This window comes from Symphalangus syndactylus, chromosome 3, assembly GCF_028878055.3.
Source record: "Symphalangus syndactylus isolate Jambi chromosome 3, NHGRI_mSymSyn1-v2.1_pri, whole genome shotgun sequence".
Lineage (NCBI taxonomy): Eukaryota > Metazoa > Chordata > Mammalia > Primates > Hylobatidae > Symphalangus > Symphalangus syndactylus.
In genome coordinates this window covers 16,778,897-17,043,128 of record NC_072425.2, presented here as the reverse complement: position 1 = coordinate 17,043,128, position 264,232 = coordinate 16,778,897, and the positions used below count along the sequence as shown (strand labels likewise).

At 53.5% G+C, this 264,232-nt stretch overlaps 9 protein-coding genes and 2 long non-coding RNA genes across 40 annotated transcripts; 4 read left to right on the top strand and 7 right to left on the bottom strand.

Moving 5' to 3' along the window:
* The first annotated feature begins 3,818 nt into the window (after positions 1–3,818).
* On the top strand, positions 3,819–8,309 carry CDK9 (cyclin dependent kinase 9). The gene is made up of 7 exons (XM_055270987.2): positions 3,819–4,463; positions 4,925–5,006; positions 5,743–5,833; positions 6,172–6,338; positions 6,439–6,610; positions 6,769–6,917; positions 7,406–8,309. The coding sequence occupies exons 1-7, from the start codon at positions 4,024–4,026 to the stop codon at positions 7,769–7,771; spliced, it is 1,467 nt and encodes a 488-aa protein (XP_055126962.1). The 5' UTR covers positions 3,819–4,023; the 3' UTR covers positions 7,772–8,309.
* Positions 8,310–21,004: 12,695 nt separating this feature from the next.
* FPGS (folylpolyglutamate synthase) lies at positions 21,005–32,796 on the top strand. 8 transcript variants are annotated; one of them, XM_055270973.2, is made up of 15 exons: positions 21,005–21,224; positions 22,447–22,575; positions 22,661–22,714; positions 22,798–22,862; positions 25,455–25,569; positions 25,691–25,768; positions 25,903–25,964; positions 26,068–26,170; positions 26,712–26,789; positions 27,036–27,183; positions 27,278–27,367; positions 28,163–28,313; positions 28,493–28,568; positions 29,395–29,461; positions 31,927–32,796. In XM_055270973.2, the coding sequence occupies exons 1-15, from the start codon at positions 21,087–21,089 to the stop codon at positions 32,334–32,336; spliced, it is 1,764 nt and encodes a 587-aa protein (XP_055126948.1). In that variant the 5' UTR covers positions 21,005–21,086; the 3' UTR covers positions 32,337–32,796. The 8 variants fall into 8 exon arrangements, with proteins under 8 accessions (XP_055126948.1, XP_055126949.1, XP_063491919.1 ...); XM_055270974.2 differs by having other exon boundaries at positions 21,023–21,224; positions 22,477–22,575; XM_063635851.1 differs by lacking the exon at positions 21,005–21,224 and adding an exon at positions 21,275–21,543.
* Positions 32,797–33,715: 919 nt separating this feature from the next.
* On the bottom strand, positions 33,716–76,242 carry ENG (endoglin). The gene is made up of 17 exons (XM_055270971.2): positions 75,425–76,242; positions 74,696–75,158; positions 63,238–63,389; positions 49,039–49,179; positions 45,875–46,037; positions 45,362–45,403; positions 45,032–45,197; positions 44,577–44,709; positions 44,146–44,320; positions 43,658–43,800; positions 38,574–38,711; positions 38,299–38,337; positions 37,382–37,498; positions 36,786–37,043; positions 35,834–35,888; positions 34,630–34,740; positions 33,716–34,505 (listed from the first exon to the last, which is right to left on the bottom strand). Exons 2-17 carry the CDS (start codon positions 74,760–74,762, stop codon positions 34,381–34,383), a joined length of 2,025 nt encoding a protein of 674 aa, XP_055126946.1. The 5' UTR covers positions 74,763–75,158; positions 75,425–76,242; the 3' UTR covers positions 33,716–34,380.
* Positions 76,243–88,484: 12,242 nt separating this feature from the next.
* On the bottom strand, positions 88,485–106,829 carry AK1 (adenylate kinase 1). Of its 4 annotated transcripts, none has more exons than XM_063635921.1 (7): positions 106,711–106,829; positions 95,220–95,259; positions 93,648–93,683; positions 93,312–93,475; positions 92,449–92,565; positions 88,963–89,154; positions 88,485–88,723 (listed from the first exon to the last, which is right to left on the bottom strand). In XM_063635921.1, the coding sequence occupies exons 2-7, from the start codon at positions 95,224–95,226 to the stop codon at positions 88,655–88,657; spliced, it is 585 nt and encodes a 194-aa protein (XP_063491991.1). In that variant the 5' UTR covers positions 95,227–95,259; positions 106,711–106,829; the 3' UTR covers positions 88,485–88,654. The 4 variants fall into 4 exon arrangements, with proteins under 4 accessions (XP_063491991.1, XP_055126944.1, XP_063491990.1 ...); XM_055270969.2 differs by lacking the exon at positions 106,711–106,829 and adding an exon at positions 98,240–98,339; XM_063635920.1 differs by lacking the exon at positions 106,711–106,829 and adding an exon at positions 95,487–95,503.
* Positions 106,830–106,845: 16 nt separating this feature from the next.
* Positions 106,846–130,913, bottom strand: ST6GALNAC6 (ST6 N-acetylgalactosaminide alpha-2,6-sialyltransferase 6). 18 transcript variants are annotated; one of them, XM_063635909.1, is made up of 8 exons: positions 128,286–128,439; positions 121,264–121,318; positions 120,825–120,909; positions 119,543–119,633; positions 117,815–117,994; positions 113,964–114,370; positions 109,012–109,119; positions 106,846–108,308 (listed from the first exon to the last, which is right to left on the bottom strand). In XM_063635909.1, exons 4-8 carry the CDS (start codon positions 119,555–119,557, stop codon positions 107,996–107,998), a joined length of 1,023 nt encoding a protein of 340 aa, XP_063491979.1. In that variant the 5' UTR covers positions 119,558–119,633; positions 120,825–120,909; positions 121,264–121,318; positions 128,286–128,439; the 3' UTR covers positions 106,846–107,995. The 18 variants fall into 18 exon arrangements, with proteins under 18 accessions (XP_063491979.1, XP_063491976.1, XP_063491978.1 ...); XM_063635906.1 differs by lacking the exon at positions 128,286–128,439 and adding an exon at positions 122,801–122,941 and having other exon boundaries at positions 121,134–121,318; XM_063635908.1 differs by lacking the exon at positions 128,286–128,439 and adding an exon at positions 122,801–122,941.
* A 188-nt stretch (positions 130,914–131,101) lies between these two features.
* ST6GALNAC4 (ST6 N-acetylgalactosaminide alpha-2,6-sialyltransferase 4) lies at positions 131,102–140,584 on the bottom strand. Its single transcript, XM_055270968.2, has 6 exons — positions 140,247–140,584; positions 139,829–139,915; positions 138,087–138,272; positions 135,802–136,214; positions 133,498–133,605; positions 131,102–131,798 (listed from the first exon to the last, which is right to left on the bottom strand). The coding sequence occupies exons 2-6, from the start codon at positions 139,838–139,840 to the stop codon at positions 131,609–131,611; spliced, it is 909 nt and encodes a 302-aa protein (XP_055126943.1). The 5' UTR covers positions 139,841–139,915; positions 140,247–140,584; the 3' UTR covers positions 131,102–131,608.
* Positions 139,005–147,715, top strand: LOC134736153 (uncharacterized). Its single transcript, XR_010119949.1, has 2 exons — positions 139,005–139,566; positions 147,154–147,715. It is a non-coding gene; the product is annotated as an uncharacterized lncRNA (long non-coding RNA).
* On the bottom strand, positions 144,911–154,218 carry PIP5KL1 (phosphatidylinositol-4-phosphate 5-kinase like 1). Its single transcript, XM_055270963.2, has 10 exons — positions 154,162–154,218; positions 153,118–153,315; positions 151,863–151,913; positions 151,495–151,649; positions 151,097–151,221; positions 150,744–150,778; positions 150,600–150,655; positions 149,260–149,372; positions 148,496–148,649; positions 144,911–145,474 (listed from the first exon to the last, which is right to left on the bottom strand). The coding sequence occupies exons 1-10, from the start codon at positions 154,189–154,191 to the stop codon at positions 145,207–145,209; spliced, it is 1,185 nt and encodes a 394-aa protein (XP_055126938.1). The 5' UTR covers positions 154,192–154,218; the 3' UTR covers positions 144,911–145,206.
* A 4,012-nt stretch (positions 154,219–158,230) lies between these two features.
* Positions 158,231–161,074, bottom strand: DPM2 (dolichyl-phosphate mannosyltransferase subunit 2, regulatory). Its single transcript, XM_055270962.2, has 4 exons — positions 160,994–161,074; positions 160,607–160,696; positions 159,726–159,828; positions 158,231–158,959 (listed from the first exon to the last, which is right to left on the bottom strand). The coding sequence occupies exons 1-4, from the start codon at positions 160,994–160,996 to the stop codon at positions 158,901–158,903; spliced, it is 255 nt and encodes an 84-aa protein (XP_055126937.1). The 5' UTR covers positions 160,997–161,074; the 3' UTR covers positions 158,231–158,900.
* Positions 161,075–161,295: 221 nt separating this feature from the next.
* Positions 161,296–163,990, top strand: LOC129478847 (uncharacterized). 2 transcript variants are annotated; one of them, XR_010119952.1, is made up of 3 exons: positions 161,296–161,389; positions 163,582–163,740; positions 163,853–163,990. It is a non-coding gene; the product is annotated as an uncharacterized lncRNA (long non-coding RNA). The 2 variants fall into 2 exon arrangements; XR_008656486.2 differs by having other exon boundaries at positions 161,306–161,389; positions 163,570–163,740.
* Positions 163,991–164,060: 70 nt separating this feature from the next.
* Positions 164,061–203,317, bottom strand: EEIG1 (estrogen-induced osteoclastogenesis regulator 1). Of its 2 annotated transcripts, none has more exons than XM_055270961.2 (11): positions 203,172–203,317; positions 176,952–177,072; positions 176,722–176,751; positions 173,587–173,703; positions 171,538–171,584; positions 171,241–171,395; positions 168,823–168,927; positions 168,541–168,736; positions 167,951–168,072; positions 167,789–167,858; positions 164,061–166,414 (listed from the first exon to the last, which is right to left on the bottom strand). In XM_055270961.2, the coding sequence occupies exons 1-11, from the start codon at positions 203,315–203,317 to the stop codon at positions 166,369–166,371; spliced, it is 1,155 nt and encodes a 384-aa protein (XP_055126936.1). In that variant the 3' UTR covers positions 164,061–166,368. The 2 variants fall into 2 exon arrangements, with proteins under 2 accessions (XP_055126936.1, XP_063491967.1); XM_063635897.1 differs by lacking the exon at positions 203,172–203,317 and adding an exon at positions 202,370–202,535.
* Positions 203,318–264,232: the final 60,915 nt, after the last annotated feature.

Below are 264,232 nucleotides of genomic sequence, written 5' to 3'. Positions count from 1 at the left end.
TCTCCCTCAGTTGACCTGACATTGGGGACAGTGTGGGATGATGGCAAATGACCCTGGGCTTTGAGAGTAAAGAGACCTGGCTTTGAATCCCAGCTTCATAGCTTCCTGGCTGTGTAGCCTAGGGCAGGCCACACCAATCTGGGCCTCAATTTCCCCTTTTATAACTTGGGTCTAATAATAGCAACCTCCTAATAGGGCTGCTGGAGAGTTTCAGGGAGACAACGCAAGTCAACCCCAGGCCAGGCACCGAGTCAGTTCCTGGCTAGTGTGGGCAGAATTTCTGTGATTAATTGATTGATTGATTGATTGGAGACAGTTTCGCTCTTGTTGCCCAGGCTGGGTGCAGTTGCCGGATCTCAGCTCACTGCAACCTGCCTGGACTCTGCACTCACTCCCGGACTCAAGTGATTCTTCTGCCTCAGGCCTCCTGTGTAGCTGGGATTACAGGCGCCACCACGTCCGGCTAATTTTCTGTATTTTTATTAGAGACAGGGTTTCATCATGTTGACCAGGTTGGTCTCGAACTCCTGACCTCAGGTGATCCACCTGCCTCGGCCTCCCAAAGTGCAAGGATTACAGGCATAAGCCACCGCACCTGGCCGTTTTTTTTTGAGATGGAGTCTCACTCTTTTGCCCAGACTGGAGTGCAGTGGCACAGTCCTGGCTCACTGCAACCTCCACCTCCCAGGTTCGATTGATTCTCCTGCCTCAGCCTCCCGAGTAGCTGGGATTACAGGCACGCGCCATCACGCCCAGCTAATTTTCCTATTTTTAGTAGAGACGGGGTTTCGCCATGTTGGCCAGGCTGGTCTCGAACTCTTGACCTCAGGTGATTCACCTGCCTCCTCCTCCAAAAGTGGGGATTACAGGTGTGAGCCACTGCGAACAGGCAACTTTTGTGACTTTAGAGGGTTGTGGGTATCACAGGCTGTTCTCTGTCCTGTACCCCTGCTATCCAGTTGACCCACTGTCTCTTCAGATGCACCAGCAGCCAAGAGCAGCCCATTCCATGAACCCATCTTCTCCTTCCCTCCTATGCTTCCCATCTGTCTCTGCTCAGAGGAAAACAGGGGGTCCAGGCCGGGGTCAGACAGCTGCCCAGCGCCTCCCTTTCCTGTGCTGCCCTCACCTTCTCTGTTAAATGGCAGCAGGACCAGCGGCTCTCTTGGGGCAGACATCTACCAAGGACTGGCCACATGCCCAGCCTTGCCAGCTTAGCCGATCCCTGGGAAGCAGGAAACGTTTCCAGTCAGTGAGAAATCACTCATTTCTTCTTATTTCTGCCTGGGTTTTGCCAGCTTGGTGATCTGGGGCCCTGGACCTGGGCAGCCTGGGTAACCTTCTGACAGGCTTCCGGCCTTTCCTGCCTCTCTTGCCTGCCTGCATCCCACAGTGGGGACTGAGGCCCCGAGGCCCCAAGGGGAAGTGACGGCGGATGTTGGGGTTCAGACCAGGGATGGCGGGGTGTAGGTGACAACTCCACCGGAACTTCTGCTAGGGCCTTTGCCCACAGGATGTGACTTACGGAGGGCTCATGGGAAACGGCAGGCCCTGGCTTGAGCTGTAGTGGGATAGTGGAGACCACACAAGCCCACCGCAGATCCCCGCCCACCGCACTACTGCTCAGACCAGTGGTGCTGTGCCCCAGCAATGCCGCGGCTCCACCCCTAGGCCAGATGGGCAGGGCCCTGAGATGGGGAAGTGCTGGGGTTTGTGCCAGACTGACCTGGTTCAAATACCAGTATGGCCACTGACCAGCTATTTGACCCAGGCCAAGTGATGTCACCTCTGGGTCTCAGGATCCTGATGTGTACAATGGAGGTGACAACAGTACCCATGTGGTTGAGTGGCAACCGAGATAATTCCCATAAAGTGCCAAGTGTAGGGCTTGGATCATTTATTTTCCGTCAATAAGTTGTCATTACTAAAATTTTTATGGTCTCACTCCTTATCCTCCCCACCTCCAATTTAGCAAACAGCCTCCTGCTTCTAGTAGTGTACCCATGAAGCCGACCCTACGTCACTCCCTGCCTAAACCCCTCTCTGGCTCCACATTACTCTCAGGAGAGGGCTCCTTCCTCCTCAGCCTGATCTTCCAGCCCCTCCCTGGTAGTGCCCTTCCCCAGAACAAGACCTCTTGTGACATCGAGGTCACCAAAGCCATTCCTGCCTCCTCCTAGGAGGCTTTGAGGCTAAGCAGTGTGGGGTGAGAGCTGGGAGCCACCCCGAGGGCTTTTTTTTGAGACGGAGTCTCACTCTGTCACCAGGCTGGAGTGCAGTGGCAAGACCTCGGCTCACTGCAACCTCCACCTCCTGGGTTCAAGCAATTCTCCTGCCTTAGCCTCCCGAGTAGCTGGGACTACAGGCGCCCAACACCACGCCTGGCTAATTTTTGTCTTTTTAGTAGAGACGGGGTTTCAACATATTGGCCAGGCTGGCTCGAACTTCTGACCTTGTGATCCGCCTGCCTTGGCCTCCCAAAGTGCTGGGATTACAGGCGTGAGCCACCGCGCCCACCCCAATGGCTTCTTGCAGGAAGAGAGGGTACCGAGAGTCTGGGGGAGTGTGGGATCAGGGGAGCACCGCCCTGAACCCTGAACGCAGGAAGGCTTGGGGAGACAGTAGAGAGATTTGCATGGCCACAGCCTGGGGGGTGGGGTGTGAACTGGAAAGAGCCTCCAATGTCACATTCAGGTTCTTGGGGGACAGAGAGGCCAGACTGGGGGGCTAGGTCTCAGGATCCACCCGCAGAGGGCTGGAGAGGAGGGGGCAGATTGAAGCGGGGCAGAGGAGGCAGAAAAGACGGCTTTGCTGGAGGCTGTCCTTGGGCAGAGCTGGAGGGAGAATCTGGGGGCCGCTGGAGCCAGGAAGATGAGAGGGAAGGGATGGGAGCGATGGGGGAGGGAGATGGGGGGCGGTGAACGGTGAGCTCGCGCCTGCATAAGGACAGCAGGCCTCCCCACTCTGCTATCCTCCTGGCCCAACCGCGAATAGCGTGAGTCAAGAGAATCCCTTTCATTCAGACACCCAGGTTCGGGTCCCAGCTTTGTCGCCGTGTGACCTTGGGAAAATGACCTCACTTCTGAGCCTCAACGTCCTCTTCTGCAAAATGGGTTAGTGATCCTGACTATGGGCTGTTGATTCAGGATTCGGCGGGAACGCCCAGCACTTCCTGAGTACACAAGAGTGCTGAGAAAATGGTAGCTGTTTTTTGCGATTACTGACCCGGGGCCCGACCAGCTCTGGCACGACTCAGCGGAGGCGAGAGTCCTGCGGGTCCCATCCCTGCCTCCCGGAGAGCCAGGCGCCAACGATAGAAGGCCCGGGCGTTGCTTGCTCGTCGCCTCCAGTGCCGCCGCGCCCCCTGGCGGCCGTCGGTTGCCATGTCAACGGAGCGTGGCGGGGACCGGGGGAGGCGGAGGCGGGGGCCGTTCTCTCCTCCTAGGGCCGCAGGACGCTCCCTCCGCGCCTCCCGCCTTCGCCTGTTGGGGGGGCACTCCGAGCCGGAGAGGAAAGGGCTCTCCGCGGCAGCCGGCATGTGGGGGTAAACTGAGGCACGCGGCAGGGCGCCCGCAGCCAGGTGCCGAGCGCGGGGCCCCACCTCCGAAGGCGGAGGAGGGGCCGCGGGCGGTGACGCGACGAGGGCGGCCGGCGGACAGCGGGCGGGCGGTGGCGGCGGCGGCAGGTGCGGCCGCGGAGGGTGGGAGGGAGGAGGGCGGGGGCGGGCGGAGGAGGAGGGGAGGGCGAGGCCGGGCACCTCCCCCTTTATAACGCGCCCCCTCCCGGGCTCTCGGGCCGTCTCCTAGTCGGCTCTTCCCGTCTCGCCCCCTCGCCCGGCCGCCCCGGGCCCGGGTCCGGCCAGGGAGCCCCCAGGCCGCGGCTCGGGGGCCGCCCCCCCGCCCGCCGCCCCGCGCAGCCCGGCGGAGGCGGCGCCGTCGGAGGAGGAGGAGCAGGGCACTGCGGCTGGCCCCGGATCGGGCGCCAGAGCGGCAGCAGCTTCGGCAGCAGCGGCGGCCCGGGCCCATGCAGCGGGACGCGCCACCCCGAGCCCCAGCTCCGGCGCCCCGGCTCCCCGCGCCCCCGATCGGGGCCGCCGCCAGTAGTGGCGGCGGCGGAGGCGGGGGCAGCGGCGGCGGCGGAGGCGCCTCTGCAGCTCCGGCTCCCCCTGGCCTCTCGGGAACTACAAGTCCCAGGGGGCCTGGCGGCGGGCGGCGGGCGGAAGAGGCGGGGTCGGCTCCGCGAGGCCGGAAGTGGCCGTGGAGGCGGAAGTGGCGCGGCCGCGGAGGGGCCTGGAGTGCGGCGGCGGCGGGACCCGGAGCAGGAGCGGCAGCAGCAGCGACTGGAGGCGGCGGCGGTGCGTTAGAGGCGGCCATGGCAAAGCAGTACGACTCGGTGGAGTGCCCCTTTTGTGATGAAGTTTCCAAATACGAGAAGCTCGCCAAGATCGGCCAAGGCACCTTCGGGTAAGGCTGGGCCCCTCGGGGCCGGGAGCCCTGGGCCTAAACCCGTAGGGCCGACGTCGGGATGCCCGGGGCCCTGCCCGAGTTGGCAGAGAAGTCGTCTGTCCCCGGGCTTGCCCGCTGGTCTCTAGGCCGCGCCGCACCCCGCCCCGGCCTGACGGAGCCGGCTGGTGGGGAGGAGCCTGAGGCCCTTGGTGGGGGCGGGGAGAGGCTGCAGAGAGGCGCCCGTGAGGGGAGCGGGACCTCTCCCAGGGACGCCCAAGTGAGGAGAAGGGACTGAGGGAAGGAAGCAAAGGCTCCGAACGAGACAGGGTGCCGGGTGGCGGGGTAGCCGCGTGCCCTGGGTACCTAGCCCAGCCCCGCCCGGGAATCTCTTTGCTGCTGCCTCTCCTCCTGTAGTGGGGGAGGGGCGGGCCCTGCGGAAATGGCCTGATGAGTTCTCCGGTCTCCCTTTCCGCCTGCAGGGAGGTGTTTAAGGCCAGGCACCGCAAGACCGGCCAGAAGGTGGCTCTGAAGAAGGTACTGATGGAAAACGAGAAGGAGGGGGTGAGTACGGATCGGGCGTGCGGGCCGGCCGGCTAACTGCCCGGGACCCTGGGTCGGTTTTCCACCCTGCTGCTTCTGGGAGTCTCAGGTTGAGATTTAATTTTTTTGTAGTAGTGCAGAAATTTCCAGGGAATTTGACCTCCATCCTAAAACTAAATGTTTCATTCTTAGGCAGTTATGGGTGAGGCCAGGAGGGGGAGTTGATGCATGCATCGTGTGCACTTTATTTTACGAAGTTAGGAAGCCTTTAAACACCTTTTTTTAGTGTTAAATTTTGCTTAATGTAAAAGAAAGATACATATGTCTGCTTTTTGAAAGGTGTCTAATACTCAATTATTTGATGTATTTAAAAGGAGCAGTCTCTTCTCCACCCCATCTTAGCTCTAGTACAACTTCCCGTAAACCTTCTTTTGCCTAATGTGCTTCAGCAAGGACATTTTTAAATCATCATGTTTGTTGCCAACGAAACAGACATAGAGCTGAAGTTTGAAGACTGAAACCACCGAGCATTTAGTGGCTAATAGCAAAGTATTGCTGTTTCAGTTTGTTGTCTCAAACCGTCACCTTGAAGTGTGCATGCTACTACTATATCCATTTTACAGACAAGGCTTCTGAGACAGCTGGTTTCAGAGCCCATGATCTTGCTCTGTCTCCCAACTTGCCTCTTAGTACAGACCCCAGGGCTAGGCTCTATACTGCGCTCACTCTTGACCACTTTCCCCTCTCTCCCACCCAGTTCCCCATTACAGCCTTGCGGGAGATCAAGATCCTTCAGCTTCTAAAACACGAGAATGTGGTCAACTTGATTGAGATTTGTCGAACCAAAGGTAAGTTGTTTGGTTCTTACGAGAAGATGACACTTGTAGCGTAAGGTTTTGTTTGTAAAGTTGGAACTAGACACACCTAAACTGCCTCTTCTTAACTCAGATGGACCCATGGTGACTGCTTTTTGTGGTCCTCTTTCATCGTAGCTGGTGCTTCCTCGGGGCCTGCCCTGGCCCAGAAGAGGCACTCAGAAAATATTTGACCAGTGAAGGAAGGAACAGACAGATGCTCTGGAGGGCATGGGCGCCCGTGGGTTGGAGCAGGAAGAAAGAAGCTGGCTGTGGGAAAGTGTGTTGGGTGTGGTTTTCTTGACTTTTTCTTCCTTCCCTTCCTGCCTTAGCTTCCCCCTATAACCGCTGCAAGGGTAGTATATACCTGGTGTTTGACTTCTGCGAGCATGACCTTGCTGGGCTGTTGAGCAACGTTTTGGTCAAGTTCACGCTGTCTGAGATCAAGAGGGTGATGCAGATGCTGCTTAACGGCCTCTACTACATCCACAGGAACAAGGTGGGGGCCAGAGCTGGGAGGAGGACCCAGGCTTGGGCTGGCCTTGGCTCCCACTCCCGGGTGGATGTCACTAAAGGACCCATTCTTGCCTTTCCTGCAGATTCTGCATAGGGACATGAAGGCTGCTAATGTGCTTATCACTCGTGATGGGGTCCTGAAGCTGGCAGACTTTGGGCTGGCCCGGGCCTTCAGCCTGGCCAAGAACAGCCAGCCCAACCGCTACACCAACCGTGTGGTGACACTCTGGTACCGGCCCCCGGAGCTGTTGCTCGGTGAGGACTCCCGAGCGGGCCAAGGGGGGTGAGGGCCAGGCATGTACCTGGCCCCTTCCCCCCAACTGCCAGGGCTTCTTGAGCTGCCGGCCCTGGGGCATTGAACCTCAGGAGGCCCTCGGGCTCAAGGGGCCCTCCTGGTGCGCTCTTCTTCCCAGGGGAGCGGGACTACGGCCCCCCCATTGACCTGTGGGGTGCTGGGTGCATCATGGCAGAGATGTGGACCCGCAGCCCCATCATGCAGGGCAACACGGAGCAGCACCAACTCGCCCTCATCAGTCAGCTCTGCGGCTCCATCACCCCTGAGGTACGGGGCCCCGGTCCCCATGGGGTGCAGAGATCGAGGTCCCCCGGCAGAGAAGGAGTGGGGAGTAGAATGGAAGGAGCGCTCCTCTCTGGAAGGGAGGCTGGTTTGGTGACAGGGCATGTCCTGGGGTGGGGAGTGCGTGGGAGAAAAAAACACCTGACACAGGCTGTGTGTCAGTCTCGGTTCCATCAGCCGTTCTGTGGCCTTGGGCAGAACATCTGAGTCAGCGCTGGGTTTCTCTTCTGTGAACCAGAAATGTGACGTGTATCAGGGTTGGAGCCCATATTCCAGGTGATGTGGGTAGAAGGACCTGGCACGTGGTATGTGCCAATCCATGGCGGGCACTGCTTCTCCTGGGAGGGGTCGAGTAGCGGTCTGGGAGCCTCCGAGTGGAGCAAGTATTTTAGTCCTTTTAGGCCTTGACGAAGGGATAAGCCACGCACCTCCTGACCAGACTCCATCCTCTCTCAACACCCCCTCCCTCCCAGGTGTGGCCAAACGTGGACAACTATGAGCTGTATGAAAAGCTGGAGTTGGTCAAGGGCCAGAAGCGGAAGGTGAAGGACAGGCTGAAGGCCTATGTGCGTGACCCATACGCCCTGGACCTCATCGACAAGCTGCTGGTGCTGGACCCTGCCCAGCGCATCGACAGCGACGACGCCCTCAACCATGACTTCTTCTGGTCCGACCCCATGCCCTCCGACCTCAAGGGCATGCTCTCCACCCACCTGACATCCATGTTCGAGTACCTGGCACCACCGCGCCGGAAGGGCAGCCAGATCACCCAGCAGTCCACCAACCAGAGTCGCAATCCCGCCACCACCAACCAGACGGAGTTTGAGCGCGTCTTCTGAGGGCCGGCGCTGCCACTAGGGCTCTTGTGTTTTCCCTTCTGCTATGTGACTTGCATCGTGGAGACGGGGCATTTGAGTTTATATCTCTCATGCATATTTTATTTAATCCCCACCCTGGGCTCTGGAAGCAGCCCGCTGAGTGGACTGGAGTGGAGCACTGGCTGAGAGGCCAGGAGGGCACTGGAGCTGTCCTGTCCTCGCTGGCTTTCTGGATGGTTCCCAGAGGGTTTCCATGGGGTAGGAGGACGGGCTCGCCCACCACTGACTTTTTCTAAGAGCTCCCAGCATGGTGGAAGAGGGGACAGGTCCCTCACCCACCCACAATCCTATTCTCGGGCTGAGAACCCTGTGTGGGGACAGGGCTGGCCCCAGGAATGGGCTGTTTTTGGCCTAACCCTCAGAAGCACTGGGGCTGGCACAAACTCTTGGTTTCTTCAGCAGGAGAATTTTATCGTGTTTCTTTTGGTTCCATTGTTTGGAGACATTCCTGGGCACAGTTTGGTCCGTTAGAATTAAAAGTTGAGGTTTTTTTTTGTTTTTTTTTTTGTTTTGTTTTTTTTTCCTCCAGGACTTGATGTGTGTTTTGTTCTGCGCACACACCACCAGCTCTTCCCCCACAGTCAGCAGCAGGTTGGGCCTGACCATTGGTACTTGATTGGCAAGTCACTGGAGGTCTTGACTCTTTTATCTCAGTTCATGTTCTTTTACATAATTGGAAAGGACCTTTGTCTGTTTTTCCTCTTGGGTGCCTTCCAGGACACATCTCATGTCCCTAGTGAGGGAATTGGTGAGGGCCTGCTGCAAGCTGCTGTGGCTGTGGTGGTCACCCAGCTGGGCAAATCACTGGAGTGACAATTTGGCCTGTCACCTGAGAAGGATGGTCCCTCAGACTGCTGGGTAGAGGGCCTGGGGCAGGCTGGAGACAGAAAGTGGGCAGAGCGTGAAGGGATCACAGGGGTCTTGGAAGGTGGCAGTAGTTTGGATGGGGGTGGGGAGTATGTGGGAGAAAAAAACAGACTGAAGGTAGAATCCCTGGGAACCTTTAAGGAGTGGCACATTCTGGCAGGCACGTTTTCTGTGAGCCTGAAGTTAGGAAGAGACATTCTGGAGGTCAATTTCCTACATCCTCTTACAGGCAGAGACCTTGAAGTGGGGCCAGGAAGGAAGGTTGGCAAAACCTTTGACCAGAACTGTCCTTCATTTACAGAAACTGACCCAGACCACAACACAAAAGGCCAGTGAAAGTAAGAAAAAAAAAATTTTTTTTTTTTTTTTTTTTTTTTTTTTTTTTTTTTTGAGACAGAGTCTCACTCTGTTTCCCAGGCTGAAGTGCAGTGGTGAGATCTCGGCTCACTGCGACTTCTGCTTCCCTGGTTCAAGCGATTCTCCTTTCTCAGCCTCCTGAGTAGCTGGGATTACCGCCCACCACCACACCCAGCTAATTGTATGTTTAGTAGAGATGGGGTTTCGCCATCTTAGCCAGGCTGGTCTCGAACTTCTAACCTCAGGTGATCCGCCAACCTCAGCCTCCCAAAGTGCTGGGATTACAGGTGTGAGCCACTGCATCCAGCCAAGGAAAAAATTCTTGATTAGTGTTATTTGTTTTCCTGAGACTTCTCTAATTGCCACAAGCATGCTAGCTTAAAGTAACAGATTTATTCTGTTGGTTCCAAAAGTCATTGGTGGCAGGGTTGGTTCCTTCTGGAGGATCTGAGGGAGGGAGAATCCTTCCCGTGACTCCTGGTGGCTGCTGGCAGTCCTTGTATCCCTTAGGCTTGTAGAGGCGTCACTCTGGTCTCTGCCTGTGTTCACATGGCATTCTTCCTTCTGTGTGTGTCTTTTTTTTTTTGAGATGGAGTTTTGCTCTTGTTGCCCAAGCTGGAGTGCAATGGCATGATCTTGGCTCACTGCAACCTCCGCCTCCTGGGTTCAAGTGATTCACCTGCCTCAGCCTCCCTAGTAAGTGAGATTACAGGTGCCTGCCACCATGCCTGGCTAATTTTTGTATTTTTAGTAGAGATGGGGTTTCACCGTGTTGGCCAGGCTAGTCTCAAACTCCTGACCTCAGGTGATCCACCTGCCTTGGCCTCCCAAGGTGCTGGGATTATAGGCATGAGCCACCACGCCCGGCCTATGTGTCTGTCTCGTATGGATACCAGTCTGGATTTAGGGGCCACCGTGACCCAGTTCAACCTCATCTTAACTGATTACATCTGCAAAGACCCTCTTTCCAAATAAGGTCACATTCTGAGGTTTGGAGAGGACACGAATTCGGGGGGCACACTTCAACCCAGTATAACTAGTCAAATAAATCCAAATTGGCCAGGCGCAGCGGCTCACGCCTATAATTCCAGCACTTTGGGAGGCCAAGACGGGCGGATGATGAGGTCAGGAGGTGGAGGTTGCAGTGAGCCAAATACTCCAGCCTGGGTGACACAGCGAGACTCTGTCTCAAAAAAAAAAAAAAAAATAGCTGGGCATGGTGGTGCACACCTGTAGTCCCAGCTGCTTGGGAGGCTGAGGCAGGAGAATCACTTGAACAAGGGAGGTGGAGGTTGCAGTGAGCTGAGATCGAGTCACTGCACTCCAGCCTGGTAACAGAGCGAGACTCCCGTCTCAAAAAAAAAAATCCAAATCAGGGCTGGGCGTGGTGGCTCAGGACTGTAATCCCAACACTGGGAGGCCAAGGTGGGTGTATCACCTGAGGACAGGAGTTCGAGACCAGCCTGGCCAATAAGGCGAAACTCCATCTCTACTAAAAAAAATTAGCCCAGTGTGGTGGCGCATGCCTGTAATCCCAGCTACTTGGGAGGCAGAGGGGAGAATCGCTTGAACCCAGGAGGCAAGAGATTGCCGTGAGCTGAGATGACACCACTGCATGCCAGCCTGGGCAACAGAGCAAGACTTATCAAAAAAAAAAAATCGAAATTAAAGCTATTGTGTGCTGTCCTGACAGCAGTCACTAGGAATTGAGTGTGGATAAACACAGGGCTGGCCTAATTGTATTTTCTTTGTAGGATTAAAAGATTCATATTCTTTGACTCAGCAATTCCACTTACAGTAATTTTTTAAGAGCAATTACACAATGATAGTCTTTATCTCATTGAACCCTCACTGCAATTTTGATGGTCTCATTTGTTCATTGAGCATATTTATTAGGTGCGTCTTCCAAGGGTCACCCTCTTCGGGACTTAATACAGCTGGAAACAGTGGTGGCCCACCCCCACCCCAGTGGAGCTCACCTTCCAGTAGGTCCAAACTGGTTTGATTGAGTTCCATGGAAAACAACAAAGTGGGATAAGAGAGGAAAAGTAGGGGGGAACTGAGAGGTTCAGCATGACATGGAAGCAGAAATCAAGAGACAAGGCTTTGTGGGGTGGGTGTGTGGGTACAAGTGCCAAGGGTCGGGGAGCCTTTGGGGAGCTTTGTAGAGTGTGTGGTTCTTATGTTTCTTGGTGTTTCCTCATAGTTGGTTAACTAATACATTTGTTCATGCAATTAAGCCATCTTTTCATTTTTAAACATTTTTTAAAAATACATATATTTTTTAGAGATGGAGTCTCGCTTTGTTGCCTAGGCTGGTCTCCAGCTCCTCAGCTCAAGGGATCCTCTTGCCTTGGCCTCCCAAAGTGCTGGGATTACAGGTGTGAGCCACCAGGCCCAGCCAATTAAGTTACATTTTAAAACAACCAAGACAGGCCCTAAACCTTGGAGCTGCTGACCCAAGCTCATCCTCACCCCTCTTCCCAGGGAGGAACAGGGACTGGCCAGTCAGGTGAGGCTTCTCTAGCTTTGGCCTCAAGCTCTGGTGTGACATGGGTGCTGTTTCCACCTGTGGAGGGAGGTATGTCGCCTGGAATAAAGGCTCCCCAGAGGGCAGGGCCTTGTGGGGCTTTTACCATGTTCCCAGCACCTAGATAGTGCCTGGCACACGTGAGTCTCTGGGATACAGTAGCGTGAGTGCAGTGAACAGATGGCCGAAGAGGCTGTGTAGATGGGAAAGGCCTTCGCCAGCTGCGGGGATCAGCTCAGGCAGGGGAATGAGTTCTGTGTCCTGGCTTTTTGTTTGTTTTTTTAAGAGCCTGGAGTCACATCCTGGCTTTTTTTTTTTTTTAAAGGAAAAATGGTGGTTTTATTCATTTGTACTTAAACCAGGCAAAGTAGTACTGATCTCATTATGATTCAGCAAATACAAGACCTCTTTCCACAAATATTAGCATAACGATCAAAATAGGGATTATAGTAAAACAGCCAAAAAGGGCTGAGGGAATCAAGTATGTTACAGCTTAACCCTTAACCTCAGTATAATTTTTATTTTATTTTATTATTATCTTTTTAAGACAGAGTCTGGCCTTGTCGCCTAGGCTGGATTGCAGTGGCGTGATCTCGGCTCGCTACAACGTCCTCCTCCTGGGGTCAAGTGATTTTCCTGCCTCAGCCTCCCGAATAGCTGGGATTACAGGTGCCTGCCACTCACTCCCGGCTACCTGGCTGCTTTTTGCCCAAGTGATTTGGTGAAACAAAGCCTCTTCCTCCAGCGGACTTGGACTCTTAAGTCAAGGGTGTGCCGCGTCCACGCTGTACTTTATGTACCTCTCTCCCTGGCCAGGATCTCACCCTGGCAGGGCAAGGGCAAGACGGGCCCTGAGTGTAAGGTGGGTGGGCTGGGATAAGGAGGCCTGGAAGAGGCCACATAAAGCCAGCCCCAAGGTCTGGAAGCCTCCCAAGCATAGCCCCTTCCCCTCCCCTCCCCTCCCCTCCCACCCACCGCCCCCTCCCCTCCCCTCCCACCCACCGCCCCCTCCCCTCCCCTCCCCTCCCCTCCCCTCCCCTCCCACCCACCGCCCCCTCCCCTCCCCTCCCACCCACCGCCCCCTCCCCTCCCCTCCCACCCACCGCCCCCTCCCCTCCCCTCCCACCCACCTGCCTGTCTGCGTGCTTACCTTTAACCTCCACCTAGTTGTTATTTAACTCGCGGTGAGGTTCTGACCAGTCCCATGCTCCACTCCAGAAACCCGCCAGGGAGGCTAAGTCCCTGGGCTGACCCTAGGATTAGGGCGGGAACCTATCAGGTAAAACCTTTCTCCCTGCACCCCCAGTCCCGTCAGGGGAGGGGAGGCCTTGGCGTCTCCCAAATCACGTTTTCTGGGTCAACAAGCCTCACAGCTCTAGTTAAATCCTGGGCAGAGCTGGCTTAGCAGAGGTGCCCACACTTGTGCGTCACTTTGCGCCCTACCCAGAAGGGGAGCAGGAAACCAAGGGATGAAAAGTGCCAGGTCCCTGACTACCTCATTGCCCATGGCTGAGAAGTTCTGGTGGGAAGGAACCATGGAGGGCCCATCTGGACATCCTTCCTCAGCTAAAACTGCCTCCTTCCAGGTAGGAGAACCTGGTGACCAGGCAGGTGGCCTTTCCTATCAAAGCCTCAGTTTCTTGGGGGTGATGCTGCCAGCCCCTCACAGGGCTCAGCTCAGCACCTAGCATGCGTGGAGGGTGAGAACAAATTGAAAAAAAATCCTACATTTTTTTCCTCTGAAAATTCTGGTAAAGACGGCCAGGCGCAGTGGCTCGTGCCTGTAATCCCAACTCTTGGGGAGGCTGAGGCGGGTGGATCATGAGGTCAGGAGTTCGAGACCGGCCTGGCTAAGATGACGAAGCCCCGTCTCTACTAAAAATACAAAAATTAGCCGGGCGTGATGGTGGGCACCTGTAGTCCAAGTTACTTGGGAGGCTGAGGCAGGAGAATCACTTGAACCTGGGAGGCGGAGGTTGCGGTGAGCCAATATCACACCACCGCACTCCAGCCTGGGCAACAGAGCGAGACTCCGTCTCAAAAAAAAAAGAAAAAGAAGAGACAACCAGGCATGGTGGCGCATGTCTGTAATCCCAACTACTCTGGAGGCTGCGGCAGGAGAATCTCTTGAACCCGCGATGTGGAGGTTGCAGTGAGCCGAGATCAGGCCCCTGCACTCCAGCCTGGGCAACAGAGTGAGACTCTGTCTCAAAAAAAAAAAAAAAGCTGGGCACCGGTAGCTCATACCTGTAATCCCAGCACTTTGGGAGGCCTAGGCGGGCAGATCACGAGGTCAGGAGATTGAGACCATGCTGGCTAACACGGTGAAACCCCATCTCTACTAAAAATACAAAAAAATAGCCGGGCGTGGTGGCGGGCGCCTGTAGTCCCAGCTACTAGGGAGGCTGAGGCAGGAGAATGGCGTGAACCCGGGAGGCGGAGCTTGCAGTGAGCTGAGGTCTCCCACTGCACTCCAGCCTGGGCTACAGAGCGAGACTCCGTCTCAAAAGAAAAAAAAAAAAATCCTCATCCTCCTAAAGAGGAAATTAAGAGTCAGACAGGATCAGAGAGGGAAGTGTCTTGCCCATGGTCACACAGCAGTTCGACAGCAGAGAGGGCCAGGGTGACCAGACAGGTGGTGGTAAGGTGCAAGGACCAACATTAAAGTCAGTAATCTGGGTTTGAATTGGCGCTGCCACGTCCATGTGCCTGCTGTATTCCTGGGTGAGTTGATTAACCTCTCTGAGCTTCCATTTTTCCATCTGTAAAATAGGGATCATCTGTAATTCACACAATTTTCATGAGATTCCAGGTGCCAAACACAGGGATAAGTGCTTAATAAATGTTTATTTGTTTTCAAACAGCGTCTTACTCTGTCACTTTGTTGCCCAGGCTGTAGCGCAGTGGCGCCATCTCGGCTCACTGCAACTTCCGCCTCCCTAGTTCAAGGGATTCTCCTGCTTCAGCCTCCCAAGTAGTGGGACTACCGGAGTGTCACCAGGCCCAACAAATTTTTGTAATTTTAGTAGAGATGTGGTTTCACTGTTGTGGCCAGGCTGGTCTGAAACTCCTGGCCTCAAGTGACTGACCCACCGTGGCTTCCCAAAGTGCTGGGATTACAGGCATGAGCCACTGCTCCCAGCCGAGTGCCTACTTAATAAATGTTAACAAAAAATAACCCACCCCAAAAAAGGAAAGAGGACAAACACAGGGTAAGGGTGTTTCAGCAGAGGCAAACATCGTGAGCAAAAGCTTGCAGGTGGGAGAGGCCAAGGCCAATTGCTGAAGTCCTTACCAGCTGGCAGGGACTGTGCACTGTAAGTGGGGGATGAGTCCAGAGGCAGGCAGGGACCAGGCCACAGTGAACTTGTGGATTTTATTAATCCCGAGTGTATGACGGGGCAGGAGAGAGTGTAGTATCCCAGGCAGATCTGAGTTTAGAAAGACCTGACCCACTGTGAGGCCCCAGCTGTCTGTCTGTCTCTCAGCCTTAGCCTGCCACTCTGCAGTGGTTACCCTCTGACCTGATCAGGGTTTGTAAATCTGTATATTCCTTTGTGAATTTCTTTCTTTGCTGCCCTTTCACCCCCAGGACTGGGTGCTCTGTGAGCAGTACCTTGTCTTCTGTTCTCCACAGTGACCCCAGCATCTAGCCCAGGGTCTGGCAGAGATAATTTCTTCCCAATGAATAAGTGAATGAATGACATCATTTCCCTGTGGGAAGGTTGGGGTTAAGGCAGAGTTCCTCAGTCTGCTCCTACCCCAGCCCCTCCTTCCCTCCACACGTACCTGCCGATCTGCCCGCATGAGTGGGCACTGGCCCACTTACTGGTTCCCCTGCCCCCTTTGTTTTCTCTCCAACAATGACTGTGTTTCTATTGTTCTTCCTGGAGAGAGAGAACGCAGTGCCTTCGTGGTCACCAAAAGGCCAACGGCGATTCCCTCTCCAGCTGCATGATGAAGATCCCTTTGATTTTTCCCTTTACACTTCTAGTTCCTTCTATAAATATTTGTGGCTTTTCAAATAAAAAGCCACAAAGGAGGTGAGTGGCCTGTAAAAGAAAGAAAACAGCTTTTTTTTTTTTTTTTTTGAGATTGAGTCTCACTCTGTCGCCCAGGCTGAAGTGCAGTGGCGCGATCTGGGCTCACTGCAACCTCTGCCTCCCAGGTTTAAGCGATTCTCCTGCCTCAGCCTCCCTAGTAGTTGGGATTACAAGCACGGACGACCATGCCTGGCTAATTTTTGTATTTTGAGTAGAGATGGGGTTTCATCATGTTGGTCAGGCTGGTCTTGAACTCCTCACCTCATGATCTGCCTGCCTTAGCCTCCCAAAGAGCTGGGATTGCAGGTGTGAGCCATTGCGCCCAGCCAGCTTTTTTTGTTTTGTTTTGTTTTTTTCTTTTTTTGAGATGGAGTCTTGCTGTCCCTCATGTTGGAGTGCAGTGGTGCGATCTTGGCTCACTGTAGCCTCCACCTCCCAGGTTCAAACGATTCTTCTGCCTCAGCCTCCCAAGTAACTGGGATTACAGGCAGGTGCCACCCCACCTGGCTAACTTTTGTATTTTTTAGTAGACACAGGGTTTCACCATGTTGACTGATTTTGAACCTGAGGTGATCCACCTGCCTCAGCCTCCCAAAGTACTGTGATTACAGGCAAGAGCCACTGTGGCCGGCCACAAACGGCTGTTAAACACAAAAAAGTGTTCAGCCTCCTTCACGATAAAATAAGTGTAAATGATAACTAGTCAGAGAATCCATTTTTCCACCTTACGATTGGCAAGGATCAAGTCGGGGAAACTTGTACCCCTCTGGGGGACAGTGTGGCTGTGTGTATAAAAATGTCGGCTGGGCACAGTGGCTCATGCCTGTAATCCCAGCACTTTGGGAGGCCGAGGCAGGTGGATCACAAGGTCAGGAGTTCAAGATCAGCCTGCCCAACATGGTGAAACCCTGTCTCTACTAAAAATACAAAAATTAGCCGGACGTGCTGACGCACACCTGTAATCCCAACTACTCAAGAGGCTGAGGCAGGAGAATTGCTTGAACCTGGGAGGTGGAGGTTGCAGTGAGCCAAGATGGCACCACTGCACTTTGGCCTAGGTGACAGTGTGAGACTCTGTCTCAGAAAAAAAAAAAAAAAATGTCAAGTGCAGGTCACCTTCGACCCAGCAATTGCACTTCTTGGAATTTATCCATGAAATATCCCACACAAGGAAGAAATGATGAAGGTAAATGTTACCCACTGTAGCTTGGGTAAAATGTTATCCATTGCTTGTAACAGCAAAATATTGGAAACAACCCAAATGTCCATCAATAGGCAACTGGCTGAATACACAGTAGTACTTCCACACCATGGAGTACCACACAGCTTCAAAACAAATTAGCCAACGGAGTGGCCCTTATGTACCGACACAGTCCAGAATAGGGCCCTGGTTAAAAAGGGACATGGAGAAAGTACAAGGCAGGCTTGCCTTACAGTCTGCTGCTATCTGTGGGTATAAAAGGGAAATCAATATATATTTGTATTTGCTTGTAAATGCATAACATATCTCTGGAAAGGTGACAAGAAACATAACATTGACTGCTTTGAGGAAGGAGGATTAAGGTGCTGGAATCTCAGCTCCCAGAGAGGGAGGCTTTTTGCTGTACACAGTTTTGACCCTTTAACTATTTGTTCTTTTTGTTTGTTTTGAGACAGAGTCTTGCTCTTTCACCCAGGCTGGAGTGCAGTGGCACAATCTTGGCTCACTGCAATCTTCGCCTCCCGGGTTCAAGTGATTCTTGTGCCTCAGCCTCCAAAGTAGCTGGGATTACAGGCGCGCATCACCAAGCTTGGCTAATTTTTGTATTTTTAGTAAAGACAGGGTTTCATCACGTTGCCCAGGCTGGTCTCAAACTCCTGACCTCAAGTGATCCACCCGCCTTGGCCTCCCAAAGTGCTAGGATTATAGGCGTGAGCCACCACGCCCAGCCAATCTTTGAACTATTTGAATGATATATTATCCAAAAAACACCAGAATTTAAAAAGAAAACATAAGAAAAAGTGTTTTTTTCAGCTATGTGGACAAGCTTTCCACCTTACACCGGGGGAGGGAGTCCGGCTCTGGGATCTCATTCTTGGAGGAATGGCTTAGAGCGCCTATGCCACCTCCTGCAGATGAGTCCACTGAGGCCACCAATAGTAGATCTGGAAAAAATACTTGCCCTACAGAGGACAGAAACTGAGGGATAATATCAGTACTACACAAAGTGCCTTTTTTTCTTTTTTTAAAACTTTTAAAACATTTATTTATTTAAAAAGATGGGGGTCTCGCTATGTCACCCAGGCTGGAGTACATGGTGCTATCATAGCTCACTGCAGCCTCGAGCTCCTGGGCTCAAATAATCCTCCTTGGCCGGGCGCAGTAGCTCACGCCTGTGATCCCAGCACTTTGGGAGGCCGAGGCAGGTGGATTCACCTGAGGTCAGGAGTTTGAGAGCAGCCTGCCCAACATGGTGAAATCCCATCTCTACTAAAAATACAAAAATTAGCTGGGCATGGTGGCACGTGCCTGTAGTCCCAGCTACTTGGGAGGCTGAAGCAGGAGAATTGCTTGAACCCAGGAGGCGGATGTTGCAGTGAGCCGAGATTGTGCCACTGCACTTCAGCCTGGGCAACGGAGTGAGACTCTGTCTCAAAAAAAAAAAAAAAATCCTCCTGCCTCAGCCTCCAAATAACTGGGACTACAGATGTGCACCAGCATGCCCGGCAATTTTTGCTTTTTGTAGAGAAGGTTTCACCATGTTGCCCAGGCTGATCTAGAACTCTAGGCTTCAAGCAATCTTCCCGCCTCAGTCTTCCAAAGTGCTAGGATTACAGGTGTGAGCCACTGCACCCAGCCCACAAAGGGCTATTATAACTGACATGAAAAAGCTAATCAGACATTAGAAAAATGGGCCAAGGATGGGTTAGGCAGTTCACTGAAATAAATGCATGGGAAGATGCTCAAGTTCACTGCAGTGGGGGAATGACAGAAACACTGAGATGGTTCTCTGCACCCTGTGGTCTGGGGGCATCCTGGGAGAGGGGCGCCTCCTTCACACACAGCTGCTGGGATGCCAAGACTACAGCAGCATTGGGGAAAAGGATTGCAAACATCCCTGGACCCAACCCGACCCCTCCATGCAATCCAACTCACAGAAATCAAGCCCTTCAATGTAAACGCATATCCATAGCAGCAAAACACTGAAGGCAGAATGAATGCCCTTCCACAGGCGAATCCAGGATGCTCCTGGGAAGGCCATACGGCCATTAAAGATGCTGAATTAGCAGTGTCCCTGGGGAGACAGGGAAGGAGGCGCAGAGGCTAAGAATAAGGACTCTGGGGCCAGACGTCAAATCTTGGTTTTGTGACTTGAGCATATGCTTTTACTCCTTTGGGCCTATATGATAATATTAGTACCTATTTCATGGGTTTGTGATGAAGATTAAATAAGCAACTGTGTCAGAAGTGTTTATAGCAGTGTCTGAATCTAGAGTGGTACTACTTAAAGTGTTTGCGAAGGGCTGGGCATGGTGGCTCAAGCATGTAATCCCAGCACTTTGGGAGGCCGAAGCGGGTGGATCACCTGAGGTCAGGGGTTCAAGACCAGACTGGCCAACATGGCGAAACCCCGTCTCTACTAAAAATACAAAAATTAGCCAGGTGTGATGGCATGCACCTGTAGTCCCAGCTACTTGGGAGGCTGAGGCAGGAGAATTGCTTGAACCTGGGAGGTGGAGGTTGCAGTGAGCCAAGATGGCGCCACTGTACTCCAGCCTGGGTGACAGAGCAAAACTCCATCTCAAAAAAAAAAAAAAAGTGTTTGCTAAGTAAATGTCTTAAAAAATAATAAGCTTGTCATTGAGTAAGAAAGTTAAGTTGCAGCCAGGCATGGTGACTCATGCCTGTGATCCCAGCACTTTGGTAGGCCTAGGTGAGAGGATTGCTTGAGGGCAGGAGTTTAAGGCTGCAGTGAGCTATGATTGTGCCACTGCACTCCAGCTTGAGTTATAGATTGGGACCCTGTCTCTAAAAATAAACATTTTTGAAAAGCTAAGATGCAAAAATATTGTCACCTGCATTGGCAAGACCCTGTAGATGTCTAGGTGTGTCTGGTTTCATGAGCATAGAAGACTATGGGACACATATTTAGTTGTCAACAGGATTGCCAGAGGAGGAACTGTTTGTGTGTGTATGGGGGGAGGGGGAAGGGAGTAAGCAAAATAAAAATATTTAAAGCCTCATGGATATTATTTTTTTCGAGACAAAGTCTTGCTCTGTCACCCAGGCTGGAGTGCAGTGGTGCGATCTCAGCTCACTGAAACCTCCGCCTCCCGGGTTCAAGCAATTCTCCTGCCTCAGCCTCCCGAGTAGCTGGGATTACAGGCACCTGCTACCACACCCGGCAAATTTTTGTATTTTTAGTAGAGAGGGAGTTTCACCATCTTGGCCAGGCTGGTCTCGAACTCCTTACCTCATGATACGCCCGCTGTGGCCTCCCAAAGTGTTGGGATTACAGGCGTGAGCCACTGTGTCCAGTCTCTTATTTTTATGCAGTCATTAAACTATATACATGCATATGTATAGAGAAAGTTTCAATGACTAAAAATAAGGAAACCAAGAAAGAACTTCTTTATCTCCCACGGGGCCAGGGTCGGGGCACCCCAGCAGTGTGTGAAGAGCAGAAGTCCAGCCAATGACAGACACTTCCCAAAACATCACTTGCTTACTTCGAAATCAAACGATTTCTCATAAATATTTTCTCCCAATGCTGGGAAGAGGGAGAGGGGAAGGAGGTACGGAAACTCCATCAATCATTTGAAGGACTGCCTTTTATCAGACTGATTTTCCGTAGTGGGTTGTTTGCAGCTTCCTCCTCCCCAGTTCTGGGCCTCAGCTGTCAAAAGGATTTCACCATGCAACTTTTTCATGCTAGCAGCTGGGGCCAAGAAGCTAATAGATGGGAAAAAGCTCTGAAACCTCCAGGACGACAAATAGGTGTCCTCCTCACAGAAGAGAAGAATTACTGCCCCACCATCCCTAGGTGGCCCTCAAATCCGTTCTCTAAACTGCAGCAGCTGTTTAGAGATGTCCACCAGGTGTTCGCAGCTCTGTCATCCTATTCCTGTTCGCAGCAGAGACTGAGGGCTGCTGACCCGGACCGGCTATTTTGGGACGTGCTGTGGGGGGCCTTGGGAGGTTGGTGACGAAAGGAGTGCGTGCCCGCTAAGGGAGGGGACGCCCCGGAGCGTGCCACTCATAAACATGGTCCCGAGGCCTGCCCCTCACCAGGATGGTGCACGCGGCAGGGGCGGCTTTTTAGTGGTGCAAGGCGGCTGGTCGGGGGGAGTTTGGGGCGGCGCTGATTGATGGCGGGCGGGGCGGGGCGGTGGATTGGCGGGGGGCGGGGTGAGGCAGCGCTGCGCTGATTGGCTGGGGGCGGGGCGGGGCGGGGCGTCTCCCGCCCGGGCCTAGAGCGCTGCCGGGGGCGCCGGGACTATGTCGCGGGCGCGGAGCCACCTGCGCGCCGCTCTATTCCTGGCAGCGGCGTCTGCGCGCGGCGTAATGACCCAGGTCGCGGCGCGGCGGGGCTTGAGCGCGTGGCCGGTGCCGCAGGAGCCCAGCATGGAGTACCAGGTATCAGGCGGGCCGGCGGGCCAGCGGGCCGGGGCGCGACGACACGTGGGCCTGCGCTCTGCCGCAGAACATCCGGGCTCCGCTAGCCCAGAGAGTATCGGGAGCCCTGTACTGGGGGACTCGGGGGGCGGAACATCCTGGAGGCTGGGGGTGGGGACAGGGACCAGGAAGTTGGGCCCGGGCCGCCGGGTCTGGGAATTCGGAGACTATAGCGTCCCCGCCCCGGGTTGGGGAATGGGAAGGGGCACTGGAGCTAGGATCCAGAAGCCCAGAGGCTCAGCGGTGCTTCTGGAGTTCCAGTGATCCCGGAGTCTGAACCGTCAGTGAGAGTGGGGAAAGAGGGTAGGGAAGAGACTCAGGAATTCAGGCTTGAAAGATCCAGGAGTATTGATCTGGGGGTGGGGTGTCCAGGATTCAGAAGATTGGGGATCCAAGGGCCTGGATTTGGGGGAGAGGCAAGAATCAGGGGTAGTGGAAGGCCCTAGAACCTGGAAAACAGAAAATGTCCGCGGGCGTTGTGCCAAGAGCCGGTTGCCCTAGACCAGACCCTGATGCCAGTCAGGCGGGTGGCACTGGTTTGATGAGGGTGGGGCCTCCAACCAGCCTTGAGGTCCTGAGGGTGGGAGGCACAGAATATGAGGCCTAAGGGGAATGAAATAGCACCCCCACTCCCACTTCCATTGTGAACCCTCCTGAAGCCGTACCTACCTGCCTTCCTGGCTGAGTGACTCCTGGCACACCTATCCTCCCTCTGAGTTGCTCTTCTGTGGGTTGGAATCTGGAACCCCAGAGTCATGAGGGTTGGGGTGGAGCTTCGGGGAACTCCAGAATTCGAATACCCCAACTTTCTGTAGTTCTGGCCCCTCCCTGGCAGGGAGCAATATAGCAATGGACCCCATTGGAGAGAATGAGGGCAAAGGCCCAGGAGTGAAGTCGGGGGAGCCTGGGCAGGAAGCAAGGCTAGTCCGTTAGTCATGCCACCTTCTTTGTGTAGCACTCCCTGGGTGGGGCTGAACTGCCTCAGACTCCCATTTTTGCCAGGGCTGGAAAGATGCCATACTCTCTGTTGCTTAACCTACAGGCTAGGCTAACAGTGCTGGCACGGCAGGCAGGCCTGGTACTGGCCTTGTTGCCCTGGCTTGGCCACTGGTCTGCTGGCTGTCTCTGTGCCTGTGGACCCTGAGTGAGCCTTAACCTGCTACCTGGGCACTGTGGTTGCCAGGATGCTGTGCGCATGCTCAATACCCTGCAGACCAATGCCGGCTACCTGGAGCAGGTGAAGCGCCAGCGGGGTGACCCCCAGACACAGCTGGAAGCCATGGAACGGTACCTGGCACGGAGTGGGCTGCAGGTAAGGTAGAGAGGGCCTGTGACCACCTCCCACCCCCATTTGTGATTCCCGTAGCTGAGGCAGGGACCTTGTCTGTCTGTCCCAGGTGGAGGACTTGGACCGGCTGAACATCATCCACGTCACTGGGACGAAGGGGAAGGTGAGGGGCAGGACCCTGGGGTAGAGGGTCTATTAAGTGGCTGGTGGGGTAGAGCCTGCCCAGACAATCCCTTTTCTTTCAAGGGCTCCACCTGTGCCTTCACGGAATGTATCCTCCGAAGCTATGGCCTGAAGACAGGATTCTTTAGGTACCAGGTTGTGGGGGGATGTGGTGTCTGTCCCAATGGACCCTGGGGGGCTATGGAACCAGCCAGTGCTTCAGGACCAGGGTCACCCCCAGGAGGTCAGCTGAATGTCTCTCTGCCCAATGTTTATTTATTCAATAAACATTCAGTTAGCACTTACCATATTGGCCCATGTTTATGGCAACCTTTAATTTTTTTTTTTTTTTTTTTTTGAGACTGAGTCCCACTCTATCGCCCAGGCTGGAGTACAATGGCACGATCTTGGCTCACTGCAACCCCCGCCTGCCAGGTTCAAGCAATTCTCCTGCTTCAGCCTCCCGAGTAGCTCGGATTACAGGCACCTGCCACCACACCAGGCTAATTTTTGTATTTTTAGTAGAGATGGGGTTTCACCTGTTGGCCAGGCTGTTCTCGAACTCCTGACCTCAAGTGATCTGCCCACCTCGGCCTCCTAAAGTGCTGGGATTACAGGTGTGAGCCACTGTGGCTGGCCTTAATTTTCATAATAAAGGCCGGGCGCGGTGGCTCACGCTTGTAATCCCAGCACTCTGGGAGGCCGAGGCGGGCGGATCATGAGGTCAGGAGATTGAGACCACGGTGAAACCCCGTCTCTACTAAAAAATACAAAAAATTAGCTGGGCGTGGTGGCGGGCGCCTGTAGTCCCAGCTACTTGGAGAGGCTGAGGCAGGAGAATGGCGTGAACCCGGGAGGCGGAGCTTGCAGTGAGCCGAGATTGTGCCACTGCACTCCAGCCTGGGCGACAGAGCAAGACTCCGTCTCAAAAAAAAAAAAAAAAAAAGTTTTCATAATAAAAAAAATTGGGGAAGGGGCAGCCACTTTAACGTATAAATACGTAGCGGGAGGCCCAGTGTGGTGGCTCATGCCTATAATCCCAGCACTTTGGGCGGCTGACATGGGAGGATCACCTGAGCCCGGGAGGCCAAGGCTGCAGTTAGCAGTGATCACGCCATTGCACTTCAGCCTGGGTGACAGGGCAAGATGCTGTCTTAAAAAAAAAAAAAGAAAATTACGTAGCTGGAATAGTCAGATGGTCAGATGTCTCTTTAATAACTTAAAGTCCAGGTTGAGTGTGGTGGCTCACAACTGTAATCCTAGCACTTTGGGAGGCCAAGGTGGGAGGATCACTGGAGCTCAGGAGTTTGAGACCAGCCTGGGCAACATAGTGAGACTTCATCTCTATTTAAAAAAAAAAAAAGAAATGAAAAAATTTTAAAGTCCATATATAACTTTAAAATCACATAGAGATAGTTATCAATTAGTATGTCTTTAGAGTAAGGAGAAAATTGCTTTGCAAGGGCTTAAACGATAAGGGTGGCTTGTGCCGTCCACATTAAGGTCTCCCGGGCGGGCTACAGATAGGAGCCCTTCTGCTCGGCCAGTCTCCGCTGTGGCTTTGCCCTGGAGGCAGCGCCCCCTCTTGGTCTCACTTGTCTAGACTTACACAAGAGGATGGCCAGGTAGACCCGGGATCGCTCTTTCTGTGCCACGCATGTCTCCTAAGCCCATCACCAGGAACTTCTGAAATCAGCTGCCTAAGGTCATTTCAAGCTGATATGTTTTCCCTAAACAGTTCTTGTTCAAATAAAGAGATGGAGAGGAGGACTTACTACCTGAGTAGCTTTGAGGATTGAAACATGAGGCACAAACCTGTCTTCTAAAATCATTTTTTGGGCCAGGCGTGGTGGCTCATGCCTGTAATCCCAGCACTTTGGGAGGCCAAGGCGGGCAGATCACTTGAGGCCAGGAGTTCAAGAGCAGCCTGGCCAACATGGCAAAACCCTATCTCCACTAAAAATACAAAAAAATTGGCTGGGCACGGTGGCTTATGCCTGTAATCCCAGCACTTTGGGAGGCTGAGGCGGGTGGATCACCAGAGGTCAGGAGTTCAAGACCAGCCTGGCTAACATGGCGTAACCCTGTCTACTAAAAATACAAAAATCAGCAAAGCATGGTGGTGTGTGCCTGTAGTCCCAGCTACTTGGGAGGCCGAGGCATGAGAAACGCTTGAACCTGGGAGGCAGAGGTTGCAGTGAGCCAAGATTGCACCACTGCACTCCAGCCTGGGCGACAGAGCAAGACCCTGTCTCAAAAATAAATAAACATAAAAACTACAATCATTTTTGGGATAAAAACCTACCCTTCAACTTGGGCCCATATGGCCTTGAGGGCCAGCCCAGGGCTGCAGCTTGAACACTGCTTGTGGGCTTTGTCTCTGAGAGCTGTAAGACAGATGACATTGTGGGACAGATGTCAGCAGAGTGACTGATTGATATGGGACTGTTGGAGCCCATAGAATGTGCAAAAGCAGCCTGGGTGAGGGTCCAAAGGAGGAGGAGCTGTCTTAGTTGAGACCAACGTGGTGAATAGGGTGAGCCAGGTGCAGAGGCCTGGAGATAGAAGAGGGGGAGGACTTGGGGGGCGGCTACAGATAGTCCGGCGGGATGGGGCACCAGGAACAAACCGAGGGACACAGGAGAGGTGAGGCACAGAGGCCAGTAGCATCAGCCCCTGCAGGGTGGGGAAGGCCAGGACGCTCAGGAAGGGAGTCCTGACGACCCCAGCTGTCCCGGCAGCTCTCCCCACCTGGTGCAGGTTCGGGAGCGGATCCGCATCAATGGGCAGCCCATCAGTCCTGAGCTCTTCACCAAGTACTTCTGGCGCCTCTACCACCGGCTGGAGGAGACCAAGGTGCCCCATGCAGGAGGGCTGGCGGGTGGGTGTGGTTGGGGGTGCTACATGTTCCAGCTCCCCATCTCCCCAGAGGAGGGGCTGCACGGGCTCTGGGCCTTGACATCTCCCTGTGCCACAGGATGGCAGCTGTGTCTCCATGCCCCCCTACTTCCGCTTCCTGACACTCATGGCCTTCCACGTCTTCCTCCAAGAGAAGGTGTGTGCCCTCTCCCTAGAACCCTGCATCTGAGGCCGTGGGAACAGGAACCTCAGCAGGCCTGGGGGCTCCCGGCTTCCATGCGGCCTCCGGGCACCCTCATATCCCCTGCCATGCCCTCTGGTCTTTGGCAGGTGGACCTGGCAGTGGTGGAGGTGGGCATTGGCGGGGCTTATGACTGTACCAACATCATCAGGTGAGCACAGTTGCTTGGGACGAGGGGTGGCAGCCAGGAGCACAGCCTCACCTGCCGCCTGGTGGCTCAGGGCAGGGCCTCATGGCCTTTTCCTCCCCTGCAGGAAGCCTGTGGTGTGCGGAGTCTCCTCTCTTGGCATCGACCACACCAGCCTCCTGGGGGATACGGTGGAGAAGATCGCATGGCAGAAAGGGGGCATCTTTAAGGTGACCAGGCAGACTGGGGGAAGGGAGAGACATGGAAGGCCTGGGCGTCTACATTTTCATCCTGGCTTCACTGTGTGACTGGAACAAGTTGAGTCTCCTCTCCAGACTGTTTCCCCATTGAAATGTGAGGGATGGCTGGACATGATGGCTTATATGCTTGCAATCCCAGCATTTCAGGAGGTCGAGGCGGGAGAATCACCTGAGATCAGGAGTTTGAGACCAGCCTGACCAATATGGTGAAACTCTGTCTCTACTAAAAATACAAAAATTAGCCAGGTGTGGTGGTGTACGCCTGTAGTTCCAGCTACTGGGGAGACTGAGGCAGGAGAATCACTCGAACCCGGGAGGCAGACGTTGCAGTGAGCCGAGATTGCGCCACAGCATTCCAGCCTGGGTGACAGAGTGAGACTTCATCTCGAAAAAGAAAAGAAAAGATACATGAGGGATGAGAGACAGTGGTAGCCCAGACCCAGGGATGTGGGGGCCAGAGGTAGGAGTGTGGAGGACGCTAGGTAGCCCTTTCTCCTTCTTCCCTCCACAGCAAGGTGTCCCTGCCTTCACTGTACTCCAACCTGAAGGTCCCCTGGCAGTGCTGAGGGACCGAGCCCAGCAGATCTCAGTAAGTCTGATTGGAATGGGGCAGCGGCAGGGTGGGCGTGTGTCCCTCCTGTTTGAGGAGGCACTGCATCCTCTGGGGCCTCAGTTTGCTCATCTGTGCAGTGAGGACGCTGGGCCAGCTGCCGGGCCTGCTGGAACACATCTCAGTTCTGGGAGCAGGGCTTGGTGGCTGGGGGAGGGGAGAGATGCGAGGGCTGATGTGGTCAGGGAGGGCCTCTGCTGACCCACTCCTGCCTGTCTCCCCCAGTGTCCTCTATACCTGTGTCCGACGCTGGAGGCCCTGGAGGAAGGGGGGCCGCCGCTGACCCTGGGCCTGGAGGGGGAGCACCAGCGGTCCAACGCCGCCTTGGCCTTGCAGCTGGCCCACTGCTGGCTGCAGCGGCAGGACCCCCATGGTGAGTGGGCAGCGGAGTGGGCAGGCAGGTGGGTGGCACCTGTGGAGCCTGCCTAGGAGGGTCCCGGGCACACTTGGTCTCACACACCCCACAGGTGCTGGGGAGCCGAAGGCATCCAGGCCAGGGCTCCTGTGGCAGCTGCCCCTGGCACCCGTGTTCCAGCCCACAGCCCACATGCGGCTTGGTGAGTTAGACCTTCCTGCCCAGCTGGGACCACTGCGTGTGTCTGTTCCCCTTCAGATTTTTTTTTTTTTTCTGGGGGGGTTTCTGTTTGGGAGATAGAGACAATTTGAAGTGGTGCTTAAGAGAAAGGACTCTGATGTCAGCAAACCTCCCCGACCTTGAGCTCATGAACTCTTTCTGAGCCTGTCTTCTCATCTGCCAAAGTGGATGATGATAGGAGCCACTGCCAAGGGCTGTGGTGGGGATTCGCTGAGGTGACATCACTAAGGTGCTGAGTGCAGAGCCTGGCCAATGTGGGATAAAGTGCCAGCCAGTGGTAGCTGCTGTCACTGTCACTATCATCGTCATCAGAGCCTGAGGTTCTGGAGGACGGTGATCCAGTCATCTACTTCTTGCCTTCCCCAAAGCTTTCAGCACCCAGCAGGTGCTCATGCTGTTAAGCCCCTTCAGCAAATGTTGGGCCCACTGTGTGCCACGCCTGTTGTCAGGGGCAAGTGACAAGGTCCTGAAGACAGGCTGACCTCTCCATCACATCCCGGCCCCAGCTAAGGGCTCTCGGGCTGTCAAACGGGTATAGCAGGCCCTTTCAGGGTTGCCTGAAAGATTCCACTAGATGAGACAGCCGAAAAGCCCAAGCCATTGACTGGTGCTAGTAAAAAAGTTCCTGGGCTGCCGGGGTCCTGAGTGTTGAGGGCGGGCGCAGCCTGCAGGGGAGACCGGGCTCAGGAGTGTGTGTGCGGAGTTGAGGACGGGGGTGGGAGAGGGCCTGGAAGACTGCCTTGCTGCCCTCCCCCAGGGCTTCATAACACGGAGTGGCCGGGCCGGACGCAGGTGCTGCGGCGCGGGCCCCTCACCTGGTACCTGGACGGCGCGCACACCGCCAGCAGCGTGCAGGCCTGCGTGCGCTGGTTCCGCCAAGCGCTGCAGGGCCGCGAGAGGCCCAGCGGGTGAGGGGCAGGGCTGGGGTTGGGGCCGGGGCGGGCCCACGAGGAGGGGTGGGATCGTGGGGAAGGGCGAGGGCGGGGGCGGGCCCACTGGGAGGGGCGAGGTCGTGGGAGGGGACGGGATTGGGACGGCAGGGAGAACGGGCGTGGCCCTTTGACCCAGCTCCTCACCCGTGTCGCAGTGGCCCAGAGGTTCGAGTCTTGCTCTTCAATGCTACCGGGGACCGGGACCCGGCGGCCCTGCTGAAGCTGCTGCAGGTGAGGGGCCGACTTGGGGGTGGGCAGCAGGCAGTCCTGAAGCCCTGGGTCTGGCGGTATGACCCTGGGGGGGTGCGAATCCCTTCCCCCTTGAGTTGTGTTGAGGATTAGATGTGACAAGGTGCCTGTGCTGGTTCCGCCAGGTGCTGCAGGGCCGCGGGGAGTCCAGTCATAGGTCGTTACTCATTTTCCCGCGTGTCTAGACTCAAGTCCAGGCTTAAGAGATGGACCACATCGTGGCTAAAGGTGTAGACTCTGGACTTGCTTGTCATGCCCCTTTATCGCCCTGGACGAGAAGTGGCATTTCCCTGAGCCTCAGTTTGCCTCTCCATAAAATGGGGTTGCTGCTAAAGGTACCTGCTTCTCAAGTTTGGTTGAAGGAATCACTGGGCCTTTCTCTGCTTGGGGAAACTGAGGCTGCCCAAGCTGTCCGGGCTGAAGTGGCCCGTAGGTATCATCTCCCGTTTCACAGACCAGGAGGCTGAGGCTGTATGCAGAACCTCTCCCATTTACCCACAGCCTTTTTCCAGCCTGGATTTGGGGCCCCCTCACTATCTGAGTGACCTTCAGCAAGTCCTCTTGACCTGTGGCCTCTGTTCCCCCGTCTGTACAGTAGATTGGGACTTCGCTGCTCAGGCCACAGGCCAGGCAGGGTATACTGAGGCAGATGGGGCAGGGCGCTGACGTACCTTGGCTAGGTTTATACAGCGTCATTCTAGTTGTCAGGGAGGCTGCATCTCCAGAGATGTGGGCTCAGGGGGCCATATGGAAGTTGGTAGACGTCCTTTCAGGGGTCTGACACCAAGTCTTTCCCTTGGCCTTCTAGCCCTGCCAGTTTGACTATGCCGTCTTCTGCCCTAACCTGACAGAGGTGTCATCCACAGGCAACGCAGGTGAGTGGTGGCAGGCATGGACCCTGGGGATGAGCAGGGGTCCCTGAGGTAGACAGTGGGGGTTTCCAAACTGGAGGTTTGGGGTAGGAAATAAATTTGTTTTAGTGTACTTATACTCTTTTATACACCAAAGTATACTTTATTTAATTTTATTTTAAAAATTTTTGGCTGGGCACGGTAGCTCACGCCTGTAATCCCAGCACTTTGGGAGGCCGAGGCGGGCGGATCACAAGGTCAGGAGATCAAGACCATCCTGGCTAACGTGGTGAAACCCCGTCTCTACAAAAAAACAAAAATACAAAAAATTAGCCGGGTGTAGTGGTGGGCGCCTGTAGTCCAAGCTACTCGGGAGGCTGAGGCAGGAGAATGGCATGAACTCAGGAGGCGGAGCTGGCAGTAGGCCAAGATTGCGCCACTGCACTCTAGCCTGGGCGACAGAGCGAGACTGTCTCAAAAAAAAAAAAAAAAAAAAAAAAAATTATTTAGTTTTTGAGACAGAGTGTCACTCTGTCACCCAGGCTGGAATATAGTGGCACAATCTCAGCTCACTGCAACCTCTGCCTCCTAGGTTCAGATGCTTCTCATGTCTCAGCCTCTGGAACAGCTGGGATTACAGGCGTGTGCCAACATGCCCAGCTAATTTTTGTATTTTTAGTAGAGACAGGGTTTCTCCGTGTTGGCCAGGCTGGTGTCAAACTCCTGGCCTCAAATGATCTGCCCACCTCAGCTTTCCAAAGTGCTGGGATTACAGGTGTGAGCCACCACGCCCAGCCAGCATTTTTTATTTTATATGAAATACAGTAGAAAATACCAGTGTACACTGCACAGAGTAAGGGTAGGTCCTGTTTGCTGAAGATTATTCTGTTCCAGGCATCTGTATAAGTATGTAAGTACTGGGTTGCAATGTAAAATGTGTTTTTTACTATGCATCATGTTAAAAAAGTTTGAAATCGTGTAAAAAATACAGATCCCAGGCTGGACTTGGTGGCTCACACCTGTAATCCCAGCACTTTGGCAGGAGGATCATTTGAGCTCAGGAGTTAAAAGCCAGACCTCATCTCTATAAAAAAAAAAATAGAAGAATTAGCCAGGTGTGGTTGTGTACACCTGTGGTCCTAGCTACTCAGGAGGCTGAAGTGGAAGGATCGATTGAGCCTGGAAGGTGGAGGCTGCAGTGAGTCATGAAGTTGTGATTGCATCACTGCACTCCAGCCTGGGTGACAGAGCAAGACCCTGGACCCTGTCTAAAAAAAAAAATCTCCAGTCCTCACATCAGTCTGGCTGGGGAGAGTTCTGGAATCTGCATTTTATTTATTTATTTTTTTCTTGAGACAGTCTCGTTCTGTCACTCAGGCTGCCCAGGCTGGAGTGCAGTGGTGCCATCTCGGCTCACTGCAACTTCTGCCTCCCAGGTTCAAATGATTCTCCTGCCTCAGCCTTGTGAGTAGCTGGGACTACAGGCGTGCGCCACTATACCCAGCTAATTTTTGTTTTTTGTTTGTTTATAAGATGGAGTCTTGCTCTGTCGCCCAGGCTGGAGTGCAGTGGTGTGATCTCAGCTCACTGCAGTCTCCTCCTCCTGGGTTCAAGCGATACTCTTGCCTCAGCCTTCCAAGTAGCTGGGATTACAGGCGTGTGCCACCACACCTGGCTAATTTTTGTGTGTGTTTTTTTTTTTTTTTTAAGAGACAGTGTTTCACCATGTTGGCCAGGCTGATCTTGAACTCCTGACCTCAGGTGATCCGCCCGCTTTGGCCTCCCAAGGTGCTGGGATTACAGGCGTGAGCCACCGCGCCCAGCCTGGAATCTGCTTTTTTTTTTTTTTTTTGAGATGGAGTCTCACTCTGTCACCCAGGCTGGAGTGCAGTGGCGCGATCTCGGCTCACTGCAAGCTCCGCCTCCTGGGTTCACGCCATTCTCCTGCCTCAGCCTCTCCGAGTAGCTGGGACTACAGGCGCCCGCCACCACGCCCGGCTAATTTTTTTTATATTTTTAGTAGAGACGGGGTTTCACCGTGGTCTCGATCTCCTGACCTCGTGATCCGCCCGCCTCGGCCTCCCAAAGTGCTGGGATTACAAGCGTGAGCCACCGCGCCTGGCGGAATCTGCGTTTTTAACCAGCATCCCCAGAAATAACTGTGCCCACCTGGTGATGGTCCCCAGCTGGATGTACATTTTATAGATGGAGACAATGAGGCCAGAGTGCGGAAGGGGTACCTAGTGGGCAAAAGCTTTGGGGCCAGAGTGTCTGGCTCTGCCTCTCGTGACCTTGGTGAGGTCACTGAACCTGCCTGAGCCTCAGTTTCTTTATCGTGTCCATGGAGAAGACCACTAGCCGAGACTGGGGGCCTGATGATGTAAAGGGCTTGGTGCTAAGCAGGTGCTCACAGTGCACCCGCCCCTTTCTCCACCCCTGTCCCTTACCCGTCTCCCCTTCGCTGATATGCCTGTCTCTGTGCTCCACAGACCAACAGAACTTCACGGTGACACTGGACCAGGTTCTGCTCCGCTGCCTGGAACACCAGCAGCACTGGAACCACCTGGACGAAGAGCAGGCCAGCCCGGACCTCTGGAGTGCCCCCAGCCCAGAGCCTGGTGGGTCCGCATCCCTGCTTCTGGTGCCCCACCCACCCCACACCTGCAGTGCCAGTTCCCTCGTCTTCAGCTGCATTTCACATGCCTTGCAATGGATCAGCCAAGGCCGAGACCCCATCTTCCAGCCACCCAGTCCCCCAAAGGGCCTCCTCACCCACGCCGTGGCTCACAGTGGGGCCAGCATACTCCGTGAGGCTGCTGCCATCCATGTGCTAGTCACTGGCAGCCTGCACCTGGTGGGTGGTGTCCTGAAGCTGCTGGAGCCCACACTGTCCCAGTAGCCAAGGCCCGGGCTTGGAGGTGGGAGCCTCCCACACCTGCCTGCGTTCTCCCCGTGAACTTACATACTAGGTGCCTTTTGTTTTCTGCTTTCCTGGTTCTGTCTAGACTGGCCTAGGGACCAGGGCTCTGGGACGGGAGGCTGGGAGAGGATGTCCTCTTTTTTAAGGCTCTGTGCGTTGGTCTCTCCTTCCTCCCGGCCGAGATAGCAGGGGGGCTCCCCGGGTCTCTCACTGTTGCAGTGGCCTGGCTGTTCAGCCTGTCTCCCCCAACACCCCGCCTGCCTCCTGGCTCAGGCCCAGCTTATTGTGTGCGCTGCCTGGCCAGGCCCCGGGTCCTGCCACGTGCTGGGTGGTAGATTTCCTCCTCCCTGTGCCTTCTGGGAAGGGAGAGGGCCTCTGCCTGGGACACTGTGGGACAGAGGGTGGCTGGAGTGAATTAAAGCCTTTGTTTTTTAAAGAACTGGCAAAGCCTTCGACTGACCCTTGATCCCCTGCTCCCTCAGCAGAGACAGAGAGGGACTGCTGGTGGTCAGGGACCTGCACTGTGTAGAGGGAGCCTGGCTGTGTGGCCTGGGACAAGTCCCTCCCTCCCTGTGCGCCTCAGGTAGCCTGTGAGATGAGACCGGACTGACGCCTGTCGACCATATGCCAGGTAGTGCTTTCTGCAGACCCCCTTGCAGAGACCTTACGATGGAGAATTATACCCATTTGACAGACGAGGGAACTGTGGCTGGTTTCAAGAAGCCATGGGGGCTGGGCATGGTGGCTCACGCCTGTAATCCCAGCACTTTGGGAGGCTGAGGCGGGCGGATCATGAGGTCAAGAGGTCGAGACCATCTGGCCAACATGGTGAAACCCTGTCTGTCTCTACTAAAAATACAAAAATTAGCTGGACGTAGTAGCGGGAGGCTGAGGCAGGAGAATTGCTTGAACCCGGGTGGCGGAGGTTGCAGCGAGCCGAGATAGATAGATAGTGCCACTGTACTCCAGCCTGGGCGACAGAGCAAGACTCCGTCTCAAAAAAAAGCCACGGGACCTGCCTACAGTCACAAGCCAACAAGTGGCAGGTCCAGGATTTGAACTTAGAGCAGTCGAGGGCCTGTGTTCAGAACCCCAGAGTGAGAGTGTGGATGGGGCCTCCTGGTGTTTGCCTTCTTGCAGCCTAGACCCTGGGGTGTGCTGCCGACGGGGTGAGTGGCAGAGGGGAACTGGCTGAATGAAAACCTGCTGTGCCCTGGCTGCTGCTACTGTTCAAGATGCCACCCCTGCCACCAGGCCAGCCCAGTGGGGGCCAAGTACAAAAGCAGCCCTGTCCTGTGCCCTCACCCCACCCTGGCTTTGAATGTCACTGCCCTTCTCCCAGCCCAACCCATCACCGGTTTCATGGTCTGGTTTATTGGTGGTGAATACACAGGGGCGGGCCCAGGACAAGCAGCTTGGCTACTCCCCCTCTGCTGGCTGTCTGACCGGCAGAGAGGGCTCCATGTGGCAGGAGCTAGGCTCCCAACGCCCACTGTTCTTGCCACCCTCTGGGCTCCCAGGCTGGACTCCGCTAGGCTCCTGTCTCCCCTGCCAGTTAGGCAAGTCCAGGTGTGGAGACCGCACGGATAGATCCAGGTGGCTCTGGGCTGGGCCCTCTTCTGTTCCCAGGGGGGAGGTGCTGTCGGCCTGGCTGGGCTGGCCTGGCCTGGATCTGTTTCAAGTTCTCCCTTCCTGCCCAGCTCAGTTCACCTGTGCTGGATCCAGGTTCAAATGACAGGGACTTGGGTTTTTACAACAGCATGGCAAGTGGTCTCTCTCCTGGGCAGCCATATCCCAGAACCACTGGGTTGAAGGTTCTGTGGGGTGGGGGGACCCCAAGGTGTTCCAAGCCAGTGGCTGCACTGGCAGCAGGCCTCTTGAGAGGGAGGCGGGAAGGGTGGGCACGGAAAGCAGGCTCCAGCCTGGGCCGAGTGGAGGACTGACTCCCAGGATGAGTTCACACCAGTGCTCCCAGCTGGCGGCTGCTCAGTCTCTCCTGCCGGGCGGGCGCGGGGGGCCGGGGCTATGCCATGCTGCTGGTGGAGCAGGGGGTGCTCTGGGTGCTCCCGATGCTGTGGTTGGTGCTGCTGCTCTCGGAGGAGGCCGGGGCAGCCACCGCCACCACGGGCTCCCGCTTGCTGGGGGAACCTGGGAGCAGGGGCGGAGGTCAGGGTCCCGGCCAGGGCCCCTCAATCCCTCAGAGGCTTCACTGGGCTCCCCCGGGTGGATGGAGGGGCCCGGCATGCTCACTGTGGGGGCCTGGGGTACTCACGCGTGTGCGAGTAGATGTACCAGAGTGCGGCAGTGAGCAGGGCCCCGATGAGGAAGGCACCAAAGGTGATGCCCAGCACGGCGGGCAGGACGAGGCCTTTGCTTGTGCAACCTAGAGAGGGCCGATGCCATCAGCACTGCCACCTCTGCCCCTGCCCCATCCCCTACCCTGTTGTGCTGGCCCGCGTGGGCTTTGGTGCCAGCCCCGCTCAGCCATGGACCCTCGACTTCTCTGAACCTCAGTCTCTTGTAGCAAACGGGCTCATCACAGCCAGGCCTGGCATTGAGCCACGATTGCTAGGACTGTCCACCTAGAGGGCCCAGCCAAGCCTTTTGGGTCATGCCTCTGCCCCTCGAGGCTGATGGAGATGCGTTTTCAGGGAGGATGGATGGGGGTAACGTGAGGAAACTGAGGCTCGGGAGTACAGAGCCTGCCCCACCTGCTACGTGACCTTAGGTCAACTCTGCCCCTCTCTGAGGCCTTTAGCAGGTAGAGAATTGGGCCAGAGCAGCTCCGAGTGCCCTGCAGCTCTGCTCTCGGATTGCTCAAGCCTCATTCCCTCCACATTCCTGACTCCTGTGTGACTATGGGCCAAGCAGTCTTCCCTTGAGCCTCTGACATCCGATTCTGTGTCATGGGGTTATCAGCCCTGCCTTCTCGGTCCTGGCCTGGGAGTGGAGGCTCTATCCCGGCCTGGATGGGGTGGCAAAGAGGTAGGTGCCCCTATCCCTCACCCCTGCCTCTGCTGCCAGTGTCGGGACTCTTCTGCCTGGTGTAGGCCTGGGTCTGGGGGAACTGATGGAGAGGCTAGAGGGGGCGTCCTGCAGGCAGAGGCCTCAAGAAAGGCGAGGCCAGCACCCCCACCCCAAAGGGCCTCTGTCCCACCCAGGAGGCTCCATCCTCCCAGCAAGGTCAGCCAGTAACTGGGGGGATGGAGTGGAGCTGTGAGTGGGGGCAGAGACCTAGACTCCCACCCCACAGGGCAGTCTCGGGCAAGGGCTCTCCATCTGCAAAGTGCAGCTCTGGCCCCTGCTCTAGGCTGCTATGGCTCTGGGAAGCCCTCCTTCTGCCCCTTCTGGGCCGCTTTCTCTGGGGTCTCCCTTGCCATGTGCTGTGTGCCCAGGCCGTTTCTCAGGGCTGCCCGCTGTGCCCTACTGTGACCCCAGCCACTAGAACAAACCCGAGAGACCTGGAGGGAGCTCACCAGACAGGTCAGGGCTGATGATGTTCAAGCGCATGAAGACAGTCCTATGGACTTCCTGGAGGAGGAAGAGAGAGCAGTAGGTGGCACCTTTGGGAGGCGGCTTCCAGGTTTACTCCCTGGCTGTGTGACCCCAGCCCACCCTAGAGCCTTGGCTTTGAATCCCATCTCCACCGCTTCGTAGCTGGATGCCTCTGGGTGAGTCCTGGAAGATCTGTGCTGTGGGAGGGTGCCTAGTGGATGATCCTAGCTGCTGCTGAAATGTTTCCTGTGAGTTCCTGGAGGCCTTGATGCCCGGGAGCACTGTGGGAGCACTATGCATCCTTCACCCTCGTGAACACTTTGGAGCTATGAGCCAGGTCAGCCCAGAGTCCCAGGCTCACTGTGGCTGGAGGGAGAGGCCCACTTAGGGGAGCCTTGAAGGCTTCCCTAGCTTCATACCACCAGAGAAGTTTGTAATCCTGGAGGCCTGTCTGTGCAAGGGCCTGGGGGTGACTCTGGGGGTGTCCAGGACAGATTGCCTGAGACTGGGGGTCACCAGATGGTGAAGTGTTGTGACTGGCAAATACAGAAAGCCAGGAGTGTGTGTCCTTTGTCCACCTCTCTTCCTTCAGGTCTCCTGTTCTTTGAGATTACACTGGTGACCATACTACATGGATGTGCGGGTGGCTAGATTCCTGGGTGGGAGGGTGGATGGATGGACGGACGGGTGAATAAGTGGAAGGATAGATGGATGGATAGATGGACAGTTGCAGCTGCATAGTCTGCCAGTGCCCCAGACATAGCAGTCCCACCAGAAAGCTCTCGGGTGGCAGCCAGACTGCCAGGCCACATGCCTAAGGCTCCGCCCCTCACCAGCTGGCCCCACATCCCTGTGGGCTGCCATGTCCCTTCCTGCAAACCACAGACCTGGAAGCTCCCACTTGAAGCTGGGGCCGGCCCAGGCCCCACTCACCTGGTCTTGAGACCCGGTCTTGGGACGCAGGGCTACAGTGCAGCTGAGGGTGCCGGTTTTGGGTATGGGTACTGTGTAGAAGTGGAGGAGGAAGCTGAAGCGCGGGTCACCCTCGGGGCTTGGGGACAGCAGGTTCACACAGTTGCCCTTGGCCGCCCGGCCCTGGATGAGTTCCACGGTGCCTCCCTCAGGCCCCAAGTCCAGGTGGCAGCTGTCTAGCTGGAGCAGGAACTCGGAGATGGATGGGGACACTCTGACCTGCATGGGTAGGTAGGGCCACGCGGTATGGGCAGCTGCTCTTCACCCCACCCCACCTACTGCCTTGAAATATCGGCTAGAATTAAGAGTTCCCACCCGTGAGTCCTCACGGTGGAAGGAAAGACATGGATCTGTCTGGGGCAGAGGAGGAGGACAGGGCCACATCCTTGTCAGCATCCCTGAGCAATGCCGTCTCTGTCTCTCCCTCTTCCGTGCACCCAGGCTGTCTCCCTCCTGACTCTGGGATTCTTATCTCCTCTGGAGTCATGGTGGGAAGAAAGGCGGAGAGGAAGTTCCAGGAGCTGGGAGGCCCGAGGGGTGACAGGCATGCCAGGTACCTGCACAAAGCTCTGCTGCCCCGGCTCGATGGTGTTGGAGGCCTGGAGGAAGTGTGGGCTGAGGTAGAGGCCCAGCTGGAAAGAGAGGCTGTCCATGTTGAGGCAGTGCACCTTTTTCTGGGGGAGGACGGGAGGGAGACTTGGTCAGTCTGGCGGCATCAGCCAGAAGGGCAAGGGGTGCGGGGAGGAACAGGCGTCATGGCCCTGTGGAGTTGCCTGACTCTCTTCCTCATCTTTTTTTTTTTTTTTTCTTTGAGACGGAGTCTCGCTCTGTCCCCCAGGCTGGAGTGCAGTGGTGCGATCTCGGCTCACTGCAAGCTCCGCCTCCCGGGTTCATGCCATTCTCCTACCTCAGCCTCCTGAGTAGCTGGGATTACAGGCGCCCACCACCACGCCCAGCTAATTTTTGTATTTTTAGTAGAGACAGGGTTTCACCATGTTAGCCAGGATGGTCTCAATCTCTCGACCTCGTGATCTGCCTGCCTCAGCCTCCCAAAGTGCTGGGTTTACAGGTGTGAGCCACTGCATGGCCCTTTTTTTTTTTTTTTAAAACTAATATTTATCAAGGAGGCACCAGCTGCCAGGCTGTGTGAAGAGCTTCCACACAGCACCTCATTGGCTGCCCAGAAGCACCCTGTGGCGCAGAGTCCTTTCTTAGACCATCTTTGGGCCCAGAAAACTAAAGTGACTTGCCCAAGGCCACACAGCCAGTATGTGCTAAGCCCTCTGACTTGAGAGACTGAGAGGGTCACCCTCAGCAGTCCTGCTCCGGTCATACAGAAGGGGAGACCGAGGCATGCCAGCCATATGGCTTGCCAGGAGTTTCCTAAGGCCTGCTCCCTCCCAAGCCAGGAAGAGGCCCCGGCCCAGCAGCAGCCCCTGGGCCAGGTGGGTTAGCGCGTGACTGTCCATCTCACCCGCTGTGGCGATGAGCTCGACAGGATATTGACCACCGCCTGCGAGGATAAAGCCAGGGAGCTGGTCAGAGCCAGAAAGGACCCCAGAGGGTATCCCACCCCATACACCCATTTTTGCAGATGGGGAGACTGAGCCAACCAATGGCCAAGCTTGTCTTGTGTTGAGCCCCTGCACCCTGCTCTCCCAAACACACCTCCGCCCTGGGGGATCAGGGAGGCACTTGACGGGGCACCAACCAGGCTGGTCCTGATACCATTTTGGCCCCAGCTCTTACCTCATTGCTGATCATACTTGCTGACACTTGCATGCCACAGCTGGAGTAAGCGCTGCGCAAGACAAACTTGTCACCCCTGTCCTCGGCCTCACAGCTGGAGTCCCAGAAGGTCAGGCCCGTGATGGTGCACTTCAAATGCTGGGTTGGAAGGGAGGGGCACCATCAGGAGGCACTGGGATCTCTGTGGCCTGCCACACTCCAGCACCAAGGAATGACCACAACCCAGGGGTCCCAAGTCACAGCCATTCCCCTGCCCTGCTCCCTCTTCATTTTTGTTAGATGTCATCATCCTACACCACTTAAAACTTTTTTTTTGAGACAGAGTCTCACTCTTTTTGCCCAGGTGCAGTGGCTCGATCTCGGCTCACTGCAACCCCCACCACCTGGGTTAAAGCGATTCTCCTGCCTTGGCCTCCTGAGTTGCTGGGATTACAGGCACATGCCACCATGCCCGGCTAATTTTTTGTATTTTTAGTAGAGATAGGGTTTCACCGTGTTGGCCAGGCTGGTCTCAAACTCCTGACCTCAGGTGATCCACCTGCCTCGGCCTCCCAGTGCAGGGATTACAGGTGTGAGCCACTGTACCCGGCCATTTTTTTGTATTTTTAGTAGAGACGGGGTTTCACCATGCTGGCCAGGCTAGTCTTGAACTCCTGACCTCAGGCGATCCACCTGCCTCGGCCTCCCAGTGCAGGGATTACAGGCGTGAGCCACCGTACCCGGCCATTTTTTTGTATTTTTAGTAGAGACGGGTTTTCACCACGCTGGCCAGGCTAGTCTTGAACTCCTGACCCCAGGTGATCCACCTGCCTTGGCCTCCCAAAGTGCTGGGATTACAGGCGTGAGCCACCATGCCTGGCCCACTTAAGACTTCTTGAACTTGCTCGCTTTTGCACTAAGCCTTGTCCTAAGCAATAATAGCTGTCGGATCATAAATTTTCTTCTTTTTTTTTTTTTTTTTTTGGTTGGCGGGGGGGACGGAGTCTCACTCTGTCGCCCAGGCTGGAGTGCAGTGGTGTAATCTCGGCTCACTGCAAGCTCTGCCTCCCAGGTTCACGCCATTCTTCTGTCTCAGCCTCCTGAGTAGCTGGGACTACAGGCGCCCGCCACCATGCTCGGCTAATTTTTTGTATTTTTAGTAGAGACGGGGTTTCACCGTGTTAGCCAGGATGGTCTCGATCTCCTGACCTTGTGATCCACCCACCCCGGCCTCCCAAAGTGCTGGGATTACAGGCGTGAGCCACCGCGCCTGGCCAAATTTTCTTCTTATATCTATCAAAATAAATACAGAACTATTAAAATTTAAAATATTCCTTCAAGGCCGGGCGCGGTGGCTCACACCTGTAATCCCAGCACTTTGGGAGGCCGAGGCGGGCGGATCACAAGGTCAGGAGATCGAGACCATCCTGGCTAACACGGTGAAACCCCGTCTCTACTAAAAATACAAAAATTAGCCGGGCGAGGTGGTGGGCGCCTATAGTCCCAGCTACTCAGGAGGCTGAGACAGGAGAATGGCGTGAACCCCAGGGGGCGGAGCCTGCAGTGAGCCGAGATCCTGCCACTGCACTCCAGCCCGGGCGACAGCAAGACTCCGTCTCAAAAAAAAAAAAAAAAAAAAAAAATTATATATATATATATATATATTCCTTCAAGTTCTACATATAATCATCACTCACAGCCCCAAGGGCATGCACACCCTACAAGCATAATCCAGTCTCAGGCCTGGTGTGGGCAAAGTGTTCCTATAAAGAGCCAGATAGTAAATACTGTCATGCACCACGGGACAATGTTTTGGTTGGCGATGGACTGTGTATATGATGGTGGTCCCTGGTCCCATAAAATTATAACGAAGCTGAAAAATTTCTATTGCCTAGTGTTTGTGGTGATGCTGGTGTAAGCAAACTTATTGCACTGCCGGTCATATAAAAGTCTAGCACAGGCTGGGCGTGGTGGCTCATGCCTGTAATCCCAGCACTTTGGAAGGTGGAGGCAGGCAGATCACGAGGCCAGAAGTTCGAGACCTGCCTAGCCAACATAGTGAAACCCGACTCTACTGAAATTATAAAAATTAGCCAGGTGTGGTGGCACACGCCCATAGTCCCAGCTACTGGGAAGGCTGAGGCACAAGAATCGCTTGAACCTGGGAGGAGGAGGCTGCAGTGAGCCGAGATCGCATCATTGCACTCCAGCCTTGGTGACAGAGCGAGACCTCGTCTCTAAAACAAGAAAAAGAAGGCCGGTTGCAGTGGCTCAAGCCTGTAATCCCAGCACTTTGGGAGGCTGAGGTAGGCAGATCACCTGAGGTCAGAAGTTCGAGACCAGCCTGGCCAATATGGTGAAATCCCATCTCTACTAAAAATACAAAAAAGTAGCTAGGCTGCGGGCCAGGCGCCTGATTCACGCCTGTAATCCCAGCACTTTGGGAGGCCGAGCTGGGTGGATCACAAGGTCACGAGTTCGAGCCCAGCCTGGCCAACATAGTGAAACCCCGTCTCTGCTAAAAAAAAATACAAAAAATAAGCCAAGAGTGGTGGTGGGCACCTGTAATCCCAGCTACTCAGGAGGCTGAGGCAGGAGAATTGCTTGAACCCAGGAGGAAGAGGTTGCAGTGAGACGAGATTGTGCCATTGTACTCCAGCCCAGGCAATAGTGTGAGACTGTCTTAAAAAAAAAAAAAAGTAGCCAGGTGTGGTGGCGCATGCCTGTATTCCCAACTACTCAGGAGGCTGAGGCAGGAGAATCACTTGAACCTGGGAGGTGGAGGTTGCAGTGAGCCAAGATCGTACCACTGAACTCCAGCCTGGGTGACAGAGCAAGACTCTGTCTCAAAAAAAAAAAAAAAAAAAAAAAAAAAAAAAAAAAAGAAAAACCACTGTAGCCAAAATTGAAAGAATTACAGCAAATCAAGGGAAGTGGTGGCCAAAGGGGCAACCTTTTTTTAATTAAGACTTATAAAAATCATCAAGAAAAATACGAAGCCTCAATGATAAAGAGACTGAGGTTCTCATCACTCACATGGAGCCAAGCCCACACTCACTACTAACCAGAGAATTATTAACTAAAACAAGAATGGAATGCCATGTGCCTCTTTCCACACTGGCAAAGGTTTTTCTTTTCTTTTTTTGAATTATAGTCTGGAGAGAGAGAAGAGGTTTTCTCATAAATCAGTGGTGAAAATTAAAATCATCTTTGGGAAAGTGGGTTGGCAACAGATATTGAAACTTCATTCATTTTGACTCAGTAATTCCACTAATGTGGAAATCTATCCTGAGAAAATAATCCTATATGAAGAAATGTTTCACGCACAATGACATTTTTTGCATATTTATAATACTACAGAGTTGGAAACAACTTAAATGTGTAACAAGGGAAGAGGAGTTAATTATAGCATGTCAATATGATGGAATAATATGTGCTTATTAAACATGATATTAGGTACAGCTGTCAAAGCTCTAAAAATACATTAAGTGAAATAGCAAGAGACAAATGAAGACATCCCTTATGATTACATCAATATAAGAAATACACAGAGAAAACACTCCAGAAAGAAGCACACCAAAATGTTGGCAGCCATTGTCTTTGGGTCAGAAGGTTAAGATTTTCTAATTTTCACATATTTTTTAAAGCATGTTTTTTGTTTGTTTGTTTGAAACGCAGTCTCACTGTCGCCCAGGCTGGAGTGCAGTGGCGCAATCTCAGCTCACTGCAATCTCCCTCTACCGGGTTCAAGTGATTCTCCTGCCTCAGCCTACTGAGTAGCTGGGATTACAGACATAAACCACCACGTCCGGCTAATTTTTTCTATTTTAGTAGAGATGGGGTTTCACCGTGTTGCCCCAGGCTGGTCTCAAACTCCTGAGCTCCGGCAATCTGCCTGCCTTGGCCTCCAAAGCGCTAGGGTTACAGGTGTGAGCCACTGTGCCTGGCCAGCACGTGTTATTTTGAGACGAGTCTCGCTCTGTCGCCCAGGCTGGAGTGCAGTGGCATGATCTTGGCTCACTGCAAGCTCCGCCTCCCGGGTTCAGGCCATTCTCCTGCCTCAGCCTCCCAAGTAGCTGGGACTACAGGTGCCCACTACCATGCCTGGCTAATATTTTGTATTCACCATGTGTTACTTTTATAACAAATATATTTGTCAACCAGGCAGTGATCATATTGTATAGGCTTTTTTTTTTTTTTTTTTTTGAGATGGAGTCTCTCTCACCCAAGCTGGAGTACAGTGGCGTGATCTCAGCTCACTGCAAGCTCCACCTCCCGGGTTTACGCCATTCTCCTGCCTCAGCCTCCTGAGTAGCTGGGACTACAGGCGCCCGCCACCACACCCGGATAATTTTTTGTATTTTTAGTAGAGACGGGGTTTCACTGTGTTAGCCAGGATGGTCTCGATCTCCTGACCTTGTGATCCACCCGCCTCGGCCTCCCAAAGTGCTGGGATTACAGGCATAAGCCACCGCGCCTGGCTTTTTTTTTTTCTTTTTTTTCAAGACAGAGTCTCACTCTTGCCCAGGCTGAAGTGTAGTGGTGTGATCTCGGCTCACTACAGCCTCTGCCTCCTGGGTTCAAGCGATTCTTGTGCCTCAGCCTCCCAAGTAGCTGGGACTACAGGTGTGTCCCATCACCTCTGGCTAATTTTTGTATTTTAGTAAAGACAGGGTTTCACCATGGTGGCCAGGCTGGTCTTGAACTCATGACCTCAAGTGATCCGCCCATCTTGGCCTCCCAAAGTGCTGAGATTACAGGCTTGAACCACCATGCCCGGCCTGCGTGGGTATTCTGCTAAGTGACCAGCCAGCTCAGGGAGCATTTAGGATTAATAATGACAACTACCTAGTGCTGGCATTATTTACCAAGCACTTACTATGTACCACATCTTACTGTGCCACGTGATCGGCCTGTCAGACCGCCTTTAATTCTCACCACGTGGTAGGTACCATTATAAATTCCATTATACAAGTGGGAAAACTAAGGCTTGCAGAGGGATGTGACTTGCCCCCCTGCCTGGGCTAGGACCCCAAGAGTCTTGGGCTAGGGGAGAAACGAGATGTCCATGTCATCCTGAGCCAGAGGGGCAGGAGTTCCCTTACCGCAACAAGCTCTTTCTTTAGTACCAGGGTCATGGCGTCATCGGCACACTTTGTCTGGATCAGGGACATGAGCAGCTCCGGGCTGCAAGTGTCCTTGGGAGGAGTGGTCTGGATCGGTGCGGGTGAGGTCTGCAGACTACCACCTGTGGGGTAGCAGAGGCAGGCCAGGCAGATGGTCACTGTGTGATCACAGGGCGCCCACACCAGGCTTTTTTCTTTTTTTTTGAGACAGAGTTTTGCACTGTTACCCGGGCTGGAGTGCAGTGGCACGATCTCGGCTCATTGCAACCTCCGTCTCCTGGTTTCAAGCAATTCTCAGGCTCTTGTATGATTAGCTACTCCCATTGTTCCCACGTGCAGATGAGAAAAATGAGGCTCAGAGAGGCTGATGTACCTTGCCCAAGCTCACACAGAGGTGCTTTACCAACAGTGTGGCCACTGATCCAAGGGAGGGGAGGGGAAGGGAAGGGCAGGGGAAGGGTGCTCACCGCAGCTGGAGGCGCGAAGTGAGACAACGCTGGCCAGCGGTAGCTCCACGAAGGATGCCACAACGCTGGCATTGAGCATCCGGGCCTCCCCCAGGAGGCCTTGAGGTGTGTCTGGGAGCTTGAAGCCACGAATGTTTTTCTCTGGAAAGATCTTGAAGGAGTATTCTCCAGTGGTCTAATGGTGGGGAGAGAGGCAGAACAGGGGGTCATGGACACAGTCTGTGCCACAGCAGGCCAGCCAGGGTTATGCCAGGCCTGGGTCCTGCTGTGTCCCCACTCCTGCTGCATCCTCTGCCTGGCCCCTTCCCTCACGTATGGGCATAGGTGATTTGTCCTTCAACTCAGCTCAGGGGTTCACCTTTCCAGGAAACTTCCCTGATCCAGAGGTTGGGAGTTTGGGTTTTGTGTCCCAGGAGCTGCGCAAAACTCACCCAGATCTGCATGTTGTGGTTGGCGTCGATGAGCCAGGACACGTAGGGGGGACCCTGCAGGATGAGGACAGCATCGAGATCCCCAGGTGCGCAGCTCAGTTCTACCTTCACCGTCACCGTCACCGTCTGGGGCCTGTGGGGAGACAGACGCGGATGGAACACTGAAGCGGACAGACCAGGCGGGGAGCGAGGCCTGGCATCGGGTGGGCGGTGGGTGCACTCTTACCTGGCCAGGTGTGGGTCTATGGGATAGGGATGGGACTGGGGCCAGGCTTGTGCCCAAAGGGAAGGGGCCCACAGGGGGCATAGCCTAGAGTAGGGGAAGGCGACTGTGCTCTGGCGGGGCTGGGGCTGGGACCGGGGTGGGGCTTTATAAGGGACCGGAGGGGGGGCGGGGGGTGGAGGGGGGTCTCTCGGGGTGGGGACTAGTGTCAGGGGCGGGGCGAGACCCATACCCGGCCGAGTGGCCCGGCAGGACCCTCAGGATGTGCGCCTCCTTGTGGCCGGCCACGCCTTCCAAGCGGCAGCCCCGGACCAAGGCTGGAGTACGTGGCCGCCACTCGAGCCTGCGGCCCATGTCCTGGCTGGCTTCCAGAATGCAGAAGGACAGTGACCCCTGGGCTGCAGAGACACGCGCACCTCAGTCCCTTCACCCAGCAGCCCTGCACCTAACAGAGCCCCACCCTCACCCACAGCCAAAGGTAGTGGTGGGGCAGGCAGGACAGTGCTGCAGAGGGGGAGAGGCGTCAGAGGACCTAGGTTCGAACTTCCCTTCCACCACTTACCTGCCAAGTGACCCTGTGTAACTACCCGGGCCTCCGTTTCATCTGTCAACACAGGGTTAACATAAGGGATGAGCCCATGACACACATTAAGCTGCCGCCCCGAAACCACCCAGCAAGACCTGAAATTATAGATTTATCTGTGTACACGTACATGTTTATTGTCACCTCCCTCATCACAGTATCAGCTCCAGGAGGGCAGGGCCTGAGTGTGTCCCCAAAGTGTCCCCAAGTGCCTAGCATAATAGGGCTTTGGCACATAGTAGATGCACAATAAATCATATGAAAATGCTGGGGTTTTTTTAGGTCAAAAACTGGCATATTTCACGTTTCAATCTGATATTTGGTGGAGGAGCCATCACTGTCCCAAGGCAGCCCTGGCTTGTGGTATGTGAACTGTGGCACATCGTGTCCCCTCTTGCACTCTTGGTGCCCAAGTTTGAGGTGTGGGCCAGAGGAGCTCAGATTCCTCCGGAGCAGTGTCGTGAGCCCAGAGAGGTTGCTGGGGAAACTGACCTTGGCCCAGTCGGAGGAGGATGCTCTGAGGGTCATTCAGCTCGGCAGCAGAGGTGATGGGGCCCCTCTCAGCTGCCCACTCGAGGATCTGGGTCTTGGGGAAGGATGGCAGCTCTGTAGTGTTGACTCCTGGTGGCTCTTGGAAGGTGACCAGGCTGGAATTCTGGGGAGACATGTGGAGGCTCAGCACGCTGTTCCTGGCCCTGTGCCCTCTCCATCCCATGTAGGAGGTCAGGAAGTAATTTGTGGAGTCAGCCTATTGGCTGAGATAAAGAGGCCAGAGCTGAGAATGCTGGCTGGTGGATCTGCAGTCAGCCCAGAGCCCCCTAGCAGTCAGATCAGCCCCTTCTCCCTTCCATACCTGGGGGGCCAGATGAACACACCACCTTGTTCATCCACCTGTCCAAACATCACCCACCCCTCCAGAGCTGTTCTCATTCAACCCACATCTATGCCATCATGCGGCTGTCTTTCCCTACACCCTGAGGCTCTGGATCTCCCTACACTCTGAGGGTCCACAGGGGCAACGTCTACCTTGCCCATCCTTGCACAGTGCTTGACACACAGTATGCACTGAGAAATATTTGTCTGACTTTGCGCTGGGCCCTGAGCCCATCACAGGATCCTGACATGCCAGCGTCACCCTGACACCCAGCATGTGGTGGGTGCCCCCTGCCTATGGGAAGAAAGGGAGGAAAGAAGAAAGGGATGGATTGATGGATTAATTAATTAATGAATTAAAGACAGATAATCAGTGGTCCCTGCCCTAGGGGATATTACCATTCAGAAACTAGACATGCATCAAGTCATTTGAAGCAATAGAAGACAGAATTTTATTTAATAAGAAACAAAGGAGCCAGACAGATCTCCTGGTTGGACAGGGATGGGGAATCTGGGTGGCTCCAGCATCTCACTGCCTACCCTGCCATTGCCTCAGAAGAAATGGGGGTCGGGGGTGAGGAGGAAAGCAGACAGGGAAGACTTCCTGGAGGAGTGACTCTGGAAAGCTGAAGGATTCAGAGGAAGCTGTTGGGGCCACTGACTGAGCTCCTTAGTGTGTAGTCTCCAAAGCCAGGGGCATTGAGCTGAATGAAGCAGCAGCAGCAGAAGGGCAAAAGGGCTTCAGGTTGGATTTAAAAATATTTTTTATTGTTATTTTTTAGAGATGAGGGTCTCACTATGTTGCCCAGGCTGGCCTCAAGAGACCCTCCTGGCCAGGCACGGTGGCTCACGCCTGTAAACCAGCACTTTGGGAGGCTGAGGCGGGTGGATCCCCTGAGGTCAGGAGTTCGAGACCAGCCTAACCAACATGGTACGAAACCCTGTCTCTACTAAAAATACAAAAAATTAGGTGGGGGTGGTGGCAGGTGCCTGTAATCCCAGCTACTCGGGAGGCTGAGGCAGGACAATTACTTGAACCCAGGAGGCGAAGGTTGCAGTGAGGCGAGATGGGGCCATTGCACTCCAGCCTGGGCAACAAGAGTGGATCTCAAAAAAAAAAAAAAAAAAAAGGAGACCCTCCTGCCTCGGCTTACCGAAGTGTTGGGATTACAGACATAAGCCAGGTCACCTGGCCCAAGCTAGATATTGAGGATTGCCAGATGGCAACAGTAGACAAGACACCCTAGAATGGCCCATCTAGAAGGAAGCAGATACCTTCTCTGCAGGGATTCAACAAGGGGGCAAAGTGATGGGCACCTTGGGTGAGGAACCCAGCCCATGGAATGGGAAAGGGCTGGGACACTGGCTTTACAGCTGGGTTGGGAAAGGGATCTGATCCTTGAGTCATCCCCTGTAAAATGGGGATACAGCAGGGCACGACGTCTGTTGGTCGCCTGGCACTTGGTCCGGCACCGAGGCCGCGCCTTGGCCTCTTTGTCCCCTCTGGCCACTGGCCCCAGGGAGCCCGCTTGGGAAGCAGCACGGCCCCAGGAGGAAGGCGGTGCAGCTGAGGTCAGAGCCGGCGGCTGCTGCGAGCTTCCGACTGGCGGGCGCGTTTCATGTTCCTGCCTCACCCTGGGCTGCCTGGACTCAGATCGGGAAGGGGGAGGATCCATGGCAAAGGCCACGCCCCCTCTGGGACCTCGATTCCCCTTCTGGGAGGCCGAGGGATGGGCCGCAAGGAGTCAAATCCTCTTGGCCCTGGTGGTTGGATTTGGCCCCCTCCCTCCTAGGACTTTGGCATGCTAGCTTGGTCGTGTCTGACTGTCTCTGTGCTGTCCCTGTCACCAGTCCGGAAGCTTCTCCCCTGTCCCCCACGCCCAACTTCGCTCAAGCCTGCCTCCCTCCCTCAATGGGCATGTTTCTTTCTATGCCTCTCTCCCCTTTGCTATCTTTGCTCTCCCCCCTGCCCCCGGGTTCTCTCCTTCCTGCCCTCTGCCTTCTCTGTTGTCAACAACAGCTGCTCACATCTGGGGGCCACCTCCCAGACATTCCACATGGAGGAGGCAGTGCTGGCAAGCCACCCCACCTCCTCCAGCCCTGCCCTCTGGCAGTGGGTCACAGCTCCCTGACCTCCTCTCTCTCGTGGATATATCTAACACTTTTAAAACTTGAGGCTTTTGGTTGTTTGTTTTTAATTTTTTTTCCCAAATCCACAGCTGACCTGAAAACTTGAGTTTTTTAAAAATACTTTTTTCTCCAAAATAGGCCAAATCCATTTAGAGCAACTCTTGCAAACTCAACAAAGTGTGAAGAACCAACTAAATGTCTCTCCTAATCCCACTTCCCAGCCATAACCACTGTTAACACATTGTTAGGTTTTCTCCTGGCCCTTTTCTTCTGTCTTTAAATATTTTCAAATATATGTCGTGTAAGTTTTTCAAAGACAATGAAAAGATTATCATATAAAATATTGAGTTCAGTTGTCCCACTGGACAGAGAGGCAAACTGAGGCTATGCAGAGGATCAAAGTTGGCCAGGGCTGCACATCAACCTGACTCCCACCTCTTGGTCTAGACTCTTTACTGTAGCCCTGCTGCCCTCTGGGTTCTCTCTGGTAGAGACCATTGGATTCACCAGGCAGGACCCTGGTGAATAATGTCAGGATGAAAGGGAGAAGCAGGGCTGGGCCACTGGGGTGGGAGACCCTGACCCACAGAGATGGACAGCAGGGACCTCCCATGGCCAGAGCCTCAGCCTGGGGTTGGAGGGAACACACTCACGTAGGCCAAGTGCAGTGGGATTCCCAGGGCCTGGAGATGCAGGAAGACACTGCTGTTTACATTGAGGACCAGAAGCACCTCTCGGGGCCGGGTGCCATTTTGCTTGGATGCCTGGAGAGTCAGCTCCAGCTGTGACGGGCCCTGGGGGACACAGAGGAGAGACACACACAGTCCAGTCAGATTTGTATAGGTTGTGCCACCCAGATAGGCAGTGATGATTTGGATGCTTCCACTCCACTCTCCCTGCCCGCGCTGTCCACCCTCACCTCCCAGTGCCCAGGGTAGTGCCTGGCCCTCTGGCCATCCTCAGGGAATTCACACTAAACAAATGAAGGAGGTAAGCCTGACAAATCTGAAGAGAGAAAAAAAATTAGGCTGGGCGCGGTGGCTCACGTCTGTAATCCCAACACTTTGGGAAGCCGAGGTGGGCGGATCACCTGAGGTCAGGAGTTCGAGACCAGCCTGACCAACATGGTGAAACCCCGTCTGTACTAAAAATACAAAAATTAGCCAGGCGTGGTGGTGGGCACCTATAATCTCAGCTACTCGGGAGGCTGAGACACAAGAATTGCTTGAACCCTGGGGGCAGAGGTGGCATTGAGCTGAGATGGTACCACTGCATTCTAGCCTGGGCAACAGAGTGAGACTCCATCTTAAAAAAGGCCGGGTACGGTGGTCCACATCTGTAATCTCAGCACTCTGGGAGGCTGAGGCAGGTGGATCACCTGAGGTCAGGAGTTCGAGACTAGCCTGTCCAACATGGTGAAACCCCGTCTTTACTAAAAATACAAAAAATTAGCCAGGTGGGGTGGTGTCCAGCTACTTGGGAGGCTGAGGCAGGAGAATCTCTTGAACCCAGGAGGTAGAGGTTGCAGTGAGCTGAGATTGCGCCATTGCACTCCAGCCTGGGCAACAAGAATGAAGCTCCGTCTCAAAAAAAAAAAAAAAAAAAAAAAGGGGATGAGCCTGAACTTCATCCATCAAGGATCGAATGAGAACCTGTAGTGTACTGGGCCTTAGGGAGCGTCCTGTGCGTAGAGGCAGCCATCCCCTGCCCCATCGTCCCCACCACCTTTCCTGCTGTCCCTGAGTGACAGCTCTGCTTCCAGCCCACATGAGACAGTCACAATTACTCTCCCAGTTTGCAGTATTCCTGCTTGTCTTACCATTTTAAAGTACTAAAATCTTGGGGGGTTGTTTTTGGTATAATGCCATTATTTTGATATAAGAATGTGAAGTTGAAATCATTTATGTCTTGAGACGTACCCACTGCATTAAAATTTTTAATTGTTCAATGGTGTATACATTTAGAATTTTTTTTTTTTTTTTTTTTTTTTGAGATGGCATCTCGCTCTGTCACCCAGGCTGGAGTGCAATGGCGTGATCTCGGCTCACTGCAACCTCCAACTCCCAGGTTCAAGTGATTCTCCTGCCTCAGCCTCCCAAGTAGCTGGGACTATAGGCGCCCGCCACCACACCCAGCTAATTTTTATACTTTTTTTAATAGAGACGGGGTTTCACCATGTTGGCCAGGATGGTCTTGATCTCTTGACCTTGTGATCCGCCCGCCTCGGCCTCCCAAAGTGCTAGGATTACAGGCATGAGCCACCGCGCCCGGCCTAGAATGTTTTTATAACAACAACAATACCTACCTACCATGTAAATAGGGCCTATTAAATCCCAGCACTGTTCTAAGTGCTTTACACATTAACTCATTTAATCCTTTCAACAATCTTAAGACGTAAATACCTTTTTTTTTTTTTTTTTTTTTTTTTTTTTTTTTTTTTAAGAGACAGAGGTCTCCCTCTGCTGTCCAGGCTGGAGTGCAATGACGCGATCTCGGCCCACTGCAACCTCTGCCTCCCACGTTCAAGTAATTATCCTGCCTCAGCCTCCCGAGTAGCTGGAACTGCAGGTGCCCACCACTACGCATGGCTAATTTTTTGTATTTTTACTAGAGATGGAGTTTCACCATGTTGGCCAGGTTGGCTTTTTTTTTTTTTCTTTTTTTTCTCTGAGGCAGAGTCTCGCTCTGTCGCCCAGGCTGGAGTGCAGTGGCGCGATCTTGGCTCACTGCAACCTTCGCGTTCCAGGTTCAAGTCATTCTCCTGCCTCAGCCTCCCAGTAGCTGGGACTATAGGCTGGGACTATAGGCGCCCGCTACCACACCTGGCTAATTTTTGTGTTTTTAGTAGAGATGGGGTTTCACCATGTTGGTCAGGCTGGTCTCGAACTCTGACCTTGTGATCCACCTGCCTCGGCCTCCCAAAGTGCTGGGATTACAGGCGTGAACCACCCTGCCTGGCCTTTTTTTTGAGACAGGGTCTTGCTCTGTTGCCCAGGCTGGAATGCAGTGGCACGATCTTGGCTCACTACAACCTCTGCCTCCTGGGTTCAAGCAATTCTCCTGCCTCAGCCTCCTGAGTAGCTAGGACTACAGGCGTGTGCCACCACACCAGATTAATTTTTTGTATTTTTAATAGAGATGGGGTTTCACTATGTTGGCCAGGCTGGCTTTTCTTTGTTTTTTGAGACAGGGTCTTGCTCTGTTGTCCAGGCTAGAGTGCAGTGGTGCAATCACGGCTCACTGCAGCCTCAAGCAATCCTCCCACCTCGGCTTCCCAAAGTGCTGGAATATCAGACATGAGCTACCATTCTTTTTTTTTTTTGAGACAGAGTCTTGCTCTGTTGCCCAGGCTGGAGTGCAGTGGCACAACCTCGGCTCACTGCAACCTCTGCCTCCTGGGTCAAACAATTCTCCTGCCTCAGCGTCCTGAGTAACTGGGACTACAGGCGATTGCCACCAAGCCCAGCTAATTTTTCTATTTTTAGTAGAGACGGGGTTTCAGCATGTTGGCCAGACTGGTCTCAAACTCTTGACCTCAAATGATCCGCCTGCCTCGGCCTCCCAAAGTGCTGGAATTACAGGCATGAGCCACTGCACCCGGCCATCATTCTTATTTTCACTTACAGATGAAGGAACCAAGACCCTGAGAGGTGAAGTCATTTGCCTTTGATGACACAGGAAGTCAGCCAGGGGCTGAGATTCATGCCCAGACAGTCCTGTGCTCTCACATTTTTCTTTTCTTTTTACCTTTTTTTTTTTTTTTTTTTTTTTGAGATGGAGTTTCACTCTTCCTGCCCAGGCTGGAGTGCAATGGTGCGATTCCGGCTCACTGTTTGTCTTTTTTTTTAGGCTCCTCAAGTGAAGCAGTGAGAGTGGAGAAGGAACAAAGCAATCTGTAACTGGCTGTGATCAATTACTTGAAACACAACTTTTTTTTTCATTTTAGTGTGCCATTTAGTTTTTTTCTATTTATTATTATTTTTTGAGATGGAGTCTTGCTCTGTTGCCAGGCTGGAGTGCAGTGGCACGATCTTGGCTCACTGCAACCTCCACCTCCTTGGTTCAAGCGATTCTCCTGCCTCAGCCTCCCAAGTAGCTGGGACTACAGGTGCATGCCACCACGCCCAGCTAATTTTTGTATTTTTAGTAAAGATGGGGTTTTGCCATGTTGGCCAGGATGGGCTCAAACTCCTGACTCTGGTGATCCACCCGCCTTGGCCTCCCAAAGTGCTAGGATTATAGGCGTGAGCCACCACACCTGGCTGCTCTCACATTTTTCTACACATTTTTGTGTAGCACATCCTTCCCTAGCACATTTTTCTAACCTTATTCCCAAGAAGAAAAAGAACATAGCGATCTACAAGGCAGTGTCTATTGAAAGAATGACCTCAAAGACTTTCTGAACTAGTGGCATGTGAACAGGTGAGTGCTGAGACTAAGACAGGTAGGCCAGGCATGGTGGCTCACGCCTGTAATCCCAGCACTTTGGGAGGCTGAGGTGGGCGGATCACCTGAGGTTGGGAGTTCAAGACCAACCTGACCAACATGGAGAAACCCCGTCTCTACTAAAAATACTAAATTAGCCAGGTGTGGTGGCACATGCCTGTAATCCTAGCTACTCGGGAGGCTGAGGCAGGAGAATCGCTTAAACCCCAGGAGGCAGAGGTTGCGGTGAGCAGAGATCGCGCCATTGAGCTCCAGCCTGGGCAACAAGAGTGAAACTACGCCTCAAAAAAAAAAAAAAAAAAAAAAAAAAAGACAGATAAATGCCTCAGAAGCCCTGCCACCAACTCACGAAGACAAAGACAAATGTAATTTGCTGAAACACAGACTCCCAGTGCTCTCATACAAAAGCTGCCAGTCTAAAAGATGATCCAAAAGCTCTTTTCAAAGTTATGAAAAAGGGGAAGGATATTTCAAGATGAAGACACCAGTGGAAAATTTTGAGATTGAACTTTTAATCATCTTGCCATTTCCCCAACTGACGTCACAAAGCCAGAGACAGTGTTTCAGCCACTGGAAAAATCTGCCCAGAAATATTTCTGTTACGCAATAATGATACCATAATTACTCTTTGCTTTTAAGTTTCCTCTTTAAAACACAAAAAGAACAAATAATAGTATTTCATTTTCAATGTGTCACAAATATTTTGTTTCTTTTTTTTTAGGCTCCTCAAGTGAAGCAGTGAGAGTGGAGAAGGAACAAAGCAAAATCTGTAACTGGCTTTGATCAATTACTTGTAAACACAAATTTTTTTTTTCATTTTAGTGTGCCATTTAGTTTTTTTTCTATTTATTATTATTTTTTTGAGATGGAGTCTTGCTCTGTTGCCAGGCTGGGGTGCAATGGCACGATCTCGGCTCACTGCCACCTCCGCCTCCCGGGTTCAAGCGATTCTCCTGCCTCAGCCCCCTGAGTAGCTGGGACTACAGGCGTGCGCCACCAAGCCCGGCTAATTTTTGTATATATATATTTTCGAGACGGAGTCTTGCTCTGTCGCCTAGGCTAGAGTACAGCGATCTCTGCTCACTGCAACCTCCACCTCCTGGATTCAAGCGATTCTTCTGCCTCAGCCTCCCGAGCAGCTGGGACTACAGGTGTGTGCCACCATGCCCAGCTAATTTTTGTAATTTTTTCTTTTTTTTTTTCTTTTGAGATAGAGTCTTGCTCTGTCACCCAGGCTAAAGTACAGTGATCTCTGCTCACCGCAACCTCCACCCCCTGGGTTCACGCGATTCTCCTGCCTCAGACTCCCGAGTAACTGGGATTACAGGCACCTGCCACTGCGCCTGGCTAGTTTTCGTATTTTTAGTAGAGACGGGGTTTCACCATCTTGGCCAGGCTGGTCTCGAACTCCTGACCTCATGATCCACACGCCTCGGCCTCCTAAAGTGCTGGGATTACAGGCGTGTGCCACCACACCCGGCCTAATTTTTGTATTTTTAGTGGAAAATGGGGTTTCACCTTTTTGGCCACAATGGTCTTAATCTCTTGACCTGTGATCTGCCTGCCTCAGCCTCCCAAAGTGCTGGGATTATAGGTGTGAGCCACTGCGCCCAGTTAGGTTGGTTATTTTTAAATAATTATTTTATGCTAATTTATGGGATAAGATATGTTTCAAATTTATGTTTGTATAAGTTCATGTTTTGATTAATGTTTTCTAGTGGGTTTATAACTTTTGGTTTTCCAAATATATTGTTTCATCAGTTTTGAATAAAAAAATATATATATGTATAAAATTTTTTTTTCTTTTAAGACAGGGTCTCCCTCTGTTGCCCAGGCTGGAGTGCAGTGGCGTGATTGCTCACTGCAACTTCCGCCCCTCAGGCTCAAGTGATCCTCCCGCCTTAGCCTCCCAAGTAGCTGGGACTACAGGCATACACCAGTATGCCTGGCTAATTTTTGTATTTTTTGTAGAGATGGGGTTTCACTATCTTGCCCAGGCTGGTGTTGAACTCTTGGACTCAAATGATCCACCCACCTCGGCCTCCCAAAGTGCTGGGATTACATGCGTGAGCCACCATGCCTGGCAGTTTTTAAAAATATTATGCTTTCTAGGCTGGGCGTGGTGCCAGAGCAGGGCCTGCTTTCCCTGGACCATGTCCTCCCTCTCAACTGCACCTCTCTCCCAGATTGCCCTACAGTCCATTGCTGTGCAGCCCCATCTGCTTGTCCCCACCTGGAGGAAAGAACTGCAAGGCCCACACAATGAAGAGATGGGCCCTCTGGATAGTCAGATCATGGCCAGGACACAGCACAGCCTGTGGTGGATGAGGACATCCATCCGCCATCCCATGGTGACACCCATAGGCCAAGCGTGCTGCAGAAGCCAGAGTGCAGTCTGGTGGCCCAGCCCTGAGTGGGGAGGAAGGAGCCCCGTGGCCACCCAGTCCTGCTGCTGCTTCGCCACTGCCCCGTTCCTCTATGCCTCAGTTTCCTCATCTGTGAAATGGGGGTAGGACAGGGTTGGGGACCAGTACCAGGTTGGGCTATGGATAAAGGAAGTGAAAAAAAAGGGAAGTACAGGTCACAGCCTGGTCATGCCGGGTGTGAGGGGTGACGAGGAGGCTGGAACTTCGGGATGTTTCTCGGGACACTCAACTCTCATCCCAGACCTCACGAACCAAAGCTACTACTCAGCTGTCACCAAGTCCTTCCCTGCAGGCTTGAGGGCAGGTAGGAGGTGGGGGCCTTGAGTCACAGGGCAAGTGAGTAGTTGGGAAACTCAGGGGGGCTGGAAAGCTGGGTGCTCAGGTTCTCTGAGCCACGGGGCCAAGCTGAAAGACAGCTGGTTACCAGAAAAACCCAGTCAGGGTTTCTACAGCAAACATTTCCCTCCCCACGGCCCTGACTCACCGCCACGGCCACTCACACGCACACCGACTTCCCCCTTCTCTCCCGGCCGGGGGCCCCAGAGGCAAAGAACGATGGCGCCAGCCTTGACCCCAACCCCAAGCTCCCAGCCTTCCTCATGGGGCCCTGGGAATTCCGCAGTCTGGCCAGCCCCTCACCCCTAGCCTGGCCAGCCTGTGCCTACGCGGCCCCCTCCCTGAGCGGGTAGGCGGGAGACTGCGTTTCTATTTTTGTGCCAATGTCCCACAGATGCCATTGTTGCCCAGCAGTTGGTGGCGGGAAGGGGGGATTTCGGTGAGGAGGCCCTGAGTGCTAGTAGCCACTTATAGAAAGTCGCTTCCAGCAATTCTTCTAGGAGTGGAGCCTCAGGGCTGCCTGCAGCCCCCACCCTCCCAGGGCCTGACCGGAGGCGGTCAGATTGGAGCCAGCCATCCCTCTGTCCACCCCAGAAAACTCAGATGGTCCTACAGGCAGGGTGGCAGGGGAAGGGATCAAAGCCAGACCGACCTGAATTCAGATGGGGGCTCAGTCATTAGCCTATGACCTTGGGCAGTCACCATGCCGCTCTGGGCCTCAGTTTCCTGATTTGGAAAATGGTATTCCCACTTCATAGACTTATGAGGTTTCAGTGCAATTCCGCCTGCAAAGTAGGTTGTCCAGTGCCCAGCTAAACATGTGGGAGTAGTTTGGCTTTTTTTTTTTTTTGAGACAGAGTCTTGCTCTGTCACTCAGGCTGGAGTGCAGTGGCACGATCTCTGCAACCTCCGCCTCCTGGGTTCAAGTAATTCTCCTGGTTCAGCCTCCGGAGTAGCTGGGACTACAGGCACCCGCCACCATGCTCAGCTAATTTTTGTATTTTTAGTAGAGACGGGGTTTCGCCCATGTCGGCTAGGCTGGTCTCGAACTCCTGACCTCAAATGATCCACCCACCTCGGCCTCCCAAAGTGCTGAGATTACAGGTGTGAGACACCACGCCTGGCCTGGTTGGTTTTTTAATCCCTCTGATTCTCCCCTTGCACAGTCATCCAAGGAGAGCCATCCATGGTTGAGGGGCTGGGAAGCATGGGTCCAGTTAGAGGTGGGCTGCAGCTGGTGAGAACTACAAATCTCTCAGCCATGCCTCGCTGTGGCACCCTATCTCTGAGCCTCAGCCTCCCCATCTGTGCAGGGAGGAGTTGAGCTCAGTGATGTTCTAGAATTGTGTGGCCCCTAGATCCCAGGCTGCCTTCTAGGGGTCCCAGCATTTTACATCTAGGAGTCCTGGTCTCTAGCCAGATGGCCACAGAGTGGGTTTCCAGAATCCACTGGAGAGATATGCTTCTTCCTCAGCTGAGGGGGCCCCTGGTAACTCCAGCCCTTCTGGTGGTCAGCCCATGTGTCCTCACCTCTCCAACTCATTTGCCTGTCTGAGAGGCTGGCACTGGGCCCAGCCTGGGGCTTCTGTGTTCTCAAAGAAGGATAGAAAAGGCATAACTCTGTCCTCAAGAGCTTGGCAGAGAATAAGCCAACACCTCCGAACAACCAGACATAAACAGCAAGGAACACCATCAGCCCCCTTGGGAATAGCCAATCACCAAATGCTTATAAGAATGTACAGTTTTTCCTTCCTTTCTTTTATCATCTCTCCCTTCCTCCCTCCCTTCTCTTATCCACCCACCTTCTCATCCATGCATCCATCCATCCATCCTCTCATCCATCCATTCATCCATCTATCCATTCATCCTCCCATCCGTCCATCCATCCATCCATCCATCCATCCATCCATCCTCTCATCCATCCATCCATCCTCTTATCCATCCATCCATCCATCCATCCATCCATCCATCCTCTCACTCATCCATCCATCCTCTCACCCATTCATCCATCCTCCCATCCATCCATCCATCCATCCATCCATCCATCCATCCATCCATCCATCCATCCAACAGATATTGATTCCTGGGCTGACTTCAAGCTTAACACCAAGGATTCAGCAGTAAGGGCAGGCACAATCTCTGCTCAGCCCATCTGACCCCCCCGCCGCAACCCCCAATCCTGCCCCCTCAGTAAGCCTACCTCTAATATTTGCAAGGCCTGAGACAAGAATACAAATGGCAACCTCTGGCCCCAGTGCTTTCTCCTTCTCATCACTGTGGTTCTGACAGCCCAGCAAGGGTGCTCATGTGTCCACATGTGGACAGCTCAGCCTAGATACCCAAACTCCACCATGTCTGCTTCCCCAAGTAGCCAACTCAACCATCCTTCAGGTCTGGGGGAGCTCACACAGCCATGGAGTGCTCCTAAGATCCCTGCAGCCCTGAGAGGAGGCTCAGAGCCATTTGGGATTCTGGGGTCCTGGGTACCCAGAGCATCGTCTAGAAGGGAGGGGTGCAGATTTCAGGGGGGTGCATCCCTTTGGCCCCACAGATTCCCCACCCTAGGAGAGGGCTGCCATTGGCAGAGGGCCAGAGGGAGACTGCTTCCCCCAAGCCCAGGCAGGCGTCCCCTTTGCTCAAGTCTGAGGGCTGTACTGCCTTCCATGGCCTCCCACAGCCTCCCAGGACAGTCTGGGGGAGCTCAGGTCCCTCCCAGTTCTCTCTCTCTGCCTGAGTGGCGTTGCCTGCCCCTCTGGTCAAGAGTGAGTCAGTGCTGGGGCCTGATAGGCTCTGTATGTTCAGGGGTGGGTGGGGTCTCAGCTGCCCCAAGTTTGCCCAGGAGCGGGTGAATCAGTGCTGACCCAGCTCTGCCCTGGCCTGGCTGCCTGTGCATTTGTTAGGAGGATAGCAGATAGGCCCAGTCAGCCTGACGGGAATTGCTGAGACACCAGGCTGGTTTCCTGTCTCTGAGGGTCAGGATGTGACCCCAGGCCCCCTCCCGGAATCCAGGCTCCGGCCTGCCCTTCAGGGACCCAGCGAGATCCAGCCCCTGCCCAGCGGGGCTGTCTGCAGACCTGCCCAGCACACACACTGAGCGGCACTTCCCCAAGGCTCTCGGCTGCCACCGCCCATCTACCACCCACCCACAGGAAATCTGAGGATTCTGAGGGATGGACGGGAAAGCCACTTCTCTGTGCCAGGGATCGAAGAAGCTGGCCATAGGTCAGGAGGGATCGGGCTGGCCGCTAAGAGCCGCCACCCTCACTACCATGTCTAGCCCCGTGCCACTAGGCCTTTGCTATGCACTGGCTTCTGCCTGGAATGCCCTCTACCCTGCTCTTGGGCTAGACACCAGGAGCCTTTTCCCTAATGCCCCTCCCTCCTCTACCTTCAATGCTCATCGCCCCATCACCCATGGCCCCCTGAAGCCCCACTTGCTGAAACCACCACTCATACCAGGGCTGCTGATGCCACCTCTGCCTCCCTGGCTCTACCTTCTGTCTGCACATCAACACAGGCTGGGCACAGAGTGGGCACCTGGTGAGAGCTGTGCAATGGGGACTGTGAACTCTAGACCCCACTCTTAGGGGATGCCTGGGGAGGAAGGTGCCTCCCAGGGAAACCACAGTTTCCTCAGTGGTCACAGCAGTAGGGGCTGGCAGGATCATGGGCTTAACCCTCAGAGCAGGGAGAAAAGAAAGAAGCACCAGGAGGAGGAAGGCCCAGCTCCGCGAGGCTGGACCTCAGCTTGCCCTGCTGAAAATGATTCACAGCCCTGCCCCATTGATTTTTTTTTTTTTTTTTTTGAGACAGGGTCTTGCTCTGTCGCTCAGGCTGGAGTGCAGTGGTACGAACTTGGCTCACTGCAATCTCCGCCTCCTGGGTTCAAGCGATTCTCTTGCCTCAGCCTCCCTAGTAGCTGGGATTACAGACACCTGCCACCATGCCTGGCTAATTTTTGTATTTTTAGTAGAGATGCAGTTTTGCCATGTTGGCCAGGCTAGTCTCGAACTCTTGACCTCAAGTGATCTGCCCGCCTCAGCCTCACAAAGTGCTGGGATTACAGGTGTGAGCCACCGCACCTGACCTGACCTGCCCCATTGATCTTGTAGCAATAACCATTGAAGTTCAAATTATTCAACTGATGCGAAGACATTATGTAAACGGTAACAACCCTGGCAAAATGAGGATGTTCACAGATGAGAAATGGAGCCCAGAGAGAAATAATAATAACAATAACCGTAGCCACCATACGTTGAGTCGTCACTCCAGGCAGGTCCTGTGCTTGGTGTTTTGCTTGCACCATCCTGCTGGATTCTTACAACACCCCTGTGAGGTAGGTGCTGTTAATGGTTCTAGGTTTCCCATGGGAAAATCAAAGCTCAGAGGTGGCCCAAGGCTGTGTGGCTCTCAGAGGTGGAGCCACAGTTCAATTGGAGGGCTGTCTGGCTCCAGAACCTGTGTTCTCAACCCCTGCATCAAGGTCATACAGAGGTGCACACATTTGTGCATGCATGCGTACATTCACTCACACCTTCAAGAGTTATTTGGGGCCGGATGCAGTGGCTCATGCCTGTAATCCCAGCACTTTGGGAGGCCGAGGTGGGAGGATTATTTGAGGTCAGGAGTTCAAAACTAGCCTCTCCAACAAGGTGAAACCCCGTCTCTACTAAAAATACAAAAATTAGCTGGGCGTGGTGGCAGACACCTGTAATCCCAGCTACCTGGGAGCCTGAGGCAAAAAACAAAAACAACAAAAAACAAGCAAACAAAAAGAGTGATTTGGTGTAAGCCAGGACCCTGGGCCAGATTCTGCTACTCTGTGTTCTCAGGTGAGCTCCTGAGTCCAAGAAAGGTGTGTCTACCAGCGAGTGGGGAGAAGGACCACCCTCTGTACACCAGATGCTATGCGAGGTGCTGGCCGGGGATAGATCCAGGACTGAACCCTGGGTTTCCTGGACCCCAGATGTCTCTACCACCTCCTCAAATGAACATCCCTGAAAGCCCTGGAGCCTGCAGCCTGGCTCCTTGAATTAAAAGTTGGAAGCTCCCTGGAGCGAGTTCTCTAGAAGAGGCAGAGGCTAACAGGGAGATTTTGTTGTCATGAACTCAAGGATCGTCGGAGGCCAGGCGCGGTGGCTCACACCTGTAATCCCAGCACTTTGGGAGGCCGAGGCAGGTGGATCACAAGGTCAGGAGATCGAGACCATCCTGGCTAACACGATAAAACCCCGTCTCTACTAAAAAAAAAAAAAAATTACAAAAAATTAGCCGGGCGTGGTGGTGGGCACCTGTATTCCCAGCTACTCAGGAGGCTGAGGCAGGAGAATGGCGTGAACCCGGGAGGCGGAGCTTGCAGTGAGCCGAGATCGTGCCACTGTACTCCAGCCTGGGCGACAGAGCAAGACTCTGTCTCAAAAAAAAAAAAAAAAAAAGGATCCTTGGAATATGGCATGAATTACAGTGGCCCCCTGCCGTGCCCCTAAAATCCCTCCAAGAACTGTCATTGCCCACGGGATAAAGATCAAACTTCTTAATATGGCGACAGGCCTTTGCCATCTCCCCCATCCTCCTGGGGAACCTCTAGCTCCTGCCACCTGATGACCCCAGACAGAGCCTGCTCCCTCTGCCTCCGCGTTCGCTCTATTCTGTGCTCTTCCACACCACCTCCTTCCTTGGTGAGCTCCTGGACATCCATGATGTTGCTTCCCCCAGGCCCAAGTCTCCTTAGCTTCTGAGATCAGATGAGATCGGGTGTGTTCAGAATGGTGTGCCTGTAACAAGCCATGCCTAATCCTGTAGCAGCTGGAGTGCCCTGGCCCTGTGCCCCCTGAGAATGCACCAGTCCCCTGGATCCTGGCTGTCTACACACCTGTTTACACACCTGTCTCCCATAGACCTAGACACCTGCCTAGGGGCCTCCTCTCACCCTGGCCCAGTATTGAGCAATGAGGGTTGGAGGATCCCAGTCACCCAGAGGAGGCACAGGGACCTGAACATTAAAACAAACAACGTGAACTAACGGAGGCAGTCGTATTTTGAATATCATTACCAAATTTGAAAAAAAAATGACAATGCCTATGAAAACCACACAAAGTGTGTTTGGCACTATCTATGATTTGGAAATTATCAAAGTCCACAGTCCTCGTGGAGGGCAGGGCAGTGGGGAGCAGGGTCCCCCGATATTGGTGGTCTGAGCACTTTCTTATCACTGCACAAACGCAAGGCAACTTAACAGTTTTGGGGGCAGATTGGCCATAAGTTTACCCGGAGCTGACACGGCGAAGTCATTATCAGGACCTAAGGCCACATCAACCAGGTGTAATCTCCAGTCCAACCAGGCCAGAAGCCACCTGAATACTGAGATCCACCTGGGGAACCAAGTGGCAGGCTGGCGGCTCTGGCATTCCCCAGGGATCTGGTGTGAACTCTGGCCCTGGGCATGTCACTCCATCGTTCTTAGCCAGCCTCAGTTTCCTTCTCCAAGAAGTGGGGATAATAACAGACCCTGGCAGATGAGCCTCGGGAGGCTTAATACATGTGAGGTGCTTAATTCCTGGCATAGAGTTGGCCCTAGCACAGTCTCTAGCACATAGCGCTTAACAAAGGTGTTGTTATTATTAAGGACAAACGTATCAGACTAACTGATGGTGGGCTGGGAGGGGGCGTCTCCTGGGGAGAATCGTCTCCAGGCCGGCAGCAGCCTTTGGATCTCTGAGGGTCACAGATATTCAATAGGGGACATTCCAGGGAGAAAGATCTGGGCTCAACTGAGAAGCACTTTTCTTTTTTTTTTTTTTTTTGAGACAGGGTCTCTGTCACCCAGGCTGGAGTGCAGTGGTGCAATGTCGGCTCACTGCAACCTCCACCTCCTGGGTTCAAGCGATTCTCCTGCCTCAGCCTCCCAAGTACAGCTGGGATTACAGGCATGCGCCACCATGCCTAGCTAATTTTTGTATTTTTATTTATTTATTTATTTATTTATTTATTTTTTTTGAGACGGAGTCTCACTCTGTCACCAGGCCGGAGTGCACTGGCGCAATCTCAGCTCACTGCAACCTCCAACTCCCTGTTTCAATCAATTCTCCTGCCTCAGCCTCCCGAGTAGCTGCGATTACAGGCACTCACCACCACGCCCAGCTAATTTTTGTATTTTTAGTAGAAATGGGGTTTCACCATGTTGGCCAGGATGGTCTCGAACTCCTGACCTCGTGATCTACCCGCCTCGGCCTCCTAAAGTGCTGGGATTACAGGCGTGAGCCACTGCGGCTGGCCCAAGAAGCACTTTTCAAAGTCCAAGCTCCCTAGAGAGGAGCTGCATCTTCTGAGATTCCGTGAGGTCTCCATCATCGGAGGTGCATAAGCAACACTCACCTGGTCCCCCCACCCGTCTGGCTCTTCTCTACTCAGCTCTTCCCACCTGAATCTTCTGCTGGCACCTGAAAGATTGCCCTGATCCAGACCCTGCCCCTAGAAATGCCACCTCTTATGGGCCCTGTGAGATGCCCACATCACTCTCTTGGCAGGGGGCCTAATGAGGACTCAGCCACTGCCCCAGGGACAGCCACAAGGAAGGCACCCCTCACCCCATCTGCCTTGGAGCTTCCTCTGAGCCCCCACCCGACCCTGCCATGGGACACTCACCGTTGGGAACTCCAGGAAGAGGACATGGACTTCAAGGATGGCATTGGGGGCCTGAGCCACGCAGCCCTTCGAGACCTGGCTAGTGGTATATGTCACCTCGCCCCTCTCGGGGCCCACAGGCTGAAGGTCACAATGGACTGTTTCCGCAAGACCTGTTGGAGAAACATCCGGAAAAAGCCAGGTGAGAATAAGGTGATGACAATGACTCCTACTTTCCAAACTTCTCCTAGGGACTTGACATGAGCTAAGGGCTTTCCTGCATCATCACAGCCACCTTGCAAGGTGGATATCATTATATTCATTACATGGATTAAACAAACCAAGGCTAGGAGAGGAAACGTCTCCTGCCCAAGGTCACGGTGCTACTACGTACAGGACTCATGAATAGAAGGACACCCAGCTAAATTCAAATTTCAGATAAACAATGAGTAAATTTTTTTAAGTATTAGTATATTGCAAATATTGCATGGAACATACTTATACTGAATTTTCATTGTTTCTCTGGAATTCGGATTTCACTGAGCCCCATGTATATATGTGTGTATATATATATATACACACACACATATATATATATACATATATAGATATACACACACACACACACACACACACATATATATATATATATTTTTTTTTTTTTTTGAGATGGAGTTTTGCTCTTCTTGCCCAGGCTGGAGTGCAATGGCGTGATCTTGGCTCACCGCAACCTCCACCTCCCGGGTTCAAATGATTCTCCTGCATCAGCCTCCCAAGTAGCTGGGATTATAGGCATGCACCACCACACCCGGCTAATTTTGTATTTTTAGTAGCGACAAGGTTTCTCCATGTTGGTCAGGTTGGTCTCGAACTCCCGACCTCAGGTGATCTGCCTGCTTCAGCCTCCCAAAGTGCTGGGATTACAGGCGTGAGCCACCGTGCCCAGCCAGCCTCCTATATTTTTGTTTTTATTTATTTACTTAAATTATTATTATTTTTTGAGATGGAGTTTTTCTCTTGTTGCCCAGGCTGGAGTGCAACGGTGTGATCTCGGCTCACTGCAACCTCTCCCTCCTGGGTTCAAGTGATTCTCCTGCCTCAGCCTCCCGAGTAGCTGGGATTACAGGCATGCGCCACCATGCCCGGCTAATTTTTTGTATTTTTAGTAAAGATGGGGCTTCTCCATGTTGGTCAGGCTCGTCTCGAACTCCCGACCTCAGGTGATCCGCTTGCCTCAGCCTCCCAAAGTGCTAGGATTACAGGCATGAGCCACTGCGCCTGGCCTATTTTTTATTTTTTTGAGACAGACTCTGCTCTGTTGCTCAGGCTGGAGTGCAGTAGCAAAATCATAGCTCACTGCAGCCTCAACCTCCCAGGCTCAAGTGATCCTCCCACCTCAGCCTCGTGAGTAGCTGGAACTACAGGCATGCACCACGACACCCAGCTAATTTTTGCATTTTTGTAGAGATGAGGTTTCACCTTGTTGCTCAAGCTGGTATTGAACTCCTGGACTCAAGAGATCCTCCCACGTCGGCCTCCCAAAGTGTTGGGATTACCAGAATGAGCCACCACACCCAGCTTATTTTTATCTGATGTACCTGGCAACCCTGACTTCATAGCAGGGCCTAGGTGTGAACCCAAGTCTCCCTCCAGGTAAGGCAGGAGCTGAGATCAGGAGACAAAGCTTCCCCTCTTCTGTCTCAAGGTGGTGGGAGGAATGGTCTGAAGGGGTTGAGAGTTCCCTAGCCCCAAGGGACAGGGCAAGACGAGAAGGCGGCCCAGGTTTGGAGGGAGGCTGCTGGAGCAGACCGCAGAGCCCGGAAACACAGGTCCTGAGGGAAAGGAATGGAATTTCACCCTGACCCAGCAGGGTCGGAAAAGGAAATGAGGCTCCTACACCTCGTCCTGAGGAATGTGCCGGGGGAAGGGGGCTCCGGAGGAGGGAAGGAGGACAGAAGGGGAGACTGTTTGGAAGTTTGTGTCTCCATCTTGTCGCGCTCACTTCCTGTTTTCTTGGAGATCAAAGATGGGCGCGGAGAGACTGGCTTCATGTCCAGCCAAGGCCGGCTCGGAGGAGGGGGCAGGGAGGCTTCTTCTGAATCCTGGGCTGTCTGGAGCCTCACTGGCCTCCTTCCTCACCTTCTCACAGCATGTTGGGCCCTGGGCCCCAGAAGTCAGCAAAGGAAGTGAGATGGTCACCCCTTGCCATGGCAACGCCATTCCCAGCTCTGTCTTGGGAAGGAGAAGATCTGGATGAGGACCTCTGGCTGCCATGGGGGCACAGGCCTTATATGTCCTCTCTCTGGCCCTATCCTGCATGTCCCAGGGACTCTGGAGTGCCTGGACATAGTGGCATTTGGGTTCAAAGCAAGCTCCCTGGAACCAGGCTGACCTGGTTTGCCTCTCAGGCCCAATGCTTACCAGCTATGTGGCTTTGGTGAACGATTTCACCCCTTGGGGCTTCAATTCCTGGTCTATAAAATGACAACAGAGCCCACATGATCCACAGAGGTGGTTGGGAGGACTCCATGAGACTGGGCACATGGCAATTCTTTCTTAAATTTCTATTTGTTTATTTTTCAGACAAGGTTGCCCTCTGTCTCCTGGGCTGGTGTGCAGTGGTGTGACCACAGCTCACTGCAGCCTTGAGCTCCTGGGTTCAAGCGATCCTCCTGCCTCAGCCTCCCTAGTAGTTAGGACTACAGTTGTGCACCACCACGCCTGGCTAAATTTTTAAATTTTTAGTAGAGACTGGGTCTCGCTATGTTTCTCAGGCTGGTCTCAAACGCCTGAGCTCAAGCAATCCTCCCGCCTCAGCCTCCCAAAGTGCTGGGATTACAGGTGTGAGCCACCATGTGTGAGCCAGCATGCCTGGCCGGCAGTTTTCTCTTAATTACAATTATTTGACTGACTTCAGTCACCGTAGAATTGACTGTTCTAAGGGGTGGGATGAAGTGGCCGGATGGGGTGGCCTCCAGGTGACAGTCCCCTGGGATGGAGAGGTCACTGGGGTCTCCCTCACCCCAACAAAATCAAGGGCTGGTGCCATCTCCTGTCTCCAGCCCCTCTGACCCACCAGCCCCCATGTTCTCCCCACCCTCTCCTTTCCTCATCACTGAGCACAGGTTCCTTGGCCGTTACCTAGTTTAAGACCCTCCTACTCAGATGGGGAGACTGAGGTCTGGAGGGTCGGGACAGGTCAAAGTCTCACAGCACATGGCTGACCAGGCCGGGCCTCGGACCCACGTCTCCCGACATGACCCAGTGTCTGGCCTGCAGATTATCGCAACGCCTCCCTCCTTCCCTTTGGGATTTTCCCTGCCCCCTCTCCAGACTTCCAGGAACCCCAGTTCCTCCTGGATTGCTGGGGCCGCCTGGGGCCGCCTCCTCCATGCCGTCAGCCAACGGGAGAGGCCACAGGCCTGGCCATTATGTAATGATCAGATAACAGGCCTGGCGGGGAGATCAGATAAGAGGTCCATTTATTTTGGGGCCTTTTCGAATCCTGGCCGCCCCCACCCCACAGACGAGAATGGGGAGACAGGAGGGAGTGTGACGCCTGGGCCCGTCTCCCGGAGCCTGAGGCGGGCCCAGACCAAGTTGAAAACAATCCCCTGGCACCAAGGGAAACGCCAGGGCCTCCCGGGACTGGGTCAGAGGAGGAGCCACTGGGGGCCTGGGTGACTGGAACCCCAAGTGAGAGACCCAGGAGCTACCTCCCGCCACTGTCCCCTCTCCACCCTCGCCACCCACATGCACGTAGCACCTCCCAGACTTTCCAAAGGGCTACCTTCAGCACCGTGGAGGATGATCAAGAAAAACAGCTCTGGAGCCAGATGGCCTGGATCAAATCCCAGCTCTGCCTCTTAAAATGCTGGTCACCTTGAACAGAAGCCTAACCTCTCTGAGCCTCAGTTTCCCCATTTGCAGACCACCAACAATCGCTGCAGATGCTCCCATCATGCTTACTGGGAGCCAAGGTAGCATTTCAAGGCTTTACACGAGTGAACTCATTTGATCCTCACAGCAGCCTTATGAGGTGGGCAACGCCGTTACACCCACGCACACTCGAGGAAACTGAAGACCAGGGCGGTTAAAGAATGCGCCCGAGGTGACCCGGCTACTAAGTGTCACGACCTGGATTTAAACCCAGGCAGTCTGGCTCCAGCAGGCAACAGGCATTCACAGGCTGAGTGTGTCAGTCTGATGGGGTAACCCCTGTCAAGTGCCTGGTACTGAGTAGGTGCCCCAGACACAGAAGCTGTGAATATTATTTCATTATACCAGAACACATACTTTTCTTCCCGCTGCCACCCCCCCTTTTTTTTCTAAGATAGAGTCTCGCTCTGCCACCCAGGCCAGAGTACAGTGTCTCGATCTCGGCTCACTATAATCTCCCCGTCCCAAGTTCAAGCGATTCTCATGCCTCAGCCTCCTGAGTAACTACAAGTGGACCACCACACTCAGCTAATTTTTGTATTTTTTGTAGAGACGGGGTTTCGCCGTATTGCCCAGGCTGGTCTCAAACTCCCGGGCTCAAGCGATCCACCCATCTCGGCCTCCCAAGGAAGATACGTTTCAACAAGGGTCTCTCTTGCTGCAAGGCCTGCCCCGTCTTGTTCAGTACCCCCGGGCCACTCTTTACCCTTTTCAGGCCCAATTACAGCCTCACAGGTTTCCCAGCATCCAGCCCAGCCACTGCCTCCAGCCACCAGGAGGTCTCCTCATGCCTTGGCCCCAGGCTCCCCCATGGTTCTACAATGCCTGCAGGGTCAAGTTCCCACACTGCAGCCTACAGTAGAGGTGAAAAGCACAGCGATTTGACAGATGCCAAAGGTTCAGGTCCTGATTCTTCCACCCGCCAGCTGCCTTTCCATCCTCAGTGTTCTCATCTGTAACATGGGGATGAGGGTCATCATAACAGCTTCCTCTGGAGTCAGCAAGCAGGCCAGTAAGTAACACCTGCACAGCACTCGGCCGCCTCCTGCTAAGTGGGCGTTGCTCAGGAACTGGTGACTACTGTCACAATTATTTATGCCCAGTCAATGGGGAGATGTGGGCTCTTCCCCTAAACACACCTTGCTCCTGCCCCTGCCATGCTCTTTCCCAGACCAACACTCATCCTTGGTTTGACCACCTGGCCTTTTTTTTTTTTTTTTTTTTTTGGAGAGTTGGGATCTTGCTCTGTTGCCCAGGCTGCAGTGCAGTGGCTCAATCATAGCTTACTGTAGCCTCCACCTCCCAGCCTCAAGCAATCCTCTGCCTCAGCCTCCTGAGCAGCTACAGGTATGAGTCATTATGCCCAACTAAGTTTTAAAAATATTTGTGGAGAAAGAGTCTCGCTATGTTGCCCAGGCTGGTCTTGAACGCCTGGCCTTGAGTGATCCTCCCACCTTAGCCTCCCAAAACATTGGGATTACAGGCATGAGCCACCGTGCCCAGCGCCTAGCCAACTTCTATTCATCCTTCAAAACCCTGTCCTGAAAATCTCACTGAAGCCAGTCCCTCCTTTCTTAGGTGCATCTGTCCTTGGATGTCTTTGGAGAACCAGAACCATATATGTCCAGGTGTGCTGTTTTGATTTGTCAGTGTGTCTGCACTCCCAGCAGACAGTGAGTTTTTCCAGGACAAGGAGAGTCCACACCATTCCATGTCCCAATCAGTTAGTCCAGGGCTCAGAGCAAACATCCATTTCTGCTGTTGGATACAGTGAGTTCTAGATTTCTCTTCAAAGAATCAGTATGTCAGTATGTTCAGTTCTTTGTCCTCCATTTTAAAGTTTAACTTCCTCATAGTTTCAGTAACAACCTTTTCCACCAGTTGTAATCAGTAGTTCACATCTGTTCCCCTGGTTACCTGCTCCATCTTGACTCATCCTGGTCATGTGTTTTGACCTCACTCACCCCTGGTCACCTGCTTTGACCTAAGTCACCTTTAGTTACGTGTTCCTAACCATCCTTCCTGCCAAACTACTCACCCTGCCACTCTGGCTCATACCCCTGCTCTCTCTAAAATAGCCAATTGGAATTAGCTTAGACTGTGCAGTCCAACCCTAGCCAATAGGGGAATGATGCAGCAGTAGGGGCTACCTGCATCAGGAGTAAGAACCCTTCCCCTCCCTTGTTCAGAAGTGCTCTCGCCATTACTCCATTCTGGAATCACACCCTTCTATAGAAGTAAAAATTGCCTTGCTGAGAAAATTAAATTTATGTTCAAGTGCTATTTCTTTGCAGCACTGAGGAACAAGCATTTTGTTTCTAACACCACAAACACCCATTTGTGGAACTGGCTGGTCAGGGCTGCCTCTGACCTGCTGGGTGACCCACATCAAGTCCCCCCACCATTCTGGGACTGTTTCCCCATGGCTAGTTGGTGGGGAAGAGGGAGGGGTGGATAAGATATATTCTAAGTTCTGCTAGGGGTCTGACAGTCTGAGGTTTCACCTAAGGATGAAGGCAGGAGGAAGAGAGGGCAGGGCGTAGATGGGGCTGCCGAAGGTAAAGGCAGGGTCCCAGGGGTTGTGCCCCGGATGGGAGGGCTGTTATGGGGACCAGGGAAAAGGCTGAGTGCCTGCGGGGAGAAGATCAGGCAACAGGAAGATGTTCATCCTCTCCACTGCGGCAGCACACTGCAGTGCTTAGGTCCAGGGCTCAAGCCCCAGTGGCTCATTTCAGGGCAGTGTTACTTGGGTAAATTTCTTCACCTGGCCAGGCGCGGTGGCTCACGCCTGTAATCCCAGCACTTTGGGAGGCCGAGGTGGGCGGATCACGAGGTCAGGAGATCGAGACCATCCTGGCTAACACAGTGAAACACTGTCTCTACTAAAAATACAAAAAATTAGCCGGGCGCAGTGGCGGGTGCCTGTAGTCCCAACTACTCGGGAGGCTGAGGCAGGGGAATGGCGTGAACCCGGGAGGCGGAGCTTGCAGTGAGCCGAGATCGCGCTACTGCACTCCAGCCTGGGCGACCGAGCGAGACTCCATCTCAAAAAAAAAAAAAAAAAAAAAATTTCTTCACCTGACTGAGTTATATGAGTGCCTCAGTCTCCCCATCTGTCAAGTGGCGGCAGAAAGAGTATCTCCTTTGTAGGGCTTTTGCAAGCATTAAGTCTGACAGTACACATACCATGCTTAGAGCAGCGTCTAGCATACTGTAAGTGCTGAATAAATGTCAGTTGTTACATCATCTCTTTATCCCACCCCCACTCCTGCCACAGGGGTTGAAGCCAGCTGAACCCTGGATGAGGGTCCCCTTCAGCCTCCAAGGCTGGTGCCCCAAAGCCTGGGCTGGAATTAGGAAGCAGGGTCCCAGAGCCAGGGTAAACAGTTCTTTAGGTCTCCAGCATTCGGGCCACAAAAGTTGTGGGGAAAAGCAGCTGAATTTGGAAGCAGACGGCCTGGAGTTGAAATCTGGACCTGTCATTTGTCCCAAGCCTCAATTTTCTCATCTGTAAACTGGGGATAGAGGCAAGGAGGAGCTGGCACTATGCCTGACATGGGGACAGAGGAGAGGTGGCCGCCTCACTCTTGCCCAGATCCACCTCCAGCCCCGGGGCAAATGAATGGCTCTGTCGCCAGAGGGCCCAGCACCAACACATCCGTGACCACAAGCAAGTCCTTCTGTCCCTCTGGGTCACATCTGTCTGGCTGAGGTGAGGGAGAATGCTAATGGTCACGTCCCCCGTGTCTCGGGGACCCCACCCTCTCCTGGTTCACACGGCTCCTACTCCAGCCTCTTTTTCCTTCTAGCAAATGGGAACGCAGCCTCTAAGAGACGGGTGTTTGTGGTCTCGGTCTTGCACCACTGACCCTTCTGCAGCAAGTCCCAGACTCCGACACAGACAGCCAGCAGCATGGGGACTTCAAGTCCTCCAGCAAAGGATCGTCCACACTCAGGAACACTCTTCAATCCCAGCCGCCCAGCACGGGCCACGAGCCCCTGCAATCTTGCTGCCTGGACGCAATCCACATGAAATAATCCAAAATACAGGAAAAGGTGCATGTACCAAAACTGTGCATTGTGGTAGTATTTATAACTAGAACAAAGGGGAAACCACCTAAATATTTAACAATAAGGGGTCTGCTAAGCAAACGGTGACAAGTTGATGGGACAGAATATTCCAGAACTGCAAGAGGATGGTTGTGGAGTCCACAGGACAACATGGAGACCTGGTTTGAAAGAAGTAGACAAAAGACTCCCAAAATGTGGGCCCATCTGGATTAAAAGTAGCTTAAAAAGTTAGGAAAAAAACCTAGTAAGCCATCTACCACCATACTAACAGTACCTGTATCAATAAAGGAGTTCCGAGGTAATTTTTTCCCTTTTCTCTATTTTTTTTTTTTTGAGAGGCAGGCTGAGGCAGCTATAGGGTTAATTTTAATTGCTTTAAAAAAAATCTCTACATGCTTGTTCTTTTTTTTTTTTTTTTTTTGATACAAAGTCTCGCTCTGTCACCCAGGCTGGAGTGCAGTGGCCTGATCTCGGCTCATCGCAACCTCCACCTCCTAGGGTCAAGCGATTCTCCTGCCTCAGCCTCCCAAGTAGCTGGGATTACAGGCGCCCACCACCACGCCTGGCTAATTTTTGTATTTTTAGTAGAGATAACATTTTGCCATGTTGGTCAGGCTGGTCTTGAACTCCTGACCTCAGGTGATCCACCCGCCTCAGCCTCCCTCCCAAAGTGCTGGGATTACAGGCGTGAGCCACTGCACCCGGCCTCCTTGTTCTTAAAACAAAACAAAAAACCCAACATAACAGGAAAGCGTGTCTTAAAAAGTCAAAGTCCCAGCCAGGCACGGTGGCTCACGCCTGTAATCCCAGCACTTTGGGAGGCTGAGGCGAGCGGATCACGAGGTCAGGAGTTCGAGACCAGCCTGGCCAACATGGCAAAACCCTGTCTCTACTAAAAATACAAAAATTAGCTGGGTGTGGGGCCGGCGCCTGTAATCCCAGCTACTCGAGAGGATGAGGCAGGAGAATTGCTTGAACCTGGGAGACGGAGGATGCAGTGAGCCTAGATTGTGCCATTGCACTGCAGCCTGGGTGACAAGAGCAAGACTCTGTCTCAAAAAAATTTAAAAAAGAAAGTGAAAGTCCCACAGAGAAAACCCCAGACCAGAGAACAGTAATAGTGGGTTAAATAGAAAATTCTATTCCAGAATTTTCTCTGTGCATATTGTACATTATTACTATTTGATTGTTGCCAAAATGGAATTATTGTTGTTTGGGCACCTAACAGTGTGTCCCTGACACCCGTCCACGGCAGTGTTCATATGGCTCTGCCTTCTTGGTGCCTGCTGCATGATATTCCGTCGTGTGGTAATTTATTAATTGTCTTTGCTCGTGGACATTTAGATCATTTCCAGTTACCGGGTTTTTGTTACAGGTACCCATGGCCCACATCTTTACAGAGTTGGACGAGTAACTCTAGAAGGCTGACTTCTGAAGGTTGATTTGTGAGGGTAACAAGTCACATGCAAGGTACAGTTTTAGGAGATTCTTCCAAGTGGTGCCCCCAAATTCTAGACCCATTTCTAGGATGTCAGGGTCACTCCTACCCCCACCCCCAGGATAGAGATCTGGGTTCCAGTCCCTGGCCCCAGGCTCCCCTCTGCCTTCCATGGGCCTCAGCTTCCCAGACCATAAATGAGTTGGGTTGATGGTCTGTTGTACCTTTGAGCCTGTGACCCCTGGTGCACTGGGACCAGCTCCTACCTGCTCACAGGAGCAGACGGATAGGTTTCCAGGAGCTTTTCCAACTGGCTGTTACATAGCTATTACTATATATTTTTAAAAGGTCATGAATGTCCAAAGTCATTTCTTCCTAATGGTTTTACACCCCTGACTGTCATCTCTGCTCTCGATGTGATCTGCGCCTGCAGAGACTCTGGAGAACCAACCGCCAGGTGTTACTGGGCACTGATTCCCAGCTCCAAACTTGGTGAGTTGGTGGCTTGAAGTCAGCCAGGTGGGAGTACTTACGCTGTGGAAATCCACAGACGCTACAAATTGAGCTCCCCACCCCGTTGTTAATTATTTACCAGCATATCACTGCCTTTGATCCTTTAAAACCAGGCCCTAAATGTCTGCATGGACCTTTCTCTAATGACTAAGAGGAAGACAGTGTTACTACAGCGAGAAATATGAGGGAGGGAGATCTTGGAGCTTAGGTAGGGGCTCCGTCTTAGCCATGTGAACTTGGCAGGCTACAGCCTCCATTTTCTCTTCTGTAAAATGGGGATGATGATGGCAGCCATCTTGCAGGGTCGTTGTGAGCCGCATTAAGAGGATTCGCCCTATCACGCCTTGCTAGGAGCAAACATTTAGGGAGCCGCAGGCTGGGAGTCAAATCCCTGCTAAGTCACTTAATATGTCTGACACTCAGTTTCCTATCAATCAGGTGGTGGGCAGAGCTTTAGAGACCCAGAATCAGGGACTCTAAAATGCCGTCAGGTGGGGAGAAGTTGGCTGCCCCACTGCTGTTTTCCTTCCCCTTCCTCCCCACACTCTTAGCTCGCTTCTGCCCCTCTTCCCCCAGATCCATCAAGAAGCCCCTGGATGCACAAATGGGTCAAAGGATGTCCACAGGACCGGCCAGCGCTTGAGGTGGCCGAGGGATAGGGAGTGGGACATGGGGCTGGGGGTCCCTGGCTCCTCACCGCCCCTCCTCTGGTCAGTTTCAGAAAGCAGCAGAGGCCATGACCCCTTGGAAGAGCCCCCAGGCCGAGGAGCCCCGCAGAACCCCTAACCTGGCTGGCACCCACTCCTGCACCCTTCCTGGGGATCAGGGAGGTGGGAGGGAGGCAGGGCAGGGCCCTGCAGCCTTGGCCTGTTCAAAGGGTTTTAGGAGCTGCTCAAAGGCCCTGGGGAAGGTGAGCTGGAGGAACTTAAAGCTAAAAATAAAACAACACAGAAGTGGCCAGTCTGCCAGAGCCCTTTCTGCAATGATCCCTCACCACCCACCTCCTCAGCAACTCTGAGAGGGAAGTCTGTTCTCATCCCCACTTTGCTCAGAGGCCCGAAGGCAGTCCCCCAGGATCACACCACAAGGAAGTACCTATGTGAGATTTGAACCCAGAGCCGGTGCTCGGTGCTCAGAGCCCAGGCTGTGGACCCTCCTTCCCATCCATTCCTCATGGGGAAACTCAAGGCCCAGAGAGGCCAGGAAACTCTCCCGTGGCTGCACAGCATTCTGGGACCTAGGCTTCCCCGGGAGTAATGGAACACAGCTGGGTGAGCAGATGCCAGAGACCGGGGTTAAAGTGAAACAGTCAGCCCAGTTTGCCCAAGGCCTTCAACGCTGAAAGTCCTGCATAACCATTTAGTTCCACCAAACTGGGAGGGTTGGTGACCCTCCAAAGCCCCAAGGATGGCTCTGCTGGGCGTGAGCTCAGGATACAGGAAGGAGGCCGGGAATACTTGGGGCCTGGTCCGTGCACCGGAGGCCGAGTCTCCCCACCCCGGGTCCCTGGACACCTACTTGTGGGGCTGAGGCTGCAGCCGGCCAGCAGCAGGGCAACAGCCAGAGGGAGCGTGCCGCGGTCCATGCTGTCCACGTGGGGGCCTGTGCGCTGGGCCTTATCCAGTGTCCAGGGGCAGGGCTGTGGGTGGGCACCAGGGCCGGCGTGGGCTCGCGCGGGGATCCGAGGGGAGCAGGCGGCCGGAGCGACGGCGTCCCTGCTCCAGCCTTCTGGGGTGGCGGCCGAGGGGTCAGGAGAAGTGGACACAGGGACGCGGGGCTGGGCTGGAGTTGCTGTCCGAAGGATGGGCGGGGAGGGGGTGCTGGGCTCCAGTGGATGGCAGTGACGGCAGCAGTCCTGGCCCCAGGGCGCAGATGAAGGCTGTGGTATGACCGGCAGCAGGGAGCTCCCAGCTCATCCAGCCCGGCCGGCCCAGGGAGGCAGGAAATGCGCTTCCTTAGAGAAGGGGCTGGGCCAGGCCGCCTGCCAACCGGGTAGAGGAAGTGCCACGGGCTTTGTCACTGGGTGGGGGGCCCTGGGATGGGGGGAGGCAGTGGGGTGGGAGGGCCCAGGCTCTAGGCTTGTCTCCCCAAGCACCCCACCCTCCCATCCCACCCTCTCCAAGGCTGGTGGGTGGGGACGCATCAGGCAGCCCCACAGATGAAAACAATCACCCTAACAGCCCACCGAGGGGACCTTTCAGGGGGCTGGTCTTGGCTAAAGTAGTTCCTGTGGAATTTGTGACCCACCTGAGCTCACTGATCCCATTTTGCAGATGAGGAAACAGAGATCCGATGTGTTGAGATCACTGGTTCCAGAAGATGGTAGCGCTGGGATCCTGCCCACCTCCACCACTTCATGTCTTGTCAGGCACCAAACCCGGCCTACTAAGTGCAGTTGACATGGGGCTGCCTAACAGGCAGGAAAACTGAAGCTCAGGCTAGGGAGGGAAGTCCTAAAGTGACACAGCAAGGCGGCTAGGGCTGGCGTCTCTGGGCTCAGAGCAACTGCCCAGGGCCACACACTTCACATCTGACCCCTTCACAGGTGGAAAATCCTTCACGGACAAAACACAGCTCCAGGCCGGGTGCAATGGCTCAAGCCTATAATCCCAGCACTTTAAGAGGCCGAGGCAGACAGATCACTTGAGGTCAGGAGTTCGAGACCAGCCTGACCAACATGGTGAAAACCCATCTCTACTGAAAATACAAAAGTTGGCCGGGCATGGTGACGTGCGCCTGTAGTCCCAGCTACTTGGGAGGCTGAGGCTAGAGAATCACTTGAATCTAGGAGGCGGAGGTTGCAGTGAGCCGAGATCAGGCCACTGCACTCCTGCCTGGGTGACAGAGTGAGACTTGGTCTCAAAACAAAGAAAAGAAAAGAAAAAAGCTCCAAACGATGGGGACTTTAATGGCGCTTCTGAAGTCACGTGGCCCTGGGTTCAAAACCTACTGGCTTGCTCTGAGCCATGAGACCTTGGGCAAGGCCCCTCAATTCTCAGTGACCCCTGTTTGCAAAGTGGGGCACGATGACTTCCTGGCCAAGCCATTATGATATTTCTGAGGGTCAGGACACTACAGCACTGAGCCCTGGGACATACAGGAGATGCTTCCCCATCAGTGCTCCCTGAGCAGGGTGACAGTCCCCAAACTGTCCCGTGTTCATTCTGCAAACAGTAAGCGCACCTACTATGTACCCACCATGGGACTACTCAAAGGTAGCACCCAGGGCCAGGCCCATAGAAGCTCAGAGAAGGAAGTCTGGGCCACCTGGAGGGGCTGGTATTTAGGCCTGCCCTTTGAAAGACTGGGTGAGTTGGGGGTGGGGAGAAGAAGGGGTGAGGAAGGCATGCCAGGCAGGGGTGCCAGACTAAGCAAAGGCACAGAAGCAGGAAGCAGTCGGACCACCGTGAGACCAGCAGGGGTGTGGTGGGGACGGGAAGCTGGAGAGGCAGAGTCTGGCCCTGCATTGGGAGGGCCTCAAATGCCAGGACTTTGTCCTTAGGGCCACTGGGAGTCATGGAGAGTTCTTGAGCAGAAGGACGCTGGCAGAGCTGGGCTTTGAGAGGGCAAATCTTTGTGTGCTGGCAGGACCCATGGTGAGATGGAGCCAGAAGATTCTTCTCCCTGGATCCACCTGCCCTGGGTCACAGGTGGAGAAATTGAAGCCCAGGGAGGGAGGAGAAGGCTGAAGCCCTGGGTGCCTCTGGAGGGAGGATGTCTGTCGGGGGTCTGAGGCCTTGCCTCTCCGTGTTTATTGGCCGGCCCCGGTGACAAGAGTAGGCCGTGTGTTTGTCTCTGCAGGAGCTGTCACAGGGGCTGGGAGGGTTGGTGTGGCTCTTTGGGTGGTGATTGGGGATAGTTTTGCTTGCCCAGCCTTGTGGCTGCCTGGCCAGTTTGCAGCCAAGCATGGCTGTGAGGTCAAGAGAGAGTGTCCTCTCCCAGGGGGCCACCCTGAGAAGGGCATCTCCTCTGCCTTTTCCTGTAACCTCAGAGACGAGGCCATGGGCACTGCGAGACAAAGGGTGTCTCAGTGGGGGTTCAGGGGTGGCTGTGAGGTTTCCCCAGGCCCCAGGCCAAGATCTGTGCCCCAGGGACAGTTAATCCAGCCCTAGGGGCTGAGCACTCTCTCTGCACCAGGGCCCGCCCTAGGCGTTCACCTTATCAGCTCTGAATCCTCACAGCCACCCCGGGAGGTGGGTACCGTTATACCCCCACTTTACAGAGGAGGAACCCCAGCTGGAGGGTGGTGACCCCAGGGCTGCCTGGCTCCAAGTTCACCTCCTTCCCTGCCACCACCCCCTGAACTGAGTTTGGAGTGAGGGACAGATGTGGCAGGGGCTGCGGGTATCACAGGGTGTTGGGGGCATCTGGGGCAGTGACAGGGACCCCGCAGGAGGCTCTTCCCAAACCTCCCTCCCTCCCCTTCCCTCCACGCTGCACAGTCTGTCCCCATCCACGTTGTAAACAAGACCCAATGGATTCTCTACAAAGCAGGAGAGACTCCAGATGGACTCCAGGAAGAACTGGGGCCCCGACCCCAGACACCTCATGGAGGAAGGAAGAGATTGGGACCACCGTGGGTCGGGGTTGAAGCGGAAGTCACCTCTGGTTCCCACAGCACCCTGACCTTCCCCGTCACACCTAAGCCTGTGTGCAGCCATCTGCATGTATCTCTCTGCTTGACTAGAAGCCCCACGAGGGCAGAGACTTTGACACTCTTTGCACTGCTGTGTCCCCAGCACAGAGCCCAGGGTCTTTTGGCTCTTGAGATAGATTTGCTGAAAGCATGAGGGACCCTAGAAGTCAAGGCAGGGGTGGGGGTCATGGAGGCCCAGAGAAGTGGGCCTTGTCATTGGTTCCCAGGAGAAAAGGCCAGTCCTGGACTGGGTCTCCTGCCCCAGGAAGCCTGATGGCCACATGGCCTCACTGCTGGGCACAGGCCTTGGGGTAGCTGTCTTCTACATCCCCCAGCTGCACTCTCCCTCTTGTGGGACACATCTACTTCCCCACCCCAGCCCACCCCTGCAGAGATCAGAGGAGGCAGGAGGAGGAGGGTCCATCTTCCAGCCCCTTCCCTGCAGGGTCACTGCATACTGGTGGCCTCCCTCCACTGAAGGCCACGGTCCTGTTGGGGACCCCCTCCACCCAGCCCTGTCCGGCTGTGGGCTCAGCTCCTCCCCTGGCCCCTTCAGGCTGAGGGTGGTCACAGCCCACGCCGCTGCCAGCCCTGGGGTTCTGCACCGTCCCTTGGGGCTTCCCTACACCCCGACCACACCTGTGTAAACAGACCCTTCTCCAAACTCTCCTCTAATGATCCTACTGGAACGTGCCATCTGTTTCCTGCCGGGGCTTTGACTGATACGGATGTGTTCAGGTGCCGTCTGTCCACACGCCCGAGAGACGCATGGCTGATGGCCAGGCCCCTGTGCCTGGACCCCACAGAGGGCAGATGCACACTTTCTGCTCCTTCTTCCTCCTGGCTGGCCAGGAAGGCCAGGGCTGCAGGAAAGGACAGAGCACGTCCACCCTGGCCACTGGCCACTGAAGGAATTTCAGGCGGCCCCCAGGGACCCACCAGGCGGCTGACCGTCTCCAGCACTGGCCTGGAGCCAGGGGCCATTGATAACAGCAGGGCCAGACCCACAGGGCGGAGCAGGGTGCCCAGGCTCTGCCCCACACTGGCCAGGTGGCCTCAGGCAAGATCTTTGTTTGTTTGTTTGTTTGTTTGTTTGAGACAGAGTCTCACTCTGTCACCCAGGCTGGAGTGCAGTGGCATGATCTTGGCTCACTGCAACTTCCGCTTCCTGGGTTCAAGCAATTCTCCTGCCTCAGCCTCCCGAGTAGCTGGGAACATGCACCATCACACCCGGCTAATTTTTGTACTTTTAGTAGAGACAGGATTTCACCATCTTGCCTAGGCTGGTCTTGAACTCCTGACCTCAAGTGATCCACCCACCTTACCCTCCCAAAGTGTTGGGATTACAGGCGTGAGCCACCGCACCCAGCCAGATCTTTCCACTTTCTGAGCCTCAGTTTCTTCATCTGCAAAAGGGGAGGGCAGCCTGCTGGTCTAGAGGAGTTCAAAGGGCAAGACAAGAATTGGAAATGCGCCACCATCTATGAGCTTGCCTGGCCCTGTGCCAAGTGCCACTTCGCAACCACTTCAGTGGCTGAGGCTATCATGTCGGCATTTTACAATGGAAGAAACTGAGGCTCAGGTTTGCAAGGCCACAGGGCTGGGAAGAGGCAGAGGATAATTGAAATCCAGGCCTTTTTCCCTTGGCTTCCAGAACATTCTGTCCTGGCTTTCCTCCCACCTCCCTGGTCACCTTATCTGTCTCCTCCCTGGTTCCTCCTTGTTCCCCCAGGGTTGGTCGTTGGCCCCTTCCTTCTCTGTTTACCCTCACTCCCAAGCCAGGTTTTCTCAAACCTTTGTGACCCTGGTGTCACGTCCCAGCATAGACCTTGGGACTCAGACTCAAATAATGGAAACAAGCATTTTGTGGTCCTGTAGATAGATTTGCGGCTGTGATGCCCTCCAGTAACCCCCAACCTGTTGCATTTTCTTTCACTGCTGGTCACAAGCTCATCTGTTGGTTTTGTTACCCACCAACGAGTCTTGGCCATAAAATATAATGCCCTAGACTGTTGCTACTCAAAGTGTGGTCTTGTTTCTTCTGGAAGCTTCTTATAAATGCAGATTTCAGCCAGGCTTAGTGGCTCAAGCCTGCAGTCCCAGCTACTCAGGAGGCTGAGGCAGAAGGATTGCTTGAGCCCAGGAGTTCAAGGCTGCAGTGAGCTGTGATCACATCACTGTGTTCCAGCCTGGGTGACAGAGCAAGACCTTGTCTCAAATAAAAAAAATGAAGGGCGGGGTGCAGTGGCTCACACCTGTAATCCCAGCACTTTGGGAGGCCAAGGTGGGTGGATCACATGAGGTCAGGAGTTTGAGACCAGGCTGGCCAACATGGCAAAACCCCGTCTCAACTAAAAGTACAAAAATTAGCCAGGTATGGTGGTGGGTGCCTATAATCCCAGGAAGCTGAGACAGGAGAATCTCTTGAACCCAGGAGGTGGAGGTTGCAGTGAGCTGAGATTGCACCACTGTACTCCATCCTGGCTGACACAGCGAGACTCTGTCTCAAATAAATAATAAAAATAAAAAATGAAAAATGAAAACATTTTAATAAGAAGAAATGCAAGGGCTGGGCACAGTGGCTCATGTCTGTAATCCAGCACTTTGGGAGGCCAAGGCAGGTGGATCACCTGAGGTCAGGAGTTCGAGACCAGCCTGGGCAACATGGTGAAACCCTGTCTCTACTAAAAATACAAAAATTAGGTGTGGTGTTGCGCGCCTGTAATCCCAGCTACTCATGAGGCTGAGGCAGGAGAATTGCTTGAACCCGGGAGGTGGAGGTTGATCTCAGCGAGCCGAGGTCGCACCACTGCACTCCAGCCTGGGCAACAGAGCAAAACTCCGTCTCAAAACAAAAACAAACAAAAAAAAAAGAAATCAAACTCTTAGGTCCTGTCCCAGACCTGCTGGATCCGAACCTGCGTTTTCACAAGATCCCCAAGGGAATCATGTGCACGTCAACGTTTGAGAAGGCCTGTTCCAGGCAACCTTGTCCAGACAACAGCTTTAAATACCATCTAGATATCAAGGGCTCCCGACTGTATGTCTCCAGCCAGAACTCCCCCTGGCTCCAGGGCCCTGGATGTCGTATCTCAGACTCCACACATTGAAAACTGGGCTCTGTTCTTTCTCTGCAAACTGCTCCTGCCTCAGTCTTTCCATCTCAGACCTTGACCTCCTCCTACTGCACAAGCCTTGGGGTTGACTTTGGGTCTTTCTCTCATGCCCTCATCCAAGCCACAGCAAATCTGGCAGGCCCTCCCTCAGATTCCCAAGGACTGTGGAATACGGCTGCTTCTCACCACCCACAGCCACCTCCCTCTTGGAATGTCACAGTCCCCAGTCCCTGCACTGAGCCTTTTCTTGCTTCCAACTTGCCCCCAGCCTTTTCTCTGCTATCAAGGGAGCTTGAGTCCAATTCCATCCTGGCTCTGCTCAGCACCCTCCACTGGCCATCGTCTCCCTCAGAGTCAAAGCCAAAGGCCCCTCAGGCCAATGAGGTTCTCCCTGCCCCCCCTTCAGCCTCCCCTTCTGCTCACCTCCACCCCGCTCCACTCCAGCTCCTTGCTCTTTCTCAAATGTGCCAAGCACATGCCCACCCCAGGGCCTTTGCACCTGCTGTTACTGCTCGCTGAAACATTCTTCCCCTAGGTCACCACAGGGCTCGCTCCCTCATCCCTGATCAAATGTCACACGGCCAGTGAGGTCTTTCCTGAGCAGCGCATTGAAAACGGCCCTCTCCTCCCACTAGCAATGGGCCCACGTGGCACCATCTGACACTAGATATTGTTTTTTTGTTTGTTTGTTTGTGTTTGTTTGGAGACGGAGTCTTGCTCTGTTGCCCAGGCTGGAATGCAGTGGCGTGATCTCGGCCTACTGCAACTTCTGCCTCCCAGCGGATTCTCATGCCTCAGCCTCCTGAGTAGCTGGGATTACAAGTGCTTGCCACCACACCTGGCTAATTTTTGTATTTTTAGTAGAGACAGGGTTCCGCCATGTTGGACAGGCTGGTCTCGAACTCTTGAGCTCAAGTGATGCACCATCCTCAGCCTCCCAAAATGCTGGGATTACAGGCGTGAGCCACCGTACCCGGCTGACACACTATATATTGTTGATTGATTTGTCTTCCTTTCCAGAACAGAAGTTCTATGAGGACTGGGGTTCTGCCTTGTTTGCTGCTGAATCCCCATCACTAGGAATAGTGCCTGGCCTGGTAGGTGCTGAAGAAGCTTGTGAATCAATGAGTGGGTTTGGCCACTAGGCTATACGGCTCAAGGTCTCATGGGCGATGATTTGAGTCCCCAGGATATGGGTGTTGGGGGCATTCTGAGCCCAGGGACAGGGTCTCTGAAGAGGGGGAATGACTCCCGTAGGGTTTGGTCACGTCCCGCCAGACCCTACTGTGTTCTAGAAGAGCAGAGTTCCGTAAAGTCACCCTCTCTTTCCCCAAGGAAGGGGCCCTGGGAGCTGGAGCCTCCAAATCCTGGGTGAAATTGGCCTTCCTGATGAAACACACCCCCCCGCCCCAGAGCTGAAGAACCCATAAAACCCCCCTAGGAGACAGAGGATTCCACTGAGCCAGGATTCTAGAACCTCTGAGTTGTAAGGACTCTGAGCTGATAGAAAGAGAAACTGAGGCCCAAGAGGGAAAGGGACTCACCCAGCACTCCCAGTGTTGGGTTCACAGGCGTGCGTCACTGAGCCTGGCTTATTGTTATTTCAGTGTAAATTCCCACCATGGCAACCCATGCAGGAGCCCACTCACTAGGACCCCTGGGCACGGGGAGAAGGTCTCACCCCCTGCACCTGCTGCTGTGCAGCCTGGGGCCAACCGCACAGCATCTCTGGGCCCACTTCCCTAGTGAGGGAGGCCTGTGCGCACAGGCTGCACGTGTCCAATAGGGCTCCTGGCCCCCACTCCTCTAAAGCCCCCCCTCGCGGAGTCGCCAGGCCTTCCTGTTTACTCGAGGCCCCTAGAGCGGCTGGGAGGCGACAGCCTTGGCCTCCTCTGCTCCCCACTTCCTTCCTCTCCCACTTCAGCGCCTCCGGCCCAGGCCCTCAGGGCCCTCGAGGCCAAGACCTGGAGGCACGGTCTTTGCGGGGGGTGGGGGGCAGGGGTCATCTGAGGCCACTGCCAAACGAGTCCTGCCCGGGAGCACCCAGGTTATAGAAGCTCTAATCCCACTGGCTGGTCAGAATGTTCCAGCACCTTGGGACGAGCCACTGCCTGGAGTGTCCCTAGAGATAAGAAATGTGTGACAGCATTGACGTTATCCAACCCAACACCACGCCCAACTCTCAGTCCACCAGTGGGGGTGAGCACTCACTGACCCTGGAGGGGTCCCCTCCTCCTCCACACTCCTCCCTGAGCTCCTGCCTCCACGGGACCCCTTCTGGCCCTCCCTCCGCTAAGCAGGATCTCCCTAAGCTGCTCACCGTATCAGCCGTAGACCAGCAGCCTGGGTGTCACCACCTAACCTGGGCCTGCTGAATCAGAATCAGCTTTTTCACAAGACCCCCACCCCGGGATATTCATGCATGCACCAAACTGGAAGCGCTGCAGATCTGACCTTCCTGTCTGGTTTTAAAACCCTTCATGAGCCTCGCCTATTAGGCATTTGTGTCTCAAAGGCTTAACCTGATTCTACGAAGACTTTACAATTAACTTCCATTTTACAGAAATGTTGAAGGGTAAAGGTGCAAGTTAAACAACACCATAAGGAGGGACAGGTGAATGTAGGAGGAGGAATTCTCTGCAGAACAGCTGGTTCCTTCACAGAAAGAGGGGGAGAGTGGTCCTAGATTAAAAGAGATCTTGGCTGAGCTCAATGACTCATGCCTGTAATCCCAGCACTTTGGGAGGCTGAGGCAGGCAGATCACCTGAGGCCAGGAGTTCGAGAGCAGCCTGGGCAACATGATAAAACCCCGTCTCTACTGAAAATACGAAAATTAGGCATGGTGGTGCACGTCTGTAGTCCCAGCTACTTGGGATGCTGAGGCACAAGAATCACTTGAGCCTGGTAGGTGGAAGTTGCAGTGAGCTGAAATTGCACCACTGCACTCCAGCCTGGGTGACAGAGCGAGACTGTCTCAACAAAAATATAAATAAATACATAAATAAGATCTGATGAACATCACAATCAAATGCGATGTGCAGTCCTGGATTGTGTGCAAGTTTCAACAAACCAGCTATAAGACCATTTTGGAGACACTGGGGAAAATTGCACACGGGCTGAGTATTAGCTATTATGACTGTGTGTGAGAGTGGCAGGAGTGTGAATTTATTTTTATTTTTATTTATTTATTTTTTGAGACAGGGTCTCACTCTGTTGCCCAGGCTGGAGTGCAGTGGAGTGCCCAGCCTTTGGTCATACTTTAGGGGTAAATTTAACTCATATTTGTAATTTACTTAAAATATTTTGGCAAGGCCAGGCATGGTGGCTTACGCCTGTAATCCCAGCACTCTGGGAGGCCGAGGCAGGTGTTTGAGACCAGCCTGGCCAACGTGGCGAAACTCCGTGTCTACTAAAAATACAAAAATTAGCTGGGTGTGGTGGTGTGTGCCTGTAGTGCCAACTACTTGGGAGGCTGAGGCATGAGAAACACTTGAACCCAGGAGGCGGAGGTTGCAGTAAGCCGAGATCACGCCACTGCACTCCAGCCTGGGCAACAGAGTGAGATTTGGTCTCGAATAAATAAATAAAAATACAATACTTTGGCAAAAGTTAAACAAGGAAGCAAGTATGGGAAAATGTTAACAATTGCTAAATGTCGATGGGTATATGGGTGTTCAGTATATATTTTCTTCCAATTTTCATTTTAAAAAAAAAAACCCAAACAAACAAGAAACAAAAACTGGCTAGATGTGGTGGCTCACACCTGTAATCCCAGCACTTTGGAAGGCAGAGGTGGGAGGGTCACTTGAGGCCAGGAGTTCAATACCAGCGTGGGCAATATAGTGAGACCCCTGTCTACAATAAAAAATAAAAATTAACCCAGGCGTGGTGGTTCACACCTGTAAGTTCAGCATTTTGAGAGGCTGAGGTGGGCAGATCACTTGAGCTCAAGAGTCTGAGACCGGCCTGGGCAACACGGTGAAACCCCGTCTCTACCACAAATACAACAACAACAAAAAATTGGCTGGACATGGTGGTGTGTGCCTGTGGTGCCAGCTACTCTGGAGGCTGAGGTGGGAGGATCAATTGAGCCCGGGAGGCGGAGGTTGCAGTGAGCTGAGATCACGCCACTGTACTCCAGCCTGGGTGACAGAGTGACACCCCATTTCAAAATAAACAAATAAAATAAATAAATTTTAAAAATTAGCTGGGGCTGGTGGTGCACACCTGTAGTCCCAGCTACTTGGGAGGCTGAGGCAAGAGGATCACTTGACCCCAGGAGTTTGATGCTGCAGTGAGCTATGATTGTGCCACTGTATTCTAGCTTGGACAACAGAGTAAGACCCTGTCTCTAAACAAATAAACAAACAAAAAACACACAAAAATACACCTCTTGGTCAGGTGCAATGGCTCATGCCTGTAATCCCAGCACTTTGGGAGGCCGAGTCAAGCAGATCATTTGAGGTCAGGAGTTCTAGATCAGCCTGGCCAACATGGTGAAACCCTGCTTAGCTGGGCATGGTGGTTCACACTTACAATCCCAACTCCTCGGGAGGCTGAGGTGGGAGGATTGTTCTAACCCAGGAGGCAGAAGTTGCAGTGAGCCGAGATTGCACCACTGCACTACAGCCTGGGTGACAGAGTAAAACTCTGTTGCAAAAAACCAACCAACCACAAAACACCTCTTTCTTAGCCTCTCATTGCCCTTATGAGAAAAGCCTGATACGTGGGTCGGCATTCGAAACCCTGTGAGTCTGGTTCGTACACTGCTAGCCTTGTCTCTTGCTACCGCGACCCCACTAACCTGCGTTACAGCCCTCCTCTGAGGTCTCAGCTCTCCCCACACCCACAGGTCCTTTTCACCTCTGTGGCTCTGCGGAGCTGTTCCCTCTGTCCTTCCTTGCCCTCTGTTTTGTGGTGAACTCCCAGGTGTCTTCAGGGCCCTGCCCCAGAACTCTGGCTCAAGGAACCTCCCACCACTAAGTCTCCTCTGAGCTTGGTGCACTCAGCTGCCCAGAGCTGGTCCTGGTTGCATGGGTCTGATGGGATGTTGCGAACACAGGTCTCTCCTCATGCTGGAAGCCATATCACAGCAGGCCAGGGGCCTCTGAGCCTCTGTCTTGCTGGCACGGCAGGTGCTCCAGCAATGCTTGCAGAACAAGCGAACATGCATGAAAGTAATTCCCAAAGGAAGGTTTACGGTGGCAAAGACGGGTGGCGGTTCTCAGGGCTTTAAAACTTTTTGTGTTTCCAAGTTTTCAGCAAAGAGGATATCTGCATCTAGACAGATGAGAGAGGGAGAGAGATGATGGGTAGGTATTGTTTACGTAGATAAAGTGATTCTGTGGTGAATCGTTTGACAATTTGAATCAGCTTAGATTTCACAAACTGGGACTCACCCGGATGAATGAAGCTGTGATCAAAATAAAGATAAGGCAGATGATAAAGAACTAGGACCCACCCACCAAACCACCTCCTTATCTTTATTACTTTGTCTTCATCCTGAGACAGAATGGATGTGTGAGACAGTGTGTGCGTGTAAGAGTGAATGTGTGTGAGTGGTTTGTGTGCACGTGTGTGGTGTGTGCACTGCATGACTGTGTGAGTGTGCAGATGTGTGTGAATGTGAGTGGTTTGTGTGCACGTGTGTGAACGTGTGCACGTGTAAATGTGTGTGAATGTGTGTGCAAGTGTGTTTGTGTGTGGGAGTAGGAGTGCAAGTGTGTGGGTGACTGAGTGTGTAAATGTGTGTGAATGTGTGTGCGTGCGAGTGTATTTGTGTGAGTGTGGGAGTGCAAATGTGTGGGTCAGTGTGAGTGCGTGTGGGTGACTGTGTGAATGTGTGTGGATGTGTGTATGAATGTGAGTGGTTTGTGTGCACATGCATGTAAATGTGAATGTGTGTGTGCATGCGTGTGCATGTGTGTGAGTGGGAGTGCAAGTGTGTGGGTCAGTGTGTATGTGTGAGTGCATGTGTGTGTGCGTGTACGTGTGTGAGTCCTGTTTGACAGATGCAGGACCCAGGACCTGGAGCCTGCGGCATCCCTGCGTGCCCCACGCTGCCGATGCGGAAAACTGAGGACCAGCTGCAGAGGCCTCCACACAGCCCCTACCCTCCACAACCCCCCGGGACAGGATGGCTCCCCCTACATGCCTGTCTTCTGCTAGCTCTGCTGAACTCCTGTTTCTTTCTTTCATGTTCTTCTTTCAATAGATTCACCTTTTATAACTTAAAATCGTTTATTTTAAAGGAAACTTTAAATAACCAATGGTAATGAAAAACCAGCCCCACTTGCCATGAACAGCCCCAACTGTTCGGATTTCATTCGGGCAGGCGGGGTCCACAGAGGCTCTCTTGGCTTTAAAGGGAGCCCATCTTGGGCCAGATCAGGTGTTAAGGACACGTGAGCACCAAATTGAGCCTTTCTCAGTGATGAGGTCAAAAAATGAAAGCGCGCAGGAAGGGTTCTCCCCAGGGGGTTCTGGGGTGTCCCCCAGTCATCCGGGGCCCTGCACGCTTCGGGCCAGGCTGTTCTGGTCTCCAGCCCTCATGGCCGTGGCAATGGACAGCGTACACTCCTCACTCAGTGTGTTCTCATCCTGACCTTGAGGTGGGAGTGAGGGGACATTGAGTCTGTTTTAGAATTGGAAACGGCTCAGAGAGGGTGGGCTGTGTCCAGGGCCACACAGGGGGAGGTCCTTCAGGTCTCACCCCTGACCATGACCCCCCCAATTCAATTTTTCTTTCTTTTTTTTTTTGAGATGGAGTCTCGCTCTCTCACCCAGGCTGGAGTGCAGTGGCGCAATCTTGGCTCACTGCAACTTCCACCTCTCGGGTTCAAGTGATTCTCCTGCCTCAGCCTCATGAGGAGCTAGGAATACAGGCACATGCCACCATGCCCGGCTAATTTTTGTATTTTTAGTAGATAAGGGGTTTTGCCATGTTGGCCAGGCTGCTGTCAAACTCCTGATCTCAGGTGATCCTCCTGCCTCAGCTTCCCAAAGTGCTGGGATTACAGGCACGAGCCACCTTGTTGGGCCTCCCCCATTCAATTTCAGTGACATGACTCCCCACCCACCCATGCCATTGAGATGCCCTTTTCAGACCCTCAGAGCCTCTTGCGTCAAGGAAGCCAGTTCACTGCCCACTGGGCCGGCTGGCGTGGGCCGCCCCAACTGCCCAAGAAGCCCCACTCAGCCCATGACCTTGCTGCCTGTGCAGTCCAGGCCCTGGCATGGAACATATGCTCAGAGCAATGGGGGTCAGGGCCAAGGCCACAGAGCAAGATGCAGAGGAGCCCAGGCTGGGACTGGTTCTGCCTGAACATGAGCCCCTCCGAGCAGGTGCCCTGCCACTCAGCGCCAGGTCCTCAGGCCAGACATGCCCTGTGCGAGGAAGGGCCCTGGGCCTCCCACCAGAGCTAGAGGAGGGGTGGCTGGCAAAGGGAGGCTCAAGAGGAACGGAGAGTTGAGGGGCTGGGGACTCCCGGCCAGGTGGGCACAAGCACATGAATCAACTCCAACTGGAAGCAGAGAAAAAGCAGTAAAACCAAATGTCCTTAGAAATTCCTTTAGTGCTCAGCTGTCCATGAAAACAGGATAAGCGGCTTCCTCCGTCTGCGCTCAGCCGGGCAGGGTGGAGGCGCTGCGCTCAGGCCAGGAGGACCTCGAATCAGGACAGGGGTGGGACGGGGCTCTGAGCTGGGGAAGCAGCTCCAGCGTTGCTACTTTAGGGCGTCCAGGTGGGTGCAGACCTGGGAGAAGACACTGTCCACGGAGCCCTCGGCATTGACCTGTGGGGAGATGGGCTGTGAGGGCTGAGTCACCAGGTGGAGCGGGGTGGGCCTCACCATGGCAGGCTCCAGAGGCCAGGCCTGCCTCCCCGAGCCCAAGCTAATTGACAGCAGGCCCTCATTGAACCAGTGGGGAAACCAACGCCCAGAGAGGGGCTGGCCTGAGGCCACACAGCTGAGGCTGAGCCACATAGGAACTTGTTTTCCCTGGAGCTCGCCCTGGGCCCGCGGGGGCCCACCTTGCGCACAATGCCACGTTTCTCATAGAAGGCGATGACGGGTTCTGTGGCCTTGTAATAGGTCTCCAGCCGCTTTTTGATGGTCTCCTCATTGTCGTCCACACGCCCGCTGGTCTCTCCACGTTTCAAGAGCCGCTGGGTCATGGTCTCAGGGCCTGCGTCCACATACAGCAGCAGTGTGGGCTGTCCAATCTGCAGGCGGGTACCATGTCACAGGGACCCCATTCCTGTCCCCAGGGCCATCTCCCCCCATCTTCCCATCTATGAAGCCCCAATAGATACCCCCTCAGACCTTCAATCCCTTCCCCAAGGCAGCCTGAAAGACCTTCCTAAAACCAATCTTCCCTGCCACTCCCCTGCTCAAACCTCTACCATGGCTCCCCAGTGCCCTCAGGAGAAAGTCCACACTACTTGCCAGACTTAGAGAGCCTGACTCTCTCTGTTCTAGGTTCTCATCAACCTCCTTCCATGCCAGACCTGTGCTCATGCTGTTCCCTCTGCTAGGAGCCCTCTCCCCCGAGCCTGATCCTAACTCGCCTTCACCTCAATACCAAGCATCAGGTTTCAGCTCGAAGCTCACTTCTTCAGGGCAGTCTTTCCGATGCCACCCCCTGCCCCCCAGTACTCCCAGCCTCCTGGAACAGGCTTTTCCAGCGCCTTTATCTTTCCTTGAGCAGGTCTCCCAAGGGCCCCTGAGGGCAGGGAGTCACCTGTCTCACAATTTTGGGGTCCTTTGACAAAGGAATAAGGGATGAGGGAAGGGGTGAGCGGCTGCTGAGTTCTGGGGAGTTCTGAGCAATGTCTGTGTCATTGGAACAGCATGTCATCCATGTCATCCGTGGGACACCTTGGAAAGGCAAGAGTAATAAGGCTCTGCAGCCCCTGCCTCGCTCAATCAGGCCACCACAGCTGCCTGGCTGGGAAGGCAGAGCCACCCCAGAGTCACCCATGACTGCCACAGCTTTAGGAATGGGATTGGGACCTTCAAGCCCTGTCTCCTGCTTCCAACTGCCTGGGCCAGCCCGCAAGGGTTTCAGCGCAGCTTTGGCCCTGGACCCCTGTCAAGGCCTTGGGGCACTGCCTCTCAGGTCAGGCTGTTTCGTGCCTCTGTCTAGCTGTGTGACCAAGAGGCTTGTCCAAGGCCACACAGCTGGACAGAGGCGAGAAGCAGCCTGACCTCCGGCATCAGACAGACCTGGACCCAGGTTCAACCTTGCCTCTGTCCAGCTGTGTGACCTGGGGCAAGCCCTTTGTCCTCGCCTGTGATACCCATCCTAGCACTCATCCCTAGCTCCTGCGTAGTTAAGGATTCAGGGTGACAGCGTCAGCTGCCTTCAGGGAGATGACCCCGCACCACCCAGCAGCTGCTTCTATCTTACAGATTACCATGGGGGCAAAGGCTGGGTCTGGATGCAGCAGTCTGACCTCAACTTCAAGGCCATCAGCCCCCATCATCATCCATCAGCTGCTGAGCTCCTCCAGGGCACAGACTCACAGTCTCTGGTTCATCTGGGTCTCCAGGACCAAGCAGAGTAGGCTCTTTACACGCCCCCAGCAGAGGTGGTAAATCTGGGAGAGCCAGCTGAGCCTCTGGGCTTGAGATTCTGGCTGTGGGGCCTCAGTCTCCCTGTCAGGACAATGGGCATTTAGCCCGGGGAGTCCACAACGGGCACTGCCAGTCTCCAGAAAAGCTCTGGGTGTGAGCCGGCCACACTTCGAGGCTGACCCTCCCTCCTTCGGTGAAGCCCTGGCGCCCCCTGGTGTCCACAGCCAAGAAGACCAGCTGCCCGGACCCCTGGAGGCCACAGCAGGGATGGGACCAGGGCTGAGCCTGCGGCCCTCAGCGGCACCTACAACAGTCCTGGAAGGGTGGGGACTTTTTTTTTTTTTTTTTGAGACGGAGTCTCATTCTGTCATTCAGGCTTGAGTGCAGTGGCATGATCTTGGCTCACTGCAACCTCTGTCCAGCCGGGTTCAAGTGATTCTCGTGTCTCGGCCTCCTGAGTAGCTGGGATTACAGGCGCCCGCCACCACGCTTGGCTAATTTTTGTATTTTTAGTACATGAGTTTTCGCCATGTTGGCCAGGCTGGTTTTGAACTCCTGACCTCAAGTGATCCGCCCTTTTTGGCCTCCCAAAGTGCTAGGATCTCAGGCGTGAGCCACCGCACCTGGCCGACTTTCATTAATTCTATTTTCTAGATGTGGCCCTGAGGATCACAGGTGATACCACACAGCTGGTATGTGTGAGCAGGCCAGGACATCCTTCAGAACTGTGTGGCACCTGACACAGGGTCAGGGGTCTGAGGTCTGAAGGAATCCAGCTAACCCCCAATTCAGATAGGGAAGGTGAGGGGCAGAGTGGGGTAGACACTTTCCCAAGGTCTTGCAGCCACTCACAGGTCAGAAAATATGGCCTCCTACCCCCAGATAAGGCTGGAAGCTACGGAAGCCCAGAAGGCCCCACGGAGATGGGGCACGGGAATGGGGCATGGGGATGGTAGTCTTATCCTGCCCTAGCCCACCAGGATGCTGGTTAGGCTCCCCCTAGCCCTTGCCGACCTCTCCCTCCTAGGCCCTTGCAGTCCCGTTTGTTTCTCCCATACAGACTTGTGACACCGAGGTAAAAGTGTATGTGTGTGCACAGGGCCACGTGTGTGAGCACGTGTGCATCCCTGCATATGTGTGCTACATCCGTGTCATGCATGTGCAGGAGTGCAGCATCCACTGCCGTGTGTGTGCATGCGTGCACATGCCCCTGGCCTTGTGTGTATGAACTTGTGGGCCTTGTGCACGTGTATGTGCAAGTGTCCATGTGTGTGTGTGTGTGTGTGTAGGGGGGGTGCCCCGTCCTGGGGAAGGTGTGTCTGCAGGATGCTCGTGCTAGGAAGCTCAGGGCCATCATTTTCCAGGCCTGCTCTTTCCCGCCAGGCTCCTCATGACCCCTGGAAGGAAACTGTTGTCCCTCCATGGCATTTGCAGCCTCCAGCCAGGCTGGAACTTCCCTTGTCGCCCTGCCCACATATTCTGTTCTCCCCACACTGGCCTGGCCTTTCCAGCCCTGCCAATTCTGTTCCCTGCCTCTTTGTGTGTTTACGGGGAGCCAAGGCCCACACTTGAAGGGCGCATCCTCTCCAGTCCCCACCCTGCCCCTTAAGGCAGCTGTGACCTGGTCCCCCCCACTGCCTGCATTTTGCAGATGGGAAAACTGAGGTTCAGGAGGCAGAATGACTGGCCCAAGATCTCAAGCCGTTGAGCTGGAATCTGAGCCCAGGTTTGGGAACTCCCCTGCCTGGCGCTTCCCCTTCTACACATTTTCTTCTACACTTCCAGAAAGTCTTCCTGGTTTTCCTCCTCACCCACACGGCATGAATCAGCCCCTGCTCAGAACTCTGACCTGCATCACAGCCCCTGCAGGCCCACCCATGGGGATGGGAGTCTTATCCTGCCCCAGCCCACCAGGATCCCCACTTGGGTCAGTGCCTTACCCGTCGCTCAAACTCTTCTCCTTGCTGCACCTCCCGCGGGTAGCCATCAATCAGGAAGCCTTTGGAAGTATCGACTTTGGCCACCATGGCATCCCGGAGCATGTCCAACACTGTCTCCTGGGGCACAGCAAAGGAGGAAGGGACCATGAGCCTCTCCTCCCCATCCCTTCTCCCGGCCTCTGCTCACGCTGCTCCTGCCACCTGAAATGCCCTCTCCCCAACACAAATGTCCCAAACAAGCCTCCCCCTCCAGGAAGCCTCCTCGGAATTGTGGAGACCTGGACTGAGTGAATGAATGAATGAATGATGCATTCACTCGACAGTATTCACTGAGCCCTTCCTTCCAGCCAGGTGCTGTCCTGGGTCCCGAGGACACAGCCATGGGCCAATTAGGCCTTCCCTGCCCTGGGGAGCTCAGGGGCTGGTGAGGGGACAGACACATTCCACAGATGATTGCTCCATTTCCCAGCGTGGCACAGGTTGTACGGGCAGAGAAGTGGGGCTTCTGGAGTAGAAAACTGGGGGGGTCTTAGGCCAAATCTGGGGAGTTAGGGAAGTCTGAAAGCCGAAGAGGAAAGAATATTCCAGGCTGGAAGGAGTATGGCTGGTTTGAGGGGAACGAGGCCAGGGTGGCTGAAGGATGGAGGGGAGGGGGAGAGTGAGGGGCAGGGCAGAGTCCTGCAAGGTCTTGGGAGCTTCTGGAAGGAACCTTCTGTCCGGGGCAATGAGGAACCACAGAAGGGTTTGGAGCCGGGGGCGGTTACGGTCAGCTTGGCCTGTGTGTTGTGGGCTTTGCTGCTGGTGGGACACCCACTCAGGGCTACTGTCATCCCCTGCCCCTCACTCCGCCAGGGCCCACTCACCAGCGGAACCAGCTGCCCCTTCTCCATGATTTCCGACAGTTTCTTGCCCCTGGCCGAGCCTGAGCTGACCTCGGCCCGCAGGAGGTCCCCGGTGGAGAGGTGGGTGTAGCCATACTTCTGCACGATCTTCTCACACTGGGTGCCCTTCCCTGAGCCAGGCCCGCCTGCAAATGCCCGCCCATTCGTAAACCCCGAGACACAGGGTCCCAGGAGGGACAGGGGCTGCCAGGGTCTCCCAGAGAGGGAGGGGCAGAGCCCAGGGTGCAGCCCCAGGCCCAGGCTCCCTCCAGTGCCAGTGAAGACCCTTGCTGCACCGCCCGCCTGCCCGCAACTCACCCACCACAAAGATGATCTTGGTTTTCTTCAGCTTCTCTGCGGGAGAGAAAAGGGGAGCAGGGCTCAGTCACTCACTGGACCTGCAGGCACCTTTGGAGTCCCAGGCCTGTGCTGGGCCCCAGGCAGAGGGACAGACACCGCTGGCGCTCCTGTCAGGGAGGCAGACAAGTCACAGCCCAGAGTGAGCAGGGATGTGAGTGAGCTTGCAGCCTGGGAGAGGTCAGGGAAGGGAGGGCGCTCCAGGCAGACGGGCAGAGGCCAAAGCCTAAAGGCTAAGTGCTCTCCCCACAGCCAGCGGGCTGCTCCGCCAGCCCTCATGGCGCCTCCCTGTGGGTGCCTGGACCCCAGGGGCCGGTCACCTCTGGCCCTCAGATCGTCTTCTCTGCGGGGGTCACTCGAGGAGCAGCAGCCCATGGTCCCGTCCTGCCGTGTCTCCTATGTGCCCTGCCCTTCCCCTCTCAGGCCCTGGGCTGGCCCATCACCCACCTACCCCGGCAGTGCCAACGTGGGCTTAGCAACCACAACATATGTTGCCATGGAGACGGTTGCTGGGGTGGAGGGCTGTGGTGGGCATGTGGAACTCTTGCCCAGAGAGGGCGGTGAGCTTGGCTCCAACCTCTGTCTCGTCCCGCCTGCTGTTAGATCCCAGCAAGGCCACAGCCCCACTGGGCAGAGGGAAACTGAGCTTGAGAGAGGCAGGGCCTGCTCAAGGGATGTCAGAACCAAAACCGGAACCCAAGCTCCCCTCCCCGGGCTTTCGGGATCCCCCGCTTCCCAGGGAAATAGAGGACCAGGCTGTATCCCACCTTGCTGTGTGACTTAGGAAAGGCCTGCCTCTCTCTGGTTCTCTGCCCCTTCCCTAGGGAGGAGGTGGGCTGGGCGGCTCCCAGGGGCCCTCCCAGCCATGAGGCTGGAGCCCTACAGGAGTTGGCAGGAAGGGCTCATCCTGTGGGCTCCTGTCCCGGGGGTGGGGTGGCCGCAGCCCTGTGGCTGTTGATATTTGGAGCTCAGGCAGTAGCAGCAGCAGCAGCAGGCCCGCCGAGCGTCTTTAAGAGCTGCCCAGGCCAAGGCACAGTGCCAGGGACTGGACGGATGGTGCTGCCAGCAGCTGAGGGCGGGCCCGTTCTGGACTCTCTGCCTGCCCGTGTCTCCAAGTCCCAGCCCACAGGAACCAGGAGGGTCCAAGACTTCCTCAAGGCCCACCCTCACTGGATGATAGGGAAACTGAGTCCCAGACAGGTACGGGGACTTGCCTTGTCCTCATTAGACCTGGTGTTTTGTGTATCTGTGGCCTCTCCATGGGGCAGGGTCTCAGCTCTATAAACCCAGCATAGGGGGTGTGCGCTGGGGCCCTCAGAAGCCTTGGGGAGGCCTCGTCACTTCTAAAATTAATCTTGGAGCTGGCACATCCCATGAGAGGCCAGAGGAGGATACTGGAGGCTCCCAGCCAGGCCCCCTCTGGCAGCCCCAGAGCCTCCTCCAACCCTCCCAGAATGTCTCCCTGAGTGTACCCCCTTAATAGTCAGGCTCACTGAGGCCCAGGCAATGGGCAAAAGGAGAGGAGGCTCATACCTTCCATCCTGCCGAGGTCCCGGGAGCCGGGGTCAGTGCTCTGCAAGACAAGCGCACAGGTTGGGGAGGGATTTTCCTCCTCACCCTGACTCACCTTCCGCTAAGCCACACCCAAGGCAACTGGTGTGTGCCAGGCCCGACATGCAGTCTGAGGGCAGAGGGGGCTGCTGGGGATAAGGAAGGCCCAGGACCCCTTCCCTGAGAAAGCAACCTTGGGAAAGTGACCTTGGAAAAGTCACCTTTCCTCTCTGGCCTCCATGGCCTCACCTGTCCCAGAAGGGCAGTAGCTGCCTCCCATCCACCTGGGTTCCCGCTGGAGGGGCTGGGACGGTGAGGATGGCACCGAGGGGCATAAACAGCGGCCACACAACTGCAGAGCTGCTCCCCTCGAAAATCCCAAAAAACAGGGCATGGGGCCAGTGTCTGCCCAGACACCTTGACGACGTTCCCCAGGGCCAGAGGGAAGCTGCCAGGAGGCGGGAGGTGACCAAGAACTATGTGTGTCTGGGATGAGGTTTGGATGGGGATCCTCTAAGGGACATAGAGGCCTGGGGTGGAGGAATCTACAGGAGCCACTCGCATGAACACAGCCCTTTACAGTTGTCAAAGTGAGGCGGTCCCAGGCTCTTCACCTCTACAGGCCCAGCACCCAGCCCCACGCATGGCCCCTGCACCCCCACCCTTTGAGGACCTGGCTTTACTGCCCCCACCTTGCCCTCAGCCTGCCCATGAGACCAATCACGCCTGCGACCCCACCCTGTGCTGCCACAGCCCCCAGGACCTCCCCCCGCTCGCCCCCCTGTCTCAGAACTGCCCTCTGGACACCTTTGGCCTCGACTTCTTCACTCCCAGCCACCAGCCCTCCCCAAGGCCACTCGCGACCACCACAGCCACACTCCCCTCCAGCCTTGACCTCCAGCCAGCGACCCCACCTGCACCGGGACCTCCACCCAAGGCACCCACACCACCCTCTCTACTTGGCTTCAGGCTCCAAGGACCCCCATCCCTGTGCAGGCAGCCCAGGCCTCTCTCCCCAGCCCCAGACATCCATGCCCACCAGACAGGCCCCAGAAGCTCCACAGGCTTCTCAGGCTCTGAACAGTCCTCCCCAATTCCCAGCTCCAGGCCCTCACGGCCAAGCCACAGGCTGAGTCAGTGTGAAGGCTCTCCTCTCCTCTCCACAGCCCTGCACACCCACTGCCCAACTGTCCCCTCCCCGGGCTCTCTCCATCTGTCTCCTCACCACTATGTCCTGTGCTAAGCAAGGGGCCTGGGCCACTGCCCCCGCCTCCACATGGGACTCGAAGCCTCCACACCCTGCCAGGCAATTTGCAGGATTCTCTCTGGCAAGTGTCAGACCACATCACACACCCCCTTACAACCTTGCATGTGTGGCCCTCTTGGCTCCCAGACAAAGCCTGGGCCCCTAGACATAGTGGATAGGTCTCAGTGAGCTGACCTCTGCTGCCCTCTGCAACCCTATCAGCTGCCACTGGCAGATGTTGTACCCAATGCCTGGATGCCTTTCCCCACCTTGCTATTGTGTGGGACTCAGCTCAGGTGCCACCTCCTTCAGGAAGCCTTCCTGGATTCTGCCCTCCACTCCCACACTGGCAGGTGCCTCCTGGAAACCTGCCCTGCACTGCACAACCACGCTGTACTGGGGCCCTCTTCTGTGCTGCGGGCCTGGGGTCCCAATGACTGGGCCTGGCATGGGCTGAACGCAGGGCTGGGGAGGCTCGTTCCACCCTCGCTGCCGTCTTGGGAGGAAACTGAGGCATGGGGAGGAGGACAGACTGGCTCGAGGGCCGGCTAGGGTCCAACTTGGCCCTGAGTTTTTGCTACTCTGGGCCTGGGACCTAGTAGGAGCTGAAGTGGCTTTGCTGATGCCCCTGCTGCCCCAGGCAGGAGTGGCAGCCACTTTTCCTGCTGAGTGTGCTTCAGCGGGGGTAGGAGCTGCCAGGTGCCCCTCAGCAGCTGCCCATGGCGGGGGAGCGTCCTGGGCCAGGGACAACCACAGTGAAGCCCTGAGAAGTGGCCTCGACCCCGCCCTGCCCCGCCCCCCTCCTGGTAATCTAAGCCCCTCCGCCCTGCTGGCACCTGCCACTTCCTTGATCCAAAATAACTTGGGTCGTGAGGAGGCCTCACAGAGGACAGGGGTCTAGGATGGAGTTGAGTTACGGGCTAAGCACCCAGGCCTTATAAGGCCCCTGGGTCAAGGCCCCAGCCACTCCTAATATGACTGGATGGTCTGCTAAGGGGCCTGTGGGGCCGAAGCCCCGAGGGACAGTGAGTTAACCCCAATCACAAGGCAAGACCAAGGCAAGCCCAGGTCTCCCAGCTGCTGACCCAACCTAGTCGGTTCCCAGTGGGTGGCAACTGACTAGGGTTCGAATCCCAGCTCCATCACTCAGCTGTGTGACCTTGGGCAGTTGGTGTCCCCTCTCTGGGCCTGTCCTGCTGCTGCTGAGGAGTACCAGGTGGCCACTGAGTTGTGCTATGGGAAGGCCCCAAGCGCTGGCCTTGGGGCTCCGGTCAGGAGGCTAGGGCAAGCTCTGAGCATCCAGGGGGTGTTCTCCAATGCACCCAGCACTAGAAGTGGTGTGACAGGATAGCCCTACGGAGCACAGAGGCTGCCCCTGTCCAGGTCCTCTGGGGCAGGGAGCCAGGCCACAGCTCTCCCTCTCTGGGCCCCAGCTGGGACATGCCAAGGGCAGTGACCTGGAGCCCCAGGAGTGCCAGCCTGAACAAAGGGGTGACTATCTCAGAGGCTGGAAGGGGCTGCAACACACACAAACGCACACGCACACACACGCACGGATCCACAAAGGCACAGGCAGCGAGGCACAGATCCCCAGCGCCCGGGGAACACGGCCACGCAAACACACACGGATCACAACCACGGATACACAGCCGCACAGACCCCAGGGAGCCCCGCACCAGCACGCCCCCGCCCTCCCCCGGTGCCGCTGCCCCTCCCCGCGGAGGCACCCCCCGGACACGCGCGGGCACGCACTGACCTGGGGAGGGGTGCGGGTGGGCGCCGGGGCCAGTGCGTGCCCTACCCGTCCTCGCGGCCGCCGGCAAAGGCGACTATTTATAAGGCTGTCAGCGCGCGGCATGCCGGGAGCCGGCGTTCCCGAAGGCAGGGAGGGCGGGAAGGAGGGAGGGAGAGCGGACCAGGGACCGGGAAGCGGGGCGGGACCGAGCCCGAGCCCGGGTGCGCGGCGACACCGCACCCGGCACCGTGTGCCCCGCACCGTGCACCCCCAGGTGGCTGTGCCCACACACGCGAACTACACTTTACAGTTTGCCAAGAGTTTTCCATTGCGGTACCCCCACTGTGCTCAAGGTACACTCCAGGGTACAAGGCCAGGCTTTCCCTGTGATAGCTGGAGAAACTGAGGCTCAGAGAAGAGCGGCTCTTTGCGCAAAATCCCACAGTGCACTGGTACCAGAGAGAGGCCAGACCAGGGAGCGAGGGGAGTGAGGCATGCACTCAGGGCCTTTGTTGGCCACAGTCCCCAAGCCCGCCCTCAGAGCCTGCCCAGAGGCCCTGGCCGAGACCCACCTGGGACTCCTCTTCCCCTGTTGGGAGGGACGCTTCGAGCTCCTCTGGGACTGGAACCCCCTAGGACCCCAAAGACCACCCAGTAAGGTAGAAGATTATAGAAAACCAGCCCTGCTCCCCTGGAGCTGCCGGGCAGCTCACTCATCCCAATGAGTGACCGCTAGGATGTGGGACATTCAGAAGGCTGTGGATAGCCGGAGGGGGGATTTGCGGTCTTGATAAGAAGAATAGCTCCCAGAATGAGCACTCACTGTGCTAAGTAGCAGACTCCAGCCGCATCTGTGAATCCTTAGACAAAGCAGAGGAACGGGAGGCAAGCATGTCAAATACCTTGCGCGAGGTTCCCTGGTAGAAAGCCACGTGTTTATCCAGCGTTTTGCAGGGGGACTGGCACATAGTAGTAGGTGCTCAGTGATGTAGCCGGGCAGGGATGGGAGCCCAGGCAGCAGCCCCAGATGCTGAGGTGGGTTGAATTTGGAATTTGTATTATAGGCCCTAGGGAACCATAGAAGGTATTTATGCAAGAGAGTAAGACTACCAGGAGATTGAGACCACCTTCAGCGGTGGTGCCTTAGCAACCACAGCAGCCAGGAGACCAGGAGGCCTGGGTCTCTGCTACCTGTGATGTCAGATAAGTCCTTATTTCTTGGGACCTTAGTTTCCCCATCTGTGGGGGGGCAGGTGCAGTGGGGTCAGAGGTTCTGCATTAGAAGCTGTTTGAAAGGCCCTCTCAAGGGTGTGTGCATTGGTACCTTTGGGGAAAGCAATTGACAAAGTAAATCAAAATTTCAAATGGACTGGGCATGATGGTCACTCCTGTTAGCCCCAGTACTTCGGGAGGACGAGGTGGGAGGATCACTTGAGCTTACTTGAGCACAGGAATTCTGAGACCAGCCTGGGAAACATAACGAGATCCCGTCTCTAAAAATAAAACACACGCGCACACACACACACACACAAACACAGTCTTCAAATGCGTCCTTCTACTTTTAAGAAATTTGTTTCAAGGAAACATGTGGGCACAAATTTGCATAGGAAGGTTTTAAAGTGCCAGCAGGGACTCACTGGGATGATGGCACAGCCAGGGTGGGTGAGGAGTTGGCAACTTTCCCATAGGGTCTGAATGAGAAAGGAAGTCCAAGTTGTTTGTGGTTAATGGGACAAGAGGCTTCAGACACCCATAGCATTGGTAAGAAATAGGCAAAAAGGCCAGGCGCAGTGGCTCACGCCTGTAATCCCAGCACTTTGGGAGCCTGAGGCGGGTGGATCACCTGAGGTCAGGGGTTCGAGACCAGCCTAGTCAACATGGTGAAACCCCATCTCTACTAAAAATACAAAAATTAACCGGGCGTGGTGGCGCATGCCTGTAATCCCAGCTACTAGGGAGGCTGAGGCAGGAGAATAGCTTGAACCCAGGAGACGGAGGTTGTGGTGAGCCGAGATCACGCCATTGCACTCCAGCCTGGGCAACAGGGCAACAAGAGCGAAACTCTGCCTCAAAAAAAAAAAAAAAAAAGAAATAGGCAAAAAGCCCCACTGCACTCTTCTGATCCCACCTGCATAAAAATGACTTGAGGCTGGGAGCGGTGGCTCACGCCTGTAATCCCAGTACTTTGGGAGGCCGATACAGGAGGATCACTTGAGGCCAAGAGTTCAAGACCAGCCTGGGCAACATACGGAGGCACTTTTTTTTTTTTTTTTTTGAGGTGGAGTCTCACCTTGTCGCCCAGACTGGAGTGCAATAGTGTGATCTCGGGTCACTGCAATCTCCGCCTCCCAGGTTCAAGCAATTCTCCTGCCTCAGCCTCCTGAGTAGCTAGGATTACAGCCACGCACCCCCACACCCGGCTAACTTTTTGTATCTTTAGTAGAGACTGGGTTTCACCATTTTGGCCAGGCTGGTCTCAAGCTCCTGACCTCGTGACCCACCCACCTCGGCCTCCCAAAGTGCTGGGATTACAGGCGTGAGCCACCATGCCCGGCCTCTATTTTTTTTTTTTAAATAAAAGTAGTAAATTTTAAAAAGACTCTAAACATGCAAATGTGTGTGTGTGTGTGTAAAATATATTCTCAGACTTTTTTTTTTTTTGCACCTTAACTCTACAAAGTTAAAATTACATTGTCTTACAATCAAACTGACAACATCTTAGAGTGGGTGAAATGAAACAGGACAGAGAAGGCAGGTGTGTGCCTATTACCGCCTGGCTGGAGATGACACTTCCACTTCCTACTTAAAGGCTTCCCCAGACTTTTCTTTCTTTTTTTTTTTTGAGATGGAGTTTCCCTCTTGTGGCCAAGGCTGGAGTGTAATGGGGTGATCTCCGTTCGTCGCAACCTCTGCCTGCCGGGTTCAAGCAATTCTCCTGCCTCAGCCTTCCTGAGTAGCTGGGATTACAGGCACGCGCCACCACGCTCGGCTAATCTTGTATTTTTAGTAGAGATGGGGTTCCTCCATGTTAGTCTGGCTGGTCTCGAACTCCCAACCTCAGCTGATCTGCCAGCCTTGGCCTCCCAAAGTGCTAGGATTACAGGTGTGAGCCACCACGCCCAGCTGGCATTTTATTATTATTATTATTTTATTTATTTATTTATTTATTTATTTATTTATTTATTTATTTATTTTTTGAGACGGATACTTGCTCTGTTGCCTATTTATTTATTTATTTATTTATTTATTTTTTGAGACGGATACTTGCTCTGTTGCCCAGGCTGGAGTGCAGTGGCACAACCTTGGCTCACTGCAACCTCCGCCTCCTGGGCTCAAGCGATTCTCAAGACCCCCCAGTAGCTGGGACTACAGGCACGTGCCACCACGCCCGGCTAATTTTTGTATTTTTAGTAGAGACAGGGTTTCACCATATTGGCCAGGTTGGTCTCGAACTCCTGACTTCAAGTGATCCGCCTGCCTCGGCCTCCCAAAGTGCTGGGATTACAGGCGCGAGCCACTGCACCCAGCCCTCCACGCTTTTTTAAATTTTTTTTAAGAGACAGGGTCTCACTTTGTTGCCCAGGCTGGAATGCTATGTCGAAATTATAGCTCACCGCAGCCTAAAATTCCTGGGCTCCAGCAATCCTCCTGCCTTGGCCTCCCAAAGTGCTGAGATTACAGGTGTGCGCCACAGTGCCCAGCCACCCAAGCATTTTTGTTTTTCCATACAACAAGCGTCTATTACTTTATATATATTAAAAAAAACTTTAACATGAATAAATCTTGGGGACATTATGTAAATGAAATAAGCCCGTCACAAAAAGGCAAATACTGTATGATTCCTTTACATTGAAGTATCTAAAGGAATCAAACTCATAGAAAAAAAAGTAGAATGGTGGTTGCCAGGAGCTGGGGAGAATGAGGAAGGAAGAATTGCTGTTTAATGGGTACAGAGCCTCAGATCTGCAAAATGACAAAGTTTTGGAGCTCTGTTATCCAAAACAGAGTGTGAAAATCGTTAAGATGATTAATTTTATGTTACATGCTTTTTACCGCAATTTTTAAAATAAAATAATTTTTTAAAATTAAAAAATCAATTTTAAGTATCTGTTTTATTTGCATGTGAACTATGGATTTTCTACCAATTCTGGAATATTAACGTTTCGGAATTTTATTTCCCAGGTATAACCTAAGGAAAGAAAAAAAAGGTAGAGAAAAACTGGAAGAGTGAAAGAAAAAAGAATTGCAGGAAGCCTGGGCACCATGGCTCACATCTGTAATCCCAGCACTTTGGGAGGCTGAGGCAGTAGGATTGCTTGAGCCCCGGAGTTTGAGACCAGCCTGGGCAACATAGCAAGACCCTGTCTCTACAAAAAAAAAAAAAGTTTTAATTATCCAAGTATTATGGTGCCTGCCTGTAGTCCCAGCTACTCGGGAGGCTGAGGCGGGAGGATTGCTCAAGTCCAGGAGGTCGAGGCTACAGTAAACCGTGATCACACCAGTGTACTCCAGCCTGAGCCACAGAGCATGACCTTGTCTCAGAAAAAGAAAAAATTGCATGGAGGAAAGATCTGGAAGATTATACCCTAATAGGACTCGGCAATACCCTCCCTTTCTATCTTATATCATTTGTATTATTTGTTTTATTATAAAAAAAATCTAAAAACAGAAACATATAAAAATGAAACTAATTTAAAAAAATTTTTTTAGGCCGGGTGCGGTGGCTCACGCTTGTAATCCCAGCACTTTGGGAGGCCGAGGCGGGTGGATCACGAGGTCAGGAGATCCAGACCACAGTGAAACCCCGTCTCTACTAAAAATACAAAAAAATTAGCCAGACGTGGTGGCGGGCGCCTGTAGTCCCAGCTACTTGGAGAGGCTGAGGCAGGAGAATGGCGTGAACCCGGGAGGCGGAGCTTGCAGTGAGCCAAGATTGCGCCATTGCACTCCAGCCTGGGCGACAGAGCGAGACTCCGTCTCAAAAAAAAAAAAAAAAAAAAAAATTTTTTTAAAATATTTTGTAGCTTGTGACATTTAGGAAGAAAATTAAAATGAAAATATTTTGGCTAAAGAAATAATTCCAGCCAGGCGCGGTGGCTCATGCTTGTAATCCTAGCACTTTGGGAGGCTGAGGCGGGCAGCTCACTTGAGGTCAGGAGTGTGAGATCACCCTGGCCATCAAGTGAAACCCCACCTCTACTAAAAATATAAAAATTAGCTTGGTGTGGTGGTGCACGCCTGTAATCCTAGTTGCTTGAACCTGGGGGGCAGAGGTTACAGTGAGCCAAGATCATGCCGCTGCACTCCAGTCTGGGCGACAGAGCAAGACACCGTCTAAAAAGGAAAGGAAAGAAGGGAAAGGAAGGGAAGGGAAGAAGGGGGAGAGGAGGAGAGGGGAGGGGAGGAGAGAGGGGGAGGGGAAGAAGGGGAAGGGAAGAAGGGAAGAAGGGAAGGGAAGAGGGAAGGGAAGAGGGGAAGGGAAGAAGGGAAGGGAAGAAGGGAAGGGAAGAAGGGAAGGGAAGAAGGGAAGGGAAGGGAAGAGGGGAAGGGAAGAAGGGAAGGGAAGAAGGGAAGGGAAGAAGGGAAGGGAAGAAGGGAAGGGAAGGGAAGAAGGGAAGGGAAGAGGAGGAGGAAAGAGGGGGAGGGAAGAGGGGGAGGGAAGAGGGGGAGGGAAGAGGGGGAGGGAAGAGGGGAAGGGAAGAAGGGAAGGGAAGGGGGGAAGGGAAAAAAGGAAGAGAAGGGAAGGGAAAAAGGGAAGAAGGGAAGGGAAGGGAAGAAGGAAGGGAAGAGAGGAAGGGAAGAGGGGAAGGGAAGAAGGGAAGGGAAGAAGGAAGGGAAGAGAGGAAGGAAAGAGGGGAAGGGAAGAAGGGAAGGGTAGGGAAGAGAAAAAGGGAAGGAAAGAAGGGAAGGGAAGGGAAAAAAATTCCAAGGCTTGAAAACAAGCTGGCATGGGGGTTGCAGGAGATGTGCCGGGGCCTCCTCACTCTGAAGTTCACATGTGGACCCACCAGTCAGCACGTAGTGGGATTGGGGATTGCCCCAGGGAGCCTGGCTGGTGGGGCTGAACTCAGTGAACCACTGAGCATCCACAGGAAACAAATGGATGCAGGAAACAGCTGGACAGGAAGCCCAGAGAGGAGTGGCTGCCACTCACAGGTTTGCAGCTGGTGGGAGGCGCCCCCTCCCAAGGAGGGGTGGGGGTAAGGCCCTCTGCACAGAGGTGAGGAAGCACCAGCCTCACTAAGGTGCCCGGGAGAGGGGTGCACGTGCAGATGGAGGTGCAGGAAGGCCTCAAACGCCAGACAAGTCTGTAAGTTTGGAGCTGGCCAGTGAATGGGGAGCCAGTGAAGGTTTCGGGGCAAAGGGCTATGATGAGAGGGGCTTCAGGAAGCTCACTTTAGCAAGGAGTGGGCCAGTCTCCACTGGGTCCCACTGAGGGGGTGAGAGATTGAGGAGCTGGGGACTAGGCCCACCAGAGTCCCACCTCCTGATGCTCCACTGAACATCCCCCTGGGGAACCGACCCCCTCTTGATGCAGCTCCTACTGACCTCCCCCTCCCCAGTGGACAGACAGAAGAGCCACAGCAATCTGGGAGAAATTCTACCTCGAAACCTCTGCCGGGGCTGGGTGTGGTGGCTCACGCCTATAATCTCAGCACTTTGGGAGGCCAAGGTGGGTGGATCACTTGAGGCCAGGAGTTCAAGACCAACCTGGGCAACATGCTGAAACCCTGTCTCTACTAAAAATACAAAAATTAGCCAGGCATGGTGGCAAGCGCCTGTAGTCCCAGCTACTCAGAGGCTGAGGCACGAGAATCACTTGAACCCTTGAGGTCAGGAGTGGGAGATCACCCTGGCTTACACTCCTGAGGTGAGGCAGGGGTTGCAATGAGCCGAGATTGCACCACTGCACTCCAGCCTGGGTGACAGTGAGACTCCAGCTCAAAAAAAAAAAAAAAAAAAAAAAACAAGGAAGGCCAGATGTGGTGGCTCACACCTTCACACCTGAAATCCCAGCACTTTGTGGGGCCGAGGTGGGTGGATCATGAGGTCAGGAGTTTGAGACCAGCCTGACCAACATGGTGAAACCCCGTCTCTATTAAAAATACAAAAATTAGCTGGGCGTGGTGGTACGCGCCTGTAATCCCGGCTACTCAGGAGGCTGAGGCAGGAGAATCGCTTGAACCCGGGAGGCAGAGGTTGCAGTGAGCCTAGATTGCACCACTGCACTGCAGCCTGGGTAACAGAGTGAGACTCTGTCTCAAAAAAAAAAAAAAAACCTCTGCCTGGACCCAGGTTCCCAGAAGCCTTTGCATGGGGTTGGATGGCTGCCATATTCCCATATCCCCATGCCCACGCACGGCTTTCTGCTCCCCATGTAGACTTTACATGGAGTCCCAGTCTTTCCAGTCCCGCTGGCCACACTGCCACCATTACTGTGTCTGGCGGCCCCTGGGCTCTGAACCATGCCACCTGTCAGCCTCCTGCCCATCCTGCTGTGGTCCCATTTGACTTCTCTATGCAAGAAAGATCAAGGCTCTTGCCCCCCTCAGACTGACATTTACAGCCTTGCCTTGTGCCATCTGGCCCCAGGGAGTCTCATCTCTCACTGCTCCCTCGTGCTGTAGCCTCACTGCCTACTGGGTGAAGCTGGGGATCCCACCATGAGGCTTCTCTGTGGTCCACTCCTCCCACCAGACACTCTTGCCCTCATCAACTGTGCCTAATACAGTGCACGGCATGTGGCTGCTTATTGGCTACATGAATTGAGAGGCAGATGCAAGGTGCCATTCATGCCTCTCAGCCCCGGTCACCACCATCCTGGCTGGCCCAGTGCCCAGAAGGGTTCTCTTTTCTGTCCCCAGCAGCTCGGGGGCCCTGGGAGATCCCAGCAGGCTGCCTGCCCATGTCTTACACAGTCACTCTTTGTTAGGCCTCGCCCCTGAGGGCATCTTATCTGCCCAAACAGTTTGTAATCTCTGGAGTCACAGAGCCCCTGCCTCCTGCCAACCTGGAGTACACAGCCCTTTTGCAGAGAGGCTGGCGGCAACTGAGAGACCACCGCTCACCACATCCCTGCCAGCATTGCAGTCCCGCCAGGCCCCCTCCTGCTGGGTTTGGCAGGAAATCTCAGCTCCCAGCCATCACATCCCCAGACGCTTAAGGAGCTGAGAGACCTCCGGCTCTGTGGCCTGGGATGTCTTTCCCCCCACCCCTTCTGCACTCACTGCTCAAACTCTTCTCCCAGCTTCTGTGGGAATTCTTCCTAGTGCACCATGGGGCTCCTCCCTCCTGGAACCTGAGCTCCTTGAGGGTGGTGTCTGGTCCCCTTTTGCCCTTGAAGGAATTGGGGCTCTGAGAGGCGAAGTGACTTGCCCATGGTCACACAGGAAGGGTGAGGTGGGGACAGGAAAAGCCAGATGGGCCTGGCTCCACACGCCCCCACCATCCCCAGAGCCCCCAGGTCTCCACTCAAGACGCAAAATACACACCTCACTGGCCACTGGCTGCTGAAAAAGCTGAGGATCACTTTACTGGGAGCCCCCAACCGGAAGACGTGGTCCTGAGGCCGCATGCAGCGCTGGACCAGAAGGCTGTGCTCGACCCAGGAGACACAGGACACGAAGCCGGAGCGTAGGCGTGTTTATTCCTGTACAAATCATTACAAAACCAAGTCTGGGGCAGTCACCGCCCCCACCCATCACCCCAGTGTGCAATGGCTAGCTGCTGGCCTCCTCCATCTGGTCCCTCTGGCCTCACAGCCTCCTCCTGAAGCCCTTCCCTTCCAGGCTCCAGAAGGGCAGGAGACAAACACATCCCACTGAGGCCCAGCTTTAATAAAGTGCCTGATACAGAGCCAGGGGACAGAACCCAGGCAATACAGCTCCCGGCAGCCATCCCAGGACGACAGAGGATCGACGGAGACCCTCGGAAGCCCCCAGTGACTCTAGACAAAGGGGCAGCCCCAAAGGCGCCTCCAACAGTTGGAAAACCTCCCTGCTAGAGGGCAGAAAAGGAGGCCTGGCCCTTTAAGAGCCAAGCTAATGGCAGCTGGCTGAGGAGCTAAGAAAACAGCTTAAGGTTTGTCCCGTTTCCTTCAGAGTTCCCCAACCCTGGAGGAGTTTGCGCAAAAATACCCTAAAGTTTTCCAGGAGGTGGGGAGGTCGCCCCAGACCCCCCAAAGAGCTGAGCCTTCCAGCAAGGGATAGTGGCTGGGAGGGTCCAGACAGGGAGGACAGACCCGAGGGCACTTGTAGGGGAGGTGGAAAGGGTCTCAGACTCCGCACTGGAAACTGGTGTGGGCAGAAGGGTGCCCAGAGAGGGAGAAGGGTTTGTCCAAGGTCGCTCACGCAGAGCCAAGACCTGGATGCCAGCCTCCTACCTCTGGGACCTCCCCACCGCCCCCACAACCTCCACAACCCCACAAATTCTCTGGCCGGGCCTCCAGACAGCTTCTACCCCCACACAATCTCTCTTTCTGGTGCTGGAAATTGAGGGGGCAACACCAAGTTCCCAGCTCCTTGGGACAGGACCCCATTATCCCTGCAGAGTGGGGAGTGATTGGGGGGTCCATTCCTGGGGCTCTGAACCAAGGCCTCATGGGAAAGGACATGTCCTTAGCCTCAGATTGACTCAGAAATACCCCTCTACCCTGATTGACTGTGCGCAGACCCTGACTGCACAAGAAAGACACCCCTGATTAACCACATAGGCTCCCAAATCCCTGATTGGCCAACAGCTTCCCCAGGCCCTGATGGGCTGGAGGATACATCCTCCTCAAGGCCCTGATTGGCTGGGAGACACTCCAGCGAGCCTTGATTGGCCACGAGATGGTCCCTGGCCCAGCGGCTGGGCGGAGGCTGCTTCTCCTCTGACCCCCCTGAGGTCCCACAGGCTGGGTGGCCTAGGTCCAGGAGGGGTGGGAGAAGGTGATGCCATACAGCTGGGCCCACGACGAGAAGACCCTTTTCTCGGTGATGAAGCGATGGTGGTTGCCCTTGCGACTGTGCTCATTCTGGATGTAGGTGACACATTCGTCCGGCCCCTTGGGCTCGTAGTAGTGGTAGGGCATGCGCTGAAGGCGGGGCCGCTGGCTGGGACAGAGCAGACGGGTGTCATCAGGGCAGGGTGGGCGCTGGCAGGGTCCTTGCCCTTTCAGCCCCTCGCTTACCATAGGACCTCAATAGGAGAAATCCCCACGCCTCCTGGGGCCTCGCTTTCCCCATCCATAAAATGGGTGCAGGGTAGACTAGGTTTGTAACCACCAAACTTTTTTTTTTTTTTTTTTAAATCCAGTGGCACTTTTTCCTTTCCCCAAGAGGGCGGCAGTGTGGAGCAGTGGTGAGGGCTGTGGGCACTGGAGCCTGGCCCCTCTTCCTGCTGTTTGGAGGACCTCTGGCTACTCATAAAACATACTCTTCAATTTTTCTCATTTAATAAATGGGAAGAGTAACAGTTCTTATCCCGTAAGGTCGCTGTGAGGAGTAAGTGAGAGACTACATGTGGCCATGCTTGGTACCTGGTCAGTATTCAGTAAAGTATAGCTGTCCCCTAGTGGGCTTTTCATATAATGCTACTACTAATAGTTATTATTAATAAATAAACTCTGGCTGAGCTTGGAGTGGAGGCCCCTGGGGAAGGAGAAGAAGCCTAGATCTCTGAAGAACAGTTTGAAAACAATGAAGCAGAGGCCCTCAAAGGCACCTTCAGCCAAGGTTTCCAGCCCCCAGAGCTCCATCCTGCGGCCAGTGCCTGGGTGTTGTCCTGGGAGGGCGCTGGCAAGGAGGGCTCACCTGCAGTAGTTGGGGGGGACCATGCCATAGACGTGCACGTGGTCACACAACTCCACCGCGATCACCATGGTAAACCAGCCTGTGCTCAACCACGAATGAGACTTCTCCCTGGGGATGGAGAGGGGTCATAATGAGGGCGCATGCAGGGAGAGATGGGAGCAGGTGACCCAGGGTCACCCACCTGGAGTTACCTGGAACTCCTCCCATCCACTCATTGGGGCCCCACTCCCACTTTGGTTACCCCAAGTCCAGCCTCGCTGTGGGAGCATCGCATGTGGCAGAGGGCTGTCCAGGCAGAGGTAAGGGGTGTGGAGGGAGCTCCTTTGAGGGGAAGAACGGGAACAGGGCATGCTAGAAATGAACTGTCTCCTGGGGAGCTGGGTCACAGTTGGGCAGGCTGAGTGACTATGATCATAGAGCATGCTAAAAACAGTTGTGCCCATGCTAGAAGCAAACTCCTAAGGGGAGACTAATCAGATAAGTTCATGCTGGAGTGACTGCAGTTCAGAGCAAGGCCTGAAGGAGTAGCCCAGAACCAAGAGCTGTGCTCACACTACAGTGGCCACCAACCATGTGTGATTGAGATGGGCTGTACGTGTAAATACACACTGCGTTTTCTTAGTATGGAAAAAGGAAGGGAGGCCAGGTGTGGAGGCTCATACCTGTAATCCCAGGACTTCAAGACCAGCCTGGGGAACATAGTGAAACCTCATCTCTACAAAAAATTAAAACTTAGCCAGGTGCAGTGGCTCATGCCTGTAATCCAAGCACTTTGGGAGGCCGAGGTGGGCGGATCACCTGAGGTCAGGAATTCGAGACCAGCCTGGCCAACATGGCGAAACCCTGTCTCTACTAAAAATACAAAAATTAGCCAGGCATGGTGGCACATGCCTGTAGTTCCAGCTACATGGGAGACTGAGGCAGGAGAATTGCTTGAACCCAGGAGGTGGAGGTTGCAGTGAGCCGAGATCGCACCACTACACTCTAGCCTGGGCAACAGAGTGAGACTCCTTCTCAAAAAAAAAAAAAAAAAAAAAAAATAGGCTGGGCGCCTGTAATCCCAGCACTTTGGGAGGCCAAGGCGGGTGGATCACAAGGTCAGGAGTTCGAGACCGGCCTGACCAACATGGTGAAACCCTGTCTCTACCAAAAATACAAAATTAGCAAGGCATGGTGGCGTGCGCCTGTAATCCCAGCTACTCAGGAGGCTGAGGCAGGAAAATTGCTTGAACCTGGGAGGCAGAGGTTGCAGTGAGCCGAGATCGCGCCATTGCACTCTAGCCTGGGCGACAGAGCGAGACTCTGTTTAAAAAAAAAAAAAAAAGTTTATATGTATATAAAATTAGCCAGGTGTGGTGGCACGTGCCTGTGGTCTCAGCTACCTGGGAGGCTGAGGTGGGAGGATTGCTTGAGCCTAGAAGGTTGAGGCTGCAGTGATCTGTGATCATGCCACTGCACTCCAGCCTGGGTGACAGAGTGAGACTTTATCTCAAAAACAAAAACAAAATCCTCTGGCAAAATTGACAAAGAAAAAGAGAGAGGACAGAAATCACCAATATCGGAATAAAAGAGAGAAAATCACCCCCATAGACCCTATAGACATTAAAAGGATAATAAGAAAATTCCACAACCACATACAGACATTTGACAACTTAGATAGAATGAGCCAATTCCCTAAAACCCATAAATGACCATAACTTACTCAAGATGAAATAGATAACCAGAATATCCTATAACTAATACAGAAATTGAGTTTACAGTTTAAAATCTTCTGAAGAAGAACTCTCTGGGCCAAGATACTGTCACTGGCAAATTCTACCAAACACTTAAAGAGAAATAAGCACAATTCTACACAGTCTCTTCCAGAAAATAGAAGAAGGAACATTTCCCAATTCATTTTCTGAGGCCAGCATGACCCTGATACAAAACCAAGCAAAGACAGCACCAAAAAAACCTACAGACCAATACCTCTCATGAACACGAACACAAAAATCTCTGATGGATATGATTTGCTAATATTTATATATATATATAAATACATCCCTTGGCCAGGCGTAGTGGCTCCCGCCTGTAATCCCAGCATTTTGGGATGCCGAGGTAGGTGGATCACCTGAGGTCAGGAGTTTGAGACAAGCCTGGCCAACATAGTGAAATCCTATCTCTACTAAAAAAATACAAAAATTAGCCAGGCATGGTGGCACGCACCTGCAGTCCCAGCTACTTGGGAGGCTGAGGCAGGAGAATTGCTTGAACCCAGGAGGCGGAGGTTACAGTGAGCCGAGATCGCACCACTGCACTCCAGCCTGGGCCACAGAACGAGACTTTGTCTCAAAAAAAATAAATAAAACAAAAAATAAATACATACATCCCAAAGAAGTGATGTTTATTCCGGAAGTGCAGAGCTGATTCAATATTCAAAACTCTTAGCCTGAGCAACACAGCAAAACCCCGTCTCTACTAAAAATACAAAAATTAGCCAGGCATGGTGTTGCATGCCTGTACTCCCAGCTACTAGGCAGGCTGACGTGGGAGGATCACTTGAGCCTGAGAGGTGGAGGCTGCAGTGAGCCATGATCATGCCACTGCATTTCAGCCTGGGCCTCAGAGGGAGATCCTGTCTCAAATAAAACAAAAACAAAAACAAAAGTCAATATAATCCACCACAGTAATAGTCTTGAGAAAAACCACATGATCATATAAATTGCTGCAGAAAAACATTTCATAAAATTCAATATTCTGTAATAATAAAAATCCTCAGCAAACTAGTAAGAGAAGGGAACTTCCTCAGCCTGATAAAGCATAGCTACAAAAAACCTACAGCTAACATCACATTCAATGATGAAAGACTGAATACTGGCTCATGCCTGTAATCCCAGCACTTTGGGAGGTCAAGGCAGGTGGATCATGAGGTCAGGAGTTCGAGACCAGCCTGGCCAACATGATGAAACCCCATCTCTACTAAAAATACAAAAATTAGCTGGGCGTGGTAGCACGTGCCTGTGATTCCAGCTGCTGGGGAGGCTGAGGCAGGAGAATCGCTTGAACTTGGGAGGCGGAGGTTGCAGTGGGCTGAGATTGCACCACTGCATTCCAGCCTGGGCGACAGGGCAAGACTCCATCTCAAAAAAAAAAAACCAAAAAAGAAACTGAATACTTTCTCCCTAAGACTAGGACCAAGGCAAGGAAGTCCACTCTCACCATTTCCAATACAATTCAACATTGTACTGAAAATCCTAGCCAGTGCAATAAAACAAAAAGAAGAAATAGGCAGACAGATTAGAAAGGAAGGAATAAAATTGTCCTTATTTGCATGCCACATGATTATCTGCATGGAAAATCCCAAAGAGTCTACAAAAATCTCCTAGAACAGGCTGGGCACAGTGGCTCACGCCTGTAATCCCAGCACTTTGGGAGGCCAAGGCAGGTGGATCGCCTGAGGTCAGGAGTTTGAGACCAGCCTGGCCAACACGGTGAAACCCTGTCTCTACCAAAAATACATAAATTAGCTGGGCGTGGTGGCGCAAGCCTGTGGTCCCAGCTACTTGGGAGGCTGAGGCAGCAGAAGAATCACTTGAACCCAGGAGGTGGAGGTGCAGTGAACCACATCATGCCACTGCACTCCAGCCTGGGCGACAGAGCAAGACTCCGCCTCAAAAAAAAAAAAAAAAAAAAAAATCTCCTAGAACCAATATGTGAGTTTAGCAAGGTTACAGGATACCGGATCAACATACAAAAATCAATTTCTTTTTTTTTTTCTTTTTTTTTTTTTTTTCTTGAGATGGAGTCTCGCCTTGTTGCCCAGGCTGGAGTGCAATGGCAGGATGTCAGCTCACTGAAACCTCCACCTCCTGGGTTCAAGCAATTCTCTTGCCTCATCCTCCCAAGTAGCCGGGATTATAGGCACACACCACCACGCCCAGCTAATTTTTTGTATCTTTACTAGAGACGGGGTTTCACTATGTTGGCCAGGCTGGTCTCAAACTCCTGACCTCGTGATCCGTCCACTTTGGCCTCCCAAAGTACTGGGATTACAGGCATGAGCTACCGTGCCCAGCCACAAAAATCAATTTCTATATGCCATTTCTATATATCAGCAATTAACAATTGGGAACAAAAAAATATTAATACCATTTATAATAGCTCCAAAATTTTTTAAATATGTAGGTATAAATCTAACAAAATATGTACAGGAGCTATATGTTGAACATATTGGGTTAAAAATATATTAAAATTGCTTTTACTACTTTTTTTCTTAAAGAGATGTAAGATGTAGTCTCATTCTGTCACCCAGGCTGGAGTGCAGTGGCACCATCATGGCTCACTGCAGCCTCGACCTCCCGGGCTCAAGTGATCCTCCTGCCTCAGCCTCCTGAGTAGCTAGGGCTACAGGTACAAGCCACCGCACACAGCTATTCACTAATTTTAAAATGTGATTACTATGAAAATAAATTACATATGTGGCTCACATAGATTTCTATTGGGCAGCACTGGCCTAGCTTTCCTAGGGAGATTAGTCACAGCAGGGCATGCTGGGAGTGATGCATCCCTGGAGCAGAGCATGCCAGGAGCAACTGTGTGCTTAAGGCATGACATGCTGGGAACAGTCAAGACTTTACATTGGGTACACTATGGGGAGCTTCTCTCAGAAAGATGCTAGGAGTGACTGTGCAACCTCAGAGCAGAGCATGCTGGGTGGGAGCCTTTGTGCCCTCAGAGCAAGGTATGCCAGGAGAAAGCCCTCTTGGACAAACCAGGCCATGCAGAGCATGCTGGAAGGGACCCATGTGAACAGCTGGACATGAAGACAACTCTCCTAGGAGGCCCAACCAGAGGACGGCAGGACTTGACTACCCCTCAGAGCAGTGCATGCTGAGAGCAACAGGCCCTCTGGACGGGGCATGCTGAGAAGGAGCACAGGGCTGGCCAGAGGGGGGCAGGCGGGAGGCTGGTACCTGTCCTTGCCCGTCTCACCCCGGAAGAGGTCGTCAAATTGCCGCATGCGGCCGGGAGAGACGGCATATGCTTCCATGTTGGGGAACGCCAGGCCCGCCCGCTGGATCACACGCATGAGGCTGCCCTGGGGCTTCTGCATCTTGCTCGGGGGCCCCCAGAAGATGAACACAGTTTCAGGTGTCCGGTTGACGAACTCCTGGGGCCTCCTCAGCACGCGGAACACACTGGAATGGGCCACGACGCGGTAGGTGGTCTTGTTGCCCACATCAGCTGAGTAGCCAGTGGTGGGTGCATCATTCATGCGGATTGTACACTCAGCCCGCTCGATCTCAGGGCCCAGCTTGGTGCCCAGCAGGTGGCTGGAGCTGCTGACAATCACACACTGGTGGCACCGAGAGGGCAGCGTCTGGGGGATAAGGAAAGTCAACATTATCATGGCCACTCTGTGCTGGTCCCTGTGCTCCATACATCCAGGTCTCCAGGACCCAGAAATTGTTATGCCCATTTTAAAGACAGGGAAACTGAGCCCATTCATTCAACATTCAACACACATTGATAGCAAGCTGGTTAATGGCCAAGTCCTGGGGCAGAGCAAGGAGCAAAACAGACCGGGCTTCTGCCTTCAAGAAACAGGTGGGAAGACAGATAAGAATGCACATAATACATGCCAGGAAAAAAAAAGAAAATAGTGGCAAATGGCTAGGCATGGTAGCTTATGCCTGTAATCCCAGCACGTTGGAAGGCCGAGGCAGGCGGATCACCTGAGGTCAGAAGTTCGAGACCAGCCTGGCCAATATGGTGAAATCCCATCTCTACCAAAAAATACAAAAATTAGCCGGGCGTGGTGGCTCGTGCCTGTAATCACAGCTACTCGGAAGACTGAGGCACAAGAATTGCTTGAACCTGGAGGCAGAGGTTGCAGTGAACCTAGATCGTGCCACTGCATTCAAGCCTAGGTGACAGAGCAAGACTCTGTCGAAAGAAAGGAAGGTAAGAAGAAAGAAAGAAAAGAAACAAAGAAAGGAAAGAAGAAAAGAAAAAGGAAAAGAAAGGGGAAAAAGGAAAGGAAAGGGGGGGAGGGGGAGAAGAGAGGGGGAGGGGACAGAGAGGAGGGGAGAGGGAGGGGAGGGGAAGGGAGGGGAAACAGGGGCAAGTGACCAAAGAGCAACTGCAGCCGGGGCACTTTAGGAGCAGTGGCCTGGAAGTCCAGGTGCAGTGGCTCATGTCTGTAATCCCAGCACTTTGGGAGGCTGAGGTGGGCGGATCACCTGAGCTCCGGAGTTCGAGACCAGCCTGACCAACATGGAGAAACCCCGTCTCTATGAAAAATACAAAATTAGCAAGGTGTGGTGGCGCATGCCTGTAATCCCAGTTACTCGGGAGGCTGAAGCAGGAGAATCGCTTGAACCCGGGAGGCAGAGGTTGTGGTAAGCCGAGATCACGCCATTGCACTCCAGCCTGGGCAGCAAGAGCGAAACTCCGTCTCAAAAAAAAAAAAAAAAAAGAAAAGAATCTAATTTGTGAGAGGAATCTAACATAACTGACTCTATCCTGTTTCTGACCTCACAATCTAACCACCCTTGCTCATTCCTGTCCACAGGCTAAGCTAACTATGAGAGGAATTTACTTTATAGTTTAACTCTGAAGCAAAGATGATAACAGCCCCTTCCCAAAACTGAACTCCACCTTGTTTGGGGACTAAAAATGCCTTTGTAAAGTTAATAAAAGGCCACAAGGTAACAACTGAGACAGAGGCCTGGACTCTGCTAAGATACAGGTGTAGTAAAATCATTTCTTTTACTTATTTTCCTTTTCCTTTGTCCTCCTCTTCCTGGATGAATGATTGCCTGCATATAGTCAGTTCGATAGAAGGTGGTCACTAATAATTGATTATCTCACCCCCCGCACACCTTTCTGTCAAGCTGTAGGCATAAACTATAACCAGTCATTATCTCTTAGCTTGATTTTCTGCTAAGATGTAGCTATAGTTGAATTATAACCAGTCATTGTTTCTTAGTTTGCTTTTTAAAATATAGGTAACAGCATCATTGTATTTAACATAGATAACATCGTTATTGTAAAACCTGAGTGTTTGAGATATTTTTCAGACCTTGCAATCTGGTAGATCAATGGATGCCAACCAGACCAGTGACCCATGACCCCCACCCAGGAACTGACTTGGCAGGTGAAGACCCTATGATTTCATCCCCAACCATTCTCTAGTCCTCCTGCCTGCCAAACTGTCCTTTAAAAACCCTGGCTTCCAAATTCCGGGGGAGGCAGATTTGAGAAATATCCCTCGTCTCCTCATTTGGCTGGCCCCGCGATTGTTAAACTCTTTCTTTGCTGTAACACCCGCAGTCTCAGTATATTGGCTTTTTCTGGGCAGCAGGCAAGAAGAAGCTGTCGGGCTGTAACAGAGATGCCTCTCTGAGCTGAGATGTGAAGGATGAAGAAGGACCACCTAGGGAAACATATTCAAGGCAGGAGAAACAGCCAGCACAAAGGCTCCAATGTGGAAATAAAGGTGGTACATTGAAAACCAAAAGAAGGCCGTTCAGTTGGGGCAGAGTCAACAAGTGGGAGAACAGAAGGTCACAAAGCCTATATGACCACAGATCCCCAGCTCTCCAAAGAGGACATCTTCCAAAAAGCACCCATGACATTTCCACAGCACCCAGAAACAAGAACCACCTTGTTATTAAGGAAGGTATGAAAGCCACTCTGGGCTTGTTTCTCCATGGCTGAAATGAATGGGTTGGAACCACATGCTCTCTGGGGTCTATTTTTTGCCCATGGAATTCCCATTCACCCTTTAAGGCTAAGCTCAAATGCCACCTCCCCCAAGGCAGCCTTCCCTGGGCCCTTACTCCAAGATCCAGCAACACATCCCACGTACCTCGACTGGCGCTCCCACTTTTCTGAGTGCTAGTTTTTCTGGCTTCCCCTGTGATGCTGGAAGCACTGGAAGCCAGGCTCTGTCTCTCCTTTCCACATCACCCACACTCAAGCTGTCCCATTTTTATTCCACTTTCAAGGGTTCTTAGGGTACAGAAAGACTCACTTAGGTGTTAACCTGTCTCCAGACACCTGCTAATGTGCCCTTTCCTAGTGCGGGTGTGTCCAGAGCCCGGGCTCTACACTCTGCATGCAAAGGCCCTGAAGAAAATATAGGAGGGTCAGTGAGGAAGGAGAAAGAGGTACTACAGGGTGAACCCCAGAAATACGACCTGAATTTCATGGCTACCCAAGGCCAACAGAAGTCCCCAGGAATGACTTTGGCCTCTCTGTGCAGCTGCATCTTAGCAGGCGGTAGGAAAATACCATCTTCTTCCTTCCCTCACTGTGTGGCCTCAGACACGTGACTTCACCTCTCTGAGCCTTGGTTACTCTGTCTCACCAAGGAAGATAATAATGCTGCCCTCACAGGGCTTGTCTGAGGATTACTGGTGATCAAAGTGCCTGGCACACACAGGCACTTGATAAAGGGCAGCCAGTATTATTACTGCTTTTGTGTTGTCAAATGTCCCAGTGTTCTGCTCCCAAGCCTGTGTGGGCTCCCCAGCAGAGACAGAGAGCAGTGAAAACAGAAACACATTTTCAAAAGGATTCTGATTCAGGAGATGGTAGGATATTAGCAATAAGGGTGGGGACTTGGAGAGAACTGAGGCCCAGACAGGGGCAGTGCACTTATCCAAGGTCACACAGCAAGCAGGGAGCTAAAATCACCAGAGGCAGGGCCTTGACTCCCAGGGTCCACCTTTCCTTTAGGAAAGAAGAGGTAGAGGGAGTGGTGATGCTGGGCAGTGGGGAGGAGCTCCCAGGGAGCTCCCCAAAGCAGCTGCGCTACCTTGTTGCCGAGAATGGGGACATAGCCGTCGGTGATGCTCCACTTCTTGAGGTTGACAGGTCGGTGGCTACGGCCCCGCAGGGAGCCGTAATGGAAGACCTCATTGGCACTGTTGGAGCTGTAGAGGATGAGGATGGTGATGAGGGCAAAGAGGATCACGAACACTGCTGACCGCTGCTCCTGGAGAGAGGAGAGGTCAGTGAGGGCCCAGCTGCCGGGAAGGCTCAGCGCCCCACCTCCTTGCCACCTACCGTGCCTGGTTAACTCCTGCTTTTTGTTGCAGACCAGTTCAGGCACTACTTCCTCCAGGAAGGCCTCCTTCAGCCGCCTCAGTCCCCCCATCACAACACTGATCATACTGCATTCAAACTCCCATCCCTCCAATTAGACCGTGAGCTCTGGGACTAGGTCAGCCTTGCTCCCCACTGTATCCTAGATCCCAGGGCAGGGCCTGGAACATGGAAGGTTCTCCAGGAGGGTTTGCTGGACTGGTTGGAATATGTCAGGATTCCCTACAGCTGTTGCTAAGAGGATGTCTAGAGACAGGTGGGACATCTTGAGTGAGGGGGTCTAGGTCTTCCCCCAACAGTAACTCTCCAGTGTATTGCCTCTAGCTCCAAATTTATCCTTTTTGTCTGCTCTGTGGAAATGGATCTGGGCCCTTTAAATATTTTCCCTTGTCAGCTGCGTATTAAACTTTGTGAGTAGAGGGCGCTGGACAGACACTGCAGGAGGAAAAGCATTTGCTTCTTGGTTCTGGTAGGCTTGCTAGGGAGGCTCCTTCAGTGCACACGGCCTCTCCAGTAAGGGCATCTTACCCACTGCCCAGAGGCCAGCAGGGCCAGCAAGTCAGGCGTATTGCCTCTGGCTCCTGCTGTGATCACAGCTTCTCCAAAGTCCAGCTCCTACAGTGCACTCAACCACCTGCAGCACCCGGAGGCTGGCGGCTTCCCCTCCCCAGGCCAGTTCTGTACTGGAGCCATCCAGTGGGCCATAGCTGGGCCTTCTTCAGCAAGGCCTGGATCTCAGCCTTTATGGGGGCAGGGGTGCTCCTTATATTAATATCTGCTATTCCTGTATTCCTCAGAATTTCCAATCTCTTGTTACTCTAGTGTCCTATTATAGTCAATAATTTTTTGCATTAAACTTTTCCTGTTTAATCACTGTGTAGTTTCTTTCTCCTGATTAAACTCAAATTAATACAACCACCCCATCCCATTTCCAAACCTCAGGCTCCACCAAGGCTGCAGTGGATCCTAGGGAAGGGGCATGCAGGGCCAGTCATGTAGTAAGTGCTTAGGAAAGCATGAATGAATGAAAGAACCATGGGGAATCCTGACATTCTCAGGGTCATGCTCGGGCTGTATCACCTTTGACTCTGATCAGTGCACCCTCGCCCCATTTCCTGCTCATCTCCACCTGCCCACCCCTCTCTCCTGCACAGCACTCCACAGTCACCTCGGCTAGTCCTTGACCATCACAGACAGACTGTCAGGCCTGGAAAGGCAGAGCTGATCCTGGGCCCAGGAACAGGCAGGAGCTTGCCCTAAGCCACTCAGAAGATCAGTGGCCAAAGCAGGGCTTAAACCTGGGCCTCCCAGGCATGGGCGGCTTCTTGAGGGGAAGAAGAGACTCGTGGTGGCTGGGGTCTGAGACAGGTCCAAAGGAACCCATTCCATGGAGGGAAGTGAGAGGCTCAATGGGGTTAAGAAATGAAGGGAGACTTACTTTGTTGCTACTCATTTCTCTCCGGCGTCTGCTGAGGGGTAGGTGTCGGCGTCCTGCAGGTGGCCCTGGGGGCAGGGATATGGGTTCACACCTGCAAGCCACCAGAAAGGGTTATTATGGCTTCGGTGTCCTCCTCTGGGTCCAGCAAGCCAAAGGCTACACCTTCTCTGCCCCGCACTAGTTCTTCTATGCACCCAGAACTTTAAGGCTCAGGACTATAACCCTTTTGCAGGCGGAGACACTGAGGGCCAGAAAGGCCAGGAATCTGCCTGAGGTCACACAGCCTGATGGCAGCAGAGCCCTGCCCATTCTCCTCCCTAAGCAGGGGCCTTCCCACACCAAGGCAGCTGGCAGGGCCAAAGCTGGCTCCCCTGCTGGAGGACCTGACCTCCACGCAGTAGGAACCCCATTCACACCCTGCTCTAAACCCTGCCTTGGGTCCCTGTGGTGTTAGAATAAAACAACACCGCTTGTAGGCCCCCAAACTCCTCTGCTCTGGCTCCCTCTCAGGTTGGCCTGGAACGCCCTCCCTTCTATGGCCTCCTGACTCCCACTCATCCTCCAAGCCTGGCATGGACCAGGAACTCCCCTAGGTCCTCCCGTCCCCCCAGGCTAAGAGCTGCCTGTGGGCTACAGCCCACCCAGGTCCTCACTCAGTTTCCCCTGTGCCTCCACAGCCACGGAGATTCAGGAATATCGCTGAATGAACTAATGCATTAACAAGTGGGATCTCTCGGGGGCTAAGGGCACAGATTCAAGTCTGAGAGGCTCAGTTCTAGTCCAGGCTCGGCAGTCTCTGCCAGGACTGACTCCTCATCTGTCAAATGGCTGTAATCACAGTCTCAGGAGGTGGCTGGTGGGGGCCTCTGGAAGACCCGGCAGTGAGGAGGCCGGCCCAGCTCTGCTCCGCACACCCCAATCGCTTCCTCTCCCACCACCAAAACCCAGCTCCTTTCCAGAGTTCCCCACCTGTGAAAGGGAAAATGTACTGTGTCCAGCCTACCTCCAGCAGACAGGCCAGGGGGCAGGGCGGGCAGGAGTGCAGAGGGAAGAAACTGGGGCTTAGGGGGCTCTCCTCAGCTCCATCCCCTCCTCCAGGGGCCTCTCAGTTCCTGTCATTATCTGAGCCCTTTGACCTAGCCGCTGTTTACTCCTACACGGCCACCAGGAAGAGCCAGAGAACCTTGGGCCAGAGGAGGCTTGGCACACACACCTCGCTCCTGATTGGTTAGATCATGGCCCCGCCCCCTCCCCACCCGCCCCGTCCCCGTGGGAGCCCCACTCATCCCGAGCTCAGCTTCGGGTTTCTCCAGCGGCGGCCCCTCACAGCCAGTCTGGGAAGGCCGGACTCCCATCTAGTCCAGGCCCTGCGGTACAGAGCAGAAAACGGGGCCTCATCAGAAGCAAGGAGCGGCTTGTTCTTGCCCTCACAGACCGTTAGAGCAAAAGACAGGAGTCCAGAATCCTGGGGTGGCCCCATCAGCCCTGAGACCTTAGCATTCAAGGCACCCAGGGGTCCAGCCGCCTCTATCTTACTACGCGTGGCCACCCTTTCCTGCGGATGTCCCCTGCCCGCCCCCCACTTTCCCACCTTTGCCCGAGCTGTGCCCTCAGCCAGGACCACCGTCCCCCTGGTCCGCTCCGTCACAATCCTGCTCTGAGAAGGCCATAGTCAGTACAGCATGTCAGCTGCCAGTGCGAATCCCGGTTTCACCACTTACTGGCTGGGGGGCCTCGAGCAAGCCATGTGACCTCTCTGAGCCTCAGTTTCCTCATCTGTGAAATGGGAACAATAAGAGTCGGTAACTCAAGGGGTTGTTGGAAGGATTCAAGCAGATGTGGCAAGGGACACGCGGGGCTTGAAAGTGCTCCCACATTGGCCGGGCGCGGTGGCTCACGCCTGTAATCCCAGCACTTTGGGAGGCCGAGGTGGGCAGATCACGAGGTGAAGAGATCGAGACCATCCTGGCTAACATAGTGAAACCCCGTCTCTCCCAAAAATACAAAAATTAGCTGGGCGTGGTGGCGGGCGCCTGTAGTCCCAGATACTCCGGAGGCTGAGACAGGAGAATCGCTTGAACCCGGGAGGCGGAGGTTGCAGTGAACCGAGATGGTGCCACTGCACTCCAGCCTGGCGACAGAGCGAGACTCCGTCTCAAAAACAAAAACAAAAATAAATAAATAAAATAAAATAAAGAAGGAAAAGAAAGTGCTCCCACAATGCCAACAGCTGTCAGTCTTGTGATTAATCACTGTTCAAGGCCCGCCTCTCCAGTGTGTCAGTGAAACACTCCTCCCCTGACCCCAGTGCGGCGACTTTCCCGGAATCTCAAGGAATGTGTGGGAATACGTTCTAAGCATCACCCACGCACTGAATCCTGGCAATGCATGGTAGGAGCTCTTGTTGCCCATTTCACAGATAAGGAGACTGAGGTTCAGAGAGGCAAAGCGCCTTGCGGGGCCGCCCAGAGCCGGCTTGAGAGCCTTGTTTACAGGCTCGTTTACAGGGAGCAGCCCAGGGCTGAGCCTGACTTCGTCTCCCTGGAGGATCCCTCTCGGCTGGAACGGGTCAGAGGCCATGGAGTGTGTGCCCAGGACGTGGCTCGGCACCAGCACCGGGGCGGGGGTCTGGGGGTGCCGGCCTGTTGGGGAGCGGCTTGTTCAGGCTGGGGAGGCGGCAGCCCCGAGTGCTGGGCCAGGAGCATGGACTCAGCCCAAGGCTGGACGTGCAGGCGAGCTGAGCAGGAGCCGAGGGTGGGGGCCACACCCTGCCCTCTGTTTGGGGGCTTTCCTTCTTTCAGCCCCGGGAGTCCTCCCGCAGATCGGGACGCCCCCACGAGCCCGCGTGGGAGGAGGGCTCCAGGGAGAAGGGGGAGGGGGGCTCCTAAATCCGAGACGATGCGGGACGCTGAGCCCGTGCGTCCACCTGGTGGGGGGCTCACCCAGCGCGCGCCTCGCGTCAACCCCCTCCCCAACTCTTGCACTCCGGGGGTCCGGAGCCCTAACCCCAGCTGGGAAGAAAAGAGAGGCAGGACCGCTGATGGGGTAGTCGGCGGCAAGAGGCCCAGCGGACCCCGCGACAGCCCCTGGGCGCGAGGACCGGAACCTCGGGGCGCGGCTACCAAGGGGGAAGGGGTCTAGGGGTGCCACCGGGGGACCCGCATCCATCTCCATCCCCGGCGATTAGCAATCTCCTCTCCCGGCGCCCCCGCCCCCGCCCCCGCCCCCGCGGGCCGCTCCCGCACGGCGCCTGCTCACCTCCTGCGGGGAGCGCCCGGCCCCCCGCGGCCCCCGAGCCCCCTCACATGGCGCCGGGAGCCGAGCGCCGGGGTCCGCGCTCCTCAGGCCGCCCAGGCCTCGCCGCACCCGCGGCCCGCCGGGTCCTAGCGCCGCCGGCACGACCCGGCCCGGGCCTGGGAAGTGGGCGGAGCCTCGGGTGGCTCCGCCCACGCGCGGCGCGGGCGGGGAAGGGAAAGGGGAGGCGGACCCGGGTGCCGCCGCCGCGTGAGCGCCTCGGTCACCCCACTGGGCAGCCCGGGGTGACCGCCAAAACACAACAGCCTTTCGGCTCCCTGCAGTGTGGATCAGGCCCACTTCTAGCTCTCTTTATTGCCACCATGACCCTGGATGGGGAAACTGAGTTCCGGAGCACGCTGTGCTTGGACTCAGTGGAGTTTCTCCCTGGGTTCCCCACAGAGGACCTCCAGCTCCTTGCCTTGCACCCTGTAGTCACCTGGGCAAACTCAGGGTTCACCCTCAGATTCAAGTTCCGCTCTGCCATTCGCCAGCTGCGCAGCCCTAGCGCATAACTTCCCTTCTCCCTGCTTCTGGAAAATAGGGAGAAGGACAACTTCACAGAGCTGGGAAAACTTAAGATGTTCCTTCTTGTAATTACCAGGACATCCATGACATCACTCTACGTGATAGGGAAAAATAACTTAAGTAGCCATTGCTAGGGGACTGCTTAAGTTAAGGCACAGCCTGCTGAAGTGCACGAGGAGGCTGTTAAAATGAAGGATGCGGGCCAGGCGTGGTGGCTCACGCCTGTAATCTCAACACTTTGGGAGGTCGAGGCAGGTGCATCACCTGAGGTCAGGAGTTTGAGACCAGCCTGGCCAACATGGAGAAACCCTGTCTCTACTAAAGATACAAAATTAGCCTGGCGTGGTGGCACATGCCTGTAATCCCAGCTACTCGGGAGGCTGAGGCAGGAGAATCGCTTGAACCTGGGAGGCAGAGGTTGCGGTGAGCCGAGATCACATCATTGCACCCCAGCCTGGGCAACAAGAGCGAAACAACGTCTCCAAAAAAAAAAAAAAAAGGATGCAGGTCAGTATGCCTTGGCAGGAAAGGATGGCCAGGATATTTATAGGATATTTACGTGAAGAAAGCAAGTTAAAGAACTGCCAGCCAGGCCCAGTGGCTGTAATCCCAGCACTTTGGGAGGCTGAGGTGGGTGGATCACCTGAGGTCACGAGTTAGAGACCAGCCTGGCCCACATGGTGAAACCACCTCCCCCAAACCCCCCACCCCACCCCGCCTCCAGTCTCTACTAAAAATACACAAATTAGCGAGGCGTTGTGGCGGGCACGTGTAATCCCACCGACTTGGGAGGCTGAGGCAGGAGAATCGCTTGAACCCAGGAGGCAGAGATTGCAGTGAGCTGAGATCATGCCACTGCACTCCAGCCTCCAGCCTGGCCAACAAGGGCTAAACTCCCTGTCAAAAAAAAAAAAGAACTGTCTCGGAAACAAAGTTGTAAACATTTGCATTCCACAGCTGAGTAAACATGCCCTGGAGAAATTCCTGCAGATGTGCCCAAGGAGGTTCATAGCAGCATCGCTATGGGGAAAAACCCCAAATATCCATCAACAAGAGGATGGAATTGTTTTATACAATGGAAGGTTCACACTGTGGAATAATATGTAACAGGGTAAAATGAATGATCTACAATTACATGGATGAATCTTAGAGACACAAGGAGTGAAAAAGAGGTCTGGGAAGATAAGTAAAAACTACACAATAGGGGCCGGGCACGGTGGCTCACGCCTGTAATCCCAGCACTTCGGGAGGCTGAGGCAGGTGGATCACTTGAGGTCAGGAGTTCAGATCAGCCTGGCTAACATGGTGAAACCCTGTCTCTACTAAAAATACAAATAAATTAGCCGGGCGTGGTGGCACATGCCTACTTGGAGCATGCTACTTAATCCCAGCTACTTGGAAGGCTGAGGCAGGAGAATCGCTTGAACCCGGGAGGTGGGAGGCAGAGGTTGCAGTGAGCCGAGATCGTGCCACTGCACTCCAGCCTGGGCAACAGAGAGAGACTCCGTCTCAAAAAAATAAAATAAATTAAATTAAAATAAAAATAGGCTGGGTGCGGTGGCTCATGCCTGTAATCCCAGCACTTTGGGAGGCCAAGGCAGGCGGATCACCTGAGGTCAGGAGTTTGAGACCAGCCAGACCAACATGGTGAAGCCCCGTCTCTACTAAAAAAATACAAAATTAGCCAGGTGTGTGGTGCATGCCTGTAGTCCTAGCTACCCCGAAGGTTGAGGCAGGAGAATCACTGGAACCTAGGAGGTGGAGGTTGCAGTGACCGAGATCGCGCCACTGCACTCCAGCCTGGCGACAGAGCGAGGCTCCATCTCGAAAATAAATAAATAAATAAATAAATAAATAAATAAATAAATAATAAGAGCAAAAGTCAAGAACAATGGGGGAGGAATCAAAGAGGTATACAAGTTACAGTAACTGGTCTTTAAGTGGGGACTGACTTCAAGAGGTTCATGATATTTTTATGCTTTATCACTTTCAAATATGACACCGTATCACAATATTTTAAAAGATGCAAAAAAAAAAAAAGGAAATGACTTTTGCCTATCACAGTGATTAGTGTTTTTTGTTTTTTGTTTTTTATTGAGATAAAGTCTCGCTGTGTCACCCAGGCTGCAGTGCAATGGTTCAATCTCGGCTCACTGCAAGCTCTGCCTCCTGGGTTCAAGCGATTCTCCTGCCTCAGCCTGCCGAGTAGCTGGGACTACAGGCGCAGGCCACCACGCCCAGCTAATTTTTTTGTATTTTTAGTAGAGATGGGGTTTTGCCACGTTGGCCAAGCTGGTCTTGAACTCTTGACCTAGGTGATCCGCCTGCCTCAGTCTTCCAAAGTGCTGGGATTACAGGTGTGAGCCACTGTGCCCGGCCAGTGTTTAATGTTAATAGTGGTTATTTCTGGAATGATGGGATCTGGGGCTGCTTTTTTTTTGGTTTAACTGTATTTTTCCAAAAATTTTAAGATAATGGCCACATTATTATTATTATTATTATTATTATTATTTTGAGACGGAGTTTCACTCTGTTGCCCAGGCTGGAGTGCAATGGCGCGATCTCGTCTCACTGCAACCTCTGCCTCCTGGGTTCAAGTGATTCTCCTGCTGCAGCCTCCTGAGTAGCTGGGACTACAGATGTGTGCCACCACGCCCGGCTAATTTTGTATTTTTAGTAGAGACGAGGTTTCACCATGTTGGTCAGGCTGGTCTCAAACTCCTGACCTCAAATGATCCACCCACCTTGGCCTCCCAAAGTGCCAGGATTACAGGCATGAGTCACCGCACCCAGCCCACACAATATTTTTATATATTTAAAAATGTATTTTTTAATTTCTAAAAACAAACTGCAATATATAGCATAATTTTTTTGCTTGCTTTTTTTTTTTTTTTTTTTTGGAGATGGGGTCTCATTCTGTTGCCTAGGCTGGAGTGCAGTGGCACGATCTCGGCTCACTGCAAGCTCTGCCTCCCGGGTTCATGCCATTCTTCTGCCCCAGCCTCCCAAGTAGCTGGGACAACAGGTGCCCACCACCACACCTGGCTAATTTTTTGTATTTTTAGTAGAGATGGGGTTTCACTGTGTTAGCCAGGATGGTCTCCATCTCCTGAACTCGTGATCCGCCCGCCTCGTCCTCCCAAAGTGCTGGGATTACAGGCATGAGCCACCGTACCCGGCCTTTGCTTGCCTTTTAAAAATATATAACTATGCATAATATTTGTAAGTGCACACATAAAGTGTCTGGAGAGACCCATAAGGACTACTGGCAGTTGATTCCCTATTAAAGTGAAGGTGGGGCAGGACTGTTGGGTGCTACCTTCACTTTGCCCTTTATAAACTTCTAGGTTGTTTGCACTGTACTTATATGGGAAGTTAATATCACTTTGTTTCCAATTAAAACAAAGTCAGCAGTCCCCCAGGGTCCAGCCTTTAGGCCATAAAGGCACTGCCCACCAGGCAGGGAGGGGGTGGCCCGCAAGGGTGGATTGGAGGCTTCCTGTCCCTGGTGCCCACCTCCATCCGCTTCCTGAGCCTCAGACCAAGCTCCACCCATGGCCCTCCTAGGTCGCCGACCCCGCCCTACAAGCGACAGAATGGAAAACCACGGAGTGGGGGCAGGGCGGTCAGGCAGGAAGCCTGATGAACTTGACTTCTGAGGACTCAGAGCCTCTAGCCCAAGGCCACCCAGGGGGTTGGGGGCTGCACCAGGGAAGGAAACATCCTGTCCCCAGCCCTTCTCACTAACCCAGGCCAGTGACCCGAATCAAACACCCAGAAGTGAGAGGGTGCTTTGGCCCTGCTCCTGGACGGCATCTGGACCTGGATCTGCCCGTCCGGCCTGCCATGTCTCTGGGCCCAGGCTCACTCCAGCAGGATTTGCTTCAGGGCTGGTTTCCCTTCTTGGGCCCCAAGAACGACAGCAACCATCTCAATAACAGTAATAACAAGGATGAGAAACAGAGCAGCTTACTCTGTGCCAGCCCTTTGCAAACACACCTCATTGAATCCTTATGGTGGCCTATGAGTTGGGCACTGCGGTTAACCCACTTTCCAGACGAAGAAACTGAGGCTCAGAGAACACGCAGGTGGCAGGGTTGTTTCCACTAGGCCTGTCTGTTTAATAACCACAGACGTATTCTACACGGAAGCCTTGGGCCTGTGAGAGCCAGGCCAGGCCACACCAGGACGTTCCTGCATGGTGGCTGTGGCCAGTCCTCGTGGGCCTCCCCCCCAGCCCTTCCCCCACAGTCTGGGAGAGCTGGCCTCTGCTTTGACCCTTCCTGCCTCCTACACGGGTAGGAGAGGCCCGTGTATCCCCTGCTTCCTGACCCTTAGCAAACTTCTTTGAGCTGTTAGGATTTTTCCCTTCCATGGTATTCTGGAAAGAGCTCTAAGAGATCCCCTCACCTGCCCCAGCTCCCAATTCAAAGAAATCAAGATCAACGGCCAGAGAGAGAATAGAACTTGCCCGACTCTGCAGCAGGTCCTGGGCAGAGCCAGGCTGCGAGCCAGGCCTGGGGACTCCGGCCTGTCTGCCTCTGGGCTTTTGTCTAGGGGAGGGGCTTCTGGAGAGGAGAGGCCTGTGAGAGTGGCGGGCAGGTGGGGGCCTGCACACAGGGGCTGCTCCATAGCCCAAGACCTGGGCTCCCAGCCAGAGGGTCTGGAACGAGGAAGTACTGCCTCTTCCCCCACAGAGGCTGGAGAGGGCAGACGGGCCTAAATGAGTCTAGACGCTGGGGCCCACCAGTCCCCCAAAGCCAGGTGTTCTGGTTCTCACCATGGTGTGTGAGGTTTTTTGTTTCATTTTGTTCCTTACAAGGTGAAGGTGTGTGAACTGTGAGCGTGAGCTCTGGGCCTGGCTCCATGGCCCTTCTAAGGAAAAGGCCCCTTAGGACACCTCCGCGCTGTGAGGCTTTACCTGGCTTCCCCTCTGGGCTTGGAGGAAGTAGGGTAGGTCTTCAGCCAGTCTGCTGAGGGGCAAAGGAACCAGGGTATGAACAGGAAAACAGAGGCCCAAAGAGTGGCTGCAGAGTCAGGCGATCCCTGGGGCTGCGGGGAGGCTCCTGCCCTGGGCTCACCTCAAGGAAGCTGCAGGAACTGCTGTGGAAAAAGTGGAGAGTCTTCGGTTTCCTGGTCAAGGCAGCCTTCAGCAGACCGCGAGCCAGCCACCAGACCTGTCAAGGATCATCTCCATCTGCCTGGAGGAAGTGACTGACGCATCACTCCTGCCAGGTTACCACCCCCAGAAAGACACACGATTTGGGCCAACCCAGCAGTAAATACCCCACCCGAGGGCAGGGCCAGGTTAGAGGAGCCTCTGTGTCCTGGGCCCAAGGGCTGGGTCAGCCTTTTCCCAGGGGATAGAGAAGGAAGAGGAGGCAGCCTCCCAGGAGGGAGTGGAGTTCAAATCCCATCAGAACCAGCGGACCCTGGGCCTTGGACACCCAGGATGAGGCAGGTAGTAGGGAGACAACTGATGGGGCAGGGGCTTCCTGCCATCTGTCACCACCAAGGAAGGGCAGGGCCAGCCGAGGGCAGATGAACCCCATGAAAAATGCTGGCTCCACCTGTCAAGTGCCTGTTATGTCCTAAGTCACGGGGACAGTCCACTGTCTGAATCTGTGTGGTGGGGACCATTTTAACCTTTTACAAATGACAAAACAGGCCCAGAGAGGGGCACTAACCTGCCAGGACCACAACAGCAGAAAGTGGGGCCAGAAAGAAGTCAGGCGTTGCCTCCAGGGCCCTCCCTCTGAGCCCGGAAACCCCCTCCACCTCCGCCTACCAGACTCCATCCCACCCTTACCTCTGCCTGACACCTGTTGAGAGCTCCTCGCTCTGTGCTGTGGCTCCGCTGTCAGCCTGCTCCTTGCTTCGCCAGCTCAGGGCTCTCCTCCCCCCTCCCATTCCTGCAGAAACTTCTGGGTACACCCGGCACTGGGCAGGAGGAGACCGGGCACAAAAGCGGTGCTGTGAACCAAGTGCCAGTTCTCAGCCCACTTTGTGAAAGCCAAGGGCGGGAGGGAGAGTGCGCCGGGTCACCCAGAGCCCCCGGGACTACTGGCTACATAATTCCTGGGATCCAGTGCAAAATGAAAATGCAAGTCCTCTTGCAAAAAAAAACAAACAAAAAAAACCTAAGAATTTAAAGTTGGCAACAGCAGAGCATTAGCATAGGGCTCTGATCCCTGGAGCTGGCAGCTAGAACCCCAGGGCTGCATCCCAGCTGACAGCCCGAGGCCCTGGCCCAGTCCTCTGAGTCTTCCAGTCCCCAGATGAAGTAGTGATGCCTGGGAGGGGTGATGCTTGTGGGTTCTCTCCAGCCCAGGGGTGCAGGGCTGAGGTCCTTGGGCTCAGCTCTCAGACCTGGTATTGCACCCTGGCCTAGCCGCTCCACAGTTGTCCGGCTTCAGCTGAGTGGCCTCAGCTCATCTGTAAAACCGACTAGCACCAGCCCTCCTCTGAGGATGGCAAGGTTCCGCTGGTGGGTCTTTTTTTCTCACTTTACAGGTGAGGAAATTAAGGCCGGAGCCAGGCTAGACTCCCTCACAGCAGCAACCCAGGGCTGCCCTCTGCCTTCCTGTTTTGCAGGGAAACCAAACCCACTTTCTTTCTTTTTTTTTGAGATGGAGTCTCACTCTGTCGCCCAGGCTGGAGTGCAGTGGCACAATCTCAGCTCACAGCAACCTCCACCTCCTGGGTTCAAGTGATTCTCCTGCCTCAGCCTACCGAGTAGCTGGGACTACAGGCACCCACCGCCACATCCTGCTAATTTTTTGTATTTTTAGTAGAGACGGGATTTCACCATGTTGGCCACGCTGGTGTTGAACTTCTGACCTCAAGTGATCTGCCCACCTCGGCCTCCCAAAGTGCTGGGATTACAGGCGTGAGCCACCGCGCCTGGCCCACTTTTTTTTTTTTTGGAGAGACTGGTTTTGTCATGTTGCCCAGGCTGGTCTCAAATTCCTGGTCTCAAGCAACACTCCCGCCTTAGCCCCCACTGTGCCAGGCCCAACCCCAGATTTAATGGCTAATTTAACTTGCCATTTGACCCAGGACCAGGGAAGCAATATGGGTGGAGGAATTTCCCTCCCACTCAGAGTCGCTTCCTCCTAGCCCTGGCTCTTCTCTCACTGGGTACAGAACAGGGTTCCCAAAGAAGCCTCTGACTTGGGGTCAGTTTCCTGGGCCAGAGCAGTGAAGGGACCAGCCCCCTGGAGGAGCCCTGACCTGCTGGGGAAGGGGCCGGGCTGGGGCCACCAGCAGGAGGTTGTTGGGGAAGAAACTGAAGCCCAGCCAATGTGGGCCCAGGTAGGGGCCTCAGGGATTCCAGTCCACAGCTTCTGAGACAACCGGGCTCGGTGGATCACGGCTGTAATTCCAGCACTTTGGGAGGCTGAGGCGGGTGGATTGCCTGAGGTCAGGAGTTCGAGACCAGCCTGGCAAACATGATGAAACCCCGTCTCTACTAAAAATACAAAAAATTAGCTGGGCGTGGTGGCATGCGCCTGTAATACCAGCTACTTGGGAAGCCGAGGCATGAGAATTGCTTGAACCCAGGAGGTGGAGGTTGCAGTGAGCCGAGATCGTGCCACTGCACTCCAGCCTGGGCAATAAGAGCAAAACTCCGTCTCAAAAAAAAAAAAAAAAAAAGCTTCTGGGATTGTGACAGGGAAAGAAGCCCTCGTCTCCACCCCTAGACACATCAGACACATGACCACGCTAGAGACAGTGTCCAGAAAACACACGTTTACCCGTACGTTCCTGATACGGCCCCGGCAGTCACAACTCCAAGGCCCCTTCACCCAATGAACCCCAGGCTCTCGGCTGCCCCAACCAGGGCGGCCAGCCTGAGAAGTGTGGCACCAAAAGGTTGTAGGGGCGGCTGGGGAGGGAGGACCAGGACTGGCACAAGGTCATGATGCTGGTGAGTTGGGGGCCATCAGCCCCAGGGACAAAGGCCACTTGACAGACCTGGAGGTGGGGTGAGCCCCCAAATGCCATGAATTACTCAGGGAGTGGAGGGGGGAGACAGGGCTCCCCGCTTCACTCCCCTTCAAGTCATGAGGCCTGAGATGGCTCCAAGCGTCGCCAGAATGGGGCAGGAAGGAACCTTAGGTCCACCCAGCACGTGGCAGGAGGCAGGATCCATAAATTAAATGTTTTTGTGGAGTGTGATGGCTTGGGATGGGACATCCCGGAGGCCTCGCAACGGCATGGCGGCTGGCAGGGCGACGGAGGCTACTCAGTCCTCCAGGACGGATGGGCGAACACGATGGGCCTCTTCTTGGCCCAGCGGGAGAAGACCGCCTTCTCAGTGATGAAGCGGTGGGCGCTTCGGGGCGCCTGCTCGTGTGCCAGGTACATCTGACATTCATCCAGCCGGCCCTTCTCGAAGTAGTGGTAAGGCACTGAGGGGTGGCTCTTCTCCCTGCCGGGTGGGGAACAGGGCTGGGGTGGGACAGAACCCACTCGCCTCCGGCCACACCCTGCCGCCTACCTTGACCACCCCTTGCCAGGCCCATGGGCTCGTGAAGACCCACGCCTGATCCCTGGGGAGGCCAAGACACATAGGGGAGTAGCAGATCTCAAAGGCCAGGGTTTGAGTCCTGGCTCTGCCTCTTGCAAGCTGGATGACTCTGGGCCAGAGATGGACCCTGTGAGCCTCAAGAGCCCATGTGTAAAACGCAGATGGTCACATCCACCTTCCAGAACAAGCGCGTACATCAAGAGATGGAGACTGCAGGCACCCTGCTAGTGGTCCTGGGCTCCTGGTGAGGGAGGAGCCCCTCATTCCCATGTCACAGAGCCACCAGCCCTGGACGGCCACCTCCCCATCAGCATCATGGGGGGCCAGCCGTGTGGCCAGGACCATGGCTGGGGCACAGGGACACCTGTCACCTGGGTGACCTATTCTGAACTCGTTAATTTCCATAATATTGAAATATAATAGGGCCGGGCGCGGTGGCTCACGCCTGTAATCCCAGCACTTTGGGAGGCCGAGGCGGGCGGATCACGAGGTCAGGAGATCGAGACCATCCTGGCTAACACGGTGAAACCCCGTCTCTACTAAAAATACAAAAATTAGCCGGGCGTGGTGGTGGGCGCCTGTAGTCCCAACTACTCAGGAGGCTGAGGCAGGAGAATGGCGTGAACCTGGGAGGTGGAGCTTGCAGTGAGCCGAGATCGCGCCACTGCACTCCAGCCTGGGTGACAGCGAGACTCCGTCTCAAAAAAAAAAAAAAAAAAAAAAGAAATATAATAATATAAGCCAGTGTGGTGGCCTATGTAGGATTACACCTGTAATCCCTGATCCCTGGGGAGGCCGAGGCGGGAGGATCACCCGAGGTCAGGAGTTCCAGACCAGCCTGGCCAACATGATGAAACCCCGACTCTACTAAAACTACAAAAAATTAGCTGGGCATGGTGGCATGTGCCTGTAATCCCAGCGACTAGGGAGGCTGAGGCAGGAGACTCGCTTGAACCCGGGAGGCAGAGGTTGTAGTGAGCCAAGATCGCGCCACTGCACTCCAGCCTGGGCAACAAGAGCAAAACTCCGTCTTAAAAAAAAAAAAAAGAAAAGAAATATAATAATATAACAATGGTACAAAATCATACCATAAACATATCTGAACTTGATATCATGCTGGTATTATAATATCAAATATTATATAATATCAAAAATCATATATAATATCAAAAATTAAAACGGATATAAAACATATCACTGATATATATACACATATATATTTAGGCCCTATATATATAGGCCCTGACTGTGCTAAGCACTTTTGTAGATTATTCCCTCCCTAAATGTTTCAACAACCTTCCAAGGAAGATGTGGTTCTTTTCTCTATTTTCTATATAAGGAAACAGAGGGTCTGCGGGGTGGCATGACTGGCCCATGAACAGCCTGTGACCACAACGGCAGCACTGGGGTTGATAAGGCAGCCTGTTTGACACTGAGCTCTTTCCCAAGGCCCAGAGCCCAAGGGGTATCTGTGCTATGGTCACCCACCATGAAGCCCACACACCCTGTGCCCCCACAGCTCCCAAATCCTCTGGTTTAAGGCCTGGGAGGGCTCACGGTCCTCCCCACGTCCCCACGTGCCCAGCCTGGCCAGTCTGACCTGCAGTAGCTGTCGCTGACCATCCCATAGACCACGATCTCCTCACACAGCTCTAGCGCGAGGATCATGGTGAACCAGCCAGTGCTGAGGAAAGAGCCCGACTGCCTCCTGGGGGTGGGGGAGATGGGGGGACGCTGTCAACAAGGGGCCATGTGGTAGCTCCAGGCCCCAGCAGCACTTGGTACTTTGCCAGCCCAGGGCTACAACCTCTTGCGGGGGACCTTGGGGGAGGCTGGGGAGGGGGCAGAGCCAGCCCAAGGCCAGCAGTGGGTGACAGGCAGAGCGGCACACAAACCCAGGCGTGATCACCTCCTCAGCACCCAGCGGGGCTCGGGCCCAGCTACGCTTTGCAGGGTTTGAGCAAACCCCTGGATGATGAGTGTGGGGGCTCTGGCCATGTCCTCTCCTCATCTAAAGGACCAGGCCTGGGGAGACAGCAGGAGGCAGCAGGGCACCGTGGTTTGAAGTCGGGTGGGGGGGGGGGTGTGGTGTTCTCTAGAGTCCAAGGATCTTCCACTTGAACCCTGGCTCTGCTATGGGCATAACATTTGCTCGTGGACCTCTCTGAGCCTCATGACCGGTCTGTGAAGTGGAGATAATTCCAGGGGGTTATAGGGAGGGAACACTGTCAGCCCAGCCCCTGCCCGCATGCCCCCATGCCCCACTCGGAGCAAGGGGCTAGGTGGTGGCCCCAGCCTCAGCTCTCTGGAGGCAGCAGTCCTGGGTACTCTCGCAGCCGAGGGCCACCCCTCTCAACCTCTACAGAGCGGGTATGAACTGGTTCATTCATTCAAACTGAGCCCCACCCAGGCCCTGTGCTGGCCCTGAACCTACCTCATCTGGTGCTAACACTCCAGGGAAGCACCAGATGGGAAGGGAAGGAGACAAATAGATAAACAAGTAGCTAGGAGACAAATCTATAAGCAAGATGATGGCAGAGGGTGACACCTGCTGCCAAGACAAGGAAACAAAGGAATGGATAAAGAATGCCAGGGCAGGAGGCACTCCTTCAGATGGGGTGGCCAGGGTGGGCTTCCCTGAGGAGGTGACCTGAGTAGCAAGAGGAGCCTGTCATGGGAAGATTTGGGAGAAGAACATTCCAGGGAGAGGGTACAGCAGGTGCAAAGGCCTGCAGGTAGAAATAGGCATGGATGTCTGAGCCCCAGACGGCCAGTATGGGTAGAACAGGGAGAGTGAAGGAGACACAAAGTCACAGAGGCAGGCAGAGGCGGGCTCACGCAGGGCAGGCAGGCCAGGAGTGGTGGGGGTGGGAAGCCTAGGTCAAGGTGGCAGACATGGGCCATTGTATGTGGCAGATGATGGTAGGAGGGGAGTCAGAGGCACAGCCCAATTTTCTGGAGGTTACACCAGAGGCTGACTGTTCTATCTCCTGAGCGCAGAGGCCGGTGGAGGAGCAGGTGTGTGGAGGAGGGCCCGGCAAGAGTCATGAGTGCGCTTTTGGGTATGACATAAAATGAAACCTTGAATGCAGAGTGCTTCACCCAATGCCTGGTGAGCAAAGAGGGCTGTTATTGCTCTGTTTTGTTTTGCTTTTTGAGACAGGCTGGAGTGCAGTGGTGCGATCTTGGCTCACTGCAACCTCTGCCTCCAGGTTCAAACGATTCTCCTGCCTCAGCTACTCCCCTGAGTAGCTAGAATTACAGGCATGAGTCACCACACCTGGCTAATTTTTGTATTTTTAGTAGAGATGGGGTTTCACCATGTTGGCCAGGATGGTCTTGATCTCTTGACCTCATGATCCTTCCACCTTGGCCTCCCAAAGTGCTCGGATTACAGGCGTGAGCCACCACACCCGGCCCTAATTTTTGTATTTTTAGTAGAGATAGGGTTTCATCATGTCGGCCAGGCTGGCCTCAAACTCCTGACCTCAAGTGATCCTCCCGCCTTGGCCTCCCAAAATGCTGGGATTACAGGCATGAGCCACCGCACCTGGCCTCTAACTTTTATTATCCAGAAGTGATATCAGAGACCAAGTTAGACAGACTATTCCCTCCAGAGAGAAGTGCTCCCTCATGCCCCCCACACACTGGCTAGTGCTTCCCATCAGGTGCTCAAAAGGCCTGACAGCCCTCAACACCATTTGGGATTCTAGATCTGTGTGACACTTTCCTGAGTGACATCCCCTCTGCCTCCTGCCCCCCATTAGGGCGTAGGACCATGTCTGCCTCCATGAGTGCTGACCTCCCGGGCCTGACAGAGCAGCCCCCTGACGGACAAGAGACTCCCAGAGAAGGAAGGCTCCCAGCTGCCAGGGAGACCCCAACAGGCAGGCCCCAGGCTCACCGGTTCTTGCCCGTCTCGTCCTGGAAGATCTGGTCGCAGTAGGCCATCATGCGCTCGGTGAAGGTGTACACCTGCAGGCCGGGGTACATCCTGGTGAGCTGCAGCAGCGTGCGGTAGGTGCGGCCGCCGAGCACCCGGTCCATGTGCCTGCCCTGGCCCCACACCACGTAGAGCGTGTCTCGGGCCTTCTGGAAGTAGTGTGAATAGTTGCGCAGCAGCAGCGGCACGCTTGTGTGTGAGATGACACGCAGAGTGCTGCGCTGGCCCACGTCCGCCTCAAAGCCCACGGTGGGCGCCTGGTTCATGCGGAACACGCACTCGGCACCGTCGATCTCAGCACCCAGGCCTGAGCCCAGCATTTGGCCAGAGCTGGACACCACGGCACAGCTGCGGCACGGCTCACGGACCAGCGGCTGCAGGGCAGGCAGGGAGAAAGAGACAGAGAGGCATGAGCACGCAGCTTACACCCCCTGCACCTCCCCCAGGAATATCCACCAATCTTGCTTAATCAGGTATCGGCTCGAAGGACTGTTATTAACCCATTTTGCAGGCTGGGCGGCAGGGATGGCTTTCCCGAGATCACAGTGGTACCCAGTGTCAGAGCTAAGGTTCTGCACTCGGCCGCCACTTCCTCATCAGCCATATTTGTGGTCCTCATTCCTGTTGCTGCCTCTGAGGCCCAGTCTCTACATAATGAGTCCTTTTGAGGTTTGCTTGAGCAAATATTTATAAAACACTTAGAACAGTGGCTGGCACAGACTGGAGGTCATATAAGTATTTGTTAAGTAAACATGAACCTCAGCTCTTCAGAATCATTCTTAGGCCACTCCCTCCCCTGTGCATGCCTCACCCACACTGTGCCCAGTTTCTAAGTAAAAGCAGGGTTGTCAGCGCCCAGGACAGCTGTGGGACTCCCTGGTCCTGAGCCTGAATGCTGGCTCTGCCCTCTCCTAGCTATGTGGCCTGAGGCCAAGTCACTGGCCTCTGTGTGCCTCAAGTCTCTCATCTATAAAATGGGGAAGAAAACACCATCTGGGCTGGGAGCGGTGGCTCACGCCTGTAATCCCAGCACTTTGGGAGGCCAAGGTGGGTGAATCACCTGAGGTCAGGAGTTCGAGGCCAGCCCGGTCAACATGGCAAAACCCCATCTCTACTAAAAACACAAAAATTAGCTGGGTGTGGTAGCACACGACTGTAATCCCAGCTACTCAGGAGGCTGAGGCAGAAGAATCCCTTGAACCTGGGAGGCGGAGGTTGCAGTGAGCAGAGATTGCGCCACTGCACTCCAGCCTGTTGACAGAGCGAGCTCTTGTCTAAAATAAATAAATAAATAAAAATATAAATACAAAAAATAAAAAAGAAAAAGAAAACAACATATGGCTGGGTGCGGTGGCTCACACCTGTAATCCCAGCACTCTGGGAGGCTGAGGTGGGTGGATCACTTGAGATCAGGAGTTCAAGACCTGCCTAGCCAACATGGTGAAACCCCATCTCCAAAAATTAACCAGGAGTGGTGGTATGCGCCTGTAGTCCCAGGGCAGGGCTAGGGCAGGCACATGGACCGGGTGCTCGGCGGCCGCACCTACCGCACACTGCTGCAGCTTACTAGGATGTACCCCAGCCTGCAGGTGTAGACCTTCACCGAGAGCATGATGGCCTACTGTGACCAGATCTTCCATGACAAGACAGGCAAGAACCGGTGTCGGGAGGCTGAAGCATGAGAATCACTTGAACCCGCCAGGTGGAGGTTGCAGTGAGCTGAGATCGCACTACTGCACTCCAGCTTGGGTGACAGAGCGAGACTCTCTCTCTCTCAAACAAACAAAAAAAAAACATTTCTTGGGCAGGCGCGGTGGCTCATGCCTGTAATCCCAGCACTTTGAAAGGCCAAGGCAGGCAGATCACCTGAGGCTGGGAGTTCGAGACCAGCCTGACCAACATGGAGAAACCCCGTCTCTACTAAAAATACAAAATTAGCTGGGTGTGGTGGTGCATGCCTGTAATCCCAGCTACTCGGGAGGCTGAGGCAGGAGAATCGCTTGAACCTGGGAGGCGGAGGTTGCGTGAGCTGAGATCATGCCATTGCACTCCAGCCTGGGGAACAAGAGCAAAACTCCATCTCAAAAAAAAAAAAAAAAAAAAAAAAAAAGAACCTAGGGCTCAGAGAGGTGACGTGATTGGCCAGGACCACATGGCTGGTGAGTAGAGGGGCCAAGCTCAAGGTCCGGTTTGGGACAAGCCCAGCCCTCACTACCCACCCCCGATGCATTGCCTGGCCCACTCACCTTCCCATCTGGCACACTGCTATATCCACTGAAGTGCAGGGGGCCCGGCACGGTGGGCCTGGAGCCTGTGGGGAAGTGGTGGTCCAGGCAGGTGGCCAGGCAGAGGGGCAGGCCGGCCCAGCAGCACAGGAGGATGTAGACGACCGAGAAGACCACGGAGCACAGGATGATGAGCACCAGCCGACCCTGAGGGATACAGTGGCCATGGTGGGTATATGTGGGGAGGGGATCCCAGAAGCCCCTTCAGCGCTGCACCTGGCCTCCTGGGTCTAGAGCAGCTCCCAGAACAGCAACAGAATCCAGTCTTCATCCACTGGGCCTTACCTGGGGATGCCAAGCTCTGGGCACATAAGGCCCTGGAGGTAACACTGTTATCATCCCCACATTCTAGATAAGGAAAGCAATTTGGGGTGAAGTGTGTAGTACAAGGCCATACAGCAAAGCAGCAGCACAGTGGGGCCTTAAATACCGGCTGGAAAGCCCATATTCCTAACTGGAGACTGGGGTGTACTGTGCGACCTATGGCTCTCCATCCCTCTTGGCCTGTTTCCTCCTCTACAAACTGGGGACTGATAATGCCCACCGTGTGAACTTATGGGAGGGGGCAGTGAAAGCGTTCTGTATACTGTAAAGTGCTGTGCACATGACAACGGGAAAGTGGTACCTCAGAAGGGCCACCAGCCCCTTCAGCCTAGGACCAGGGCTGCCTAGTGTGGCCCCGCCTCTGCCCCACCCCCAGCTGACTCAGTGGCCGTCCCCTGGTGATCCGGATCTGGGTCAGCAGGCCAGGTGGCACAACGAGATTGCAGCAAAGGTCATTCAAGAAATGGTTTTAATAATTGAAAACTGGTGCCTGGAGGCTACCGCCTCCAGAAACCATGTGCCAAAGGCCATTGGAACCAGGAAGCTCTTCTAGCCATCTGGCCTAGACCCAGACTGGGGCTGGCCCTGCTGGCAGACTTAGTGAATGCTCCCCCGGCCCCCGCCCCACCAAGCCTCCCAGGAGGGGAGGAGCTTGGTGACAGCAGAACTGTGGGCTAGTCACTGGGTAGTGGGCCACCCTGGTCACCACTTGTGTCTCTCTGGGCTCCAGTTTTCTAGACTTGAGGCACAAGTCCCTAGGCCACCCTTCAGGAGCCACTGAGCAGTTGGCTGGTGCTCTCCGAAAATCAGAAGTGGGAAAGTGGCCCCCACCCCCTACCCCATCACCCCACCCACCCCAGCGCATCCTGCCCGAGGCCCACCATTTTCTGCCCGCAAGCTACGTCAGCTTCTAAAAATAAGTCTTTTCTGTGTGGCCAGCTGTGCAGGGGAGGGAGTTCTGCCTGGCACCTGCTCCCCTGCCCATGAGGAACCAGAGACCTTGACTCAGGCAGTCAAGATGAACTGCCCCCCACATCCAGCTCTCTCTCCCAGAGCCCGGGGCTTCTGCGGTAAAGACAAGAGCGGCTGAACTGAACTTTCACACCCCCAGTCCCAGGTAGGCTTTGCCTGGTGAGCTTGTAGTGTTACCTCCGTTTTACAGGGATAGCAAGGTACTGACACCGCAGAGTGGATGCCACCCGCCTGGGGCCACACGGTCTGCAAGAACAGGGCTGGACTTTTAGGCCATTCTGCCCTTCTCTGCTCGGCAGCAGGGAGGTCAGAAGTGGCAGTGAGTCCTGGGGTGGAGAGGTTGCTGAGCTGCTCCGCCGGTTGGGGCCTCTGCGTTCCCTGGAAGTCCTCCTTCTTCCACCACTTACCGGAGCCTTCATGCTGTCGCTGTCCCTCAGTAGTCTAGGGGCTGCTGTCTCCAGGGCTGGGGCTGGGAAGGGGTGGGAGCCGGGCACCTGCCAAGACCCAGAAACTCAGAGCCGGGAGGGGTAAGGCAGGTGGGGTTCTAGGCTATAGGGAAAACTGAGGCAGGAGAGGGTACAGGCTGGGGTGAAAGCACATGGCACCCGGGAATCCAACCCCTTGACGTCTCCAAACACCGGAAGGCAATGTCCCCATCCTAAAGGAGCAGGAATCAGCGACCTTTGAGAGACCTCCTGCCAACCCAATTCCCAGTGCGCAGATGGGGAGGAAGAGGCAGCGAGGGGGCGCCCCCAGCTCAAGGTCACCAATCAGGTCTGGGGCGGAGAGAGCTAGAAGCCCGGAATTCCACCCCATCCATCCTACCTCTCTACCCGGGGGACGAATGGAGAGGCCGGGGGAGGGCAGGACGTGGGTTTTTCACCGCCCTTCCAGATTCCACTGCCGCATCTCCCGGCCGAGTGCTAACCGGGCGTGCAGCCTGGGGTTCGCAGGAGGCTCGCGATCCGCTGCTCGGAGCTCCATGGCCCCCGGGCCGGGCCGACTGGTCTGGAAGCGGATCCGCGCGGCCAGAGGCAGGGGGCGGGGCCGGGGCCAGGGCCGGGGCCGGCGAGGTGGGGCGGAGACTCGCGCGCCGGGGGCGGGGCCTGCGCGCCGCAGGCGGATCCTACGAGCGCGGCCTGCGCGACCTGGGGAGGGCTCTGCTCGGGCGGGACGGGGCGGGATGTGAATGGCTGGCGGCGAGGCCTCCAGCTAGGGGCGGGGCCTCAGGGCCGGGGGCGGGGCTTCAGGCCGGGGCGGAGTCTGAGTACCAGCATCTCCGTTTTCCGTCCTCCCGAATTTCCAGCAGGCTCCTGCCTGGGCGAGGCTGTCGGGCCGCAGGGGAAAGAGACCTAGAGGGTGTCGGGGGCCACCGGGCAGTGGCGGCCTGGTTGTCCGGACTTGAGGGTCTCCATTTCTGAAATGGTGGTTGGGGAGGGAAATTAAGCGGGGCTTCGGGTCAGGCAGCCCACGTTTCAACTGGTAGGGTTGCTGGATTTATTAAGTAAGATACAGAACGCCCAGTGACACTGGAAATTCAGATAAACAACGAATACATGAGTTATTTTCAATATGATTACTTTATTATGATTATGTCAGTGTGACAGTCACCTGAGCCCGTTTTTCTCCTCTGAGACACACGTGTAGAGGCAGCTCCTGTCACAGTCAGGATTCGAACCCAGGAAGTTTCACTCCAGACCCGGGGCTGTGACCACCTACTCTTACCTCTCAAAGGCTCCCTCGCTGGAATGTCCTCCAAATCCAAGTCAAGGTAGCCCAGGCCCCAGGCAGATGCCGCAGTAATGGGGTCCCTTGGGATCTCAGAGGCAACTGCCTTCAAGCACCAGGCTGGTGGCAGAAAGCACTGGGACAGTAGCAGAGGTGGGCCTATGGGGAAGTAAGAGGGCACACTTCCCGTCTAGGATTTTTTTTTTTTTTGGAGACAGAGTCTCTCTCTGTTGCCCAGGCTGGAGTGCAGTGGCACCATCCTGGCTCACTGCAACCTCCGCCTCCTGGGTTCAAGCAATTTCCAGCTAACCTTTGTATTTTTAGTAGAGACAGGGTTTCACCATGTTGGCCAGGCTGGTATCGAACCCCTGACCTCAAGTGACCTGCCTGCCTCGGCCTCCCAAAGTGCTAGGATTACAGGCGTGAGCCACCACGCCGGGCCCTTGTTTATGATTTTTTGTGCAAAATGTTGCATTGGCCAGAAAGATCATTTCACCATCCCCACCACACCCACCTCCTCTGCAGGGCGCTGGCCTGGGAACCCGCTTGGGCTCCTGCCCTGGTCTCCATTTCAAATTCTTTTTTCCTTTTTCTCAGAGGCTCAGGCCTGGGCAGGATGCCAGGGTATCTGTCCCCAGCTCAGCAACCTTCCCAGTCTACCCTGCTCCAGGTTCAAAGCCAAATCACCCCTGGGCCTGGTGCTCTAGGCCTCAGTGCCTCCCCTATCCAGGGGCTGGGAGGAGGGCTGCTGTAGTGGCCCTGCCCCCTAGGGGCCTCCTTTGAGCACAAACTCTCCTGTCACTGCCACTCCGGCCTGGACACACATGGGGGGAGGTGGTTCACGCTCAGTCACCATGACCCCTCACTCACACAAGGCAGTGGGTCCCCAAAGCCAGAGCCCTTTCCTCTCAGTCCTCGTTCTTCAAGTTTCTTTCCTCATAGGCCCAACCCTGAGGGCACAATGGTGAGAAGTTCCCTATGGATTCACTCACTGCCCACAGTGGCTGGTGAGGTGGTGATTCCTTCCCAGGAGAGGCAACTCCATCCTTGCTAGGGCCACATGGAGACAGGGGCATGCCCAAATGGCCCAGCCTCCCAGGGTAGATGAGGATCATAAGTCCACAGTGGAACTGTGACCAGGAAGTCCCACAGCCCCAGATAAAGATCTTCACTTTGCTTTTGGCAAAAACCTACTCTGCTTACCACAACCTCCAAGATCCTGCACAGTGCGAACTCCTTCAGTCACCCTTCACCTGCCCTGGCCACCCTCCGACCGCCAATCATTACTGAAGCCATTCCTATGCAGGGCCTCTGCACTCACTGTGTCCTCTACTGGACTGCGCTAGTCATATGGTGCCTCCTCTTATCAATCAGCTCAAGCATCACCTCCTCTGAAAAGCCCTTGCCACCCACCCTACCCAACACCGCACCCCAATACCTCTTGCCTCACCCCAGCTCAGTTTTTCATAGTATTTGTCACACTCTGAAATTGCCCTATGTATTAACTGGTTGCCTTGCTTATGGTCCACCTGCCCCACAGATTCTAAGCTCCATGTGGGCAAAGTCAGATCAGCCGTGTGCTCAGGGCACCTCCAGCACCTGCACAGTGCCCGACACACACTAGGTGCTAGGTCACGTCTATCAATGCATGAGTTAGGAGAGCCTGGGTCCCATGAGTTCTTGGACAAATCACTTTCCTTTCCAGCCTGAGGTCCTGGCTAGGCTCACGGCCAGAGACCCAAAGGTGGAGAGGGGCTGAGTCATCCTTATGTGTGAGAGCGGGACTCTGTGGCGCTGACTCAGCCCTGTGGGATCCAGACGGGTGGAAATGTGGAGTCAGACTCCAGTTCCTGCTGCAATTCCCTGCCACCTCTGAGTTTCCCTGGCCCATCACCTCCTGAGTGATGGGCATGACAAACTCTATGTCACAACTTCCTGCTAAAGGAAGAACCAGAAATTTCCACTCAGCTCATGCCAGCACAGAGAGGTTGAGAAATTAGGCAAGGTCACGCAGACGACTAGGAGTGATATCAATATGTAAAGTACATATATTCTGGTGAGGTGCAGCGGCTCATGCCTGTGGGCCTAACACTTTGGGAAGATCAAATCAGGCGGATTGCTGGAGCCCAGGAGTTTGAGATCAGCCTGGGCAATATGGCGAGACCCTGTCTCTGAAAAATAAAATAAAATAAAAGTAGCCAGGTGTGATGGCACATGCCTGTAGTCCCAGCTACTTGGGAGGCTGAGGTGGGAGGATCACTTGAGCCCAGGAGGCTGAGGCTGCAGTGAGCTGTAATCCATGCCACTGCACTCAAGCCTAGGTGACAAAGGGAGGCCCTGTCTCAAAAAAACCCAAAAACCAAATATTCCAGGAACCCTGCAGCCAGAGCTCTCTTCTTCCTCCCCCTTCCCCCTCAGCCATCTTTCTTTTTTTGTTGTTTTGTTTTGTTTGAGACAGTCTTGCTGTGTTGCCCAGGCTGGAGTGCAGTGGTGCCATCTCAGCTCACTGCAACCTCTGTCTCCTGGGTTCAGGGAATTCGCCTGCCTCAGCCTCCCAGGTAGCTGGGACTACAGGCGCCCACCACCGCACCTGGCTAATTTTTGTATTTTTAGTAGAGATGAGGTTTCACCATGTTGGCCAGGCTGGTTTCAAACTCCTGACCTCAAGTGATCCACCCACCTTGGCCTCCCAAAGTGCTGGGATTACAGGTGTGAGCCACCGTGCCCGGCCCCTCAGCCATCTTTCTTTGGTGGGATCTGATGGGTCAGTGGAGTGGCAGTGTGCATTGCAGCTGAATGGCTTCCCCAAGGTCCTGCACTGTCCAATCCTGGGGGTCCACTCTTGGCCCACATGGCCTCCTCCCACTCTGAAATGTTTTCCTTCTCTCACCCCAGGCCCTTGCTGTGCTCTTAGCCTGGGACCCTCCTAGGGACGTGTCGGACGGACTCTTCTCTGGTCTCAGAGTAGAAGTTAAAGCCCTTCTCCCAACACTATCCATCAAATAATCGGGTAGGGGTTCCTTCCCCCAGACTGTGAGTTCCACGAGTTCCATGAAGGCAGAATCTGTGCCACTTGCTTCGTCCCCAGGTCCCCATTACCCAGCAGAGGGCCTGTCACATGGCAGGTGCTCAACAAATATTTAATGAGTTAATGAGGTCTGTTTCCATTCTTTCGTTTTACAGATTAGACCAGCGAGGCACAGAGAGGTTTAGCACCTTGCCCCAGTCATACAGCCAGGCCCTGGAGCAGTTCTGGAGGAAAGGCCCGCTTGGGCTTGGGCATGGTCGGATTGAACTGGGGTCAGAGGCCAGGCTGGAGTTTCCTGGAGGAAGAAGGAGTGATCAGGGGCCATGCAGGCTCCCGGGGATGTCTGTGAAGCCAAGACCTTGGTCAGACCACGGACCCTTGCCCCCATTTAACTGATGAGAAAAGTGACTTTCAGAGGAGGGCAGAGCTCACTTGAGATCAATAGTAGACCCCGTTCAGAATGCCTCCCAGAGCTCCAGGCAGCCCCCCAGGACCCTAGCTTCTCCCACCTGCATCCCTACAGTATCAGGTCAGGAGCAGGGGGTCGGGAGGCCTGGGTACTCAGGGCCGACCTTGCCACTTACCCGTGCATAAGCCCCTTAAAGTCTCTGGGCCTCAGTTTCCCCATCTGGACGACAAGAGGGCTGCAGCCTTCAGCCTCCCCCCTTGCCCAGATCATGAGGACCAAGCTGCAGGAGCTGGTGGTTAAGAATACAGTCTCCGGAATCCAAAAGCCATGGTTGAATCCTGGTTCCAGCATTTATTGCTGAATGATCTTGATCAGTCCCTTCACCCCCTGAGCCTCCATTTCATGGTCTGTAAAAAGAGAATAATAGCATTTTTTGAGGATTAAGTGAGCTAAAGTAGGGGAGTCCTTGGCATGATGCTAGGCACGGCACCACCGTCAAACAGGACTGCGCGGTTACGGTATTAGTTAGGGGATGCTGCCCTCTGGCGACGATCAGGAGGAGGCGCAGGCGAGATGCCCGGGCCCAGGGAACAGATCCGGAGAATGGGGCCGGGCGCCCGTCACTCCGTGTGCGCCTCCACCCACTGGCAGAGGCGACGGGCGTAGCGAGCCGGGCTGACAGTGGAGAAGGTCCGGCCCGGGTAGCGCAGTGTCTTCCACAGGTGCTCCAGCCGCTTGCGGAGCCCGTAGACCGTGGCGAGATCCACGACGCCCAGGAAATAGCGCTGCTCGGGCCCGTCCAGGATGTGTAGGGCGTTGGGGACGTCGGGCAGCAGCCGGCGGTTTTGGGCTCCCGACTCTTCCGGGCTCTGTGCCCCTTGCACAGACCTGGGGGCCGACAGGAGGGTGAAGCTGCCAGCTCCTCCAGGAAGCCCCAGCCAATCGGCTCTGCAATCCTGGACAGGCTGCCCACCCCTCCACCAGCTCATTCCCACACCTCCTGTGTGCCCAGGTTTGTGAAGTCAGGTAGACTGAGAAAAGCGAAAGTGTTGGGCTAGAGGTGCACTGTTCAGTACTTAGACATTGGCCACAGGTGGCCACTGAGCCTTGAAATGTGGCTATTCCCAGTTGAGATGTGCTATACGTGTACAATACATACTCAATTTCAAAGACAGGATGAAAAAAAGGACGTAAGGCCGGGTGCAGTGGCTCACGCCTGTAATCCCAGCACTTTGGAAGGCCGAGGCGGGCGGATCACCTGAGGTCAGAAGTCAGAGACAATGACATGGCGAAACCCCGTCTCTACTAAAATGCAAAAATTAACTAGCCGGGTGTGGTGGCGGACGCCTGTAATCCCAGCTGCTCAGGAGGCTGAGGCAGGAGAATCGCTTGAACCTGGGAGGAGGAGGTTGCAGTGAGCCAATATCTTGCCATTGCACTCCAGCCTGGGCGACAGAGCGAGACTCTGTCTCAAAAAAAAAAAAAAAAAAAAAAGAAAGAAAAAGAAAAGAAAGAAAAGAAAAAAGGATGTAAAATATCTTACTCATTTTTATGTTGATTCGATGAAATGAACATTTGGATGTATTGAGTAAATGAATTATAGTATTTCACCTGTTTTTACTTTTTAAAATGAGGCTACTAGAAAATTTTTAATTACATGTATGGCTTGAATTATATTTCTACTGGGTAGCACTGGTCTATAGCCTTTGGGTCACACAGACCTTGGAATCTGCACTTTGGTGCCACATGACTTCAGGTAAGTCTATTTCCTAAATTTCTGTTTGGAGTCATCTAACCCTAGAAATCTCAGGGTCGTGGAGCAGAAGTTTTGTGAACAAAATCCAGCAACCCCAGTTTGCAGATGGTGTGTGTATGGTTTTGCCTCAAAATGTCTTCCATACCAGAACGTACCTTTGGCGGGGCGCCCAGTCCCAGCAGAAGCAGGTTCAATTCCCTAACTTTGTCCTCAGGCATCATTGAGGGGCTTTAATCCTGTCCTGTCTGGGTCTCGGGGTAAATATACCAATGAGAAAAAAGCCCTGCCCGGCGCTGGCCAATCAGAGCTCAGTGGTCTGAGAGTCTGAGCAGAATGCTGGTACCCTGTGGGCTACCTGGATGATGGGGAGATGTGGGATGGGGGAGTTCTGAGTAGGGGCTGGGAACTGGGTTGGGGTGGGGCTGGGACAGCCAACATGAAAATATTTCAATGTCACAACAATTCTATGCAAACCAGGACTCACTGACTGAATGACAGCGGTGGCCTAACCACCAGCTAGGGGGAGAGGGCTAGGGAGAAGCTGACCTTGCTTGGATGGGCAGATGTAGGAGGCTCCGTGCCCCATGGCAGGCTTGCCACCATCCGGTTAGGATGTGCCCAGCCTAGCCACAGGCCAATGACTCCAAATTCTACCCAAGCCTCACCCATACCAAGTTCTTCCTCCAAGGGGCAGGAACGAGGCAGGGGATGGGAGGGGTGGCAGCTGGACCTCCTCGTTCACTCCCCTTGTCCACCCACTGGATCAATGGAGTGCCTGTCTTAGCTCCTATGTAATTCTGTTCGACTGCAGGGGTGGGCCTGAGGGAACTGAAATGGAAGTAGCTGGCCAAGTACTAACATGAGTCCTCAGAAGTCATTCTGCAACCTTGTATCTGCTTCCCGAGCCTCAGTTCTCACATTTCTCAAATGGGGATGAGTCTACCCTCCCAGTGAGGCCCCCAGTCAGCGTGAAGGAGTGACGGTTACCACTACTGAGATGAGGATGGGAAGACGGTGCCAACGACGGTGATCTCAGGGTCCTGGAAGTGGAATGACCAGCTTAAAGGGCAAGGACGCTTTCTAAAGCAAAAATTAGGCTGGACGCGGTGGCTCACGCCTGTAATCCCAACACTTTGGGAGGCAGAGACAGACGACTGTCTTGAGGTCAGGAGTTCAAGACCAGCCTGGTGAACATGGCAAAACCCCATCTCCACTAAAAATATGAAAATTGGGAAGATGCTGTGGCTCACGCTTGTAATCCCAGCACTTTGGAGAGGCAGAGGCAAGTGGATCACCTGAGGTCAAGAGTTCAACACCAGCATGGCCAACTTGATGAAACTCCGTCTCTAATAAAAATACAAAAATTAGCCGAGCATGCTGGTGTGTGCCTGTAATCCCAGCTACTCAGGAGGCTGAGGCAGGGAGAACTGCTTGAACCCGGGAGGCTGAGGTTGTAGTGAGCCAAGATCACGCCTCTGCACTCCAGCCTGGGCGACAGAGTAAGACTCCATCTCAAAAAAAAAAAAAAAAAATTAGCCAGGCATGGTGGGGATGCCTGTAGTCCCAGCTACTCAGGAGGCTGAGGCAGGAGAATCGCTTGAATTCAGGAGGCAGAGGTTGCAGTGAGCCGAGAGGGCACCACTGCATTCCAGCCTGGGTGACACAGCGAAACTCTGTCTCAAAAAAAAAAAAAAGCAAAAATTTTAAAAATTGAATAGGTCTTTTTCTCTGCTCTGAAACCTTCAATGGTTCCACAGCCCCACTGGAAAATGGGCAGATTCTTCAAATAGTCACCAAAGCTCTTCTCCAACTGGACTTCATCTGTTCTATCCCCTGCTGCAGTCCACCTGTGCCCCTCCTGCCCTACCAGCCAGGCTTCTCCAGCCCTCCCCTCTACACACACACGCACGCACGCACACACACACGCGCATATGCACACCCACACACATGCACGCACACACACACATGCATGCACGCACACATATGCACACACGCGCGTGCACACACACACATACACAAACTCTGCACTTTCCAGCCTTCATGTCTTTGGCTGCACTGCTCCTGGCAGAGGGAAGGCACTCCCATGCCCCCATGTCTGTCTTTCCCTTACTGTCACCACCTCAATCTCGCTGTTGCCCCTGTGGGGGGCTCACCTGGCCATGCGGAAGATGAGGCTGCTGCCCAGGCCCCTCTCATCCTCGTGGAGACATTGGAAGGCCATCAGGAGGCTGTAATCCAGCACGTTGAGCTCCCGGAGGAAGGTGGTATCCAGTTCCATCTGGCGGAGGAACCAGCTCCGCTGGGGCCCTGCCGGAGCATCAGTGCCCCCACCTGAGCGCTCATCATGTGCCAGCCATGGTGCTCCACACACTCTGCCCCGTGACGGCACGTGGCATTACTGTCCCCATCTCACAAATAAAGAAACTCATCTGTAATTTGCCTTGGTCACCTAGCTAGGAAGTCATGGAGCCTGAATTTGAACTCTGCTCTGCCTGATTCCATAATCTGGGCTCTTTTATTTTTATTTTATTTTTTGAGACAGAGTCTTGCTCTGTCGCACAGGCTGGAGTGCAGTAGCGCCATCTCGGCTCACTGCAACCTCTGCCGCCTGGGTTCAAGTGATTCTCCTGCCTCAGCCTCCTGAGTAGCTGGGATTATAGGCGTGTACCACCACGCCCGGCTAATTTTTGTGTTTTTAGTAGAGACAGGGTTTCAGCATCTTGGCCAGCTGGTCTTGAACTCCTGACCTCGTAATCCACCCGTCTCGGCCTCCCAAAGTGCTGGGATTACAGGCGTGAGCCATGGCGCCCAGCCGAATCTGGGCTCTTAATAACTCAGGCAGAGGGCAGCAGGGACACCCTTCTAAACTTCACCCTGAATGAAGGAGGAGCAGGCAGTGGCCACCCCCGTGGCTCACCCAGGTTGATGGTCTTGCCCTGAAAGTTGAGGTCCTTCAGCACCAGAACAAGGGGGCTGCCCTCAGGGGCGGGATCCACCCAGCGGCTCACTTCGCAGCCTTTGATGTCATACCTGGGTGGGGGGACAGAATTCAGCTTTACATAGATTTGAGACATACAGAGAATCTCACAAAAGCTTCCAGTGACTACTTATGTGCACTGAACTATTACATAGATCATTCCCAATCCTCAGCACAGCCCTGGCCTGTCTTTTTTTCTTTCTTTCTTTCTTTCTTTCTTTCTTTCTTTCTTTCTTTCTTTTTCTTTTTCTTTCTTTCTCTCTTTCTTTTCTTTGTTTCTCTCTCTTCTTTCTTTCTTCCTCTCTCTTCTTTCTTTCTTTCTTTCCCTTTCTTCCTTCCTTTCTTCCTTTTTTTTTTTTTTTGAGATGGAGTCTCACCTGTTTCTTTCTTTTTTTAGAGAAGGTCTTACTCTGTCACCCAGGCTGGAGTGCAGTGAAACAAACACGGCTCACTGAAGCCTTGACCTCCTGGGCTCAAGCAATCCTCCCACCTTAACCTCCCAAGTAGCTGGGACTACAGGCACGTGCCACCACACCCAGCTAATTTTTTCATTTTTTGTAGAGGCAGGGTCTCACTATATTGCCCAGGGTGGTCTCCAACTCCTGGGCTCAAGTAATCCTCCTGCCTTGGCCTCCCAAAGTGCTGTGATTACAAGCGTGACCCACCGTGCCCGGCCCTATAGCTGAACCCTGGTCTATTATTGTTTCTGAGTTAAAGATAAGAGCAGGGCAGGCATTCACACTCAGGCCACTGGTGGCCCAGCCCAGGCTTGAGCCTTGCCTGTGCCTGCCTCTGGACACCTTGTCACCCCTGAGGGTGTCCTAGACACAGGGATCCAACCCCAGGTGGCGGCAACAGGAGGGCTTGGGGGCAGCCAATGGCTGGGGGGGGGCGGCGCGGGGAACCTGTGGGTAGGGTCAGCCCTGGAGGGCACAGGGGGCTACGTGCAGTCTGAGGCTGGGTCTGAGTCCCTGCTCCCCACATGTTAGCTGTGTGGCCTTCTCCTTCCTCGGTTTCTCATCTAGGAAGGAGGATAAGAGCTGCCCCTCAGCGTCCTTCTGGGAATTAAAAAGCATGCGAAGGGCCCAACACGGCGCCTAACGCACACTGCGTGCTCCAGAGATGCTGGGCGTGGGCGTCACTGTCTCTGACCCACGAGATCTTGGGAACGCCCCTTCTCCTTCCTGGGCCTCGGTTTCACCGTCTGGCTAGTGAATGTGGGTGCTTCGGGTGGCGAGTTTAGGCTAGGATGGGGCCCCAAACCTGCTTAGGCCACTCACCTCTCGGAGATGCGGCCGGCGGGGTAGAAGACGCTCTGCATGACGATGAAGTACGTCTGGGGGCCAGGACAGGGAGTGAGGGAGGCCGGCTGTCGCCCTCCAGCCGCCCGCTCCGCCCAGCCACCTCGCCTCGGCTTCACCCACCTTCTTTCCCCGGTCCACCCGCAGACTGTGCACTCCTGGAAGGGGAGAGGGCGCCGGATGAGGATCCCCAAACTCCACAACCCGGGGTGCATCCGGCGCCAATCCCAGCGCCAGGCCACGCCTCTTTCTCAAGATCGGCGGCACCTGGACCCTTCCTTGGCTGGGGTCCGGATCCCGACCCGATCCCACCCCTAAACACAGCCCCAGTGGTGCCCCGCCCCCACTCATGGCCCCACCCCCGTGCCCTACAACCCCAAATCCGCCCATTTGGGCCCCGCCCACATACCCCGCCCTCCCCAGGTATATTACGACCTCGGACCCGCCCCCACCGAGCCCCGCCCCCAGCCAACTACCCAGCAACCGCGCCAGCAGCGAGTGCGGATGCCGCTGCAGGTGCTGCACGTAGCGGGGCAGGTGGGCGAGCAGAGTCTGCACCTCTCGGCGCCCCTGGGTCTTCAGGAAGAAGCGCTGGTCGTGGCTGGCGGGCAAGAGAAAGAGGTCACTGCCCAGGCCTGGCTGGAGCGGCTCCCACCCGGCCCCCTTCCCGGACCTGTGAACGCGGATCTCGCTCCCAGGTCTCGGCACCGCCCCTCTCGCCTTCGGCCCTCGCCCTCCTCTCCTACCCCATCTGTCCACCATCCGGCCCTGACCCTCCCAGATTAGGTCCGCTCTGTTTCTCTCTTCAGGGAGCCTTCCCCGCCACTGGGAATTCTGCACTCCCACCCCTGCCCCACCCCTGCCGCAAGCTCACGACAGGAAGAAGCTGGCCTTGCTCTTGGAGGTGCTAAGGAACTGCAGGTAGGGGCCGCCGGGGCCCAGTGCAGCCTGATAGTCCTCCTCCGCCAGGCCCAGGGAGCGGCGCAGCCAGGCAAAGGCGGGGCCGGCCAGCGTGCCCAGCTCGAAGCCCTGCAGGGGAGGAAGAACCTCCTCTGGAGTGTCTGCGTGGGCCCGGGTGTGTGCAGTTGGTCCTGGGACAGGAGGGTCAGGGTGACCACACCCTTCCTTCAAGGCTGAAGGCTCAAGGACAAGCCTTCACTCCCGCTGCACAGATGGGAAAACTGCAGAGAAGAGAGCAAGACCAGCACACGTCCCTCCCACAGCGGAGTCTGGGCCTCCTACCTCATGAACCTGGGTTAGGACCTCCGAGAAATCGTCCCGGGAGGGCGGCCCCTGCAGGGAGAGGTAGAGGAGCTCAGGGCAACCCTCAGTCCCCTGCTGCCTGCCCCAGGATCTCCAGATGTCCTGCACCTGGCCCGCCCCCCACCTCCTCCAATTTGATTCCTTCAGCAAACCAGGACCGGAGTTTCTGGGAGTGCCTGAGTTGGGCAGATGTGTTGCTCACCTCCAGGGATGCCAGAGGGACAAGAATGACCCATGGCAAGGCCTGAGTGTATCTCATCCACTCTGGGTCACCAGCAACAGGCCATGAGTTCAAGCCAGGCACGTTCCCAGACTCACAGGCTGGCAAAGTGAAGCCAGATTCCGTCCAGTACAAGGGGATGGCCCTGAAGCTAAGGGACCTGCCTGATGCAACCTGGGAGGGGCAAAATCAGAGAAGGCTTCCTGGGGGGTGGAGACGTCTAAGCTGAAATCTAAAGGGTAGTGGAGAGGAGGAGCAGGGTGCTCGCACCAGTAGAAACAGCACTGGTGGCTGCCGGCAAGGGAAGGGGGGCCCAAGTGGCTGAAGCCAGTGAGGGAGGGATAGAGCGTGAACAAGGCTGGATGCAGCTGGATCTGGAGGTCATGCTGAGTACTGGGGAGCCATGGAAGCTTTTCAGCAGGTGATGAGGTCAGTTTGTGATTTAGAGAGCTCCCTCGAGTCTCTACACTTTCCCTGGATCTCCAGGTCCCTGCGCCCGGATGTGGTCTGTGGAATGTGGTCCCACTGCGCACACATGCACACACACGAACACCACACACATGCTCACCCAGGCCCGCCCAGCTGCTGAGCTTGCAGTTGGGCCACCTTTCTGCTGAGCCAGCCCTGCCTCAGCCTGAGCTCCAGAGAGGATGGGCCAGGCCAGCAGGGTGGGGGTGGGGGTCCCTTTTCAACCATACACCCTGGCAGGGCTGGGAGGGCCTCAGAAACCAAGGAGTATAATCTCCCTCAATTATACAGAGGGGGACACTGAGGCCCAGAGAGAGGCAGAGACCCATCTAGAGTCACATAGCAACCACCTGAGTCAGGGGGTTTCTCACACCCCCAACGCACCCCAGACGTTCCAGCTCCCACACCACAATGTTCCTCCCTCTCTGCCTTCCTCCCCTTGATATCCCTCTGTGATCTCCACACCTGCAGTTTCAGCCAGACAGAGCATCAGCCAAGTCTTGCCATTGCTGGTGTGGAGATTCGTGGGACAGATGGGCCACTCACCGTGGGTGGGTGGTCCATGGAGACCTGGGTGGCAGCCCACAGCCCTGCCTGCATCATGCACGTCATCCCATGCAGTTCATGCCCCGGGCTGATCTCAAACAGGCCCAGGCGAGACTGCTTGTCTCGGAGGCGCCAGAGAAGCCCCCGGCGGCTGGAGGTGACTGCTCTGCATCCGGCCTCAGGGGAGGGGGCCAGGACCTGGTAGGAGGAGGCACAGGACACAAACAGCCTGTGGCAGCGTCACAGAGGAAAAAGATCAGGGTTCAAGTCCCACTTCCACTACTTGTGAGACTTCCCCTCATCTCTCTCTGCCTCAGTTTCTTCAGCTGTAAAATAGAGAGGATGCTGGTACCCAGAGGGGCCACACAGTGCCTGGCACGCAGTCAGCACCCGGATAGAGCAATGGTTATGATTATCAGTAGATAGGGCGTGTGCTCTGCAGTCAACCCTGGCCTGAGATGGACCGTCCGTCTCTCACCAACCTTGTGACCTTAGGTAAGTCACCTAACCTTTCTGTGCCTCATTTTTTTCATCTGCAACGTGAAAACTAGAACAGCTTCTTCGTGGTAGGTATGAACTCTTGTTACTGTTGAGTTTGAACTCCTTGCACGAGAGCCCTTGATAGTAGGAGCTGTGATACCGGTGATTCAGTCACATCTATTCCATTCGCCTATGCTGAGCGCCTCCAGGCCAGCACGGAGGGGCCAGCACGATGCTGGTCATAGCCGCTGACCCACCAGTAGTGGGCATCCATCGTGTGCCCCACACTGGATGAGAGCTTGACCTCCTAACAGCCCCCTGAAGGAGGAGCTTTAGCATCCTCTCCATTTTCCCAATGAGGAAACTGAGGAAGTGTTGAGGGATATCCGCCAGGCCGCCCCTCGGGATACCTGGCGCCCAGTGTGGGGCGTGTCCTGGTCTTCGCCGGCTGCAGGGCCCCTCCCAGGCTTGGATGGGGGCGTGTCCGCGCCGCTCACCGAGGGGAGGCCCGGCCCCTGCCCACCAACCCTTCCCTCTCCTGTCCTCTCTCGGGTCCGCACCTACCTCTCGGGGCCCCGGGCTCGGCGCAGCCATCGCCCCCGCAGCAGCTTCCCGGGCTTTGGCCGCGTTCCCCGCCGCCCCGCTGCAGGAGTCAGGCCCCGCCCCTACCTCGCGGCCGACCAATAGCATGGCGCCGACCGCGGCTGCATCCAATCCGCGCGGGAGGCGCTAGCGATCGCCTGCGGGTCCCGCCCCCGCGGCTGCAGCATCCTTCAGGCCTCGGTCCGGCTGGGGCGGGGCCGCCGGACGTTGGCTGGGGTCCCTCGAAGGGAGCACCCCCATTTTCCGCCCTCGGCGGGAGAAATCGGGTCGCTAGGGCCGCCTGGGGAGGCGGGTAACCTAAATCCTGTGCCACCCACCCATTCTGGCGTGAAATCCCCATTGCCCGTCTTTTGGGTGAAAAAACTGAGAGATCTAGAGAAAGAAGTCACTACCTCTAGGTCACACAGCAAAGTCGGGGACATCCATTCATTGAACACATAGATATTGAACACCCACTGTGGGCCAGCAGTGCTAGGCCCTGGGGATTTAGTGGTGAGCCAGAGGGAGGGGCTCAGCTGCCTGCGTGATCTTTAAAAGCATAAGTTGGATGATGTCACTCTCGTGCTTAAAGCCTCCAGTGGCTCCCACGGCAATGGAACAAAACCCAAACCCCTCACCCTGACCCCAGGCCCATCTCAAACCACTCACCCTACACTTAACCACTCAGCCGCCCTGCCCCACCAGTTCCTTAGCCGCCAAACTCTCCCATTCAAGCCTCTGCATTTGCTATTCCCTCTGCTTGAAACTCTTGACCCCAGACTGCTACTCGCCTTGTTCTTTCGTCACCTTGCCAGACTCCAACAGAGCTCTCCCCTCCCCCACTCCTGATCACATCACCTTTATTTTCTTCACCACCCAAACACTGTCAGAGAGTGTCTTGTTTATCGTTTATCACGTCTCCCCCTGGAGTGGGAATGCCATGAAAGCAGGGTCATGTCATTCCTGCTTCCTGGCTGAGTGCCTGGCACAAGCCTGTGCTGGATGAGTGTCTATGGGACCAAGGTGAGTAGGACCTGCAAAGGGCCTTGGCGAGTCCAGGAAGTGAAAGGCCAGAGTGGCTGGAGTGAAGAGGGGAAGCAGGCTGAGAGGCAGGGCCTTGTGGGGACCCAGAAAGGTATTGTGGGTATGGGTGTGAGTGTGAGGCGCCAAGGTTCGAGGGTTTTGTTTGTTTTGAGACAGAATCTACCTCTGTTGCCCGCGCTGGAGTGCAATGGCGCAATCTCGGCTCACTGCAACCTCTGCCTCTGGGTTCAAGCGATTCTCATGCCTCAGCCTCCCAAGTAGCTGGGATTATAGGCACGCGTCACCATGCCCAGCTAATTTTTTTTTTGAGACAGAGTCTCGCTCTGTCACCCAGGCTGGAGTGCAGTGGCGTGGTCTCAGCTAACTGCAACCTCAGCTAACTGCAACCTCCGCCTCCCGGGTTCAAGTGATTCCGCTGCCTCAGCCTCCTGAGTAGCTGGGGCTATAGCTGCGTGCTACCATGCTGGGCTAATTTTTTTTTTTTTTTTTTTTTTTTTTTGAGACAGAGTCTGTCTCTGTCGCCAGGCTGGAGTGCAGTGGTGTGATCCCGGCTCAGTTCAACCTCCGACTCCCCGGTTCAAGTAATTCTCCTGCCTCAGCTTCCCGAGTAGCTAGGATTACAGGCATGCACCACCACATCCAGCTAATTTTTGTATTTTTAGTAGAGCCAGGGTTTCACCATGTTGGCCAGGATGGTCTTGATCACCTGACCTTGTGATCCGCCCACCTCAGCCTCCCAAAGTGCTGGGATTACAGGCATGAGCCACCTCGCCCAGCCATTTTTGTATTTTTAGTAGAGACGGGGTTTCACCATGTTGGCCAGGCTGGTCTCCAACTCCTGACCTCAAGTGATCTGCCCACCTTGGCCTCCCAAAGTGCTGGGATTACAGGCGTGAGCCACCGTGCCTGGTCAAGGTGTGCATTTTTGAAGGGCACTGGTTGTTATGCATAGTTGGACTGGTGGGGCCAGAGTGGGCAGGAGAAGCAGTGAGGAAGCCATCTGTGACTTAGGGCAGAGGATGGTGGCTTTGCATCAGGAAGGTGGCTGGAGGCCAGGTGAAAAGGGGAGGGAGAATTGATAAAGCTCAGGGTCCTGTGGATGGGGGGATAAGGAAGAAAGCCAGGTTAGGGACACAGTACACCAGTCACTAGAGGGGGCAGGGCATGAGGGAGAGAGCCAGATTTGGGAGAAGTCTGAGAATTCAGCTCATGAAAGGATGCATTTGAGTTTCCCACCATGGCATCCGATGAGGATGTCAGGTGGGCAACTGGGCCATGTGCAGCGCATCGGGCCAGAGGTGAGCCTGGCGAGGGCGAGAAGGCTTGTGACACATCCCTGAGGAGCCCAGCATCGCATGGCAGAAGACGGCATGAGCGAGACATCAAATAGCAGAATGATCATCACAGCCGGGCGTGGTGGCTCATGCCTGTAATCCCAGCACTTTGGGAGGCTGAGGCAGGCAGATCACCTGAGGTCAGGAGTTTGACACTAGCCTGGCCAACATGGCAAAACCCCATCTCTACTAAAAATACAAAAAATTAGCTGGGTGTGGTGCCAGGCACCTGTAATCCCAGCTACTCAGGAGACTGAAGTAGGAAGATCACTTGAACCCAGGAGGCAGAGGTTGCAGTGAGCCAAGATCGCGCCACTGCACTCCAGCCTGGGCAACAGAGCGAAACTCTGTCACAAACAAACAGAATGGTCATCACAGACATCAAGAAAGTGGCTGACAGTGGATCAGGGGATGTCACAGACCAAATGCAGCTGAGTCAAGCCAACATCCTTTGGATTTAAAGCGTGGACATCAACTGGGCACGGTGGCTCACGCCTGTAATCCCAGCACTTTGGGGGGCTGAGGCAGGCGGATAGCCTGAGGTCGAGAGTTCAAGACCAGCCTGACCAACATGGAGAAACCCCATCTCTACTAAAAATACAAAATTAGCTGGGTGTGGTGGCACATGCCTATAATCCCAGCTACTCAGGAGGCTGAGGCAGGACAATCACTTGAACTCAGGAGGTGGAGGTTGCAGTGAGCCGAGATCATGCCATTGCACTCCAGCCTGGGTAACAAGAGCAAAACTTTGTCACAAAAAAAAATTAAAAAAAAAAAATAATAAAGAGTGGACACCGCTGGTGGCCTCAGTGGCTGGAGCCTGCCTGGAGATGGGGACAGATGCTGAGTGCAGCGGGAGGTGAAGAAATGCAGGAGGCAGATGTGGGCCCCCTTTGGGGAGCTTGGTGGCGAAATGGACAGAGGGAGATACTTAGTGGGAAGTACTGGATTGATGGAGGGCCTGTAAGTGGGATCCCAGAGCACACTCAGGGAACAATGGGAGGATCCTGTGGAGATTTTTCTCACAACGGGGGGGCCATCTGTGACCTCAGGCTCCCACTACAGTAGTTGGGGGTTGGGGGGGTTAGGATCCAAGGCCCAAGTGGGCAGTTCTGCCTGTACTGGAGGACAGAGTGTGGAACAGGTGGGGACAGGGCAGGTGTCTGTAGTTGGCCTCTTTTTCCTCTGTGATGAGGAAGATACCTCCACCAACTGGAAGAAAAGTGAGGGTCCCGGTTTGAGGAATGGGGGTTTACACTAGGTGCCGTGGCAAATGGGAGAGCCAACTGCCCGGGAGCGGTGGGACTGCTGGAAGGCTGGTGGCTGGGCCAGTCCAGCCAACCTGAACACAGAGCAGCCTTCGCTGCTCAGGGCCATGTTAAGTTGGGCTGTGGGGCTTTTAGGGGAGTGGCCCAAGGGTCCCTAAAGTAACAAATCCAACCTGGCCAAGCTGGCACGGGGGAGGCATGGCAGAGGGGTGCCAGGGCCTCCAATGACTCCCAGCTGTGAGCTCCATTGGGTAGGAAGCACATCTGTCCCAGTCCCTGCTTTATCCCCAGCGCACAGGGTCAGGGCAGAAGGCCCCCGAGTGACCCCTACTGTACAGGATCTCCTGACCCAAGACTGCTCCCAGCCCGCTCCAGCCCCGACCCTGGGTAAACACGGCACACAGATAAACACACAGTCAGTGTTTATTGGTCAGCCGTCCCAAACGGGCCAGCCCTGGGGCTTTGGGGCTGGGCCTCCATGAGGAGCGGTGGGTCAGTCAGCGGCCCGGGGTGGCTGCCCTGAGCCCCAGGGCTGGTCTTGGGGTCTGTCAGTCCTTCCCCAGGCTTTCCAGGTCCAGAAAGCTTTGTGGGGTCTGGGGCTGTGTCAGGCTAAGGAAAGCTGCCTTGGTGGAGGAGCAGGGCTTGTGGAGAGAGGTCAGAGAGGTCACACATGCGGCCTTAGAACCTGCTAAGTCCAACGTCAGCATGTGACAAGGGGGAAGTGAGGCAAGACGGCAGAACCCAGGGGAAAAGGTGGCAGGGAGTCTGAGAGTGAGGGCGGGAGGACCAGCATCTTTGAGGCCCTGAGCAAGAAGGGGGTGACTGGAGTCTTGCAGGTATCCCTCCCTCCTAGCTTCTGGAAGTGGGAGTCAGGGAGGGGGCTCCAGTCAGTCAGGGGTAAGCTCCATGCCTTGGGGACTCTGCAGGGCAGGCAGGCTTGAGAAGCCACTGTGCCTGGACAGGTTCTGCAGGCTTGAGGAGCCACTGTGCCTGGACAGGTTCTGCAGGCTCCCCTTGGTCCCTGCGCTGGAGGGGAAGCAGAGAAGGGGCTAGCAGCCTCATCCCCGCGGGACCTTCACTGAGCCTTCTTGGTCACTCTGTTGCTCTTCAGCATCACGTAGGAGATGAACAGTCCTGGAATACATAGACCAGAAAGGCCACGTAAGATCTAAGCTCAGGGCTGCTGGGAGGCCAGGGCATGACATGGCAGAGCCACCCACACGCAGTGCTGTGAACCTACCCAACCACCCTCCAGGGAACCTGCTCATCTCCCTAGTCATTCATCAAGCCATATGTCTACTCACATTCACTCAACAAACACCAACTGAGTGCCTGCCTCAGGCGAGATGCTGCATTTAGTGTTTTAGATTCCAAGGGGAACAAGATCCACCCATCTATCAATCACCCAGTCAACCACTTGTCCACCTACATACCTACCCACCTCCTACACCTCACCCACCCACCCATCCATCCACCCATCATCCAGGCACCAGGCTGTTGACTGACTCATCCAAATGACTTTCTGAGCACAACCTCAGTGCCACAGCCTGTTCTAGATGCACCGTAATGATGGAGACACAGTCCCCATCCCTAGGAAGCCATGAGATAGAGAGGTGCAGGAATTAGAAGCCAGGGTGACAAGAGGATGACTGAGGTGTGAGCAGAGTGATGATGGGCTTGGGGGCAGGAAAGAGGGGGACAGGTCATGGGAGTCCAAAAAGCCTGGGGCACCAGGAAACCCAGAGGTTACTGACTGGCAGCCTCGAAGGATGAACAGGAAAACCCCAGGGGTGAGTTTGGGGCAAGGAGCTTCCAGCAGTGCCAAAGTGTGGAAGCATGTTCAGAGGTGGGGTCCTCCCGAAACCTTGCCCGGGGTCAAGGGGAGGAGGTGATGACTTACCCACAAACAGGAGCAGCAGGAGGCCTGCAGCCAGTGGGATGGCGACAGCATAGGCTCGGGGCAGGAAATACTTGTGGATGACATGCTGACTGTCGATGAATGGCTGGCATCGAGGGCAGAGCTCTGGTGAGCCTTGCTTGCCTTGCCCAGCCCGCAAGCCCAAACATCCCACCTCCTCCATCTAAGGGGCTGACCCATTCGGAGCATTGGGACTGCACTTGCTTTTCTTTAAGATTATGGCATTTGGGTGTCGTGGTTTGTTTCCTTCCTTAATTTCTTATTGGTATTTACCAGGCACTTGCTTTGGTGCCTGCCGTAGGTCGGTGGTGGGGACAAGAGAACAGGGCACAAGAGACCTGCCCTAAGGCACTCACAGCCTAGCAAATGGTACATGAGGAATCCTCGACTGACTCCCAACCTGGGCCTCCAGGGCTTCTTCACTAATATTTTTTCTCTAAAGGATACCAAGTTCTGCACTTCCAGACACACTGCACTTCTTAAGCAATGACCAACAAGTTTTCCCACAAGAAAAAAATATCCTAAAGGCCTTCACAAACATCACTGGCGCTCGCCGTGCCTAAGAGTCAGCAGGCTAACCCAGAAGGAACAGAACTCCCCCCAAAAGTCAAAGCAAGCCGGAAACAGAGTTTTAAGTGTAGCGGCTAAGGATGCAATCTTGGGTCAGATCCTTCTCCCCTAGCCTCAGCTATCTCATCTATAAAATGCGGTACCACTGGCATCTTCCTCACAGAGTTGTTCTGGAGATTTCAAGAGATGAGGCAGGCAATGAAACCAGCGCCGTGCCTAGAGCCTATATAATAGTTGCTCTGGCGGTGCCAGGGCTCGAGGAAGGTGAGCAGCGGACGGGGAGAATGACATACCAAGAGAATCACCCAGGCGGTGTAGTAGGTGAAGATGATCAGGCTAACGGCGACGAGGCCGAGTCCCACCACCTGGTCTGTCCCCGTGGCCTGGAGAAAAGGGAGGTCTCAGCTGACGAAGTGACACTCTATTTCGGCGCACTAATGGAAGCGGGGCGTCGCGGCCCGATCACGGTCTAAGCTTCCCGGAATTCAACAGATGCTAGAGGGCTGACTAGGGATCAGTTTCTAGGCTGGGAGAGAATGCCAGGCCTCCGCGTTGTCGTCCGTACAATAGTGGGGGCGGGAGAGCAATCCCCGTTCCAAATGCCCATGCCCCAGCTCCTGAGCAGACCCGGGACCCCACCCCCAGACGCCCCTATCTCCGGCACACGGTACCAATCTCACCATTTCCTCGCGCGCTCAGCCACCGGAGCCGCAAGCCACATCCGGTTCCGGGTCTACGCTCTTCCGGCTTTGGACTGCGGAGCACGCCGGGAGTCGTAGTCCCCAGGCCTGCTCGGGCCCACGTCGTCGGAGACTAGCAGGAACCGCCTCCTGCCCTTTGCATATCGGGGAAGTGTAGTTCTCAAGAGCACTGTGGGGCCAGTTGCTGCCCGAATCTCTCTAGGGCATGGGACCGAGTTGGGGACCCAGACTCCCTGGCCTTCATGGCCACAGTCGTGTCGCCGCCCCACCAAAAGCCAATATCTAAGTATCCCAGAGTCCCGGGGCCAGAGTGGGATGGGAGTGCGGGATCGGAAGTTCCATTTTTCAGATGGGAAAAGCGAGGCTCAGAGAAAGGTAGATCCCAAAACGAGTCAGTGGTGAAGCCGACACGGGAACCGGGGGCCCTACCTAGTCTGTAGGTGGGAGAGGTGCAGAGAACGTTCACTTTCCAGCCTACGGTGGGCGGGGGAGGGTCTGTCCCTAGCCCGCATGGATGGGGAGGATTTGGATTGGTGGAGAGGAGGCGCCCTCCTCACCATCGCCCGGCCTCCCGGGCCATCCTTCGGATGTCCCCTGCCTTCCTTCACCGACTGCCTCTCGCGGCAGCCCAGACACGTTTCGGACCGGCACCCACGCACAGGCCCCTCCCCGGTCTTGGAAGGCCCTTCCTCTGAGAACAAAGGGATGTTGGGCCAGATCATCTTCCACGCTTCTTCAGCTCCGAGATACGAACGCGGTCCCCCACCACTCACAGGCCGGCTGCTCCTCACCCATCCGGTCTCACTGGGACGCCACGTTCCTCAGGGAAGCCAGCCGGGAAGGTTTTTTCTTTTTTTTTTTTTTTTTGAGACAGAGTTCTATGTTATCCAGGCTGGTGTCGAACTCCTGGGCTCAAGCGATCTTCCCAACTCGGCCTCCAGAAGTTTACAGGCGTGAGCCACCGTGCCCAGCCTCCTGTGCCTTTTAATTCACTGATGCACTTGTTGATCCGGCCCTGTCAGCTCCGAGGGTAGGATCTCAGGTTGCTGCTGTATCCCTGGCACTCAGTGGAGGCTTGGCCCAAAGAGCTTTTTTTTTTTTTTTTTTTTTCCCGAGATGGGAGTCTCACTCTGTCGCCCAGGCTGGAGTGCAGTGGCATGATCTCAGCTCACTGCAACCTCCGCCTCCTGGGTTCAAGCAATTCTCCTGCCTCAGCCTCCCGAGTAGCTGGGACTACAGGCGCATGTCAACACGCCCAGCTAATTTTTGTATTTTTAGTAGAGATGGGTTTTCACCATGTTGGTTAGGTTGGTCTCAAACTCCTGACCTCAGGTGATCCGCCCGCCTCAGCCTCCGAAAGTGTTTGGATTACAGGCCTGAGCCACCGCGCTCGGCCCAAAGTAAGAGCTTTGAACCAGTCAGCTTTAAGATTCAGTGATTGTTTAGATCCTGGAGTACAGCATCTGGACTCCAGGCCTCCCTGAGGGGTTATGCGGAGACCTTTGGCCTGCTGTCCCCACCTGGGGGGTTTGGGGAGAGATGTGCTCTGAGCCTGGCATGGTTCGCTCCCTCTGGCATTTATCTCCTTGGCTGGTTGGAAGCCCATCTCCAACTATGGAGTCTGCCCTCCCAAAGCTGACAAGAGCAACTTTTTTTTTTTTTTTTTTTTCTTGAGACGGAGTCTCGCTCTGTCACTCAGGCTGGAGTGCCATGGCGTGATTTTGGCTCACTGCAACCTCCACCTCCTGGGTTCAAGCGATTCTCCTGCCCCAGCCTCCTGAGTAGCTGGGATTACAGGCACCCACCACCACGCCCAGCTAATTTTTCTATTTTTAGTAGAGATGGGGTTTCTTCATGTTGGTCAGGCTGACTTCAGGTGATCTGCCTCCTGCCTCAGCCTCCCAAAGTGCTGGGATTATAGGCGTGAGCCACTGCGCCCGGCCAAGAGCAACTTTTTTAAACCTACAGTCCAATTCTTTTCCCTTATCTCTCAGGAGACTTTGGGTTCAGCTAGGAACCCACTTTTACCTCCCTCCCCGGTTGTGCATATAACAGAGGAAGGGGCAGAATCGGCCTTCAGGGTTTAAAGGGGCCATGAGTGGGGGTCAGCCCTGAGGAGGAGTGGGGTGAATGCTATCGTGGGATAGAGATGGAGCCCTGGTGGCCTGATTCCTCCTGGCCTGGCCAGTACCACTGAAGCTTCCTGCCACCTCCAAGCTTATTAAAGAACCAGAGTGACTTGCCTGTCCCAGAGAGACTTGGGACAGTCAGAAACAGGGGTGAGGGGCCCGGGGCAAGCCAACCCTGTAAACAGTGGCAGCCTGGGGCTTTAGTTTGGGAACACACCCACACCTCCTATAGGTCAGGCTGCACACTCGTGTTATTTGATAACCCCATCTGCAGGTGAGGAAACTGAGGCACAGTTATTTGTCCTCAGGCATGCTCCTTAGAGGCCACTTGATTGCAGAGAAGGTCTACAGGGCAGTGGTTAGAACTTGGCCCTGAAGACAGAGCTTTTGCTCCGTTATGAGGCTGGCAGGTAACGGTCTTCTCAGTTTTCTCCCCAGGAATCTGGAAAGAGGAAGGTGGTGATGATTGTGCCTGTAGCCAAGACCGGGAGAACCCTGGACCCCTACACCTTCCCCACCCCTGGAATGTCACTATACATGTCTGACTTCCTTCTGATGTTGCCTTTGACCCTAAAGTCAATATGATAAAGTAACAAGGTAAAAACAAAACAGCAAAAGAAACAAAAACCGAAACATTTAATTTTTTCTCCCCAAACCAAGACACTGACACTAGGCTGATTTCCCCTAACAATGTTATTTTCTACAACAGAAGCTGGGACAGAGGAACAAACACAGCCCACTCAAGTAGTGGTGGCAACATTCTGTTAGAAAGAAGGGGAGTCAAAGAAAAAAAACCCCTCCCCCCATGTCCTTGATCACCTCCCTAAAGACAGAGGAGAACATGGACACCCTCCATCCTGGCAGACATGCCATGTGGTCAGTTTGTACGGTAAACAGGAAAAAAAAAAAAAAAACCCTAAAGATATTGTAGACCTTTATTTTCTTTAAATCTCCTAATAAAAACGTTAAACTTTCAAGAAGATTCCAAACTGACATTGCATAGACCAATTCCTTTCCAAAAATATCTCTGATATACTCTCCATCTCTCTCAATATATAGAATTTGAAGTCCAGGAGCTGTGGGCACCTGGTGGGAATTCACTGAGCTCAAGGGGACAAGAGGGCTGAGGACAGGGCTCCCACATGGGGACAACAAGGCCAGGCTTTCTGGCCTCTGGTTCCAGCCAGCATCAATTTGGTTGTGGTCAAATTCTCAGTTCAATCACCCTGGCCCAGGGCCCGGCGTGGGAGGATGTGGCAGGCTGTCTCCTTCTGGGGTTCCTGGTCTGGAGGAGTCTCCCCAACAGTGCCAAAGCCGGCTGTTTTCTGCCCAAAGCCCCAGAACTTTGAATGAGAGGCAAATCTACCCTGAATGCACCTCCCTCCTAGGCTGGGTGAGGTCACGCAGACACGGAAGGGCAGGACAGAACTCCCCATCTTCTGGGGGCCAATTCGTCTGGACACAGTGTGGTCAGCTTCCTTTTTAAAGTGCCAGTATCTGTGGGGCAGGAAGGGACTCTCAGGGCTGAGCAGAGCCTTCTCCAGCCCGAGCAAACACTCTGTCCCACCTCGGCAGGCACCTTCTAACATTCATTTTCTAAGGGTTAGGTGAGTAAAACAACAATAACAACAACAAATGCTAGAAATGCTCTGGTCCCAATGCCAGGGAGTTCCAAGACCAAGAAGCCCAACTCTCACCAGCGGGGGCAGATAGGGAACTAGGGAAGGAACCCTCCCAGCCTGGGGAGGGCACCCGCACCCCTCCCAGAGAGAGAAGCCCCCATCCCGGCCCCCCAGCTGGGCCCCAGCGCTGCTAGAACCAGCCAGCAGGTGGGGCAGAAAAGCAGCACCTCCCCTCACCAGGGGGAGGAGGCAATATTGAACCGTGAACTCAAGAAGAAAGACGGAAAGAAAAAATGAAAAAAGCTACAGGGCTAAGTAAACACCAGCCTGCTGGGTTTATACAAAATGAGTGAAGTTTAAAAGGGGCAGGAGAGTTTGTCCAGGGACTGGCTGGCAGCCAGAACCCACCTTCAAGCAAGTTACAAGGACTTGGGGGAAAGTGCTGAGAGCAGAGGCTTTAGTAGGGGGCAGGGCCAGACTGCTCCCTGCTGGGAAAGCACACCCCTTAAAGGAGCCCTTCCCCCTTGCCCAGAACGGGGGATGCTTCCAGAGGAAGGCTGAGGCTTTTCTGGCAAGGAAGCCAGCTCCGGACCAGTCCAGCCACAGCCCACCTGCCTCTCTGGCATCCGCCCCAGTCTGGGCAGCTGACCCTGAGGGCAGAGAAGGACTTTGCTTGCTCCAACCTTCCTGCAGGAAAACCAGCTGCTCAGGACCCAGCCCTGGGCAGAGGGCACGGTCAGTGCTCAGACCTTTCTCAGCACGGGTCTGAGACCTGAGCTGGAGCTAACCGGAGGGAGAGGCAGCACCCGTTCCCGCCAGGCTGCTGGACCCTGGGCCTCTGACTGCACAGCAGGCAGTGACCAGGAGTCCTTGGGAAGGGGCTCAGGGAAGTGGAGGTGAGGGGCCAGCGGGGCTGTGCTGGGGGTGAGCATGTGCAAAGTGCAGGCTGCAAGGCAGCGGGAGGACATTTGCCGGGGGGAGGCAGGGGTCTCGATCTGGAGTGTGGGTGGGGTCTGAGGTCATGGCTCCCAGGAAGAGGCCGCCAGCAGGTCCCCCAGGACACAAGGAAGGGACAGCTGAAGCACTAAGCAGTCAGACAGTCACAGGTGGCAGGATTCCGGAGGCGGTCTGGCTCCCCCACCACCAGGGCAAGGGAACAATGGAGCAAGGCCCCGCCGCTAAGATGTGACCAAAGCCAGCGCTCCTGGAGTGAGTGGGGACACAGGCAGAGACGCCCCTCAGCCACAGGCATCTCTACATTTAGGAGCCGCTGCATGTCCTCAGCCAGAGGGCTGGGTCAGTCTCCAGCAGCGCCGGTCCTGGCCAGCTCCTTCTTGCCCACAAGCTGCACGGGCCTGCCTGGCCTGCCCTCTAGTGGTTCAGAGGAGAATATTCACAGTGGTGCCTGGGCCTTGGTGGGCCAGGAGGGTCCCAGCATGGATGGGAGGGCAATGGAATGATGCTACGGGGAATGTGGACTGGAGTGCATGGAGGAGGCATGGATGAGATGTGGCGCAGAGGTGATCTGAAGGGGAAGTTCTTCATGGAATGATGCAGGTCTGGACTCCAGAGAAAGCAGGACTCCAGCGCGGACACCTGCTCCTCAATGGCTTTCAATCACGACTGGCTCGTAGACCCCAGAAGAGACCCTGCAGGTGAGAGACAGGTCAGCATGTCCCCCTCGATACCCTATTTCCTGAGCGCTCCACTGGACCAGGCCTCTGGAGGTGTTTCACAAGCAGCTACTGTTAACCAGCCCCGTGTTGCAAAGGAGCTAAAACCGAGCCCCAGCGATGTAAGTCCCTTGTCCACAGTGACGCAGATAGTAAGCAAAAGAGTCTGTGGGGCCTGCAGAGCCCTTCCGGGCATGTCTGGCTGTGCCACCCCATCCTCACGGTCACCTTGGCAGGGATTGACTGCACCCTGCCCCACTTGACAGGTGAAGACACTGAGGCTCAGAGGGATGTGAGGGTGACCAAGAGGGCAGTGGGAAGTCAGGAAACCTGGTCAGCTCCTTTCCCTGCCGAGCCCAGGCCCAGCCCTGGAGTCAGGGACTCTCGGGGCTCAGCATGTAGCTGCTGTGATCTCGCTCCCAACCAGATTGGTTTCTTTCCCCAGGATGCTTCCTCATTTTCAGAGGGGGCCAGGGAGGGGTGTGTTTACAAACCTGTAAGGAAGCCAGCCCCTCAGTTTCCTTCTTGCTCACCGCCCCCTCACCCCCACCCCAGAGCAGCCCAGGAGGCTACTGGGAGATGACGGCTGCCATTCCAGGCCGTGGCCAGCAGGAGTCAGCAGAGCAGCATGAGAGGGTAGCCTCTGCGCAGCGGCCTGGCCATGCCTCTTCCCTGGGGATGTGGATGTTAGGCGGGCTCCCCACCTGCCCTCAGCAGCCTGCCCGTGGGAAGCTCATTCGCTCACTCGCTCATTCATTCGGTTAGCCAAAGCACATGGAGAGCCAGGCACACAGTCAACATGCTCCAAATGAATGCCTGTGACGCAGCACTCTATAAACTGTCGTTCCCGCAACTTTGGTCCCATCTACCCCCACCATCTGTGGATGCTGTGTAGGCAGCAGCCTGCGTTGAACCAGGCCTTTGCTCAGGGCCTAGTGCCTAGCTGGTGCTAGGGAAAGATTTGTTCAGTAAACCCATGAGGCATCACCACCACCATTCTTCCCGAATCCCTGCAGCTGGGAGGAAAGGGAAGGGAGGGTTCTAAATAAACACGTGTGAGGCCCCTGCCATGTGCCGAGCCCTGCACCAGGCATTGCCGGAGGTGACCCTGTGAACTGTGGGAACCCACCGAACCTGTCCGTGCCCTCACTGCCCCAGGCTCCCAGGTGAGGTGGTGGTGTCCACACCGCCTGACAGATGGGGAAAGGGAGGTTCAGAGACGTGACAGGCCCAGGGTCACACTGTGGCGACAAGATTTGGCGTTCAAGGCCAGGTGAGTGGACTGTGGGGACTCTGCTCTCACCCCCAAGCCCCAGCCACCCTGACGACCCCTCCCTAAGCCTGCCCTACCTGGTGGCAAGCTGGATGCCGCTCAGCGTGGCGGAGCCATCGCGGCTCACGAACAGCCGGAGGTTGCTGTCTGTGGGGACAAAGGGGAGGATGGAGGCTGAGCGTGGCAGGGCCAGCCCTTAGAGCAGGTGGCCTCACCCCCACCAGCCCGGCACGGCTCACCCTCGGTGTTGCTGCCGTCTGTAAAGTCCTGGCTCTGCACGATCTTCTCCACGATGGCATCCGCATCAATCCGCGTGTCGTCCACCCAGGTCGGGTGGCTCTCCACCGAGTCCTTCTTCCGCCTGGGTCGGGTTGTGGGGGGACAAGTCACAACGGTCAGGGCAGTAACAGGTGCAAGCACAAAACGACAACACTAATACCAGTCAGCTGCAGCGGCACTCAGAATGTCCCTGTGCACTCCGTGCTGTACTTCACTGAAACCTCGCATGCACAATAGGGTGCAGCTGCCATCATGAGCCGGTTTCATAGACGAGGATGCCAGGCAATGAGCAGGTAAGTCAGCTTCCTAAGGCCACCCAGCAGATCGTGCTCTTGTCCGATCCGCAAAACCGCAAGAGCAGCCATGAACAGAACCTGCTGCACGCCGGGCATGGCTGCACCATTCAGGGCCATCAGCTGGTAGAATCGTCACCACCCAACCCTCTGAGGTGGGGACCTTACGGTCCCTGTGTTACAGGTAAAGAAGTGGAGGTTCAAGGCACCACCAGGAGGGGTCTGTTCCCCAGGGGGCACCAAGCAGTAGGCCTCACCTGAACGAGCGATCGGACAGATGCAGGGGCCGGGGTGGCCGCGGCGGCTTCTCCGGGGGCCGGTGCTCCCGCTCACTGCCCTCAGGGCCCTCCACGGTCATGCCAAGGCCCCCAGAGGCGCTGCTGCTGGTGGATGTGTTGCGGCGGTGCGTCAGGTCGGACAGGCTGGAGGAGCGTGAATGCTCTGTGCTGTAGCCTGTCAGGGGCGACGCAGGGGAGCGTCATAATGGGGGATCCTGAGGAAGGAGGAGGCCGCGGGGGCAGGGCCAGGCAGCCACTCACCGGAGATCTTGGACTGCTGGCTGGCATAGCTGGAGTTGCGGGAGTGGCCAGAGTGGAACACCTCCTCAGGGCTGGACAGGTTCTGGTCGGGTTCCTCTGGCAGCCCTGGAAGGCAGGAAGGGGCAGGGGGTGAGGTGACAGGGGTCACCCAGTGCTGCTCACTGTCGCCCTTCACAATGTGCCCTCACAGAGCCTCCCATGGCGGGGCGCCATTTAACAGACTGAAAAACAGGTTCAGAAGAGCAGCAACCAGCCTGAGCCACAGGTCACCCTCCGAACCCAGGTCCCTTCATTTCACAGAGGGCACACTTGGGTGGGATGCCCACCACAGGTCAGTGAGGAAGAAGAACGCTGAACAAAAACTGCCTCCACTACCCACAACCGCAGTGAGAGGTGCAGAGCTGGGAGCAGTGCTTACTGGGGTCTGGCCCAGTCTGGGGACGGGGAGGCTTCTCCAAGGAGACGGCCTTAATGGCAGACCTCCAGGACACATTGCTGGAGGGAGCCAGCTAAGGCCTCAAGAGGTCAAGGGCCTTCCAGGCACAGAGAACAGCATCGGCAGAGGCCCCAAGGCTGGAAGGGGCCTGGGTCAGCAGAGTTGGAGTGGAAGGGACATGGTGAGGGGGAGCAGTCTGGCCCAAAGGGACAGGCCCACAGTCCTGTCCCAAGTCACCTGTAAGTCCAACTTCAAACAGACTTTCCTGGCACTCCCCAGCAGGAGGCAAAAGGGACTAGGTGGGACCTACCCAGGGCTCTGAGTACCCACCTGCCTTCCTGCCCAACACACCCCAGGCTGGCCTGTGACACCCCAGGCTGGCCTGTGTGCCCATCCATAACTATGTGGCTTTTCAAGTCCCCAACAGGTTCTCTGCATGTGGGGGGAGGCCAGCTCCAGAGGCAAGTGGGCACTCAAGTCCCACCCTGCCTGGGGGAGGGGCCTCTTCTACTTCACACGAAGGCACCACCTGCGCTGGGGTGGCCTAGTCCCCAGACACATCTCTCTTCTGAGGAAGCCCATCCAGGGGCTGGAGAGAGTAATTGTGCTGGGAAGCCACCAGCTTTCTGTTCTGGGCCTCAGCTGGCTGGGTCTGCAGGGGAAAAGGGAGTGGAGGAAGGCTGGGCCCTTGAGGTCAGAGGGTCCCTCACCGCTCTCAGTTCCCAGAGGCAGAATCACTCGGCAAGCATCTGCTGGGCCACACGAGGCCTGTGCTCTGATTCTGTGCGACAAATCAGGGTTGTCGCGTGACGCCTTGCTCACTAATCAGCCTGCGGGAGGTCCAAGGCTCATACCTCTGGGGGCTCTGCTTAGGGTTGAGGGGGCCCAGCAAACACTTGGGGGCAGGCCAGAGCCTCCTGTCCTGGCAGCACCCACTCCTCCTAATTGCCACGCCATCTCCTCTAGGGGTTGGAGCTCGTTCACATTTTTCATAACATTAGTACCAGTGATAATTTAATGAAAACAGAGTGCCTGGCCAGGCGCAGTGGCTAACGCCTGTAATCCCAGCACTTTGGGAAGCCGAGGCAGACAGATCACGAGGTCAGGAGATTGAGACCATCCTGGCAACCATCCTGGCTGATATGGTGAAATCCTGTCTCTACTAAAAAAAAAAAAAAAAAAGATTATCTGGGCATGGGCACATGGGCATGGTGGCGCTCGCCTGTAATCCCAGCTACTCGGGAGGCTGAAGCAGGAGAAATGCTCGAACCTGGGAGGCAGAGGTTGCAGTGAGGCGAGATTGCACCACTGCACTCCAGCCTAGCGACAGAGCGAGACTCTGTCTAAAAAAACAAAAACAAAAAACAGAGCGCCCACTGAGTGCTTACCATGTGCTGGGCAGGTGCCCACATGTGGACAGTTAATCCCCACAGTGACCTGGGATGTAATTGCTATTACCAATCCCATTTTCCAAAGAACACTGAGACAGAGAGACGCAAACTGGCCAGTCAAGGTCATAGAGCACGTGGGAGAGCAAGAGCTCCCAGCACGTCCCTCTGCCAGGTATACTGTGCCTCACCCCCCGAATACAGCTCAGACACCACATCCTCAGGGAAGCCTTTCCTGGCCCCGGATGGATCCCACCTTCTGGGCCTGTCTTCCCCAGCTTTTATCTTGTTTGCAGGTAGACATGCATTTATCTATGACTTGATTGAGGCCTGTTTCTCCTGCTAGACTGCAGGGCCATGAGGATGGGGAGGCCACATCAGTCTCAGTCCAGGGCACTGCTGTGATCTCAGGGCCCAGCACCATAGCCAGCACGCACAAGGTGATCAGATCTCATCAGCCCAGCAGGAGCTTGCAATCACCCTCCCACCATCACTCTCCCCTCAGTCAGCGTCTCCCTGGGGACCTGGGCATGACATGGAGGTAAACCCCTCGGGCCGCTAGCAGGGGAGGGGCAGACAGATGAGGAACTGTACCTGAGCTGAGAATAGTGGGCCGGGCCTTGGGGGGCCGGGACCCAGTCAGGGAGTTGGTGCTGCTGCCACCACTGCTGGTCCCACCACCCTTACATGTCAGCTGCAGGGAGGAATCCTGGCCTGGGATGGAGATGGACTTGGCAGTAGATGGTGGCCTTGGGAAGACAGACAGGTGTGACTAGGGTGCCCCGCTTCAGGACCAGACGAAAACACAGGACACCCAGCATCCCTGTTCCTCCACCCCTAGTGCCCAGGACTGGGCTCCCACCCGCTCCCTAGGCCTGTGCCAGCACTCACGTCTTGAAGCAGGGGTCTCCAGAGAGCAGGAACATGCCAATGGTGACCTGTGGCGAGGGGAGCAATCAGCCATGCCCTGGCCACCCACAGCCCGCCCAGGCGCAGGGCCCCCTGCAGCCTTTCGGCTCTGGCCTCAGAAGGGCTTGGACTCCAATCCTGTCTCTCTGCCCCCTCCTGGCTTGGGGGCTCTGGCAAAGCCACCTAACCTCTCTGAGCCCAGTTTCCCTGTGTGGAGGACAGAGATGGTACCAAGGCCTGCCTGGCAGACCAGAGGGGAGGGCATAGCAAGGTGAGGCCTGGGCTCAGCCCCGCGCCTGGCAGAGTGAGTGGACTGCCGTCAGCTACAGGCCTAGACAGTGAGCTTCTCCACACACTCACCCCCGGCCCTGTGTAAGTAGCACAGAGCTCAACCTAGCAGGCAGGAGAGGGAAGAGGGTTCATGGGGCCTGGCACAGCAGGTGGCGGGCAGGGTTTGGTGAAAGTCTGACAAAAAAGCATGAAGCCATTGCAAACTAACAACAGCCCAAATGTGGCAAGATTTGGGCCCTAAAATCTAGGCTGAGATGGAGTGAAAGGCAGAGGATGAGCAGGTGGAAAAGAGGGGCACAGATCCTGAGGCCACCACTTATGAAAGGGTGACCACTCGGTTGAGGCTTTCGGCTGGACGCCGTGGCTCACGCCTGTAATCCCAGAACTTTGGGAGGCCGAGGCGGGCGGATCACGAGGTCAGGGGATCAAGACCATCCTGGCTAACACGGTGAAACCCCGTCTCTGCTAAAAATACAAAAAATTAGCCAGGCGTGGTGGCAGGCGCCTGTAGTCCCAGCTACTCGGGAGGCTGAGGCAAGAGAATGGCATGAACCTGGGAGGTGGAGCTTGCAGTGAGCTGAGATTGTGCCACTGCACTCCAGCCTGGGTGACAGCGAGACTGTGTCTCAAAAAAAAAAAAAAAAAAGAGAAAGGGTGACCACTAGGTTGAGGCTTTCTATGGCTTATTCACTCGGCCATGAAAGCATCCTAGCTAGCCCAAGGCTGTTGATGAGGGAACCAAGACTCAGAGAGGGGAAGTGACTCCCAAGACCTTGCAGACAGGACGTGGAGGAGCTTCCTTTGAACCCAAGGCTACCTGGCCCCCAGGCTCCCTTGATCTGGCCTAAGGTGCACAGGGCTACTGTGCCTGTGCTTTTCAGCCTGACTGAGGCTGAAAGGCTCCAGCTCCCAGACAATCAGCCTGGACCCTTTCTGGCATCTCCGGTTCCCTCTGCAAAGGGTCTAGGAGGCCCCAGAGCCCCTGCTCACCACCTCCTGCCCAGCTCTGCTCCAGATACCACAGGCTCTCTCTGGGGTCCCCTTGCAGAGGCGCTGTTGGGACAGCCTGTTTTCCCGGCCAGGTGGAAGGTGTGGAAACAGAGGAAGAGAGGTGTGCTGGTGACGGACACCCAGACATTTCAGTTCCCAAAAGGCCAACAAGGCAGCTGCCTGGGGGTGGGGCTGCCCTGTCCACCGGAAACCTGCCCCCAGGGCCCTCAGCAGCCATCATTTTCACTGATAATCCACTGGGGGCCAGGCTACCGTGTGTCACTTGGGGAAGGGTGAGGAGCTGGGCCAAGAAGTCAACTGGCTGGTGGTCAGGTGCCAGCTCTATCTGTGACTCCAGGCAAATGACTTAACATCTGTACCTTAACTCCCTCCCATTTGAAGCTGGGACTAATCAAAGATACCACGGCTCATGGGGCTGCTGTCAGGGGACCACGAGAGAAGAGACGGCATGCAGAGTCAGCATGACGTGAACCCACTGCAGGCACTTGCCAAACCCTGGAGACTGTCAGGGCCCCCTCCCTGACCTTGATGGGGAAACTGAGGCTAGCAGCGGAGCCAGGCCTCCCTCTGATAGTGGTTTCCTGATTCCAGGGCTCACACCTTCCCGATGTCTACCTGTTCAGGTAAGGCCTGTATTTTTTACAACCATCCTCCAGGGGGTTCTGATGAGCAGCCTGGTTTGTCCCCATCCCGTGGTCAGGGTGGCAGAGGTGGCAGGATCCCTGGTACCTTAAGGATGGAGTTGTCCTGGCGAGTGTTCTTCGTGTCATATCCCTCGAGCAGGCAGCAGCGCACCGTGGAGCCCGAGCCTGCAAACTCTGCCAGGTTCAAGTCAGCGAAGCCCAGCTAGGAGGTAAGAGGAGCGTGTGGGAGGGCTGAGGGAGTGTGGGCTCCTGGCTGGCAGAAGCCCAAAAGGGTAACTTGGCAAGAGTTGGGGAGGGAGACAGACAAAGCCCCTGGGCCCGCCCCACAGCCTCGACTGACTGTTGCATAACTGGGACCCAAGGACAGAAGCCCCGGGTCGGCAGCACCAACATGGCAAAGCCAGGAGCTCACATCCCTGAGCTGCACAAAGCACCCTTTGTGCCACGTCCCGGCGTGCACCGGGGCCAGTGCGCCTGACATGAAAGGACATTGTTGTCCGTGACACAGATGCATTGTTCCCTGGGAAACAAGGCCGTGCTGTCGGGAGCTGCCGGGTCAGCAGGCAGGGGAGGAGGGAAGGCCTGTGGGAAGTGAGTGCTGGGGAAAGTGATGGGACACCCCCACAGGGGTTGGGAAGGGAGGGGCACTGCAGGATGAGCAGGAGCCCCAGGGAAGGCGCCCTGGTAGAGGCCAGAGTGAGGGGCTGCTGGGCAGAGCTCAGGGTCTGAACAGGCCCTCGGGAACTCTGTACAGAGGATCGAGGGATGGGGAGGGAAGTGGGAGTAAGTGCAAAGAGGGCATGCACTAAGAAGGCCCTGTGGATGGTGGCCAAGTCTGCTAGACCTGGAGGGGAAAGTGAGGTTGAAACGAGGTGGTGCCAGGCTTGGGGACTTGGAAGACATCTCCAGTTCCCTCTGCAAAGGGTCTAGGAGGCCCCAGAGCCTCTGCTTACCACCTCCTGCCCAGCTCTGCTCCAGACACAACAGGCTCAGAAGAGATAGATAACGAAATGTTTGAACCAATGTTTGAACCCAACCGAACCAATCAGGGATGGGTGTCAAGTAACTGCTGCCTGCAAGTCTCTATTGCAGTGTTCAGGGCACACACTCCAGAATCAGGGAATTGGATTCAGATCCTAGCCCCGCCATGGACTCAGACTGATCCCCATTTTACAGATGAGAAAACTAAGTTCGCAGAGGCCAGGCACGGTGGCTCACACCTGTAATCCCAGCACTTTGGGAGGCCGAGGCAGGCGGATCATGAGGTCAGGAGATCAAGATCATCCTGGCAAACACGGTGAAACCCCGTCTCTATTAAAAATACAAAAAAAATTAGCCGGGCGAGGTGGTGGGCACCTGTAGTCCCAGCTACTCGGGAGGCTGAGGCAGGAGAATGGCGTGAACCCGGGAGGCGGAGCTTGCAGTGAGCCGAGATCGTGCCACTGCACTCCAGCCTGGGCGACAGCGAGACTCCGTCTCAAAAAAAAAAGAAAAAGAAAACTAAGTTCAGGGAGGGGAAGAAGCTTGCCCAGGGCCAAACAGCTAACCCAACAGAGACAGGACTGAAACTAGGCCCGATCAGCGCCACGTCCAGCCACTTCTCAGGGCCTCAGTTTCCTCCTGTGTATAATGGGAGTAAAGCCTGCAGTGGGAGTTCAATTACAGAACAGAAGGGAAGGGGCCTGGCAGTGCCTGCCACATGCTGGGTGCCTGGTAAATGTTTGCCAGTGGAGGCGAGATGCTCCCAGGTGTTTGCTGGTAATTCCTCTCCTGGCTACCCATGTGAATCAGAGAAATTTCCACTGTGACAGCACCCTCCACAGCCTGGTTCTAGCCATACTGTCCTCTGCTTCTGGAGAGGGACGTCAGCGCCCCAGGCCAGGGCAGAGTGCACGGCCCAGCCGGCTGAGTTCCTGAGCTCCGGTCAGTGGGAAGGGCCGCGCCCTGTATAGCACCTCCCTCGGGTGAGAGGTGAGGCGAAGGCATTTCCCCTCCCAGCTGATGAAGCCCACCCTCCTGCCACTGGGCTAAGCCTCCCAGGAGCTGAGGAGGGGAGGCCAAGGGTCCACCATGGAGAAGAGGGATGGAAGGCAGAGCAGGCTTATTCAAAGCCAGAGCTGTCTTCTCTCTCTTTGCCCAGTAGAAAAGCTCTTATTAATACTATGTAGGGCTGAACTGTCTGTGGGTACAGTGAAACCCTTGTAACAATCCACATGTCCAGCAGCAGGGCTGGCTGAGTCAACCATCGCCAGCCATGCCATGGGACACGGCTGCCATTAGAAAGCACATGGAAATTTGTGATAACACAAAAAGATGCCCAGGATGGATTAAGTAAAAAACCAAGCTGCAAATCTGTTTATTTATTTATTTATCTGGAGGCAGAGTCTCACTCTGTCACCCAGGCTGGAGTGCAGTGGCGCGATCTCGGCTCTCTGTAACCTCTACCCTCCCGGGTGCAAGCGATTCTTGTGCCCCAGCCTCTTAAGTAGCTGGGATTACAGGCGTGCACCACCACACCTGGTTAATTTTTTTGTATCTATAGTAGAGACGAGGTTTTGTCGTATTGTCAAAGCTGGTCTTGAACTCCTGAGCTCAGGCAATTCGCTTGCCTCAGTCTCCCAAAGTGCCAGGATTATAGGCGTGAGCCACCATGCCCAGCCATACTCGGGAGGCTGAGGGAGGAGAACTGCTTGAACCCAGGAGTGGGAGGTTGCAGTGAGCGAAGATTGTGCCATTGCGCTCCAGCCTGGGCGACAGAGCAAGACTCTGTCTCCAGAGGAAAAAAAAAAATCATATTGTTTGCATGCACTTCAGTACACACAGAGGGTGCTCATTTTGCATTTCTTTAAACCACACGCATACATGTTATTTGCTGCTCTCTTTGTATGATATATTTCCTTTTTTTCTTCTTACAAGGTCTGGAAAGGTCTTAATCTATCCCAATAATGGGGTCCCAGAAAGAGGCCTGGAGAGAGGAAAGGGGACAGATACTGGCCCTTTTGCTCTGTGAACTTCTGTACCACTTATATTGCAACAACCACATGCCGCCTTTATATTGAGTGCAAAGGCCATCAATAAAGATATTTCTAAAAAATAACATATCTCAGGTAGGGCTGAGTGTCTCTTGCTTGTGGCAGAGAAGGGGCTGGAGGCTTCCCTTGTGCCTGTCCCGTGCCGCCCCCTATTCCATCCCACTACCCCTTCACACAGCCCCTCTTACCTTGGAATAAGCCTTCCCGCCTTTCAGCTCCTGCACAGGGAGGGAGACACGAGCAGCAAGTTGACTGGGGAATCCCAGGGACCTCATGCATCTCCCCCAGTCCCCGCAGATCTGAGGGGAGGAGGGCAAGGGGCAGAGCAACTCACCCCATTTTCAGCTGGGGGTGCGGACTCATGAGGGGAGGGGCCTACAGCCCAGCCCAGCAGCCCCACACGCGCCCTTGGCCTCACCTTGCGCACAGACACGCGGAAGACACAGGGGTCCAGCAGGCCGGTGGCCGGGTTAGCACTCATCTTACACACGAAGGTGAACCTCTTTCGCCACCGCACGCAGTTCTCCTGTACCTCCTCCCTGCGGGCCAGAGGCGACAGGTGAGCACAAGCACACACATCCGCACCAGGGGACCCCATGTGGTACCAGGGACATGGCAAGAGCCCTGCCCATTGGGAGTGAGGCGGTGGGAAGCTTCACTTTCACTCTGTGTCACAAAGTAGCTGTGTTTTCACCACAAGAATGTACTCATGTAGTTGTTGTAAAAACAACAGCAAAAACGTAGTAAAAATGAGACAAACACAAGGCAGGGGTGAGGTGAGCTAGGGCAGCTGTCCCTCCCCAGGAAGCCTGGCAACTTGCAGAGCCTCCCTCTGCACCCAGCGCTGCTCCCGCCACCTTGCTCTGAGACCTTGGGCAGTTCCCTGCACTGCCATTACCTCCTCCAAAGCCAGGCTCTGCCAACTGCCTCATGACCCTCACAACGGTCTTAGGCTGGACTTCTCAGCCCATTTCACAGATGAAGAAACCGAGGCCAGGGAAGCTGCCCCACACCTCCCAGCCAGTAGATAGCTGAGCTGGGCCTGAAGCCTGGTTCCTCCTGACTCCAGAGCCCCCTTCTTCATCACTAATAACAACAATGGCAATAGTAACAACAGCCGATGCCCACACAGTGCTTCCCATGTGCCAGGCGCTGCTCAAAGAACTTCACAAGAGCCAGCAGGCCCTGGAGCCTGCTCCAAGTGCCAGAGAAAGGGGGTCATGCCAAACCTTTCCAACCTCTGCCTAGAGCAGCCACATCATCAGCTCAATCTCCAGTCAAAGAAGCCGGGGGCCCGAAGGCTAAGACCCTCACCTGAGGCCCACCACAGGTAAGAGCAGAATGGGGATTAACCCAAGCAGCTGGACTCTGGGTGCGGAGACAGCTACCTGGGGGCTTCAGCTTCACCAACACTAAGCAGAGGGCTCTGGTCTTCTAGCCCCCTGGTTCCTCCTGAGTTGGAGAGCATGACCATGCTGAAAAATTCAGCACCCCTTTACTGGAGAGATGCTTTGTGCTCTGGGGGTGAGTGGGAGCCAGTGGCAGCAGCTCATCCAAGCCCCTCCCAACTGCTGCGGGGGCCTTGGCAGGATCTGGGGGTGGCAGCGGCACATGGCAGAACCGAGCTCTGCATCCCCGAGCAGCTCCCCATCTCCATACAGCCTGCCTGGCAGAGCCCGTGCTCAGGAAGGGGCGGCCAGGGAAGGGAGGAGACAGTGTGAGAGACGTTATCTCCAGCTCATCCCACCTAACCAGAACCGCCAAGAGGACAGCTAAGGAAGTGACCTGAGGAGAGTGGGTTAACTGCCAGATCAAGGCCTCAGGACAGAGGGTCGGAGAGGGCTGCAGCCAAGCCTCCCCTGAGCATCGCCAGGTTTGCTTTGCATGGCAGCCTTGCAAGGTGGGCTCTATACCACCCCTTCTACTGCTGAGGGCACTGAAGCTCCAAGAGAAGGCCACCCTACCCGCCACTCGAGCTCACATCCCCAGTGATTGACAAAGCAGGATTTAAACCCAGGACTGTATGACTTCAGAGTCAGGGCCCTTAGTCGCCACTTTGGCTCGGGAGCCCGGGAAAGCCTGGCAAGGAGAACCCGTGGCGTTGTGGGGCCTGCAGTACCCTGCTCTGCCCCGAGGCACCGCTCAGGTCTCTAAGTGCCAAGCAGGTGCTGGGATGAGCCACTGCAGACTGTATTTACCCAGTGATGACTCAGTGTCACCAGGAGAGGGTGGGGGAACAGGTGAATCAGGGAAGGTGACATTCAAGCTCAGGATAGAATGAGCCTGGGGAGTAACCAGGTGGAGGAGACAGTTCCAGAGAGAGGAAACAGCATGAATGAGGGAGTCCCGTTTCCTTAGCCAATGAAAGCCCCTAAGCCTCACTTTCTATGAGGAGCCCCCTCTAGGCTCCACAAGGCTTTGAGGATGTGACCAAGGCTTACCCTGTGCTCCTGCCAAGGCGGTGACAAGGGCCAACAGGGCAGGCAGACCTGGGCCATACCCTGCACACTCACTGGGGTACACCGCCCCTGTTGTGGCCACTGTTGTGGGAGCACTGAGTGAAACAAATCCTGCGAAGTGCCTGGCCTGGTGAAGGCTCTGTGATGTCACCAGAATGCACCTAGCTTGTTAGGAGGGTGAGCTCCAACAACCCTCTGCAACCAAGACTGGGGACAAGCAGAAAAGGTCAGGGCTGAAGACGGGAGGAAGGGACAGATCTAATCCCTATAGGCAGGTGCCACAGGAGTGGGGGCCCTAGGCTGGAGGCATCACCTGAGCCCAGTCATGCTGGCTCCACTTATTCATTCATTCATGATGATGATTCATTCATCATCAAACAACTGAGCACCAGTGTGTGCCAGGCCCTATTCTAGGCACTGGGACCACAGCAGTAACCAGCTTACATTCTGGTGGGAGGAGAAAGAAGAAGACCGAATAAACAAGAAAAATACCTAGTAGTGGAAAGGAAGAACTAAAACTATATTAACAGATGACTTGATCTTTTATACAGAAAACCCTTAAGGAATACACTAAAAAACTATTTTGTTTTATTTATTTATTTTTTTGAGATGGAGTTTCGCTCTCATTGCCCAGGCTGGAGTGCAAGGGCATAAACTCAGCTCACTGCAACCTCTGCCTCCCGGGTTCAAGCAATTCTCCTGCCTCAGCCTCCTGAGTAGCTGGGATTACAGGTGCCCACCACCACGCTCGACTTACTTTTCTATTTTTGGTAGAGACGGGGTTTCACTGTGTTGGCCGGGCTGATCTTGAACTCCTGACCTCATGTAATCTGCCCCCCCTTGGCCTCCTAAAGTGCTGGGATTACAGGCGTGAGCCACCACACCTGGCCATTATTATTATTATTATTTTTTGAGACAGAGTCTCACTCTATTGCCCAGGCTGAAGTGCAGTGGCATGATCTCGGCTCACTGCAACCTCCACCTGCTGGGTTCAAGTGATTCTCGTGCCTCAGCCTTCTGAGTAGCTGGGATTACAGGCATGTACCACAACACCTGGCTAATTTTTGTGTTTTTAGTAAAGATGAGATTTTGCCAGTCTCGAACTCCTGGCCTCAAGTGATCCATCTGCCATGGCGTCCCAAAGTGCTGGATTATAGGCATGGGCCACAATACATGATACCTGGCCTCATACATGATTACAGGTGTGGTGGCTCATGTATGTAATCCTAGCACTTTGGGAGCCCGAGGTGGGCATGGATCACTTGAGGTCAGGTAGCTATAGTTCCAGCTACTCGGGAGGTTGAGACGGGAGAATCTCTTCAACCCAGGAGGCAGAAGTTTCAGTGAGCCAAGATCAAACCACTGTACTCCAGCCTGGGCAACAGAGTGAGACCCTGTCTCAAAATAAACAAACAAACAAACAAAGAACAAAAAAATAAATAGATAAAAATAAAAATGCATGAGTTCAGAAAAGTTGCAGGATACAAGATCAATATACAAAAATCAATTCTTTCTATATATTGGCAAACATTTACAGTGAAAAGAAGAAAGCAATTCCACGTACAACAGCATCAAAAAGAAAAAAATACATAGGAATAAATTTAATAAAGTACAAAATACACACTCTGGAAAACTACAAAACATTGCTGAAAGAAATTAAATACCTAAATAAGTGGAAAGACATCCCATGCTCATGGATTGGAAGACATGTTGTTAAGATGATACTCCAAAATAGTTCTAAAATTCATCACAATCCCTATCAAAGCCCCACGCTGGCTTCTTGGCAGAACTTTGACAAGCTGATCCTAAACTTTACATGGAAATCCAAGGGACCAGAATAGTCAACATAATCTTTAAAAAGTAAAACATAATTTAAAAATTCACACTTTTGATTTCAAAATATCTACAAAGTTACAATAATCAAGAAAAGGTGGTCCTAGCATGAGGACAGACACAAATGGAATACAACTGAGATTATCCAGTTTACAAAGGTTTAGAAATAAACCTTAGAGACCAGCCTGGCCAACACGGCAAAACCCCATCTCTACTAAAAATACAAAAATTAGCTAGGCATGATGGCATGTGCCTGTAATCCCAGCTACTTGGGAGGCTGAAGCACAAGACTCACTTGAACCCAGGAGGCGGAGGTTGCAGTGAGCCAAGACGGCACCACTGCACTCCAGCCTGGGCGACAGAGGGAGACTGTTTCAGAAAAAAGAAACCAACCTTCACTTTTATGGTCAATTGATTTTTGACAACAGTGCCAAAATAATTCAGTGGGAAAAAGAATAGTCTTCTCAACAAATGTTGCTGGGACACTGGATATCAACATGCAGGAGAATGAAGTGCGTGTGTGAGGTGGGTGGTGCGGGGGGCTATCTATCTCATGCTATATACAAAAATTAACCGAAAATGGATCAAAGATCTAAGTGTAAAAGCTAAACTATAAAATGTTGAAAAAAAGCATATGGGTAAATCTTCATGACCTTGGATTAGGCAACTATTTCCTGGATATAATACCAAAAGTACATGTGATAAAAGAAAAATATAGATATATTGAATGTCATCAAAATTAAAAACTTTTAGTGGGGCACAGTGGCTCACACCTGCACTTTCAGAGGCCAAGGTGGGAGGATCACTTGAGGCTAGAAGTTTGAGACCAGCCTGGGCAACACAACAAGACCTCATCTCACAGAAAATTTTAAAATTAGCCAGGAGTGGTGGTGCACGCCTGTAGTTCCAGCTACTTGGGAGGCTGAGGCAAGAGGATGACCTGAGCCTAGGAGTCTGAGGTTACACTGAGCTGTGATTATACCATTGCACTCCAGCCTGGGTGACACAGCGAAACCCTATCTTAAAAAAAAAGACGAAAAAACAAAACAAACAAACAAAAAAATCTTTTGCACTCCAAAGAACATCATCAAAAAAGTGAAGACAAACCACAAAATAAGAAAAAATACTTGCAAATCAGATATATGAGGGACTGGTATCTAGAATATATAAACAGCACCCACAACTCAATAAAAAGACAAAAATCCAATTAAAAATGGGCAAAGGATCCAAATAGACATTTCTCCAAAGAACATACACAAGTGGTCAACAAGCACACAGGAAGATGCTCAACATCATTAGCTATTAGGGAAATGAAAATCAAAACTAAAATGAGATACTACTTCACACCCACTAGGATGGCTAGAATCAAAGGTGAAGACGTGGAGAAACTGGAACCCTCATACACTGCTGGTAGGAATGTAAAATGGTGCAGCCCCTTTGGAAAACAGTATGGCAATTCCCCAAAAGGTGAAACATAGAGTTATGATATGACCCAGCAATTCCACCCCTAGGTATATATCCCAGAGAAATGAAATGTGTCCACACAAAAACTTGTACACAAATGTACATCACAGAATTATTCATAACCAAAAAGTGAAAGCAACCCAAATGTCCATCAACTGGTAAATGGACAAATAAAATGTGTTCTATGCATACAATCGTGTATCATTCAGCAATAAAGAGAAATGATACACTTCTAACTGGGGATTAACCTTGAAAACATGAAGCTAAATCAAAGCAGCCAGCCAGAAAGAACTAGAGAGTTTATTATCTCATTTATAGGAAATGTCCAGAATAGGCAAATCCATAGTGACAGGAACTAGATTGGTGGCTGCCAGGGGATGGGGGATGATATGGTCTGGCTCTGTGTCCTCACCCAAATCTCATCTAAAATTGTGATCCCCGCGTGTCAAGGGAAGGACCTGGTGGGAGGTGATTGGATCGTGGGGGTGGTTTCCCCGATGCTGTTAACATGAGTGAGTGAGTTCTCATGAGATCTGATGGTTTTATAAGGGGCTCCTTCCCCTTTGCTGCTGCTTCTGTCTCCTGCTGCCATGTGAAGAAGGTCCTCGCTTCCCCTTTGCCTTCTGCCATGATTGTAACTTTCCTGAGGCCTCGGCACCCATGTGGGACTGTGAGTCAATTAAACTTCTTTCCTTTGTAAATTACCCAGTCTTGGGTATTTCTTTATGGCAGTGTGAGAACAGACTAATACTGGGGACTTGAGGGGAAAAGGAGCAACTGCTAATGGGTATGGGATTTCTTTCTGGGGTGAGGAAAATGTCCTAAAATTGGTTGTGACGATGGTTGTGCAACTGTGAATATACTAAAAACCACTTAACTGTACACTTTAAATTGGTGTATTATGTGATATGTGAATTATATCTCAATAAAGCTGTTAAATACATGGTAGGTCAGATAAATAGAAAAATGGAGAACACCACAGGGAAGGTGAGTGGGGAGTGCAGCTAGAGATGAGGTGTGGCTGCTTCAGGTGGGGGGTTAGGGATGGCCCTTAGGGCAGTGACATCTGAGCAAGGCTTGGACTGAAGTGGGGACTGAGCAAAGACGGGGGAAGAGCCCTCCAGGTGAGGGAGCAGCAAGTGCAGAGGCCCTGAGGCAGAAACACACTTAGCAGGTGGAAAAGTAGTGCAGAGGACAGTGGCTGAAGAGGAGCTGGGGGGAGATCAGAGGGGATGAGATGGGTGAAGGAACAGGGGCAGGTCCTGCCAGACCTCATGGGTGTGAGAAGACTGCATCTGATTCTGACAGCGGCTCTGTCTTGCCCCTGTGGACTGTGGTTTAGGCAGACGCTGAGAACAGCCACAGAGGAGGAGAATGGAAGGGCAAAGAGAGCAGAGACACTTCCCAGGCAGCCAGAGGAGGCCCAAGCTTGAAAGGGGGAAGGCTGGGGAGTGGCCATGGGTCCCCGCAGTTCACCTAGGGTTGGAAGCAGCTGCTGGAGGCCTGGGGAGGCAGCTCGGTGCTCTGGGCATGTTGAAACACCCAGTGGAATTGGGATTAGTGTCTGGGAACAAAAGCTCACAGTGAATTGTGGGCTTTCTCCCTTTCCTTTTGAGAGTTTGCTGTGGAACGCCAGCCAGGAAGCCTAAGGCCCATTTGCAGTTCCAGGGCCAAGCCAGAGAAAGCCACCTGGAACCCTCCTAGCTCAGGTAACAGGCACATTCCCCCCTCCAAAGGAAGAGCTCACAGGGTCACCACTGGGCCTCCCTCCTGTTTCTAGAGGGCTCTGAACAATTACCTATTAGAAGCCACCACTCCCACGGGAAGAGGCAAGCAGCCTCGCCCTGGCCCACAGCCAGAGGTCACAGCAAGTGTAAAAAAAACACAGCAGAAGCAGCCACCTCCTGAGGGCCTACTGTGTGTGGCCCAGAACTCTTCAACACTGAAAGGTGACTGCTACCACAGCCCACTTTACAGATGAGGAAAGTGAGGCTCAGAAATGCTGCGTAACTCATCCGAAGTCACAGCAGAGCTAGTCTCGACCCCAGCCTCATCTGTGTCCAGACCCTGTGTCACAGCTGGGACACAGCTGTGCAGCTGCCTCAGGGACCACACTGCCTCCCCCTCAGCCCCCGGGCCCCTCTGGTGGGAAGCAGCTGGGCACCCCCAGGCAAGTGGCATGAAGTCCCATGCATGGCGCAGGGATCATGGGGGGAGACGAACACAGGCTCAGGCAGGGTGGGGTGAGGGATGCTTATGACGAGAGGCGGGAATGAGGATGCCAGGCAGGCAGCCATGAACCCCAGGTTGGGAGCTGGCCAGGTCAGGATTGAGGACATCTCAGAGCCTTGATCCATTCAGAAACCTTTTATTAAGCCCCCACCAGGTGCCAGGCACTGCTGAAGGTTCTGGGAACACAAGCAATAAACAGAGAAGACAGAAATCCCTGCCTTCAAGGGGCTTATACTCTGGCAGTTGGGTGGGAGACAGACAAAACCAGGCAAATGCATGCCAGCTAGCCTGGGGTGCAAGAGAGAAAAAGGAACCAAGGAAGGAGGCAGACAGTGCCCTGACAATGGGGGCACCAGGGAATGAGGGCCAGAGGAGGTCTTCATGGGAAGGTGACATCTAAGCAAAGACTGAAGCGAGTGGCCACAGATATCTGCGGGAAGAGCAATCCAGGCACGAGGAACAGCAAGTGCAAGGGCCCTGGGGTGGGAATATCTGTCGTGTTTAAGGAGGAGCTGGGGGCCAGTGTAGCTGGGGCGGAGGATGCCGGGGCAGGCGTGGGCCAGGGAGACTGGAGAGACAGCCTTGGTCCTAAGCTTACAGAGGGGCTGTATGGAGGGGCAGTCCCCACGGTGTCCATGTGTATGCGACTGGTCACAGCAGCAGACGCTGGGCAAAAGTGGGAAGTAATGAGGACTGCTCCGATGGCACCCAGCAGGCAACGCCAGAAGGGAAGGAGGGGAGGGAGGGCAAGCTGTGCTCCCCAGCAGGGAGGGACGGCCCCATCAGACCTGCAGGAAGGGAACATGCAGAAGGGGATCTCCATGACCCCATTTTTATTTAATTTTTTAAAGTGACATATGTAAATGCCCACAAGCACACAGAAAACAGGAGATGCCCACATCAAATTGCAAATGAAGGCCACCTCTGGCCACTGGAGTGTCTGAAGATTGGGGTGAGTAGGGAAGAACAGAAAGGATGAAGATGGGGGGCATGGTGCCCCTTTTTTCCTTTGTTTTGAACAGAAAGTATCCATTGTGAGCATTTCTTAAAGCACACCTGACTGAAGGGAACCCACTCCCCGGCAGTCCTGGGGACTGCATTGTGGCCTGGGGTGGAAATGCCACTCTGCAGAACGACCCCACCCCAGCACTACGAGACCCTGGAGGGAGGGCCCAGGGTCCTGAGAGCTGAGTGCCACCAGAGCTGGCTGTGACCTCCATGTTCTGCGAGTGCTAAGAGGGCAGGCCTGGGCTGCTGGGTGCTGTGCAGGCCAGTACCCAACACATGTCTCCAGTGACCAGAGGCACAACCAGCTGCTTGTCTCAGAAAGAGGAAAGTGTAAAAAAACTAAAACGAGCAGCTATGAAGAAAAATTATAAGTAAGATGTTTATTAAGAAAACAGGCCAGGCATGGTGACTCATGCCTGTAATCCCAGCACTCTGGGAGGCTAAGACAGGAGACTCACTTGAGGACAGGGGTTGGAGACCAGCCTGGGCAACATAACAAGACCCCACCTCAATTAAAAAAAGAAAAAAGAAATCATAGGACCACGGACCCTCCTTACTGCCCACCACCACCTACTTACCCTAATGTGGCCCAGGTCTGGGCTAGAGAACTGAAATTTTAAAATGATAGAACCAAGGTCCAGAGAAGGAGATTGTTTTAACCCAGAATCCTGGACTTCAGGCTCCCTGGCCAAGCGGCTTATTCACACTGGTATAAGGGGATAATGGCCAGAAGGCAGGCAGGGAGCTCAGAGCAGGTCTGACCAAAGGTGGGGTGGAAGGGTTATCAGAGATTCTTTCTTCGTTTCTGTCCATGAGTTGTTTCCATAATTGAAATTTAAATTGAAAGTGAGAAAAGGGTATGGGTTAGGAAGGCTGCTTATAAGCAAAAGGGATCTGAACCCACAGCCACCTGGTTCAAGGCCTGGGTCCTCCCAAGTTACCAAGTGGAGTCACCCCACGCAGTACATGGGACCTGCTGGCAGGGCTGGCCGCCCGCCTGGGAAGAGACAGTGATGAACGGCCCTCCCGGGCCTGGGGTTGCAGGGCATGCTTCCCCAGCTCCCTGCTGCCAGGAACACGTAATTACAGAGACTGGGTTTCATTTTTAGCTTTAAGATATACAATTAGACATGTAAATCTCAGCAAGGCGGGACAAGCCCTGCACCCACCATAGCCACTGTGGCCATCCCAGCAGTGGAATTTGGCTATTTCTGGGCTGTCTGGAAACAGCAGAACACGCCACCAGACTGGTGTCCTTGGCCCAGCAGAACTCTCCAGGAGCTCTCCCGGCCCTGGGAAGGCTGCCCAGTGACCTGACCACCCTCTGACCCATCCCAGCAAGCACGCCAGGTGGTGTGGGGAGACACAGGGACCTGTATCCCAAATCGGACCGGGACCTCCACAATGCATCCACGAGGACTGACTGTGGTGCCAGCTCGGGGTGCGGGACACAATGCGAGCAACCTCCTGGAGGAGCCCCTGGTTGAGAGGGGGAGACAGCCATTACACAGGAATGACTGCAGTCACTGCCAGTCTCCCAGGAAGGAGAAGGAGCTACAAGGGCGGTGAACAGAGCAGGCTGGTGGCAGGAGGCTGAGAAGGCTCCCTGGATAGTGACATCAGAGCCGGGACCTCAGGCAGAGGTCAGCTGGGTGAAGACCTGGAGGGAAGGAGGTCCCAGGCAGTGGGAACAGCACAGGGAAGACCCAGAAGGAGGGAGGTGGCTCCCAGGAAGAGCCTCCCTGGAAAGTCAGGGGGTGGATGAGGCTGGTGAGGAGGAGAGGCCGCCAAGTGACTCGGGGAGCCCCATCTCGGTGAGCCTCAACTTCCTCATCTGTAAAAGGACGACCCGCCTGTCACATGGGGCTGTTGGGGTGACTCTGTGGTCCCACAGCACCTCTCTCCACTGCTCAACAGAGGGAGGATGCAGAGAATTCCGCCTCTGTGGTCCCGAGGTCAGTTCGCTGCTGCATCCCCAGCACATGGCCCCAGCCTGATCCAGCATTATTGCCCAGTAGGTGCAACAAGAAGATCCCAGAGCCTTGACAGCCCCAGGTCTCCATCACCAGGGTGATGTGGGGCCAGGTGCCGTAGGGCTGTGGGAGCCACCTCCTGGCCTCAGGCTGCCAGGCTCACAGGATCCCTACAGAGAGGGGTCAAATGGGCCTATCAGGGGCTCTCCTCAGAGTTGGAGCAAAAGTGCATGCCTGGCTGGCAACCCTCACAGGAGCAGAAAGTCAGGAAAAGGGAATCCGGGTATCAGTGGGACAGTCCAACCTCTGTGACAGGGCTCCAGCCTGACCCCATGCCCACTCTCAACACTTCGCCTTCCCAGTTCCAGTACTCAGAGACACACATCTCACCTCCACTGGGTGCCCAGCACGAAGCCCTGGGGGGGCAAGTGCTCAAACTCACAAGCAAAGAGAGAGGGGTGAGGTCCAGCAGAATAGGGGTTCTCAGATAAAAATATCCACTGGCAGCCAGGCGCAGTGGCTCACACCTGTAATCCCAGCACTTTGGGAGGCTGAGGTAGGTGGATCACCTGAGGTCAGGAGTTCGGGACCAGCCTGGACAACATGGTGAAACATGAAACCCCACCTCTACTACAAATACAAAAATTTGCCGGGCTTGGTGGCGGGCACCTGTAATCCTAGCTACTTGTGAGGCTCAGGCAGGAGAACTGCTTGAACCCGGGAGGCGGAGGTTGCAGTGAGCCAAGATCGTGCCATCGCACTCCAGCCTGGGTGACAGAGCAAGACTCCGTCTCAAAAAAAAAAAAAAAAAACCCAAAAACCAAAATCATTCCACTGGCTCATGACAAACGAAGATTCCCGGTGAGCCCTGCCAGAACCACGGACTCCACAGGATGGGGTTTCTCTTTGTGAGGGGCTGTCCTGAGCGCTGCGGGATGTTCAGCAGCACCCTGCCAGTAGCACAGCCCCAGGTGTGACAACCAAAAATGTCTCCAGAGATCGCCAAATCAACCCTGGTTGAGAGCCACTGCTGCAGGCCTTAAAAGGGCATTTTAAACAAGCTCCCAGGTGATTCTGATGCAGGGAGCTGGGCACCCAGCTAAGAGACAGTAGCGCTGTGACAGGCGTGTGGAACTCCAGGTTCCAGCAGTGCTCCTGGGTTCCTGACAGTGCTGGTCCCCCAGAGCAGGGCCCCATCACTTAAGTCCATCACTTAAGTCCCTCGCCTGCCATCCGTCTGCCCCTCCCTCAGCCACGCTCACTCCCACCCTGCCTGCTCTCCCAGCCCTTGGCCTGGTTCCTGGAGGAGTGAGCGGCAAAGTGATGCAATCAGAGTTCCCGGCTGATGAAACCCAGCCCAGGCCAGAGCGAGAGTCTAATAAGGAAACAATTTAAATCGACAACATCTGCCTTGTGCTTCCCCGAAGAGAAGAGAATACAGCCGCCTGGGAGGAGCCTGCCCCGGGGACCAGCCGAGGCGTCCGTCCAGGGGCTGAAGAGCCAGCGTGGCAGCACAACAGCGTCTGGCTCCTGCCAGGGGTTCAGGGGGAGCAGCTCACAGTCCTAGCATGGCCAGCACCTCCTCCTGCAAGGAGGCAGCAAGAAGTTTCTGGAAGCCAAGCCACTCTGGCTGACACTGGAGCACTCAGAGCAGCCACCTGGCAGCCCCAAAACGCTCTTTGTTCCCCTGCCAAAGACACCCCTATTAGTGGTGGCCTGGGATTGGCGGGTGGGCTGGGAGGGAGGCTGGCATCATAAGTGACCCAAAGAAGCAGAGTGGACAGCCACTGGGGCTTCAGAAACTCCAAGATGGAAAAGGGGCAGGGCATGGGCGCAGGGTGGAGGGAAGACAGGTCATTCAGGCTTGCTGGGAAAGCGTCAGGGTTAGGTGAAAGGATTCTAGAGTCAGACACATCTAGGTCTGAATCCTGCTGCTCACCAGTCAAGCAGCAACCTTGAGACTGATCTTCAAGGGAAACCCCACACAAGCTGGTCATGGTGGTGCATACCTGTAATCTCAGCTACTCAAGAGGCTGGGACTGGAGGACTGCTTGAGCCTGGGAGTTCAAGACCAGCCTGGGCAACATAGCAAAACCCCATCTCAAAAAAAAAAAAAAAAAAACCCATGCAGGCAGGTGTGGGCATCCCTATTTTACAAGCACAGGCAAGTGGCTGCCCTGCTCTGTCCTCTGTACCCAGAGTCAGGTTGTGCAGATGGCTTGAGCTACTGCCCAGGCAAACGCCCCGTGAACGCCTGGGCGTTCTCCAGTGATGCAAATGATCACTCTCTCTTGCTCTTACAGCCCAAGAGGCGAGCAGGCCATTGAAGGCACCCAAAGTAAACTACTGGCGTTAACCAAGAATCTCACGCACCTGGGCAAAGATGCCCCTGGCACCCAGCATGGCCCAGCCTGACTCCTGTTTCCCAGGCACCCTCCTGCGTGCCAAGTGATTCTCAAGCATCATCTTCCTGCTTCTACTTCACAGATCAGGAAACAGACACTAGGGGAGTCCAGGCACTCGCTGCAGGTCACATGCGAGGTGAGGGGTGGTTTGTACTCCCAGGCCCCCCTTCAGGAACCCACCTCCATTTCCTGATCTTGCAGAATCCCTGGGAAATCTGCCAAGGCAGTACAGCCACTCTCCGGAGATTGTGGCATGGGCATCTGTCACACTAGCGACCCTGGACCCTGTGCTGTGTGGGCTGACCCTTCACCTCGAGTCTCAATCCCAGGGAAGAGGCTTTGAGACCAGGTTTATGCCAAGGGAGGGATGGTCACTGGGTCAAAGTGTGGGGCCAATGGGGTGTGGCTCTGACTAAATCTGTCAAGACCTGCTGGTGTCGGGGACCATGTTAGGAGGTCCCAAGTTAGGAGGGAGAAGTGGGAAAATGCCCCCCAGCAGGCAGGCCCTGCAGAAGTTCCAAAGATGAGCCCTCCATCTCCTGAACACTTGCTGCATGTCAGGCACCGAGCCAGGCACTCTCCCTGACCTCAAGAATCCACACCCAGCCCTAGGAGATGGGTGCTGTCAGCCCATTACCCCATCACAGCCAAGGCAATTGAGGCCCCAGAGCAGCGAAATCACCTGCCCAACGTCTACTGCCCGGGAGAGGGCTGTGACCTAAAGCCATGGCTGTCTGACCCCAGAGCTGCAAGCTGGGCTCCCATGCCAGGGTTGGGCCCAAGACCCCAGCAGTTCAAAGCAAGAAGACACAATAGGTGTCACGCTGGGCTGTGGTAGCAGCTTCCCCTCCCCAGGATCCATGCCCACAGCAAACACAGAGCTTCGGGGCTGGCTCTGCTCAGGGGCCTTCCCTTCCCGCACCCACCAGTCTCCCAGCAGGCTTGCCCACAAGGCATCGGGAAGCAGAGACTGGGGCTCAAGGCCAGGCTCTGGCACCCACTGGACACTTGACTTTTCTGGGCCTCAGTCACGGTTCTGTCCCTGTCTCACGGAGTTGCTACAGGACCTGGCACAGTGGACACCCATGCTGAATGGGGGCAGGGACTAGACCTCCAGAAGTAACTACCGAGAGGCACCTTGAGTTCCCCTGGTCCAGCAGGAAGCTGGTCACGCAAAACCCCTGACCCAGTCCCCCACCCTCTTCTCCACCCCAAGACCATGGATCAGGATATTTCCCCAGGTCTTTTTTTTTTTTTTTGAGTTAAGGGGTCTCACTATGTTTCCTGGGCTCAAATGATCCTCCTGCCTCAGCCTCCTGAGTAGCTGGGATTACAGGCGTGAGCCACCACGCCTGGCTTCCTTAGATCTTAAACCTGGCTGGGACATCCAGGGAGGGGGACCAGCAGGTGGCCTAGGCATGCCTGAGCCACTCCTGGCTGACTCATGCCTGGGTGGTGGTTGATTCACCCAAGAAGGAAGGGGAGAGACAGGAGGAACGGATTCCTATCCCCAGGGCCTGGCTCCTCGAATGACTAGACTCAAGTCATGGGGCTGCCTCTGTCCTCTCTACCCTTACCCTCCATTCCAGCCCATCCCAAGGGCACCCCCTACACACTGCGGGTTTCCTCTTCTAGGCCTGGGTCTTACTAAGTTCCTGTCTCCCAGAGTGTGGAGGTGCTGGAGGAAGGGCCTCTGTTTTGCTCACTGCTGCTTCCCCTGTCCCAAGGATGGTGCCGGGCACACGGTAGGTCAGTAAGTAACTAATGACTAAATGAGTGCCCTTCACACCCCTGCTCCCGTAAGGGCTCCCCTAAGCCTTCTTGTGCCACCTTCATGGAAGGGTAGGGCCATATTCTCTGCAGAGTGCAAGGGGCCAGGGGTCACTGCCATTGCTGGCTCTGCCACCCAGCTGTTCCTACTGATCCATACAGTATGCCTTAAGGCTCCCTGGACTTCTGAGGTGACCAGGAGATAATCATGAACCGCTCCACCAAAGTCACTTTTCCTCCCAGCCCTGCACAGACTCAGACCTGTTTTCCTAGCTGTCTTCATCAGTTCCCCAAGATTCCAACCGCCACGGGCTAAGCATCAGGCTGGAGCCTGAGGCCCTGACTCACTGGTCTCCACCTCCTCCCCGGACACGTGATTCCCTGAAGACTCACAGACCAATCCTGGACCAATCTTTTCCTCTGTCATTCACGGACTCCACACATATGTACTGAGCACTTACTACACGTCAGGCCTGTGCTAGACATGGGGGACACATCCCAAGAGCGTGGCCTTGGTCTTGCCTGTATCCAAGATGGGTGTGGCCAACATAAAAAACCCTTAGGGGCTGCTACACCCCAAGGTCAGGCCTTCTCCTGGGATTTGGGGAAAGCACAGTCAAATGCCCCTTCACAAAGACAGGGTTCAGGGCAGAATAGGCAGAGTGGCAATTCTCCCCCACCCCACTGTGCTCAGCACTCCTCTGAGAGATGAATGTGCCTAACAGTCTCTCCTGGCTCTGGGCCCAGGCAGGGATGGTTGTCTTGGCCAAGGCAATGGCCTGGTTCTAATCACAAATGTTTGCTGGATAGGTGAACCACAGGAAGAGAGAAGAGAATCAATTACAGGGACAGAGGGACGAATATGGACCTTTCCTTTCTGCTCTCACCCCTAACTCCCTTACAATAACTGCCCTGGATGAATACCAATGCTGCCAGCCTTTACTGAGCCCGTACTCCATGCCAGGGGCTATGATGGGCACATAATAGGCATTAACCCATTTCACCCAAGTATCAAGGAGGACCTTATTATCCCATTTCACAGATGAGGAAAGCAAAGCTCAGAGAAATCTAGTTCTCTGGCAGCCTCAGGAGCCCACCCTCCCCATGAACAGCTAAGCCCTACAGCCCAGCAGGCCCTGCTGGAGTTTGCAAGAGGCAGAAGGAAAATCTCCAGCCAGAGAAGACTGTTTGCAGCTGCCAGGATGAGTTACTGCCTCATAAACAAGACTGATGCTTATCAGGTCAGAACGGTTCAGGCTGCCTCACCAAAAAGACCAAGGAAAACACCCGAGGATCTCCTCCAGGCTTCTGGGCACCCAAAAAGGTGCCTCATTTTTGTCTAGAGGACTCAGGCATCCACCCAGCACCACCCAAAAGTGTGGGGCATCTCGAGGCTTGTTTCTGACACAGAGACATGCAGAACTCACAGATTCTCAAAGAGAACATACCCATGAAACCAGTCCCCAAGCAGCAGAATATTACAGGCCCCCAGAATGTCCTTCCAGACGTGACTCCCCTCAGCAAAGACAGCACTGCCCTGACTTGCATCAGAAAGGTTTTTGAACTCTGTATAAATGGCATCATACACCTTTTTTTTTTTTTTGAGACAGAATCTCGCGCTGTCGCCTAGGCTGGAGTGCAGTGGCGCGATCTCCGCACACTGCAGCCTCTGCCTCCTGAGTTCAAGTGATTCTCCTGCCTCCTCAGCCTCCTGAGTAGCTGGGATTACAGGCATGCGCCACCACGCCCGGCGAATTTTTTTGTATTTTTAGTAGAGACGGGGTTTCACCTTGTTGGTCAGGCTGGTCTTGAACTCTTGACCTCAAATGATCCTCCCACCTCGGCCTCCCAAAGTGCTGGGATTACAGGAGTGAGCCACTGCGCCCGGCCGCATCATAAACTCTTTAGTCTCTGGCTTTCTTTACTCAACATTGTTTGTCAGACTGGTTCCTGCTGTGAGTAGCGGCAGCTTGTTCATCCTCAGCACTGCACAGTATGCCTTGGGTTTTGTTTTGAGTAATTCCACGATGACAGAGGTTGAAACCCGTCCTTCTCAGCTGACAGTCACCTGCCCTTCTGCAACCTGCAGCCCCAAGCAATCAACCCCATGGCTGCCCTTGGTGGTTCTAAACTACAAATGTGACTCGGATTCACACCTTCTGTGGCTCCCACCCCTCCAGGTACAGCTCAAACCCCTCCCCTTGACTCCTCCTGACTTCAAGCTCCCTCCCAGGTCAGCCGGCCCCTCTTTCCCGCTCAGCACGCTCGCCCTTGCCATGCCTCTGCCGCAGGCTGCTCTTCTCCCACCCGCCACCTGCTAATCCTAGTCATGCCCCAGAACCGAGCCCAGCATCACCTCCTTAGGGCCCGTGGCCATAGCACTGATTGGATTTGCACACCTCCCCTCACTGGAGGGCCCTGCAGGGGTGGGGGCCACATCTCCAGGGCCCAGCCTGAGCCCCACACCCAGAAGGTGCCCAAGAAATTGTCTGGGGGGAGCCTAGGGGGAGCAGGGAGCCACAGGTATGCTGCCCCACACCTGCAGAGTCTGCTCAGAGAGGAAGTGGTGAGACGTAAGAGTGTTTAGCACCCAGACTTCCGCCCTTCCTGAGCACCAGCCGGCCACCTCCTCTCTGGGCAGGGTTAGTCTGTTTTTAGTTGCCAGGTGCCTGGCCCTGTGCTGGGTAGGGAGCCCTCCTGAGCAGCCCTGTTTGATGGAGGAGGAAGCTGAGGCTGAGAGGACAAGGCCTTTAGCCACAGTCACAGGGAAATCAAGCAACTGCCAAGGTCCACTTGCCGTGCCTGGAGTCAGGCCCCAGCCCCCTCCTCCTTCCCATTCTGCTTGCTATGAGCATCCCTGCCCCATGCAGAGGAGCCCACCCCACCCAAACCATTGATGCCCCCAGTTGCCTCTCAATTGCAGCCTCTGAGCCCGTGGAGGCACCCAGCTGTCCAGTATGCAAGTGAAGGCTGCTCCTGACACAGACTGACACCTCGGGACTGAAGAGGGAATGGGGGGCGGGGGGTGGGTCCAGCAACTGGCAGCAGCCACAATGAGGTCCCACACCAGCACTCACACTGTTCAGAGCCAGGGGAGAAAAGCACCAGCACCAGGACAATGCCAACCCACAGCAGGAAGCCCCAAAACCAAGATGCAATGATGCAAGGACTACTCCTGCCCATGAAGGGCCCGCAATCTGCGGAATGGGCTAGAGATGTGGACAGAGACTGCAGTGTCCTGAGATGAGGGCCCACAGAGAGTGTACAAGGCCAAAAGAGGCCAGGGAAGGCTTCCTGGAGGAGGTGACTCTTAGGCTGAGAAGAAATTCAGCAAGCAGAGAAGTGGGGGAAGGGAACTTGAGGAAGAGGCAACTGCAGGAACAAAGGCACAGAAACCAGAAGGGCGAGGAACAGTGGAAGCCGACGAGGCCAGCCTGATGCCGGGAGTGGCAGGGCCTCCCATGTACTGAGGGGCCGCTGTCTCTCTCACCCACACTCCAGCCCACCAGCAGCCTGACAACCAGTGCCCTCTGCCTCCGTGGAGGCTGTCTTCCGCCTGCCAGAGCAAGCCCCAGAGCCAGCTGTGCAGAGGGCCTCTTCCCTCACCAAAAGCCCCTCACCCCAGCCTGGGTCCACCCAGCAGGGACGTTCCAACCCACCCTGGCTCACAGCCAAGCATCCCCCTGTGGGGCAAGTTCAAGCCAACAAGGGACAAGAAAACACGCAGACCCCACTGGGGACCCCGAGCTCAGACACCCGGTGTGCTCCTCGCCCACCCCCACCCCTGCCCCGAGTGGAAAGTGTCCTCTCCCAGCAGCACCTCATCAGTCCTGGCCCACACAGGAGTGCCAGAGGCCATGCAGGGGCATTGACCCTGCCATAACTCTGCCTGGACACAGGAGGACAGACTGTAGCACATGCAGCGTGTGCACTGTATGCCAGGAGCCGCGCTGGGCGTCTGACAGACATTATCTCACCGTGTCCTCTGAGAGCACCAGGAGGCAGGCACTGGCAGCCCTGCTTCACAGGGGCGGTCACTGAGGCTTGGAGGCCAAGTCCCTTACCCAAGGTCACACAGGCAGCAAGTGGCAGAAGCAGGATGGAAACGTCTCCTGCAGGCCTGGAGGCAGGGAAGCAGCAAGGCAGAACAAGCAGGCAGAAAGGCCTCTGTCAGAGCTCTTCCTCCCAGCCACCGAAACCAGCTGGCTGGCAGGACAGAGGACCGGGTAGGGTGGGGGTGCAGGCAGCTTCAGGCCTGCATGTGAGAGCTCTTTCAAGCCCTGGGTGCCAAAAGAGGCTCAAGGCAAAGACCCAAGCTTTGCCACCACAGCCCTATGCAGACACAGAAGCCAGCCACAGGTTGGGCAGCTTTGGGCCTTACTGAGCCACGGAGGGCAGTCTGACCTCATAGTGGGTGGCTGACAGGTCCCAGGGCATATCTGGAGTCCCCACAATCCAAAGCACTTGCCAGGGAGGTGGATAATACAGAGCAATACCCCCTCCCCACCCTACGTTAGTTCTGGGTCTCTTTCTAAGCAAATCTGGTGTCTCTCCCCTGCTTAAACCTTCCTGGGGCTCCCTGGTAAGATGAGGATACATCTAAACTGGTTGTGCTTAAGATATTACTGCCTGTCTCCAGCAGCAAGCGAGTGACTGCAGGGTCACCGCATAGCAGTCACCAGACGTCAGACACAGAGTCCGTTAGCTCCTGACCCTTAGCAGACATGCCAGCAGCCATCCCAAGGTGCAAGTAGGGCCTCCCAAATGCAAGTCAGGACTCCCAGGTACTGAACAAGCAGGGTTCAAAGGGACTCAGGGCCCCCCTGCCACCCCCGGACAAGCAGGGCCCTCAGGCACATGATGTGGTTGCTGCTAAGAGCCTCTGGCCAGAGCAGCTCCCAGGACGGAGCTTGAAGCAAGGAACAGGCGTCAGGAAATAGCCTGGCTCCATGAAGCCAGATCATCTCGGGTCAGGGCTGCTGCCAGGCTGGCAGGTAGGCAGCAGGGGCTGCCAGGGTGGCACCTGCCAACAGGGTAGCCAGCTGGCAGCAAAGGCTAGGTCCAAGGAGCAGACACCAAGGCCAGGCACAGTCATGGCAGCTTCAGGCTTCCCCGCAGCCACCAGCAGTATAGTCTGACCTCACGGAACCAGCAGATGGCTTGGTACCACAGCCTCGCTGCCCCGGCTGGCCTCTGAGGCCAGCCAGTCCCACCCACTTCTGCCAGCAGGACTTCTCTCCACAGGCCACTCTGCCTCCTTGTGCCCCCGGCCTGCACCTGGAAGGCCTTCTACGGCACCCAGGGGACCAGGCTGGCCTAAGGCAGCACATATCAGGCATCCAAGGCATGCTGCGGGGTCAAGGGAACTCAAGCGGGCAGCCCATATCAAAAGGCAGCTGCAAAGCCCCTTGAGCCAAATGCCGCCACACAGCACTGTGGCCAGATCTTCCAACTTAAAACAAATGGGAAGTCTAGATTTTCATGCAATCACAAACGACTGGCGCACTGCAGGGGTCGACAAACCCTGGCTACATTTGGCCACTGTGCCCCCATCCATCTCCCGGCACTTACTAAGAACTAGGCATGATGCCAGCCCTGCGGTTGAGGAAGCCCACTTGCCCACTCTGCCTGCCAGCCCTCTCTCCAATCTGCCTACTCCTCTGCCTGCTACCGCCAGGCCAGCAGTACCTGCCAGCCAACTCCCATTGTCCCTCCCTGGGTGCAGGTCAGGCCCCTGCACCTTCTCCACCTGGCAACCAGGCCACGTGGCTCCACTGTCCCTGGGTAGGTGCTCCTGAGGCCAGGAACACACCAGTTCGGCCACCCATTACCCTAACTTACTCCATCCCCTCCTCCAGCCTCCCCATACCCCAGCTCCTCGCCTGACCCCAGGAACAAGTGCCTGTTGGCCAGGCGCCTCTATGCCAAAGGCTTATCCAATCTCTTTCCTGTCCAATTCCCCTCTGCCTTCAAGGCTCCCAGGAAGGGTCACTTCTTCCAGGAAGCTCTCCCTATCTCAGTGATGTGCCACATGAGGACAAGGACCATGCCCAGGCTGAGTTAAGTGCTCGATCCACATCTGTCAAATAAATGGACAGACACCTGGACAGAAATGCCTCCCCAGCTGGCCTGCTGGGATCCAGTGGGATGCAGAAGGATATGCCCTAGATCTGCCTTATTCTGAAGTTTTCACGATGCCCACCAAGCTCACTGCCCCCACCTAGCTGGCAGCTCCATGGAAACAGGGCTATCTAATCATGATCACCTCCAGAAGCCCAAGACAAAGCGTGTGTTCGGGGAAAGTGGAACAGGCGCACGTGCCCACCAGCCTCCTCTCCCTCTCCAGTATGCTCAGCCTCCAGAGCTCCTGCTCTGTGAAGGAAAGTGGGTGCCCTGCCAATCTAAGAATCCCATCGAACCTCCACGGCCCCTGCTCCACTCAGCCCCAAGGGACACAATTCTGTGTCCACCTCCATCCTGCCCTCCTGGAGCTCCACACTGTGCCTGCGAGCAGGCCTCCCCCGGAGGTGGATTCAAGCAGCATTCCACAGCCTTTTCCTAGAAGGGCGGGTGAGGGACCAGGCGGGTGGAGGCTCTGGCCACACGTGTGTGGAGTGTGAGGAAAGACCCGACCAGGCTGGCCTCCCCAGGGACCGGGCCTGGCATGGGGCCCCCAGCGCTGCACCGACCTGGCCAAGGCCTTCTTCACACTAAAAGAACCCCACCCGTGCCTCCAGGGCCACCATCCCAGCCGTGCCATGGAAGGCAGGCAGCATATTTGTGGTGGGCAGCCACGTGCCCACCAAAGACTGCCCAAATCAAAAGCCCACTGAGGATTCAACCCTACCAAAGAAGAAAGGCCAGAGGAGGGGCCTCCAAGTCACAGGCTCTCTGCTTCTTGGACAGTCTGGCACCCAAGTACAGAGCACAAGAGGACCCCAGAAGGACACCCTCCCCGTTCTGGCCCAGCCTGCCTCCTTCATACACAGAGTTACTAAGACACAGGGGACAGAGGTCAGAGCCAGGCCCAAGTCCACTCAGCTATGCCATCAGCTCCTCCTGTAAGTGGCCCTAGCAAGTCACTTCTCTGCCGCAGGCCTCAGTTTCCCCATCTGTTGGCTGAGAAAATGCTCTCTGCCCATCTCCTCCAGAAAAGACTTGCTATGAGGTAAGTCAGTGCCTCCCTTGTACTCCTCTCCCCTGGCACCACCAGCCACGTGCATGAGGCAGACACAGGACTGGTGCCAGCTGCAAGCAGAGATCTCTTGGGTGTTTGGGATTCTTCCTGCCCAAGGGCTGCTGCCTTGGACAGGCTGGCAGCTCCCCGACTCACCAGACTTGGCTAGGACCTCTGCCTCCCTCCCGGGACCCCTGGGAAAGCCTCCCAGATGCCATGTGGATACATATGCCTGGGAGGCCTCCAGGCAGGGACCTTGGCAAATGCTCACCATGCCCCAGTGCCAGCCTGGGCCTGGCCCCAAATCCACAGCAGTGACTTCAGCCCCACCCCCTGAAAGGTCCTGGAGACACACTTCCTTGGACCTCACAAAACCCACCATGGTGCCTCCTAACTGCTCAGCTCTGGACTTTCCTGAACTACCCAATCCATGGAATGGAGCCTTTCTCAAAGGTCTGGGGTTGTCACATGGGTCTGCAGCTGCTTCCAGCCCACTGCCTTCAAGGCAAGACAGGGCCTTAGAGCTGGGCCTGCCCAAATTCAAATCCCATCTCTGCAATTTCAAGCTGAGTAGCACAGACCCAGTCACTTCAGTTGTCCTGACCCCAGCTTCCTCACCTGTAAGTGGGGTAATGCCATCAGCCCATGGGGTAGGTGACTGCAGGGCCTCAAATAATCATCCAATTTGAGGGGCTAGGCAAGCCCCTAGCATACAGAATGCGTACAATCAAGAGCGGTTTACAGAACGATAAAAGTGTTAATTTCCGAATTGCCATTTACCACCTGGGTGATCTCTGGCACATGGCTTCACCTCTCTGGCTTTGGTGCCTCTCCGGACGGCTGAGAGGATTCATGGAAATACCATTTGCAAAACACTCAGCACCCTGCCTGGTACAGAATGCAGGAGTTCAGAGCATAGCAGCGTGAGGATCGCTGCTCTCAAGGAGGCCTCAGGAAGATGAGGCTGAGCAACAGCCCGATGCACCACCCGCTCTACCTGCTCAAATTGGGTCAGGCGAGCGGTGTACCCAGCTGTTGCCAAGGCACCCAGCACACAGGGAAATACTCCAGCCAGGAGGGTGGGTGCTGCAGGGGTGGAGCCTTGGGCCTGCTTCACTGACACCACCCATGCTGCCACCACCAGGTCTCTGGGCCATCTCGGGGGTTCCTGGGGGCGGGGGAAATATGCTATTGATCTGGGCCCAGGATCTAACCAGGTCCAGTCCCCCCAGACCCTACCCCAACCGGGAAACAATCGGGCCTTCGCTGTCTAGAGGGGCAGACTGTGAAGCAGGGTTCCCAGGCTGCAGTCCAGGGTGGGTGGGGTAGGGGTGGAGGGGGTAGGAACCCAGGAACCCCCATCTACTGGGCAAAAACACAGCAAACGCCAAAGCAGCTCTAAACTGGCCTCAGGTTCCAATGTCACTGTCTGCTGTCTCCAGCCACACCTACCCGGCAGCAAACAGGTGCCTGGTGGCCACTAACTGCCCAGCTTTGCGGGAGCTCAGTGTCAGTTCCTCCCTCCTCAGCCCCATTCAGGTTGCATGCAGGACAGGGCTGTGAAATGCTTTGGGCTCAGCTGGATTCAGGCAATTTGAGGCCCCTTGCCAGGAGGGAAGAAGGGAAAACAGAGGTGAAATCCAGACCCTGTGGACTAAGACCTGGAACTTCCCACACTTTCCCTAATGGGGAAGCAGGTTTGGGCAACGGAAAGGCCAACAGGTAGGGGGACAGTGGCTCCAGGGCCTGGAGGCCAGGCAAGGCCTCAGCCTGGGGCTCAAAACTTATATTCCTCAATGGGATCCAAGACCCTGTCCCCACTCTCAGCTCACACACAGGCCCGCTGCTGACTGGATCTGGTCCCCACCCCCTGCCCACCAAAGACCTGGAAAGGGCTGGGCCCCAGCCTGGGCCCCTCTACCCACAGAAACCATAACTGCTGCGGCAGTGTGCCTGGGCGAGACATAACACACAGATTATCTATACCCTAGAGGTGGGTATGACGTCCCCATTTTACAGAAAAGGAAACTGAAGTTCAGAGGCACAAAAGGCTTGAATGCAGGCTCTACTGAATCAACCAGGCAAATCATTTCCTCTCAGAGCCTGTTTCCACCTCTCTAAAATGGGGATAATAATCCTATGGGGCCCCCCCCTCCACTCCTGCTCCATGACACAGTCCAGGGGTTAAGTGAGAGGTTCTAGTACAACAGGGAGCCCAGCACCAATGGTAGCTGGTTCTTGCAATCAGAGAGCTTAGGTAACTTGCCCAATGTCACCCAGCCAGTGAGTAGCCAACTCCAGGCCCTAGCTGTGAGCACAGCCTTCTCTCTGAAACCTCAGACTGCTGTGTGGGTGGCCTCAGGATCACAGGCTTCCCAGGCAACCAAGGAGGCCAGCCACCCCCACCACAAGGGGCAGCCCTTGTCCAAATTCCTCAGATAAGCAGCTCCCAACAGAACAGGGAGCCAGTGCTCAGAAAAAGCACCCCACCCTATCCACACCGGAGATTCCTAAATCTGAGCCTGGCTGTGCAGTTCCCCTCCCTTCCCCTCCTCCCAGCAGCGTGTTTGACCTCTGGATTCATCCAGCAGGCCCCCAAACCGGTGAAGTTCAGTTAACAACAGACTCCTTCGAGGTCCCTGGCAAGCCACTGACTTCCTCTTTCTGGGCCTCAGTTTCTCCGCCTATAACACGCACACATGGGCTCTCAGAACGGGGAGGCAGCTCTGGCTAACAGGGCCCACAAGGAGGCCCGGGGAGCAAAGGGCAAACCAGGTAGGGAAGCAGCGTGTCCCAGGCACTCAGCCAGGCCCTGCCTGCATTCTATTTTATTTCATTTTTATTTTTTAAAAAGAGAGAGGCCGGGTGCAGTGGCTCACACTTGTAATCCCAGCACTCTGGAAGGCCGACGGGGGGGGAGGGGGGGGTTGGATCATTTGAGGTCAGGAGTTTGAGACCAGCCTCGCCAACATGGTAAAATCCCATTTCTACTAAAAATACAAAAAAATTATCGTGGTAGTTTGCGCCTGTAATCTCAGCTACTGAGGAGGCTGAGGCAGGAGGATTGCTTGAACCCAGGAGGTGGAGGTTGCAGTGAGCCAAGATCGCGCCACTGCATTCCAGCCTAGGCAACAGAGTGAGACTCCATCTAAAAAATAAATAAAATTAAAATTCAAAAAAAAATTAGCTGGGTGTGGTGGTGGGCACCTGTAATCCCAGCTACTCAGGAGACTGAGATGTGAGAATTGCTTGAACCCGGGAGGTGGAGGTTGCAGTGAGCCATGCTTGTGCCACTGCACTCCAGCCTGGGCAACAGAGTTAAATTGCGTCCCCACAAAAAAAGAAAAAAAAATAGAGACAGGAATCTATGTCGTCCAGGCTGGTCTTGAACTCCTGGCCTCAAGCAAGTCTTTCACGTAGGCCTCCCAAAGTGCTGGGATTACAGGAGTAAGCCACGGCATCCAGCCTGCCCTAAATTCTAGCTGCTGCAGCTTCTCCACCTGTATTAGGCTCACTTTTCAGAAGAGGAGGCCCAGAAAGTAACAGAGTCAAGAGTCACACTCCCATCTGTAGAACTCCAAGGCTCTTCTGAGACAGGCCAGGACGACGTGACCCCAGGTGGGCCCAATTGGCAAGGGACAGCCTGGGAACTCAGTTGCATTCAGCGACAAGCTGGGCAGCTGGACCTGCCAGGATGGGGACGAACAACACAAAACCAAACTCAACGGAGCCTCTTTCAGAGAGGGCAGCAGCCTCCTCGACAAGGGCATTTGCAATGCAAAGCAGCCCAGCTCCAGCCAGAGGAGGACAGTCACTCGGAGGGGGCTGGGTAGGCCAAAATCCAGCCACCTCCCTCCAGCCAGACTAGGGAATGCCTGCGATAGGGCCTTCCCAGGCGCCTGGGGGTGCTGGGGAACCCGTGGCTGGCCTGGACTCTGAATCACATGACAGCCCTAGTGGCCAGTTCGGGTGCAAGGTGGCCTGGAACACCCCTCCCCTGCACAATCGCTCAGGGTACAAATCTCTGATAGGCTGTACATGCAAGTCTGCAGAATGGACCTACTGCAGGCGGCACGCAGGGCCCCAAGAGAAGGCTGAAAGACTAGACCCCCAGGTATTTGGCTGACGGCTGCCTGACACCCTGCCAACTGCTTCAGGCCCAGTCCTGCCTTGTGCAACCTGCCCCAGGCACACAGAATCCCCCGGATCCTCCTCACACCGGCCCCAAGGGGCCCTTCCACACTTGCCAAGTGTCTAGATCTCGCTCATCACCCCCCCCCCCCCACCCGCTGCAGACGCGAACGCCCCAGCTCCTACCTTGAGGACAAGCTGACAAAATCCCCTCCATCCAGCAGCCGGACCTTGCAGAAGAGGACCCCGTTCACGAAGGGAACCGCAGTCAGCTCCTCCAGGGTGAAAGTGGTTTGGAATTTGAATTTCTTCTTCTTCATCAAGAAAGCCATGAGCGAGTTCCCTGAGTCTGAAGCCCCGAAGGCGAAAAAAGGTGGGGAGGGACGGGATTCCTTTCCCTACACCACACCCCCTCCTCAAAACACCACAGCCGGATCCCGCCCTGATGGTGGCGGAGACGGCGGAGATCGGAGTCCGGGGCCCCAGGTCTGAGAGACCAACCAGTCCAGTTCGCGGGCCGGCGGGCTTCACCCTCGGGGAGCCGGGGCTCGGAGGGGTTCGGAGCGGCCGGGGACCTCACCGGCATGTAAACAGCAGGGCATGGCCCAGGAGGCAGGGGCAGGGGCGGAGGTGCGGGGCTGCGCGCGAGCGGCCGCGCTGGCTTGCAGCATCCCGAGCCGCGATCTCCGGGGAGCTCACGCCGCGCGGCCGGGCGGACCGGTGAGACAGGGCGGCGGGCGGGCTGGCGGGCCGGTAAGGCTGAGGGCGGCCCCGCCCCCGCCCCGCTGGCGGCCGGGGGAGGCGCCCTCGCCGTTCACGCCCCCGCACCTGGGTGCCGGGCGGCCAGCGCAGGTGAAGCCGGGGAACGTGGGGCACCCCCAGGGGGCTGCCGGGAGCTCGGGGGCCTCTCCAGGAGGCGCGTCGGGGTCGCTGCGGGCCGGGAACGTCCGGCCTCGGGCCTCCTCAGGGCAGGCACCGGGCCGGCCCCGGGCAGCGGGGGCGCCGCCTCCTCCTCGGTCCTGGGACCCGCGCCGCGGGCCCCGGCGGAGCTGAGGCGCCCTTCGGCCCGGCCGGTGGCGCCTGCCTCGCCCAGCACCCTTCGAGCAGCAGCGCCGCCCCCTGCGCCCCCGACGCTGCAGCCAGAGCCCGACGCTGCGCGGCGCCGCTTGGAGAATGCCTGGGCCCCGCGCGGCCGCCCGCCGAACCGCCGGCGAGCGCGGCAGGGGCGGGGCGCCGGCGGCTCAGCCGGCCCGCGATTGGGCGGCCCGGCGAGGCGGGCGCGCAGCGCGATTGGTGGGCGGCTGCGTGGGGCGGGACTCGCGGGAGGCAGAGGCGGCTCGGGGCGCTCGGATTGGTGCACTGCGCGGCCGGGCCCGCCTCCTAGGGCGGGGCGGGGCTGAGGGAAGGGAGAGGGGCCCTGGGAAGGCAGTGGGAGGTCGCGGGGCTGGCGGGGCTGGCGGGGTTGGCGGGGCAGGGAGAGCGCGAGCAGAAGAAAAGAAGAAACAATGACAAGGAGAAACAGTTTGTGGCTGCAGCGGCCTTCCAGGGTCCCGCCAGACTTGAGCTCGTAGAACCCTGAAGCAGGCCGGAAGGTAGCGAGTCTCCTTTCTCAGAAAGCTGGCGACCAGAGAGAGCCCCTGGCAGATCGCTTGCTCGCCCTGAATCTCTAGTGCCCCTCAGCACTGAGCAGAGAAGCGTCTGGAAGGCTTCGCCGAGGAGGTGGCTCTGGCTCAGTCCATCACGCAGCCTTGTGACCCAGCTTGTAACATTCCAAGCTGTTATCTAAGCCTTCTGTTGTCCTTTAGTTTCTTGCCCAGCGTGGCTGGTCTCACTGACTAGTTAGCTGTTCTGGGGGCAGAACCCACTCGAAAGCCTCGTACCTCCCAGGCCCCTCGGCATATTGTGGTTCATTCATCCAGTCCCCAAATGTTTAGGGGTCGTCTCCGCTAAGCCAGGCTGGGACCTGGTGGGGAACCTGGTGGGCTTGCCCTTCCCAAATGCTCCCAGCTCAAGACCACCAGGTGGAGAGGCAGACAGGGACACAGGCAGCGACAAATCTATGGCTAAGAGTTGTAACAGGGTTAAGAGGCACCTGACATGGGTTGGGGCGCAGACTCAGAAAGTTTCTCGAACAAAGGAACCCAAGCCATCCACAGGATGCGTGCCCTGAGTCACGCAGGGTCCAGGCATAGGGAGCTGCCAGAGACCTGGTGGCTGGAGATCGTGGTGCCTGCAGAAACTTTCAGGCAACTACATCTGGCTGTACTGTGGCAGTTTGAGAGAGGGGCAAGAGATGGGGCTGGAAAGGCCAGATCTCCCAGAGTCTTGTAGACCGTAAGGAGGAAGTTACGGACACGCGTTGAGATGGAGAGTGTCCTGGTCAGATTTGCTTTATTTTTTATTTTTTATTTATTTATTTATTTTGAGACGGAGTTTCGCTCTTTTTGCCCAGGCTGGAGTGCAATGGCGCAGTCTCCACTCACTGCAACCTCCGCCTCCCGGGTTCAAGCCATTCTCCTGCCTCAGCCTCCTAAGTAGCTGGGATTCAGGTGCGCGCCGCCACGCCCGGCTAATTTTGTATTTGTAGTACAGACCGGGTTTCACCGTGTTGGCCAGGCTGGTCTCAAACTCCTGACCTCTGGTGATCCGCCCACCTCGGCCTCTCAAAATGCCGGGATTACAGGTGTGAGCCACGAGTCGAGGCCCAGATTTGCTTTTTGTCCTAAGAAGCTTGCTCTAGCTGCAGGCAGTGTGAAGGGGACAAGGTGGGAAACGGGTGGATGAGGAGTTTGTTTTGGTGATGCACGCAAGAGATGATGACAGTGCAACCTCGGCATTGTGGAGAAAGCAAGAGGATAGGTCTGAGGCATCTGAGAGACCGGTTTGATTGGACTTAGGGATGAGTTAGGTCTGGACATGTGGTGACCAAGGACTCTGATTTCTTCCTTCTTCCCAGCTGTAAGATGGGTGGCGATCCATACTTCTCTCCAGTTTGTCCCATAATTTAGATCACAGAGTTAACCAGATTAAAGAAAAGTGTTAACAGCAGCTTCCAATGCGACTGTGTGTCCCCTTTGGCAAACGGGGAAGTTAAGGCCTAGAGGATTTAAAACACTTTCCTGGGGTCTTGCCCCTGAAGCACAGGCTCAGAGTGCTAAACTGTGTTGCACACAGTGTGGGGTGTGCTCTCTTCACTATCTTGGCTGGGCCTGCTCCACAAGGGCATAGCCTGCGGCTACCTGACCCCAGGAGGGGACTTAAGAGTGGAGAGCAAGCCAAGGACATCCCAGTGCCTGGCTGGCTCCTCAGCTATGACCCTGAGTAACCTTGGGCCACCCAACAGGAAGCAGGGTGGGCCTGACTGCCAGGTTTAGCTGGGGTTGGGTATTTATCTCTCTGCGGCCTGTGGCCTGGGAACCCAGGAAATTTCCCTTCCCTCATTTCCCTGATGGTGCCTGGGGAAGGGGGAGAGTGTGGTGCCAGGACAGCATGCTAGATTTGGGTGAGACGAGCCTGAGTTAGGATCCTGGCTCTGCTGCATGGTAGCGGTGTGGCCTTGGTTCAGATCTCTGAATTGGGAAGGGGTTCGGTATGGTATGGCTGGGACCACTTGCAACAGAGCTGAGTTCAAAATCCGGCTACTTTGCCATTTACAAGCGGTGCCACGCAAGCTTTGGGTGCACCTTTGCATATGTAGAAAGGAATCTTGAAGAATACCGTAAACTTTCCCATCTCAGCTACGTTTCTTCACCTGTAAAATGGGAATCAGGATTTCCGTCTTTCCAGAGTGTGGTAAGGACTTCAAGAGGCTGTGCCTGTGAAAGGAATAGGCAGCTCCACACTTCCCCAGCCTCCCGAATTCCCAAGCATGGCCTGTCCTACCTCCCCGAGGCTGTGACCAGACGCATAAGGAACCTAGTACCAAACAAGATAATTGTTTGCCAGACCACAAGGCAAGTCTGGAGAAGGAAACCCAGGGAAAGGTCAGAGAATGATTGGGTTGGAAGTCCTGATACAGATGGGGTGGTCAAGGAAGGCTTTTATGAGGTGTCATCTTAGCCAAGACCTAATAAGGTGGACCCAGGTACAGGAAGCTCTGGGGACAGAGGCATGAGCTGACATGTTTGGAGGACTCCGTGTGACTAGAATAGAGTGAGTACAGGGGACAGCAGTGGGGCAGACAGGGGCCTGTGCACATGGGCCCTTGTGGGCCTAAGAGGTGTTTTTTGTTTTGTTTTGTTTTGAGTCCCAGTCTCACTCTGTTGCCCAGGCTGTAGTGCAGTGGCATGATCTCAGCCCACTGCAACCTCTAGCAGGTGTTTAGAGTTTATTCTAAGTCCCACGGGACACCACTGGAGCATGTGAGCAGGCAGAAGGGTGACAAGATGCAAATTAACGTTTTTGTGTGTGTGTGTGTGTGTGTTTTTTTTTTTTTTTTTGAGACTGAGTTTTGCTCTTGTTGCACAGGCTGGGGTGCAATGGCGCGATCTCGGCTCACTGCAACCTCCGCCTCCTGGGTTCAAGCAATTCTCCTGCCTCAGCCTCCCAAGTAGCTGAGATTACAGGCATGCACCACCATGCCTGGCTAATTTTTTGTATTTAATAGAGACAGGTTTCACCATGTTGGTGAGACGGGACTCAAACTCCTGACCTCAGGTGATCCATCCGGCTTGGCCTCCTAAAGTGCTGGGATTACAGGCGTGTACCATGTGCCTGGCCAAATTAACTTTTTTTTTTTTTTTTTTTTTTTTGAGACAGAGTTTTGCTCTTGTTGCCCAGGCTGGAGTGTAATGGCTTGATCTTGGCTCACCACAACCTCCACCTCCCGGGTTCAAGCGATTCTCCTGCCTCAGCCTCCCAAGTAGCTGGGATTACAGGCATATGCCACCACGCCCGGCTAATTTTGTATTTTTAGTAGAGACGTGGTTTCTCCATGTTGGTCAGGCTGGTCTCAAACTCCCGACCTCAGGTGATCCGCCTGCCTCGGCCCAAATTAACATTTTTAAACACTCCTTCTGGCTGCTGAGAATGGATTGATTGGCAGGGGGCAAGAACAGAAGCAGGCAGACAGTGAGGAGGCAATTGCAGCCATCCCAGTGGGAGATTGACCAGGGTAACCAGGGTGGAGACAGAGCGATGGCAATAGAAAGGGAATCCATTTCAGAGGAAGCGCTGACAGCACTTGCTGAGCAATAATAGTTATGGAAAGTCATGGTCAAAGCTCAAGAGCCCTGGAAGGACGTACAGCCTTTTGAATATTCCCAGTTATTTTGATTTTGATGAAATGTCCCATGGTTCTTGGAGTCGGGAGGTTAGGGAGTCTAAGCACTGGCTTAGGTGTGGGGAAGGAGTAGAGAGGAATGAAGGAATTCCATGTGACTTCAGGCTCCAGAATACAATCACACCTGAAGAAAGTGGGAGGGCCTTAGAGAATCCTTATCCTTATCTGGCCCTGGACAAACCTTGTGATGCTATTTCCTTAGCTCTGTCTCTCTTTATTTTATTTTATTTTTTTTGAGACGGAGTTTTGCTCTTATTGCCCAGGCTGGAGTGCAATGGCACGATCTCAGCTCACCACAACCTCTGCCTCTTGGGTTCAAGCAATGCTCCCGCCTCAGCCTCCCAAGTAGCTGAGATTACAGGTGCACACCACCACGCCCGGCTAATTTTTGTATTTTTAGTAGAGACGGGGTTTCACCATGTTGGTTAGGCTGGTCTCGAACTCCTGACCTCGTGATCCACCCACCTCGGCCTCCCAAAGTGCTGGGATTACAGGCATGAGCCACCATGCCTGGCCTGTCTCTCTTTAGATCGTGAGCTTCACAGGGTAAGATGCCTCTCCTATAGAGTCCCCATGTCCAGTACTGGGCCTGCCACATAACTGATGCTCTAAAAATGGTGGTCAAAGGAATGCATGGTAGCTCACACCTGTAATCCCAGCACTTTGGGAGGCTGAGGTGGTGGATCACTTGAGCCCAGGAGTTCCAGACCAGCCTGGGCAACATGGCGAGACCCCCCATCTCTACAAAAAAATTAAAAATTAGCTGGGTGTGGTGGTGTGCACCTGTGGTTCCAGCTACTCGGGAGGCTGAGGTGGGTGGATAGCCTGAGCCCAAAAGGTCCAGGCTCTTCTGGTGAGCACAGCAAGATGCCATCTCTAAACAAATATTTAAATTATATATATGTGTATATATACATATATATTTATTTATTTATATATATAGGCTGGGCGTGGTGGCTCATGCCTGTAATCCCAGCACTTTGGGAGGCTGAGGCAGGAGGATGGCTGGATGGCTTGAGCCCAGGAGTTTGAGATCAGCCTAGGCAACATAGTGAGATCCCTCCTCTTTTTTTTTTTTTAATTATAAAAGAAAAAGAATCTATATATTTAAAAAGGGGGGCTGGGCATGGTAGCTCACGCCTGTAATCCCAGCACTTTGGGAGGCCAAGGCGGGTGGATCACGTGAGGTCAGGAGTTCGAGCAGCCTGACCAACATAGTGAAACCCCGTCTCTACTAAAAAAAAAAAAAAAAAAAAAAATACGGGCTGGGCCCAGTGGCTCATGCCTATAATCCCAGCACTTTTGGAGGCCAAAGTGGGTAGATCACTTGAGGTCAGCAGTTCAAAACCAGCTTGGCCAACATGGCGAAACCCCATCTCTACAAAAAATACAAAAATTAGCAGGGTGTGGTGGGGGCGCTTGTAATCTCAGGTACCTGGGGGGCTGAGGCAGGAGAAAGGCTTGAATCCGGGAGGCAGAGGTTGAGATCGAGATCGCACCACTGCACTCCAGCCTGGGCAACAGAGCGAGACTCCATCTCAAAAAACAAACAAAATATAAAAGTTAACCGGACGTGGTGGCAGGTGCCTGTAATCCCAGCTACTTGGGAGGCTGGAGGAGAATTGCTTGAACCCAGGAGGCGGAGGTTGCCATGAGCGTAGCTCATGCCACTGCACTCCAGCCTGGGCAACAGAGCAAGATTCTGTCTCAAAAAAAAAAAAAAATTCTTGGATATTGTTTGATTTTTATAAGATGAATTCGTTTTGTAATTTAACAATATATAAGAATATTATAAACAAAAGCCTTTCCTTGTCATTCTCTGGATAAAATCCAAGGTTCTTAGCCTGGCATTCAGGACCCTCTGGAAGCAACTGCTCAGCCCGTCCCTGCCTGCCTCCCTTGGGCCCCTGCAGCCCTGATGCCCAAAGGTCCTGGGCTTACCCCCCTGCCCACTTGGGGACACCTACTCAATGTCTAGCTTTAGCTCCAGCATCCCCGCCCATCCTATCTCCCCATCAGATACACTGCCCACTCCCTGCTCTGTGTGCTCATGTCACCAAAAATCTGTATGCAGAGAAAATGAGGGCTTAGCCTTCTGTCTTCTGTCTCCACCAAAGCTGGTGCGTATTTCGTTCTCATTGGAAGGGAGGGAGGGAGGGCAGGAGGGAAGAAGGGAGAGAAGAAGGAAAGAAAGAGAAAGAAAGGAGAAACTGAAGAAGGGACAGGGAATACCATTTGCCCAAGTCACCTTGAGGGCAGCCACCCAGCTGGCCCACTCTCTCAGGCTCCTGACACCCAGCACAGTGCCTGCTTCACACTGCTTCACAGCCATGCCATGCCAAGTTGTCTCCCCAACCCTGCTTGCCAAGGGCGGTCAGTGCTGATTCACTGGTGACTGGCCTCCAATTATTTGCAGAACTGGAATGGCAGGCGAGCCACCGAAGCAGCTGACCAAGGGCATATTGATTTGTGCTGGGCTCCTTGCTAATATCCGAGCCAGTCACAAAAGAAGATAAAGGCCACAAAGAACCCGCCCACAGCAGTCTGTCCTGATTAAGCCTCCCACGGTCAAATCCACAAGTTTCCCTGTTGATCAGCCAACTCTGTCCTTTCCAACCCAAGCCTGACCATCACTCACAGAGGGTAGTCATGGTTCAGAACACGAGATGTGGAGTCAGGCGGCCCTGGGTTCCGGTCCAGGGATTACTGAGTCAAAGAGTATTTGCATATGTACCGTTGAGAGATGTCGGCAAACTGCCTTCCAAAAAGATCACACATATTTATGTTCCCACCAACAGTATAAGAAAGCGGCCATTCCCACACTTTCTCCATCTTCACCAATCTGTCTGACCAAAAGAGGAAAAAAAAAGCTATCCTATAGTGTTTGCATTTCTTTCATGATCATCTTTTCATATTTTTTGGTGATTTTAATTTCTTCTATAAATTGCCTGTCCACATCTTTTGTTTGTCTATTTTTAAATTTGGGAAATAATCTTTTTGTTATTTATTTGTAGTGGCTTATTACATAGTGTGGACTTCAACCTCACATATGTTAAAGTATTGCTTCTACTTACTATCTTTTTTTTTTTTTTTTTTTTGAGATGGAGTTTTCCTCTTATCCAGGCTGGAGTGCAGTGGTGTGATCTCACTGCAGCCTCTGCCTCCTAGGTTCAAGCGATTCTCCTGCCTCAGCCTCACGAGTACCACCCGCCACCACGCCTGGCTAGTTTTTGTATTTTTAGTAGAGATGGGGTTTCACCGTGTTGGCCAGGCTGGTCTCGAACTCCTGGCCTCAAGTGATCTGCCCGCCTCGGCCTCCCAAAGTGCTGGGATTACAGGCGTGAGCCACCGCGCCTGGCTGCTTCCACTTAGTTATCTTTAGGCTTTGTTTATTTTTTATTTTATTTTTTAGAGACAGGATCCTACTCTGTCACCCAGGCTGGAGTCCAGAGGTGCGATCATAGTTCACTGTAACCTTGAACTTCTGGACTCAAGCAATCCACCTGCCTCAGCCTCCTGAGTAGCTATGACTACAGGTGTGTGCCACCACACCTAGCTAATTTTTTATTTTTTGTAGAGAGTCTCATTATATTGCCCAGGCTGGTCTCAAACTCCTGGCCTCCAGCAATCCTCCCACCTCAGCCTCCCAAAGTACTGGGATTACAGGGGTGCGTTACCTTTCCCGGACTCTAGACTTGGTGGTTTATGGTGTCTTTTTGCCCCGTAGAAGCCTCTTACGAAGCCCCAGCTAAGAGAGAGGAGTCGATCTACTTCAGTGGAGAGAATTCTAGATTGGGAGTCAGGAGGAGGACCTGTGTACCTCCATGGGCTAGACCAGCACTGTCCAAAGAACTTTCTGCAGTGATGGACATGCCCCATATCTGCACTCTCCAATTTGATAACCAGTAGCCGCATGTGGCTATTGAGCACTTGAAATGTGCCTGGTGTGACTGAGAAACTGAATTCTAAATTTCATTTAATTCAAATTTTAAATTCAAGTAGGCACACATGGCCAATGACTATTGGGCAGCACATGTGTAGATGGCCTACATTTCTGAGCAAGCTGCAATACCTAGTTGTTATTAGGGGATGAAGAGTCCCTGTATGGCTTGGGTCAGGCACTCCATTTCCCCGGGCCTCAGTTTCCCCATTTGTTCAGTGAGGCTCACAACAGCCCCTGCTTCCTAAGGTTCTTCTACAAATTTGGTTTGTGGGTTGTGTGTGAAGGTCTCCAGGCCCCGTACTTGACCCAGCACCGCAAAATCAGGTCACATTCCCAGGCTGAAACATGAGAGTATGTTGGCCCCGTTTACACTGTGTACAGAGACCCCTGGGTGGCTTTCTCCAGAGCCACCCTCCTTCAGCTGGGAGGCCAGCTTTCCCTTCCTAATCCAGCTCCAGCAGGCCTCAGCCTGGGACTCCATATTGCTGACAGGGCAACGTCCAAACTCTCCAGTCTGTCTTCTGGCCTCTGAGAGCTGGCCCTGCCCTGGCATTACTGTCGTTCCTACAACATGCAGGTCAGCCCAGCAGCCTCCCCAGCCTCGCCCTGTGTCTGCCTCCTACCCCAGCCTTCTAAGGTCTGCTGAGCCACTTCATTCACTCACTTCATTCATTCATTTTTCATTCACAGGTGTTTATCCAACCATCTGCTCTGGGACTGGGGCTACAATGAGGGATACATGGATGTGGCCCAAATGATGACTGTTGTGATACACCTAGTTAGGGTGGTGGGGGCCGGGGTTCAGGGAGCAATGGGAACACAGAGAAGGTCTGCCTGGGGTGGGTGGTCAGGGCAGGCTTCCCTCAGGAAGTGACATGTAAGCCCAAGCCTGACGAGTGGATAGAAGCAGCCAGGAGAGCAGGGAGCCGCTGGAGAAGACAGTCTGAGTTGACCTGCAGCAGAAGACAGAGGGTCCCATGATCTGCAGAGGCATGAGCAAAGCTGGAAATGAAACAGGCCCAATTCCACTAGAGGGGCTTCTCAGCCATATGAAGGTGTTGAGGCCATGTGAGGTGGCTGGCGCCTGTAATCCCAATGCTTTAAGAGGCCGAAGCAGGAGGATCGCTTGAGCCCAGGAGTTAGAGACTGCAGTCAGCCACTGCACTCCAACCTGGGCAACAAAGTAAGACCCCATCTCGGGCCGGGCACGGTGGCTCACGCTTGTAATCCCAGCACTTTGGGAGGCCGAGGCGGGTGGATCACGAGGTCAGGAGATCGAGACCACGGTGAAACCCCGTCTCCACTAAAAATACAAAAAAAATTAGCCGGGCGTGGTGGCGGACGCCTGTAGTCCCAGCTACTCGGAGAGGCTGAGGCAGGAGAATGGCATGAACCCGGGAGGCGGAGCTTGCAGTGAGCCGAGATTGCGCCACTGCACTCCAGCCTGGGCGACAGAGCGAGACTCCGTCTCAAAAAAAAAAAAAAAAAAAGTAAGACCCCATCTCTTAAAAAAAAAAAAAAAAAAAAGGAGGCTGGGCACAGTGGCTCACGCCTGTAATCCCAGCACTTTGGGAGGCCGAGGTGGGTGGATCACCTGAGGTCAGGAGTTCGAGACCAGCCTGGCCAACATGGCAAAACCCCGTCTCTACTAAAAATACAAAAATTAGCTGGGAGTGGTGGCAGGTGCCTGTAATCCCAGCTACTCGGGAGGCTGAGGCAGGAGAATCGCTTGAACCTGTGAGCTGGAGATTGCACTGAGCCGAGATTGCACCACTGCACTCCAGCCTGGGGGAGAGAGTGAGACTCCATATAAAAAAAAAAAAAAATTAGCCGGGCGTGGTGGTGGACACCTATAATCCCAGCTACCTGGGAGGGAGGCTGAGGCAGGAGAATCACTTGAACCTGGGAGGCAGAGGTTGCAGTGAGCCGAGATCATGTCATTTCACTCCAGCCTGGGCAACAAGAGTGAAACTCCATCTCAAAAAAAAAAAAAAGGATGTCCTTTAGTCCTTTATCCTGAAGGTAATGGGGAGCCATGGAAGGTGTTGAAGGATGATGTGATCACTCCAGGGGTCAGTTCCCACATAGCCTTTGTCTCCCCCTAGAATTCAGGAATTTAGCCCCCTTCACGTTTCCTTTCTCCACCTGCCACCTAGGTTTCAAAATACTTTATGTGCACACAGTTCCCAGGGAACTTCCTCCCACCTGTAGTGACCTGGGTTCAAACCTCAGCCCTGCCACACCTTGGCCCTATCACTTCAAGCAAGTCATGAACCTCTTTCACCCTTCACCCTTCAGTGTCCTCACCCGTAAAATGGAGATAATGACACCTTCTCTGCACAGTTCCATATCTTATGAGGGAACATTGCATGTCACAGAGCCACCTAGGAAATGGAGTCTAGTTGAATTCCTTCTGTGCAGGATCAACCAAAGCCATGAAGGGGGCCTGAGGGGCTTCCCAAAGGGAAAGCAGAAGTCTCATTCCCAGCTGGCCCCAATGGGAGTGGAGGGAAGCATTTCTGAGGGCTTTCTTGGGCAGCCTGACCATGTGCTAGGTACCTCAAAGCAGACCCCCCCAAACCTAGAATTGGTCTTCTGCACCTTGTCGGAGCCCCCACCCAGCAGGCCAGAAGTCGGCAGGCTGGCGTGGGGCTTACATAACCTGGCAGGAGTCCCACACCTTTCACCCAGTGATCGGGGCTGTGTTTACCCAGAAGAGGAGTTGCCGGGTCACCTCCCTGTCCTCTTAGGTACCTGCACACAACACAGCCCTTTAGCCTTTGCTGAGCTCTGCTTATTTTCTGAGTTCTTAGTCATAGCCCCTGGCGTTACTGTTGGCAACGGCTATTGTTGTTTTGTTTTGTTTTTTATTGATATGTCATAGCAGGTGGTGTTTGATACACGTATACACCGTGTACTGATCAAATTGGGATAATTGAGAAATCCATCACCTCAAACATTTATCATTTCTTTGTGTTGAGAACATTACAATTCTTCTAGCTATTTTGAAACATACAATAAATGTCAACTATAGTTGCTCTACTGTACTATTGAATACTATAACTTATTTCTTTTGCTTTTTTTTTTTTTTTTTAAAGACACGGTTTCACTCCCATCACCCTGGCTGGAGTGCAATGGCATGATCTCAACTCACTGCAGCCTTCACCTCCCAGGGTCAAGCAATTCTCCTGCCTCAGCCCCCTGAGTAGATGGGACTACAGGCACATGCCACCACGCCTGGCTAATATTTGTATTTTTAGTAGAGACAGAGTTTCACCATGCTGGCCAGGCTGTTCTTGAACTCTTGAGCTCAAGTGATCCACCTGCCTCAGCCTCCCAAAGTATTGGGACTACAGGCATGAGGCACAGCACCTGGTGAATTTATTTCTTCTATCTAACTGTATTTCTGTACCCATTAACAAATTTCCTTCTTTTCATTCCCCCTGACGCACCCCACAACAGCTATTTTTTTAAATGTGAAAGTATCAGTAGTGGCATTTAGTGGTGAGGCACTGGAGAGCAGTGGGAGACAGAGGGAGCAGCAGGGACTGGAGATCTGAACAGAGTGCACGTCCCAGCCTCCTCCAGCTGTTAGCTCTGGGACCTGGAACCAGTCGCTTGAAGTCTCTGAGCCTCAGTTTTTACAGCTGAAAGTGGGTTTAGTGGCCATGCTGTCATGAGGAGTAATGTGTATAAAAGGCTCCTGAATTACTTGGCAGCTGGCCATGCTCATCAAATGTTGGCTTTTTTTTTTTTTTTTTTTTTGAGACGGAGTCTTGCTCTGTTGCCCAGGCTAGAGTACAATGGTGTGAGACTTACTGCAACCTCTGCCACCTGGGTTCAAGCAATTCTCCTGCCTCAGCCTCCTGAGTAGCTGGGATTACAGGCACGTGCCACCACACCCGGCTAATTTTTTCATTTTTAGTAGAGACAGGGTTTCACCATTTTGGCCAGGGTGGTCTTGAACTCGTGATCTCAGGTGATCCGCCTGTCTTGGCCTCCCAAAGTGCTGCGATTACAGGTGTGAGCCACCACACCCAGCCTGTTGTTGTTTTTTACATGGAGTCTCACTGTCGCCCAGGCTGGAGTGCAGTGGTGCGATCTTGGCTCACCACAACCTCTGCTGCCCGGGTTCAAGCAATTCTCCTGCCTCAGCCTCCCTAGTAGCTGGGATTACAAGCACCCGCCACCACGCCCAGCTAATTTTTGTATTTTTAGTAGAGAGGGGGTTTCACCATCTTGGCCAGGCTGATCTTGAACTCCTGATCACCCACTTCAGCCTCCAAAGTGCTGGGATTACAGACATGAGCCAGTAATCCCAGCTCATTACAGTCTTGAACTCCTGACCTCAGGTGATCCACCTGCCTCAGCCTCCCAAACTGCTGGGATTACAAGGTGTGAGCCACTGCACCTGGCCCTGATTCTTTTTTTCTAAACAACTATAACAGCTTCTGTGTGTCGATCTCACTATGGGAGCCATGCCCTAGACCAGCTGTGCTCCTAAGATCTCATCAGATGCCAATCACATCCTCCCCGTGGTACCATCACCATCCTCACTTCACAGTTGAAGAAATAAAGGCCCCCAACCCAGGGCCTGGCACATTACAGGGACCAGGGAGCAATTGTTAAATAAATGAGCAAACAAATGGACATCCGAATCCAACTGGCACTAACCGTTCCAGGGAGTAAGTGTTAAAGCAGGGGTTAGGAGTCCTTGGGCTCCTTGAGGGCTCGGAGCTCAGCTGTATATGCTTGTGGCTTCACTCTCAGACTATACTGTTGCCACTGTCCCCTCCTCTTCCTCCTATTCACCATCATCACAGCTAACATGTTACTGAATACCTACCTAATACACACCCCTGGCATTAATCTAAGGTTTTCTGCATATGAACTTTTAAAATCCTCACAACAATCTCATAAGTTATGACCCATTTCACAGGTGAGGAGACTGAGGCATAAAGAGGCAACATCATGCTCAGGGTCACAAGGGTAGTAAATGATGGAGCTGATTTCAAATCCAGACAATTTGGATCCTAAGCCTGAACTCTTAACCACCGTGTTATCAAGGTATTCTTCTCTCTCTCTCCTTTTTTTTTTTTTTTTTTTGAGACAGAGTCTTGCTCTGTCACCCAGGCTGGAGTGCAGTGGCCTGATCTTGGCTCACTGCAACCTCCGCCTCCCGGGTTCAAGCGATTCTCCTGCCTCAGCCCCCCAAGTAGCTGGGATTACAGATGTGTGCCACCACAACCAGCTAATTTTTGTATTTGTATTTGTATTTATTTATTTATTTTTATTTATTTTTTTTTTGAGACGGAGTCTCACTCTGTCACCCAGGCTGGAGTGCAGTGGCACGATCTCGGCTCACTGCAATCTCCGCCTCCCAGGTTCAAGTGATTCTCCTGCCTCAGCCTCCCAAATAGCTGGGATTACAGGCACGTGCCACCATGCCAGCTAATTTTTTGTATTTTTAGTAGAGACAGGGTTTCACCATGTTAGCCAGGATGGTCTCGATCTCCTGCCCTCATGATCTGCCTGCCTCAGCCTCCCAAAGTGCTGGGATTACAGGTATCAGCCACCATGCCCAGCCAATTTTTGTATTTTTAATAGAGATGGGGTTTTGCCATGTTGGCCAGGCTGGTCTTGAACTCCTGACCTCGGGTGATCCACCCGCCTTGGCCTCTCAAAGTGCTGGGATTACAGGCGTGAGCCACTGCACCTAGCCAAGACATTCTTCTCTTTTTATCACTGCTTCTCTGGTTTTAAAAATCAGCCAGGTGTGGTGGCTCACACCTGTAATCCCAGCACTTTGGGAGGCTGAGGTGGGTGGATCACCTGAGGTCAGGAGTTCAAGATCCGCTTGCCCAACATGGTGAAATCCCGTCTCTATTAAAAATAAAAAATGAACCGGGTGTGGTGGCAGGTTCCTATAATCCCAGCTACTTGGGAGGCTAAGGCAGAAGAATCGCTTAAACCCAGGAGGGGGAGGTTGCAGTGAGCCAAGATCGTGCTACTGCACTCCAGCCTGGGCAACAGAGCAAGACTCCATCTCAAAAATAAAAATAGCACATATTCCACAATGAAATGAAACTAGAAATCAATAGCTGAAGAAAAACTGGAAAATTCACATAAACAACACACTCTTTATTTATTTATTTATTTATTTTTCTTGAGCCACCATGCCAGGCCAACAACACACTACAACCAATGGGTCAAAGAAGAAATCACAAGAGGCTGGGCGTGGTGGTTCACGCCTGTAATCCCATCACTTTGGGAGGCTGAGACGGGGGGCGGGGGGGGATCACGAGGTCAGGAGATCGAGACCATCCTGGCTAACACGGTGAAACCCCGTCTCTACTGAAAATACAAAAATTAGCTGAACATGGTGGTGCGCACCTGTAGTCCCAGCTAATTGGGAGGCTGAGGCAGGAGAATCGCTTGAACCCAGGAGGTGGAGGTTGCAGTGAGCCAAGATTGCGCCACTGCACTCTAGCCTGGGTGGCAGAGCAAGACCCCACTTCAAAAAAAAAAAAAAAAAAAGGAGGAGGGGCGCGGAAATTAGGAAATATTTTGAGACAAATGAAAATGAAAACACAACATATCCAAACATATGGGATGCAGCTCAGACAGTACTAAGAGGGAAGATTACAGCAGTAAACATTTACATTAAAAAGAAGAAAACACGGCCGGGCGCGGTGGCTCACGCCTGTAATCCCAGCACTTTGGGAGGCTGAGATGGGCAGATCACGAGGTCAGGAGATCAAGACCATCCTGGCTGACACAGTGAAACCCCATCTTTACTAAAAATACACAAAAAAATTAGCCGGGTGTGGTGGTGGGCGCCTGTAGTCCCAGCTACTCGGGAGGCTGAGGCAGGAGAATGGCGTGAACCTGGAGGCGGAGCTTGCAGTGAGCTGAGATCACGCCACTGCACTCCAGCCTGGGCGACAGAGCGAGACTCTGTCTCAAAAAAAAAAAAAAAAAAAAGAAAAGAAAAAATTACCTGGGGCCAGGCGTGGTGTCTCACACCTGTAATCCCAGCACTTTGGGAGGCTGAGGCGGGCGGATCTCTTGGGATCCGGAGTTGGAGACCGGCCTGGCCATGTGAAACCCCGTCTCTAATAAAAATACAAAAATTAGCCAACTGTGGTGGCGGAAGCCTGTAATACCAGCTACTGGGGAGGCTGAGGCAGGAGAATTGCTTGAACCCGGGAGGGGGAGGTTGCAGTGAGCCGAGATGTGCCATTGCACTCCAGCCTGGGGGACAAGAGCAAAACTCTGACCAAAAAAAAAAAAAAAAAGAAAAAGAAAAAATTACCTGTGCATGGTGGCACACACTCCCCTGTGGTTCCAGCTACTGGAGAAGTTCTAGCTACTGGAGAGGATCGCCTAAGACCAGGAGGTCGAGGCTACAGTGAGCCGTGATCCCACCACTGCATTCTAGCCTGGGCAAGAATGAAAGAAATATCTCAAATCAAAAGTACTATACACTCATCATTATAAAATTCAAGCATTGCAAAATTTTATACTATAGAAGGAGAAAGTTTAAAAAGTGAGGCCAGGCGCAGTGGCTCACGCCTGTAATTCCAACACTTTGGGAGGCCGAGGTGGGTGGATCACGAGGTCAGGAGATCAAGACCACCCTGGCTAACATGGTGAAACCCTGTCTCTACTAAAAATACAAAAAAAATTAGCCGGGCGTGGTGGTGGACACCTGTAGTCCCAGCTACTCGGGAGGCTGAGGCAGGAGAATGGTGTGAACCAGGAGGCGGAGTTTATAGTGAGCCGAGATCGCGCCACTGCACTCCAGCCTGGGCAAGAGAGTGAGACTCTGTCTCAAAAAAAAAAAAAAAAAAGGCCGGGCGCGGTGGCTCACGCTTGTAATCCCAGCACTTTGGGAGGCCAAGGCGGGCGGATCACGAGGTCAGGAGATCAAGACCACCCTGGCTAACATGGTGAAACCCTGTCTCTACTAAAAATACAAAAAAAATTAGCCGGGCGTGGTGGTGGACACCTGTAGTCCCAGCTACTCGGGAGGCTGAGGCAGGAGAATGGTGTGAACCAGGAGGCGGAGTTTATAGTGAGCCGAGATCGCGCCACTGCACTCCAGCCTGGGCAAGAGAGTGAGACTCTGTCTCAAAAAAAAAAAAAAAAAAGGCCGGGCGCGGTGGCTCACGCTTGTAATCCCAGCACTTTGGGAGGCCAAGGCGGGCGGATCACGAGGTCAGGAGATCGAGACCACGGTGAAACCCCGTCTCTACTAAAAATACAAAAAAATTAGCTGGGCGTAGTGGCGGGCGCCTGTAGTCCCAGCTACTCAGAGAGGCTGAGGCAGGAGAATGGCATGAACCCGGGAGGCGGAGCTTGCAGTGAGCCGAGAGCGCGCCACTGCACTCCAGCCTGGGGGACAGAGCGAGACTCTGTCTCAAAAAAAAAAAAAAAAAGTGAAAGTCCTTTGTAATGCTCCTTCCCAGAGAACCTTTGTTAACAGTGTCAGATGGTTTTTTTCAAAACTTGCAGTGATATTTTCTTTTTTTCCTTTAATTCTTTTATTGTGGCAAAATATACATAACATAAAATTACACCTTAACCATTTTTAAGCATATAGGTCAGGAGTATTAAATATATTCATAATGGTGTGCAACCATCACCAATATCCATCCCTATAACTTTTTTCATTATGCAAAACTGAAATTTTAAACCCATTAAACACTTCCCATTTCCCCTTCCACCAAGCGCTAGCAACCGACATTCTACTTTCTGTCTCTTTGATTTTGACAGCTCTAAGTAGTTTATATCAGTGGAATCATACAGTAACTATCTTTTTTTTTTTTTTTTTTGAGACAGAGTCCCGCTCTGTCACCCAGGCTGGAGTGCAGTGGCAAGATCTTGGCTCACTGCAACTCTCACCTCTCAGCTCAAGCGATTCTCCTGTCTCCCCCTCCTGAGTAGCTGGGAATACAGGTGCCCACCACCACGCCCAGCTAATTTTTGTATTTTTAGTAGAGATGGGGTTTCATCATGTTACCCAGGCTGATCTTGAACTCCTAACCTCAAGTGATCCACCTGCCTCGGCCTCCCAAAGTGCTGGAATTACATGCGTGAGCCACCACGACCGGCCCTATCTTTTTGTGACTGGCTTATTTCATGTAGCCTAATGTCTTCAGCGTTCATCCATGTTGTAGTATGTGTCAGAATTTCCTTCCTTTTCATGGCTGCATAATATTCCATTGTTTGTATATATGACATTTATCTGTTCATCTGTTGATGGACACTTGGGTTGCTTCCATGTTTTAGCAATTGTGAATAGTGTTGCCATGAACATGGGTGTATGATATCCCACTCAATCATTTTGTAAATCCAGAAGCAGAATTGTTGGATCATATAGTAATTCTATTTTTAATTTTTTGAGGAACTGCCATAATGTTTTCCATAGTGGCTGCACCATGTTACATTCCTACCACCCATGTACAAAGGTTCAAATTTCTCCTCCTCTCCAGTACTTGTTAGTGGCGTGATCTCTGCTCACTGCAACCTCTGCCTCCCGGGTTCAAGCAATTCTCATGTTTCAGCCTCCCAAGTAGCTGGGATTACAGGCACTTGCCACCACAGCTGGCTAAGTTTTGTATCTTTAGTAGAGACCAGGTTTCACCATGTTGACCAGGCTGGTCTCAAGCTCCTGATCTCAAGTGATTTGCCCACCTCAGCCTCCCAAAGTGCTGGGATTACAGGTGTGAGCCACTGCACCCAGCCTGTTTTTTTTTTTTTTAATAGTAACCATCCTAATGAGTGTGAAATGATATCTCATTGTAGTTTTGATTTGCATTCCCCTAACAATTAGTGATATTGAGAATCTTTAGAGAATAGTCTTTTTTTTTTGAGACAAGGTCTTGCTGTATCACCCAGGCTGTAGTGCAGTGGCATGATCACAGGTCACTGCAGCCTTGACTTCCTGGGCTCAAGCGATCCTCCCACCTCAGCTTCCCAAGTAGCCACCACACCCAGCTTATTTTTTTTGTATTTTTTTTGTAGAGATGGGGTCTCATCTTGTTGCCCAGGCTGATCTCAAACTCCTGAACTCAAGCAATCCTCCCACCTCAGCCTCCCATAATGCTGGGATTATAGGTGTGAGGGACCTCGCTCAGCTCCTTTGCCCATTTTTGAATCAGGTTATTTGGTTTTTGCTGTTGAGTTTTAGGAGTTCTTTATATATTCCGGATATTAATCCCTTTTCAGATATATGATTTGTAAATATTTTCTACCATCTGTGGATTGCCTATTTACTCTATTGATATTGTCTTTGTATGCACGAAATTTTTTAATGTTCATGAAGTCCAATTTGTCTATTTTTGTTGTTGTTGCCTGTGACTTTGATGTCATAGCAAAGAAATTATTGCCAAACCCAATGGTGTCAAGCTATTACCCCATAGTTTTAGATCTTACATTTAGGTCTTTGACTTATACAGTATACAGTATTGAGTAAAGCTCCAAGTTCATTCTTTCGCACCACCATTTGTTGAAAAGACCGTTCTTGGGCGCAGTGGCTCACACCTGTAATCCCAGCACTTTGGGAGGACGAGGCAGGTGGATTACCTGAGGTCAGGCGTTCGAGACCAGCCTGGGCAACATGGTGAAACCCCGTCTCTACTAAAAATACAAAACTCGGGCCGGGCATGGTGGCTCATGCCTGTAATCCCAGCACTTTGGGAAGCTGAGGCAGGCGGATTGCCTGAGCTCAGGAGTTCGCGATCAGCCTGGGCAACACGGTGAAAACCCGTCTCTACTAAAATACAGAAAATTAGTCAGGCATGGCGGTGCGTGCCTGTAGTCCAGGCTACCTGGGGAGGCTGAGGCAGGAGAATTGCTTGAACCTGGGAGGTGGAGGTTCCAGTGAGCTGAGATCACGTCACTGCACTCCAGCCTGGCGACAGAGAGAGACTCCATCTCAAAAAAAAAGAGCCAGGTGTGGTGGTGGGCGCCTATAATCCCAGCTACTCAGGAGGCTGAGGCAGGAGAATTGCTTGAACCCAGGAGGCGGAGGTTGCAGTGAGCTGCGATCATGCCATTGCAACTCTAGCCTGGGCAACAAGAGCAAAACTCCGTCTCAAAATAAATAAATAAATTTATTAAATTAATTAAATAAAACAAAATAAAATAAAAAGAAAAGATCGTTTTTTCCCCATTGAATTATCCTGGTACCATTGTCAAAAATCATTTGACCATATATGCAAGGGTTTATTGCCGGGCTCCCTATGTTCTATTCCATGTGTCTATGTGTCTGTCTTTATGTCAGTACCACATTGCTTTGATTACTATAGCTTTGTAGTAAGTTTTAAAACCAGGAAGTATGAGTCCTCCAGCTTAGTTCTTCTTTATCTAGATTGTTTTGGCTATTCAGGGTCCCTTGAGATTCCATACGAATTTTAGGACAGAATTTTCTACTTTTGCAAAAATGTCATTGAGATTTTAACAGGGATTGCATTGAATCTGTAGATCACTTTGGGGAGCATAAACATTTTAACAATATTGGGTCTTTCAGGACAGGTGCAGTGGTTCATGCTTGTAATTGTACCACTTTGGAAGGCCAAAGTGGAGGATTGCTTGAGCCCAGAAATTCAAGACCAGCCTGGGCAACGTAGGGAGACTATCATCTCTACAATTTAAAAAAAAATTAAGTCTTTCAATCTATGATCATGAGATATGTTTCCATTTATTTATGCCTTCTTCAATTTCTTTTTTTTTTTTTTTTTTTTTTTTTTTTTTTGAGACGGAGTCTTGCTCTTTTGCCCAGGCCAGAGTGCAGTGGCACTATCTCGGCTCACTGCAAGCTCCGCCTCCCGGGTTCACGCCATTCTCCTGCCTCAGCCTCCCTAGTAGCTGGGACTACAGGCGCCCACCACCACGCCCAGCTAATTTTTTGTATTTTTAGTAGAGACGGTGTTTCACTGTGTTAGCCAGGATGGTCTCAATCTCCTGACCTCGTGATCCGCCCGCCTTGGACTCCCAAAGTGCTGGGATTACAGGCGTGAGCCACCGCGCCCAGCCGCCTTCTTTAATTTCCTTCAGCAATGCTTTGTAGTCTTCATTAGACAGTCTCACCACCTTGGTTAATTCCTAAGCATTTTATTCTTTTTCTTTTTTTCTTTTTTCTTTTTTTTTTGAGATAGAATTTTGCTCTTGTTGCCCAAGCTGGAGTGCAATGGCGTAATCTTGGATCACCACAACCTCCACCTCCCAGGTTCAAGAGATTCTCCTACCTCAGCCTCCTGAGTAGCTGGGATTACAGGCATGCGCCACCATGCCTGTCTAATTTTCTGGGTTTTTTTAAGTAGAGATGGGGTTTCTCCATGTTGGTCAGGCTGGTCTCTAACTCCCAACCTCAGGTGATCCGCCCACCTTGGCCTCCCAAAGTTGTGGGATTACAGGTGTGTGCCACTGCACCAGGCATTTTTTTTCTTTTCTTTTTTTTTTTTTTTTTTTTTGAGATGGAGTTTCACTCTTGTCACCCAGTGGGGAGTGCAATGGCCCGAACTCTGCTCACTGCAACCTCCGACTCCTGAGTTCAACTGATTCTCCTGTCTCAGCCTCTTGAGTAGCTGGGATTATAGGCACCTGCTAGCACGCCCAGCTAATTTTTGTATTTTCAGTAAAGACAGGATTTCACCATGTTAGCCAGGCTGGCTTCAAACTCCTGACCTCAGGTGATCCACCTGCCTTGGCCTCCCAAAGTGCTGGGATTACAGGCGAGAGCCACCGCACCCAGCCGCTTTTATTATTTTTGATGCCATTATAAATATAATTGTTTTTATAATTTCCTTTTGAGATTGTTTGTTGTTAATGTGTGGAAATGCCACTGATTTTTGGCATTTTTTTTTTTAAATGGGATAATATGATACGTTTTGTTTTCTTTTACCTGCTAGTGACCTTCCAGGCTGCTGCTTGTGGAACATTGTCTTCATGGCTGCACAGGTCTGTGGTGAAGACATCCACACTGGATTTAGCCAGTTTCATCAGGATGTTTGGGTGTTTGCAGTTTTTTACCATTTCAAGCCACACTGCAGTAAGCACCCTTGTAAATGCTCCCTATGCACTGGTGGGAGGGTCTTGGGCTAATTGCCAGTAGTACAGCCTCTGGGACAAAGGGCAAGAACACTTTTAATGTTCCCTACAGGAAGGTAAAGCCAGCTTTTCCTAGAGGGTAGAAGACAGTTGGTCCTGTACCCCCACTATTGGTGCTGCTGTCTTTGCTCAGCTGATCAATATGACCCCTATTTGTTCTGAGCAGTGCCTGACCCATGAGAGCTGCCCAGACTTTCATAGTGACAGTCCTGCTGCCGCCAGCAGGGTCTAGAAATTGACCATTTTGTCAGGAAGATTCATCAGGTGGCTGAAGACGAAGAACTAAAAAAAACCCATGTTTGCCTTTTAACTCATTTAGGAAAGCCAGGAATGTCCAAAACTAGCCCTCGGCCAGAGCTGTTCTGCAAAACCGCCAGGGCCTTACCTTCAAGGAGAGCACTGCCCCAGCCAGCCTCTGATTAGCATCTCTACGCATGGATAGCCCGGCCGGCTGAATTCCCTTCCAGAATGCAGCCAACGGCCTTTTCCCCTGAATCATTGTGACTCCTGCAAACCAGCACTAAAGTGATTAACTTCCTTCTGGGCCACCTGGTAGCAAACATCTCTTGGGCACATCCACAGTTTTGTCCTGCTGCCACCTCAAAGAGAGCTGTGAGGCCGGGCATGGTGGCTCACGCCTGTATTCCCAGCATTCTGGGAGGTGGAGGTGGGTGGATCACCTGAGGTCAGGAGTTCAAGACCAGCCTGGCCAACATGGTGAGACTCCATCTCTACAAAAATATAAAAATTAGCTGGGCATAATGGCGGGTGCCTGTAATCCCAGCTACTCGGGAGGCTGAGGCGGGAGAATCGCTTGAACTCGGGACGCGGGTGTTGAAGTGAGCTGAGATGGTGCCATCTCTAGCCAGGGAAACAGAGCAAGACTCCGTCTCAAAAAAAAAAAAAAAGAGAGAGAGAGAGAGCTACGAGTATTCCTCAATGATAGCTGGTAGGGAAGTGGTACAGGGTCACAGAGAGAGTGGCCAGACCCCTGGAGACCAGGGCAGGGTCCTTATCATGCCCTGTCAGTATTGCCCCAGTGACTCGGCAGAGCACTTACCTAATCTGGGGCGTGCTGGACATGTTGTTCCCTCTCACCTGCACCTCTTTCTGCTGCACACCCCGCCCCCACTGCTTTGCCTGGTCTACTCCTTGTCACTGTTTTCTTTTCTTTTTCTTTTTCTTTTTTTTTTGAGACAGAGTCTCGCTCTCTTGCCCAGGCTGGAGTACAATGGTGCAATCTCGGCTCACTGCAACCTCCGCCTCATGGGCTCAAGACATTCTCCTGCCTCAGCCTCCTGAGTAGCTGGGACTATAGGCGCATGCCACCATGCCTGGCTAATTTTCGTATTTTTAGTAGAGACCGGGTTTAGCCATGTTGGCCAGGCTGGTCTGGAACTCCTCACCTCAGGTGATCCACCCACCTTAGCCTCCCAAAGTGCTGGGATTACAGGCGTGAGCCACCGCACCCGACCCTCCTTGTCACTCTTTAGACTTCAGCATTGGTGTCATTTCTGCAGGGAAGCTCTCCCTGACCCCTCCAGAGAATGGTCCCTTTCTAGATACTCTTAGGGTACTAAGCTTGCAGCACTTAAAACAACGACAGCTTATTGTTGGGCCATTGCTATTATGTCTATTTCCCCTCAGGCAGTGAGGTCACAGTTGTAGAATCTGTGTCCTGGTCTGCATCCCAGTACCTGGAAATTGTCAGGCACATGCATCAGGCACATGTCAGTGTCTGGGAGATGGTGTAGCTCAGTGGATATGAGCATGAGGTCAGAGCCAGGCTGCCCAGATTTGACTCCTGCCTCCATCAACAAGGGCAAGTTATTGAATCTCTCTGCACTTTTGCGCATCTGTAAAATGGGGATACTAGTACTTATCTGGGCCGGATGTGGTGGCTCACGCCTGTAATCCTAGCACTTTGGGAGGCCAAGGCAGGTGGATCACCTGAGGTCAGGAGTTTGAGAACAGCCTGGCCAACATAGTGAAACCCCGTCTCTACTAAAAATACAAAAATTAGCCAGGCGTGGTGGCGGGCACCTATGATTCCAGTTTCTTGGGAGGCTGAGACAGGAGAATCGCTTGAACCCACGAGGCGGAGGTTGCAGTGAGCCAAGATGGCGCTACTTCACTCCAGCCTGGGCGAAAGAATGAAACTCCGTCTCAAAAAAAAAAAAAAAAAAAAAAAAAAAAAGGTACTTATCTGATCATTAAGGTTGTTGGAGGGTTGCGTGAGTGAATATATGTGAGGTGCTAGGAATGGGCACCTGACCTGCAGAAAGTGCTGGATTAGTGCTCATGTTGGCATTAAGTGAACTGGTTATATGAGGGTCTCTAAGGATCCATATGTAGCAGGCCCTGGTGATTGCACCCAGCAGAGGAGTTGCTTAGTCTGTCACAAGTATGTATGCTCTTTGCCATGGTTGTTGTTGTGTCAGTGTTGCTGCCATGGGGCTATAGTTCCAGTGACAGTGACGATATACCCCCAGAAGCTGACGGCTGCCCCACCGTTCACATTACCCTGGCTCGGCGGCTTGCCCTGAGTGTGTCCATCCACTCCTGCTCCTGCTGAAGAGAGCCTGGCCTTCCCCCATGTAACCGGTTCAGATTCCTCCGAGGACTTTTGCTATCACCCTGTCGGGGCAGAGCTTTGCTGTTCTGGGGCAGGTGTCCTAGCAGCTGTCAGCAGGGACGTGTTGCAGCACAGAATCTGGGTAAGGAACCATTCCCTGGGAGGAGGCTTGGACCAGGCAGGCTTTCCACGCCCAGGCCCCTCAGGACAGCTGCCACATAGGGAGGCACCATGTTGCTTGGGGGGCTTAACCACCCAATCAGATTTCCTCTGTTCACAGAGTGTAGAGGACAGTCTTTGGGGAGCCACCCAGCGCACACCTGCTCCTCTGAGAACCCTTGAGAACTCCTTGGAAGGCATCTTAGTAAAGTTGACCCCACACCACTGGCTGACTGGGTGCCACCTCACCCAAGATGGGCCAATCAGATTCTATCTAGGAATTTGTACTCAGAAATGGTCTTAGGGTGGGCATGGTGGCTCACACCTGTAATCCTAGCATATTGGGAGGCCGAGGTGGGCGGATCACCTAAGGTCAGGAGTTTGAGACCAGCCTGGCCAACACAGTGAAGCCCCGTCTCTACTAAAAATACAAAAATTAGCTGGGCATGTTGGTGGGTGCCTGTAATCCCAGCTACTCGGGAGGCTGAGGCAGGAGAATCGCTTGAGCCTGGGAGGTGGAGGTTGCAGTCAGCAGAGATCCTGCCATTGCACTCCGGCCTGGGAGACAGAGAGAGACTCCATCTCAAAAAAAAAAAAAAGAAAACTAGAAGCGGTCTCTGTTGACATCTGAACTACCCACTGGCGTGGCCATATGCCTAGGGAAGCAGAGAATGAAACAGCCCTTGGCACTAAGGACTCTGGAGGGTCCTGCTGGTTCCCAGGTCTTTATTTTGGTCCTTAGGGAGCTGTACTGTAGAGCCTGCCCTCTCCACCAGCCACCTCCTTTGTCCATATAATAAATTCCTGAGGCCAGACGTGGTGGCTCACACCTGTAATCCCAGCACTTTGGGAGGCCAAGGCAGGCAGATCACTTAAGGTCAGGAGTTTGAGACCAACCTGGGCAACATGGTGAAACCCTGTCTCTACAAAATGTCCAAAAATTAGTTGGGCATGGTGGCATGCGCCTGTGGTCCCAGCTACTTGGGGAGGAGGCTGAGGCAGGAGAATCACTTGAGCTTGGGAGGTGGAGGTTGCAATGACCTGAGATCATGCCACTGCACTCCAGCCTGGATGACAGAGGGAGACCCTGTCTCAAAAAATAAAATAGGCTCACGCCAGCACTTTTTTTTTTTTTTTTTTTATGGAGTTTTGCTCTGTTGCCTAGTCTGGAGTACAAAGGTGCAATCTCAGCTTGCTGCAACCTCCGCCTCCTGGGTGCAAGCAATTCTCCTACCTCAGGTTTCCGAGTAGCTGGGATTACAGGCACCTGCCCTCACGCCAGGCTTTTTTTCTGCATTTTTAGTAGAGACTAGGTTTCATCATGTTGGCCAGGCTGGTCTCAAACTCCTGATCTCAGGTGATTCACCCGCCTCGGCCTTCTAAAGTGCTAGGATTACAGGCGTGAGCCATCACACCCAGCCAATCCCAGCACTTTGGGAGGCTGAGACAGGTGGATTACCTGAGGCCAGGAATTCAAGACCAGCCTGGCCAATATGGTGAAATCCCCATCCCTATTAAAAATACAAAAAATCAGCCGGGCATGGTGGCAGGCACCTGTAGTCCCAGCTACTCGGGAGGCTGAGGTGGAAGAATCACTTGAACCCAGGAAGTGGAGGTTGCAGTGAGCTGAGATCATACCATTGTACTCCGGCCTGAGCAACAGAGCAAGACTCTGTCTCAAAAAATAAATAAATTAATAAATTAAATTAAATTAATACATAAATAAATTACTCAACCACTCAAAGCTAACTGTGAGTGGGCTTCCACGCTCTTCCAAATGCACCATGCTGTGCATTTCCCCAAAATGCTGGCCCTGCCTCTGCAGAGGAAACGCTCCCGCCCCTGCGGCAGGCAGCACAGCCAGGGCCGGCACCAGTGGGTGATTTACTGGTCTAGCAGAGGCTGACCCTGAGCCTTCCGGGAAGCATCTGCACTGCGGCTCCCATCACTGCCCTGGGAGCCGCTGCACGCCTGGGGAAGAGCCCAGCTGCCACAGCACAGGAAGCCCTCGAGTCTGTGTCAACTCCCGTCTCCGGTTGGACAGGACCAGCCAGGGAAGAGGAGCCTCCGTGAGGTCAGCAGGGGCCAGGCCTTGCTCGGGGCACTTGTTTTGTTTTCCTCTTACAAAATGGAAATTGCTTTATTATAAATATAAATGCAGATGTATGATTTTTTAAAAAAGCATTACGCAAATGCGGAAAACTTTAAAGAAAAAAGCCTACCTCACCTCCGATCCCATTACTCAGAAAACACATACACACACACTTCTGTTTCCCCAGAAAGGAAATCAAACTGTACATACAGAACGTGCTTTTGTTTTTTCTTTCGAGACAGGGTCTCACTCTGTCACCCAGGCTGGAGTGCAGTGGTTCAGTCTTGGCTCACTGCAGCCTCTGCCTCCCAGGCTCAAGCGAACCTCATGCCTCAGCCTCCCAAGTAGCTGTACCACCACGCCCAGCTAATTTTTTTTTTTTTTTGGTAGAGACGGGGGTCTCACTATGCAGCCCAGGCTGGTCTCGAACTCCTGGGCTGCAGTGATCCTTCCGTCTCAACCTCAAAGTGGTGGGATTACAGGTGTGAGCCACCTTGCCCGGCCAAATTTAGCTATTCTAATAGGTATGTAGATGTATTTCCTTTTGGCTTTAATTCTCATTTCCCTGGTGACTAATGAAGTGGGGAATTTTCGTGTCCTTGTTCCAGGCTATCTCAGTATCTCATCAGCAAATGGAGATCTACCTTGGATTTGTTGTGTTTGCTTCGGCAGCACATATACTAAAAATTGGAATGATACAGAGAAGATTAGCATTACAAAAAGATCTGTAATGACTGTGTAGTGCTACAACAGTGGTTGCAGCATTTTATTTTATTATATATATTTTTTTGGGGGGGCGGTAGGGGGACGGAGTCTCACTTTGTTGCCCAGGCTGGAGTCCAGTGGCACAATCTCAGCTTACTGCAACCTCCGCCTCCCGGGTTCAAGCGATTCTCCTGCGTCAGCCTCCCAAGTAGCTGGGACTACAGGCACGCACCACTATGACCAGCTAATTTTTGTATTTTTCGTAGAGACGGGGTTTCACTATGTTGGCCAGGCTGGTCTCAAACTCCTGACCTCAGGTGATCCGCCTGCCTCAGCCTCCCAAAGTGCTGGGATTATAGGCGTGAGCCACAGCACCTGGCTATAGCATTTTATTGAATCGAGGCCCTAGTGATGGACATCTTGGGTAGCTTGGATATTTTGCTTTCCACACAATGCTATGACACAAACCTAGCATGTACATTTCTGCACTTTTATCCATGGCTTCCTGTGGCACTGATGGGTAAAAGGGGTGCTCATGTTTAAGGCTTTTGAGACTTATTGACCCTGAAAACCTGCACCTCTGACAGCCCCATTGGCAGCATATGGGGAACAATTCCTGCTTCTAATTCAAGCAGAAACCTTCAGCGCGATGGCTTGCAGGCTTTAGGGAAGTCTTTCAAGTGTGACCCCATGACTTTTGGCAAGAAGCCAGAAATAAGGGCAGATTGGCCACAGGACTGACTTGAAGTGGCCTTGGAAAACCATTAAGATGGACTGGGGTAGGTGAGGCTGTTTCAGTGGGGAAGAAGGGGAAGCACTGGTGTCAGGCCTGGGGGTGAGCCCAGCAACAGTTCATTCCTCACCCTGCAACCCCAGCCCAGCCACTTGGCCTCTCTCACATGAGCTTTCTCAGATGTGGAGCAGAACAAACAATACTAACCCTCAAGTGTGTGAAAGCCCTTTACAAACTCAAAAACACCCCCGAAAAGTGTGTTGGTAGGAACTTTTGTTTCCTCCCCGGAAGCGTGGGCGGCATGTACTTCCTGGTTGTCTGTCTGAGAGCACCTGCCTGAAGAGGATGCTGAGGAGGGACAGGGCAGGCTCCGGTGAGGGAAGAGGGGAGGTGTGGCCAGCAGAACAAGGGTCTCCGCCCACTCCAGATCCTAATCCTGTGATTATGCATGGAGGTGCCAGGTGACATGGCCAAGGAGAAGGTAGCAGATGGAATGAAGGTTGCTAATCAGCTGACCTTCAAACAGGGAGATTATCCTGGATCATCTGGGGGCCGATTGTGATCACAAGGGTCCTTCAGTGTGGAGGAGGAGGCAGGAGAGAGAACAGAGAGATGCAGTGTGAGAAGGACTCAGCCCTCCGTTGCTGGCTTTGAAGGTGGAGGAAGGGGCCACGAGCCAAGGAATGCAGGCAGCCTCTAGAGGCTGGGAAAGGAAGGAAACAGATTCTCTGGAAGGAGCCTCCAGAAGGAAAGAGGCTCTGCTGTGGATACTTTGACTTTAGCCCCGTTAGACCCATGTCACACTTCCATCTTCCAGATCTGTAAGATAATGAAGCTATGTTTTCTTTTCCTTTTTTTGAAATGGAGTCACCCTCTGTCACCCAGGCTGGAGTGCAGTGGCACGATCTCGGCTCACCGCAAACTCCACCTCCTGGGTTCAAGTGATTCTGCCTCAGCCTCTGGAGTAGCTGGGACTACATGCACCCGCCACCATGCCTGGCTAATTTTTGTATTTTTAGTAGAGATGAGGTTTCACCATTTTGGCCTGGCTGGTCTCAAACTCCTGGCCTCAAGTGATCTGCCCGCCTTGGCCTCCCAAAGTGTTGGGATTACAGGTGTAAGCCACTGCACCAGGCCTTTAACTTACACTGTTTTAAGCCACTAAGTTTGTGGAAATTTGTTACAGCAGAGATAGGGAACTAACACAGGAGGAGAGGCTGGCACCCTGGGCCGCAGGAACGCCTCCACTGGTGGCACTCCAGGTGAGGAAGTCACCAGGGATGTGTGAGAGCAGGAGCCCTTGTGTCCCCTGGGATCGCGGAGCAGTGCTCTTTGCTTTGGGTTAGGGTTCACATGAAGGGAGAGAGAAATAACCCCAAGCAGGGGCCTTGAATGCCAGGCCGGGGGCATGCTGGAGGCAGTGGGGAGCCACTGAGGAGTTCGGACAGGACAGAGAGGTGACGAGGACTTGCTTTTAGCAGTGGGGATGGGGTGAGGGAGCCCTGGGTTCAAGTTCCAGCACTGCCTCTCTGGTGACCTTGGGGGCATGTTGCAGATGCCCTCCGGATTTGCACTCCCTTTCCTGAAAACGGTCGGGCTAGTTCTGGGGTCCTTCCTAGTCAGGGAACATAGCTGGCCCGGCCTGGTCAGGCCCTTTTGGGATCCAAGGGAATTCTCTGACCTGACACCTAGAAGGTAGAGAAAGTAAGAAAATAATAATGATGATAATAATAGCAACATTTATTGAGCACTAACCATGGGTTAAGAACGTTCTGTGATGCATCCCATTTAATCTCACCATTCTGTCAATGGCTCCCCAGTGCTCTTCGTTTAAAGGTCAATGTCCCCACTATGACCCACAAGGCCCTATGGCATGGCCCTGCTGGCCACTTTCGGCCTCATCTCAGACCTCTCTCCTCTTCACTCTGCACTCAGCTTCTCTGTCCCAGAAAAGTATGACCCGCTCCTCCCATCTCAGGGCTTTGCACAAGCCATCCTGCATCAAGGAATGCCGTCACCCTGGTCTCCACTGGCTCAGCCCCTCCATCCTCTGCTCTCAGCCCCACAGCCAGGTCATTTCCCTGCCCTCCCGCAAATCAGGTTCTGTGTATGTACCTGATTCCATTTCAGATAACAAAGCCCTGCGTAGAAGTACTTCTGAGGCTGGGCGCGGTGGCTCAAGCCGGTAATCCCAACACTTTGGGAGGCCGAGGCAGGCGGATCACAAGGTCAGGAGTTCAAGACCAGCCTGGCCAACATGGTGAAACCCCATCTCTACCAAAAATACAAAAAATTAGCTGGGCATAGTGGCGGGCGCCTGTAATCCCAGCTTCTCGGGAGGCTGAGGCAGGAGAATTGCTTGAACCCGGGAGGCAGAGGTTGCAGTGAGTCAGGATCATACCACTGCACTCCAGCCTGGGCAGCAGAGCGAGACAACATCTCAACAAAACAAAACAAAAAGAAGTACTTCTGAACTTCTGAATATATATCTGTGTGATTACCTGTTTGGTCTCTGCCTCCCCAAGCAGGTCATGGGGACCGATAGGCTAGGATGGTGAGTGTTTGCTGAAAGAATAGGTGAGGCATGGTGGCTCATGCCTGTGATCCCAGCACTTTGGGAGGCTGAGGTGGGCAGATTGCTTGAGTTCAGGAATTTGAGCCAGCCTGGGTAACATAGTGAAACACCGTCTCTACAAAAAATAAAAAAATTAGCTGGGGATATGGTGGCATGCACCTGTAGTTCCAGCTACTTGGGAGGCTGAGGTGGGAGGATGGTGGAGCCCAAGAGGCAGAGGTTGCAGTGAACTGAAATTGTGCCACCGCACTCCAGGCTGGATGACAAAGCAAAAAATAATAGTAATAAAATAATAATAATTTTTTTTTTAAAGAAAAAGCCAAGTACAGTGGCTCATGCCTGTAATCTCAGCACTTTGGGAGGCCAAGGCGAGCAGATCACTTGAGGTCAGGAGTTCGACACCAGCCTGGCCAACATGGTAAAACCCTGCCTTTATTAATAAAATAAAAAGTAGCCAGGCATGGTTGCACGCACCTGAAATTCCAGCTACTCAGGAGGCTGAGGCAGGAGAATCACTTGAACCCGGGAGGTAGAGGTTGCAGTGAGCCAAGATCATGCCACTGCACTCCAGCCTGAGCAATAGAGTGAAACTATATCTCAGAAAAAAAAAAAAAGAATAAATAAAGTATTAAATACCTGTTTACTGAAGTAATAAACAATAAACAACAGAGCCCAACAGTTGGTTTGTTCTCATCCACATTTTTCTCAAAAGCAAAAATGGGCTCAGAGATCAGAGGTTTGTCCGGGGTTACCAGGTGAGCCTGGAGGGTCCCCCTCTTTACAGGAGGCAGGGGCTGGGGCTGGGGCCCATCTGAGTCGAGGGTCACTGTGAGTGGAGGTCAAGGCTGGAGGAACTGGGCCCGTCTGGGGGGCAGGTCAGCTGGGGAAGCGCCTTAGAAAGGATGTGCTGAGCACAGCTGCCCAGGCAGAAGAGGAAGGAACCCAGGGCTTCTGTGGCCGCAGCCCATCTTCCCAAGTCTGGCCCCACCCCCGAACCCTGGCCACTCCGTAACACTTCCACACACTCCCTCTGGCCAATATTGCTACTTAAATGGCTTTTCAAGGTGGGTCACACCAGGTAGGGACAAGGGTTGGAGGCCAGGCCCACTTGCCCACTGCCCAAAGAAGAATAAATCGGTCTGACCATTTTAGAGGATGGTTTGGCAGTATCTGTGAAAACATGCAAAGTGCAAACCCTTTGACCCGGTAATTCCGCTTCTGGGAACTTTTCCTAAAGAAACGCTAACGTCCATGAAATTGGCAATGTTATTCACACAGGGGGTTATTTACTGTAGCACTGTTTGTCATGGCAAAGAACTGGAAGCTACCTAATGTCCATCAGGAGGAAATGGATAAGTAAATTATGCTTGCAGTTCCCATGGAAAACTGCCGTCATTCAAAACAATGAGCCTGTCTATATGAAATGCCAGAGGAGGATGTTCATGATATATATACGTATTGTTAAGATTTTTTAAAGTCGCAGAACAATATGTTTCAATTATCTATTGCTGAATTGCAAAGTACCTGGAAACTGGCCCTTCTTCAGCATCACGTGGCAGCAGGGGTCACTGATGCGGGTGCATTCAACTGGGAGTTTGGCTGGGGCTTGAACTTCCAAGTTGGCCTCTCATCCTCCAGCACCCATCTCCACATGGCCTTATCATTCCACAGTCCTGCCTGAGCCTCCTTCCAGCATGGGGGTTTGATCCCAAGAGTGAGTACTGTATTTCAAGAAAACAAGCCTCAAAGTGCAAACCCTTATTGAAACTCTGCTTGCAGCAGGCTTACTAATGTCCCTTTGACCCAAGTTTATCAAATGACCAGGCCCAAATTCAACATGTGACAACCTACATCAGGGCCTAGATGCTGGAGGCAAGATACACCAGGGCCATTATTAACAATCTAGTGTAACATATGTAATAGGATCATATTTTATTAAGAAACCATGGCGGGTACAGTGGCTTATGCCTGTAATCCCAGCACTTTGGGAGGCCAAGGCGGGCGGATCACTTGAGGTCAGGAGTTCGAGACCAGCTGGCCAACATGAGGAAACCCTGTCTCTGCTAAAAACACAAAAATTAGCCGGGCGTGATGGCAGCCACCTGTAATCCCATCTACTTGGGAGGCTAAAGCAGGAGAATCACTTGAACCCAAAGGCAGAGGTTGCAGTGAGCTGAGATCGAACCACTGCACTCCAGCCTGGGCGACAGAGTGAAACTCAGTCTTAAAAAAAAAAGCCGGGCGCGGTGGCTCACGCTTGTAATCCCAGCACTTTGGGAGGCCGAGGCGGGCGGATCACGAGGTCAGGAGATCGAGACCACGGTGAAACCCCGTCTCTACTGAAAATACAAAAAAATTAGCTGGGCGTGGTGGCGGGCGCCTGTAGTCCCAGCTACTCGGAGAGGCTGAGACAGGAGAATGGCGTGAACCCGGGAGGCGGAGCTTGCAGTGAGCCGAGATTGCGCCACTGCACTCCAGCCTGGGTGACAGAGCAAGACTCCGTCTCAAAAAAAAAAAAAAAAAAAAAAAAAAATACAAAAAGTTAGCCAAGCGTGGTGCCCCAGGCCTGTAGTCCCAGCTACTTGGGAGGCTGAGGTGGGAGAATCACCTGAGCCCAGGCTGCAGTGAGCCATGATCACACCACTGCTCTAAAGCCTGGGCAACAGAGCGAGAGTCTGTCTCAAAAAAATAAAAAAACCTGGCCGGGCGCGGTGGCTCACGCTTGTAATCCCAGCACTTTGGGAGGCCGAGGCGGGCGGATCACGAGGTCAGGAGATCGAGACCACGGTGAAACCCCGTCTCTACTAAAAATACAAAAAGTTAGCCGGGCGTGGTGGTGGGCGCCTGTAGTCCCAGCTACTCGGAGAGGCTGAGGCAGGAGAATGGCGTGAACCCAGGAGGCGGAGCTTGCAGTGAGCCGAGATTGCGCCACTGCACTCCAGCCTGGGGGACAGAGCGAGACTCCGTCTCAAAAAAAAAAAAATAAATAATAATAATAATAATTAAAAAAAAATAAAAAAATAAATAAAAAATAAAAAAACCTCATCTGGGCACGATGGCACATGCCTGTAGTCCCAAATATTCAGGAGGCTGAGACAGGAGGATCCCTTGTGCCCAGGAGTTTGAGGTTACTGTGAGCCTTGATAGCACAGCTGCATTCCAGCCTGGGCAACAGAATAAGACCCTGTCCCAATTTTTTTTTTTTTTTTTTTTTTTTTTTGAGACGGAGTTTCACTCTTGTTGCCCAGGCTGGAGTGCAATGGCGTGATCTTGGCTCACCCCAACCTCCGCCTTCCAGGTTCAAGCGATTCTCCTGCCTCAGCCTCCCGAGTAGCTGGGAATACCGGCGCGTGAGCCATGCCTGGCTAATTTTTTGTATTTTTAGTAGAGACGGTTTCATGATGTTGGCCAGGCTGGTCTCAAACTCCTGACCTCAGGTGATCCACCTGCCTTGGCCTCCCAAAGTGCTGGGACTATATGTGTGAGCCACCGCGCCCAGCCCCAATATTTTTTTTTTTAGAAAAAGGGTAATTCAGGAAAAAAAGGGACAGGACATCACTTTTTTCTTTTTTTTTTTTTTTTTTTTGAGACAGAGTCTTGCTCTGTCACCCAGTCTGGAGTGCAGTGGCACGATCTTGGCTCACTGAAACCTCACCTCCCAGGTTCAAGTGATTCTCTTGTCTCAGCCTCCCAAGTAGCTGGGACTACAGGCACCCACCACCATGCCTGACTAATTTTTGTATTTTATTTATCTATTTATTTATTTTGAGAGGAGTCTCGCTCTGTTGCCCAGACTGGAGTGCAGTGGCACGATCTTGGCTCACTGCAACCTCTGCCTCCCAGGTTCCAGGATGGTCTCGATCTCTTGACCTCATGATCCACCCACCTCGGCCTCCCAAAGTGCTGGGATTACAGGTGTGAGCCACTGCACCTGGCCGATTTTTGTATTTTTAGTAGAGATGGAGTTTCACTATATATTGGCCAGGCTGGTCTCGAACTCCTGACCTCAGGTGATCCATCTGCCTTGGTCTCCCAAAGTGCTGGGATTACAGGCATGAGCCACCACACTCAGCCGGGATGTCACTTCTGAGAGTAGGTTACCAAAGGACCCTGGCTTCCCTCCTGCTTGCCCTCTCTGGCTTGCTGGCTCTGACGAAGCCTCCCACCACTGTATGAGCTGCCCTGTGGAGACACCCACATGGCCAGGAACATGAGGGATGCCTTGGCCAACAGCTGTCGAGGAACTAAGCCCCTCAGCCCAACAGGCCACGAGGAACAGAATCCTGCCAGCATTCAGGTGAGTGAGCTTGGAAGCAAATCCTCCCCCATCTGAGCCTTGAGATGGGCCCCAGCCTCTGCTGATACCTTGATTGAGATTTTGTGCAAGACCTTGAGCCAAAGGACCCAGCTAAGGTGCACCTGGATCCCTGACCCACAGAAACTGGGAGACAAAAGTTCGTTGTTGTTGTTGTTTTTGAGACAGAGTTTCACTCCTGTTGCCCAGGCTGGAGTGCAGTGGCGCAATCTCGGCTCACTGCAAGCTCTGCCTCCCGGGTTCACGCCATTCTCCTGCCTCAGCCTCCCGAGTAGCTGGGACTACAGGTGCCCACCACAACGCCCGGCTAATTTTTTTTTAATTTTAGCAGAGACGGGGTTTCACTGTGGTCTCGATCTCCTGACCTCATGATCTGCCCACCTCAGCCTTCCAAAGTGCTGGGATTACAGGCATGAGCCACCGCGCCCAGCCAAAAGCCACAATTTTCAAGATCCCTACTTCCCTGCTTAAATCCTCCAGTAGCTTTGAACTGTTCAAGTAAAATCCAAAACCCTTCTTGTGGCTGGCAGGGCTCCCAGGGTGTCCCCCACCCACTATCCCACCTCCCTTTCTGTTTCTCCTCCCCACTGATTTCTAGACCCCTGTTCCCACCTGCCCGTGCCTGCCTCAGGGCATTTGCACACACCATGCTCTCTGCCTGGGGTGTCTTTCTCCACCTCTTCCCATGGTTGCTGGCTCCCTGCCATTCAGGCCTCAGTTCAAATGTCACCAACAGGGGAAGCCTGGTCCTGACCACCCACCCCCTGTCCCTGGACCCCTGGCACACTCAGTCACATCTCCCTACTTTATTTTTTTCAAAGCATGCATGGGTCACTATCTGAAATTATCTTGTCCACTCATGTCATTTTTTGTTCTTGTTGTTAGATAGGCAGTTGAGTGTGATGGTGAAGAGCCCTGGACTTTGGTTCAAATCCTGCCTCCACTGCACATGAGCTCTGCCCTTGTGCAAGTTTTCTAGCCTCTCTGGGTCTCAGGTTCTCCATCTGCGAGGCACAATAAGAAGTCACTGCATCATAGGACTGTTGGATTTAGAGAAGATATAAAGCGCCTGGCCTATGTCTAGAATGTTGTAAGTGATCTGCATGTGTTTGTTGTTGTTGTTGTTGTTATTATTCTCTGTCTCCCACAGCCCCTGGACATAACCTCAGTGTGCGGTTCTGCTCATTGCTCTATTGCCAGCTCAGAGCTTGGCATATAGTGCAGTAGGGTACGGGGTGCAGGTGGGGGTGTCAATAAACACTTCCTGAAAGAATGAATGAATGAATAACTTGGCTTAAAAACTAAGAACACTGGCTTTGGCCAGATGTTGTGGCTCATGCCTCTAATTCCAACATCTTGGGAGGCTAAGGTAGGAGGATCTCTTGAGGGCAGGAGTTCAAGACTAGCCTGGGCAACATAACAACATTCTGTCTCTATTTATTTATGTATTGTTTTATTTTTGTTGTTGTCGTTTGAGGCAAGGTCTCACTCTGTCGCCCAGGCTGGAGTGCAGTGGCACAATCACTGCTCACTGCAGCCTCAACCTCCTGGGCTCAGGTGATTCTCCCACCTCAGCCTCCCGAGTAGCTGGGACTATAGGCACACACCACCACGCCCGGCTAATTTTTTGTAGAGATGGGGTCTCACTATGTTGCCCAGGCTGATATCGAACTCCTGGGCTCAAGCGATCTGTCCTCCTTGGCCTCCCAAGTGTTGGCAGGTATGAACCACCATGCTTAGCCTCTGTCTCTTTGTAAAAACAAAACAAAACAAAACAAAAACAAAAACAAAACCACTGGCTTTGAAGTCAGGCAGATCTGCTTGCATTCTCTTCCCACCCTTACCAGCTAGGAGCTGGGAGTCCTTGGGTGAGTGACGTCGCCTCTCTGACTTCCACATTCTCCATCCGGAGCCTCCTCAGAGAGTGGCTGGGAAGGTCCCGCATGTTCCTGCAGGGCAGGCCCTCAGCACACCACTCAGTGTGCACGCAGGGAACAGCAGCAATCATGCTTCTCGACCTTGGTGAGTCCGGTGCTGCCGGTTTGCAGACTCATGCGGATACACATGACAATTCCTGGGGCTCTGTGACCTGGAGTCCATCCTCAAACAGCCCCACCCCAGATGACGGGCCCTACCCAGGACAGAAAGAGGCAAGAGGGACACTGGGTCAGAAGGCTGTGTTCCTGACTGGCCAACTGCCCTGGGCAGGCTAGGCCGCCATAAGGGGAGCTTTAACTTCTAGAATGTGCCGCATTAGCACTTCCTTCTTCTGGGTAGCTGGCAGCATCTGGGGGCAGCTTCTGCGACAGGAGAGCGGCAGTGAAAGCTGGCATAGGCAGGGAGCGGTGGCCCACGTAATCCCAGCACTTTGGGAGGCCTAGGCGGGTGGATCACCTGAGGTCAGGAGTTCCAGATCAGCCTGGCCAATATGGTGAAACCCCCATCTCTACTAAAAATACAACATTAGCTGAGCATGGTGGTGCATGACTGTAGTCCCAGCTACTCAGGAGGCTGAGGCAAGAGAATCGCTTCAACCCAGGAGGCGGAGGTTGCAGTGAGCCAAGATTGCACCATTGCACTCCAGCCTGGGCAACAAGAGCAAAACTCCGTTTCAAAAAGAAAAAAAAGAAAGTGGGCATAAAATCAACCTAGGGGCCAAGGGGTAGGTGGTCCTGCAGCCAGAGAGTAGGAGCCATGGCCAGAGGGGAGCAGGTCTGGCCAATGGAATGTGAAAAAACTGGGCACCATTTCCAGACTTGACTCATAAAGAACTCCCACTTCCTCCTCTACCCTCTGGCCTGCCCCATCTGCTAGCTGGACGTCCGTGCCCAGGGCTGCCCAGGAGGCCACATGTGAAGTTAGCAGAGGCTCCATCAGCCAGGATCCCTGCACGGCTCCATGGCCCAAAGCTCCTTCCCACCTACCCCTTCCTGCTGCTGATTGGACTTTACAAGAGCAAGAAATAAACTTCTAATCTGTTAAGTACTGAGATTTCAAAGGTTATCCGTGAATGAAGCCAATTTATTATATTTTTCTATCAGAATCGCCTCAGGCAAGTCTTTCAAAAGTTATGTTTTTCCACCAATTTACCAAATGAAGACATCTAAAACATGCAAACATCACAGAATGAATGAAGGTCCCTGTCATCCCTCCTTGCTCTGCAACAAGTGATAACCGCTACTAATAGTTTGGATATAGTCTTCCAGGGTTTTTTCCTATGTATGCACATCATGTTTTGGTTTTTGTTTGTTTGTTTGTCTTTGAGACAGAGTCTCGCTCTGTCACCCAGGCTGGAGTGCAGTGGCACAATCTTAGCTCACTGCAACCTCCACCTCCTAGGTCAAGTGATTTTCCTGTCTCAGCTTCCTGAGTAGCTGGGATTACGGGCAGGCACCACCACACCCAGCTAATTTTTGTATTTTTAGTAGAGACAGGATTTCACCATGTTGACCAGGCTGGTCTTGAACTCCTGACATCAGGTGATCCACCCACCTAGACCTCCCAAAGTGCTGGGATTATAGGCGTGAGCCATCGCGCCTGGCACATCATGTTTTTATACAAAAGCATCACACTATATATATCGTTCTGCAAGATGTCCTTTCCTTTAGCAGCATACCTTGGAAATCTCCATGTTTGGATGCCTGAATCTACCTCATTCTTTTTAACTTTGGTCTGGCATTCCATAGCATGTGTAAACTAAAATGTACTTTTTTTTTTTTTTGAGATGGATTCTCGCTCTGTCACCTAGGCTGGAATGCAGTGGCGTGATCTCAGCTCACTGCAACCACTGCCTCCTGGGTTCAAGTGATTCTCCTGCCTCAGCCTCTGAGTAGCTGGGACTACAGGTGCACGCCACTACACCCAGCTAATTTTTGTATTTTTAGTAGAGATGAGGTTTCACCATGTTGGCCGGGATGGTCTTGATCTCTTGACCTGGTGATCTGCCCACCTCGGCCTCCCAAAGTGCTGGGATTATAGCCGTGAGCCACTGCACCCAGCCACTAAAATGTGTTTAATGGAGCCCTTGATTATTTATTTTCTGCTGCATAACAAATTACCTCAAAACCTAACAGCTTAGGACAGCAAATATTTATTATCTTAAAGATTCCAGGAGCCAGAAATTTGGGAGCAACCCTAGACGGGCGGTCTGGCTCAGGGTCTCTCCTTGGCTTTGGGCTGGGGCCACAGTCTCCTGAAGGGGCTGGGATCTGCTTCCAGGCTCACCCCGTGATTGTTACAGGCCTCAGTTCCTTGCTATCTGAGTATCCCCGTGATGTGCCAGTGGCTTCCCACAGAGTGACCACTGAGAGAGCCCCAGATAAAAGTGCAGTCTTTATGGCTTGGTGTGGTGGCTCACGCCTGTAATCCCAGCATATTGGGAGGCCGAGGCAGGTGGATCACCTGAGGTTAGGAGCTTGAGACCAGCCTGGCCAACATGGTGAAACCCCATCTCTGCTAAAAATTAAAAAATTAGCTGAGTGTGGTGGCGGGAGCCTGCAATCCCAGCCACTCAGGAGGCTGAAGCAGGAGAATCGCTTGAGCCCAGGAAGTGAAGGTTGCAGTGAGCCAAGATCACACCACAGTACTCCAGACTGGGCAACAGAGTAAGAATCTGTCTCAAAAAAAAAGAAAGAAAGCGCAGTCTTTTATAACCGCATCTCAGAAGTGAAAGCACAGCAGCAGAGCATCCTGCCATTGGTCACTCAGACCAGCTCTGGCACAGTGAGGGAGGGGCTTCCTGAGCCCTTGAATCCCAGAAGTCCAGGATCAGCGGGGCTTTTTTTTTTTTAAAAAAAAAGGCCAGGCACGGTGGCTCACACCTGTAATCCCAGCACTTTGGGAGGCCGAGCGGGTGGATCACGAGGTCAGGAGATCAAGAGTATCCTGACTAACACGGTGAAACCCCATCTCTACTAAAAACACAAAAAAATAGCCAGGTGCGGTGGCGGGCGCCTGTAGTCCCAGCTACTCCGGAGGCTGAGGCAGGAGAATGGCGTGAACCCGGGAGGCTGGGCTTGCAGTGAGCTGAGATCACACCACTGCACTCCAGCCTGGGCAACAGAGCGAGACTCCACCTCAAAAAAAACAAAAAAGAAAGATTTTTTTTTTCATAGAGATGGGGTCTCTCTATGTTGCCCAGGCTGGTCTCAAACTCCCAGGCTCAAGCAATCCTCCCACCTCACCTCCCAAAGTGCTGGGATTACAGGTGTGAGCCACCGTGCACAGGTTTTTTTCTTTCTTAGAAACAGGATCTCCCTCTGTTGCAGTGGTGTGATTATAGTTTCCTGCAGCCTCAAATTCCTGGGCTCAAGTGATCCTCCTGCCTCAGCCTCCCAAGAAGCAAAGACCACAGGTGCACGCCACCACGCCCGCACCTTTCCATTCTAAACCCAGCTGCAGGGAACATCCTTGCTGGCTTCCCTTTGCTCACCTGTGAAAGGTGGGAGGGGGTGTTCCCTATGGCAGTTTACAAGCATCAGCTCACGGAATTCTCATCACACGCTGGTGAAACAGATTCAAATGTGCATTTGGCAGAGGAAGGGGTTGGATTCCGTGATTGCGGGGCCCTTCAAGGATTCATAGTGCCCTCGGGAACAGAGCCGTCTTGGTCTAGATAGGCTTTTTCAGTGGGAGGAGAGGGTCAAGGAAGCTGAGAAGTGGAGATGAACCGTAGTAATGCTAGCCTCACACCTGGACCTTCTTTGGTAAATGAAAAGTGGGGCAGGGCCACCACCCCATCACACAGAGGAGGAAACTGAGGTTCAGAGAGGGGCAGAGACTTGTCTCAGGCTGCACAGCCGGTCAGTGACAGAACCAGGAATCACAGCCAAGTCCCTGACCTCCAGAGCCTTCTCCTAGGTTCTCACCAGGCACTGGGCCAGGCACAGAACACGCATCAGCTTGCCAGTCCCCACAGAAGCCACAGCCTTACTCTTCCTCCCATTTGTTTGTTGTTGTTGTGTTGTTGTTGTTGTTAAGACAGCGTTTCACTCTGTCACCCAGGCTGGAGTACAGTGGCACGATCACAGCTCACTGCAGCCTCAACCTCCAGGGCTCAAGCGATCCTCCCACCTCAGCCTCCCGAGTAGCTGGGACTACAGGCTACACACCCAGCTAATTTTTGTATGTTTTGTAGAGATGGGGGTCTCGCCATGTTGCCCAGGCTGGTCTCGAACTTCTGGGCTCAAGCGATCCTCCCTCCTCAATCTCCCAAAGTGCTGGGATTACAGGCATGAGCCACCATGCCCAGCCTTTTCCTCCCATTTGATAGCAGAAGAAACGGAGGCTTGGAGACACTAGGTGTGGAACACCGCAGGCGCCACACATGCTGAACACCGTAGCCATGTGCAGGCAGGAGCTGCTGGGTCCCCTGTGTCTGGGGCAGACGAGAGAGGAAGGAAAGAGGAGGCAGGGCCTCGCATGAGAGATTAGCTCATGATGCCCCTATTATCACAAATTCATATCTTTGAGGCAGAACCGGAAATAGGATGTGGGTTCCCCTTTAAGGGGCTGGTGCCTCACATTGACAGGTACCATGGGACACGTGTGAGCATCATGGGACAGGTAGTGTCGGTAAGGGGTTGGCACCCAGGCTTTGGAGTCAACAGGCTCCTGGCTGTGTGACTGCAGATTCATGGCTTGACCTCTCTGGGCTTCTGAATAGCACGGGTCGTTAGGCCTGGTGGAACAGTGCTCAATAAATAGCGACAAGGTACTGAGCACTCCAACAAGTGTTGGAGGCAGGAGCAATTATTTGCCAAAAGAGGCAAAGCCTGTGGAGTGGCCTGGCCAGGTTTACCCCCATCCCTGCTGCCACATCCATCCGCGGTCCTCTGCCCGAGCCCAGCCCTGCCAAGCAAACACACCATCAAGTAGGAGGCAGGTTGCTATGGCAGTACAGCTTCTGGACAGGCCCTGGCCTCCCACACAATATCCCTCCACTCTGGTGGCCCCAGGCTTTTCCTGTGGAGGCTTCTGAGGTTGCTCCAGCCTGAGGCCAGCCTAGCCCAGATGTTGATCCAGACACAGCTGTGTTCACATGACATGGGTTTGCCGGGTACCTACCAGGTTCACATGAGCAGGACAGGCAAGGGCCACCCTGCCCTTCCCTCCTCCTAGGGCTCGACCTGGGTCCCGCAAGTGTCACTTGCATTTAGGAGCTACAATACAGCTCTCAGGAATGTCCTGAGTGTCAGGATGACAGGAAGAAAGGGAGATCCCAGGTTCAAGAGAAGGACACTGGATTGGGTGTTAAAGGCCCATGTCTTGGCCTAACTCAGCCTTAGTATCTCTGTGGTTGTGAGCAAACACCCATTTCTCTCTGGGCCTTAGAACTGAGGGGAGTACATGAAGTTCTTTCAAATTAGTCAAAACAGAAGCTGTGCACTCAGGAGGCAGGCAGCCCCTTGTTTTGGACTACCGTCTATCACTTACTGGCTAGGTGGCTTAAAGGAAAGTTACTCAACATCTCTGAGCCATTTCCTCATCTCAAACTTTTGAATAACAATCCAAGGTTATTTAGAATACCAAACGAAAGCCAGGCATGGTGGCTCACATCTGCAATCCAAGCACTTGAGGAGGCCGAGTTGGGAGGATCACTTGAGGCCAGGAGTTCAAGACCAGCTGGGACAACATAGCAAGACCTCAGCTCTGCAAAAACTTTTTAAAAATTAAGTCAACAAATAAATAATAGAATACTAAATGGGAACATTTACAGTGCTTAGAACACTTACAGTAGGAGCTCAATACATAGCAGCTGTTGCAATTAGCTCATTTTTTTTCTTTAAAATAATTTCCACTTTATCAAAATAATACCATACATCAGTGAATCTAAGGCATCACCAATGGTAAGATGCACCATGACTCACATGCTGTCCAGAGAAAACACTGCCAATTATAGTGGTCAGGTGCACCATTGATTATAGAAATATTTATCTTGATTTTAAAGATGTTAAAATGGGCCGGGCATGGTGACTCACTCCTGTAATCCCAGCACTTTGGGAGGCTAACACGGGTGGATCACCTGAGGTCAGGGGTTTGAGAACAGACTGACCAACATGGCAAAACCCCGTCTCTACTAAAAATACAAAACTTAGCTGGGCATGGTGGCAGGTGCCTGTAATCCCAGCTACTTGGGAGGCTGAGGCAGGAGAATCTCCTGAACCCGGGACGCGGACGTTGCACTCCAGCCTGGGCAACAGAGCGAGACTCCATCTCGAAAATAAATAAATAAATAAGAAAGAAAGATGTTAAAATGTGAATACTTTGACATCTTAGAATTGGTGAAATAGCATACGTGCAGGGAAAGCAAAATAAACTTACCCTAAAGGCAGATAACAGGCAGCGGTTTCCTGTCTGCCTCCCCAGTCTCCCCACACCGCCTCCCTACAAGCAACCACTTTTGGCTCTGTGAGCAGTTTCTTTCCAGCACTTACACGTTTTATATTTCTAAATAATAAGCACACGCTGCTATCTTTGGGCAGATTTGTTTTAGCCCTGTCACCTATCTACCCTCCACTATCTACCGACCACCCAGTACGATGAAAGAGGATTCGTCCACTGTGGAAGTCATGTGGCCTTTTAGAGTTAAATCACTAGTCACATCTCAGATTTGTCCACTTCTCTACGTATGTATTTTATTTGTTTTTTCTTCTCCTTTTTTTTTTTTTAGATGGAGTCTCACTCTGTCACCCAGGCTGGAGTGCAGTGGTGCAATCTCAGCTCACTGCAACCTCTGCCTCCCAGGTTCAAGAGACGTGCTTGGATTACAGGTGTGAGCCATTGTGCCCAGCCTGATTACATTCTTGATAATGTACTTTTTTTTCTTTTTTTTTTTGAGTCAGTGTCTCGCTGTGTCCCCCAGGCTGGAGTGTAGTGGTGCGATCTCGGCTCACTGCAACCTCTGCCTCCCGGGTTCAAGCAATTCTCCAGCCTCAGCCTCCCGAGTAGCTGAGATTACAGACACCCGCCACCATGCCTCGCTAATTTTTTCTATTTTTAGCAGAAACAGGGTTTCACCATGTTAGCCAGTCTGGTCTCGAATTCCTGACCTTGTGATCCACCCACCTCAGCCTCCCAAAGTGCTGGGATTACAGGTGTGAGCCACCACGCCCGGCTAAACTTCCTTTCTTTATAAATCACCCAGCCCCAAGTATTCCCATCTAGCAACCCTGAAGAAACTAAATCAGTGGTTTCCATTTAACATTCCCAGCAACAGATGGGACTTCTAGAGGCTCCACACCCTCATCAACCCTTAGGATCATGAGTCTTTTTAATTTTAGCCCTTCTACTGGGTGTGTACTAGCAGTTCGTCATGGTTTTTATTTATTTATTTATTTATTTATTTATTTATTTAGAGACGAAGTCTTGCTCTGTTGCCCAGGCTGGAGTGCAGTGGCACGATCTTGGCTCACTGCAACTTCTGCTCCTGGGCTCAAGCAATTATCCTGCCTCAGCCTCCCAAGTAGCTGGGATTACAGGCGTGAGCCACCACACCTGGCTACATTTTTTTTGTGATTTTAGTAGAGACGGGGTTTCACCATGTTGGCCAGGCTGGTCTCGAGCTCCTGACCTCAAATGATCTGCCTCCCCTCGGCCTCCCAAAGTGCTAGGATTACAGGCGTGAGCCACCGTGCCCAGCCTAGTCATGGTTTTATTTATTTATTTATTTTTAATTAATTAATTTTTTTTGAGACCAAGTCTCACTTTGTTGCCCAGGCTGGAATGCGGTGATATGATCTCAGCTCACTGCAACCTCTGCCTCCTGGGTTCACACGATTCTCCTGCCATGGCTTACTGAGTAGCTGGGACTACAGGCATGAGCCACCATGCCTGGCTAATTTTTGTATTTTTAGTAGAGATGGGGTTTCACCATGTTGGCCAGGCTGGTTTCGAACTCCTGACCTCAGGTGATTCTCCCACCACAGCCTCCTAAAGTGCTAGGTTTACAGGCATGAGGCACCACGCCCAGCCTATTTATTTATTTTTTATTTTTGAGACAGAGTCTCACTCTGTTGCCCAGGCTGGAGTGCAGTGGTGCAATCTCGGCTCACTGCAACCTCCACCTCCCGGGTTCAAGTGATTCTCCTGCCTCAGCCTCCCAAGTAGCTGGGACTACAGGCATGCGCCACCATGCCTGGCTAATTTTTTTATTTTTAGTAGAGACAGGGTTTCACCATGCTGGCCAGGCTGGTCTCAAACTCCTGACCTTGTGATCCGCCCGCCTCAGCCTCCCAAATTGCTGGGATTACAGGCGTGAGCCACTGCACCCGGCCTAAGACAGGGTTTTACAGTGTTACTCAGGCTGGTCTCCAACTCCTGGGCTCAAGTAATCTGCTCACCTCAGCCTCCCAAAAGTGCTGGGATTACAGGTGTGAGACACCACGTCTGGCCTCATTGTGGTCTTAATGTGTACTTCCCTTATGACTAATCATGTTGAACATCTTTTTCTTTTTTTTTTTGGAGAGAGTCTCGCTCTGTCACCCAGGCTGGAGTGCAGTGGCATGATCTCGGCTCACTGCAACTTTCACCTCCCAGATTCAAGCGATTCTCCTGCCTCAGCCCCTGAGTAGCTGGATTACAGGCTTGCACCACCACACCTGTCTAATTTTTGTATTTTTAGTAGAGACGAGGTTTCACCATGTTGGCCAGGCTGGTCTTGAACTCCTGACCTTAGGTGATCCGCCTGCTCCCAAAGTGCTGGGATTACAGGCATGAGCCACCACGCCCAGCCATTGAACATCTTTTTATGTGCTTATTGGCTATTCATATATCTTCTTTTGTGAAGAAGCTGTTCAAATGTTTTACTCATTTTATTTTATTTATTTATTTATTCTGAGACAAGGTCTCACTCTGTCACCCAGGGTGGAGTACAGTGGCATGATGACAGCTCACCACAGCCTCGACCTCCTGGGCAATTCTCCTGCCTTAGCCTCCAGAGTAACTAGGACTACAGGGGTGCCACCACACCTGGCTAGTTTTTGTTTGCTTGTTTGTAGAGATAGGGTCTTGCTTTGATGCTTAAGCTGGTCTCAAATTCCTGGGCTCAAGTGATCCTCCCACCTCCACCTTCCAAAGTGCTGGGATTACAGGCATGCGCCACCACACTTAGCCTGGCTTTAAAAAATCTTGGCCACAGCTGGGCACGGTGGCTCACGCCTGTAATCCTAGCACTTTGGGAGGCCAAGGTGGGCGGATCTCTTGAGGTCAGGCATTTGAAGACAGCCTGGCCAACGTGGTGAAACCCCGTCCCTACTAAAAATAAAAATAAAATAAAATTTAAAAAATTAGCCAGGCATTGTGGCAGTCACCTGTAATCCCAGCTACTTGGGAGGCTGAGGCAGGAGAATTGCTTGAACCCGGGAGGCAGAGGTTGCAGTAAGCCGAGATTGTGCCACTGGCCTCTAGCCTGGGTGACAGTGAGACTCTGTCTCAAAAAAAAATAAAAAATAAAAAAATCTTGGACGAGCGTGGTGGCTCATGCCTGTAATCCCAGCACTTTAGGAGGCTGAGGCAGGAGGATTACTTGAGGTCAGGAGTTTGAGATCAGCCTAGCCAACACTGTGAAACCCCGTCTCTACTGAAAATACAAAAATTAGCCAGGCATGGTGGCAGGCGCCTGTAATCTCAGCTACTTGGGAGGCTAAGGCAGGAGAATCGCTGGAACCCGGGAAGTTGTGGTGAGCTGAGATCATGCCACTGCACTCCAGCCTGGGTGATAAATAAGTAAATAAAAATATTTTTCATGGTTTTAGTAGGAAGATAAATTAGGCATGTATGATTGCCCCCTCATCTTAACAAGGAATTTCTCTCAGCTCATTTTCTTCAGAGGAGAATTTTCTCCCACCATGCCTTGCACCTGCTTCTGACCCAAGGACATGGCAGAAGGAGCTAGGAGTTCCAGCTTTCACTCCTGGCTCCAACCCCTCAGTTGTATAGCCTTTGGAAAGTCACTTAATCCTTTTGGGCCTCAGTTTCCCCATCTAGGGAATAAGGGAATGTCATGATCTCAGGGGAGGTGGCACAGTCTGATAGGGAGAGGGCTGTCCCCGGGCTCCCGGCTGCTTCTTGGGCAGGGCAGGTCTAGGCTGTCTGGCCCCCTCAGAGCCTTGACTGTCAGGGCCCAGGCTGAGCAGGCTCCCATGACCCCACTGCGTGGCAGGGAGATTAAGGTCAAGAAAGGGAGGGGGCCAGAATCGCACAGCTTGCCCAGGCAGAATGGGCCCCTGCCTTCTGTTCCTGAGCTTTCTCCCTGCACCAGAGCCATCTCCGGGCCAGACAGGCCGGTAGAACCAGCCATGTCCTCTCCCTGGGGTGGAGGAAGAGCCTGCTCCGCACAGGGCCAGAAACTTCCAGCCATCTCCCTCCAGCCTCACCAGTCCCCACCCAGAGCCTGAAACTCAGGGCTGTCTGTGCCCAGGGCTGCACCTGACTTTGGTTATCTAGCACCACCTACAGGATATATTGAGAACAACATGCCACATGGCTTCAAGCCCCGGATTCCAGAAACTGCTGGCTAGGAAGACGCCCATTCATGGATCGCACCTGGTATGCCGGGGCCAGAGCTCTGTGCCCTGCATGAGCCTCTGCCCTGATCTGCACCACAGGCCCTTAAGGCAGGAACTACATTATAGTATTGAATCAATATAACACCCTTTCATAACGGATACAAATGCAGTTATTAAATAAAAGGTATAACTTCTGTTGTTCACAGCAGAGTGACTACAGATAACAACAATGTATTGTATATTTCAAAATAGCTAGAAGAGAGGACATAAATTGTTCCCAACACATAGAAATGATAAATACTCAAGGTGATGGATACCCCAAATACCCTGACCTGGTCATTACATACACTACACTTATAACAAAAGATCACACATACCCCATAAATATGTAAAATATTACGTGTCAATTTAAAATACCTTTTTAGGCTGGGCGCGGTGGCTCACACCTGTAATTTCAGCACTTTGGGAGGCTGAGGCAGGCAGATCACTTAAGGTCAGGAGTTCAAGACCAGCCTGGCCAACCTGGTGAAACCCCATCTCTACTAAAAATACAAAATTAGCTGTGTGTGCTGGTGGGGCAGGGGAGGGGGGGCAGGCAGCTATTTGGTTTCTTTATCCTTTTTTTTTTTTTTTTTTGAGATGGAGTCTCGCTCTGTCACCCAGGCTGGAGTGCAATGGTGCCATCTCGGCTCACTGCAAGCTCTGCCTCCTGGGTTCATGCCATTCTCCTGCCTCAGCCTCCTGAGTAGCTGGGACTACAGGCGCCCACCACCACGCCCGACTAATTTTTTATATTTTTAGTAGAGACGAGGCTTCACCGTGTTAGCCAGGATGGTCTCGATCTCCTGATCTCATGATCCACCCGGCTCGGCCTCCCAACGTGCTGGAATTACAGGCGTGAGCCACCGCACCCGGCCAATCCCAGCTACTTGGGAGGCTACTTGGGAGGCAGGAGAATGGCTTGAACCCAGGAGGCAGAGGTTGCCGTGAGCCAAGATCATGCCATTGCATTGCAGCCTGGGCAACAAGAGCAAAACTCTGTCTCAAAAGAAAAAACAACAACAAAAAAAAACAGGCAGGGCACAGTGGCTCACGCCTGTAATCCCAGCACTTTGGGAGGCCGAGATGGGTGGATCACCTGAGCTCAGGAGATCGAGAACAGCTTGGCCAACATGGTGAAACTCCGTCTCTATAAAAAATACAAAAATTAGCCGGGCATGGTGGCAGGTGCCTGTAATTCCAGCTACTCTGGGGACTGAGGCAGGAGAATCGCTTGAACCCAAGAGGCAAAGGTTGCAGTGAGCCAAGATTACGCCATTGCACTCCAGCCTGGGTGACAAGAGCAAAACTCAGTCTCAAATAAATAAATAAATAAACTTTTTAGACACAGGGTCTTGCATTGTCTCCCAGACTGGAGTGCAGTGGCACAATCTTGGCTCACTGCAGCCTCAGACCCTTGGGCTCAAAGGCTCCTCCCACCTCAGCCTCCTGAGTAGCTGAGACTACAGGCGTGCACCACCACACCTGACTAATTTTTTAATGTTTTAATTTTTTATTTTTTTTTTAGATGGAGTCTTGCTCTGTTGCCCAGGCCGGAGTGCAGTGGCGTGATCTTGGCACACCGCAACCTCTGTCTCCTGGGTTCAAGCAATTCTCTGCCTCAGCCTCCTGAGTAGCTGGGATTACAGGTGCCCACCATCACGCCCAGCTATTTTTTGTATTTTTAGTAGAGATGGGGTTTCACCATCTTGGCCAGACTGGTCTTGAATTCCTGACCTCGTGATCCACCCACCTCGGCCTCCCAAAGTGCTGGGATTACAGGCATGAGCCACCATGCCCGCCCTAATTATTGTATTTTTTGTAGAGATAGAGTCTTGTTATGTTGCCCAGGATGGTCTCAAACTCCTGACCTCAAGCAATCCTTCCCCATCAGCCTCCCAAAGTGCTGGGATTACAGGTGTGAGCCACCATGCTTGGCCAAAAAATATTTTTAAAAAACAAACACAGGCCGGGTGCAGTGGCTCACGCCTGTAATCTCAACACTTTGGGAGGCCAAGGCGGGTGGATCACCTGAGATCAGGAGTTTGAGACCAGCCTGACCTACATGGAGAAACCCCGTCTCTACTAAAAGTACAAAAATTAGCCAGGCGTGGTGGCACATGCCTGCAATCCCAGTGACTCCGGACGCTGAGGCAGAAAAATTGCCTCAACCCAGGAGGCGGAGGTTGCAATGAGCCAAGATTGCACCATTGCACTCCAGCCTGGGCAACAAGAGCGAAACTCCGTCTCAAAAAATAAAAATTAAAAAAAACAAACACATCTTCCATTGAAGGATGCCACTTTGAAGGATGCCATGTTGAAGGATGTCATTTATTTTTGTGCCACTAAAAAAGAAAAATAAAAACCCTTCCAACTGAAATTGAAACATGACACATTAGCCAGGTGTAGTGGCACACACATGTAGTCCCAGCTACTCAGGAGGCTGAGGAAGTGGGATCACTTGAGCCCAGGAGTTCAGGGCTGCAGTGAGCTATGATCGTGCCACTGTACTCCAGCCTGAAAGAGAGAATGAGACCGTGTCTCCTTTAAAAAAAAAAAAAAAAAAAGGCTGGCACAGTGGCTTACACCTGTAATTCTAATACTTTGGAAGGCTGGGGCAGAAAGATTGCTTGAGTCCAAGAGTTCGCCAGGCGCAGTTGCTCACGCCTGTAATCCGAGTACTTTGGGAGCCTGAGGTGGGTGGATCACAAGGTCAGGAAATCAAGACCATCCTGGCCAACATTGGTGAAACCCTGTCTTCTACTAAAAATACAAAAAATTAGCTGGGCATGGTAGCACGTGCCTGTAGTCTCAGCTACACGGGAGGCTGAGGCAGGAGGATCGCTTGAACCTGGGAGGCAGAGGTTGCAGTGAGCCAGATCGCGCCACTGCACTCCAGCCTGGAGACAGAGCGAGACTCTGTCTCAAAAAAAAAAAAGAGTTCAAGACAAGCCTGGGCAACAGAGTGAGACCCCCATCTCAATTATATTTTTAAAAACATAAAATTGAAAACAAAACAAACGAAAAAACGGCCGGGCACCGTGGCTCATGCCTGTAACCCCAGCACTTTGGGAGGCCAAGGCAGGCAGATTACTTGAGGCCAGGAGTTGGAGACCACTCTGGCCAACATGGTGAAACGCTGTCTATACTAAAAATATAATTAGCTGGACGTGGTAGTGTGTGCCTGTAATCCCAGCTACTTGGAAGGCTGAGACAGGAGAATTGCTTGAACTTGGGAAGCAGAGGTTGCAGTGAGCCGAGATTTAAAAAAAAAAAAAAAAACTATTGCTTCCTTATCACTTAGAAACTTTATTTTAGCCAGGCTCGGTGGCTCACGCCTGTAATCCCAGCACTTTGGGAGGCCGAGGTAGGCGGATCACGAGGTCAGGAGTTCGAGACAAGCCTGACCAACATGGTGAAGCCCCGTTTCTACTAAAAATACAAAAATTAGCTGGGCGTGGTGTCATGCACCTGAAATCCCAGCTACTTAGGAGACTGCAGCAGGAGGATTGCTTGAACCTAGGAGGCGGAGGTTACAGTGAGCTGAGATCGAGCCACTGCACTCCAGCCTGGGCAACAGAGTGAGACTCCATCTCAAAAAAAAAAAAAGAAACTTTATTTTATACTTATCGAAGGCCCTCTTTTAAACTTACTTAAACAGGTAAGGCACTTAAACACACAGGTATTTAAACTGACTTAAACAGGCTTTTATCATCTACTATACATTGTGAATACGTAAAAAGGAAATTGCTGGATGAGGTGGCTCCTGTCTGTAATCAAAGGTAGTTGAGAAGCTGAGATGGGAAAATCACTTGAGCCTAGGAGTTTGAGACCAGCCCAAGCAATATGGCAAAACCTTGTCTCTAAAAAAAAATACAAAAATTAGCTGGGCATGGTGGCATGTGCCTGCAGTCCCACCTACTCAGGAGGCTGAGGTGGGAGGATCACCTGAGCCCGGGAAGGTGGAGGCTGCAGTGGGTCATGATGGTGCTGCTGCACTCCAGCCTGGGTGACGGATTGAGACCTTGTCTCAAAAAGAAAAAAAAAATTAGTAGTTATATTATTATTTTTTGAGATGGAGTCTCACTCTGTTGCCCAAACTGGAGGGCAGTGGCGTGATCACGGCTCACTGCAACCTCCACCTCCCAGGTTCAAGCGATTCTCATACCTCAGCCTCCTGAGTAGCTGGGATTACAGGCATGTGCTACCACGCCCAGCTAATTTTTTTTTTTTTTTGAGACGGAGTCTTGCTCTGTCGCCCAGGCTGGAGTGCAGTGGCGCCATCTCCGCTCACTGCAAGCTCCGCCTCCCAGGTTCAGGCCATTCTCCTGCCTCAGCCTCCCGGGTAGCTGGGACTACAGGCGCCTGCAACCACGCCCGGCTAATTTTCTGTATTTTTAGTAGAGACGGAGTTTCACCATGTTGGCCAGGACGGTCTCGATCTCCTGACCTCGTGATCCGCCCGCCTCGGCCTCCCAAAGTGCTGGGATTACAGGCGTGAGCCACCATGCCCGGCCTAATTTTTGTATTTTTAGTAGAGATGGGGTTTCGCCATGTTGGCCAGGCTGGTCTCAAACTCCTGACCTCAGGTGATCCGCCCGCCTCAGCCTCCCAAAGTGCTGGGATTACAGGCGTGAGCCACCGCGCCCAGCCTAAAAAAACAAGTAAATAAATAAAAAGGAAATTGCAATCAAGGTAATTTAGCGAAGGTGTTCCTAACACTCCACATGCAGAGTCTGACTTTCCCGGGTCAATTTTTCATTCACAGCTGTTGAGTCTGTGCTTTTCCAGACAATCTTGTCCTCAGGAAACGCAGCCTTTCTTCAGAGCACACCACTGCTGTCCCCAGTGTCCTTTCAAGCTGCAAGTGTTGATGCACATGTGCAAGCATTGAGGCAGATGGCATAGATGCCACCCAGTCACAACAATCACAAAATACGTCTTGATTTTAGAGATGGTAGCATGGGAAGCGGGGGGAGCACATCTGAGAGTGAATGAAAGATGGTGTCAGCAGTACTTTGTTCAAAAGTACTAGGGCACTCTTTTGTTATAATGTTAGGTGTGTGAGGCCTCAAGAAACAGAATCCCTCTGACTTTTCCTGCCTTCCTTTCACCTGCCTTAAGGCAGGACTCTAATCTAATCTTCCCGCCAACTTTCTTTTTTAGACAGGATTTTACTCTGTCACCCGGGCTGGAGTGCAGTGGTGCAATCAAGGCTCACTGCAGCCTCAACCTCCTAGGCTCAAGTGATCCTCCCACCTCAGCCTCCTGAGGAACTGGGACTACAGGTGTACGCCACCATGCCTGGCTAATTTTTTATTTTTTGTAGAGATGAGGTCTCACTAAGTTGCCCGGGCTGGTCTTGAACTACTGGAGGCAAACGATCCTCCTGCCTTGGCCTCCCAAAGTGTTGGGATTTCAGGCATGAACCACCTTGCCCCTTCTGATCTTGGATTTTAAGACTCTCCTCCTGTGAGAGGGTCCCACCTCACACCCTGGGGGAAGGAATGACAGCATCATGAAGCTTCCATAAAAACCCGAGAGAACTAGGTTCTAAGAGCTTCCGCATAACTGACCATGCTCAGGTTCCTGGAGGGCAACTGCCAGGGGAGAGCATGGAAGCTTCACCTACTTCCCCCGTATCTCGCCCTGTGCATCCCTTCATCTGTATCCTTTGCAATATCCTATATAATAAACCACTAAACACATTTCCCTGAGTTCCATGAGCCACTCCAGCAAATTAATCAAACCCAAAGAGGGAATCATGGGAACCCCAACTTGAAGCCTGTCAGTCAGAAGTTCCAGAGGCCTGAACTTGCTGCTGGTGTCTGAAGTGGGGGTGGTGGGTAGTCTTGGGGACTGATTCTCCAACCTGTGGGATCTGACACTATCTCCAGATAGACGGTGTGTGAATTGAATTGGAGGACACCTACCTAGTGTCTGATGCTTGGTGCATGGGGAAAAACCCCCAGACATTTGGTCACAGAAGTCTTCTACGTTGATGACTGTTGTGGTGGTTTGAGAGGGTTTTTCCTGAAACAGGCACCTGTTCTATGCCAAGCCCGTGCAAGGGGTAAGAGACACAGCCCCAGACAAGACTGACTCAGCCCTGCCCTGAGGGATCTCAGGGAGCCACAGGGGAGAATACATCAAACAATCTTGCAGATAAAATTGTTTAATGAGGCCGGCTGCAGTGGCTCACGCCTGTAATCCCAGCACTTTGGGAGGCCAAAGCGGGCGGATCACCTGAGGTCGAGAATTCGAGACCAGCCTGGCCAACATGGTGAAACCCCATTTCTACTAAAAATACAAAAAATTAGCCGGGCATGGTGGCGGGCACCTGTAATCCCAGCTACTTGAGAGGCTGACGCAGGAAAATCACTTGAACCCCGGAGGTGGAGGTTGCAGTGAGCCGAGATCCCACCACTGCACTCCAGCCTGGGCACGACAGAGCGAGACTCTGTCTCAAAAAAAAAAAAAGTTGTTTAATGATCACAGTTGTGCTATGAAAGGGGTCAGCCACAGAAGTGATTGTGTCTGGCGTCACAGAGGGTTGCCCTGAGGAAGTTACATCTGAGCTGTGATGAATGAATACGATCTCTCCAGGGAGAGTTGGAGAAAACAGGCAAGGCCAGGCACGGTGGCTCACGCTTGTAATCCCAGCACTTTGGGAGGCCGAGGCGGGCGGATCACAAGGTCAGGAGATCGAGACCACGGTGAAACCCCATCTCTACTAAAAATACAAAAAATTCGCCGGGCGTGGTGGCGGGCACCTGTAGTCCCAGCTACTCGGAGAGGCTGAGGCAGGAGAATGGCGTGAACCCGGGAGGCGGAGCTTGCAGTGAGCCGAGATTGTGCCACTGCACTCCAGCCTGGGCGACAGAGCGAGACTCCATCTCAAAAAAAAAAAAAAAAAAAGAAAACAGGCAAGGCAGAGGCAAGAGCATTTACAATGGCCCTGGGACTGGAGGAGGAGTTTAGGGGCCCCCTGCATTGAAAGGCGGTGCAGCCAGTGTGGCTGGGGTCTGATGGATGAGGGCAGTGTGGCAGGAACTGGAACCAGAGAGGTAGGAAGGAACAGAGATCACGCATAGCCTTTTCCCAAAGTGCAATGAGGAGCCACTGCAGGGCTTTAAGTCGAGAAAGAAACTGAGTCACAGAGAGTGATGGAGCTGGCTGGGTGCGGTGGCTCATGCCTGTAATCCCAGCACTTTGGGAGGCTGAGGCGGGTAGATCACCTGAGGTCAAGAGTTCGAGACTAGCCTGACCAACATGGCGAAACCCCGTCTCTACTAAAAATACAAAAAGTAGCCGGGTGTGGTGGAGTGCACCTGTAATCCTAGCTACTCAGGAGGCTGAGGAAAGAGAATCGCTTGAACCCAGGAGGTGGAGGTTGCAGTGACCCAAGATCTCACCATTGCACTCCAGCCTGGGCAACAAGAGTGAAACTCCGTCTCAAAAAAAAAAAAAAGGAAAGTGGCCAGGCACAGTGGCTCATGCCTGTAATCCCAGTCCTTTGTGGGGCTGAGGCGGGTGGATCATCTGAGGTCAGGAGTTCAAGACCAACCTGGCTAACATGGTGAAGCCCCGTCTCTACTAAAAATACAAAAATTAGCTGGGCGTGGTGGTGGGTGCCTATAATTCCAGCTAGTCGGGAGGCTGAGGCAGGAGAATCACTTGAATCCGGGAGGTGGAGGTTGCAGTGAGCTGAGATCGAGCCATTGCACTCCAGCCTGGGAGACAGGGCGAGAATCTGTCTCAAAAAGAAAAAAAAAAAGAAAAGAAAAGAAAAGAAAAGAAAAGAAAAGAAAAGAAAGTGATGGAGCTAGAAGTAGGCCTCAGGTCTGGCTAGTTCTGGCACCTGTGCTTTCAATCCCCACTGGAGGGGCCAGAGGGAACTGAGACTCTGATCCACCTCCTTCACTGTCCAGCTAGGGAAACTGGTGCCTAGGAAGGGGAGGGGGCTTGCCCTAAGTAGCACAGCAGGGCAGGATATAATCCAGAACCCAGGTCTCCAGGTTCCCAGATCCCCTCTCACACCAATCCTCAGCAGAGCTGGCCAGACCTTGGCCAAAGCCCCAGCTCCCTGAGTCCCAGGGAAATTATTGGTGCTTGAAGAGCAAAGGGTTGTCCCTCCTTAGGGTCCAGGAAGCTGTGTCAGCCCTGTCCCCAGTTCCCAGTTTGCACTGGTGGTAGCTGGTTAGAACCTGAATCCCAGAGCCCTCTCACGGCCAGGCCAGGACCACAGTGGATCTGGACCCTGCATGCAATAGAGTGAGACCTGCACACACCTTCCTCCACCCACTCTGCTGGGGACAGATCGAATTCCAGCCCCACTGACCTCCCAGGCCCTCTGAGACTTCCACCCATGCTTGACAGCAAAGGGGCCCTAAGCCACCCGGGGACAGAGCACCGAGATTGCAAGGATGGCCAGCCAAGTACGTCTGCAGCCCCTCCCCTCAGCACAACCCCCAGGACTGAAGATCCTGGACAGACAACCTACTGTTCTTGCTTACTTTTTCAGGAAAAAATTTCTGGAACTGAACTGAACGTACTGAACTTTAGATCTTTCATCTAAAGATTTTTTGAGACGCCATCAGCAAATTGTCCTCTTGGGATTTTGCACCAATTTACACCCCTCCTAACAGTCTGAGGAATGCTGTCCCCACCCCCTATCACCGCTAATGCCTCTGGGCCCTCTTTTTTGTCTTTGCTAGTCCAATAGGCCACCCCTCTCGCTGTTGTTTTAATTTGCACTGTTTGTCATTGAAGAGAGATTCTCAGACTCCACTGTTTGTGGAGCTTGGCTAGAAAAATGGAAAGGCGGCTGGGCGCGGTGGCTCACACCTGTAATCCCAGGTAATCCCTGGGAGGTCGAGGCAGGCAATCACCTGAGGTCAGGAGTTTGAGACCAGCCTGACCAACATGGTGAAACCCTGTCCCTACTAAAAATAAAAAAATTAGCCAGGCATGGTGATGGACACCTGTAGTCCCAGCTGCTTGGGAATCTGAGGCAGGAGAATTGCTTGAACCTTGGAGGCAGAGGTTGCAGTGAGCCGAGATCATGCCACTGCACTCCAGTCTGGGCAACAGAGTGAGACTCTGTCTCAGAAAAAAAAAAAAAGAAAAAGAAAAAAAGAAAAATAGGAAGGCAAACAGACTGGGAGAAAATATTTGTGAAAAATATATCTGACAGAGAACTTGTAACCAGATATCAAAAGAATTCTTTTTTTTTAACCCAATAGTAATTAACCAACCAAATACGAAGAATTGGTTGGTCTTCTACTTAGTAAGAAGAAGACAATTCAAAAAGAGTAGGCACTTAATCAAAGAAAATATACAGATGGCTCAGCTGGGCATGGTGGTGTACACCTATAATCTCAGCTGCTCAGGAGGCATAGTGGGGAGAATCTCTTGAGCCCAGGAGTTCAAGGCTGCAGTGAGCTATGATGGCACCACTGCACTCCAGCCTGGGCAACAAAGCCAAGACGCTGTCTCTAAAAGAAAAAAAAACAGGCTGGGCATGGTGGCTCACACCTGTAATCCCAGCACTTCGGGAGGCTGAGGCAGGTGAATGGCTTGAGCCCAGGAGTTCAAGACCAGCCTGGGCAACATGGCGAAACCCTGTCTCTGCAAAAAAATACAAAAATTAGCCAGGCATGGTGGTGCACACCTGTGGTCCCAGCTACTCAGAGGCTGAGAGGTGAGAAGATAGTTTGAGCTCAGGAGGTCAAGGCTGCATTGAGCCGTGATTGTGCCACTGTACCCCAGCCTGGGTAACAGAGCAAGACCCTGTCTCAAAACAAACAAGCAAACAAACAAAAACAAGCAAAGGCCGGGCGCGGTGGCTCACGCCTGTAATCCCAGCACTTTGGGAGGCCGAGGCGGGTGGATCACGAGGTCAAGAGATCGAGACCATTCTGGCCAACATGGTGAAACCCCGTCTCTACTGAAAATACAAAAAAGCCAGGTGTCTTGGTGGGTGCCTGTGGTCCCAGGTACTCCGGAGGCTGAGGCAGGAGAATCACTTGAACCTGGGAGGCGGAGGTTGCAGTGAGCCAAGACTGCACCGCTGCACTCCAGCCTGGGCAACAGAGCAAAACTCCGTCTCAAAGAAAAAAAAAAAGCAAAAATATACAAATGGCAAATAAGCACTTAAAAAGAAGCTCTACCCCATTAATCTTAGCGAAAGCAAACTAAAACCACAATGACACCAGGCGAGGTGGCTCACGCCTGTAATCCCAGCACTTTGGGAGACCAAGGTGGATGAATCACCTGAGGTCAGGGGTTCGAGACCAGCCTAGCCAACATGGCGAAACCCTGTCTCTACTGAAAATACAAAAATTAGCCAGGCATGGTGGTGCATGCCTGTAGTCCCAGCTACTCGGGAGGCTGAGGCATGAGAATTGCTTGAACCTGGGAGATGGAGGTTGCAGTGAGCTGAGATGGTGCTACTACACTCCAGCCCAGGCGACAAGGCAAGACCCTGTCTCCAAAAAAAAAAAAAAAAAAAACAACCCACAATGAGACACCACTTCACACCTACTAGAAATGGTTAAAGTTAGGAAGACTGACCAACTGACCATATACCCAGTGTTGGCAAGGATGTGGAACCACTGGAACTCACATCCCCTGTTGGTACTAATGTAAAATGGCACAACCACATTGGAAACAGCATGGCAGTTAAGCATACACTAACCATATGATCCAGCTATTTCACTCCTGGGCATCTAGCCAAGAGGAATGAAGGCGTTTACAAAGACTTGTACAACAAAGGTTCATAGCTACTAAATAATGGAAGCAACTAAAATATCCATCAACATGCAATTGAAGCCTAGTGCGGTGGCTCACGTCTGTAATCCCGACACTTTGTAGGCCGAGGCGGGCGGATCACGTGAAGTCAGGAGTTTGATACTGGCCTGGCCAACATGGTGAAACCTCCGTCTCTACTAAAAATACAAAAAAATTAGCCAGACGTGGTGGCACACACCTGTAATCCCAGCTAATCGGGAGGCTGAAGCAGGAGAATCGCTTGAACCTGGGAGGCAAAGGTTGCAAGACCACGTCACTGCCCTCCAGTCTAAGTGACAGTGCGACTCTGTCTCAAAAAAAAAAGCGATTGAATAGATAAATTATAGTATAACAATTCTGTGATAAAGGAGCAAATTTTTTTTTTTTTCTGAGAGAGGTCTTGCTCTGTTGCCGAGGCTGTGAATGAGCTATTAAGACCCACAACATGGATGCATCTCACAATAATTAGGCTGAGTGAAAAAAGCCAGATAGAGAAAGAGCACAGGCTGCATGATTTCATTTATGTAAAATTCTGGAAAATGCAGTTAATCTAGTGACAGAAAGCAGACCAGTGACTGCTTGGAGTGGAGGCAGGAGGGCGTGGAGAGGGGATGGGAACGGGGAAGGAGGGATGATTATATACAGGGGCCACCAGGAAACTTGGCAGTGATGGAGCTTTTTATGACAATTCTCATGGTCTTTTTTTTTTTTTTTTTTTTTGAGACAGAGTCTTGCTCTGTTGCCCAGGCTGGAGTGCAGTGGCATGATCTTGGCTCACTGCAGCCTCTGCCTCCTGGGTTCAAGTGATTCTCCTGCCTTAGCCTCCCAAGTAGCTGGGATTACAGGTGTCCACCACCACTGTTGCAGGAAACAGGGGACCAGAGAGACCAATATGGGTGAATACAGGAGGATGGTTATTAAGGTGCGCACCGGCTCAGTGGATTCACATCCAAAAAGCTGAGCATTGAACAAAAACAGATTTTAGCTTATATAGGCTAGCATACAGGAGCAAAACAAAGGCAGCGAATTTTACAGTGACAAGTCACGTAATCCATAGCATAACTGCTGACCTGGCACTAACCTGTGGCCTTGCATAGCTAGTGGCCTAGCAGCGGCATCGAAAGAAAAGCAGGAACTTTGCAAATCTTACTAAATACAACCATTGGCAAACATGGTCATAACTAATAGTTCAGTACATGAGAGACAGTAAAGGAATTTGTTTTTCTTCTTTTAACCTTGCTCGGGGGTGCCTGGAGCTGATTTCTGCAGGCTAGGTCACCACGACCTGTCTATAGCCTTGCTTGCAGTAGTGAAAAACGTGTTTTTCGCTTAACCCTTACTTTCCTTAGAGTGAATAAACGCAGTGTTTATTTTTCTTTAAATTTCTGCCTCAACACACTTGGCTAATTTTTGTATTTTTAGTAGAGACAGGGTCTCACCATGTTGGCCAGGCTGATCTTGAACTCCTGACCTCAGGCGATCTACCCGCCTCAGCTTCACAAAGTTCTGGGATTACAGGCATGAGCCACTGCACCCAGCCAATTCTCATGGTCTTAATTATGGTGATCGTTTCACAGATAGAACAGATTCCATGTGTCAGGCCTGGGAATCTGCATTTTAAAGAGTTTCCAGGAATTAGGCTGGGTAAGGTGGCTCATGCCTGTAATCCCAGAACTTTGGGAGGCCAAGGCAGGTGGATCACCTGAGGTCAGGAGCTCAAGACCAGCCTAGCCAAGATGGTGAAGCTCTGTCTCTACTAAAAATACAAAAATTAGCTGGGCGTGGTGGCAGGCACCTGTAATCCCAGCTACTCAGGAGGCTGAGGCAGGAGAACCACTTGAACGGGAGAGGCAGAGGCTGCAGTGAGCTGAGATGGCACCATTGCACTCCAGCCTGGGGAATAAAACTAAAACTCTCTCTCAAAGAAAAAAAAAAAAGCGGGGGGGATTTCCAGGAATTTCAGTGCACATCGAAGTTTGAGAACATTGTTGTAGCAGAATCCTTCTGTCCCCTGTACCCCATGTCACTGAGACCTCTCCTGCTGGAAGGTGTGGTTTCAGTGGGGGCTCTTCTGTGAGGACCAGCTACATGTCGGAGTAGGGTGTCCTGAATCACAACACTGTCATTTTACAGAAAAGGAAACTGAGACCTTGAAATAAACTACATCTTAGGGAAGGATCTCTTGGTTACAAGTAATATAAATCATCTGAGTTGGCCGGGTGCAGTGGCTCACACCTGTAATCCCAGCACTTTAGGAGGCTGAGGCAGGTGGATCACCTGAGGTCGGGAGTTCGAGACCAGCCTGACCAACATGGAGAAACCCCGTCTCTATTAAAAATACAAAATTAGTCAGGTATGGTGGCACATACCTGTAATCCCAGCTACTCAGTAGGCTGAGGCAGGAGAATCACTTGAAC

Coding starts and splice junctions, on each gene's coding strand:
- CDK9 (XM_055270987.2), top strand. CDS start 4,024: ATGCAGCGGGACGCGCCACCCCGAGCCCCAGCTCCGGCGCCCCGGCTC. Junction 4,464..4,924: donor ATCGGCCAAGGCACCTTCGG/GTAAGGCTGGGC, acceptor TTCCGCCTGCAG/GGAGGTGTTTAAGGCCAGGC. Junction 5,007..5,742: donor TGGAAAACGAGAAGGAGGGG/GTGAGTACGGAT, acceptor TCTCCCACCCAG/TTCCCCATTACAGCCTTGCG.
- FPGS (XM_055270973.2), top strand. CDS start 21,087: ATGTCGCGGGCGCGGAGCCACCTGCGCGCCGCTCTATTCCTGGCAGCG. Junction 21,225..22,446: donor AGCCCAGCATGGAGTACCAG/GTATCAGGCGGG, acceptor TGTGGTTGCCAG/GATGCTGTGCGCATGCTCAA. Junction 29,462..31,926: donor GTCATCCACAGGCAACGCAG/GTGAGTGGTGGC, acceptor TGTGCTCCACAG/ACCAACAGAACTTCACGGTG.
- ENG (XM_055270971.2), bottom strand. CDS start 74,762: ATGGACCGCGGCACGCTCCCTCTGGCTGTTGCCCTGCTGCTGGCCGGC. Junction 44,710..45,031: donor CTGCCGGGCCACTCGGCCGG/GTATGGGTCTCG, acceptor GTCTCCCCACAG/GCCCCAGACGGTGACGGTGA. Junction 37,499..38,298: donor CGAGCTCATCGCCACAGCGG/GTGAGATGGACA, acceptor GTCCTCCCCCAG/AAAAAGGTGCACTGCCTCAA.
- AK1 (XM_055270970.2), bottom strand. CDS start 94,061: ATGGGCTGCTGCTCCTCGAGTGACCCCCGCAGAGAAGACGATCTGAGG. Junction 93,476..93,647: donor CAAGATCATCTTTGTGGTGG/GTGAGTTGCGGG, acceptor GGGCATTTGCAG/GCGGGCCTGGCTCAGGGAAG. Junction 92,566..93,311: donor AGGGGCAGCTGGTTCCGCTG/GTGAGTGGGCCC, acceptor GCTGTGCCCCAG/GAGACAGTGTTGGACATGCT.
- ST6GALNAC6 (XM_055270965.2), bottom strand. CDS start 121,289: ATGGCTTGCTCGAGGCCCCCCAGCCA. Junction 114,371..117,814: donor TCCCCATTCTCGGCAACAAG/GTAGCGCAGCTG, acceptor CTTATCCCCCAG/ACGCTGCCCTCTCGGTGCCA. Junction 108,309..109,011: donor GTCCCCCCCAACTACTGCAG/GTGAGCCCTCCT, acceptor TGTCCCAGCCAG/CGGCCCCGCCTTCAGCGCAT.
- ST6GALNAC4 (XM_055270968.2), bottom strand. Junction 136,215..138,086: donor GCAGTGTGCCAGATGGGAAG/GTGAGTGGGCCA, acceptor CCTGCCCTGCAG/CCGCTGGTCCGTGAGCCGTG. Junction 131,799..133,497: donor GTCAGCGACAGCTACTGCAG/GTCAGACTGGCC, acceptor CCCACCCGGCAG/GGAGAAGAGCCACCCCTCAG.
- PIP5KL1 (XM_055270963.2), bottom strand. CDS start 154,191: ATGGCTGCGCCGAGCCCGGGGCCCCGAGAG. Junction 150,779..151,096: donor GCTGCTGGCGCGGTTGCTGG/GTAGTTGGCTGG, acceptor CTCCCCTTCCAG/GAGTGCACAGTCTGCGGGTG. Junction 149,373..150,599: donor GCCGGCCGCATCTCCGAGAG/GTGAGTGGCCTA, acceptor CCCCCCACCCAG/GTATGACATCAAAGGCTGCG.
- DPM2 (XM_055270962.2), bottom strand. Junction 159,829..160,606: donor CCGCCTGGGTGATTCTCTTG/GTATGTCATTCT, acceptor CCTCGATGCCAG/CCATTCATCGACAGTCAGCA. Junction 158,960..159,725: donor CCTGCTGCTCCTGTTTGTGG/GTAAGTCATCAC, acceptor TATGTATTCCAG/GACTGTTCATCTCCTACGTG.
- EEIG1 (XM_055270961.2), bottom strand. CDS start 203,317: ATGGCTTTCTTGATGAAGAAGAAGAAATTCAAATTCCAAACCACTTTC. Junction 177,073..203,171: donor TTTGTCAGCTTGTCCTCAAG/GTAGGAGCTGGG, acceptor TCTGGCCCGCAG/GGAGGAGGTACAGGAGAACT. Junction 176,752..176,951: donor TCCGCGTGTCTGTGCGCAAG/GTGAGGCCAAGG, acceptor CTCCCTGTGCAG/GAGCTGAAAGGCGGGAAGGC.